Source organism: Ursus arctos, unplaced genomic scaffold, assembly GCF_023065955.2.
Source record: "Ursus arctos isolate Adak ecotype North America unplaced genomic scaffold, UrsArc2.0 scaffold_21, whole genome shotgun sequence".
Taxonomy (NCBI): domain Eukaryota; kingdom Metazoa; phylum Chordata; class Mammalia; order Carnivora; family Ursidae; genus Ursus; species Ursus arctos.
The window spans coordinates 42,366,542-42,583,136 of record NW_026622886.1 but is presented as its reverse complement, the minus strand read 5'-3'; the positions used below and the strand labels follow the sequence as shown (position 1 = coordinate 42,583,136).

Here is a 216,595-nt window from a genome sequence, read left to right as displayed (position 1 = left end):
ATTTTTAAACATTAAGTAGGTATTTGAAATACAGTCTGGAAGAAATAATGCATTGCTTAGTGCCTTGTTACTATACAATAACATCGTGTTCAAGAAAGTCTTCAGATACTAATGTCCATGGTTCCCATTGCTACTAAAGTCTCCTTTCTTCCTCTTAAATCTTTCAATCTGTCCCAACTCCAGGGCTCTAAAGGTACCACTTAGACCACTGAATGTTAGCAATCCTGAACTTCGCTTACCAGGATCATGAAGTTAACTTCTTTAATAGTTTTGATTAATGTAACTCAAATTTCTAATTCTGGTGGCTGTCTCCTCTGAAATATTTCAAATTCTCATACTGTTCTTTAAAACATGGAGGCAAATTCGACTTTTGGTCTAATGGTAACAACCTCATGCCACAGTATCTTCAAGGCTATTAATACTACAGGTGCTAAGCCATCCTCTTCGAAACAACACTGTTTCAGTGATCTCTCTGAATGTTCTTACTTCTCTTACTAGGAAACATATTTTTAATTAAATTAGTGCCCAGAACAAGAATGTAAGACGGTGTACATGGTGTTGCTTGAACATTTCCTCTGGTTGCAGGAAATTTTAACAAGTTTTACTACTGTACTACATTCGTTATAAGAAAAATAAGTCTACACTTTATCATATTTCTGTTGTTCTTCATGAACTAAAATTTCTTTAGTTCGTTCCTTCCTCTTTCCAATTTTTCACACACCCCCACCAAGTCCAGCTCACCATACAGGTAAGATTCCAGTTTCAGAGAGAAAGTGCTAATGCCAGCTAAATTTAAAATTTGACTTTTCACCTACTTTTGTGATATGTAACACCCCACTTAAGTTATTAAAGACTTTCATTTTTAAGCAGTTTCCTTGTCAATGAAGTTTTACTTGAAATGTAAAGGATTGAGTTGCTGTGTTTCTTTTTTATCAGCAAAATGCTTATTAATCATTTTGATCTTAGATGCACATGGCTCTATTAAAACTGGAAATCATTACATACAATATTGAATAAACTGCACAGAGCATTCGTTGATAAAATGAAAAATAAATTACAATTTCCTTTTCTTTGTTAGGTGAAACCTATTTTTCTAAGTTTTGACTTATAAGATTATATCCCTTGTTGTTTTTTGGTTACATCATTAATAGGTGAAATTGCTCATAATAGATGGGACACATGCAGTTTAAATTCTCTGAGGATCTAAGGATACAACAACCCTTAACAAATCTTGAAACATCAAAAAGTGTGCTTCGAGTTCACTTTAAGTTAGCATATTTTTCTCTGTGGGTAACATTTGCTACTGAAAAAATCTTGACCGTGTATATAACCAGTAGAATTATCAATAATCGCGTTAATAATGTTAATGAAACTGTACAGTTAAATGACGGAGACAATTAGTTCACACCATTTTGGTTTATTTATTTAGCAGGGAGCATTGTTTAACACGTCAGTCCCGAGAAACAGAAACAGCCATGAAGAGGCTTAACGTTACTAATAAAACAATCAGTATCAAAATATTTTATGGAACAATTTGTCTGTGTTCATATAATAATCTGTCAACTCTATGATTTGCTTATTATGTGAATTAACTCCGTAATCGCTCTGAGCTTGGATTCAGTGACACCGTTTAACTGCTCCCGAGTCGGGGGCTTTTACTCGGCATTTTTAGGAAAGGAGCTGTCAGGCTAATCTGAGGACATTTGAGGAAAGCCAATAAACTGTCACAAACTCGTAGCAAGTTGGATTGCTCGTGGTTTGGTTTGGGAGAGATTTTAACACTTCTTCTCTCCTGCTCTCCACTTCCACTCCGGCCCCTCCCTCTTCAAAACTTTCTTTCTTTTCTTTTCTTCTTCTTTTTTTTTTTTTTAAACAATATTCATTTTAAATGCTAATGTCAGCTCCCAACTTGCCTCTAATTGGTGAAGTCGAATCGCCGGGCGCTGAGTCGGGGCAGAGCGGCACCCCTGCCCGCAGGGAGAGGGCACGTCCGCCGGGAGGGAGAAATTTAAAAACCCTTCGCTCCGCCCCCGGAGGGAGCCCGGGCGCGCCGCAGAGGCGGGAGCCGACGCCATCTGGGGGACACCCTTCGTGGGCTCCCGGCAGGCGCCTTCGGGGAGCAGCCACCCCTGTCCTGGGCACCACGGAGAAGTCCGCACGCTCCCTGCGCTGCCCTCGGGATGCAAACGTTTGCTCCTCCCGGGAGCAATTTTCGCGCCCCCGCCGGCGGGGGTCCCGGGCGGTGGCCCCGGCCCTGGCAGCCGGAGGCCGGCGGTGGGCGAGCCGCGGGGCGGGGACGGGGGAAGGGGGACAAGGCCGTTCCGGCGGCGCGTCCCGATTCTCGGCAGCGGCGAGTACAAGGGACCCGTCCGCGCGGCGGGGCCAGTCCCGGGGACAGCGTGCGGGGCTCTCCCGGAGCCCCGGGCTGGGTGGGTGGAGTGGGGAGGGGGCAGCGGCAGACTGCTAACTGCGACTCTGCAGGAGGGGGAAAAAGAAACACAAAAGCCATTTTAAGCACAGGAGCAGAGCAGTGGGTCATTCGGGACACCTAAGGAATAGCAATGAACTGCAGCCTACACCCACCCACAAACAACATTATGTGCTTGCAGGTTAGCTTGTCAGACTTTCCTTTATAAATTCTGTCTCCCCCACTTCCACGCCCTCCTTCTTTCCCTCCCACCCGCATCCCCAATGGCAAGCATTCAGCCAGTAGATTTAAACCAACCAACCAAACAAACAAAAACAAAAGAACAAAAAACTTTATAGCAGATTTCTATTTCGTTTTTTTTTAATTATGCCTGGTAGGAAAATCACAAATGGCACACTCATAGGAATTGGTGTTTAAACCGAATCTTCTAGGAATGTGTTCCAAAACCTGTCAATTCCCATCATTCCAGACAAATAAGCCTAACAATTTTGGAAAGTGAACTTAACGATGGAGATAATTTTGGAAAGGAACAGAAAGACCTACTGAGACACATCCATTTACTTATCAGAAACTTTATGGCTGATCATAATTGGAGAACAAAGCAATGCGAGGAATGTCACATGCTCCTTAGATCTTGGTATCCTGTCTGGGCAAATATCCAGAGTTTGACACTACAGAGAAAGGGACAGCAGATTCCCAAGAGTAAATAACACATGCAAAGGAACCTTTGAAAGAACATCATTCAGTTAGTGAGTAAGTGAATGAGTGAGGTATTTTTCATTCAGTGAATACTTGAACAAACTTCTGGTAGGAAGAGCAGGAAAGAATTGGAAAAGGAGTAGAATAGGAATAAATTCAGGGGTCCCACCCTCCCAGATCAACCAGTCTAGTGATAGGAGACAGGAAGAAAGTTTAAACAATGCAAGAGGTAGAAAGTGTAAATGCCTCAAGATAGGACCTAAATAAAGTCCTGGGAATTTGGTGGAGGTGGGATCCCTCCCAGCTGAAGCCTTGCCCTTTATTAAGCTGACTCTAGCCAAATTTCAGCTCTGTCTTGGGCTCCACTTAAAGTGAAAGAATTCACTAGAGGTCCTTTCCCCGTAAGAGGGTCCTTGATATGGATTTAGCATACTGCCTCTTCTTGAACCTTCAGTATGTTTCCTTCCATGAGCTTTAAATCATTACTCTCTTCCTTTTTAAGTTTCTTAAGCACTCATTTTTGGGGTCAATTCCTATAAATTGAGGCTGAGCTGAGGTGACACAATCAAAGGGAGTTAAAAGTTATGAGCTAAGTTTGTTTTACTTATTACTTCTTTCCAAAAAGGATGTGGGTGGTCCATGACTAAAAACACCCCATTTCAAATAAATTGGTAAAATCAAAATAGAAAACCAGAAAAAAAAAAAAAAGCGGAAACTTGAATTAAGGCAACCCTAAGAGTTAACATGATTAGTGAGATCAAGCTTCACATTTGGCTCTGAGTTTCTTAGCAGCCAACGTAAAGACAGAAAAACCCTAACTGACATCAATCTTGCTGTTGAAAAATGCAAAGAATGCCTGTTTTCTTTTTTTAAAAAAATGTTTAAAGATTTTATGTATTTATTCATGAGAGACAGAGGCAGAGGAAAAAACAGGTTCCCCGCGGAGCAGGGGGCTGGAGGTGGGACTGGATCCCAGGACCCTAGGATCAGGACCTGAGCCCAGGGCAAACGCTTAACCCACTGAGCCACCCAGGTGTCCCAAGAATGCCCAGTTTCAAATGAAACTAAATTATAAAAGAAATTTGCTATGTGGACTATCCAGAAGGGCAGAGAGGGATGTAACAGGCAGTATCCCGAGAGAACTTTTATACAAGAAAAAAAGGGGGAAATCACAGCCCTGTTTTCTGTAATAACCTCTCATAAAAATGAAGACTTGAGTAAAGATGAGTCTTTGTAGACTGAGCTAATATAATTCAGTGTTTGGGGGTTCACCTTGAACACTAAGTAACATATCCACTAGGACGTCTTCTCTATATAACACTTCTCTCAATTGGAGCCAAATAATTTAAAATTAAGATTATTCCCTTTGGCAGGAGCCCAGAGTGTTGGTATTCCTTTGGACCCTAGAGCACAGATTTACGGGGTCTGGATAACAACTGCGCAAATGCTAAGTTTGTCATCCTTCTACTAAAGAGGCAGAAGCAAATCAGTGTATTCACACCAATGAAGACCACCCGAGTTTTCCTCAGAGTAGGCTGCGGGGCATCTCGAGGGTGAGCCAAAATTTTCCTTAGGAAGTTGCTTTGAATGTGCTCCAGCACTTGAACAAATGTTTAATTGAGTCCCTAGAGCTCCACACTGTTTTGGCATGGAAAATATTTCAAAGCTGGTGTTTCCTAATCACCCACAGTGGCTGGAGGAAAACATCAGTGGGACTGCCCCCAACAGCTCTGACCAAGGGACGACGCTTTCTGAGGAAACTCCAGGATGTGTTCCTTGCAAAATGAAACTGAATGAATTGAGACTAGCTCCTGAGCACAACGGCTTTAATTTTATTAAAGGAAAGCCATTATGTTTGACAGTTGTTAGATACTGCAACTAGTTGTGGGTTTTTTTTTGTTTTTTGTTTGTTTGTTTGTTTGTTTGTTTGTTTTGAGGCTACTTTGGGTTCGCAATAATAAAACAATATCATCAAACCAGAGGAAGATATCTATCTTTCTATTTACTATGGCGGGGGGGTTGTAAACAAGAAGGGAGCTCATCCTGTTTTATACCCCTCAAAGGATTGTTATCTGGTCTGTTAAGAGACTGTTTCTGCTTGTCTTGATTCTTATAGGGGCTGTTGGAATGGAGAATTTTTTTTTATTGTGGTAAAATACACTGAACGTCAAATTTACCATTTAACCATGTTTAAATGTATAACTCAGTGGCATTAAGTACTTTCACATTGCTGTACCACCATCTCCAACCATTTCCAGAAATTTTTCATCTTCCTCAATGGAAAGTCTGTTTTATTAAACATTAACTTCCCATTCTTTCTCCCCCAGCCTCTGGCGACCACCATTGTACTTTCTCTATGAATCTGACTATTCGCGGTAGCTCATAGAAGTGGAATCATTCAGTATTTTTCCTGTCGTGACTGACTTTTTTCACTTAGCATCCTGCCTTCAAGGAGAATATTTTTAAAGGGAACAAACTTAACTAGCAATCTATGTTGAAATCATGCATTGATGCATAACCAGTTCCTCTCCACATAATGAAGAGTTGGTGAAACCTACAAACCATCTTAATTGTTCTAGGCGGGTTTCTCCCCAGAGAGGTAGGCAATGTGTCACTGAACATTAAGAGACAGCAGCTATGTCTGTAACCTACTTGCTCCTTAGGTAAAATGTCAGGCTGAGAGCCTCAGAGTTACAAAAAACTGGAAAAACTTTCAGAGAAATTATGCAAAAATATTGTTGGGTTTACGATTAGTGAGATTTAGAGATTCGGCGATAGATCAGTATGATTGTAAACACACAGGATCCTACCAGAGGTGATGTTTGAAAGAAATAATTTGGTAAAGACTGGCACGCCTCAATCTGGACAGACCATTAGTCACTTCCGATAGCGTTTCAGTGATCTATTGTTGTGAGCAAATATCTCCCAAGCCCAACAGTCTAAAACAAACATTTTAGTCTGCTCACAATTTTGTGGGTCAGGACTTTGGGGATGGGTCAGCTGGCCGTGCTCTCATGTGGTTGCACTGAGATGTCAGGTGCGACATGCAACACGAAGGGGTAGATGATACTGGCTTTTGGTTGGGAGCTCAACAAGGGCTGTCAACAGAGTGACTGCAGTTGGCCCCTCTAGCGTCGCAGTTCAGGGTACTCAGGTCTTCTTGCATAGCAACTGGCTTAACCTAGAGCACACATTCTGGGAAAGCCAGGGAGAAGCTTCATGATTTTTTTACGGTTTAGCTTTGGAAGTAATAGAGTATCACTTCTGCCATACTCTATTGGTCAGAATAAAGTTGTCCAGATTTGCACGGGGCAGATAAACTCTACCTCTCAATGGGAAGAGTAGCAAAGGATTTGTGGCAATTTTTAAAATAACTACTACATGTGGCAAAATACTTTAACATGATTATAATCAGCATTAATCTGTTGTGCTGTGGCAGGAGGCTTTTATAGGACCAAACCCAAGAGGCATCAAGAATCTACAAAATTTTATATAGCTCCTCTGTGACTTTAATGAACCTTTCTCCTTCTGTCTTTAAAAAAGAAAAAAAAGATGTGATGACTGCAGCTCCAGCATCCATCATGGACCATGAGGCAATTGTGGGAATGGAAGCCACCTAATATGAATGGTGGACAAAAAGGTAAAATGAGTCACTGATGGCTGTGGAGCTACCATACCTGAACTGGACTGCCTTTGCAAGAGAAAAAAAAAAAAAAGTTTTGTCTTGTGTTAGCCAGTTATTCCTGGTCTCTGCTAGCTGAAAGCAATTCCTAAATGCTACACCTTCCAAATGCTCTAACTAGCCAATTAACTTAGGAGTCTCGAGAGACTTGGGAGAAGCTAAGCTGAAGATTAGGACGGTAAACCAATGGTCATTCGCAGTGTGAAATGTATCCACTTCAAGCAGCAAAATGGACTCTCAAGTATCTAAACTATCACCCAATAGTTATTCATTGATTACTCACTGTGGATGAAAGACAAGTAAATAAATAATTACAACACAGCAATAATGCAAAAATAGAAATATGTGTAAATTACTGTGGTTGAACAGCTGAGGGAGCGATTCATTCAGGCTAATGGAATAGTGAGGTTTCAAGACGGAGTGACATTTGGGTTGGGTCTTGAAAGATGAGTAGGAGTTTACAAGGTGAGTAAGAAAGAGTGGAAGAACATTCCTGGCGGATGAAATAGCATATGCGAAAGCACAGAGGTGTGAAATAGGCCAGTGTGTTGTAAGCCTGAATAGTCTGGTGTTTCTGGAAAATATAGTTTTGAAGAGTTTGGATCCTTGAAGGCAGTCTAAGCCAGATTTGAATCCCAGCTCTCGTACTTGGTAGCTGGGTGGCCTTGGGCAATTGCTATTCAACATGAGATTGGACCTCATGATAGAGATTGAGGGTACCCCTGAAAGGAGAAGAGCAGATGTGGGTTTTTGAAAATCACTGTGATGGCAGCTCAGAGGTTGGATGAAGGAGGGTACCGGTAAGGTCAGAGAGACAAGTTAGGACACAAGAAACATTTACTGAGTGCCTATTATGTCCACACACTGAGACACTGAGGATTCAGCAATGAGCAAAATCTCTGCCTTCATAGAGTGTATTTTACTGGGAAAGCAGACAATAAACAAAAGTACATAAATCTGTAATGTAAGTGCTGGAAAAATGGAGTAGAAAGTGAAGGGTTTTTTTTTAATGCTATTTTATGTAGGCTGATTAAGAAGGGCATCTGTGAAAAGAGACGTTGGAGCGGAGAACTGAAAGCGTAAGGACAAATACATCATCCTAAGGGAGGGGCATGCTTCGCACATTTGAGGAGCACCGAGATCGATTCCCCCAGAATAGAGTTGTAGGGATCTAGTGTGGTAAAGCTGATGGGAAACCGGGAGTCCTGACCAACTGGAGGGAAAGTAGGAAGGAGAGGAAGAGATGGCGCCTGCCATTTTTACAGGGCTTTGTGACCAGTTGGGTATGGGCCATGAGGAGAGGGAAGGAATCTCGTGGATTGCCAGATTTCTGGATTGGGCAAACGCGTCAGTGTCAGTGATGGAAAGAGGGAATACAGGAAGGGCACCACACAATGAAGTTGGTTTGGGACCTTTTGAGTCTGTGTGCTGGTGGAAATCCCAGTAGAGATGCCTTCTAGATCTTTGTGTGTGTGCGTGCGTGTGTGTGCGTGTGTATACAGTATGTATATTACAGGAGGGAGATGTGGCCCAGAGACATTAACACTTTACTGAGATGTTCATCTTCAGAGTTGAGTCACTCCTTCCTTCCTTCCTTCCTTCCTTCCTTCCTTCCTTCCTTCCTTCCTTCCTTCAACTAATATTTTTTGAGAGCCATATCCTATGCTAGACCTTGGGCATATAAAACAGACAGAATCCCTGCCCACATGAAGCCTACAGGTGGGCAGACAAAAAGCACATAAACAACAAAATAACATATAATTACAACCTGACACATGATCCAAAGGAAGCAAACAGCATGTGGAGAGAGTACAGAGTGTCTCGGGAGAAGGGCTCCCCGAGGTGACATTCAAACAGAAACCTAAAGGCTAAGACGAAGCCAACCCTGCAGAGTGTGAGGAAGAGACTGTGTGAAGACTTGGCGGAAAAGCCACAGAAGGTAAAGGGGAAGGAGGTGCCCACATGGATTTTGGAAAAGTAAGCAGAGGCCAGGTCATACAAGTCTGGTAGGTCATGACACAAGAGTCTGAACACTTGTAAGAATAGCAGTGACAGGAGACAATGCATGGTTTTTTAAAATAAATCATCTTGTGTATTTCCAGGCACAGGAGAGAGATTGGGGGAGGCAGGGAAGGAGACATGGCAAGGAAGTAAGGGCAAGGAGAAGCCAGTACACAAGGCTATTGGAGCAATCCTGGGGAAAAATACGGCTTGGGTATTTTTGGGTAGGATACAGAAGAGAAAATTGGGATCTGGGGATATAGTTTGGAGGTAGAATGATTAGGATTTGGTAATGGATTAGGTATGGGGAGCAAAGAAGGCAGAATTTTTTAAATAACTGATAGGTTTCTGCCTTATCAGTTAGGTGCTTAGCAGAATTAATTATTTTGATGAGAACACTGGTTGTATTTAACTAAACAATCTTAGTTGTGTTTAACTAACAATATGAATCTGAGACAGCTAGTTAAGGTAAAGAATACGGGCAAAGACTTTATTTCAAGTCACATGCCCCATACAAGGTATAGGGGTATTTGTTATTAATCCAATTGTCTATTGAATAAAAGAAGGTAACAGCTTTCCCCTCCCCCAAGTGATCTGTTCCTAAATTTGCCAAATGATATAACAGCATCTTAAAAAAAAAAAAAAAAAGTGGAAGGCATCCGACCAACTAAAGAAATGAGTATGAAGTTTAATTTCAAGTATTCAAGAATTATCATTTCATAAACACTGTTAACATGTTTCCTTTTTAATTTTAATGCCCATTGCTATAGTACAATGAATTTGACAACTTTGTTAAGGTATGCTTACTGGTGCAAATCAATCATTTTTTGTTAAATAAAGATGTTCTGAAACAAACACCAAGAGGATTGACTGCCTTCAGCAGCAGAGAAAGGAAATCAGCTTTAAGTTCCCTGTAAAATAAAAGAGTGACAATACAAGCAGCTCCCAGCCAAAAGGAACAGAGCCATTTTTGTTGTGTAATCAGTATCTTCAAATTTAGAGGTAGATGGATGAGAGGGAAGAGGGAATTTAGTTCGGATTTGGAGTTTGAACATTCTTTAGTTCAAATTTGAAAATTTAAAGAAGCCGTAAAAGGAGGCACCTCTCCACTACAAGCCTTGTAGCCAAGAGCACCTTATTGGGCTGTAATACACTGTAATACAAAAAGCAAACACCTTTACATGCAGATTTGAGCTCTGACTCCGCAAGAGAGACCAGAGTTCTCTAGAAACACCTATTTTTTAAAAAAAGATTTTATTCATTTATTTGAGAGAGAGAAAGCATGAAGGGGGCAGAGGAAGAGGCAGAAGCAAACTCCCCACTGAGCTGGGAGCTCCACGAAGGGCTCCATCCCCGGACCCTGAGATCATGATCTGAGCAGAGGGCAGATGCTTAACTGATTGAGCCACTGAGGCGCCCTAGAAATGCCTACTGAGTTTAAAGAACACTGAAGATAATTTCTAAGTGTCTTCTATTATCTATTTTGTTATTTTTTCTCCTTTCAATGCGTCCATCTTTTTGTTTTTGCTGCTCAAAATTTTCTGTGCAGTGTTTCCTTTATTTCAACACTGTTCTTAGCCACTAAATCTTAGGAATGCCAAACTACCTTGCAGCCCAAGGTTCTACCTCAAACAAAGAGAACGTTCAAACATAACATTGAACCGGCTGTCGGTTAAGACCCTTTCACATCCTCTCATTGTGTGTATTTTGCTGGTTGGGATGGGGTGCCCTCTCCAACATTGCAAACACAGACACACACACACACACACCCTCTCAGATGTAACTCCCACTCCTAGGTCAACAAATGTTTTAATAAGTCCCTTTGAACAGACGTGACCTGTAGATTTACGCGATGACCCTATCAGAAATAATTTGGAGTTTGGTCAAGAAGACTGCCTTCCTCTCCAGGAGAGCCTTTATTGTCAACTCTGGTTAATGAGCCTCTCTCTGAGCCTCAAACCGAGAGCGTTATTATCCGTGTCTGCAGGGCTGGAGCAAGAGAGGTAAGAAGCAAAGCTCCTGGGCCCCTGGAGCCATCAGGACTAAGCTTTCTCCCCGCCCGCCGGCAGAGCCAGAAGCCGGCCGGGTTTCTCTCTGGTTCCCCAGCTGGGTTACGGCGGGAGAAAGGTAATCGATTCTGTCTGGGGTTGTGGCGCGCCTAACACTTCCTGCGGTGATTTGCAGTCCCGGCTGGAGGTTGCGAGCTTCCCATTGGCTCGGGGGCCGACGCCGCGCAGTCTGAGGGGGCGGGGCCGGGCGCAGGGGTGGGGCGAGGAGGGGCTGGCCCGGGCGCGGGCCCAGGCTTCGGAAACTCCAGCCCGCAGAGCAGAGTGGCCACCGCAGCTCGCCCGGCTTTCCCTGCCTGTGGGTCCCCTCGGCTCGCGGAGTTTTTTTTTAAGAAGGGGCGGATCCCAGTGACAAGTTAATAGCTCTCGCTGCCCTCCTAGGTTCAACGGAACCTCATTCCTACCCCGGGTCCCCTTACAGGGTAGAGAAGGCGCCGGCCAAGATGCCTAGTGCCCGAGTGCTCGCTGCTCTCCTCCTGCCCGCCAGGGTCGGCCCCGCCCACACTCGTGGTTACAGACCCGCGCACCCCAAGCTGGTGTCCACAGTCCCCGACCTCTCCACACCCGGGGCGCGGCGTCTTGAGTGCCTCTCCGCGGGTCGGCGGACACAGCCGGTTCTCCAGTCCACCCACAGCCGGCGACCACTTACCCACGCACCTAGCTGGAGCCCTACCACTCTCCAGCCCGTCCTGCCAATTCACCCGGTCTCCTCCTTCACACACTCACCCGGCCCCTTCCTCACACGCTCACTCCGGGCCCCCTCCCTCCCACACTCACCCCTGCCCCCTCACTCACACTCAGCTGTCTCCTCCCTCACACTCATCCCTGCCTCCTCCTCCCGCAAGCACTCGTCCCCGCCCCCTCCCTCTCATCCTCACCCCTGCCACCTCCCTCACACACTCCACCCAGCCACCTCCGCACACACATGCACTCGCACTACCTGCTCTGTCACACAGGCACTCCAGTTCCGCCTCACCCCCTCACGCCAGCCCGGCTCCCTCGCACCGCATCCCTCCCTAACGCACGTGCACACTCATTCCGCATTCTGCACTAGGCACCAGCCCGCGCCCTGCACTGGCCCCTCGCGCCGGCGATCGTGGGAACCGGGGGCGCACCTCGGTCCCTGTCCCCCACGGTCATCCATCTCCCTCCCGGGCGGCCCGCCCGGACTTCAAAGGCGGCCTGGCCGCTGGAGGTCAGTCTCAGGCCCCGCCCGGCCGCGACGCAGAGGAGGAGGCGGGGGCGGCGCGCGGGCTCCGGGCCCCCAGTCCCGGCTGCAGGCTGCGGGGCGGACCGCGGGCCCAGCCAGGCGCGAGCCCCGGACGCCCGGGGCCCCAGCAGCGCGGCGAGCGCAGGACTGCGGAGGCGCCTTGCTTCATCCCCGCCTGCGAAACCTTTCCGATGAACGCGTGTTCCTGATGCCTGACCCTCTCTGCTAAAGCAAATGAGTCTCCCCTGGAGCTTAAGCCATATTTCCTTCCTTCTTTCCTTCCTCCAGGTCGGACACCCCTCATTGACAGGCTCTAATCCTCGGATCGGAACTACTTCTGCCTGGAAGATTTGGCCGGCTTTTCCTTTTCTCTCAGCGTTCCTGAAAAGCCAATTCGTTCTGAGCCGCATTGATGGCGGGGGCTGGGGGAGGAGGGCTACTTCCAACTTCTGGCACCCCCTGGGTGGTCGCCTGCCGTGATTCCTTTACCGCTCTTATTCTCCCCAACTTATAAAGGCCATTTTGCATAGAATAGTTAAGGAAGCTTAAGTCGTTTATTTTGGCATTGATCTTGCAGGGATATAATGACGAGTTTATATTTATTTATGAGATTTTTGAGAGCAGGGGTGTGTTACTCAGTTCCAAGGCTCTAGATCCTAGCACAGGACCTGGCGAATAAACAGCTGTGCATTCTCAATTATGCTGCATCCAACAGAACCAGCTTTTTGCATGGAGCTTTCCAAACACTATCAGATACACTTCAAATGTTACATAAAGCTTCCCAGGAAGAAGAGGGAAAAGAAGGATGAGGAGAGGGACTCCCAGAATAATTTCAGATCCTGTGAAAGAAACGAGTTAGATTTAGATCTTCAAAGCTAAACCAGACAGACCCTGCACATCTCAGTGAGAACACAGACTCTCTAAGACCTCAGGAAGTATCGCAAGTTCATTTTGTGCCAACCCTTCCCTAGCAGGTAGCATTCTCTGACTTTGCATTGTCTTTATTACCTTTCTTTTTTTTTTTACAGTGTTTTTTTTTTATAAATGATTTTTTATTATATTGTGTTAGTCACCATACAGTACATCCCTGGTTTCTGATGTAAAGTTCGATGCTTCACTAGTGGCGTATAACACCCAGTGCACCAGGCAATACGTGCCCTCCTTACTACCCATCACCGGTCTATTATTACCTTTCTGACCCACCTTCGGACTCTCCGTTAAGTGCTGAGCTGAGAACACAACGCTAAACGAGACACGGATTGTTCTAATCTAGAAAATGGCAACTTCTTCCTCTTTTTTCTTTTCTTTTCTTTTTTTTTTTAAGTTACAGAGCTTTTATCCCACTTAAACGAAGGGCAAGGGGTAACATAACCAGATTAGCTTTTTACAAAAATTGGTGGCAGTATGGAGACAGTCTGCACAGAAGTACAGAGGAACCCTCCGCCGGGGCTTTCATGAACATAATATACCCTCATTGTTCACAAGATAGATACAACTTTTCATTCAACAAATTTCTGAGATCTAGCCATTTTGAGATATATCAATCTTTATTTTAACTGCTGTATAGCATTCCACTAAATGGATAGTTCAGAACTTATTTATTCATCTTCCCATATGGACATTTAGAGGATTTTTTTTCCATTAAAAAATAATGCTGTAGAGATGTCCCTTGTACTCATGGTCTCCTTGTTGGCCCATGAGAATGTTTCTCTTACTTTTGTCCCTAGAAGCTAAATTGCTAGGGTCACATATTCATCTTTACTAGATATTATTGCTTTTCAAAGTGGTTGGAACGGTCCGCTCTCTTATTAGTGTATCAGACACCTACTTTTCGCACACCTGCAACAAGACTTGGTATTATCAACTTTTCCATTTCCCCCAGTCTCACGGGTATGACAGGGAATGTCTTTTAATTTACATTTCCCTTGGTACTCATTCAAGTCCTTCAAAATGTTCTAAAACAGCATTGTCCACATTGCCCAATAGAACTTTCTATAATGGTGGGAATCTTCTCCCTTTCATAGTTTTCTCTCCATTTTAGTTAGTCCTCTAAATGACATTGGTTTGCCTACAAAGGAAATATGTTCACGTCAACCCAACGACTTTAAAATACGACGACAGTTTAGATTACTTACAACTCATTGCCTGTAGGCCACACCAGATTATAAAGCTTGCCAATCAAGGGTATTACACGTAGCCCTGCTCTGGATTTCAACTCTATTTCCAGCCCCTCAGTCCTAGCAGGTCTATGCTAAACATTTCACTCATCTCTAACACACCACAGGCCAGCTCATCTCTGAGCCTTTGTCCATGTAGCTCTCTGGGATTGTTATGCCTTTTCTTCCCTCCCCACCAGTCATGCCTCTTTACTTGCATATATCTCCTACCAGACTGAGCTTCATGAGAACAAAAGAGGTTTTTTTTGTTCATTTCATTGTTGCATCTTTAGGACCTACTCTAATACAAGCCAAACAGCTAGGGGTCAATACATGTTTCTTGAATGCATGAATGAATGAATGAATGAATGAGATGTTCTGGGGAAAAAATTGACCCAAAGTAGAAAAATCTAAAATATAGGGTCATAACTTTAAAAAAATATTCTCTGCCCTAGTCCTGTGGGGATGTTATAGCAAAATACCATAGACTAGCCAGGCTTATAAACAACAAATATTTATTTCTCACAGCTCTGGGGGCTGGAAAGTCCAAGATCAAGGCACTGGAAGATTCAGGGTCTGGTGAAAGCTCACATCCTCATAGATGGTATCTATTTGCTGTGTCCTCACATGGTAGAAAGAGCAAGGGAGCTGTCTAGGGTTTTAGTTTTTTTTATAAGTTCCCTAATCTAGTTCATGAGGGATCCACCTTCATCAATTAATCACCTCCCAAAGGTCCACCTTCTAATGCCATCGCACTGGGCATTAGATCTCAACATATGAATTTTAGGAGAACACAGTCGGACTGTAGCCCCCTTCTCTCAACCATAGGCTATAGGTATTTTGAAATAGGCACTTCTTACATTGGTTTGTATTCTCTTCCACTGATCTTTTCATTTCTGTTATGGATTAGTTTTGTTCCTATTAGTATAACGAAGAAAAAATCCCCCCAAACCTATGAGTTAGGAATCACGGGTCTGCCAGAAACAAAGAAACAAAAATAGAACAAACAAAACCTAAGGACCAGTAGCTCAAACAAATATTTTTTTCCAAATTATAAGAAGCATAAGGGAGATGGGTCCTGGCACCGAGTCTATGACTTTTCCTCAGTGTCACAAAGTAGCTGCTGCTCCTGGTACATTCACATTCAAGGCAGGAAAGAAGAAGAAAGGGAAAAACGCCATCGCGACTGCCCTTTTTATAAGAAGCATAATACATTTCCCATAACATCTCACCACAGCAGACCTCCTATAATCTCCTCGGCCAGATTTGGGTAAATGACCATTCCTAACTGCAAAGGAGGTGAGGATCCCCTTCACAATTATGAGCCAGAGCCTGAGACTGGCCACACTGCCGACACTGGGCAAGTAGCATTCCATTAGCAAGGAAGAAAGAGGGGTCCTGGATACTGCACTAAGCATCTTCCATAAAACGTGATCCCGGCATTTAAACAGAAAACCAAATGTCTGGTCTAACCTCCTGTTCTAGACACTCCTATTCCACCTCCCAGAAGGCACAGAGGTCTGAAGGCTTAGAAGGCTCCAAGTTGTATAGGACTTAATGGATTTTGACCGGGGGCTCTGTTTGATCTTAATAGAAAGTAAAAATAGGAGCAGGACAGGAGAGGGGTGGGCTGAAAATGGGGATAGTGGAATAGAGAATTATAAAGTTGGACTCCATTAGGAAGCTGCCGGTAAACTAGGGTTGCTGTTTCAGATGTTCCACTCTGACCCACTGATCACAGAGCTGGAAATTCAGCATTTACTCTTGTAAATCAGACAGTCCACCCAAGTCAGGGAGGAGGACAGCAGTACTACAGGAGGGGAAAAGGAGCATGGGAATTATGCTGAAGGAGGTAACTATCAGGGTTAACCACCTAGCCATCTTTATTTCAAGTGCTGTGCCCAGATCCCTAAAAACAAAAGATCTGTGTAGAATCCTAGAGTAAAGCAATAATTGATGTCGATTTAGTGCACCAAATAAAGTGGCAAGGAACCCACGAGAGGGAATCTATGGACATATTAGACTACTGTACACTATACTGTATCTTTTCTGTAGATTGCCAACAAGATAACAGAGAGGGATGAAACAAGAACATTATTTCTTGATAGTTTCAACAAGTTATGGAACCCTTTTTGTTGCATATAGGACCCATATGCCTAGCATGAACTTCCCACCTTTCTGACCATCCAAATTCTAACCTTTCTTTAAGTCTCTCTCTCTCTCTCTCTGGAATTTACTATACAACTCGTTTGTTCATTCACCTTTTTAACAAGTAACTTGGGGAAGGTTCTATTTTTAGTAAGTTTCCAGAACCATAAGGAAACCAGGTCTTGAGAGTGATTTTAGAAAATGATAGAGGACACCGTGCTACATGAGTAATGATTTTAAAAATGGTTACATTTGCCTCATATGAACACATTGATAATTCCTTTTCCCCCTTTAGTTTCTTTTTTAAAATTTTTATTTATTTATTTAAGAGAGAAGGGTGAGAGCAAGAGTGCAAATGGGAGAGGGGCAGAGGAAGAGGCAGAGCATCTCAAGCAGACTCCCTGCTAAGCCCAATGTAGGGCTTGATCCCACGACCTCGAGATTATGACCTAAGCCAAAATCAAGAGTCAGCTGCTTAATCAACTGAGCCAGGCACGCCTCCCTTTGCTTTCAAATGTACTTTAAAATAAATATGTAGATGCCTTTTAAAGGAACACAACTTATTCTAGTCTCCCTACAACTGATCATCAAAAGTGTCCAGCTTGGGGACACCTGGGTGGCTCAGTCATTAAGTGTCTGCTTTCGGCTCAGGTCATGATCCCAGGGTCCCGGGATCGAGCCCCATATTGGGTTCCCTGCTCATCAGGAAGCCTGCTTCTCCCACTCCCCTTGCTTGCGTTTCCTCTCTTGCTGTCTGTCTGTCAAATAAATAAATAAAATCTTTTAAAAAATTGTCCAGCTTGCAATTAAAAATTACTAAGTACTCAAAGTATGTAAAGAAGTAGGAAAATGTGACTCACAATCAAAAAAAAAAGCAGTCAGTAGAAATAGATAGTGAGATTACTCAGAAGATGGAATTAGGTGGCAAGGACTTTAAAGCACCATTGAAAATGCGTTCAAGGACTTAGGAAATGACAGACGAGTGAATTGATGGGAATTATCAGCCGAGAACAAGAAACAAAAAATGGAAATTCTAGAACTGAAAACTATAATACTGGTAATGAAAAATTCATTAAAGGGGCTTAACAGCACATTGGCATCTGGAGAACAAAGGACCAGTGAATCTGAATACAGATTAGTGGAAATTATTTAAATTCACAGACCAAAAAGAAAAAACAAATTTTTAAAAATGTAAAAATTTGTTAACTTATTATTTTAAATTGAATTATAGTTGACATATAGGAGAAAAAACCATTTAAAAAAAATGAACAGAGCTTCAATGCATGGTAGCAAAATATCAAACAGCCCAATATATGCGTTAGAGTCTCAGAAGGAAAGGAGAGAAAGAATGGGGCAGAGAAAGTATTTCAAGAGATAACAGCCCCAAATTTTCCAAATTTGGCTTTAAAAAGCCATAAAAACAACCAAAAAATCGACCAACAAATCCAGGAAGCTCTGCAAATGCTCAATGAGATAAATACATGGAAAACCACATTTCAACGCATCGTCGTCCCACTGCTGAGAATCAAAGACCAAGAAAAATCTTAAAAGCAGCCAGAGGAAGAAAAAAAATCGAATTATTATACAGGGAATGATTATACAAATGATGGCTTATCTCTCATCAGAAACAACAGAGACATAAATGAGTATATTTAGCTTTTATAATATTGGGGGGGGGAACAAATAGGGAAGAGGGAGAAAGGAAGAATGGTGTGGCAGCCAAACAGAAAGCAAACTTCTGGATGCACTCAGCGGATTCGAGAGTACTCTGTAGAAGCTTCTTGGTTGCTCTACCTAATCTAGAGAATATAAAGGAAGTAACAGGAATGAAGCCCTCCCCAAGGGAGCTAATAATGTGACTGTATTCGCTGTAAAAACAAACAAAAAAGTCTAAGAAAGAAGAGATGGAGGGAGGTGAGCTAGAGTGGCTGAGGAAAGCTAGGAGAAGCAGGCTGGGGAGAGGGTAAAGGATGCTTGGAGAACACAGTCAGATGGGGAGAGAAAGGCGCTCAGCACAGGGAAGAGCCCCAACAAAGGTGGAACAGTGAGCGTGGTACCCTCGGGAATCTGACGCGGATGGAAGTGGGTAGTGAGAAGGAGTGCAAAGGCCAGGGATCATCAAGCCTTCTTTGCCTCCACACCTTAACTGATGACCTGTATGGGCCTGCAGGTAGCATGGGGTAGGGATTACATGTTGAGGCTCTGAAGTCAGACTGCCTGGATTCAAATCCTTTCTTCAACACTTATTAGCCAGTGGCCAAGACAAGTTACTTCACCTTTGGGGGTTTTCTCCTTCTTCACTTGTTAATGGACAGTAAAACTGTTATCACAGGGATGTAATGAGGACTGAATGCAAAAATATGTGTAGTGCCCTTAGAACAGTGCCTGGAATACAGTAAATGTTCAGTCATGTTTGCTATGATTCTGAAATCAAGTCCTCAATAAATATTTGTTGACTTACCATTAGAGGGATTGGCGGTATTTGCGGAAGCAAAAGTAGTTGTCCCAAACAAGGGCTAAAATGCATGTAAGGCAGCTGGGATATAAGCTATAAACAATCAACCCACAAAAGCAGAAGCCACGTATGAAGTGATCTTGTCACCTGGAAGTCACCAGTTACATTCAGATGGTATGAAGGAGACGTGCAAGGTAACAACATTTCATTGGAAGAAAGGTTGAAGACATTGATCTCAAGACAGAAAATCTTTAAATATGAGAGACCTTAAATCTGACTCAAGTCATGTAATTTTTAAACATCACTTGAAAAACAACCATATAAACCTAGATTTATTGCTTGCAGAGTCACCTCTGCGCAAGAAAATAAACTCTTTTTCCTTCGCAAATGAAGACTTTAAAATGAAAATTGGCCAATTACTATAATTGGATCCACCAATTACTCTGAAAAGTTCCTTTATTTCCTAAAGCCATGACCAATATAGACAGAGAAAATTGGCCATTTGTTACTTCATACCCTTTTGTGGGAGACAACAAGTATCCCCCTTGAAAGCATACTCTCTAAGCTGAGGCTGCATGAGAGAACTCAAAGGCCTTTATTTACCCCCCACAATGGCAGCATCTACTCACATTCAAGTTCTACGTTGCTGGTAGTTGTCAATCCTGCTGTCTCCAAAGCAAGTGTCCTTAAGGTTATTAGTGAGTGTTTTTAGCGAAGAGCTCTAGCTCATGACATCCGCCATCCAAATGTGAATTTAAACCAGGGTAGAGGACTTACTCCTGAGGTTACCAAAGGATTAGCTTGTACTTTTGAGCTCTCATATGTCCAGCCAACTGATATCCAACTAGCTATGAGATTTTAACCTACTTTTCAAATATAGGTCATTCGACATAGGGATTCCCAATTGGGAGATACCAGAATTTGTGGTACTTTCTGGAAATACCACAACTGACTTAAGATGAGAAGCAAATTAAAAAGTGAGGTTCTGGGGGGGCGCCTGGGTGGCACAACGGTTAAGCATCTGCCTTTGGCTCAGGGTGTGATCCCGGCGTTATGGGATCAAGCCCCACATCAGGCTCTTCCGCTATGAGCCTGCTTCTTCCTCTCCCACTCCCCATGCTTGTGTTCCCTCTCTCGCTGGCTGTCTCTATCTCAGTCAGGTTAATAAATAAAATCTTAAAAAAAAAAAAAGTGAGGTTCTGGGACTTCATAGAGTCTGGAGTGAATATAAAATTGGGGTCTAAAGGTTTAACTTACTTCCCTCTCATCTTATGAATGGGCATTTAAGTCATTCCAAGGTTTTGAGAACTGATCCTATTTCTAAACCCTAGGTAAGTGAGTGATAAGTTTTATACTGAATCATAATTTCAACTTATTTGTGGAAATGTTTGGAGGCAAAAAGAATAAATGATCAAAACCAAAATCAAATCGCCAATGTCCACAAGACTTTGAAGATAGACAAGGTACACTGTACAAATAAATATACCTCACTCCTTGCAGTCCAGTCTAGGGGCCATCTGTTAGCAAGGTCTCTCAAGCTTCTTCCACCAGAACCTAGTGAGCTATGTGAAATTTTTATCAGGTAAGGAGAAAGAAAGTGAATGACGAGCAGACTCTTGGGATAGTCACAATGACCTTGGTAGGGGCTACTGCTTGTTAGCCCTCAAGCTACAGTGTTTGAACAATTTTGACCCAAAAGTATCCACACGAGCTAGAAAAAAATTATAAAAGCTATCCAACAAGATTCAGGTGAAGCACACTAGCAGAAAAAAATCCAAATTATCCAGAATGGAATATACTTTCCTCTCGGGTTGTAGACTGAAACTTTCTGAAGTGTGGACAGAGCTTAGGTCTGTTGATGCCTTGGCAAACGTGAGTTCTCCTCTATTACTAAGGCATTGTCTGGGATTAGTTGGTACCAAAAGCCTCAATGATGCCACCGAGACCTCCTCCTATGGAGAACACCCCCGAGATGAGCCTGGCTGGTCTCGGCACCATACCTATTTCCCACTTCCTTTCTTCCATCTTCTTTCTCCAACCACTTAGGACACCTGGCCATCAGACACTTGCTATAGTGTTCCCACAGGAGCCTTTCTCTGCAGCGTTGTCCCAGGAATTCTGTCACCACTCTTCCAGGAATCAGGGCAGTAGAACCCAACATGAATGAGAAGGGTGTAGAGTGGCATAGTCACCAGCAACACAACAGCTTTCTGCACTCAACCTAACATCTGAGATGTCAATAGCAGGCTCACTGGTGAAAGCTGGTAGGCATGGAACTTTCATTTTGCCGCAAAACTTGATGCCCTCTTGACATCTTGACTGCCTATCTTTGGGAGCGGAGTCACAGCCCTGAGAGTTAGACAAGGAAAGTCTCATTTATTTCTAAACTCTTCGTGATTTTTCATAATTGCTTCGCAGCCAGATTCGCAGAGAAAAACTATAGCAAGGTCCCCTCTTCTCCTCTCATGCGTGTGCAGTTTTTTCTGTATTAAAGAGTCTAATCTCTCCCTTCTCACACAGGCCAGCTTCTCACTTTCAGCGCTCGTGCAAAACACAGGCTGTTTGTCTTGATGTAAAATGACGTCAGGCATCTGAGCCTTTAATGGATTTTGAGACTCCACAATCCTTGGGCTGTGGGGGTGGGGGGAGAGGGGGGAGTTGTGTGCTGTGAAATCATGTTTTGAATCCTTAAGGTAAGAATTTTAATGAGAAACAACTGTCAAAGGAGCTCATTTTCTGAATTCGTACCACAATTTTATTTTGAAAAATGAGTTTTTGCTAAAACCGGCCAGTGTTGACCAGAGTGGGGGAAAGAGGGGCTGTTTTGAGTATCTGAGCAGAACTGAAAAATAAGGGAACACTCTTAAAGAGAAAGGACATGCTCTCTCTGGTGAAGAAACAGGAGAACTTCCAGCCATCCCGCTAGGCCAGTGTTTTCCCGGCTCTGCAGCACTCTTGTAAATGTGTAAATTTACCACAGCTCACTTGTAAATTTGCCAGGGTGGCGGGGACACATGACTCTTGGCTGGGAGGCCTGCCAGCTATCAGAAGCCCCCAATTCTCAGGAGGGAGAAGGGGGCGGGTGCCCAGAGACCACCCTGGGTTATATTTATTTGGGGGATACTTGCTGGTACTGATAGCAAGTCCTGCTAGACAGATACAGCCCACGGTGGAATGTCTTGTTGAGAATTCCATCAGCTCCCCAGCATCAGACCTAGCACCTTATAAAACAAATCCTTACATTATAACAAAGGTAAGTGCAGCCTTCCCTATTTGGCCCTATACGTCACCTGATCTTTCAGGTTCTTCCATGCCTGAATCCATCTCGCCAGAAACCCCTTGTTTATTCTCAGTAGGCAGAAACCCATAATTCTTACTCATTTTATCGATTTTCCCTCTGTTCACAAATCCCCCTTCATTCCTCCTTGTTCCTGGTTACCTCATTGTCCCTTGGCCTCCAAAGAATCATCTCACGCCCGCAAGCCAGACAGATTAATGTCCCTATTTCCCAAGATGTGTGTTTGGTCTGACTCCAGCTGACCACTGGGATTTTGAGCCATGACCCCATCCTGAGGGAAACTCCCTCTCTTTTTATCCTAAATTTATGCATATTTCTGATCCTCAGTCTGAGCCTGAAAAAAAGTCTATCTAGCTTCCCAAACATTTCTAAGCGGAAACTTAACACCCTCTTATCATCCCCAAACCTCCCTTGAACCTTTGAACCCTGAAAGGGAGTACAGGCCCTCTTAGAAATTTGGAATGATTTCCATTGCATTATTAGGGAATTTTAAGGCAGTATTTCTTGACCTGGGTGATTCATGCAGTGGGTTGACCGAACTCAGGTAGAGATGGGATGAACCGGCCTCCTCTCCCTCATTGTCACACCCACTGACCTCACCACCGAGGATCTGCCATGACAGACGTTCAGCGGTGTGGCTGCAAGATAGGCTTAGGGGTACAGAGGCATCAAGAAGTATTTCATCCTCTTGATGAAAGGAGGAGAAAAAGAGAAACCGTTCTAGAATACCCTACCGCCTAACTTCTATTTTAGAGATGCTCTTCTCGCTCTCATGGTTTTATTGGGCTTATTTCTCTAGCTTTTGAAGAAGCAGTCTGAGTTACATGTTTCTTGCTTATAAAAAAAAGTTTCCGTTGACTACTGTAGTGTTAGAGATTTCAAGATAGTTTTCAGAGAAAAGTTATATGAATATATTATGTGTTAGTTTTACTGACATTTATGATGCCGCAGAATCATATTCATGTTATGACGTTCATCACACTCATGACCTTTATTCAGAGAAACACCAAAATTGAACAGGTAGAATATGTCCACATAAGGAGGATTCAAAGTCAAAATACCTAGGACACCCTCCCATTTCCCCTTGCTCTCCCTCCCCTCCTGTTTTCCCTCCTTACAGTCACTGCAACCAACCCAGTCATTGTTCATTATAGGATTCAACACAATATTTAGATGTTGTAAATTGATAGTGAGTTCTTGGTTTGGTTTGATTTTCTCATTCTGTTGGCTGGGTAGCTTAGGACACAGCAGTGAAAGCAATGCAATGACTAGAAATGCTGGTCCCGATGGTAGAAGGCTAAGAAAGGGTCTTTAGGGAACAAGAAGAGGTGGGAACAAACTAGTCAGAATCTTCCTTTCTGGAGTCCCCTGTGCTGATCGACGTGAGAGATTGTGGCACCTCTCTTCTACTGAGGATGAGCATAAAGCATCAGCATATGGCCAACTATCTCCACACGTGGGAAAGAAGAGGTATTTTACAAGACTAGTAGTGACAGCAATGTCATCATTTAATGTAGTCACGGTGAACTGTCCATCAAATTTACGTCTGCACATACCTTTACTTTAAATTCAGGTATCTATTTTGTCTTCCTTACCTCTATTTAATAAAGTAGCCTTGTCATCTCAAAAAAAATAGCATTTTGAAACCATACATTCAAGGGTAATGTATGTAGGAGGGAAGAGATGAAGCATACGAAATTTTTTCTAATACACTAGGTGATGGGGAAAATCGAACTGAGAGGTTTTGAGTCTTCCTGTTTTTTTGGTTTTTTTTTTTAAATGTTTTTTTATTATATTATGTTAGTCACCATAGAGTGCATCCCTGGTTTCTGATGTAAAGTTCGATGATTCATTAGTTGCATATAACACCCAGCGCACCATGCAATACGTGCCCTCCTTACTACCCATCACCAGTCTATCCCATTCCCCCACCCCCCTCCCCTCTGAAGCCCACAGTTTGTTTTTCAGGGTCCATAGTCTCTCATGCTTCATTCCCCCTTCTGATTACCCCCCTTTCTTTATCCCTTTCTTCCCCTACCGATCTTGCTAGTTCTTATGTTCCATAGATAAGAGAAATCATATGATAATTGTCTTTCTCTGCTTGACTTATTTCACTTAGCATTATCTCCTCCAGTGCCGTCCATGTTGCAGCAAATGTTGAGAACTCTTTCTTTCTGATAGCTGAGTAATATTCCATTGTATATATGGACCACAACTTCTTAATCCAGTCATCTGTTGCAGGGCATCTCGGTTCCTTCCATGATTTGGCTATTGTGGACAATGCTGCTATAAACATTGGGGTGCATATGGCCCTTCTCTTCACTACGTCTTCTTGTTTTTAAATGAATCAAACACTTCACAGCAGGCTGTACTTTCCAAGATGGCTGCAGTGAGACCATCCATCACACATCCACGTCTTACCTCCTGAGGTTGACACTCCTCAGACAGAGAGATACAGTTTGTGTCCACTCCTTTCAAATATGAAGGGGCTTGTGATGATGACAGAAGTGACACTATGTGACTTCTAAGACTAGGCCATAAAAGGAGATCCAGTTTCTCCCTGGTTCTTTTGAGACACTGCTCTTGGAACCTGCTGCTGGGCTTTGAGGAAGCCAAGCAGCCAGAGAGAGCCCCAGGAAGGTGTTGTAGCTGACAACCCAGCTGCGGGCCCACCTGTCAGACGACACCATTCACCAGTCGTGTACATGAGTGAGCCTTCAGATGATTCCAGCTCACGGGAGTCATCCCCAGCATTCGAGCTATCCCAGCTTATGCTTTGTGTCGCAGTCAGTCCTTGCTGAACCCCACCCAAATTGCAGGTTTGTGAGCAAATAAAAAAGATGACTGTTGTTTGAAGCCACTAAGTTTGGGGTGTTTTCTTATGTACCAATAGATAACTCCAACCCTGAACTTTCCCCTCCCACTGGGAGTTTGCTGTTGGTCCTATAAATATCACACGTATAAGCGTCCACTTACAATGAAACCATCTAAGCCAGGATCTTGAGTCCCTAAGATTTAGCCTCAGGAAATAGTGGAAGTTCCATGTAAAAGGAGTACCATGGACTAGGAAAAAGAAGTGTGAGAACAAATGCAGCTAGCATTAATACTACAGTAATGGTTGCCATTCCCGAGTCACCATCTGCTGTCCCAGAGCCGAGATGAATTGGGAGATGCTTCTTGACAGAGATTGTTGGTTTCAAAAAAAAAATCAAAAAGGAATTTCAAGAAAGAAGGATGGACAGGCTAGTAGAAGGTGACGTGAGTTAAATCATGGACTTGGAATGAATCTGGTCTTTGTGTCACAGAATTCCAGAATCTCGAGATTATATGAGGCCGATTAGACTTGGTCTAACTCATCACTCTTGTTGAATCCCTGAGTCCCGTGTGCAAGGTACTTGAACACTTATTGTCTAGTTTCTGTTTAAACATCTTTGATGCCAAAGGAAGCCCCCTTAACTTCCAAAATAAGTGGCTACGAGAGACTTCTTCCTTAGCTTAGGCTAAAAGCATCTCACTACAAATTTTATTTTTTGATTTTATTGTCAAGTTGCATCTTTTGCAGGAGTTTTGGTTCTAAAGTCAACACGAGGCAACAACTGCATATGGGCCAAACTCAGTCTTGCAAGTTCCTCTGGAAAGCACCCCAAAAATCATTTGCCTATGATCTCTCAGCCAGTATTCCCTCCAGTATCGGAATTGATCACTGTTTCTTTGGTTGAGAACCAAAGAACGTAGTTGGCTTGCATATAAGAGATACGTGCATTTTAAACATGCATATGTTTTTCAAGGCTAGGGTCACCCGTCAGACGGGGGAGAGGGTTATGCTCCGAGACGCAAAATGGTTCTAAGATGCGAGAGTCATACTCTCTGTCTCCTGCACATTGGGGGCCACACGTACATTCATTAAGTAGAATAGTTGCAGGAGCCAGCACACTAGATTGTATTATTTCCTTTCAAAATGTGATTATTTTTACAGAGCTCGTGTAATTGAACTTGTGTCCATTAAACACATATATGGCTTGATATCTCTGTTGAATTATAACCACCAAAATCTTAAGTCTCTTTTATAATTATGAAATGTTTAAACATTTAGAAAATAAAAGGCAGATACCCACAAACTCATGACCCATCAACAAATGTTAGCTTGCCTTCTTTACCTCTTCTTCATATATGCTTTTATTTGCCTAGGTCTAATATAGTATAGGGGAGTGGAGTGGAGCGGAGTGGCATGGCGTGGAGCGGAGTATAGTATAGTATAGTATAGTATAGTATAGTATAGTATAGCGGAGTATACTATAGTGGAGTGGAGTATAGTATAGTACAGTATAGTGGAGTGGAGGATAGTGGAGTATAGTATAGTGGAGTATAGTATAGTATAGTATAGTATAGTATAGTATAGTATAGTGGAGTATAGTGGAGTGGAGGATAGTGGAGTATAGTATAGTGGAGTATAGTATAGTATAGTATAGTATAGTATAGTATAGTATAGTGGAGTATAGTATAGTATAATGGAGTGGAGGATAGTGTAGTATAGTATAGTGGAGTATAGTATAGCATAGTGGAGTGGAGGATAGTGTAGTATAGTATAGTGGAGTATAGTATAGTATAGTGGGGTATAGTATAGTACAGTGGATAGTATAGTATAGTATAGTATTTGTGCACCCATATAACCACACTGTCAAATTACTGATTCAACAGTTTTTTATTGAGTCCTACTGCATCCTTTTTGGGGGTCTTAGTTTTGCTACTCAAATGTGTTATGTACCAGCTCAGCCTCACATTATTCACAACTATGCTTAGAGGGCCTTCATACACAGCATTTAGTACAACAATGAATGGAATAGGGCTGATGACTGAGCAGTGCGACTCACCACTAATGATAACAATTAACCCTTCGAATCTCAGTGTCACCTGCTCCAGGAGGACTTTGCTCATCATTACTTGCAAGGATAGGTGCCCCACCTTTGTCCATTTCTCTGTTGCAGCACTTATATTCTTGTAATCATTGATTACTTGTCTGTCTTCCCCTCTCTAAGTCCTTTAAAGGCAAAGTGTCCTCATATTTATCTTTATATTCTTAACCTTTATCAAAGTCCTAGAACTTAAAAAGTGCCAGTTCATATTAGATGCTCTAAAATGCTTGTTAAGTAAACATGCAAGATTAAAACAATTGAGTCAAATCTTCCTTTCTTTCCTTAGAGATATGCTGCCCACAATACCACTAATAGATCATCACTTCTAACCACGGAGATTTGCTATCCCTCCGGACAACCCATTCCTTGTTGAACGGTTCTAGATTTTGAAATTCTTTTGTCATATTAAGCCCCAAGGCAGTTTCCTGTACCAACACGATAAGTTCTTGTTATAAATAAATTCTTTTTTTTCTAAATGTCAAGGAGTCTTTTATGGTGCTCACTTGGGTAGCTAAACAGTTGTGAATAAATATGTCTTACATATAGTTAGCCAGCAGAACTGAAGAAATAATTTCAGTGCTCGGAATTGACGCACTTTCTGAGGCATCCCATTAAGGATTTCTACCCCGAATTCTTTCCAGAAGCTAATTGGGGCTGTGAAGACCACGGAGCACAGGTGTTCCATGTTTCATACAGCTCACGTTCCTATATAAACATGCCGCTGCTTTCTTGAGCGTCTCAGGCTCTTGGGTGGTCTTAGGGCTGTGTTAAAAGGGAAACAAGTTGGACTTTTCTCTCCTTGCTAATCATTTGAGGACCTGGTTAGCGTACAACTGCACCGTATTCTGGAATCTCTATTTCTTGAGTCCCTGAGTTCATACTTGAGGAGAAACCTAAGTGACAAAACCTGGCCCCAAACTTGATGGAATAACCAAAAACCTTTCGGGAAAATAAAACTGGGAGAAACAGGTAACTTCCCTCCTAAGTTTGATGCCTTCCTATAAATTCTTGATCGTACTGTTATTTAGTAAGGTGCAAGCCATTGACACTTTCCCCTGGAAATATGGAAGCAAAACACTTTCTGAATATTTGGGCTTTTGTCCCAGAGGTTGCAGATTTTTCTGAATGCTGGTCAGTTGGTAAAATTTTATAATAGAGCATTCATTACTGCCTTGGTATAGAATGTCAGTGCTTCTTGTATGCCAGACACTGTGCTAGAAACCTCACAGATCAGATGCCCGGGTGGCTCAGTCGATTAAGCGTCTGCCTTGGGCTCAGGTCATGATCCTAGCGCGCTCTGATCAAGCCCCGCATCAGGCTCCTTTCTTGGCAGGGAGCCTGTTTCTCCCTCCTCTGTTCCCCCTGCTTGTGCTCTCTCTTTCTCTCTGGCAAATAAATAAAATCTTAAGAAAAAGAAGAAAGAAAGAAATTTCACAGACCTTACCTAATGTAACCCTTATAACTATCCTGAAAATATAAGTATTATTTATCCCCTTTTTATAGATGAGGCAATGGAGCCTCAAGCAAATTAAGAAATATACCCAATGTATCAGAATTACTAAGCTGCAGAAACCATTCCAATCCGTATGGTTCTGAGTCCAAAGCCCATGTGTGTTATACCAGGCCATGCCGCCCCTCTTTCTCAAAATCAGCTTCACTCCATGATCTTCCATTTGGAGTTGAGCTCTGTCTTTACTTCTTCATCCTGGGTTCCTACGTCACCCCTTTTATCTGCCTGTGGTTGGGTAACATCCTCTTAGGATAAGGTTATAACATCTTTTGTCACCCTTAAGAATAGCTGGGATATAGAAAGGTGATTGCAATGGATGTCTGCTAGCTTCTCTTTTTTTACCTCCACTTTGGGTTGGCAAGAAGGGAGGGATGGGAGGAGGTGACCTTTACTTAATAGTGCCCAACAGAAGTGTTTAGTAAGAAGACCAATTTATTTTAAAAATTTTGAGTCATCTGGACTGAAAAGTCAGGGATAGATTTTGTTACTATTATGAGTGTTTTATTCATATTATTTTGACTTTTTTTTTCATTCATCTCCATACCCCAGAGCAAATTATTTAGCCCAGGGCTCAACCAAATCTGACCCACTGCCTCTTTTTGTAAATAGTTTTTTTTTTTTTAAGATTTTATTTATTTATTCGATAGAGATAGAGACAGCCAGCGAGAGAGGGAACACAAGCAGGGGGAGTGGGAGAGGAAGAAGCAGGCTCCCAGCAGAGGAGCCTGATGTGGGGCTCGATCCCACAACGCCGGGATCATGCCCTGAGCCGAAGGCAGACGCTTAACCGCTGTGCCACCCAGGCGCCCCTCTTTTTGTAAATAGTTTTAACGGCACACAACCACGCCTGCTCCTTTATATATCATCTGCGGCTGTTTTCGCACTATAAAGGCATAGTGAAATACTTGTAACAGAGCCTGTATGGCCCAGAAAACCTAAAAATATTTACTTTCTGACCCTTTACAGAAACAGTTTGCTGACCCCTGCTTTAGGCAGAATAAAACAAAACAAAACAAAACAAAACAAAACAAAACAAAACAAAACGTATGGATGTTTCAGTCCAGCAATCAATCTCTGTGTCTAGACTAGAATGTGGAGGAATTTGGACTTGGATGGTTGGACTAGAATGTCTTTAACGATGCTTGCGACCCTGCACTTCAAGGATTTAAACATTCAGCTTTAGATAGAGAGATAGGACCAAGATAGCAGATGTGGGCTCGGAATACAATGAATATGTTAAAAACAGGCATTTCTGTTTTGTTAATTCTCACTAATGCTGACGCTCAAATATAGCAAACTGTGTATCCAGCATGTTAGTTAAATCTTGAAGAGTCTCTAAAGACAGGTAAGGCTGAATATGTGGAAGTGAGACATATCTGATTATATTGACATCGACAAGTATTTGAGAGAAGTGTATCTACATAATTGTACCATTTTGCTTGTCGGGGTTTATAAAATATTATTCATATCTTCAATGAAAACTTCCTCCAGTCATGGAAGCTTGTAATTATGTGAACGTTTTACTACTATATTTATTTATTATTATTATTTAAGATTTTATTTATTTATTTGACAGAGAGAGAGACAGCCAGTGAGAGAGGGAACACAAGTAGGGGGAGTGAGAGAGGAAGAGGCAGGGTCCCAGCAGAGGAGCCTGATGTGGGGCTCGATTCCAGAACACCGGGATCACGCCCTGAGCCGAAGGCAGAGGCTTAACGACTGAGCCACCCAGGCGCCCCTATTACTGTATTTATTGACCGTCAACCGTATGCAAACAATAGAGGAAATGTGATCTGTGTCTTGGAAGATGGCGCCCCTTAGTTCTTGGATGCTCTTCCCCTGCCTCAGGATCTGTTATCATGTTTTGGTTATTTTTAAAACTATTTCTAAGTAATTAAGATGCACGTCTACAAAATTATGTATAATGTCAGGGTCCCAAATCCTTGGGATCTAATACCAGCTAGACTCCTTTTCACATCTGTGGGAACTTTGGTTGCATTTTAATTAGAAAACCCACCCTACAAAATTAGAGTATTTTTAAAGTTTTCCTTTTAATTCCAGTTAGTTAACTGAAATTACAGTATTTTTAAGCCTCCTATATTCCCTGTAGATCTTCATTTGGCTCACTGGTTAGTCATCTGGTCTTTTAACTTGGGCCAAACTTTCTCTGAATACAAGAAGGATGTCAAAAGTCAATGTTTACAGGCATCTGATCCCTGTATTGCTTAAAGTCATCATGTACAAATATTTTAAAACGATTATTTTGGTATATTTTCAAACATCTATACTAGGAAATATAAAGACTGAGTTCGATTTTTTTCTGATTGAATTTAAAATCAAAATGTACCTGCATGAATATGACAATAGAAAGTGTAAAAAACACCTGTAGAGTTGAGAATGATTTGCATGGGGAGATAAATATCTTATGACTTGAAAATTGGAAAGAGGTCTTCCCTTGCAAGGAAAAAAGACATGCTGCCAGAGGAGAAAATAGTTGGTTTCATGTGCAGACACTGGAGATGGATTGTGGGCACAACCCATCCGCGCTGTCTACACATTACACTCTCACAGTGCCATTGTGAACTCGCTGATAGAAGGTTTTTCTAATTGTTCTCAAGTCAGCCAATATATGACTATTCTATCTTCTGAGTCAGTAAAGAGCAGAATTTTCATCACCTATTTCTTTAGTATTTCCTTTCTTTTCTTCACCTACCCGTGTCTAATAAAATATTTTTTGTTAGGTACTTAAAAAGTATTTATTGATGAACAACTTTACTGTTTTAATGAGCTCGTTGGTATATCTACTGAGAATAAAAAATAATTGCATGAACTTAGATTTATAGGCAAGAAAATTCTGGGGAGAAAATTTACAAGTTCTAGAATTGTTTAAAAGAGTACTTATGTAATGGTTCTCGATGAATCCATTAAAGTTTATTTCACATAATAATTTGTCAATAAATCAATTGGTCCAATGACCACTTTACTCACTTAATGATCCATATTTTTTTTTCACAAGTAATAAAGTAGCGGGACTTTGTGCTTCAGTCAATCTGCTCAATACAGCTTACTTTGGGGAGAGATCATTTCTTGGGCTCTTAAACATTCTGGTATTAGGCATGTCACCAATCTCTATGAGTTTTATAAGTGGTATGGTTTTTATCTTCCAATATATTTTCAACCCAGCCTACCGCTTTTCTTACTTCTCATAATTTACAGATTTTCTTTTGTGATGGGGAGAGGAAGGGCTTGGATTATAAGCAATTCACGGGGAATGTTTTTTCACCCAGATGGTGGGAAGACTTTGTGTGCATGTGATATAATGAAAGCATGAAGATGCAAGTGTGATGATGTCCAATAGTATCAGGTTTGGAATTTTTTCAAGCAATTTTATTAATAACTACAAAGCAACAAGTTTTTGGTGAAACAATAATATCGAAAAATGGTCTTTTGGCAAATTGGGTTCTTTAACGAACTGGTAGTCAATGACTTACTATTTGGCTGATTTTCCACACTGGTGTACTTCTTATAAAATTATCTTCTTTTTCCCAAGAGAGACCCACTTGTGTTCATTGCCAAAAACAGTCTCATCTCCAAGCAGGTGGATGAAGCTTCTGCCACATTGTCCAACCCTATAGTTTTAGAATAATAAATTGTTGCACTCTGTATATAAAGGGGAAAATCTCTTAACGTGTCTTTTTAGAGAATGCGGGATCTTTTTAGTTATTAAACATTTCAATGTGATAGCATTAAAAATAAGGCTTCATTTTGTTTTTTATTTTTTTAAAGATTTATTTATTTACTTGAGATAGAGCGAGCGCGAGCATGAGTGGGGGGAGGGGCAGAAGGAGAGGGGGAAGCAGATTCCTTGCTGAGTGCAGAGCCCGGACATGGGGTTCCATCCCAGGACTCTGAGACCATTTGTGGGGTTCGATCCCAGGACCCTGAGATCACGACCTGGGCCAAAATTAAGGGTTGGCCTATTATGCAACTGAGCCACCCAGGAGCCCCAAGGCTTCATTTGAGTCACTAAAGCGGCTCATAACTCCTAGTAGGAGGTAAAAAGAGAACTTGGCTGTGTAGAACCAGAAGGGAGAGAGAAGAAGCGCATATGCAGGGAAATGAGTACAAATGCTTAAGGCCACAAGGGATAAAGGAAATATGCCTGAGGTTGTAAAATGGCACATGGCTGATGGTGCTGTTGTACCTGGCGTATATCCTGGTATGAGACAAAGAAGGTTATGTGTGTTAAAGATAGAAGGTCCACCCTCCCCAAAGAGTCAACCATCCTACAAGATTCAGCAGCAAATAGCTGGTAATAGATATAAGCAATTTCCAGGCTTGCTCTGTTGCCCTCACCCTGCCCGTAAACCTTAGCACTTGAAATGGGGCCCCAAAGACTGTAAGGCAGAGTGTACGTTCTGACATTCTAATGACTGGGCCAACTCTCCTTTAGCGTTCTAGCGGTGACAGCCAGAGGATGACAGCAACAGGGCACAATGGAAGGTACTAGATGTCACTGCCAAAATATTGATCTACGTTCTTTTCTGTTAACAGGACACTGGCATCTATGAAGAAAAGTCCGCAGAAAAAGCTTAAATATTGCTCTGCCAAGTTTCCCTGTGCGTCTTGTACAAGTGTCCAGGGTTTTAAGTAGAGATTTCCATTCTTCAAATATTTAAGTGTTAGTTTTCGTATTTCAGGTATCTGTGCAGAGCCTAGATTCCTCACCAATCTGCCTTCCCAACCCAATGCAACTAACTTGAAATTCCTGGAAATTCTTCTTGGTATGAGTCTTTGTCTTTCCATTTCTTTTTTCTCTTGCCTCCTCTTGTTTTCAGTGGGTTGAATTCATTCCTTTTTTTCACTGAAAAAGGAGCTGCATCAGGCATAGAGGGTCAGGTTTTTTCACCTCCACGATTTAGGTAGCAATCTGGACATCTGGCAGCAAGGAGTTATAGAAAACTGCATTCGTTTCTTCCCCCTTTTTAAAGGGGGGCATTACTTCAAGTAGAGGATATCAGCTAGCACATTTCTGCAGGCACTGGGCTCTTTCAAGAACGCCGTTGGTGATCAAACCAAATATTTAAAAGGACATTCCCATAAACAAAAGCGTGGTCTGCATTCACAAACCATTTTCAATAAGATCTCTTTCTAGCCAAGATTCTGACCATCTGCTTGCCATCTTATATTTCTTAATATTATTCTGTCAAATATATGCTCTGTCAATGCAGGTAAAGGAATACTTGAAAAATCTGAACATACACAAATCAGTGGATCCAGATGACTCGAATCTTGAAGTCTGGAGGGAATTAGCTAATGCAGCTTTGCAAATAAGTACCCTAACAGAGCAGCTTCACAATAATATTTTATCAAACCACCCTCCTTCCCGGAAGTGCACAGGTAGTAAAATATATACAATCAACATTCTCTTAGACTCTCCTGGAATAAATGGTTACCTTGGACAAGTTACCATTTCTGAGGCCATACATATGAGCTTGCTCTCTGATGCACACACACACAAGTCAGCCTATCAACAAGAAAGAGCAAAACACAAGCAAAGAAGTCTTACAGGATGGTGTTTTTCTAAAGACTATAGAGGAAATCTGGAATTTATTATTCACTAAAGGCAGTTTTTCAAGATCTAGGGAAGGGTAAACCATCTATGAGATGAAGCTGAGAAGTTCAAGGAGACATCTCAGGAGTGTAAGCCACAATGATCCCAAGTTGGGCCTAATTTTTCATGTGGCTGTGAGATCGCAGCCATGGATCTCACATGGGCAAAGGCTAAGGAATCTGGCTATTTCTTCTTGGGTATTATGGTAAATTAAAAATGGCTTCAAATTCTTTGACACCCCTTCCATTGAGAGTGGGGTCTATTTCCCTTCCTGATGGATCTGGGCTGGCCTCTAACTGTGCTACTGGCAGCGTGTGGTAGAAGTAATGCTCTGCAAGTTCCAGACCCAGCCTGGAAAAGGACTCCCACCCTGGCCTTTCAAAGTGAGCCACCACGTAACAACTATGCAAAGACTGCCATGTTGTGTGGAGGCCCAAGCTCCTGACCCACAGGAGACTTCACTCTTTTTCCTTTCTATGTTTCTCTACTTCCTTCTTGCTAGTTCCCCTTTAGTCCCTCTATTCCTTGCTATTCCCCCATATCCACCTCACTAAGATACTTAAGCACATTTTTATGTTTTGTTTTGTTTGTAAATGAAGTAGTATTTTCATATTATTTTCCTCCCTTGTTCATTATTTTAGAAAAGGTGAGCTGTGCTTAAGATTTTGTCTCAAAAAAGAAAACTAGTCAACTATTATTTTAATGTAGGTATTATTGAATTTTGGTCAGGACCTGTAAAAACATAAATATGAAAAATTGGAAAAAAACTTGAGTGCCTAACAAAGTGATTTAATACTGTGCGACTAATAAAAATACACTCTCCTGACTATATCGGAACTTCTAGTACTATCTCTGCCTCATCTCTGAATACGTTCACCTTGCTAACCCTGGTCCAGTTACAAAGGTCCTGGTAGTGTTCCTCAAATGTACCACACATCTCTCATGTCAGGACCTTTGCATGTGCTGTTCTCTCTGCCTGGAAATTTTCCCAAACTCCCCGTGACTTGCTCTCTTTCTTATCTCAGGTCTCTGCTTAACAGTGTAACCTTCCCTGACCATTATGTGTATAATATAGGACTTCTCTCCTTCCTGACACTTCCTAACTCATTCACCCTGCTTTATTTTTCTCCCGCATGCTTATCACCATATGATATAACGGGTACTTACTCATGCATTTGGTCACCGTCTTCCCCTACCAGATTATCGGCTCTACTAATGCCGAGACTTTGTGTGTTTTGTTCACTTCTGTCCCCAGCATCTTCAATACTGCTTGGCATATATTTATAGAATGAATCAAGGAAGCATGCTGTGCAGCTGAGATGCAATTAATTGCATCTGCTGCCAAGCTACTGAAGATAAATGTATCGTTAAGAGAAAGGAACATGTTATGAAATGATATGGAACATTTTTATTCATGCTTTGAAAAGGTGTAATCGTCTCAGCGGGATCTGTAACTAGAAAAGATGGAGATTCTCATTTGGTCAGCCAGATGTAAAATTGGAGGAAGACTTGGTGCGCCAACCTGGGTGACTAAGAGGATGCCCTGGGCTACAGATGCCATGAGATGTAGGAAAGGAAATCGAGGCAGGACGTGGGCTGAGCCAGGACTGGAAGAACCACCAACCTTCCTATCCAGTGGTTATTTCTTCCTCTGCCTTACCAACAAAATCCTGATTTCATTTAGGGGAGTCATGGGTCCAGCCAAAAATACTCACTTTTTTGAATTTCCTTGCAGTTAGGCGTCCATGTGAAAAGTGTTGGCCAGTGAAATCTAAAGCGAGGGTTTCTAAACAAAACAAAATAAAACAAAAAACCTTTTACTTTTCTGATATAGGTACTACCCTGCCTTAGAAGGATATGAGGCCTGGTGCTACAGCAGCCATCTTGCAGCCATGAGGCACCGAATATGAGGCCAAGGCTTTCATGGTTAATATGATAAGAGGGAAAGATAGAAAAGAGTCTGATTCCTGAAGGGATCATATAGCTGCTGTACTATCTTCATACTGCTGCATCTGGATTTCTCGTTATTGCTGCCAATAAATACTTTGGGAGTTTAAAATATTTTTATTTTCTTCATTCAACTTACCACTTTTCTATAATGAGTGTTTGCAGTTTATATAATTTGAAAAAGTAATATGTGTATGTATACGTGTATATATATATATACTGGAAGGTGGTTGTGAGAAAAACATTTATTCTAAACCTGAGGAAGGGATTCTTTTTTCTTCCCTGGTCCATGGACCCAAAGAAGAGAGAACAAGATCCTGAATTCCTGGGCCAGCCACACTCCTTTATGTCACCTCATTTTATACACAGAGACAGTGCCAAATATTTGGTCAGTAGCTGGTGTTGTGATTTCAAATCCCCTTGTAATGGCCTGCTTTGGAGAACTGGCCCTTGTGTGATCCAGAGAGATTCTGCATTCTCTAGCTAAAAACCTAGGATAAAAACACACAGAATTTTCTTTTCCTTGGTCTTCAGGGAGCAGAATAAAATGAATTTAAAAAGAAAAGTTACTCCTTGAGATTGGAGCAAAACTGGGCTAATCCAAAACTCCCTGGCTTCCTTTTTGCTTAGGCTGAGCCCGATTACTACTTGGCTGAAGTTGGGGTGGTCCTTTGTGCAGAATCCATCTCTCCAAAAGAGAAGTTTCAGATGATACAGACTGTATACCTCTCTGCTCCTCCTAGTGAAATATCTCTTGCCAGCATCACTGCTCAGTTGTGTAGGTCCAAATTCTTCCTGCCTATGATACCTATTATATCCCCTGGGCCCTGCTTCCTCCTTCTATTTACCTAGTTGAAATTTGAGGGGGTCCAATTAATAATATACCTGCTTTCTCTTATGTAATTATGGACCAAAAGGTAAGGCAGATAGGAATACGAAATATATTCTTACCGATGAAGCAGATAATGGTGAATGTTTTCTCTATCAGCAATTTGGCTCCCAGAATGAGACAGATTTGCCAACCTAGTCACAGTTGGCATTTGGCAACCATAACTCCTCCCCCCAAAGGGGACCAGCTCCTGTAGAATTTGTAATGTCAAGAAGCAATATGCTGTCTTCTCACAGATCCATAGGACCTAAAAATAAAAGGAAGAGGGAGGGCTGGTCAACGTATGCTCAGCTTCTCCTTCCCAACTCATCAGTCAGACTGAGGTACTCTACTTCCTATCCACACCCCCACCTAGGCCAAGCTCGGTCTCCCCGGCTTACCCTGCTGCATCGCCAGACAACGTCTCCCACATGCCCAGCTCCTGCTGTGCAGTGAGTGGCATTCTCTTAGGGTGGCAGGTGCTCCAACTCTCTTTCCCACTCTTCCCTGGACAAAAGTTTAATCTCTTCCAGCTGTACCCATTCATCTATACACCTATGCATCAGTTGGGTCTCAGTCTGAAGATCTCACGCTAGAGAAATACTCCTTGGATTAGGAACATATGAAAAGACATATGGTGTCCCTCCAGCCAGCTCCAACTTCCAGAATTATGGAGGAGAAAGCAGTCTTTTTCTATAGCTTTGGAAATAGAAAGTTTATTTTCAGTTTCAGGGAAATGCAGAGCTCCTAATCTGGTTCTGCCATTTTCTTACTCTGAGACTTTGACATGTGGTTGAATCTAAGATTTGTTTTCTTTATCTGTAAGAATGTGGTGTTATTCATACCATGGCTACCTTGCAGAACATTTTTTGTAAGTTTTCCCAGTACGATGCCCAACGCATAGGAGGTAATCAAGGAATATTGGTCTCCAGTTGCTATCTCTAATCCTCTATAAGGAAAGTAAGGAATGCGTCTCTCAGAGAAACCATATAATGGTAGCCATTTTCTGCCTTTAGGTCCCTCCAACTTTTGGATAAGATCCTCCTCTTCTGTCTGTGGAGATCATGCATCCTAAGAAAAAACCCAAAACAAAGCAAAACAAAACAAAACGAACAAACACACAAAAAAGCAAGCTGCTCCTTCTTACTCTTTTCCAGATCCTCTACTGAAGCCGAGCTTAATCCAGAGGCAAAACTCTCCCAAAGTCAACGGTCAACATGGCAGCTGTGGAATACAGTGACAACCCTGAGGGACTGTGATTGTTCTTCCGAGCCCTGTCTGTCCACTCTGACGTAACCTGGTAGGAAGTAATGCAGAGGACCATGCATCAATTCCCTCTGCTCTCAAGGCACAAGAGGTGGCCTAAGCTACAGCTCCTCTTTGGGAAGCTTCTTTTCAGATTGGCAATAGTTTTTTACACTCACCATAAACTATTATGATTCCTTGCCTGTGAGTGAACCACTCCTCCGTTACTTATTCTTTGGATGCTCAGCAGCTGTCCGGGGGGGGGGGGGGGTTGGGGGCAGAGGGCTTTAAGTGACGTTTACTAAGTGAATGAATGAATAAGAGATCTAGTACCAAATATCTGATTCAAAGGGCTCTTTTACAAAAAGCATCATGGAAAACACTGTGTTGTTAATGTGATTATTTTCTGTAAGTACATTTTATTTAAAATAATAATTTCCCTCCAATATAAAGAAGGGAGAACTCTGTACAATAGTTCTATCTAGGGCACCTGGGTGGCTTGGTTGGTTAAGCATCTGCCTTCGGCTCAGGTCATGACCCTGGGGTCCTGGGATGGAGCCTCACATTGGATTCTTTGCTCAGCGGGGAGCCTGCTTCTCCCTCTGCAGCTCCCCTTGCTTGTGCTCCCTCTCTCTCTCTCTCTCTCTGTCAAATAAATAAATAAATAAATAAATAAATAAATAAAATCTTAAAAAAAAAAAACACCCAATAGTTCTGTCATAGATTTTTGCTGATTGCCACACTCCAGAGTTATCTAATCACTTTTATTCTCAGTGAATGCCCTAATCACAAGATGTCTCAAGTGATTTTGTGTCCTTAAAATAGTATTTTCTTATTGGGTTGCCTTGTAATTTCAGAGATATTTTGATTTTATTCTAATGAAGTGACTTTAGTTTCAATGTTTAGATTCATTTAGAATCTCCTTGCAATGAATTCTCACCCTCTAATTTATATGTTGCAAGTTCGGGTTCTAGTATACTATATTTGACTTTTTAAGGCAGGGCACACCTGAATTAGTTTTGGGGATAAAAAGAATACAAAGAAAATTGTGAACAAAACATCTGATATAGTTTTACTTGCAAAGTTCAAATTTTCTGAATGGGATCAAGATGGCATGGCTTGAAATGTGGCTGAAGGGAATAAGAGAAATATGGTAAATGTCTACATATCTGAAAGTAGTAGTGAGGAAGGCCCGATACCATATTTCCTGGTGTATTCGCCCTTAAATATTTCCACACATGTAGACACACATTGGAGAAAGCAAATGGAGAATTTCCCTGTCTCTTCCCTAGAATCATTACTGTCCCATACATTCTTCTGTTATGTGATAATGGTCACTTTTGCCAGCATTCACTGTTGAAAGCAGTTTGCTTTGACTTCCAAACAAGAAAAGGGACTGAGTTTAAAAAGCACTGAAATTCTGCTTGCTACTGGGGACAGGACTGTCCTCAAAGCTCACTCCTCTGGCCCTGCAAAGACTGCTCACTCCTCATTCCAGCTCTGCTTTGCCCTTTTACCCACATACCAAACTTGTATCCAGTACCTGCTAGAGGACAGCACTGTGATAAGTCGGGGGGGGGGGGGGGGGGAGGGCGCCCTCACTGAGCTTCTAGTCCAAGAAATGGTTTGATTAAATTATTAAGTCACATCAGATCACAGAGCCAGTGACAAGGTCCGGGTGGGACACTAACTTCAATTCGAAGTGATACTCATAATTTGCCCTATATTTTATCCATATTTGTCTTTCTAGAATTTCTTCCTTAGGGCCACATGGGCTAAGGCTTCTCTCTCTCCTGCAATACATTTCAGGTTTTTAAAACAGCCACCTTGTTCCTCTGCATGACGTCTCTTCCAGGCTCAGTAGACCCAGCCCCTTCAACACTCTGACGTGATGGTGATTTCCCAAGCCTCTGTGATAGCTAGGTTTTGCTACAAAGTCACTGAAAACCTGACCAGTGATGGTTTAAACAAGGCGTGAGTATAGGTCCCTGTCTAAAGCTTCGGGTGAGGGATCGAGCACGGCCTTCCACGATACCACAGAGGCAGGCCCCTCTAGCTGGCGGTTCTTCCGCACCCAGTTTCCTTTTCAGGATCTGAGCGGCAGCACCAAGTGCTAGGGAGCCGGGGGCAGGAGGACCTCTGCGCGCATGCGCACTAGCCCTTAGGCAGGGTGCCCGGAAACTGCCGCTTCTACTTCTACCTCCTTGACCCAAATCTATTTACATGCCTGCGCCCGTAAGGAAGAGAGATTGGGAGATGCGAGGATTCTAGGGAGCCGTATGCCCCGCTAAAACGTGGAGGTACCGTGGCTTTAGAAGAAGGGGTAATGAATACTGGAGACAGCTGTATTTGGTACCTCGTCCCATCACTCTCTTCGGTCACTCATCAAACGCTGTGGCCAAAGCGGAGCAGAACTCTCACTGCCCTTTTGTTTTTGTTTTTTTTTTTAACACACTGTAAAAATATGGATTTTATTTCATCACACACAGATGTAAGAATGTACTTTTGCTGTTCTAAATCAAATTGGAGGCTTCCTTCACCATACCGATGAAAAAGTCACTACTCACTGTCACTCTTTCTTCTTTACTGCCTCTGTAGGGTCACGTGAGGGGAAGGTTGCAGTGGAGAAGGTGTTCTGTGGGTCCTAGAGATGGCAGAATCTGTCTTTTACCTTCAGGGCATCACGGGTCCCCAGGAGAGTTTCATGATCCGAGTTTGTTGCGGTCCATGTAAAGACAGGAGGCTCTCTTCCTTTCACACCAGTCGTGGGCATTGGAGTCTTTGCCAAAACTAGAACAAAAGCTTTGCTGCCTGGTGTCCAGCGTTCCTCGGTGCACTGTGCAGACATTTGCTTATAGGACTGCTAACTCCCCAGGGTGCCGCGAGGTCCTCTCCACTCTCTTCCCGGCTGGCGTGACCTACTCACCCCAGGGCCCCCCATTTACCCTCCTGCCTTTACCCTCCAAGCAGATCTTTTGCTTTTCTGAATTCTGCATCTGTCCAGCATCGTACTCCTGCAGGACCCTTGAGGAAATTACCTTTAGCCTCTCTTTTGGAGCTCGCGGTAGAAGGAAATCCTGGCATCAGTTTTCACTGCTGTTGTTCTGTTTGTATTGTTTTGTGTACTCTTACCCAGGTACAAAATATTTATGAATGCTGTCTCGGACCCTTTGGACCAATTTCATGATCACATGGTATTGCTGACCCAGTATAAGGAATTGAGTTCTGCTTGAACAGATACCTGACTAGAGGGACAGCTAGTTAAGAGTTTACTCTCTCACATAAAGGAAGTCCTGAAGTAGTACAGTTCAGGGATGGTATAGAGGCTCCATGATGTCATCAGGGATGCAGTGTTCCCTTAATTTTCTTCTTTGCTACCCTTCCTCCCGTCCATCATCAGTGACACAGTGTGGTGGCTGAAGCGCCAGCCATTACATCTATATTCCAAGCAGGAGACAGGGAAGGGCAAGATGCAAAAGAGTTACCCCTCCTACATGAATCAATACCCTCTAAATAGATATCATAAAACTATTTGCAAAGGATTCCATTTATATCCCAATGGCCAAGCCTTTCTTCACAAGAGGCTAAAAAATAGAGTCGTAACTAGGCACATTGCAGTTCCAAACAAAATCCAGATTTTATTATTAAGGAAGAAGGGAAGTGAAACTCATAATATTGGGTGTCCACTATACTTCGAGAAGATTTTTTTTAATTAAACAAAGAAAGAAGGGAAAATGGAAATGGGTAGGCAATACTATCTCTGCCTGCAGCATATTATTATGTGCATGACCTCTGTCTCGTACCTACAGAGTTAGATATTTGTACCCAAGCGAAGGACTATAACCTTCATCTTATTAGAAAGTGCTCATTTCAGCCTATGCAAATCTTTTTATTTTTTTTGAAAAAATTTTTGGATCCAACATATTCCTTATTCTTCAGAGCTAAATCCTCTGTTAATAAAATTTAAGGGAGCCAGCTGCTGAAAAGCTCTTTCTGACTTTATACCAGTTGGTGAAATGAAGAAGAAATGGTAATAATCTATCTCCAAATAGTTTTCTCTGATGCCTTCAGCTTCAAAGATTTCCATCTCTTTTTCCGTACTTTGACATCTTTTTGAAACACTTCACTTTTTCTTTTTACAGAGACCTCATTCCTAGAAAGATGCAGCTTTTATTTCAAAGAAAACATTTCTAGTTCATGTTCCCCTTCTTTCATTTTCTTAAGTGTGAATGGCCATGCCATCAGTGTTACCTGCTTCCCTTTTACTGCTGCTGTGTTCATAGTCCCCCTTTCCAGAAAATCTTTAAGATTTTATTTATTTATTTGACAGAGAGAGACAGCCAGCGAGAGAGGGAACACAAGCAGGGGGAGTGGGAGAGGAAGAAGCAGGCTCCCAGCGGAGGAGCCTGATGTGGGGCTCGATCCCAGAACGCCGGGATCACACCCTGAGCCGAAGGCAGACGCTTAACGACTACGCCACCCGGACGCCCCTCAGAAAATCTTTAAACTAAAGTAAGAATTATTTTTCCAGCATAAAGTCCACTTTGTCAATTATTAAGTCTCCTCTCCTTTTTGAGGGCTTTGGAGTAATCTTTCTAAATGAGCAGATCTTCTTTTCAATTAGAAATAATCATCCTCTGGGTAGGCACATGTGTTCGGCAAGGTTTGGTTTGGTTTGGTTTTCATTTACTTGTGTTCCTTTAGCTGAGAGTTAAAGAATTGTGTCACTGATCTTGTTCCATATTTGAAGGTTTTAAAAGATATGGAAATAATAACATTACATCAATGACAGCAAAAGGATTATTTTGAACCTTAAAAATAGCACTAAAGAGTGGCAGAGACAGACCATGATTGGTAATTCCAGTCCTTAATTCCAGTCTCTGGAGTCCTTATTCACAAAATATTCTTTCAGCTCCTCTTCTCTCACAATAGGAATTGATGGCCCTTTGCAACATTTTAAAATCTGTGCACTCTCTGTTGAGGGTAAAGGGGCCCAGCCTTCTCCCCGAGGGGAGGGGAAATCCTTTGCATTCCTTCCTGATGAATCAGACACACACACACACACACACACACACACACACACACACACTCATGTCTTGGTTTCTTAGTGCCTCTTTCGTGAGATGCCCTGTACAGGCTGAGATCCCCAGTCACGAACTCTGTCTCTTACTTACGGTGTGCTTTGGGCCTCAGTTTCCTAGCCTGTTAAATGGGGATAGTGATACCTACTGCACAGTGTTTTTAGGGTTAATGAGATAATATGAGAAGCATCTAACAGACGAGATCCTCATTAGGATGGGGTAAGGAAGATGAGCTAGTCATCTTTTTCGACTTTCTGTGTTCCATTGTCCGTGCACAAAGTCAAATGTCATAGTTTGCAACATGCTGCTTTGTAGCTATTATAACGTAAGAAATACTGAGCTAACCTGGCATTCCTGCATGCCATAGTACGTGCATTGGCACGCAGTGGCAAGAGCAGAAGAAAGTATTCAGTGAATGAGATTCGTATGTCAAACACTGTCCAGATGCTGGCCCTTCTTTCTCTCACAGTGATTCTCTGAGCAGGATTGCGCTAATTTTGAGGAACACGAGGCTCAAAGTAGGTTAGTCATTAAGTCAGCAAGTGCAGAGTTAAAAGTTGATGTTCTCTTCGTGCGTCAGAGATTCCTGCCTGGTGGTTGGCAGAATTCCAAGATGGCCCCCGAGATTCCCACTCCTCTGATGTTCCACATTCTGTATAATCCCCTCCACAAGGGTGGATGGAACATGCGACTGGGATGGTGCAGTCATGCCAATGATCACATTCTGGTGTTGGAGACTCTTGGCAGAAGTCAGGGAGACTTACCTGCTGACTTTGAACAAGAAGCTACCATGTTGTGAGTGGGCCGCCTAGTGAAGCCCTGAGGCCAATCTCTAGTTGCTTGAGAGTGATCCGTGGGCAACATCTGGGAAGAAACAGAGACCTGAGTCTTACAACCTCAGGTGACTGAATTCTGTCAACCATCTGAATGAGCTCAGAAGAGGATCTTGAGCTCCAGAAAAGAACCACAGCATGGCCCATATCTTGACCTCAGCCTGCGACAGGAAACAGAGAATCCAGATTTGTCATGTCAGGAATTCCGACCTATAGAAACTCTGAGACAACAAATGAGTGTTGGTTTAAGCTGAAGTTTGTGGGAATTTGTTACACAGCATAGAAAACTAATACATCCTCTTTCTATTAGACTTTGCTGGACCCAGCGTCAGGAGATAGGAGCCTCAGATTCTATGTGCTGTTCTATCAGCTATTAGCCCAGAGAGCTGGGTCAATTCATTTTTAAAGAGGAGCCAATAAAAAGAGATTCAAAGAGATACATCTACCCCTACGTGTATTGCAGCTTTATTTACAATAGCCAAACTATGGAAGCAGCCCAAGTGTCCATCTATGGACGAATAGAAAAGATGTGGTCTACACACACACACACACACACACACACACACACACACATACTTCATATATACACATATATATGAAATATTATTCCACCACACAAAAATAAAATCTTGCCATTTGCAGCAACATGGGTAGAGCTAGAGATTATAATGTTAAGCGAAATAAGTCAGCCAGAGAAAGACAAACACCATATGATCCCACTCATATGTGGAATTTAAGAAACAAAACAAGCCAGCAAAAGAAAAAAAGAGACAGAGAGAAAACAAAAAACAAACTCTTAACTGTAGAGAACAAACTGAGGGTTACCAGAAGGGAGGGGGGGGGATGGAGGAAATAAGGGATGGAGATGAAAGAAAAAGTAAAATAAAGTAAAGAAGAGCCAGTAATACTTGTCTTTCCCACTTGACAGAGTGGCTGTGAAGCTTATCTGAAATGGCGGACCTGAATGTCCTTTGTTGGATATAAAGTGCTATCCACAGGTGATTTTTGAAAGGTGGTATTCAAAGGTGATATTTAACACCCAGTCCCTTGAAGGGGACAACCAATCTGAAGGGAGGGTGGCCATAAGCAATATGGTCACATGGGTACATGCCGGGAAATAGTCCTCATAGGGCAGGTGGAAGAGGTATTTCTAGCTTTGGATATCAACGTGTGGGAGCTCAGAGCAGTGTCAGGCAGCAAGAGGTCAGGTTCATAAAGGAGGTCCTTCCATTCAGCAACAATCCTGTTCTGTAGGTCTCATAATTTTGCTTTCACATTATTTTCTTTAAAGTCAACAACTCTCATGTCAACAAGTTCCTTCTAAAATTTATGAAAAAGATTCCGCTTTTGGAGAATGAGCATTCCCCACCCTCTCCCGCCTTCTGAGAAACAGTGGTGCGCTTAGCCCTTCCCTGAGTCTGCTGGAGCAAAACGAAATGAAGAGAGTATTTAAAGCTCAAAAGTATACTACTGAATGAGAAATGAGAGGTTGTTTCTTTTATGGTGTCGTTCACATTTATTCAATTTGACTATGTAGATGCAAATTTTGACCTCCAAGTTCTATCTTTTTCCTGTAGATATTTTGCTTTTGTCCCTGCAGGCATTTTTGTCTTATTTCCTAAGTTCAAGCTTCTCAAAGTGTCTCAGTTGCTTTAGTGGCCTAATTGTGCAGTGGCATATTTAAAAGTCATTATTTTCATCATCTATTAAATGTAGCCCAGAACAGCTTAAAAAATTGGGTGAGGCATTTTTGCAAAAGCATTTATGGTGTGGGCTGCCAAGGAATGTGCAGCTGCAGGAGCTTCTTTGTCTAATCTCAGACTTTTACTTGAAAATGTATTAAGGGTGGATACCTGTGAAGAGGAACCAATTTGGTCTCCAAAGAACTGCAAGCATTGGTTAGAGAGATGCACGCTTGGTTTGAACATGCCGAATCTATTGATACACTTACAAAGTAGCCCTTTTATATTGAAATGAGCAACCTTAGCTTGGACTGCACCTGCTGTCTTGCTAGTTTTTAACATCTTTGCAGAGTGTATCCTAAGCGGTGGTGTATTGATAAATGTTTAAGGACAAGATGGGGGAGAAGGGAGGCACCTGATGGGTTACATTTGCCAATTTCCTTGGTGTAAATACTCCCGCCATAGCCGATTTCTCACATCACCAAATGCAGAGTTGGGAAGAAATGTGCAGTGTCACGCTATCCTGTGTTATTTTTACCATACGGAAACAATAAGCAAATAATCTCAAAAGCAGAGATAACAAGATGAACTGAAATAATTAGAAAATGAAGATCTTTGAATCTTTGTTACCTTTTAAAAAATATCTAATTTATTTAATGGTAGTTTTATATCATTTAAATTTTAATTATGGCCATGGTTCACAACCAACTCTGGCATACCACTGAGACTAAGCCAAGAGGTTCAACTATGTAACTAGATGATAAAATTGGGGCCATTCTGTTTCAGTTCTGTTGGAAGTACCAAAGTCCAAGAATAAGGCGAGTCGTTCTAAGTACCCTGTATTAAAATATGAGTTACTAGGCCACCCATGTGGGAGACAACCCAAGTTGGATTGTCCCTCAATGGGGAGAACCCAAGTTGGCCAGCACCACCTCCTTCTAGTTGGGCTGGAAGAGGTGGGGAGAGAATTTCTTTGAAAAAAAGATTGTTGGATTGTACTCCAACACACACAACAGGGACTTCAAGGGGATGTCCCAGGGGACTTATAGGCACTCCCCTGGAGTCTGGAAACATAAGGACTGGGATCTGACACCCACAAAGAACAGGAAGCCTAAAGGCTATGGCTGTGGCCGCACTACTGTGTCTGATCACTGAGTAAGGAGGACGGTAATAGAACAAACTTCACTTCCAGTGATGGTAGGGAAAGGTGAGTGTTTCTGGAGCTCAGATGTGGACCATGTAAAACGGAGCCAGCCTGGGGTTGCCTTAGAGGGGATCTTACTCAATAAGCAAGTGATGATCTGGAGGGATGATGTGACCCTAACAGAGGAGTAGGTGCCCAGAAGCCCTCCAAGGGGGCAGCGTTAATCAGACAACTGGCGATGTCAAGGTGGTGGCTGTCAGATGTCGCTGGTGAAGGATAACTGAGGAGCCAGCCATAGCCTTGACCGAGAGAAAGAATCAGCTTGGAGCATCTGCCTTCCTAGACCACCAATGTCTTGTCGAAGCTCTTCCTCTCATCTTCGCTATCCCTTGAGCCAACCTTACAAGGGTCAGAAACAGCAGCCAGAGGGAAGAAGGTAAGTGAGGAAAAGGAGGTAAAAACAGCAGTGCCCACGCCCAACTAAAGTCTACATAGAAAGCTTCAAATTGGATTAAAATGATTTTTACAGTGCACTGGACTAGTAGTCATAGGATTAGAGACTGAGTCATTTTAAATGCCAAAATGTAGGACTATTCATTTATTATCCAAGAGCAGTGGAAAAGCTAGACAGTATTTCATCTTGGGGAGGGATGAGGAGGGAAGGGTTCCAGAAATCAAATTCGAAGAGCAGTGGAAGAACAAACCTAGAAGTTTGGTTTCTCTTTATAACTCATTGATGTGCAATCAGTCACTCAAGTAATTACAGACATATTTTTGGAATATTTTCTGAATACATTCAGATCTCCAATATTCCTACCAATTGCTACTTAGAAGAATGAAGTCACATTTGTTAGTATGGAGCCTTTCTGAGGACAAACAACAATTGAAAAAAAAAACCCAAAAAACTTAGAGTAACTTTGGGAATTAAATTAAATTGAAGTACTTCACAAAGTGTTGAGGGCCAAGCTTGTCATTCTCAATTCTAATTGGGAAATCTTAGTCCCCAAAAAAGAATAGGAAAAGGTAAGCTGATTTATAAACGTTAGAGTGGATGTAATTTACCATAGTCTCTCTAAGCGCTAACCCAGTAAGGAGTTAAAAAGGAAACATTAACATACCTAATTATTTTCAGTTACAGAACACTAGACAACCGATTCCTTCTGCATTGCCTAAGTCATTTTTTGTTTGTTTGTTTGGAACTGTACAGAATACGCAGCCATAGAATTCTTGCTAAAAGGAATTTTAACTTTTACTTACTCAATTTCATGAACGTAAATGTAATTATAAAGTGGAGGGGTTATTTCGGGGATTGGGCTGGGAACAAGTGTGAAAGCTCCCAGGTTCTATGAAACAGCCTCATGTCTGTTCCACTCACTAGTAGAAATTATATTTGCAACAATGACTAAGCCCAGAAAATTCTGTCAGTTTACTGGACACAGAGGCCACACACTCTCTTCCCAGGAGGGATGTGTTACCAAGGTAAAGCCTTCAGTCAGACCGTGTTGTCTAAAGAAGGACACGGGTTGGTAGTAACAATCATCTGGTGACAGAAGCAAGAGGGGAAAGGCGAAAAAGTGAAAAACAACACTGTGAGGTCTCTCTCAATTTGCAAATATTGCACTCTTTGATAGATATTCCAACTGAAATGCCCCCAGGGACTAGAAACATTGAGGAAGAAAAAGAAGAAGAAGAAAAGCAGCCAGTTATGAAAACAGACTACAGCACAAATGTTACCTACATAGCTACTGACGGCCTGCTTCTGTGTGAGGGACAATAGGGCACGGGGAGGAGTGTGGTGAAGGGGAGACTAGCCCGCGACGGTGCCTGATGACTGTGCCACATGAAAAAGTGGATCCAGCAGCCAAAACATCCAAGCTTTGTAATGCCCTGATTTTTTAAATGTTACCGACTTATTTTATTTTATTTAATTTTATTTTATTTTATTTTATTTTATTTTTTTAAAGGGGGAAAGAAAGAGAAGAGGGGGGAGAGAGAGAAACTTAAGCAGGCTCCATGCCCAGTGCAAAGCCCGATCACAGGGCTCGATCTCGATCTCACAACCCTGAGATCATGACCTGGGCGGAAATCAAGAGTCAGACACTTAACTGACTGAGCCACCCAGGTGTCCCACTACCACCTAATTTTAAAAGTGGAAAACACTGGAAAAAAACGTCGAAAACACTGTGTTCACCAACGACAACATGGGTGCTCTATGATCTGTAGTATGATCAAAGTATCTTTAGATAATAGTAATAATTCAGTCTTGTTCAGATTCTTTTAGAGGTCTTCACTATGGCCTGGAGCGAAGTGATTCACCCACATTAACCGTTTTAATTCAAACGTACGTGTAGCACCAGGTTAACAACAAAAAGCATCGAACGTAAATTTCGTGGCATTCTGTTTTTGTGTTTTAAGAGCAAAAATTGTTGACATGTAAATAATTCTAAATAACTGTTCTCTGTTCCTATTACATCTTTAACCGTTTAAGAAGGCACCCGGAATGGAGACTAGGTCACATAGGGCAGGGCCTTGTCTACCCTGATAAGGTGAATATGGAGAACTCATGAACATTTATGGAAAGACTTTGGAAATCAGAACTATTTATTAGCTGCCAGAGCCCTGTGCTTTCCATCACCTCCTGCCAAACAATGCATTAGTTGTGGGAAGTATGCAGGGATATGAGAAAGATACAATCTGTAGTTTCTGAGAATCCTTGCAATGCACTGTTGCCATCTTGTCGTCTGAAGCAAAAACTCTAAGGAATCCAGTTCACCCTTTTAGAAAAGACCTATGAAGGCTACTCCACCGAAAGAGCAAAAAATCTTCCTCCAGTGGCAAGCGAAATGTCCCATTCTGTCATGTTCTCTCTAAATTTTACCCATTTACAACTCTCTTTTCAAACAACAACAAAAAGTAATGTCTCTCTGAAAAGGATAACGTATCAATTGCTGAGCACTATAATCTGGTTTCATCTTTCTGGATTTTCTGCCGTAGTCCTTAAAACATTCACATGAAGTTACTGGAGGCAAGTTCAGTTAAGAAAAGAAAAGGTTGAAGAGATGAGGAAGAGAAAGACAAGGACAAAGGGCTAATGTATACATTTTATTATTTTCTGTAAGGTCAACCTTAGATTTCCTATTTTAGGAACTGAAGTCATTATGGGTCAAGAAATTAACAGAGCTATTATAACATCGAAACACACGTACACATCCGTATACACGTACACACACTTCAGGAAAATTGTGTTTTGTTTTGCTTTGTTTTTCAGTGTGGACAGGTTTACTCTGGGAGTGGCACCCCATTTCCAGCCGTACCAACAACAGGGAAACATAGGGGCCTCTGGAATGTATGATAGTAGAAAGATCAGTCCTGGGAGCATGAGGACAAATCATTCCTCTTCATCATCCTCAGCCATGCCCAGGGACCATGTGCCTGGGGCGCGAGCAGGGTTATCCCCTGGAGAGAGACAAGGCTACCGAGCCAGGCTAGCCCACCATGGCTGTCAGTGCCACCAGCATGGGTAGGATCTGGTTTCTGCGCTGGTATGGTTCCCCCTCAGTCTCTGGGCCCACTGGTGTCTGGCGTGGAGATGGCACTTCAGCCCCGTCTCGGGGGAAGCAGAGGCTGAGGACGTGTGTGCAGTAGGCACAGAGGTTGTGCGACCCTCGGAGGTGCACCTGCAGCTTCCCATTGGGCAGCAGGGCCAAGTAGCCAAAGACAAAGGTGTCCAGGGAGGCTGGGGCATCTCCAAAAAAGAATTTCTGAGAGCCTAGCTGCTGAGACAGGGGGTCCGGCATTCCTGAACCTCTTGGTACAGCTCCTTCTCCAGTTCTTCCTTGTTCTCAGGCCTGTGCTCCCGACACAGCAGCGGAATCCGGCCAGAAGGGAGAAGATGAGGGGAGACGGCAGAGCCGCTGCATACTACTTCCGGGTCACGTCCACCTAGTTCTTGGTGTCTACCCAAAAGTGTGTATCAGCACCCAGAGCAGCTTCTCCTCCAGCAGAGATGTGAAGGCCAAGGTGTCTGCCCCTTCTGCCCATTGTCAGGCTGACAGATCATAATCGGCGTTGTACTTCTCTTTTAGAAGGTGGGTGATGGTCTTGTGTGGTACCGAGATGATCTCTACAGGACTGGGCCAAAGGACAGGCAGAGTTGCTGAAGGGTTCTGCCAGGGGTTGGTGATCTTGTGCATCTTGAGTGGGCCACCAGTAAATCTGACATAGGTCAGCACCGCCAGGCTGTCCAGGTCCACTGAAGGTAGCCCCGCCCCCAACCAGGAGAACAGCTCCATGGGCGCCGCCATCTTGCTTGCCCTCTGTCCCAGACGAAAATAGTTTTGTTTTGTTTTGTTTTTTAATGAAAAGCCCCTTTTTTCCCCTTCGCAAACAGTATAAGCAGTCTTTAGTTGAATGTGTTTTTAAGAGTACCGGAGATAACATATATAGACAAAATCCCGTCTTAAAATTGTTTGTGGGTTTTTCAAATAGTTTCATCATAACAGAATTGGATTATAACGGCTATAATGAAATCACCACTAGAAATTGTTTTTTCAGTTTGGAGGCCTTGAAGGTGAAATAAACTTCCTAAAGAGAAGCATAGTGATCTCAATAGGAAATAGAGAGTCCAAACATTCTTTCCCTCCCTAACTTCTGTCATTTCTCTGGGATGCAATATTGTTTTTGACTTACTATATTGGCTGGGGGGGGGGCAGTTTCAGAGATTTCTAGTTGGCTATTCCTGGCCTCTTGGATAACTCTGACCTCTTTAGGCTCAGAGACCAATGGAGGGGTCAGCCAGCTACAAAGTATATCTATTTCAGTTACACATTTGGGAACCAGGGAAATGACCACAGGGTTTGTCCAGGGTCCCAGTGGACACACTGGGAGCCAGACACAGACCAGAATTCATTTATTATTTAGCTCCCATGTGATCACAGGAGTATAGGGAGCCCAGGCAATGCTTTGAGTCTCTGGGTGGCATTGTCCCTTTTCTCTAGTAAATGGCCACACGTTTCTTTACGGATGGACAGAGAAATCATGACTGTGTTCACTTGCGTGAAATTATAGGATCCTTCTTCCTGGAGACCTAGCCTCTTCTTTAGCCACTAGGTTACAGGTCCAAAACTTGGTTCAGGTTCAGAAACATTTTACTGAGATGAGTGGCTTTAGCCTTCTGGTTATCCATCCTTAATCGCTTTGATTTAATGGGTTAAGTAATACTTCCCCCCCCCCCGGTTGCCCGTCTATTTTGCTCTTCGGGATGCTAATAACAATGTCCATATTGCTCTGAGCATAGACCCCCTCTGTCTGCCTTTATGACTTTGCCTCTCATTACCATAATTATGTCTCCCTTGAGCAGGGGGTCCTATCACTGCTACCAGGGATGGCCTCTCCTACCGGGAGCCATGGCTTACAGAGGACAGTTACCACTGAACGTAAAGGTGCCGCTCTCACCAGCATATCCCTGTTGCTTGGCAAGTGATGCTCCTCCCTTGTTTCAGCAGAAGGACCTCTGGTGGTTTTCTGGCCTTATGTAACACGTCCGCTGCCACATGCCCATTTCTCTCAGCTTGAAAACCTCTCACTGCCTGTCATAGCAACTCTGGCAGGATTACCTCACTGAGTGTGCTCAATTCTTTTTCTAGGAGGCATCTTAGTAGTGTGTTTGTGCTATCTCCCAGGGTCCTTTCCCCGGGGTACTTAAATCCTATATCTGGATAGAACAACTAACCGTTGTCCCCCGCCTTGCATTCCACGACATTTCATGAAGCATTCACCTAATCCAGACCAGTGTACCTTCATCCGCTCCTGCCCATTCATCAGCTCTTCAGGGTGCAGACCCCTCCTCTTATCAGGCCCAGTATGTCCTTGGCTGGGTTATACCGTGACTGAATCTGAGCTGTTGACCTCATAGCAAGCAAGGGAAAATGCTAGCCCTTAACAGGAAGAGTGGGCCCCTGGAGCAGGCTCAGTGGGTTCAGGGGAATCTGGGAATTCATGACTCTCATACACATCAATCCAGATGTCCTGTCCATGTGCCAGGGTCGGTCTCCCCCCCAACCCAGGGCCCTGAAATTGGCATAACAGACCTGCCTCGTTCGGGAGCTTAACCTTTTGAGCTCTGCTACTGTTATGATTAACTCCTGGTCTGTCCTTCAGCTTTCTCTGCCCTCCCTCTAGGAGGTGAGAGGCTCTTTATACTACCAAGGGGGCTGTCTCTGGCTTTCACTCTTAGGTTTTAAATGGCAGTCTCTCTTAGTTCTTTGTCATAACTGTTTTTATCCCAGAGTGTCAGTCGAGTGTGGGTATAGCCAACCAATCCCACCATCCTCATACTTACTGTTTCCCACACATTTCTTAAACTCCTACTACACTGCACTAGTCAGTGATTTCCATTCCACTGGTCACTGTGATACCATCCCAGTTCACCACTGGCAAAGGTGGTGAACACAATTGCACTACGACCTTGTACCAGAGGTTACCTGGGCACCGCCTACCCCAGCGATGGAATTCAAATTGCCAGCCAAGAACTCCAAAACCCATCCCAGCATCTGCTTTCTCAAGCATTCCTGGTACTGATTGGCACTGGTTGGCTTCCCCAGAAGGCAGACTCTGAGATGGGGTTAAAGTTCAAGAGTTTTATTATGGAGTCTCTTGGGATCACTTCCTGCGGAAGAAGAGAGATGATGGCAGGATTGGGCCGAGGGAGAAGTCAAGCTGTGACTCAGCCTTACCCGGGCCTGCCACGGGCTGTGCAGGGACCTCCAAAGCCGGGGTGGCCCTTTGTGCTGTCCTGAGTTGGGCTGAGAGACAGGCCTTTATATCCCAACACTGCCCAGTCACTGGATACCGGCGTCCCAGGAAAGGGTCAGGGCCTTCAGTAAGCCAGCTCTCTTCAGCGGATGCAATCCCCACAGGGGGCTGACCGCTGAGGGCTTTCTGCTGGCAGCACTCCCGGCAGCTGGGAGAGGAAGTCTTTCATCCCTGGAAGGGGTTCTGGGTGGTGCATCGCAGTGTCTACCACACCCCATATTCCAGGCTATCTTAGACAGATATTCTTGGCTCTGTGAATCACTCTTTGCAAAGGTGAATATTAATATTAAACATTTTCAGATGTGAGCTAGATAGCACTGTAGTTCTGAATTTTACTTCCCAGGTAATTGCCATTAGCTCTTCGGCTTCATCTCCCAGATCCCTGTACCATGCATGGTGTTGTCAGCTCATGCTGGCGTTCTCCAAACCCATAATTCGGGAACAGGACAGTGTCTCTGGGGACCCTGGGTCCCGAGGCCATGATTTCCTTTCTCCCTTTTCCATCCAGTTGACCCTTTGAGGCCTATCTCTGGTGTCACTTCTGCTGTGATGTTTTCCTCTAGTCCCCTAGTTCAGGGCTGTCTGCAGTCTTCTTTCCTATAAGTCTCTGGAAGCATAACACTTAGCAAAGCATATTCATAGTGCTAAGAGCTAAACTTGGGAACCAGACTCCCCTTGATTTAAGTCCTAGCTCTCATGTTTTGTAGCTGTATAACCTTGAATACGTGATGCAGCCTCACCCTGCCTCAGTTTTCTCATCTGTAAAAGAGGGATCCACCTCACCGGGTTATTGTGGAGACGAAATGAGTTAATGTGTACAAAGCACTTAGAATTGTGCAAGCATAATATATGCTCTATGTCTTTGCTCTTATTTCACTGTAATTATTCTATATTGTCTCTCATTTATTGGCTCCGCAGGGACAAGGACCATTTCTTATCTGCCCTTAAATAGCCAACTGTTGGTTAGCACAGTGTCTGGCACAGAAGATAGAGATAAACATTCATTGACTAAAGTTGACTATCTAAGGCCTAGAAATCTGTTACCTAGCGCAAGGATAATAATAAATTGCCATCACTAAAAGCTAACAATACTATGTATCTCTTATAGAAGTATTTTTGTGTGTATGATGGCAGCGTTAAACCTCCAGTGTATCCTGAAGTGTCTCCAGTGGAACACCAGTTCTGCAAAATAATCCACATAAATGAGTTCAGTGGTCAACTAAGCTGGAGAAATGGTACCTACACTATTGGATTCACTTTAGGGTATTAAAAGCTCGGAGAAGTTCTACAGCGATATGTGGCAGTTTTAATATAGTCACAAACCCTTTGATACTTCTCCCTTCAAGTATTGGGGTTTATTCCCCCTCCCTTTACATACAGGCTTAACTTAGTGACTGGATTCTAATGGATAGATTAAGGCAGGCATACCAGTGTGTGCCTTCCTACTCTGAAGACTGGGTCATAAAAGGACATGCAGCCTCCTCCTCACTCTCTCTCTTGGATCACTCGCTCTGGGAAAAGCCAGTTGCTATGTGTCAAAGAAGCCCAAGTAGCAAAGAACTAAGGCCTCCCTCCAACAGCCTTCTTGGAAGTGGATCCTCCAGCCCCTGTCAAGCCTTCAGATGACTGCAACCCTACATGGCATCTTGACTGCAGCCTATTAGAGAACCACTCAGCGAAGCTGCTGACTTTCGGAAAAATTTATTATGTAGCAATAGATAACTAATGCAGAATAAAACATGTTTAACTTTATGTAATCCAATGTCTGACCCAGGACAGTCATCCACATAATACTCGTTAACACGGCAGCCCACACTCTTGTTAAAATGTTAAAAAATACCTGTACAATTACACATTATCAAGTTTCTCTAAAGCTCTGTTTTAAATCTTTTAGGAACTTTTTTTCTTTTTAAATTGTTCTACAATTGATTCCTTTTTTTAATTAAATTTTTCATTTTAGTTCCAGTATCATTAACATACAGTGTCATATCAGCCTTAGGTGCACAAGACAGTGATTTAACACTTGCATACGTGTTTCGGTGCTCATCACAAGCGCACTCCTTAATCCCCACCACCTATTTCACCCATCCCCCATCCACCTCCCCTCTGGTAACCATCAGTTTGTTCTCTGTGGTTAGTTATGAGTTTGTTGGTTTACCTCTCTCTCTTTTTTTCCTCTTTGCTTGTTTGTTTTGTTTCTTGAATTACACATATGATCTACCATAAATTCTTAGAAACAAATAAACCAACCCACTGTCATACTATTATCTCTGGATTTTCTGAAGACCAGATTTAACATCCTTGCTGTGCTAAATGCCGCCTTCTCTTCATCGATAAGAATAGCTTACTTCACTTTCATTAGCTATAGAGTCATGTGTGGTTTTAAAAATACTTTGCAGTTGTATGATTGGAGTGCATTTTAATGGGCCTTATTTATTTTCTATCCGATTCAAATCATGTGTTAAAAGTTTTATCTAAAATAAGATAATTCGAGAAAATCCTAGAAGTGATTTTTTTTCTCAAAAAAAAATTCCAGTTTACTATTATTACTCTATCAGTTTTTTAGATGCCCGCTTAATAAATTAATACCTCTAGGGGCGCCTGGGTGGCACAGCGGTTAAGCGTCTGCCTTCGGCTCAGGGCATGATCCCGGCGATCTGGGATCGAGCCCCGCATCAGGCTCCTCTGCTGGGAGCCTGCTTCTTCCTCTCCCACTCCCCCTGCTTGTGTTCCCTCTCTCGCTGGCTGTCTCTATCTCTGTCGAATAAATAAATAAAATCTTTTTAAAAAATTAATTAATTAATTAATACCTCTAAATAAATGATAAATCACTGATGCAGGTTTTGTTTTAAAGGCATATTCAGATCTATGCCTCATAATATTCAAAGCACACTGAGGTTAATTAGTATCGTCCTTGGGTGGTTTATCAGAATTTGAGTTATCCATAATAAACTTGCTTTCAAGTTCAATGCCGTTAGTATGGAATCTGCTTAATTATAGCTTTTTAGACATTTCAATTTCCTCTACTTAGTTTGCATGAAGACAAGCCCTTTGAAGATCAAATACTTAGCCACCTCCCTACTTTAAGGAGGTTTTGAGAGAGCAAAGATTTTTTTGTCAGTTAAGAGAAAACAGACATTTTCTCTCATTGTGTTAAGAGAAGAGCTGGCTGGAGAAACTGGATGGGGAGGCCGGGCATCTTTCTCTCCACCCGAACCACGTCTTCTCGGGATGTCTTCATCATTTTCTCTGAAGTGAATATCTAGACCACAGACACACCGATTTTCAAATGTAAGAACCAAACACGTTCGAAAGCCAATTGTAAAGAATTTTTAGTTTCATGGCTGTTTTACATTAACCTAATCTCTGATCTTCCCAAATACTTTGAATAATTGAGAAGACCTGACAAAGAGTACAATTTCTTCATAGTTGGTTAACTTTCTTGAGTTACTTTTCTTCAGTTTCACAGTGAAAATCAGTATAAAATAATACATATTTCTATCATTTGTGGCTTTGGGCTTTAGAATTGCACAGATTCTAAGATAATCCTAAGAATAGACAGCAACGAGTCCGTGTTAGACCCTTTCCACATATCATCCGACTTTATCCCCAAAACAGTCCCGTGAAATGAGAGTATTTCTAGCTCTGCTGCACAGAAAGGAGACTAAGGCTCAGAGAAGTCACTTGTATCAGAGCTTATAGTTGAAAATAGATTTGTCTTGGCATCAAAATCACAAATAACTATAGGAACCATTGTAACCTTGTTACGATCATTGTTGGCCCTTTAAATTAAAATAATCTGTTTATACGATGTCCTTTAATTGACAGAATTGTTATATATGACATTAATATGAAGACAGAAAGTGCAGTTTGCATAAAAGATTGTATCTACTTTCCCGATATACCTTTACACACATCAGGGATATCAGTTCCACAATCAACTATGATAATTAGAGAAACAACAAATGCCCCAGAGGGAGCATTTTCTAGTGATTATATCATAGATACATAATAATATCTTTATAAGCTAAGCAGGAAAACATTCTCAGAAGCATATTGTTCAGGTCAGTGATTTTACATGAATTCCATAGGATGAATAGCCCCTCTGTCAGAATAAAAGTTGTGGAGCAAATTCCATTATAATTCTCTTTTCTCAGTCACTTGGAACTTTCTCAAAAAGTCTCTTTCCAAGTGAAACTGTCCCTGGTGGCTGCCTCCCAAATGTGATTTTTTTTTTTTTAAGTTAAAGGAAAATTTGTTTCTCCATCCAAGAAGGAAATAGTTATTCAACCACTTTTTTCAAAGGCTTTTAAGTATAAATGCCTCAAAACTCAAACTTTTAAGTACTTAAAATTTTATGTAAAATTGGGTAGCACTCAATTATTCCTTTTTGCTCTATCATATGAGAAATTAGATACAAAATTCATCTGGAATTTTACAAAGTTCAATAAATTGTTTACTATAGTCAGATCTGGACTAAAAACAGGACTGGTTTTATAAAGCTACAGTTGGATTGAACTTGACTAAACATTTGAGTAGAGTCTGACTCGCAGTGGTTTATCTATACCCATGGTCACGGCCTCAAGATAAAGCATCACAGGCTCCCCTGTTCGAATGCCATTAAAGGCTGTGGCAAAGCTGGCCAAACTTTTCCTTTAGTATTTGTCTCTGTGCCCTTAGTGACTTGCCTCTACTGAGAGAGGTTTTCCTTGAGGTAAGCTGAGCAGCTGCTTAGAACCTCAGATGCCAAGATCTCCTGGCGGCTTTAAGATTGACCAAGTAAACATCTCCACCCCACCTACCTCACCGGAGAACGCAGAACGCTTGACTTTTGCAGACGAATGAATTCCCAGTTGTTCACACAAGTGTCATTTCAGAAAACATTGAAAGGTGAGCATACACAGGTACTTCACTATTTCAAAGAGCCTTTCACCCACAAAATCTGTGGAACTGGACCTTGTCAGATATTAGTCAGAACAAAGAAAAATCACTTTGTACCATGTACAAAAGAAAGGTAAGTCAGCCAGCAAATTCATAGGCAATCGAAACTTCGCCGTGTTCTGATCACCCAAGCTGTTTGTTTATGCCTGCCGCCAGAACTCTAAAACTAACCTGTGCTACTCTTTGTTGTGGCATTTTATAAGCAAAAAAGATCAAATGTGATGGTAAATTATATGTTGTTTAAGATAAATTGGTTGGCTGCAAATTATTTTTAAAAACATGAATTAGCAAGCTGGAAATATTTCTCTTATGTTCAAAAGTCTGAAGGCAATTGATCTTGGTTGGAATAGCATTCCCCAGTGTCAGGGACCACCTCCTTTCATGTGATTGCCTTGTTGTGAAGCCTCTGGTCTAAGATCACTTCATGTTCAAAGATGGCTGCCAAAGCTTCTGACGTTATAAGAAAACACAAAGAAGGCGTATGCGTGGACTGCTTACTTCCATTTACATTCCGTGGGCTAGAACTCACAAGGTCTTACCGGGCTGCTAGGGAGGCGGAGAAATGTAAGAAATTCCTTTATTCTGGAAAGTCATGCATCCAGCTACAACTCAGGACTTCTCTTTTTGACAAAGAAGGGGAAAATGGATATTTTAGGTAAAGCTAACCCTTTAAGCCATACGTGTGATTGATGAATAAAATAAAATAGTAAACTTATAGCAATTGCAAAAAAAGAAAATGAGTAGGAGAGACTTGGCAGAGACTGAGATATTTGAATTGGATGAAGGAAGAACATAAAAATTGATGATTGTGGACTATTTCCTTTTATGCATTACTTTCACAGGGTCTTCTTGGGGTCTTGGAGGTTAAATATCTTGAAAGTTAAGATCTATCTTAAAGATTTGCACATTCCAAAACAAAGTGGATATTTGGCAATTAATGAGTAAATTCAGATTGTGCAGAGAACATTCCACATTGAATCAAGAATTATCCTGGTTGCCACTCTATGGTATGTTTATGCTTAAACATTTATGATCTTCCAGAAAGCTCTTATTCCTATGAAAATATGTATAATGTCATCCTTGCTATTTAGAACTTGGCTTTACTGTACATTGCTCAAATGTTTTAACAACCTAAAATTCCCATTTTTTCACTACATTTTTCTATTTAAACAAGAGAGAAAATTATTTTTGCTTAATTTAACATAGAAAATAGAGTATATCATACGCAAGTGATTTCCTTAGGAAATACACAATGAGTAATTTGAATTATCTTTAAAAGGCTGTGGTTAAGAGTGCAGATTCTATCATTTACTCAAGATGTGATGTTGGGAAACCTAACTTCTCTTGAGTTTCAGAGTGCTTGGTTGAAATCTGCAAGATACCAATTTCTAAAGATTTTCACAAGGATTCATAAGCTTTTATGTGTATACTTGGCATACACCAAGAAGTCAATGACATTTAAGAACATAGTACAGATCAATGTTGTCTATTTCAATTCAACTACTCATAATTTGATGCTTATACTCAGCTTTTTCTACCAAAAGTTTCAAAGCAGTGGATTGATTGAAAGTTTTCAAACTGAGCTTACCTTTTTAAAAATTTCTAATATTTATGAAACATTATATGGATAATTACATATAAAAACATGTATTAATATGCTTTAGCGACAAAGTAAACAGGTGGAGGTTAGAGATATGTGATTTTGCTGAGTGAGGTCTATCATTCACTGAACCACTAAATTCTAAAGAGTCAGCTTTTCTTTCTCTTGTAAACTTCGTTTCATTTTTTTTTTTTTTTTTTTTTTTAGAATTGCATGCTTGTAACTTTCTCTTGGCTGCCAGGGATGTTCCCTTCAAAATATTGTAAGTCAGAGAATTGAAATATATCTGCGTCTATATCTTTATCTGCATCTATGTATTTTTTTTTAAGATTTTATTTATTTATTCGACAGAGAGAGAGACAGCCAGCGAGAGAGGGAACACAAGCAGGGGGAGTGGGAGAGGAAGAAGCAGGCTCATAGAGGAAGAGCCTGACGTGGGCCTCGATCCCAGAACTCCGGGATCACGCCCTGAGCCGAAGGCAGACGCTTAACCGCTGTGCCACCCAGGTGCCCCTGCATCTATGTATTTGACAAGTTTTGTCACTCACATAGAAGTTGTGTCTTTTAATAACTTATCAGTGGTCTAAGACCTACGAAAAGAGCCTTGTTCAAGATATAATGGACACATGTACCAAGACTGCTTTAGCTTCCAGTTCTGAAGCCCAAGTCGCACTGCGTTTGCTATTATGGGGCAATATATTATCTTGAAATGAACTGTGGAAGCACTTTGTTTTTGGTTGTGCTAACATGAAATTTCAGAGAATGAATATATCACAGTGAAAAACTGGAAAATGTGAAACATTGCATCATTTGTTTGCATTTCATATAAACATCAATATTGCTACTTCCAAAGAAAATATGGAAGAATATTAATTCTGATTAAAAAAATAAGTATTGTTAATGAGCCAAGCACATGAGATATTTGTCTTACAGTTTCATTAAATAAAAAACCCCACCAATAGAAGAATATTGTGTTACCTTTGGGCTCTATTCTGCCATTTTTTGCATAGGCAAAACCTCCTTTGCTTTCCTGGGAGCATGTTTCAATTAAGCATGGTGAACATATTTCAATTAAGGTTTATATTTCATATGTATTTTTACAGGTGTTAGTGGCTTGATCCACAAATATACTCAAGAGTCGCACGGCTGTATAGAGGGTCCCGTTCTGTGTTTCGGAGAGTGCATATATGTAACTCCAAATGTCTACATAGCTGGGAGTTATAGTTGACAAGTTTTTCTTGTTGAAGTCATGTCAACATGATGCCAAACTACTATACGTTCTTGTCAAATTGCTGCCAGTTTTTCCGGTTCAAAATCTGAGCCCTGCCTCATCTTAAAAGCCACCTTTTCATGGGAATTCACATGAGAGCATAAATTTTAACCATTTTCTGGCTCACGGTTGCAGGTGGAGCTGTTTCTGGAGATAAATGAAGACGTAAAGTCAACTGTCGTTAACGTGCACTGTTGGATGGACTCAGAGACAGGCGTCATCCCAAATGGCAAACGGCGTGAAAGCCACTTCAATGGCATGCACTGTTGCAGTCCCGTTTGAATGTATATTCTAAGAATTTTATTTCGAGGTAAAGGCCTTTCAGTACTATTTGCCCCAGGGTGTTGCGATAGTTACCCACTGTCTCCATGTTTCAGACTGAGGACAAGATGTGCTCACAGAGCCATCTTCCAGGCATATCTGCTTTTCAAAGGACTTCTGTACATACAGAGTCAATACTTGAGATATCAAAAAATATATCGGGAAGTAGATGTGGGTTTTCACTTGAAAGTATCAAATGCATTCTCTTGAGCGGGTGTGCAGAAGTGTTAACACAACAGAGGCGTCCCCAAAGACAGAGTTGTCAGCAATCATCAAAGTGTGCCGGCCGGTCTGCTTACGGAAAAGCCTAAGCTACTAATCGAGCCACGGGCTCAGACTTTTCCCCACTCTGAGGCAGAGATATAACATGATCATGATATTAGAAGCCAGAGAAATGTATGGTCTATTGAAGGCTTTCTGATGATTAAATGAAAGCTATCGTTTGATTTTCGTTTAAGATCAAGAGAAGTTGACAGATTTCTTTTTTTCAAACTGACCACTTGACTTTTATGTATTAAAACTGCTAAATTGATTTAATCAATACGACTTTTGACTTTTCTCTGAATTGTGTCTCCTGAGAGATCGAGCCTGAGCTAATAGAGCATTGTACTTAACCCCAAGGTGATCTTTAGGGAAGCCGTCCACATGGTTTTTCTCCTTGCAGTCATTTTTAATTTTTTAAGTAAAACATTTGGAAGCAACTCAGCAGCACTGTTTTCCTCTATTGGGTTTCTGAAATGATTACAAACAAGACCTCAGTGTTTAAGCAGAGCATCCTTTACAAAACTCAACAGAAACCATTCTCGGCAAAAAGTTTGTGGATAAAAGGGGTATGTTTTTTCTTTGGTTTAATGACAAGTCTCCGATTAATCCTGGAGCTCAAAGCTCCATTCCCACTGGCTTAATGTTGATTTGGTTTGTAGTGGCCTTACACATTTTAATCTTTGATATTGTTTGTTTGTTTGTTTCACTGGGTTGAACTATGTCCCCTAAAACGATTTCTCCACGTCTTAACTGCTGGCACCTCTAAATGTGACTTGACCTGGAAATTGGGTCACTGTAGATATAATTTCACTTAATTTAGCCCGATCTTATTTTACGATCGTCCTGGATTCATGAGGGGGTGCTAAATACAATGACTATTGTCTTTATAAGAGAAAGGAGGAGAGACTGAGACACAGAAGAGAAAGCCATGTGAAGACAGGGGCAAAGCTTCGAGTGATGAGTCTACAGGCCGAGGGTTGCCAAGGATTGCAGCAGTCACCAGAAGCTAGGAGACATAGAAGAGCTTCTCTTTAAGAGCTTCTGGAAGAAACCAACTCTGCTGACATCTTGATTTCAGCCTTCCGGCCTCCAGAAATGTGAGGTAAAACATTTTTGTTGTGTTAAGCCACCAAGTGTATGGTAATTTGTTACAGCGGCCCGAAGACACTAACACACAGTGTGAGTCTCCTGTGTGGCTCTTGGTGTAGTTCTTTCGTCCTAGAGGCTGTGAGAATATGTTACAATCACAGCACAGAAGACAACGTAGCTGATGCTTCACCACCAGCTGCTTTAGTCACAGAAATGGGTACCCACGCGACCATTTGTTGGCATCAATGGCGGGAACACCATACCAGGACAAAAGCCTGAGGTTTGTTGACACACATTAGTGTGACAGAAAAAGACCATGATTACTCCTATGCTTTCGAAGTACAGATTTCCTTGATCAGGGATGCCAACACCAGCCACCTACAGCTACACACAGGACTTAAGAGGAACCCATGTGTCCTGTGACCACGTAAGTCAGAGCAGTGAGAGCAGTGCATTGTTTCCTGATCATTATATGATTCCTCTTTTCATTTCTCTTAACATGCATAATAGAAAATGACTTATTGCCCCTTGAAAAGAAGAAGGAAGAAAGGAAAGAAGGAAGGGAGGAAGGGAGGAAGAGAAGTAGGGAGGAAAGAGATGGAGGGAGGGAGGAAAAAGAAGGAAAACTGAGACAAAGGGAAGAAAGGAGAAAGGAAGAGCTCTGTTGATGGGTGGAACGTGGAACATGGTACATTAAGTATTAAAATCCGATTGCTTTGAATCTATGGTTAAACGAGACCTTGTCTATCTTCTTAGTTGACTACAGGATGCGTGGGCGCAGTTGCCAAATGCAAAAGAGAGGAGCCCCAGGGACAACACTGGGGAGGGAGGCCAGCCGCAAGACATCACACACTTTAACTCAGACCCAGCCTGGGTAACAAGGCAGGTGGGCCCCTTCCATCAGCACAGTAGGCTGAGATTCAGGGCCGTTAGGCAGCGCCTGAGTGTGCTGGTGACATTCATGCAGTCTCCACTTCTCATTGCGGAGAGTAAGGAAGTGGACCAGCGCCAGCTGCAACACTGAAAGCTTCTGGCTAATCAGAGATTTTCTTTGTAGTGGTATTTACACTAACATTTTCCTTTTATTTTTGGATGAGGTCTAGTAAAACAGAGGAACTTCCTCTGCCTTTTTCTTCTTCTCCCTCCACACAGCCCTCCCCGCCTCTTAATTTCGTAAGTGGGGGAGGGGAACAACAGGACAGGATATCTGGCTTTATGCCCGATGTCCTGCAATTGAACAGTCAGCAGATGAGTAGAACGATGGTATTTAAGAACAAACTAAAGGAAAACATAAATCCTTGAGGCAGCAGATATGTGTAATTTACTCTAGTTTTCTGTTTCAACTTTTGAAAGAATGCAAGATCTTAGACAATAGTGAGTCAGAAATAGGCCAGTGACAGCACTAAATCTCCCTCAATTAGGCTCACAACAAAAACACTATTTACAAACATATGGTGCAGCATGGTGGGATTAAGAGAATGGTGGGTCTAACTGGCCCTCTCCATCCACAGTGAAGGTCCCAGGAGTGGCGGAAGCCCTACTCCTCACAGAGCAATCACAAGCGTTCTCGGCGAACGTTTCAGAATCCTTGGTTTCGACACAGCAACTAGATCTTCAGCAATTGACTTGGGCTTCAGGCTTCATCTCTTCATTCTCTGTCAACCCCCATATTCATGTCAGTGAAAACGTCATTTTGTGACCCAAATGTTGGTGAAACTGTGTATATCTAAGGAAAATTAAATACTGGGCACAGTATCATCCGTTACATTGCCTCCAGTCTATAACCGTTTGCATCCCATTCTGTATAATTCTGACAGATTAAAACCCCTAAAACCCAGATTTGATCTTTGGAGTCCCTACAAATAACTTGCAGCTGTTGTCAACCATGAAGTGTCTAGACTGGCCTTCAAGACCCTCCATGGTCCAGCCCATCCTACTTCTCTGCCCTTATTTCTTACTGCTCCCTTTCGATACACCCTTCTAAATGGGACAATTTAAGTCCCACGTATGCCCCATGCTTTTCCACTTCTCTCTTGGATTATCCGTTTCTTGGTTGACCTGTACTTCTCACTCACTGCTCCATATTTATAGAGTTATTTGTGTGTTGGTTCTTGCTCCTAATCAGCTGGAGGCTTCTTAGGGAAAGGACCTTAATTCACTTTTCTTTCCTTCTCTCCCCCTTATCAAATTTAAGATGTGCCTCCTCTTCAACTCCGAAATGTTACTTTTAGAAACTGTCCTGCAGATATACTCACATACATGCTTAAAGATGTGTCTATCAAGAATTCCTTTGACATTGTTTTGTCATAGTGGTAAATGGAAGACAATTTAATATTCTTCCATAAAGGTATAAAAATCAAGCTATGATATGACCATACTATAAAAATACCATACAGTTGATAAAAATGCATGGAAAGACCTTCAGGGCATGTTAAGTTTTTTAAAAGCAAGGTTCAGTACTTGGTTTAATTTCTGTAAAACAAAGCTGTACGTTTGCCTATGTATTTATGCAAATGATTCAAATAAAGGACTAAAAGGCTATGCATCGGCTGTTTCTAGCGTTCACCTCTGGGAGAGGGTATGTGGTGTTGGTAGGCTGGTAAAGAAGGACTTGCATACGTTCATGGTTTACTCCAAGTGTTTCTGAATTGTCTGAATATTCTATAATTAGATTTTATTCAAGTATAGCTTGTGTACATTATTAAAGGAAAGATTTTTTACAGAGTTTGACAACCACGGGGTCTAGCTCATGGTGTTAATGAAGCCATGCATATCTGTCTGTCCTGCATAGGCAAGTTAGTGCCGCATACAGAAAATCTCTGTGTGTCTGACAAAGACTGCACCCACTGACACCAGCCAGCTTTCACAACCACATATACCATTTGTCACAGTCAGATCGGGTAAGAGAGGGGGATGGGTTTGTTTTCCCCAGCTCACACCATATGTCTTATTTGCAGTTCTGAGGTCTTGTCCTCTGTTCATTGTTTGAAACCATACCATACAATTCATTCATTTACAATCGCACAATCCACTCGTTTTTAGTACATTCACAAAGTTGTGAAACCATCGCCACAATCAAGTTTTAGGACGTTTTCATCTCCTCCAAAAGGAATCTCTTATGCCTCAGTGATCATTCGTCTCTCTCCCCATCTTCCACAAACCACAAATCTATTTTTTGTTTTTATGGATTTACCTATTCTGGACATTGCATTTCAACAGAGTCATATAATCTTTGGTCTGGCTTCTTTCAGTTACCATGTTGTTTTCAGGGGTCATCCAATTTGTAGCATGTGTCAGCATATCATTTCTTTTTATTGCTGAGTAATATTCCACATTTTGTTTATCCACTGATCAGCCAATGGGCATTGATGCCGCTCTCATTCTGGCTATCTTGAATAATGCTGCTATCCACATTCATGTATACGCTTTGGTGTGGCCTATGTTTTCATTTCTCTCGGTAAGACATCTAGGAGTAGAATTGTTGGGTCATACAGTTATTCTACCTTTAATATGTTGAGGAACTGCCAGACTATTTTCCAAGGAGGCTGTTTCACGTTACATGCCCACCAGCCATATATAAGTATCCCGATTTCTCCATATCCTTGCCCAAACTGGTTTTATCTGTCTTTTTGATCACAGTCATCCTAATGCGGGTGAAGTCTTTTCCATCTGTTCTTGTGTCTTCGAGAAGGTCCACTTGTGTTAGGCTTCTGCTACAACAGCATTGCGTAATAAAAGCAATCTCACACTTCCGTGATGACTTCAGTCACAAGCATCTATTTCTCCCTTACGGGTTTGTATGTTGACTGTGGCTCTGCTGGGCTTGACTGGGCATTCGTTCTCATATACTTCATGAATCTTTATCCTATGAGCGCTCTTCTCATACAGGAGCTTAGAATCTTAAGCAGTGAGCAGAAATATTCCATGGCCCAAAAATGATGCTTCACTTTCTCTCTCAAATCATTGTTCAAAAAATTCATGCTGCCAAACCCAACTTCAGTGGAGCTGGCAAGCAAACTTGGCTTGCAGTGGCAAAGGGCATGGATGTATAATTTTATTAAGTATGGAAGGAAAGAGTTGGGAACAATAATCCAATCTACTTTACCGTTCAATTCCTATCTCCAGTACTACCCCTTTTCCTGACTTCTAACATGGCTTACTCATTATGGGTTACATGTTGCTGTCACTCAGAATTCAGTATGTCTTAAATCTCAGACACCCTCTGCATTACCAAACAACTTCTCCCAACTTCTGCATCTGGGCAACAACACTCAAATTCAGAATTACTAGATGATCAAATAATTAAGAATTAGAGAGCCCGTCTCCCATCAAGATTTCTTTTCTTTTACATAAAACGCTTCTAGCCTCTACCCAGTATTTGTTTTCCTCTTATTTCTTAAAAAACAAAACCAAAAAACAACTGACTTTTTTCAGAGTAGCCACATGCCTTTTCCCAGCTTCCCTCATTTGTAGCTGAGGTTAAACCTGTGATGAAAATCTGCTTCTGGAAAAGTTTGATTCATTTGTCATTTTCTTCTCTTTGTTGTCTAGGATGTGGATGTGAGACTAGAGGTAGAGGTGACCATACAGATGAAAGCTATGTGCTAAGAGTTGGGGTGCAGAATGGAGGAAGGAACATGGGACACTGGTAACTTTGTCAAGTTCTGCTGACCTGACCTGCCCAGTTCTGGGATTTTTGTTATATTGCTGTCTTGGTGATAAGGTATTGGTGTCTCTACATTAACTACCAAATAATTTAGAAACTTTTTAAAGTGGTAATTAAGATGTTCCAGAATCTTCTCCAAACTTCTAATCTTCCATTTCATGATTATTCTTTATTCCTTCAACCAACTACCCACCCTAGATCTAGTCTTTGTCTGTCTCTACCATGTTCTGTGCCCTAGCTGGAGGTGATACTGGTGGCCTAGTCACCCAGGATAACTTGCTTGTTGACTTCTTGTTGAGTTTGGCATAAAGAAGCAGAGCAGGAGAAGAAAGAGGTCAGAGCATTTCTTCCAACCTACTCCGTGCTCTTCATTGGCAGTAGTAACATGCCTTCTTGACCTCAACTCCTAGCAGATAGCCGCCCCCCCCAAGGCTCCAACTCTCACTAGGGTCTTTAATACTACTTCCTTTGCTTACCCCTTTAGCCCTAGGGTGGTAAAGGTTCCCCAGTATTGCTAATGTCTGGGTGCCTCAACATTCCTTGTTTGTACTTATAACTCTGCCCAGTCTCTACGTGGTCCTACGGTTAAAGTGTCTTCACAAAACCATCTGCAGTGCATTGTTTCCAGCTGGCATTTAACTAATGCAGTAAAACCACTCTTAGTATATGCATTTCAGGTTTGCATTTCAGCAACTTTTTCATAATCCTCCCTTTGCTTGAAATTCCTTTCCTCTCATCTCTGGGTCTAGCTGTCCTTCAAGGCCCTCTCGAGCACCAGTGCTCCCAAGTAGCCCCCCTTCATCCCCACACCATGGAAATCTCCTCTTTCCTTGAACTCACTCAGCACACACTTGAGAGTGATTATCTTTTTCTGCTTTAAATTATAGTGACTTATGTACATGTAACTCAGGCCATTTTTTTAGATTCTTAGAAGTCTGAACCCACACCTAGGTCTGATTTGTTTTTGTTTTTCTCTCTTTCCTTTATGTTTCTCCCTGAACTTTGTCTCCTTCCCCAAAAGTACCTGAAACAAGACTTGGTACCAAGTGGGTGCTTTATCATTCATTCTTATTATGGTTTGTTACTGCTTCTTATTACTATTATAACAGGTACGAATTACTAATTTATTACAATGTATACTTTACAAAATTTATGAAAATTAAGGCATAGACTAACATTTCCCTTTGGTGATAATGTAGTTGTTACGTTTAAAATATGCAATAATGGTGTACCTATGATACATATATGATAGGGGACTTTATTTTTATTTAGAAGTTTACAGGCGATAAACTGGGTCTTTTTCCAATACTTTTCTTGGGTATTAAAGAAAAAAAAATCATTATGGGCAAATATTGATCTGTAACTGAGGCTATCTAACATTATGAGTTGGAGTCAGAATTCTCAACTTATCTTATAATCCAGTCTTTTAAAGCTCTATTCTGGGAAGTTCTAGGGAGGCTTTCTGGGATTGGAGATAGATTGAGACACCTTCAGTATGGCTTTCACTTGAAGAAAGGGTTCTGGCCTAATTTGTCCTTCTGCTCCAGACTTTTCCCACAGTGTCCCTCTTTTTGGTCACTAAGTCTCTGCCTAAACATTTCTTTTTTTTTTTTTTTTTTTAAGATTTTATTTATTTATTTGACACAGAGAGAGACAGCCAGCGAGAGAGGGAACACAAGCAGGGGGAGTGGGAGAGGAAGAAGCAGGCTCATAGCAGAGGAGCCTGATGTGGGGCTCGATCCCATAACGCCGGGATCACACCCTGAGCCGAAGGCAGATGCTTAACGACTGTGCCACCCAGGCGCCCCTGCCTAAACATTTCTAACTGGGAATTCACTTACAATGCAATAAGATTAAATAGTTTTATTTAATGACCCTAAGTTTCAAATGACCCTAAGTTTAGAAAGTTTTATCTTATATCTGGCTGAAATATGACTACCCATCATTCTTCTGTTTGAAGCAATAAAGGATATGTCTGAATTTACTTCATCAAAATAGTATTTCTTTAAGATGATGATCATACTGTCACAAGTCTCTCTTTGGGCTAAAAACCATTTCCTTCAAATTATCTTCATATGACATATTTTGGAAAACCCACTTGGATCACATGGGTTGTTTTGTTTTGTTTTTTGTCAAAATCCCTCTTAAAACATGATACCTAGAACTGAAAATAATTTTCCCGATGTACATTGACAAGGGCAAAGTACAGTGATATTATTACCTTCTTTATTCTGGGTATTTAAGAACCAGCTGTGGGGACTTTTGGCTTCCAGTCTAGCATGTAAGGAGTTTATAAATTACCACTCTGTTCTACCAAGTAAAAAGCTGAACAAACTGAAAAAACAGTTCTTAGATGCATAGGGGAAGTGGGATTACAGGGTAAGTCACCACCTCAAAATTGAAGAGACAGATGAATACAGAGAATCACAACTCCCAGAGCAGAAACTACTGCAGACCCAGTACCGGGGTAGGGAAACCTGACCTGTAATTGATGACTTGCTAGTGCAATAAGACAAGAAAAGGAGATAAAAAGTATGCAGGTTGGGAAGGAAATAATAAAACTATTTTTGTTCACAAAGAAATTTGCAAACATTTAACCAAAAAATTCCTATAAGTAATAAGTGATTACAACAAGGTGGTAGATACAAAGTTAATATATAGAAGTCAATAGTTTTCTTATGTACTAGTAATGAACAAATGGAATTTGAAATTAAGCCCACTTTAGCGTTCACATCAGCACCCCCCAAAATGAAATTCTTAGGTATAAATCTAATAAAATGTGTACAAGTTCTACATAAGAAAAACTACAAAACTCTGATGGAAGGTATCAAAGAAGAACTAAGTAAATGGAGAGATAGTCCATGTGCATGAATAAGACTCAATATAGTCGAGATGTCAGTTCTTCCTACTTTAACCTGCAGATTCAGCATAATCCCTATCAAAATCCCAGCAAATACCTGTGGATATCAATAAGCTGATTTTCAAGTTTATATGGATAGGCAAAAGAACCAGAATGGCCAACTCAATTTTGAAGAAGTACAACTGACACTACTCAACTTCAAGCTTTGCATTATGCTACAGTCATCAAGACAGTGTGTTAGTCACAAAAGGATAGACAAATAGATTAGTGGAACTGCGTAGAGGACTCAGAAATAGACCCAAACAAATATAGTCAATGACCTTTGCCAAAGGAGAAAGGAAATACAATGGAGCAGAAACAGTCTTTTCAATAAATGGTCCTGGAACAGTTGGAGAGCCACATGCAAATGGAGGGGCCTCTCAGTTGAGTCAGTCCCATTTAAAGGGTTTTTCCAGAAGTTCATCCCAAGGATTTGTGTTTGTATTTCATTGACCACTCTAATCTAGAGGGGAGATGGTGAAATGCAGTTTTACAGTTGGGTGTATTGCTTAGAGCTTGTTGAGATCTTTTTGAATCTTAATGTGGGCATCAATAGTTAGCTCTCCTTTCTACCTTTAGGATTTCTGAACATTTGAAAATTTTGCCAGGATGCTGATAAAGAGACTATCTTTGAAGTTGACATCAGCACAAAAGGATGCATAATATCCAATCCATATTTCTTCATTTTTTTCACAAAGATGTCATAAAAATTTTTATCAAATGCTTACTTAATTCCAGGTGTTCTATTTTATTCATATACATATATATATATATATACAAGAACATTCATCGACATAAAATATTCATGATATATTATTTGCATAAAAATAGGCTATGGAACAAAATATGCAGCGTGAACCTATGTTAGTTCATTTAAAATCTAGAAAGGGGTGTCTGGGTGGCTCAGTTGGTTAAACATTCATCCAACTCTTGGTTTTGGGTCTGGTCATGATCTCATGGGTCCTGTGATTCTAGCCCCATGTCGGGGGGGGGGGGGTCCATGCTCATTGGGGAGTCTGCTTGAAGATTCTCTCCTTCTGCCACTCCACCCCCTCTAAAATAAAATCAATCAATCAATCATTCTTTAAAAATTTAAGTCTAGAAGGACTGTTGCATTTGTGATAAGAAAAGAGGATACCTGATTAAAAAAAAGTAGATTCTTCTAGAAGAATTGTAGAGATTTTTTTTTTTTTCAATGTAAGACCGAAGGCTAAGAGACCAGAGAGAAAGACATTGGAGTTATCCAAATGAAAACTGGAGAGAGCTCTAACTAAGGTAGTGATGCTGGCGGTCGAGAGTTGATAGATTCAAGAAATATTTAGAAGGCAGAACTGGAGGGACTTGGTGATCACTGAAGTGGAAAGAGAAAGAGGAGTTAGAGTGATTCCCCGGTAAGAGTGATTTCCAGCTAAGCAAATCACTTGTTTAAGATGATTAATTGGGATGAGGTAAATAAAAAGATACTAGTTTTAGGGAAAAAAAGATGGGCCAGTTTCTATTGTTATGTAACAAACCACCCAAAAATTATGGCTTAAGAACAAAAACAATATTTATTTTATTCATAAATCAGCAATTGGGGCAGGATTCAGCAGGGATCTCTCCTCTCTGATCTCTTTTACCTCAGTCTGAGGTGGTTTCAAGGCAGGGGTTGGGGGGACCTGGAAGTATCTAAATATGTAACTTCTCCCCATGTCCCTCTGGTATGATGGCTTTAGGAATCCTAAGGTACTGAGACAGAGAAAGAGGAGAATGAGAAAAAAGAGGAAGGGAGGAAGACGGAGAGAAAGAGAGGGAGAAGAAGGAGAGAGAGAGAGAGGGAGAACGATGGAAAGCAATGCAAGATGATGTGTTTCCATGCTGGCCATTGCTTCACTGTAAGCCCAAAGAGACACAGCAGGGGTCTTGGTAGGTGTGGTACAACCACTCGGGACATTTCCAGACAAGCTATATGAGTAATTGTGTTTTGGAAGTGTCCGTGGGATTAGAAAAAGGAGGGGAAGTTTATCTGAACAGATCCCTCTTATATCAAGTTCTCTATTGTTGCGCAGACTGAAAATGACTTTAAATACCATCAAACTACCCATTTATGAGGTTACAGTTTTGTGGGCAGACGTCAGGTCTGCCTATGACTATGTTCTCTGCGGAGGGCATCACAAGGCTGAAATCAAGGTGTTGGCCTAGCTGAGTTCTCATCAGGAGGCTGTTCGGAAGATCCGACTCCCAAGCTCATTGTCTGTGGCAGAATTCAGTTCCTCGTGGTGCTACTACAGAGGTTCCTGTTTCCTTGCTGGCTGGTCGCCTGGGGCTGCCCTCAGCTCCTAGAGGCTGCCCACATTCCTTGCCATATGCCGTCTCCCTGTTCGAACCAACAGTGGAGAGTCAAATCCTTCTTGAGCCCCAAATCTCAAACTTCCTCTCCTAAAATCAGCTTGAGATAACGCTGTGCTTCAAAAGCACCCATATGATTAGGTCAGGCTCACCTGGATAATTTCTTTATCTTAAGGTAAACTGTACCATGGAACATCACCTTATCATAGAAGTAAAATCCATCACAGATTATGACAGCGTGCACACCAGGGGCGAAGGAAGTCTTAGGGGTCAATTTTAACATTCTGCAGGCCACACCTTCTATGCCTAAATCTGATTTAAAAGGCCATATTCTTCCTGCTATCCAAAGTTACTTGATAATATATTTAGACCAAGATTGTTTGGAATGATAGTATAATGTCGATAGAGGAGAGATGGAAATAAACTATTCCACTTCGGTTCTGCTTCCATAACTTTTGTCAAAAAGACTGTTCTGTGAATCCTAGCACATATTAGGTACTTAATAAATATTTGTTGAATGAACGATGGATTGGATAAAGGAGAATAAATATTTGTAAGGATAAGTGACAGGCTTAACATAATAGGTAAAGACTTTTTAAAGGAACACCCAGCTGTTTCAAAAGACATTTTTTTCAGTTCCACGTGGATGACCTTCCTGAGTCCTGAGAGAACAATGGGTGAAATTAGTGCAAAACCAACTCAATATATGTTTGTTGAATGACTGACTGAATGAGTAGATGTTCATTTTGTTTGGTGATCCTCCGTCTTTGGGACTAGAAAGCCTGTCCACCTCCCTACCTCCCACCCCACCAACAAAGTGTTAACTTGGCAGCATGTGTTCTTTCTTGGTGATAATGTAGGGAAAGTCTTAGAGATTATTTTTGCTACATTTCATGAAACACTAAGCATACTTTAAAAGACACAATCTCTAAATTGTGAGTTTAAACAGTACAAATGAGTCCATACCAAAACAGCCGAAGTATTTTTTAGAAATACGTGTTTACGTCGCACTACACTGAACTTCTATATGCTATACGTACATATGTATATATGTGTGTATACTCTGCATTCTGTTCACTAAATATTAGTTACATTGTTTTCTATGACCCCCAAATAGATTGACTTTCAAAATGTCTGGTTATAATAAGTCTGTTTAATTACACATAGAATACATCTATGATTAATTCAATCTGTTCTAATCTGAGAACACCCTTAAATTATTCCTTAATTTATGGCTATATTAAAGTATAAATATAATGTGATACAGTGCAGTGTGAGAACCTCAATCTCTTCATCACAGATGAATCTTCTTTTCATCAGAAGGATTAATAAGATATTTTAATACATGTAACGCTTGTCTCATCCTGTGATACATTTATAAAATAGTAACTTATTCAGAGTAACTTTGTCATAGCAATAAATTAGAAAGTACCAGAAGTCTATTATGAACTGAACGCTACCTACACATGACTGGTGCTAAAAAGAAGTGTTAGAAATACTACTTGTCTCCATAGAATCTACATATCATTTACATATAAACAAAACACAATTAGAGAACAAGCTATCATACATGTTTTAAAATCTGTTAAAACTGGAAGAACCCTCAGAGATTATATTGACCTTTCATTTTAGAAATGAGGACACTGAGCTACAGAGAGGCGAAATGATTTACTAAAGACCGCAGAGCTGGTTTAGTGGAGTTCTAAAGGAATCCAGCTCTCCTAAGTGTCTACGTCAGTGACATTTAAACCCGTAACACTGCAACCCTCAGTAAGAAAGAGACTTTGCTACATACCCTTCACTGATCTATGGTGCCATCGGTATTACACGTATCACTAAAATAGAAAAGATACGGGCTAAGATGTGATTAGACAGTGCCAAGAGACCCTGAACTCTGAGATAAATACCAATTTCTGAAATATTAAAGAGGTCGGGAGAAAAGCTTCTGTATACAACTTTTACCTGCAGGTACTGTATAACTAAAACAGAACTTTTACCTGTGATATTATCAATTGTATTCTTTTTTTAAAATGATGTGGTGGGTCCACTGAATTGATTTTACTACCCACTAATGAGCTGACCTGATCCAAACTCTAAATCATGTATCATAGATAATTAGAAACCTTGTTAACATATACAACCAAGGTGCTAATTGTTCAGTTTGATAGTAGGTGCAAAAGAAAAGAAATAGTTTCATGGGGACAGAAACCACCTGGAAGGTTTCAAATTAGAAATACGAGTTTAACCTTGAACAGATGGGTAAAATATGGTGAAATAAAGAAGGGGATGTAAACAATTGAACAACTTAAACTGGGGGGGGGGGGGAATCTTCAAATGTGGATGTAAAAAAAAATCCATTCTTTAAAATAAAACCATTTAACTTAATAAACAGAATATGACACCATTTTTTAAAGTCTCAAGTACTTTCAAAGTTTGAAAACAGATTTTAATGTCTCTCCTAACAGAAAATAAAAACCTGAAAAAATTAAATATATAAAACTGATTTAGATAAAATTTGATGCAATATTTGTTTTATATCCTTGCTATAAATTCCAAAGGGGTCAAATAATCTGACAGCAAAGTCACGGTGGGCTGACTACGAGTGGCCAGACATTCTCCCACCCCCAATTTTTTTGTGCTTTTCTTAGAGTCAAGGATTAATGCAAAAATCAAATTTTGGAATCCCCTTCTTGCCAGCCTCTGTGCCTATGAAAGAAATATCCGACGATACAATGTACCCAGTATAAAACTGGCGGGCTGAAATCCTCGATCACTTCTCCTACATTCATCCTCAGAATTTTATCTCTAGTCCTTGCAAAAGCAAGCAAACAAATCTAGAAGCCCATTTTGTATGTGTAAGTAAAATGTGCACACCACAGTGCGAATGTGATCACATTAAAAAATGTGCAAACTTGGCAGTTAGGAAATGTCACTGCAATCGTTAGTACATGAAATTTCAATCCCTTTGATGAAGATACCATCTTTCAGCCAAGTCCCGGCAGAAAACCTTTGGTTCCTGTTAGACCCCTCCCTCCCCAGTCAACTGCTGGGCTCCATCCGGAGGGAAGGAGGCTCTCCCTCTCCATCACAGCTAAGCGTTCCCAGACCCAGGAGAAACCCCGGGTTTCTGCAGGGCACTCAACGTGCAGCTAAGTGTCCCAGCTCTGCAAAGGGCAGCTGGAAATGGATTTAAAATGGCAACGCGGACCAATCAGCGCCGCCGCGCCGAAGCAGACATTTACACGCGCCTCCTCCACAGGCACGGCGGAACCTGGCTGTGCCTAACTCCCTGCTTAGGGCTGTAAAGTAGGCGTTTTTATTCCACGGTGGTCTGTATTTTGGGGAAGAAATTTTTTTTTTCCTCGGGTGAAAGTTTTTATTTTGGAATTGGTCCAAAATAATTTTGGGCGTGATGTGTGAAAATCTGAACCTAATTTTTTCGGAGTTTTTTGTTATTCAAGGATGAAAAGAGGTACATTTTTAAACGTACTCCACCTTTTTAAAACGGACTGTGGTCATTACAGTTTTCACATAACTCAGAAACAGCCCAAGCAATAAAATTAGGACTTGGCAGAAAGGGAGTTCCTAGGGAAAAGGTTAAACCAGGGTAAATTACAGAGAGAGTTGGACAGTTGGCGCAATTTTGTGTTAAGGAAGCTGTGGGGTTTCCCCAGGGGGGCAGCCCTTCTGCCCTGCGTTGGAACACGGGTGCGTAGCGCCAGCTCCGAGGTGGGGGAGACTTTGCTTCGCCTCTAGTCTTTCCCAGAGAAAAAAAGCTCAAAGAAGAGGCTGGCGCGCTCCGTGTGCATGTGTGCACATTGTTTGCACGTGTGCGTGTGTCCGCGAATGTGCATGCATGTGTGTGTGTTTACGTGTGTGCTTATGTATGTATGTGCCTGTGTGGATCTGAGTGCATGTGTGTGTGCGCGCGCGCTTCGGCTCGTGCAAGCTGTGATGAGGGTATTCCCAGGCAAAGCAAGGCTGCCGGGGGCCAGTTCCTACTCCTACTCAGTTCCTTCCCACTCACAAGGAACTAGAACTCTGCCGCGCGAGCAGCTAGACGCTTCCTGCAGAGTGCTGGCTCCGCGTCGAGGAGGTGCAGGTAAAGGCCAAGCCCCTAAACGCGGCTCTGGGGCGGTCACATTCCCGTGCCTTACTAGGACAACCGCCCAGGGGCGACCTCGGGCGGCAGGCGGGACGAGGCCGGCGGCGAGCCGTCCCGGGATCCCCGGCCTGTCCCTTTAACCCCGCCGCCGGGCGGGAGCACGTGAGCGGGGCTTCGGGTGGCACCCGGGCGCCGCCGCCGCCGAGGCAGTTGTATTTCGAACGCTGCCTCTGGCCCGCGGCCAGGCGCCTTGGCTCGGCGGTCCGCCTGGCCTCCCTCCTCCTCATACTTTTCCTCCTGCGCAGCCCCCTCCCCTTTATCCGCCCACGATTAGAGGTGGGCACTCCCCCCCCCCACCCCGCCGCCCCCTCCCCAAGCACACACACACTCTTCCCACTTGAATCCTGGGGCAGGAACTCAGAAAACTTCCAGCCCGGGCAGCGCGCGCTTGGTGCAGGACGCAGGAGCGAGCAGCCCGTCCCCCTCCGACTCTCCGGTGCCGCTGCCGCCTGCTCCCGCCACCCGAGGAGGCGCGGTGCCACCCACTGCTCCGTCCTTTGCCTGCGCTCAGTGCCCGACTCGATCCCGGCAGAATCTCCCCATCCTCCTTTTGCTTTCCGACTGCCCAAGGCGCTATTTGTTTTCTCTCTCTCTTTCTCTTTCTTGCTCTGCGAGCGCGGAGCGGGGGGGAAGAGGAGGAGGAATTCTTTCCCCGCCTAACATTTCAAGGGACACAATCCACTCCAAGTCTCTTCCATTTCCAAGCCGCTTCCGAAGTGCTACCGGTGACCGCAACTCCTGATCCCAAACCGAGAGGGGAGCCTCCCAACTTCAAACCCTCTTTTCGCTTTCCTTCGCTTTTCTCCTCCTCTCGCTACCTCCACCTCCACCGCCACCTCCACCTCCGGCACCCACCCACCGCTGCCGCCGCCACCAGCAGCGCCTCCTTCTCCTCCTCCTCCTCCCCTCTTCTCTCTTTTTGGCAGCCGCTGGACGTCCGGTGTTGATGGTGGCAGCGGCGGCAGCCTGAGCAGCAGCAGCCCTCGCAGCACGCCAGCTCTCGCCCACCCTGCCTCATTCCCCAGCCCTATCGCCCGATCTCCCGAAAGGTGCTGGGCACATTTGGGGCGGCGGAGGCGAAGCGGCTGCGGCGGCGGTAGCAGCGGCGGCGGCAGCGGTAGCGGCGACGGCGGCGGCGGGAGGCAGGATGAGCGCACGCGGTGAAGGCGCCGGGCAGCCGTCCACTTCAGCCCAGGGACAACCTGCCGCCCCGGCGCCTCAGAAGAGAGGACGCGGCCGACCCAGGAAGCAGCAGCAAGTCAGTACGCGGGCGGGGTGGGGGCGCCAGCCCACCTCCGCTCCCTCCGCGAGGGGCCCGCGACGCGCGGCGACCCGAGCGCGGGAGTCCAGTGGCGGCGGCCGCGGCGCGCTGCCGGCCGGCCGTGGGGGCGGGCTGCGGAGTCCTCGGCGCGAGTGCGCGGCTAAGCCCCGGGGCGCCCGCGCTCCTCGGGGCGGGGAGATGAGGCACGGCGGCAGGCGGCGGGAGGTGGGGTCGGGCGAAGCGCGTCCTCGGACTTTCGCTATTGTGCACGGCCCCGAGTGGCGCGATGTCTCCTCGCGACGAAGCGGCCGGGGTCCGACAACCCAGGGCTCGCCCGGCACTTTCCGGGCAGCTTTACAATTGCCGGGGGGCGGGGGGGGGGGAAGGAGGTGCGGGGGGGGGAGGTGCAGGGGCGCAGGGGTGCTCCGGCGGGTCGGGGTTGGAGGGGCAGAAGTCCTGGGGGCCGGAGGCTGTTTCTCCCGCCAACCGGGGCTGCTCGCGGGCCGGGACTGGCGCGCCGCAGCCGCCCCCTTGGCGCCCTCCCCAAGTTCTCGGTGGCCCGAGACTCGCTCCCTCCCGACAAAGAACTCGTGGGCCCGCCCGGTCCTCTTAGAGCTCTTTAAATGCGGCGCGGCGGCCGCTCTGCCTGCCGCCGCCGCAGAGGTGTCCCAGGAAAGGGGCTACAGGGAAGCCTGGGTCCTCACGGGACGGGATTAACTCGTTTGGCCAAGGGCGCGGTGGAAAGTGGTGTCCGAGCGTGTGCACGGTAGCTAGGTCACTTCCTCGCCAGGCGCCCGGTGCCCCTTTCGCCCCTGGATCCCGCATCTCCGAGCTGTAGACATTGAAAGCACTTCTCCAGGGCGAGTGGCTGGGGATTGGGAGGGGACGATCGAGGGGCGCCCGGGACCCCGCGGAGTGGAGGGTTTTGTCTGCGGATGCAACCAATTAAGCGTGCAGCAGGCGCTTGCGGAGCTGCGCGCAGCGCCCAGGGCGGGGGGTTTTGTTCGCTGCAATTTCCAAGCCTCGGCGGGCAGGGCTGGAGCGGGACATGTCTATTGAGAACATTTAAACTCCGCTTCCGCGGGCTTTAAAACTTCTCCTGCTTTCCTTAGCCTTAAAGCGCTTCCTCCACGGCAAATAGGCCGATTAGAAAACAATCCTGGAGTCCCAAAGCTGCCCGAGAGCAAGGTGGGGGAAAATCGAACAATGTTTGCTTGCCAGAGCGTTGTAGAAAAGCTGAAAGGGTTGTACCTTTTTGAAATCATCAAAGGAAACAAGCCAATCTAGAGGCCCCCGAGTTTTCCCGCTCTGCCCAAGCGACACTTTAAACCGCGTTCGGATCCTGTTTTACACCTCCCAGGAAGTCTCTGCCCTTCCCCCCCGCTCTGGTTTCCCACCCGCCACCCAACTCTCTCTAACTCGAATTGCCCCCCACCTCCAAAAATGAATCCAAAAGAAATTGCAATGGGATCTGGAGGTGATTGGAGGTTTTACCTTGGAGTTAAGGCAGAGTTCACAAAGAAAGAAAACCGTGTCTCCGGTGTGTTTGCTTCGGATGTGCCCACTGGCGCTAGTGGTCCTGCAGAAGCTTTCAGGGAACCTTCCCCAGGTTCTCTAAAGAGGATGCGAATTTTCATTGAAGACTTCCATGCGTTTTAAGCTAATTAGTCTCATTTAATCACCGAATCTGAATGAAATGTAAATTGATGATTCACTGGATAAATATTTAGGATCTGGAATATTAATCATCGCATTCTCTTAACCACTTGAGTATTTACTACTTGGCATAGGAAGCATTTAAAGTTTTGCTAAACCTATTGATAGTTTCAATTTCTCCTTCCCAGACACTTCCGTTCTCCCTCATTTTTTCCCCTCTTTCAGTTTTCTGCAGTCTCCCCCCTGCTTTTGAGAAAAAAAGTTTTCTCAAAAGCAAGTTTTGGAGAAAATGTTGATTTTTATCAAAAGACATTAAAATTTAGGCTAGAGACCCTGCCTCCAACTCCAAAAGGAAGTGGAGAACTGAAGCAATTATCTAGATAATTCAAGCAAAACCTCCCACAACAGATTTACCATAATTATTTGGAAATTTTAGGGGGAATGGAGTTATTTTGAGTTGAAGATCTTGGATAATTGCTCCAATACTTCACTCAATGTGTTGACTGAGTCATAATTGACCTACAATGCAGATATACAGAGATGATTAAAAACCGTCTTTTTAACAGAGAAGATTGTTGAAATATTTATGATGTTAGCTTCATATTTCTGTTGTTTGAAATGCTAGTACAGTGGGTAGTAGCATTCCTGTAAAGTATTTATAAGTTGCCAAATGCATAACCATTCAAATTTTACACCTTAAAACTGTGTAACTTTCTTTCTAGAACATACAACCTTGTCAGCCTTTGTTACCTTTTTAGAGTTGAACCAGAATCTACTTTTCATATGCAAAATAGAATTTCCTTTTTGAACCCTTGGATTAAAAGTATAGTTATTTCCTCTTCTTGTAAACTCAGTATCATCATCATTGCATTTATGCTCCTACTGAATGTGTTCCAACAGTTCTTTTGAGCAGCACATGCAGAAACTATAACTATAGAGTCAGGGTCAATTTCTTTCAGACATTCTTCCACAACAGCATTTTTTCCCCCCCACACTTAGGAGCCAACCGGTGAGCCCTCTCCTAAGAGACCCAGGGGAAGACCCAAAGGCAGCAAAAACAAGAGTCCCTCCAAAGCAGCTCAAAAGGTGAGATTTCTGAAGTTAAGTCCCCCCAACTTTCTCCATGACCACAGGAACTTCCCTGTAATTTTCCCGTTCTAGCTCCAAACCTAAGGATTTGTCCCAACTGGGTAACCCAAGACGCATTTCCTACCTTTACTATTTCTAAGCAAAGTAAGATTTCTAAGCATAATTGCTTAGCGTAGAAAGTTTATGAAGATGCTTCCAGTACTGTTCTTAAATAAACAATCACCGAATAATATGAAACTCAAAACCCGGGCTGGGAGGGTGAGGAGGGGGAGTGGAGAAAGACACGATTAAGATCTGCACCAGTTGTGAAAGAGTTAAAAATAAATCAAAACTCTAGGATTTGCTTGATGGCGATGTTTGCAATTTCCTTCAAAAAATAATAAAGACTGATTTACTTTGTGTTTATTTACATGATTATTGCAAAACCAAATCGTTCTATAAGTTTAAGTACTTTGCCAAATGATAATTAGAAGTAAATCCAATTATGGGATACTGGAAAAGAAGTTTCATGAATTTTACAGATTTTAACGTGATGATAAAGTATGCTGTTTGTGTACAATAAACCTGCAATACAATATATCATAATCTCTCAAAATGCCTTCCCATCAGGTGATACAGCAGTGTTCTAAATGGGACAATGAGAAGTTTTTTAAACATGGATTTGATTCATTTATTGTATATTTTGGGGCAGGGTAGAACCCATTCAAGTATTAGTTCCAGTGTTTTTATTTATAAATTTTAAATTGTGGTTTAAAGTAACTTCATGTTGGTTGTATTTGAGCTAGCAAAGAGGAAATATCTCAGGGTCAATGCATGTACAGAGAAGTGAAGGTGAATATAAAACTCACTTTTTAAAAAAGCTTTATAAAGCAAAAAAAAAAAAAAAGTTCCTGCATTTGATTTGTAGGGTTGTATATGAGTTGAAAACGAAGGCTCAAAATTCAGAAGTAAGTTTTGGTGTACCTTTTAGTAGCTTTGAGCACATCACGTACAGTATTTGTTAAAAAGGACTCTAAGATCATCTTTGGGGACTGATGTTTTGTGTGGCTTTCTCTGTGACTGTGGGCACTAACCATGTTAGATGTGATAATGTTCAGTGTTGTAAACTTCCATAGCAACCAGTGATACATATAAAGTTGTTTAGGGAGTAACTATGAGTTCTTGTCTGTTTTATTTTAATCATGTTGAACAGAGCTGAAGTGAAGGAGCAGATTTCTAATGCATTTACATATCACTGCTTCACAGAGTGCAGAATCAACCGGGACCCACATTTAATCAATGATCTTTGAAGCAGGCTCTAAATTACCTGATCATTTAGAACTGACAGTCTATAATCTGATATATCTAATATGAATATTCCCGATTTGTTACATTTTTACCTGGCTTATGAAATAAGCTGAAAGGGGCTAATTTAACAAAGGCGTCTTTAAATTTCCATAAGTGTGGGATGTACCTAACTTAATTCTACTCTAATGAAATGGCAAAGGAATATCTTGGTAGGTAGCTAACAAACATTGAAACTCTGATGTAATTGCTCTGAAAAAATGCATCATTACAACATCTCCCAGGAAGAAATCCGTATATCTCATCATAAATAATTGATTTAAAATTTAAGGCAAAAAAAGGAAAATGAATCTTATCTTTCACATTTCACTGGATTACATTTTTTCGAATGAGTAAGGAGTTACTTCCATCACCTTCTCCTCATTTTGAAAAGTTTACCACTGACTAACAAAATCTTTATTGACACAAGGAAAGCTGAGACTTGTGTCTAATTTACTACCTAAAGCAAAATAACAAAAAAGCTGGTCTCCTCCCAAGTAAGGTTTGGTTTACTTCTAGCTGTTTTAGTAATAGGCATTTACAAATGATCCTACTAGGCTACTCATCCTTCTGATAATTCTTCATGTATATGTATACATTATTACAGCTTCTAAAACAGAAGTAGATTTTCTTCTTCCCCACAGAAATCTTCCCCTGAAATCTTCCATTCATCCAGGCAACATTATTTCACACAATTCTGGTATAAAAGTCCCTTCTTATAAAAATGAGTAAATATATTTGCCCGTAACACGACTGTTACATTTCTTCAGTTTTATAAATTACGCTTCATTTGGAGAAGATAATACTTTGCAAAATAATGAATGACATTGATGAATTGTTCATGGCGTGTGTAAACTGAAGGTATTCTCACTTTCAAATCAGTATTTGTTGAGTTTGCTACTACCCTATGTAAACATGATTATCAAACATAAATTTGTTTATCAAACATATATTGTGCTCTGACAAAACATGTTCATTAGGATTTTGAGAAGCAATCTTTTTTAGAAAAAGTTATATTGTTCATAACATGTAAGATAAACATACCCTGCTAGACTGACCAGAGTAGATATGAGAAGTCTCCTATGATTAATAAATTGGGTATTCTTGTGCAAACTGAGATTCACCAAGGAAAAATATAAAACAAAACTGGTAAGTATATAGGAGAACAGATCTCTCAAATTAGAAGAGATGCAACGTACACTGGGATCCTGATGATGTTGTGTGTTTAAAATTTCTTGCTGCTTGGAGTTTCTTTACTTACAAAGTTTGTGTTTGGACTCAGTAACTGGCCTTGGGGCATTTGAAAACAAAACTGCTTGTTGGAAAATTAGCAATGTGAAACTTGACAATGCACACTGAATGTTGCAGGACCGAGTGGACAACTACTAAATTAGCAATCACTTTAATTTCAGGCCATATTCAATATAAAATTGATTTGTGTAATATATAAAACAAACATTTATAAAAACACAATTTGTTCTTCTTGGAACTTTTGGAAGAGAAGGTAATGATTCTTCAAACTGCTTCTGTTCCATTATGACAGATTCCCATGGATGACCATTATGTAGCAATTCTAGTCATTCCTGAGAAGTCCAATCTGAGTGCTCAAAATTTGTCCCTGAATCAGCTTCATATTGCCATCTTAATAAAAGAAATCAGAATTTAATGTTTTCCTGAATAAATAATTTATTGGGGTGTGTGTGTGTGTGTGTGTGTCTTGACCTTGTAATTTATGACCTTGTAAGATATACCTGTGACCAGTTGTCTCTCAATTTCCTTTTTGTTTTGTTTTGTTTCCCTCTCGTGTTTGTGTTGGATGGAAATAATTTGTATTTTTGCGTTTTGCCTGTTTAGAGAAGAGAAAGATATTATCTCCTGGGTGTTTAGGGTTTTTGCTGTGGCTTTGTAATCATGAGAGAATACTGGAGGGGCTCTCAACCATTCCCCAGTGTTTAAGGTCACAAGTCAAGTTCATCTGTAAGCCTCAAGCCAATTCTCATTCAGATACTTTCAGGACAAAAACTTTTTTCTGAGATCGAATTAAATTTTAATAGAAGGAAAATGCATATAAAAAGATCTCAGGTGTGAGACAGCCCTACTTCAAAGGGTCATAGGTTTGCTTGAACTGCCTTTTGACTTTAGGTGGACTGATCAGAGCTAGAAAGCAAGGTGCAGAATGAAAATATCCTCTAGGTAAAGTATGTACACTTCAAGTAATGTGTTCGAGTAAACATTTGATCTGTATCTTCCATTTGCTTGTACAAAAAAAGTCTAGTATTGATTGGACCCTATAAAGGCAGATTTGTGCTTTTTCTGATTGCGTTCTTAGCAATGTCGTTGATTTTTCATTAATGATTAGCAACACCAAGCACAGGTATTTTACGATGAGAGAACATAGGTTTTAGTCATCATTTCAGAGAAATGTTAGAGCGTAGATGCTGAGTGAAGACAAGATTTTTTTCAGAATATAATAGGCCCCACTGAAGAAAGTAACCAAAGGCATCATTATTAGGTAAGTCACGGAAGAATGGGCTTTGGACGGTGTCATGCAGTTCCAGCCTGTGGTTTCTGTGACTACTATGATTTTGTTCGATTCCTGTGTGTTTGAATGGGCAGGTAATTTCCACTGGGCTTCAGGGCCCTATCTGAGTATTCACATGTATCCAGACCAGTGGAATTAAGTAAAAACCCAGGGGTTGTCTCCATTTTCTTGGTATTTTATGCTGATTTACCTAAGCAGTTGATCTTTTTCTTTTCCTTTTTTTTCCCCACTTCACTTTGCCAGGGAGGACCAAGCCTTAATGCATCAGTAAACTCTAGCTGGTAATGCCTTTGACTCATCACAGATTATGATCCCAATAGGGACAATTCAAACACGTTTGGATTCTTTCACGAAGTCACTTTACTTCAAGGGACCCAGAGTCCTAATTTTCTGGAAGCTGTCATTCTTCTGAATTTATCATCCAGAGCTCCTCATTGCTTTGACTGACCCACAAGCCTGGCTCATTTTTACCTCAAAGTCCAACTAATCATTCTGCTAAGGAGATAGAACATACCAGACTGGTAGTCAATTGTTTTTCAGTTTTTTCTTGAGAATAGATGCAGGCTGAAGAGCATTTCATGTCCGTTAAGCCATTCCAACCTATCTTGTCTTGTCAGCTCACCCTCTGTGGTTTTCAGAGCTCACCTTGGAACCACTTAGCTTGGCACAAGGGTAGAACAATGAATTTCATATCCTAGATTCTAAAACTTCCAGTTATGAATTTTTGTTCTACTCAGGAGAAAAACGTTAAAAAGTGATTCTATTTTAGGCTATTGCTTTGTTCCCTGTTGCTTTAAGGCACTGGACTGTTTTGAATGGCATCTTCTGATTGATTCAGAGAAGAATGGTACAATTGCTGTCTTTTCCGCAGGGTGATGTAGGGGGCAGTTTGCTCAGAAGTTAACCCCTGCGAACTCTTGTATCATAGCTATTGATTCTTCTGATCACAAAAAAGGTAGAGTGATGGTTTAAAGGAGGAGAATCGTAAACTTTGTAAATAGCTCTTCCTGCCATTTTGGCCTTGGCTTTAAGTTAGTGTTTGTATAGGTGAAGACAGGCAGGTGTAAATAATGACATGAGAGTGGACAATAAGGGCTTCCTCGGGTAAAACGAGCATGAACTACAATGGCTGATGGAATTCACTTGTATTTCCTATTGTAAAATATGGAGTGATGGCAAATTTGCAACATCTTTTGAAGACTAAAAATGGTTGCACTTAAAATCTGGAACCCGACAGAGCTGGATTATCAAAAAAGCAAAATGAGAAACACTCAGTGCTTCTCCTGATCGATGAGACTAGTTGGTTTCGATGCCGGTGCACACTGATTTGCACTGTTCATATATTTAAAAGAACAACTGAAAGAAATAAAATGTAACTTTCTAGGCGTTGGATAGTTCATTCCATACGCTCTTCAATCTGCAGGTCTTAGTCTTAAAAACATGTCTGTAAAGATACATGAAAACAAAACAAGGTACTACGCCCACATATTTTTCTAGCTTTTTCTTTTTGGGGGGTCTGTGTGCAGAGGCACTGATTGATTTGGGGTGAGGGAATTCGGGCTTTCATGCATTATCACAGTACATATAAAATGTGATGAGAGCACTTAAAGAACAAAAATTAATAGCCATCTAAATTTGACCGAGAAGTCAGAAGTGGATAATTCTCTTGGTTTCCAATCTGAGCAATTGTCCGTGTCTTTATAGGAAACTCAGAAACATTTTACTTTTAATGAGTCATTTGATTTTCACCCTAGAAGTTTTTCTTTCCTTCCTTTCTTTCTTTCTTTCTTTCTTTCTTTCTTTCTTTCTTTCTTTCTTTCTTTCTTTCTTTCTTTCTTTCCTCTCACTCTCTCTCTTTCTTTCTTTCTTTCTTTCTTTCTTTCTTTCTTTCTTTTCTTCCAAATCTGCCCATGGCTCTTTAATTTTGTATGAAATATCTCCCAGAAGAACAGACCCTTCATTGCCTTGAAATCACATTGGGTCTCAGTTTCACTACTTATGAACGTGGGCAATTGGCTTAATCTCACCTTCGGTGAAACTGAGCAAGTAATAGCCGTCCTATTTAAGTAAGAAAATGCTCAGAAAAATCACTCAGAATTGGGAGTATTCTTCTTAACGGTAACATTTTAAGATATGGAGGGAGAGAACAAATTACATTTGAGTACCTACCACTTGCTGGAGCTTTTTCAGGCACTTTACATAGGTATTAGCTCCTTAATCCTCTGATGTAGATATTATGGTCTTCATTTCACAAATGAGAAAACTGATTGCAAGGTGTGAACTGTGACATGTCTAATGTTCAACTCTAGAACATGGTGGCACCTGGGCCTGAATTCAAATCTCACTCTAAAGCTTATGACCTTCCCACTACTGTGTGCTGTAAAATATTTGCTACACTGCAGGTTGTTATCTCCAGTAACCTGAAAGACAGGGTAGAAGGTAGGTTTCAAGAAACCCTTTGGAGAGAAGTTCTCTACAAACTTATAAAGGGATTGGAAATGGGTGCCTACTGCAGCCGATACCCCCAGACTTCTGGCCCCCCAAACCCACAGGGCTATGTCTTTGGAGATCAGAACACATCCAGTTTTCTTATTTGTTCAATGAAGGGGCTAGACAAAATGCTGTCTCAAGTTCCTGCCAACCTGGAGAATTCTGATGGCAAGAGGGAAATAAGACACACGTGATATAAACACCAGTGTTTCTCTCTTTGCTTCCTTCTTCGTTCAATAAGTGTGTGGCACGTCTTAGGCACCAGCCACTAATGTAAGCACTGTTCCCAAGCTTAAGAGTTACATTTGTTAGATGAATTTCCTTTTTCAATTATTATTATTATTATTATTATTTTTAGTGTGGAGTACATGTAAGAGCCTGGAGTACCAGACTTCTTAGAAAGGAAAAATTACATTTTCCACTTAACATTCTTCCCGACCCTCATGAACTTGCTTCTAAGCATATTATACAATTAAACATACAGTTCTGAATCTAAACCTTTTTTTTAAAAAAAAAGGCAAAATATGAAAAGCAAGGAATAAATAACACTTTTAACAAGATATGATGTGGTGGCTTCAAATATTCCTATAATCGTGTGGCCATAGTTTGAAATTTCAGTTTTTACAAATGCAGAATTCCCAGCCTCTTTCTGCACCCCCCACCCCTCCACCCCCATAAGCTGTAAATACTTAGAACAAGTTACTATCTCAATTATACGTGGGTTTGTAGGAGAGTCCCAAATTCCACTCTGGTGAAGGGAAACCAAATATATACTCCCACAGCATTGTATATGTTGATGTATTAAAAACAAAACAAACCCCTGAAATGATTTGTTTGTCTTCTATTGAAAAAATAATATTCTGAAGAGCGTTAAACACAGGAAAAAAGTTAAAGCCAGTATTTTCCTCCATGTCAAAACCCTGGGTCTCTGCTGGTTTACAAACTAAAATCCTAACTTGTTTTGTAGCCTTTGTGAAGTTTGATCAGAATGATTAAATAATGTGGGTTTTAAAGAACAATGAAAGCCTCCCGGATGGACGCCACACAGCACAGCTAATGTGCTTCTAGATGTAGACTCCAGTGAGGGTTTCAGTTTACATGGAACACTGGCCTGAAGACCAAGGAGCGAGTTTGCTTTTAACAAGTCCAAGTGATAATTGTGATAGTTTGCCCTTTAGCTAATGGTGCGAATTTTATTTTTGAATAGGCTTTTTGTCAATGAGATGCTCATTTTAAAGTCTTCTTATTTGCAGGGTTTTCTCTCTGTTGGAGAGATTTGCTTTCTCTGACTTTGAAACGCAGTGAAACCCTTTTAGAACACAACCTTCTCTTTAGCAGATTTTAGATACGCCCGGATCCCATCGTGGCCCCTGAAACGTAGCAACCACCCCGAGAAAGCCTGGTGTGGCACTGTTCCTTTTGAAGGTCAATAGACCCCTCCTTTTAACGCCACCTACCATCCCTGTGCCCATTAGAAAGGATTTCTGTCTTCCATGTTTGTGTAATTTACCACTGGGTAAACTGCAATCTCCCAGTTGATCCCAAAGATTGAATCAGACACCTCTTCTGTATTAGGCAATTTTGTTCTCCTCTAACTCACTCACTGTGTACTAGCCAAAGGGTTTCTTAAAAGCTTCATTCTAAAGGCGACAGAAGAGTGTAATGGAATATTTGCATTGACTGAACCTTCTTTGAGATTGGACTAACTTGAAGGAAAACTTTCCCTTGAAGAGTTCCATCTTGTTAGGAGTGAAAGAGCATTGACTGAGCACCTCATTTATGGTGGGCACTTTGCTCCTCCCAGGAGGCATTATCTCCATTTCGCACACGAAACCGAATTAAGGTTTTCAAGGACCTGCCCAAAGTCCTAAAGCTAAAATGGCAGAGCAGGGTTTTGAATCCAAGCTTTCCAAAGTAGAGTCTGTGTTCCTCTTAAGACAACTCCCTCTCCCCAAGACAACACTCAGAAAGAGGGTGTGATTCACTGGTGTCCTCGCTTTCATTTAACTTAATTCATGCCCTTGTGACTAAAGGTGAGACAGTGTCTGTAACCCCTGACAATAAATGAGTCCTTTGTGGAGTCCATTCACAAGCAGTAAGTGATTCACGGTGCCCAAACCTGACAGTTAGACCCAGCTCCAAAAGGCTCCCAGGTTTCCTTCTGTTCAGGGAAATTAGCTGAGTCAGCGACAATTTTAGTTGACTAAAATATCTCCGTATGGTAGCGAATGCACATATGCTAAGGGGAGGGGGGTAGTAGTGTTAGGAGGGGAGGAAGCCAGTCTTTAGAGGCCAACGGAACTGGGCTCAAACCTCAGCTCCCAGGGTGCCATGTAACGCCTTTGTGCGTGACCTTCTTCAACTATCTAAGACTTAGTTGTTCATCTGCAGAATAAGGAACTTGTAATACCTACCTGATTAGGCCATTGTAAAGACGAAAGATGAAAATAACACATGTGCTCAATAAATATGAACTCACAGTATTATAATCATACAGAATTTGGGTTGATTCCTAGGACCTGATGGATAGTAATGCCAGTCAGGGAGATATTATTTGTGAGGAATCCTGTGGCTTATTTTGTGTCTGTCTATCTATCTTTTATCTATCCCCATCTATCTTTATAAGGCGATCTGAAGGGAGAAAGAGGTGAGTCTCATTTGGTAGTGTAGACCGTTGTAACAGGTAATCTTAGTATTACTGTTCCAAGTACCCACTGACTGCTAAATTAGGTAACGGGCACAATGCAAAACAAGTTGTGCTGGCTCAGTTCCCTGTATTACTGAGTTTATATGGCCTTGGGGTGATTCTCGCATATAGAAGAGTGTGTACTAACTTTTCTCTATTCTGAAAAATATAAACATGTTTTTATAGAAGATGTATGTCGTGTGTGTGTGTGTGCGTGTGTATGTGTGTTTTGGTGTATTTGGGGATTGAGTAGGAGTCATAAACAGAGGGAAATTACCTTATAGATTACGTTAACATTTGATTCAAAAGGCAAAACAACAGTGATACCAGAAAAATCTTGTATGAAGCAATAAAACAAACTCTCAAGGGGGTTAGAAATATATTCCTGTCAGGTCTGTGTTGAGTGAGGACTTATTGATAATAATACACATTTTTATTAATTACTATTTTTGGCACCCCTGTTTTCCATCACAGGGACAGACATAGATGATTTCTGTGAACTTTTTTTTTCTCTCTCTCTCTTTCTCTCTGCTTTAAATGAATTGATTGACACGTGATTGATTTTGGCAAGGAATAGGAAATTAACTATGTAGATGTGTGAAAATGTTTGGTTTTTTTGAATTAGAAAGCCTATGTATTCTTACTTTAGACTAACTTTTGATTAGCAGTGTACGTAGAAGTGCTTTGTAAGTTGTAAAGCAATATATCAATATTAATTTTTGTAACTTTAGTTGTGACATGGAAAGAAAATCATTTAAGAGACATGACTTTTCTTAAAATACTACTTTATATAATTACGGATATGTGAGAGTATGTTTTTTTATTACGGATAGAAATAAAGCAAAATGCCTTATTAAAAGCATTTTCATGCATTTCAGAGGAGATCATTCCAGGGGAGTATTTGAGGGTGAGAGATGCATAGATATCTCTGTCCATCATGGAATGAAACACCCGGAAAAGAGGATCTACTCCAACATGGAGAAGAAGATAAGCCTTCATGCGGAAGGGGATTGTTAAAGCAATCTCCATACCTCATCGCAAACCAGAACATTCTAACTTGGAATGTGTCCCTCGGTGCAGCACTTATAAATAATGTCAGGTAGGAAACCATATGACTTCCTTTTTCATTTTTCAGAAAGCAGAAGCCACTGGAGAAAAACGGCCAAGAGGCAGACCTAGGAAATGGGTGAGTAATCAGATATAATTTCTGGGCTCTCTCTCTCTCTCTCTCTTTTTTTTTTTTTTTTTGGTAACGAAAATTTTCTGGTTTTCGTTTTTTAGGTGAAAATTGCTTTTATTTTCTCAATTACATGTATTTCTGACTTCTGGTTCTCTGAGTCTTTGAAAGGGTTAAGGCAAGCGCCGAATTATCACCGCCCTTTACCATTAGGCTCCACGAGTTTACTCACAATGCTTTTCTTTCCTGGGAGTGACTCCTCTTTCTATCTCTTATCAACATGAAAAGAGTCTCCACTCTTCCTTCCAGCCGGGGTAACAATGAGATGACTTGTTCGGTGGGTTGAGTAACTAAGGTTAAAGGGTATTATGAAACCTTGGAAGTTGATTACAAATGGTGATAAAATTCAGATGAAATGTGCATTAGATAACTTTGTAACGTTTTCTTTCTTTCTTTCTTTTTTTTTGTTTCCTTCATGGCTTTGCTTTGGACACATCTCATTTTCGAGGTGGCTTGTGTTTTTCCTTTTTTTACATTGGCTTTTTTAGGAAACCAGGTCTTTAGTCCCCAGATCTCTTTGCTTCCCTCAGTGGGTATTCCTGCGTACTGACATTAGCGACCGTGGCTTCTAGGCAGGTGCTCTTGATCCCACAAGCACCCAGATCCTGTAGCTCTTTCAGGCCAGAAATCCAGTGATCACTGAAGAGCTTCCCTAATTTTACCCCTTCAACATTGTTCCCTTCTCTGCTACACTGCCCATGTTCTTTTGGTCTGTCTTTCCCACAGACAGAGGAGGAAACTCTTAAAAATGAATAAAGCCATTTCCCGAGAAAGATAAAGGCATCAGAGTCTATACGAGCTATCCTCTGCCCTGGGAGGCTTTCCTTTTCTCTTTTCCCTGATTTATTCTTATGCTTCATCCTTTTTAAGTGTCTTTGCAGCTATGCTGGATTATATTTTCCTGTTGGTATGCCATTCCTTTCTCCTCTAGAGCTCTACATCACTTTCTATTTATACTGTGGTATTGCCTTTCATTTAATGTATTCATCTTGTATTTTTTTTTCCTCTGCTCAACATGTGTTGGGATTAGATTTCTTAGCACAAGGAAATGGGGATGATCTTTAGATTAAAAACATCTCAGCGTTGCAATGTAACCTTAAAGTAAGAGCATTTCATTCAACCTCTGGTCGATACATGAGTTCTCTCCAAAAGTACCCACCAGGTGGTAATCATCTGGACTGCTTGAGATCCTTAGTGTTAAGGAGCTCACTACCTCTTAAGGCTGGCTCTTCCTTCTTGGAAAGCTCTGAACATTAGAAAATTCTTCTATCTGCCACCCCGCATCTTCCGCTCACCGTCCCTACGCCTTCTTCCTGGGAATATACAGAGTAATTGTTCTCACTTTTACTCATGATACTCCTTCAAATATTTGAAGACAATTAACACATACCCTTTGTTGTCTTTTCTAGTCTGAATACCTTCAATCCTTTCATTTTTTTCTGCCCCTAAAGGAACATTCTTGTTATTCTCTCCTGAGTATGTTTGTTTTTTAATCGTTTGAAATATGTCACCCAGACTAAAGTATCATGTTCCAAGTGTGGGCTCCACAACCCGTGGGTTTATCACCTTTCTTGTTGTACATATGGTTCCAGTTATCTATTAGTGATTAATCAACCACCCCAAAACTTAATGTTTAAAAAAAAAGCCATTTTATTATGCTCCTGGATTCTTGGGGTCAGGAATATGGACAGGGCACCGCAGAAAGGCTCGTCTCTGCTTCCAGATGTCTGGGGCCTCAGCGAGAGGACGCAAGCAGCTGGGGGGCACTCTGGTACTAGGAGTCTACCGTCTGGAGGTTTCTTCACTCACGGGACTGGAGCTTTTGCAAGATGGGCTTGAAGGCTCGGTGTATGTGGGAGTGTCCACGGGAGCACCCAGACACATGGCGTTTCCAGCTTGGTGGTCTCAGGGTAGATGGTCAGCCTTCTGACGTATACTCAAGGCTCCCAGAGTGTTCTGGCAAATTGAGGATAAATCTGCTTAGTCTCAGAAGTCAAAAAGTGCTGTTTCCATCATACACTAGTGAGCTAGTGTTGACTAAGTTGGTATTGGCCTACATGTAAATACAGGTCTGCCAGTTCCTAAGCATGAGAACTTTGAGAGCACAGACCTGTACAAACTTTCTAAAATGAACATAATAGAAAATGGTGAGTTCTTTGAAGTCTTGAGATTAATGTTGCTAAAATGAAATAAATCGTAAGCAAAGACAATGAACGTTAACGGGCACAATAGCTTCCATCAAGTGTGGCCCCTCTTGTGTCCCCCAGCTTCATGGAGAGAAAATTGACATACACCATTGTGGAGACCGAAGGAATACAAAGCGCGGATTTGATACTTACGTATTGCAAAATGATTACTGCAGTAACATTTGTTAAGGCCTCTGTCACCTCACATAATTACCATTTCTTTTTTTGTGGTGAGACCATTGAAGATCTACTCTCTAAACAACGTTCAAGCATATAGTACAGTGTTGTTACCTAAAATCAGCATGCTAGATCTCTAGACTTTATAACTGAAAGTTTGTATCCTTTGACCAACATTTCCTCACTTCTCCCACCCTCCACTCCGGGCCACCACCATTCCACTCTCTGTTTCTGTAAGTCTAGGTTTTTTAGATTCCACCTACAAGTGAGATCATACAGTATTTGTCTTCCTCTGTCTGACTTATTTCACTAAGCATAATGCCCTCAGGTCCCATCCATGCCAATGGCCAAATTTCCTGCTTTCTCATGGTTGAACAATATTCCATCCTATATATATATTGTGCGTGTGTGACACACACACACACACACACACACACACACCCCACATCTCCTTAAACATTCATCTGTACATGGACACTTAGATTCTTTCCATAGCTTGCCTCTTAGCTGGTCTTTCTACCTCGTATTGTTCTACCGTTGGGATATCCTATAATGTTCACCAGTAATATCTGTAGATTATAGTCACGTCATTGCTCTGAAACTTGCTAAGGTGGCACAGCTAGCCACTGAATTAATTACAAGCTGCTCTAGCACTTTCAAGGTCCCACAGTTCACACCCACCTATCTTTACGGCTTTATTTCCCACCACTCATCTTTACATAGACAATGTTTCAGCCAAGGACCTATGTGCCTTCTTTTCTTTCTTGATGGAGTCTTACTCATTGGAGGGAGATATGGATTCCAGGCATCTGATCTTTATGCTGGAGAAGAAGCCCACGAGAAGCAACCACCATGGAAGCCCTTGCTTTCTGGGAGTCACAGGGTCGTCCTCATTGACTGGGGTGATGTCTAATTTTTACTGGCTGTGAGAATGGAAAATATTGTGTAGTGAACTGTTACAGCTCCCTCACTTGGTCCCCAAAGAAGAGCTGTTCTACTTAGAAGAGGAAATAAAAGGAAATTGTGTATTTTTTCTAGACAGTGTGTTTCCTCTTTGCTTGTATATATTCTGTTGGGTAGAGTCCGCAACCAGTCACGGCCAGGCGTTCGGTTCAGTGGCATTCTTTTCTGGAAAGCTTGAACTAAAGAAATAAATTATTGCATTTTCCATAGGAAATGGGCTTGTGCTTCATAGTAAGTTCAGTTCTTTCCAACAGTGTCGTTCACTGATTTCCTTGTATTAGAAATGTATTTTTGAACTGACTTGATTTACTAGGTACATGGCCTAAAAGCCAGATTGCTACCCTTTATTCTTCTGCGCTGTTTTGTTTTGTTTTAAAGTTCCTTCACTTTTAAAAAGATGTCCTATAAATCTTACAATGTCATGTAACAGGCCTGGAAAAAAATATCTGCAGTGTGACCCTCTCATCCGATGTGATTGGAATCGGCAGTTGGTAGGATACTCAGGAGTTGACTAACCAAAAGTACGTGTGTAGACGTAGAGGAGAAACTTGCATTAGTCTTGCTTCAGCAAGGGACGGACCATTGGCTAATCCAGTGAGTATATTGGCTGGATTTTGATTAAGCGCACTTTTATTCTTTCCTTTACTCTGCTTGTGCCCCCTCCAAACCCCCTGAGTTTGAATTAGATTTTGGATCTATTACTTTAATGAGCTAGTCTGGACTTCTACTTTAAAAATTTTTTTTTGGTGTGGAGGAGATGAGGGGTGTAAAGGAAGGAGAGAGAAGTGGGACCTAGATTTTCCTCCTGGTCTTATAGTTGGGAGCTCAGGATCTGGATTCAGACGGCTTGGGTTCAAATTCTGGCCCATCACTTGACTAATTATGGAATCTGGAGCAGATCTGGTTTCCTTATCTCTAAAAAGGTGGAAAGAGCAACACATTTTTCATAGTTGTTAGGTAGATACCTTTTTCATACATAGAATTGTTGTGGGGATTAAATAAGATCAAGCGTGCAAAGGGCTTAATAAAAGGCATAGCACATTCGAGCACTCAAATAACGTTAGATAATACGATTAATACCACATTTAATTCTTCATTTTCATGTAGTTACCACCGACAGCCTAAGCCCTACTTACTCACAGCTACCAGTAGTCACACGCACGGAGGGAGGTGACCGTCAGGCATCACACCAGCCAAGCACCCTTGGTGGTATCATTATGTCTTTAATGTATCTAGGCTTAGTATCATCAAACTTAAGAACTGCTTATAAATAATCCTAAAGTACATTTTGAATCTATTTTCAGTTAAGGGGAAAATTGTGCATAGCAGTTTCTAAGCCTCTCTTCTAATTGTAGAGTTTTGGTGTCATGCGTTGTTCATCAGTCTGAAAAGTGTGCTTCCTCCTGTGTGTCTCAATATGCACGTCCAGAGACGTGCTGGTTTCTTGGAACCTCCGTAGAATTCCATTAGTCCTTCTGCCAGTTGAGACGAGGCATTTAATATTTGCCTTTCTCAGTTTTTGCCTGGGAAGCGAGCTCATCACAGAACAGATTTTGTGATGGAAACTATTTGGAAGAAGTTTTAGAGAATGGAGCGAAGTCTCAAGAAGATGTGAACCTGGAAGATGAAACGCTCCATCCAGATGTTGCTTAGGGAAGCGACTAGTGCTTCTGGAGGGGGAAAGAAAAAAAAAGCAAGGACAGAATAATAAAGAGTAAAGCAGTGGGAACAAAGATGTTTGTAGGTGTTTTGTTTTCAGAATACCTTTATGAGAAAGGAAACAGGACACAAGGGAAGTATACCCCCAATATGAATTCATGGTTTGTAAAGAGAAAACACCAACCAACTAATCAACCAGCCAACACTCTGGAGATACTGAGATTGACCTAGAAATTGAACCAAGGACGAGTTGCTAAAGCTGGACTTTGAAAAGGTCACTAAGGAAGCCCAGCTGTTTTGGGGGAGGGGTTGTTCATTCTCTTTATTTGGGAATGGGGTGTGTGCAGTGCACTGATTTAAAAATATGCATTTCCATTGCATCTCTTTTGAGGAGGCAGTTGTCTTTTCAGAGCTTGTGATGCACAGGAAAGTGATGTGATTTCAGCTGTTAGTCAGACATGTGAGGATTCTAGAGAGGCCACAAAGGCTTTTTGTTTTTTCAAGTTTGAAGACATCTAGAAACTTCAGCGATGATGTGAAGATCAAGTACAGGAAATTAAATCAGCCTAAAACCTATTACAAACTAGATTGATTAAAACTCTTCGGATTTCTTCTAAAGATCCCAAGCATTAGTGTATTGAGGAACCTGGGAATCTGATGTGGAAGCTCAAACATTAGGTTTTCATTTCCATGACTTTTCCCCTCCAGATGTTTGTTCCCCCCCCTTTTTTTTAACTTTCAGCCATTTGTAATTTAACACTTGCTTTTTTAAACTGAAGTATAACTTTGATGTTTAGAAAGAAATATCCAATAATGCATATTGCAGATAATTGTAACTTTTTATGGGAGTCGGAGGGGAGGAAGTGACTTTGATATAACATCAAGAGCTGCTAATGGAGTGTGCGGAGGGAAAACCATTTTCCCTTAGAAATTTGTAGTAATAACATGCGTTAAAAAGTGGAGATATTCCCCCAAAAGCACATGGTTCTTTGCTATATGTTCAGTAACTTACATAGGAGTCTTCTGATGCATATAATGTGTTGAAAATTGGTAAGCTGTGTTTTCTGAAACCATCTCCTTTGCCGTATTTTCTGATAAAAATGGAGTGCTTTGTAAACTCTAATAGAACTCTGTGGGGAAAAAAGTGATTTCACTTTATTTTCTCTTTGAATAGCTTACTACAAAATTTACTAAAATAACTCTTTAAAAGTGCAAGATTAAATATGAAAGTACTAAGAAATAAATCATACTCTGAAGGCAAGAATTAGATTTGATCATTCATATTTTGATTCAAGATTAATCTCCTTTTTTATTTGTTTAAATATTGAAATGCTATTCTTAATTATTCTGTTAAACGAAGTCTTTAAAAAAGAGGTCGATAACCTGCCCTATTTTGCCGTCCGGCTCAGTTTGGCATGGCCAGCTTTACCAAATCCTGTCTGTTCATGACCGTATAGCCGTTGACCCCCGGGTCTGCCACTCAGGTGACGTTGTCACAGTTCCGCAAACACCATGGGGTCTATAATCAAAGAAGAACATATTTTTGTCCCACTGGATTGAGTGACAAATTATAGATAAGAGGTAGTTCTGATAAATGTCCTATTTCTCCACACAAAATAATCAGCTCAATAAAATCTTGTCTAAGACAGTTACCTCCATTCACTCTAATTAAATGTCAGGTGTTATGGAATTCAAAGAATATGAAATTATACGACGGGAAAGGTACTTAAGACTTTATCCATACCACCAGACGCATATTTACATATGCTTACCCACAACTGAGTATTTATGGATGGCAGTATGTATTTCTAAAATATTGGAAATTCTCACGATGTATATAAATACAATTAACATGCTCTCTCTCTATGTATGTGTGTGTATGTATATAGTTTTTACTAGGCAACATAGGTCAAACTGTTCCATATTTCAAGAAAACATTTGTGTTCTGTTTTTAAAGGTGGTATCTGCATTTATTTTAAGTTTTTTTTTTTTAAGTCCAGGAATTCCTTATTCTAAACTCTTCAATATTTGACACAAATATTTAACCGTTTTTGGCCAAAGTTCAATTTAATGGCGTTTCATCGAGCCTACTGTCTCTACTATGGACTGAAATCAGGACTTCTGTGTGTTGATCAGCGGGAGATGATAGGCAGGTTGCTCAGTTTACCCATGCTTTTTCTCCTGGTGAAGTACCTGACAGGAACATTCTGTCTGTAGCTAATGGCTCTCAAGCACCGAGGGCTGGAAAACACAAGAAACTCCATTGCTGCAGCCGGCTCTGTTAGCCGGGACTGATTACTGAGCTTGTAGGTGACCCAGCCTCCTGTCTCCTTCTTTGCTTTGTTTTCCCAGCTCCCCCTGCTGCCTGCCCTTTGGCCATTTCACTACTCATTAGCACCTCCACCAGATGGGGGGCAGGGCCAGAAACAGGGGGTCAACTCTGGTAAAAGACTTGGTGGGGAAAGAGGCGGGGAGTAATGACAGACATAAGGTTTTCAGATTGTCTGTCGATTTGATAGACCCAGGCTACACAGACTCTATCCTCAGGGGTAATCTAATGTAGCCACGACCCCAAAATTAGTTTTTCACTCATTCTTTATTCATTCTTATAATAAATGTGATTTTAGAAGTATGGTGTCTTTTTTAGGATGCTATGGGAAGCAGAGGCCTCTTTTTTCATATTTCCTCAGCATTGACGAGTGGCTGCAAATCAGACTTGGTTTAACAGGCTTTTGCACCCTGTTCACATTCAGAAGAATGGCATTAAATCTACTCTTACATGAGACTCAGGTTGTGGAATGATAGTTGTTTAAATTCAGGTGGGGGGAGATTGCCTTATGATGCTCAAAGAGTCCTGTTTGAGTGTGAAAAGCTCATAGAGCTAATCCCGGCTGTAGGACCAAGGGAGGCCTTGTCATTACTTTGTGCTGTGGTTTCAACGCACTCACCCAGGAAATGCACTTTGAGCGTCTCTTTGAACGAAATATCCTGCAGAAGGCTAAGCATGTAAGACGGACAGCACAGACTTGCAAAAAAAAAATGCTTGGACACCTGTTTCTGTTTTTGTTCTTAGAGGGGGTGGGGGAGAAGGGAGAGGGAGAGAGAGAAAACCTTAAGCGGGCTCCATACAGCACCGAGCCCAGCGCAGGGCTCAATCTCATGACCCTGAGATCATGACCTGAGCCCAAATCAAGAGTCGGACGCTTAACCTGACTGTTTTGGACACTGTTTTAGTTCACTTACTTGTTTGTTTACTTCTGTCTTGTTTGGCTGGACCACGTAAACCCTAAGGCTACAATGGCGAGACCATTTGATTTTGCACTTATCCATTTATCTGAACATTTTACTAAAGTCTTCTGACGTACTATGGTTAGGGACTATGGATCAAGCCCTGTGCTAGGTCCTGGGGTTATGGAGGCCAACAGTATAGATGGGGGTTGCTTTGGGGGCACTTACAGTCTGGGGAACCAAAAGGAAAACCTTTTGACAGCCCCGTCGATTATCCCTCCGTGCTTTGGAGCCCGTGAAGCTAAATTAAATTCCGGTTTTCAAGTATTTTGAGCTCCCGGAATTTAACAGTCCTTCCATAGAAATGATTGTGTTGCTTTCCAAATCCTAAGGACACTCAGTGTCATTATTTGAATATAGCTATACATATAATCTAGGAATTAATTGTACAAGTGGGCCTGAGTTTACATTCTCTCGTTATCACCACAGTGAACATCCAGGCTAATAGCAAATGTAAACATATTTGATCTATCAAAATAGTGAGTCAAATTTTATCTGGTTAGTATAGGTTTAAACAGATAGGTATTAAATTGCCAGATACTGGCTCCAAGAAGGAGGGTTTGAAAGGGAATTAGAAAGATCAGGATAATTCTGTCGGGCCACTGCCTCAACATACGTTGCTCTAATTTTTTTCTCCTTGTTCGTGCTGATAATTTGTTTATCAGATGACTTTAAGCGATTAATTGTATACCTTAATATTTCTGAGTAGTGCTACCCTTTGTATTTAAAAATGAGCTCTTGAAAGTGCAAAGCCTATCATATTTATCCTTTTATCCTTAGCACCTAGGACCTAGGTGGATATTCAGCCAATTTTTAGGAGCTCAGACTGCCTGCGTTCAGTTAACAGCTTAGCAAGGCAAGTTGCTTGTTGTCACCAGCTCTGATCTTCTTGTGTGTAAAACAAGAAGTTTTAGTGTTCATTTCATAGGATTATTTTGTATGAATTCAATGAGAAGCCACCAAAAATCTTTATTCACTGTGTGGCATGCAGTCAGCAGATCACGGTTGTTGATGTTAGCACAGTGTCGGGCCCCTAGCAGGACTTAATAAATGTTGGCTGAATAGAATAACAGTATTTCTTTACTGTGTATAAAGCAGGGTCTTTGAAGGTTTGTTTTCCAGTATGAATGTGCATTTGAATCGCATGCTTTGTCTTTTTTTTTTTTTTTAAAGATTTAATTTATTTATTTGACAGAGATAGAGACAGCCAGTGAGAGAGGGAACACAAGCAGGGGGAGTGGGAGAGGAAGAAGCAGGCTCATAGCGGAGGAGCCTGATGTGGGGCTCGATCCCAGAACGCCGGGATCACGCCCTGAGCCGAAGGCAGACGCTCAACCGCTGTGCCACCCAGGCGCCCCTGTCTTTTTTTTTTTTTTTTAATCTGAAGATTTGTATTTTCAAAGAGGCTCCAAAGGGGTTAAAAGTACACACCATAGGCATCAAGGCAGTGTTTGTAATAATTTCAAATTCCAGCTTGTGCCTTTCCACTGAAGAAGTAAGCTGGGAACCACTATCACCCAGGCCCGATACAGACTTTGAATGCCTTGCCCTATATTCATCTTTCCATTCCCTCACTCCTGGAAATAGCGTTCTGCTTTCCAAAATAGACTCTAGCGCTGTACCTTCAAAGAATTTTTGTCACAACTTTGGATCATCAGAAAAACAGAAGAAAGCTTTGTTGGCAGAAGCTCACAGAATACTTTTCTCAGGTAGTTTCTCATTTATTTTCCCTACAAAAACTTATTTTAGTTGCCTGTTTCCCATGTCCTTTGCTCCTAATTTTTAGTGTTCACATGAAAATAAACAAAAAAGGAAAATCAGTTAATAACTCTTTGTTTCTTTGACTTCTTTCAGGGGCATTTTGAAGCACTTCTTTCAGGGGACTTTGAAGGGGCATTTTGAAACTCCCCACATAAAGCTGGGGGGCTTACAACTAAGGATTCATTGGTGGGGGAGGGAGCTAATACCCTAGGTTTCATACCACCAAAGGGGTAGGGAGTCCACAGTCAGAATAACAAAGGTAGCAATGTCTTAACTCATAACTTAGAAGTTTAAGCATTAACATTACCAATAAAGGAAGTGCAGGCCTGCCAAGTTTCCAGACAACCCAAATATTTTCAGTCTTGAGGGAGCACCCTATTACGGGAACCACCAAAGCCCAGGGAGGTGAGGGAATTACCCTGTGTTTAAGAACAGAGAATCATAAGATGATAGCTGATAGTGTCCTATAAAGTAGAATTTGTTTTGCAGTCTTTTATCATTCACTGTTCCAAATGATTCTGAGGTCGAAGACGACTTCAGTGCGTGTCCGAAGCTGATCGTAGAGGGTCATTTCCCTGTCACAGGATCTCCGTCTCTACATTTTCTTTCCTGCCCTTATTCTCTCAGATGGCCCAACTTTAATATTCTCTACATTCCCTAATGGAAATGGATGAAGTTGGAGGTGGACGGATGCACATGGCCATCTCTGTGCTCCCTCCACCCCCCAGCCTGTTCTCCTGAGGCCCACAGTCCCTGAGTAGCACCGAGGCGGGGTGCACACCTTATGAGTTTATCGGAAAGAACGGGAAGGCGATGTGTGCTGATACCGTCCATCCTATAACATTTCGTTCTCCTGTGCTCTTAGTAAATTTTAAATTTCTTGTTTAAGAGTAAGCAAAGTTTGATTTTACATTCTTTGTTTCCCTTCCTTGTCTTTGGACTCTATAATTCCTGTATGGGTTGGGTGAAGGTGAACTCATTCCCACCCCTATTTCACCCCCTTTGAATTCCTCGAATAGCAATGGGGTAGAGTTTAATGACGTTCTGTTCAGGTTTGCGGTGTACAGCATGCCGTTTCCAGGCTATCAAACCAAGGGACTGGTAGATCTTGCGGGTTTTTGTTTTTGTTTTTGTTTTTGTTTTTTTTACTAGGAATGCTCTTCTTCCAAGGGTAGCCTACTTTTTTGTGGACACTAAAGTTTATCCATGAATCAGTCGGGCTTAGGATTTTGTGTGTCTGCTTTACATCCTGTTCAGGCAATTGATAAGCTACACAAAAACCATTGAAAGTCTGTAATTTTCTAAACAATAGAACGGTGACTTAGTCTAATACATAGTCTTAATCTGCTTCGCTGTTAAATCACTGATCTCAGTGGATATCAACTGGGACTCTTTTCAGTTGTTAACACCTATGGGAACAAAACTGCTCTATTATCTAACTTGCATTGTTGGAACCTCTTAAGGGTTCGTAAGTATTCACAGAAAACTAATTCATGCCCTACAGTAAGTAAGTACCACGTGTTTCCTGCTATGATGCAGTGAGTGAGCTTTTATGTTCGTTATGTACATTATGGGATTAATAGGAGGTCCAGTGTACCTAGCTTGTATAGTTTGAGAGGGTTTGGCCATACATGGTCACAGCATGAAGAATTCCCTTGCAACTGAATTTTTTTTTCTAAAAAAAGCATTTTCTGCCCAGGATTGTTATAATGTGGTATGTATTCATCATTGCTATTTCCTATTTTTTTAAGTAATTATGTTCCAATAAAAATTTAGTGCTCCCCATTTGAGAAGCTGACATCTTATATGCTTAAGGCAAGCACAGCTTTTAAAATTTGCCTGAAAATGTAGATGTCTCATTTTGAGGTTTTATCTTCCTATAAAATTTGTGAGCCTGAGAAAATGTTTCTATTGATTTACTTTCAATCTCAAAACTATCTTCGGTAGAAAATCTTTACATGTGAGGAAAAGCTGTCCAGAAAGATGTCATGAGTACCCTTGGTCATGGTGTGCAAATTTAAATACCCAGCCTGTCACGGAAGGGTCTTATACTCAACCTCAATTTCTCCTTGTACGATTTTCAGTCCATTTCCTCTTGTGTTGTTCTTCGTGGTGACAGAGAACATCTGGTGTGTTCTTCTTCAAAATAATTCGTCTTACTTGGGGCAGTGTAGAGTGTCCACACAGATCTGGGTTTGAGTCCGGGCCTTAGCCCTTACCAGCCTTAAGCCATCGCTGCCCTTCTGAGCCTCAGTGCCTTCTTTTGTAAAACACAGCTCCTACTCCCTCCCTTGCAGTCTTAGCTAAAGTGGCCAGCTCCTAGTAAATGCTCAGAATATAGTACCTTGCATCATTAGTGTTAAAACCTGTGAGAATTTATGAAGTCAGCTTTTTCTTTTCCACGGTAACATTCCCAGATATTTCTGACTTTGTCCTGTTTTTCTAACCTGTGAATCTTGGTCCTAAATGAGACTTCAGATGGTATCCTAGGTGGAATGCTAGGTTTGCAATGGAAGGTCTTTCTGGCTTGCTTTCTGAGTTAATGAATTTGTAACTATATGTGCTTGGAAAAGTCACTTAACAGCCTTGAGCCTGTTTGCTCATATGTAAGATGGGGATGACAGGTATCGTATTTCTCGAGGCTTCCTTTCTGGGTTGCAGTTAGGATAACATAAGGAGGTAATTTATGAGTCACGAAGCACCATGGTCATAAGGTGATAGCGGTACATATAATCAGCAATTAAAGTTTAATATTTTATAATAGGGTGAATGAAATTGCCTGTTGTTTATATAACTTTTAAAACTTAGGTCATCGTCTTCAGCCTCACCCTTGTCCTACTTAGCAATTAGGAGGCATTTGCGCTTTTTCTATTTCCATTTTCATCTGCTCTTTTGGTTCGAAGGCTAAAATGGATAACTTTCGGATGTACAATGACATATATTAAAACAGTTCCAACAGTATACGATTATACTTGTGTGCAGAGAGAGTCAGTGTGCACTGTTGGGTGAGGTTAAGAGGGGGCCAGATGATCAAAGTGTGAATAAAGGGATGAAGTGGCCCAGGAGAAGTGGATAAGCAGGAAAGTTGTCTCAAGTGATGGATATTAAAGGAGAGGAGTATAGATCCGTGTCTCCTAAGATAGTCAGTGCCAAGTTCCAAACAGAAAAATGGCATGCTCAAAACATATCTGAATGAGAAGGGAACTTTGGGACACGGGGGATCGCTTACAGTGGAAGTGACTTTGGAGGTCGCAGTGATCCCAGGCAGTAGAGGACAATCCATTTCTGCAGAAATACAATCGAAGGGGGGAGGTCGGTCTGGTAGACTGACTCGTGCGGAGCTGAGGGTGTGGTGTTGGAGGAAACCAGTAGGAAGGCTAAGCGCTTCAGCTCTGAGAGCCCGAGCCCTGAGGACCATCTAAGAGTGTTCAAATTGGGGGAAAAGAAAGTAGAGTGGACGTAGTCATATTTAAATGAATATTTACACGTGTTGTCTTCTTAAAAAAAATCTCTCGAATATACAGTTACCATTTATAGGAGCAGCTTTCCCCCATATTTGTACCATATTAATTTGTTGTTGTGTTGCTTCAATTCAGCTTGGATTTATGTTTAATTACGGGGCTGAACGAACTCAAGTTTGGGTAGCAGAGAGTGGATTTTGGTGAAACGTCCCTATTGATGTTGTTACATGTTTCTGTATTCCAGTAAAACTAGCCACAATGATCCAGCTGTCCATTTGGGATTTGGAGATGCTGCTTTCCTGGGGCCCTTTCCTCCATGGCTGTCTGTGACCTTAGCCACTGAATCATGTAATCGTTTTTGGCCTCCTAAGTCAGTGATTCTGAGTGGGCAGAGTGGTAGTGTGATGTCATGTCTGGGGCATGAGCCTGTACCCTCACCACACACGGGTCCCACCCTTCCTGGTCTAGGCAGCTCAATACACAGTGCTTGGCATATAGTGAGTGCTCAATAAATTTAGTTGCTTTTCCTGTCTCTCTCTGGACCTCAAATAGGAATATCCAAATTTGAGAACACCACCATAGCATTAGTTCCCCAATTAAAATCCATAGGGAAAGCTGAGGCAGATGTGAGGGAATGCAGTTCCAGACTCCAGTTCATCTACAAAAGATGATCTTACTGGTTTACAGCGACGCTTCCCATGCCCATGAATCATAATAAAATCTCTTACGGGATTAATGACTTTTAACTTCATGCAAAATTGGTAAACTATGTGTAATATTGTGACATTTGAAAGTATTCAGTATGAAAAATAGCTGATGGGAGTACGTATTTAGAGATACTTTGTGTTTTCCCAACGTTGTTTGGATTTTATTGACCTCTCTTCTTCTCCCCTAAAAAAAGATCAGAAGGAAGGCCCTCCACATTGTTTCCAAATTCCTAGATAGGAAAAACATCAAACTGGAACGGAACCTTTTGATAACCTTACACATTTGTATTTTTTTAAATAAAAAAGTTTCTTTCTTGCCCTCTTCCTGGTAGAGAGAAAAATTAGACTCCCTTACTTTCTCCCTTTCTCCTCTACTCCAAATTCCAGCAAATATAACCTTATCTTTCTTTTTAATTCTTATAACTGTAAATTCCTTTGCAGTAGTAAGAAATTATATGGAACAATCCCTTGTACACTTTGCCCAATTTCCCTTCAGTCGTGGTATTTTGTACAGAATCTCAACTAGGATATTGCATGAACACAATCCGCCCATCATATTCTCATATGCCTATGTTTATGGTACTCGTGTGTGTGTGTGTGTGTGTGTGTGTGTGTGTGGTTCTATACAGTTTTACCACCTGTGTAAATTCACGTATGACCTCCAGAGGTATTCTCTTCTAAGACTGTAGGTTGCTTGAGAGTTTTCGACACATCCTGTGATGACAGACATTAAGTGTCTTCTCTTCTAAGCATGCAAAAACTTTCTGTGGCTGTAGGAAGGTGGAGAGTGGAAATCTGGCCCCTGGTTCCTGTCTGTGGCTGTGTAGTTACTCTTTCACATTCCCTCATTAGAAAGGGCTGGCTGACCCAGCCAAAATCATAGGTGGGCTTGGCACACAGCTAGCTATTTGCCTGGAGTAACTTATGCTTTTGTACTATGTTAAGAGTTCTGCCAATTTCAGAGGCCAGGAAGCAAAGAGTTGGCCTCGTAGGGTAACACACCTGCTTTTCCTGAGGCCACATACAACAACAGGCTGATTTGAGTACCTGTTTGCCCTCTTGGGATATATTGAAACATGTCTCCAGAGTCCTGAAGTTGTGGATAAATACTTTGCTCCCTCTAGAAATCCATCTCACACAGATTTTGAATGTCCATGAGAACAGATACTCTTTGGGGAAATGTCCTGTTAATTGCACTTTGGCTATCTGGCCCAGTCTCTAGAATGAACTGCAGTAGAATCCTGTTATCTCGAGACCTGTAGGAATATCCCCATTTGAGAATGCTGCAATACCATTAGGTTAAATTAATTTAATTTAATTTAATTGAAATTTTTAATTAAAAAATTAAAATAAAAAAATTTAAAAAAATTAAATTAAAAAATTTTTTAAAAATTGCAACTGTCATACACACACATGCAAACACACACACACACACACACAGAGCAAAATTGTGCTGAGGTGTAAACACTGGCACGTAGCCAAGCTGCCTCACCAGCTAAGTATCTGAGTCTTGTACTCCAGTTTGAGAAACACTGGATTTACAAGTAGTTCCAACTGTGAATATTAACATTTGATAATGACAAAAGCCTGTCGCATTCTACTAGTCACTCCTGGAATCGGAGTGTTTGATGAGATGACCACATTTATGATGATGATGGTGAGGATGATGATGTTTGGACGTAATAACCAGTGAGCAACAAGCTGTAAATCTGATCACTATGGATCCTTCTGGAGAGCAAGTTTAGCACATTTGTTACCACCGTTCTTTCGAATCCTAAATCCCAACTATGCTGTGGCATATAAAGCACTTCTTTTCCTCTTTGGACTCAGACTTTTCCTACTGGCCCTTTACAACTTCATGATTTACAAGTAACACTCTTTATTTTTGGTGGTAACAATTATTTAAACCAAAGCTTACTTATAAGTCAGCTGGAGACATTTTGAGAATCTTGAAAGTTCAGAAAAAAATCCTAAAAGAATGTCAGGACAGGCTGCTCTGACTTCCATAGCAAACACCCTTGGGTCTTACTTGATCCAAGTAACTGTGGTCAGACTTCTAGAAAAGGTGTGGCCATGGACGTGGCAAAGGAAAGCCTACATTTCTGCTTCCTGTGTCCTGGTGTCTGTCACTGAGGCCTCGTCCAAACTCTGCCAAAATTGTGATTTTTTTTTGTAGGTATGAAAACGTTGGTCTATTTGGTACTTGACGTACCCCGCAGTCACCCTAGACTTGGTGGAGAGATTCTGCAGTTGAATTCTCTCCTATTTTGCAGGTGACAAAATGCAAGTTGAGAACAATTAAGTGTCCAGTTCGAGGTCACACCACCTCATCAGCTAGGACAAGAACCAGGTTTCCTGACTTCTCGTCCACTGCTTTTCCACTACAGGGAGCAACTTCCTGTCACCCTACCAGTCTTTCTTGATTTTCCATTTGTAATGTTGACAGTTCTTCTGATGAACCTCTTCCTTCAGAGCCTGTCATGGCTTCCTGGGGCTGCTGTCACAAAGCGCCACGAACTCGGGTGCCTTAGCATGACAGAAATTTATTCTCTAACAGTTCTGGGAACCAAAAGTCTGAAATCAAGGTGTTGGCAGGGACGTGCTCTCTCCGAAGGCTCGAGGAGAATCTGTTCCATGCCTTTTCCTTGGCTCCTGGGGTCACTGGTAGCTCTGGATGGTCCTTAGCCTGCATCATTCCAATCTCTCCCTCTGTCGTCACATGACATTCTTCCTGCCGTGTGTCTATACGTCTCCTCTTCTCTAGTCGTACTGGATGAGGGCCTACCCAAAGACCTCCCCTTCACCCAATTACGTCTGCAAAGACCCTGTCTCCAAATAACGTCACGTTCAGAGAGGCACAGGGGTGAGGACTTCAACACTTTTGGGTGGGGGCACAAGTTACCCCGTAGAGGGTCTCTTTAGCTCCCAAATCATTTTTAGAACCAGGTATTTGTAGCACACAGTGAGAACCTGCAGTGAATTTCGTTACATGGAAAGCATCGTAGCCAACGTTTGTAGTTCGTTATAATAACACATTGTAAAGATTTATAGACTGTTGTGGGTGTGATTTTTGGATTAATTCCCTACTTTGAAACCGTTTGTTGGGCCCTGTTTATTTAAAGGAGGGAATGAATAGACCTAAAAACACCTAATTTTCGTCTTAGCCTGGAAGCCAGTAAATCTGTGGGGGGTTTCTTTTTTGTTTGTTTTGTTTTGTTTTTGAGAATTGAAGACTATACCACAGGACGCCAGCACTGTATTTATCATTTTATCCTCAGTTATTTGATGGTTGTTGGCATGTGCTAAGCCTCGAGCCAAGATAAAGAAAAACAAAAACAAAACCCTGAACTTAAAAAAAAAGCTGCCGGGGTAATAGAGTCTAAAACAAATGTTTACTATATGATATTTAATGGTATGTACATAATTTTTAAGTAAAACTTAAAAAGAAAGAAATCCTATTCTCAATTGTATGCATTTCCCTAAACTTCACTAGTCAAATACAATAATTTGTGTTCATAAATAGGCTTCCTGACCTCATTCTCTTTGATCAGCTCGGGAGGAAATAAAGGTCCATATAACCTTAATTTGTAACTTTTCTAAAAAATATTTTTTAACCAAGTAACTGGGATGGATGCTCTGTCTTTTATTAACTTTTATGTACGTGATTCCAAATATCTCTTTAAATTAATGTCTTCTAGCTTCAAATATACTTCTTCCCATAAGGCTAGTCCCCATTTCCTATAATCTTACAGACCTAGGAGAACAATATTTTCCCTTCTGTCATTTTGGTAATTATGTCCGCTGTGCTCAGTGGTGGCCTATTAGCTAACAGGAATACTGTGGGCTTGCAAAATAGCCTCAAATTTCCATATATTAGAACTGTGAGAATTTTCTGTAATGGTGCTTTAGCAATAATGATGGAGGTGCAGGCATTTCCTGAGGATTAATGACCAGCTGGGAGGAACCAGTGGCCCTTGGCTCTGCCTCCCAGCCAGCCATTAATTCCAAGGAAATGTCTTTTGCTAAGGTCGTTATTGCTATTACAAGCTTAAAATGGAAAAACATAATAGGCATATGAGTTATTTTTATAGGTTGATGCAGTTTCCAATGGTATGTACTAATTCAAAAAAATGACTGTGTATACATACAATAGCAAGTCAGATTGTTTGAATCGTCCCTCAGTATTCCATATGTTTTATGACCGATTTTACAGTTCTCCACCTTTACCACTTAAAAAAAAAAATCTGATTCAGTAATTCCTACATTGGCTCAAGGCTTAAAAGTGTTGGATTCAATGACATATTTAGAAACACCAGTTTCTGTTATCTACTTCAAATAATATTCAGGTTTCATGTGTGTTATGAAGTGAAAAAAAGTTTATTTTCCAGTTTCTGTTAGAATAAAATGCTGCAAGAATATTTTTTTTTTAAAGATTGTATTTATTTATTCGACAGAGATAGAGACAGCCAGCGAGAGAGGGAACACAAGCAGGGGCAGTGGGAGAGGAAGAAGCAGGCTCCTAGCGGAGGAGCCTGATGCGGGGCTCGATCCCAGAACGCCGGGATCACGCCCTGAGCCGAAGGCAGACGCTTAACCGCTGTGCCACCCAGGCGCCCCTGCAAGAATATTTTTTTTGACCCTGTAATAATTTGGCTGTGCCACTCTGATTTTTCTCTATCACTTACAAAACAGGCAGCCTTACATTACACCTTTACACACTGAATCCATAAAAGAGCAGTACACATGTTGTTAGTCAACATTTCAGGGGCTTCATGTATATTAAATATTGCGATAATGGGGAACCCTTCGACACAAAACGCAAATGCACATAAACTCCCAGACACGAAGCCAAAGTGTCAAAATGTCGCCCCTCACGCTCCTTTCTGATTGTTTTAAAAAGATAGCCCTTTTGCATTTCCGCTTCCGATCTTCATCAGCTGGCCTGTTCCATTGTTTTGATCTAAATTATTAACCAAGCTAACCTAGAAACAGTCTTTAAAGTCATAAAGGGAAATCTTGACAATCCTAGAGTATTGCCGTCTTTGACCTTGTGGAAAAATGCGGACTGTATCAGCCAGGCCGGATGCCTGTGGACACTTTTTATCCGTAATACCAGTTAGTGACTCCACTTTTATCAAGGTTCAGATATAGGCCATGGTTGGTGGAGGGTTTGAAAAATTATAGGACACAGATCTGTACTTAAAGAAATAGGAATCAATCTAAGAAGTCTTATCCTTGTTGGCCCCCAAGTTCTTGTCCCATTTCTCTCCTTCTTCATCAAATTCACTTAACAGCCTGAAGGAGGTGTTCACATTGGTGAACTCATTTGCAATCAGACTCTCTCGAGCCTGCTTCGTCTGAGGTCTTCAAGTGTCCCCAGCCTCCTTCTCCTTTCCCTCTCCTTAGCTTTTGACATCCATGAAAAGCTTAGATGTTGCTTTGCCTCTTAGACCTACCCCTCTGATTTCTTTCCCTGTTGTTGAAGGTGCTAGGATTCTCCTGGTTCGGGATTAGCTGTCCAATAGAACTTTCTGTGATGATGGAGATGTTCTGCATTTGTGCCGTCCAGTATGGTAACCACTAGCCACATGGAGCTACTTGAATACTTGAAGTATGGCTAGTGCATTTGAGGAACTGCATATTTGGCTTTATTTCACCTTAACGAATTTGAATTTATATAGCAAAATGTGGGTAAGGCTGCTGTGTTGGATAACACAATAGCCCTTGGATCCATCATGTCTTGCCCTCCCTCCATATCTGTCCTTTTTACCTTCATAGTACCTTGTATCGACTCCATTCTAATTGCCACTGGACCCTGGAGGAGACCTGAATGCCCTTCAATTCAAATTTTGCCATATTCTGCCTTTGGTCTCTTGCTTAATACGATATGACAAAAATCGAATAACTTTTATATGTAAGCCGCTGTGCTTGGACCTGGAGGAAGTTCAGACATAAAGAAAACATATTCCTCGTCCTCAAAATGCTTACAGAATAGAAAGAACCTGGGTTTTCTGTGTGACAGTGAGCAGACAATTCATGGTTCAGCTATAGCCCTGCCTAAGTCCTTGGTGGATTTTTTCCGAGTTTATGGCTTTGAGATGGGAGGTGTTACCAAAAAAAATCTGATTTTATTTCTAAAGAGGTTCACTTTCAAACCATTTTTAAATAAAGTGCTTTATCTAGTATAAAGCTATTGCCTCTTAACATGCTATACTAGGGCCCCATAATTAAGATGATCGTATGTCATGTTTTTTTCAAGACAGTCCCAGTGTGTGCCTGTGTTCCAATATGACTACCAATCACAGCCTCCTGCACCTCCCAGAGTGCCGTATTTGGGGAGGGCAAGCTCTATGATTACCCTGCCTACTTTCGCCTTACGTGCTCACACACACCTCGTACTTCCCCCAATCTTGTTACATTTGTGTTCCTTGGCCACTTTCAGATTATTCTCTCAGGTCATTTCTCTATCAGGTCATTCCTCTGTTTATAAACTGCCAGGGGCTCCTCATTAGTGACTGAATAAATTATAAATTTCCAGGTCACACAGATAGGACTGTTGAGCTGTCTGTGTGCCATTTTCCTCATATACGTGTCGCCAAGGAGGTGAACTTCCTATTCCACCAACAGGACATTTTCTCACCTTTGCTTTTCCCTAGAATTTCTTTCTCCCACTTTCAACTGCATAAAATCTTCTTTAACCTTCAAAGTCTGGTTTTGACACCAGCTCTTTTCATGAAGTAACCCCTGCCTCCCTCAGTCAGATGCAGGCTGACTCATTCCTGGAACGTGAACACGTGTCATTAATGCCTTGCTTATGGCATTATCCATTTTCTCTTGTCCTGATAATTTTTGAACATTTTTTATCTTTGTTTACCAGTTTTGTAAGCTCCATGAGATGAGATACCTACATGCTTTGCGTTTTCTTCAAAATTGAGGACAATGGTATACAGTAGTTGCTTAATATCCATTTGTTGGATGAAGAAAAAAGTATATGGTTAGGCTACTTAGGTCATTCCCACAAGATGATTTCTTAAAACTGTGTAATTGCAAGCTTTAAAAAGAAAAGAAGAAGCATTTGCACAGTATTATGCCATTAATTACTGTGCCCTGAAGAGTTATGCGGCTGCTAATCTCTTGGATCCAATACTTAGAGACGTAAATATAAGTGACATTAGCGCTGCTACTGCGTTCAATGAGATTACAAAACAGAAAGAGATGTTGGAAAAATACCTTCCAAAGATAGCAAATGTAGAAAGTCTTGCTAGGATTACTTCAGGAGAGGGGCGCCTCGCTGGCTCAGTTGGTAGAGCGTGCAACTCCTGATCTCAGGGTTCTAAGTTCGAGCCCTACTTGGGTGTGGAGATTACTTTAAAAAAATTTTTTTTTAAATCTTAAAAAAAAAAAAAAAGGATTACTTCAGGGATACGGTCTAAGATGAAGCTGCCAAGCTGGTATTGACAACATGGTGGCATGTTCTTTCCACAAGTGGAAAGAGTTATGTCTATTTTGGGGCATTTTCTTCTAAATAAACAACCAAAAAACAATGTGTCTGTAATTGATTTTTTTTTTTAAAGATCATTTAGAGACACAACACTTGCTGATTGGAATGGATAAAACAGAGTTCCTTGTGGCAAAACTTATACGTGAATATATTTTTTATTTTTTAATTATTTAAGATATGTGGGTCACTGTGGAAGACTGAGTTCAGAAACTAAATGAGTTTTCTTTTTCTGAATATTGCATTGGTGGTTTCATCTCTTGTCAGGTTATGTCAGTTTATCTTAAATTGGTAAAAACCTGCACACTTTTTATGTTTAATTTACATACCACGTATGTCTGTGGTAAACACAATGATAAACTCTTAACAGAAATTCAGTAAAGGAATATTGCAACTCTTTTCTGAAGAGACTATACTTTAAAATTTAATATAGCCACATGCATTTTTGCAAAAATCGATTAATGCATGAACATGTGGCTAACTCCACAGTGTGACGTGAGCATTTAAAGGCTAAAAACAAAAGAATAAGCATTGGGTATGTTTACTTTTTCTCCGAATCTTGCAACACACAAAGCACACACACACACACACACACACACACACACACACACACACCCCCACAACCTCGAACAACAGGAAATGGCTCTTTCTCTGCCTGCTTCTCTCCCTGCATCCCACTGCGACTACCAACAGGCTTAAATATTTTAAGTACTTTCACTTTTTTATATGACACAGGAATTGAGGAAAAACTCAATATCTCTGAAAGTATGTTTAAAATACTGCTTTAGAACAATTAATCCTCTTGGTGGTACCACATGGAGGCCAGCTGTTAGAAGCCTCTTGTACTCCAAGCATTGAAAAGGTGGGAAGTGTCAAGGATTACACCTAAGAGAAAAACCCAGGAAGGAGGAGAATGGGTTTAGAGTTCCAAGTGGATGGAGCCTTCTCATTCTTCCTTGTGTACGGGGGACGCGTGGGAGAGGGAGCTGAGCTGCCGAGACAGCTACGGGGCCACTGGTGGCCGTAATTGAAGCCATGGCTGTGGATAATGATCTCCAGAGACTGTGGAAAAAGAAAAGCGATGCAGAAAGTGGAGAAGGAAGGGAATCTGGGGGCCGCTGCGCACAAAGGAGATAAAATAGGTTGTCAGCTAACGGTGGCATGTGGACCCGTGCTCCTCCCTGGATGCTTCCCCGGGTGTCCCGCTAGACACAGCACCTGTGTGGGGTTCCCGGGCCCCTCTTCACCCACGCTCAGCTCGTGATAATTGGCGTGCTTGTTGCTCCCCTGTTAGCTCGTTGGGCCGAGCTCGCCGTGGAGGCACACCGTGGACAGCAGTGAACCCTAAATCCTGGCGATGCTTTCGGCAGCTCAGAGAAAGCAAGGGAATGAAACCAAGAAGAATCGTTTGGGGGCCAGATCATGAACTCATGTCTATGACCTCTCCTTTTCGATCTGGAAAGTTAAGGTTTTGTCGTGCAGTTAGCTTTTCAGAACGAAGCATTTCTGTGGATTTCCTGAAACTGTTTAGCCAGATCAGGCACAAGGGCAAGTTCCGGTCCCAGCAATCGACTGCATCTTCCTTTCTGAGGTGTGAAGGGCACATCTGTGAACAAGAGTGAAATGACCCCGGTGTGTTTTAACAGACAGCCTTGCCTTCAAAGATTATTTGATTTCAAAGCCAAAAAAAAAAAAAAAAAAAAAAAGCAAGATGATACCCTTTGCATGGATCAGATGAGGAGACATTGAGTTGTAATTTGGGACTCATTCACAAGAAAAGGTCTGGAAGGTTTTCACATGAATAGGACGGTAAGAGTCAGGAACAGCCAGGCTCTGTGCCCAGCTCCGTCTCTCTGACCTGCTGGAGAACTCCGTTTTCAGGCTCCGGTAATTGCAGCCTCCACCTCCAGCAAAGCGAGGTTTTCAAACCTTTTCAAGGGTGCTGTGTTCCTGGGTAAGCCAGTGACCCTGCACAGGACCTGTGCTTCGATCCGCTTTTGGCCGAGCGGTGTTAGTTATCCAATAACAAAAAACAAAAACAAAACAAAAACCGCTCTATTCTGTAAAGCTAATTGCAAAACAAAACTTTAACTTCCCCAGATGGAAAGCGGGATACGCACGGACACTGAGGGAAAGAAACGTATTGTTTCCTGTGTGGTGGCTCTGCTACCTTAGCAGTTCTATGAATATCATGTATGTGCAGTAAACATTTATGACCACAGTCAGGTCCAAGCGGCATGTGGGATTTTGTGTTAGTAGTTGCTGATGAGTACCACAAGTAGGAATCCTTTATATCTGCGGTATCCATAGTAACTAAGTAGGGCCCGTTTCCATCGTGCTTATTAGCTTCCAACCTGCTGGCCGTGCTTCCACTCTGCGGGCTCCAGGAAGCCTGATTCATATAACACCCCGGAGAGGTGGGTAAGTGCTTTTCAGAAAAGCAAACCCAAGCAAGGGATTTTAAGAGATTTGAAGAATGCCACACAGCTGCCAAGATGATAATTTTTGACTCACCTGTGAATTTAACTGCACAGTGTTGTAAAGACAAAATTACACATTCAGAAACAGAATTATGACTATTAGGCAAATAATAGCATTTTCTTGCACCTCTTTGAAATCTTGTATTATGTCACTGGCTCCGTGGTTGGCTGTTTTATAGGTAGCACACATTTACCTTGCCTTTGGCAGAGATTGCTAGATTTGCTATTAATGGTCATGTGTTGTTGTTGTTGTTTTTTTTTTAATACCGGGAAATATTTAGCATACTAGAAAAATGGTCTAAATTAATGAGAGTAACATGAATATTGTAATATTAATATATCCTCTTTCTTCCTAGAACACACTACAAATGATTCTATAGTGTTTATGTTAAACAAACGTAGCAGATTTTCCTTGAGTGTGTACCTGCGGTGGTCACCTGAACACCAGCATAAAATCGTCAGTGGCCTGTATTCTGTGGTTTATTTAATGGCGACTAGAAACATCGTGATCCATTTTTATTCACATCTGCTCTTTTGCACATTAGTGTATTTTTGTTTGATTTCACAAGGGCGAACGTTTTATATTACACGTTTGCAGGTAGATTTGAGAGCATTCTATAATATTTAAATCTCTATGCCCTGAAAATATTACAGCTATTGTTTTAAAATAATTATTATATTAAATTTAAACCTAAGTTAGTCTTCAGACTTCCTAGAGTTTTCAAATTTGAATGGAATCGAATATGGCATGCACTAGAGGGGCGTTTTGCCATTTCTCTGTTGCCAAGAGGGGAAGACATTTGTTCTAAGCCTCTGCGCCCTCATCTGTTTGTCACTAATACTGAAGGTTTGGTTACTGGCGAAAATGATGGAGAACCAAAACTTGTGAACTGTAGGGATCCCACCAAATATGTAATTCCTCCATGTCCAAGGAGGATAGACCTCTATATTGGAGAGGAAAACACTTTACGAATGTAGGAGAAAGAATTGAAACTTAAGACTTGCCTGTAAGGAGGGCTATATCTTCACGCACTCACTGATGTTTCTTGTGTCTGTACTAATGCTGGGTAGGCACTGTGCTAGATACTGAGATACACTGGTGAGCAGTTCAAAACCTCGGCTCTGGGGCGCCTGGGTGGCACAGCGGTTAAGCGTCTGCCTTCGGCTCAGGGCGTGATCCCAGCGTTGTGGGATCGAGCCCCACATCAGGCTCTTCCGCTATGAGCCTGCTTCTTCCTCTCCCACTCCCCCTGCTTGTGTTCCCTCTCTCACTGGCTGTCTCTATCTCTGTCAAATAAATAAATAAAATCTTTAAAAAAAAAAAAAAAGAAGTACATAATAGGTGTTCAGGAAATTCATTGTAATTACCAGACTAAGGCATAGACTGCCATCTAATTTAAAAAAAAAAAAAAACCTCGGCTCTTACGGATCTTACATTCTAGAGAGGTATTATGAACAACCGTCTAGTTACTCAAAAATAAAGATGATAATTTCCAACAGTGATAAGAGTTATGAATAAAAGCGAACCAAGTTAACGTAATGAAGACTATTGGAACAGGGGAGGCTACGTTAGATTGGACCGTCTGGGTAGGTATCATGGAGGAGTTGCTGTGTGAATTTCAAGTCCAAATGACAAGAAGGAACCAGCCTTGCAGCTGGTAGATCTGTTGGCCAGCGTTAATAGCAAATGGGAGGAGGGAGTTAGGAGAGGTTAAGGGAGCATTCAACTTTATTTTTATCCCCTGGGTTATGAAAAACCTGACAAGGCAGAACACCCAAGGATGTGTTGCAATCAGAAGAGGCAAGTAAAAAGCGAGAGGATTCATTATGTCTATTCTGGTGATACCTGTGTGACTATGTGTAAGCATCAAGGTGAAATGAATATTACCTCTCCTACCTTAGCCCCCCTTTTATTCTTTAGCACAGATTTAAGAAAGCAATCGAAGCAGTCATTAATGAAAATAGTCATTCTTCTTTTTAGCAGTGCTAACTCAGGAAAAAAAATCACTTAGCTGAGATGTAGCCAACGTGTATCAACACTGCTTGGCATTGTGCCCTCCTTACCCATCTGAGTCAAATTGTTCTTTCTGTTGCTGCTTTCTCTGTAGAAATGGGGGAGTGTAGGAATGGAGGAGGAGGAGAAATCAGCTCTGGTTTTCTGGTTTCTAAACACTACAGAAGAAGGTAGTAGAGGAGAAAGCAGAGAGTTTCTGAGCAAAGAGGTAGAAGTAGATACACGAGACTCCTTAGCGGGGGGTTAAATTACTGTCGCATGTCATAACTGAAAATGTTGACGCTTTGAGTTGAGGACCTGCCATGGTTAGCTGGCACTCCTGAACCTAGTTAGTGCCCCAGACTGTGAAAGCAGCCCCTTGTCCTGTGTCTATGATGAGCAGAGGTCTAGCTCACTGAGGCACTGAATTCTTTTCTAACTTTTGGTCTGTTGAGAGCATCTTTGCTTTTGGACACAAAGGCAGTATGAGAATCTGGAGACCTCTCAAGAAGGGGAACCTCCAGGAACTTAATGTGTGATGGGGAGAGCCAGGAACCCGCACATTTGGAATGGTATCTGAGCAGCAGGCGTCGGAATTGGCTGATCGGTCCTCCCTCAGTGAGTGTTTATTATGTTTAAGCTACAGAACTAATTACTGTGAAAGGACACAAAGGAAAGAGAAAACCAAAACCCTCTCCTCACGATCCTGACAAATCGGTTGGACTGAGCACACAGGAATCAACGCAAGAGCACTTCTGCCAAGTTCCAATTGTGTAAACGTGGAGGATAGGAGTCTGGTGGGGCACACAGCCTTGACGCGGGAGCCATTAGTCAGTGCTGTAAGGCTGCCTACGGGAGAAGAGTTTTGGGTGGAGCCCTGAAGGAAGTGAATTAATATACATAAAGCTTGTGTCTGAACAAGACTGAAGGCAGCTGGAGGGCCGGGATGTAGTGTCTCTTTCTGACGTATTCCCTGAAGCCCCTGTTATCCCGCAGCAGTATTTACCAAGAGCCTGAACTATGGGCCTTGGGCGCCATGTTGCTAAACCGATGAAAGGTAGGCCTTCCATTCTGCCACCAGCCAAAGAGCAGAATGGACACAGATGTCACAGGCACCTGCTGACCTGTCCCTTTGTCTTCTGATGTCCTCTTCCTTTGGAGCTCCTTCTCCCTCCAGCATTGCTCACAAAACAATCTCAGCGTCTGAGAAGGAACAAATATCCAGTAAGCTGCAGCTGGCCTCAGTGAAAGGGGAGAATCTGTTCATTGCCACTGGAAATGTAAGGATCTCTTGTGACAGTGAAGTCTCAGGAGAAAACTGGTAGTTAAATCGCTAAGTTCTTTGCATCTGAAGCTTTTTTCACGTAGAGTGCGGATAAGTGCCTGATCTTGCAGATCGTGTTTCTGACGTCTTTGTTCTGGCTTCTTCTTCTTTTTTTTTTCCTTCAAAGTGCCATTTTCATTTGCTCTTAGCGTTCTGAACATGTCAAAGAGCTTCTCTGAGCAGTAGGTGGTTTTACAGAGCACATGGAGAATGAAAAGTAAATGTCGTCCTGGAAGCAGTCCACTATGATCAGGGAGGGGTCGGATTACTTTCCAGTCTTGGCTGCATTTGAACATGAAACAGGAAAGAGAGAACTGAGGCAATGAGTCACCTCATTTGGGCCCAAGGCACCATTTACCTTGAATATGGAGAAAAATTGAAGCAAGAGTTTCTTTGTTATTTTCTCTCATGGTTCTTGTCCACTTCAGTACATCTTAAGTGATGGTTTGTGCAATGGTGATGTGACAGAAAAACCCAGCTAGTCTCAGTCTTGCTTGTTCTCCCCTAACTCTTTTATCTAAATCCTCCCTAGAACCTGTGGAGATGCTAGCACCAATTTTAATAAGTTATCAACGAGGTGATTAGTGGTTTTTATTGGTTACTCTTGATAGACTAATGGAATCCTGGCATTTTGAAATTGAAAAGTAAATTAAGAGTTTGTGCCAAAACCCCAATTATAGACACTGTCCTATGGAAAGTACTGGTGCTGTCCCAAACCACCAACACACCGTGTGCAAGTGAGTCTGATAGATTATCACTGATCTCCTGTATCATATAGTTTCAGAGATTGCCATCACTAAGTTGCTACACTTCTTGGTCAAAGATGCACAAACCTTCACAAAACATTCAATTGATGGGATGGTTAGCTAGAGTGAGTCAAAGAACTGTTTTCTAAGGATGCTACTCACTCAATTCAATACCAGATAGACTGATTCATTCTTGTTCAGGGTTCCCTAGGCCAATTTAGTTTGGATACGCACCATTTGAAACAGGCTTCCATCACTGCCATCATCACGTACGTACATAAATCAAAGCAATAACCCAGAAGGGATATATATGGTGGACCAAGAGCGACTCAGAAAGATGGCAGCAATGACTAGGAAATGAAACACAGTATTTCAGGGACCCTCTCCAGTAGATGGTAAAACGATCATGGCTCCTAAGCTCTACCTGATAGGTTGATGGATCCTCATGTCCGATCTGACATCATGGTCCACGCTGCCCTCTTGTTATCTGCCTTGGTCATCCAGGAGAAGTCAAAGAGGGTGCTATCAATAGGGTAACTCATCAGGGATCATAGTAAACTGCTAGTAAACTACATTCCATTGCACCTGCTCTTCCACACAAAAAGGGCTAGAAATTGCTGTTCTGTTTACGTATTAGGAAAGAATGGTCAAGAAATACAATTCACATTTTGTTCTGGTACATGCTAATTTTGAGCATTTTTTCACAAAGTAGGTAATATAAATGAGGCATCTAAACGCAACCCTGCTTAATATCCATAATCAATGCTTATTAAACACCTACCAAATACCAAGCATTGTTCTAGAGACCTCAAAATAAACCTTCAGAGCGCATTTGACCGACATAATTTTATATATGAAGAGACCAAGTCTAAGAAAATGTAGGTAACTTGCACAGATACACAGTAATAAAACTGAGCCTGGAACCTACTCCAAAAACCATGATTTTTCTGCACCATATAGTCAACCCAATTAGAAACATTATGGAAACCATAGTTTTTCAGTCCTTCTCACACTTAGCTTTAGGATTAAAAGCATTGGTTATGCTTTGTAAAAGTGTCGTGCCCCATATTCCAATTATATTTAAGAAATATTGAACACTGGGGCGCCTGGGTGGCACAGTGGTTAAGCGTCTGCCTTCGGCTCAGGGCGTGATTCCGGTGTTATGGGATCGAGCCCCACATCAGGCTCTTCCACTCTGAGCCTGCTTCTTCCTCTCCCACTGCCCCTGCTTGTGTTCCCTCTCTCGCTGGCTGTCTCTATCTCTGTCAAATAAATAAATAAAATTTAAAAAAAAAAAAAGAAATATTGAACACTTAGCATAATAGGTTTGTGTGTAAGTAAATAAAATATGGTTAAACTTTAAGAACTTATCATCTAAGGGTAGATATGCATACATGTGAAACTTCTATTTATTTTGAACTCCAATTATGTGTCAGGAGTTATGCTAGGTGCGTTATAAACTTTATCTTCCTTATTTTTTAATCTTTAAAAGATCCTTATGAGGTAGGTATTTTATAAATATTTTTGCCAAAATGTAAATCATAAAGAAAGATCTATGAGGTCTTCGTTCTGATGAGGTAAAGGAAGGAAGGCTTTATGAAAAAGGTGAATGGAACTTCAGCAGAGCCCTAGAGACTGAATAGGATTTTAATAGAACAGCTGGAAGAAAAGTTCCTGGAGAGACCCTTCCAGCTGTGTGAAAAGTACAAACAAATTAATGGAGGCAGGAAGGTAGAGGGTGCGTTCAAATGAGAGCAACTAGTTTGGGTTGGAGAGTGCAAATTAAGGCCATGGCATGGGTCAGGGATAGCTATAGACAGTGAGTCTAAATAGTTAGTGATAACAGGTCATGTGGGCCATGCCTGGCATGCCTGAGATTGGGCATCCTGGGAAATGAGAAGCTACTAAAGGTGTCTGAGTAAGAGAATGACTGATCAGATGTGATTTGGTTTCAAAAAAAATGTAGGCTTAGTCAGAAGCATCTGTCTGTCATGACCAATGAATTAGAATCATTTGTTACAATAATTTGACAAAATATCAGTTTTAAAATAGGTATTTATAATACAGGTGATTAGCATTTTATGAGATGATTTTTATACTTTCCTAATGCCAGCAGCTGGTAATTAACACATGCTTTGATTAACTTGAAAGTGAAAAGATTCACCTCCTTCTAGCAATCTGGTCTAAATATTAGCAGCCTGAGAACTTGCCCTTTAATTTGATGAACTTGCATTGAGATTGTGTGTACTGTTATTCCAATGTGTGAGTCTATTGTCTCAAATAGATGTAGACTTCTGGAAGATATGGCCCCCATTTTTGCTTTCTTTAATATCCCCCATAGTACTGGAAAAGCCATTGTCACTCAGTGAATGCTTGTTGAATGAATGAAGAATGGGATGGATAGCCCCTAGGTCAACTGTAACTTCCTCTCTCAGCATCAGGGTGAGTGACTAGCTCAGGGTCACAGCGAGAAGGGCTGTGACACTTCCAAAGAACCAGTTGTCTCTAACTTGCCAAATATATCAATTCCATGGTCTCTCCAGGTGAGTGCATTCCACACCCAGAAATTCTAAGTCACTAAATCTGGGCTCACGGAGGAGGTTGAACTAACTAGATGGGGTTCTTCTAGCGTAGGAGTCAGCAAACTGGACCACAGGCCAAATCCAGCCCCCACCTGCTTTTGTATGATCCTCCAATCTAAGAATGGCTTACACATTAGTAAATGTTTGGAAAAAAGATGAAAAAGAATAGTAATATTTTGTGACATGTGAAAGTTATGTGAGATGTAGATTTCAGCATCCAGAAATATAATTTTTTTCTGGGACACAGCCACACTTACTGGTCCACGTGTTGTTTGTGGCTACTTCCACACTGCAGTGGCCGAGATGAGTAGCTGCCACAGAGACCTCCTGGCCCGCAAAGCCTAAAATATTTACTACCTGGCTCTTTACACAAAACGTTTGCTGACCACCGCTTGAGTGTGTCTTTCTGGCCCTCAATTCATTTATAGGAAGGAGTTTCTTCCTTTAGTGTGCAAATGGAAAATGAATTTAAGTTCTAGAAAGCTTTAGCTTTGCCTCCAGATGTTATTTTTTTCCTTCTCTTGAGAATCTTGTATATTCTCTATCTAAATCCTAAAAGCTAAAGACTAGTGAGGTAGAGTCTGTTTTCTCCAGGACCATATCCCAAAAGTATGGTTTTCCCTTTAGGTTAGAGAGCTGCATTTCTTTTCTGGGCACACTCCCTTTTTAAAAAGTTCACACACAGGCTGTCAGTTCCATGGAACGATGCCAAATGAGTGTCTTAGGATCTCTTAAAATTTTCATCCAGTTTGGTTTCTGTTTCCAGGTAGTTTTCCTGAGAAAGGCTCAGGGATAGTGGAATAACCTTGACTGTGAACAATATATTCTGCTTCCCTATTTGATGTGTTAACATCACCCTCACCTACGATCGCCTTTTGTGCCTGCGGCTTTGTTCGTGCTTTGCAGCATTAGATAGCCTTCTTGGCTTTCAAGGTCTTTGGGCGTATCAAGAGGACCTGTCTTTTGTAGACTGAAGCCATTCTGAAATGGCGGGGAGGCAACAGGATGCGAAGTGACAAGGACTCATCTCGTCACGTCTTTCGTTCTCGCCCGGGCGGAATGGGATCTGGCTTCCACCCCCTTCATCCCATGGACCGTATTCTCAGTAAGGTCTCCGATAACCTCCTAACTGCTAGATCCAAGGGACACTTCTCAGTCTTCAGCCCCCTGCCTGTTCTGAACTTTGGACACATTGGTCATGCTTCTCAATTTCATACTCTCCTTCTTGGATTCCCAGAATGAAACTTTGTCCTCATGTTGCTCCTCTCTGAAAGGTCCTCGTATCTGGTAGGCTCTTCTCTTTTCTACTTGCCCTTCACTTGCGGCTCATTTCCAGGGGTGGAACTGAGGCCCTCTTTATTTTTCATGCCACGTGTCCGTTCCGAGCATGCTCAGTGACGTCTGTTTCAGTTGTGATAGTCAGTGACTCCCTTTCACTGACTCTTCTCGAAGCATACTTGAGAGTCCTCTCGTTCACCCGGTCATCCTGAACGCCCTTCTTTCTCCATTTTCAACACTCACCAAGTCCTGTCATTTACTGCTCCATATGTTTTGAGTTTTCTTTTCCTGCATTCCCACTGCTGTTTTCTCTGAACGGGCCCTCATCCTCCCTCACTTGAACTCTCTGCGCTAGTCTCCTGCTAGTTTCCCTGCGGTCTCTCGTCTCCTCCACCTCCAGCCCACCCCCTACATTACTGCGAGTGCTATCTTCAAGACAGAAAGCTCATCACTCTCCTGCCAAAAGTCTGCAGTGGCTACCATTCACTCTAGGGACAGAGTCCAAATCGCTTACGGTGATTATAGCATGAGCTCTAGTTTCTCATTTTGCCTTCTTCTGTCTGCTGGTTGTAGTTCGCACTTCATTAGTACAAAAGACCGTTTCTTCTGAAACCTACACTGGTTATTTCCCACCTCTGCTCTGATTGTCCTATTCTTTTTTTTTTTAAGATTTTATTGATTGATTGATTGATTGATTTAGAGAGCATGAGCAGGGGGAGGGGCAGAGGGAGAGGGGGAGAGGGCATCTCAGGCAGACTCCACGCCTAGCACGGAGCCCAACGTGAGGACTGATCTCATGACCCTGAGATCGTGACCTGAGCTGAAATCAAGAGTCAGTCACTTAACTGACTGAGCCACCCTGGCACCCCTCTGATTGTCCTATTCTTTATCTCTATCTCCATCTGGACAAATCTCAGCACATCTCCCCAGCCCCAGTTCAAATACAGTATTCCCCTCCCGAAATTAATTACTCTCTCCTCTTCGCCATCGTGGGAGTCCGCAAGCACCTTGAACAGAGCACATTCACAGTGCACTGTGCTTGTTTGCTTGCGTGTCCTGCGCACACCAGACTGCGTCTCCTTCCTATTTGTATTTTCAGTGCACAGCACAGGGTCGATCTTATAAAACGTAGGCAGGGAGTGAACGTGTTCAAGCTGTGTGTCTACCTACATCATGATCCCTCTAGATTCTGTTACCAGGCATGTTAGAAGTGAATGGTGCTGTGGAAATCCAATAGGGCAACCACCAGCAGAAGAAGTTATTTCCTTCTCTCACTATTTCATTTAAATTGAATCAAGGCAAAGTATGTGTGGCTATATATGGTCAATCACAAAGTGCGGAATAGTATTTATTTCAATAGAACAGAATGGAAGAGGAGAGTTCCGATGTCACTATTAGTGAGTCACCTTTTTGAGAAATTAAGTTTAATTTCCCATAATACTAAGACAGCTTGGTAGAGAGTTAGTGTCTTACTAGTCATATAAAGAATATATATGTGTAATATGAAGCATATACGTATATAACCATTATCACATTAGTCTGAGTTATATTTTATTATATTTATCCTCAAAAAATTATTATAAGTCCAATAATAAAGACAGAGGACTGAAGAGTACACCATGGGGTTTAACGTATATGTCCTGCCTTCTGGAATTCAAAATCACACACATATAAAGAAGGCAATGTATGTAACAAGACAGGGCAATGTGAGATAGGTCAGTTAATGGCAATGGCAATGAGATTCCATTTTGTATCTCTCTGTACCCTACTATAGCTCCCTGCACACACATAAGTATTTGCTATATGAATGAAGTGACAATAGGACAGAACCCGATTTGTAGGATTTTTAAATTTTCTTCCTTCCCGCATTAAACTGACGTTGGGTCTTGGCTGTGTTTATTGACACAAACTAGTGAATAAAAGTAAGACTTTTTCCTTGATACTCTTGTGTGTGTGTGTGTGGAGGGCAGCAAAGCAAGGTTTATTGAGCGAGAATAAAGTGATAATACAAAGCTCCGGAAGAGGGAGGGGACCCGAGAGGGTTACCCTCCTTGATACTTTCATAGATCTCCTTTATTACCTATGAAGAAAAGCTTATTTTTATTTTGGAAACTTAAAATCAAAATTAATAAATAGGTAATTTAAATAATAAATGCACATAAAATATGCATAGAATATGTACAAATGAACACAATTTAAAGCTATGTGAAGTCTGCTACTTATTTGAAAGCTTTGTCAGTTTTGCTGAGATACAGCGGGTAAAAAGGTAGATAAAAGTCTTCAATGACATGGGCAAATCCTCAGGGAATTTTTTAAAGGAGATTTTATTTATTAATTTGAGAATGGGAGTGAGCAAGAGAGAGAGCGTGAGCAGGAGCAGGAACAGGGGCAGGAGCTGGAGCAGGGGCAGAGGGAGAGGGGCAGAGGGAGAAGCAGACTGCCCGCTGAGCAGGGAGCCTGACGCGGGGCTCGGTCCCAAGACCCTGAGATCATGACCTGAGCCAAAGGCAGCCACTTAACCTACTGAGCCACCCAGGCAACTCTCAGAGAACTTTAAACATTGTCTTTTCAGTGGGGACAAATTGCTCTCATACAACAAAGCCTATGTTTCCAATAGGAAGGAAATGATCTAAGATGCGTTCCCTCCAGCAGCTGTTTTAGAATTTTTTCCAGAAGGAGACATTGGGAGATTCCAGGTTTTGTTGGAGTGGAGTACAGGTGAGCTGTGTACCCTTGTTCTTTGGGACAAATCATAACTTGCAGCAGGCTGCCCAGATTTACCCATGGAAATTCCTAAAGGTTCAGCAAGCTATTTTTCTTTTTAACAAAAGAATAGATATTCATGGTTCTAATTCACCTGATTCTCTGTCTATACATGAAGGTTAATATTTTCACAAGCATGCTTTAAAATATTATAAGATTTTAAGTGGTCATCCCCAGTGTCCTCTTCTTTGTCTTTTTCAATTCGGAGTTCCATCTCAGGAAAATCGCATTTTGAAGCAAGTATAGTGCTTTCTACAAGTTATTCCAATGCAAGAAAATTGGAATCTCACAGATCTGCATTCGCTCATTCTATCATTTCTTCCTTCTTTATTGACCAGAAAGTTTGTATTCCCCTAGTAACACTATTATAGACTTACTACATAGCTGAATACTGTGGCCATAGCGGGTTTTTTTCTGTTGTTTTTCAAAATCACACATGCGTAAAAATAAAAAGAAATGTTTATGTTTAAAAAGAGTTAATGGAACAGGTAATTCTTCCAAAGTAGCGCCAAATTGAACTTCCGTTCGTCCATTCTCATCTTAGAAGATACACTGACAATGGGTCAGTACATACTTTCTTTGGTTGTCTTTTTGGCAGGAATTCCGGATGCACTTCATTTAATTGAATAGCTGTGCTCTTGAGTGAGTAAATGATATCATTCAAAGTTGACCTTTTTACATGCCCTAGAAGAACTTGTCATTTATAATAAGCTTAGCATATTATTTCAAAGATCACACTGTACTGCAAAAAATCCCTTATTCAGATTTTCATATGTTTAGTTGTTCTTTAGGACCAAGGCTTACCTCCATTGTAAGTCACCTTCCTATGAGTTGAACTACCAGTTTGGTGGATGGTACTTTCTTTTTTTTTTTTTTTTTTTTAATATTTTATTTATTTATTTGACAGAGAAAGACAGCCAGTGAGAGAGGGAACACAAGCAGGGAGAGTGGGAGAGGAAGAAGCAGGCTCCTAGCAGAGGAGCCTGACGTGGGGCTCGATCCCAGAACGCCGGGATCACGCCCTGAGCCGAAGGCAGACGCTTAACCGCTGTGCCACCCAGGCGCCCCTGGTACTTTCTTTTTCATAATCTGCTCTTTCTTTGAATTAAAATTACTACCATTAGAGAGCAAGATTAGTCGGTAGAGAATAAATTCGTCTCTGCTGCTCCAGCTATTTTTAGAATCTTTGATTTAAAAAAAAAAAGTGTTTGGAGGGAAGAAATGAGCTTACATTCAACTATGCTGACCCTGGTCTCCATTAGCATGGGCACTGGTGAGGTTATTCTCTTTTGTTGTTGCTTCTAGCTTTCAACAAAAGCATTTCTTTGCAAGTCCTTTTTCTCTTCAACTTGGTATATAAGACTAGCTGCTCTGATCAGTCTGTCCTATGAATACCTGTTTACAAGCGATTTGCTTAGCTGTTCTGGTCTGTCCGTTAAATATGTATTTAAGACACTTTTTCCAAGAAAGTAGTTCTGTATTATGTTTTTCACAGGGTGGATCCTAAGTTTCTGCAAAATTAGTCAGTCATCTGTATTGAAATGTTTTTAGGAGCTTACACTGAATACTCGCTCTCAAATCATGGTGTAAAGTATAAATCAGATGCATTAAAACACTGACAGAGAATATCTTATTTGGTAATCCTGTACTCATCCGTAAATTACTTTGCCTATGGCAATGTTGAATACCCCCAGTCGCTTCCTAACTTTAGTACATACGTGACTATACATCCAATGTTTCTTTGAAGAAAGCCACATACTAGGAGCCCAGAAAGGAATTCTAGCTTGGTGGTTCTGTTTCTCTTCCGTATCATGTATGAAACTGGCAAAGCAATTTCTGGCATCTGATTTTTGAAAACCATTACATCATTTCACCACTGAAGCGTAAACCTTCTAGATCAAATTTTGATCAAAGAATGAATACTTTTGCCATTTATAAACCTTTGAAATTAGGGTTTTACGTAGATGTTTCCAGCCTTCGACAAAGCCATGTCAACACCGTTCCCTAAAGCACATTAAATGTTATAGTGATTCACCACCTATAAGCAGTATTTGCCACAGAAAGAAAAGAACTTAACACTGGGGCAGGTGGGCTGGCAAGGGTGCCGGAGGAGGGTGGCCAGAGTGGGGGAGGGGCGTACACACTTGAGGGTGCAAGGAGCTGGCACTCTGGGCTCTAGGTTGCAGGGCTCATTCTTTACGACTCTGGTTTGTGGAGTGATTTATGGGAGCTGCAGCCTATGGGCCATACATCACCTTCCTGGTTGGCTTTGTTGACACCTTGTCACATTCTTGTGGGCTTGAGGAATTCATTGTTCTTGTTTGAACTGATAAGAACAAAAAAAAAAAAAAAAAGAAAGAAAGAAAGTGGGGGGGGGAGGTTTTCTCACTGAGACCTTGGGAAAGGCCGAGGGGGTGGAATGTTGACGTGGACCAGCGGGGCTCCACTTTCCCAAGCAACGGCATTCTTGTGGGGCCGGGAAGCCTCGCAGTGAGGTGTGCGGGGCGGGCAGCTTTGTTTGCCCCTTGGAAGTCGTTTTCTGCTTGCGAGGTGTTCCTTTTTGCTGAGACCGGACTGGGAAGAACAGCTTTGGGAGGAGTAAAGAAGGAAAGAGTTTTCCTTCGAGAAGTGGGAGATAGAGTGGCTGCAAGGAGTTTCCAGGGGAAGGTAAAATGAGCCTGGTCACTGGGGAGTGTAAAGCACGCGGTGGCTTTTGATGTGAGCCGGTCTCTTCCAAGTCCGTCCTTTGTACAGCGCGCTTCTCGGGCACGGTGCCACGCTGCCCTCTCCCCTTTGATGTGTAGTGCCCCCTGCCTCGCTTAGCATTTTGGCAGCCTGCACAGAGAGCCTGGCATCCCAGCCCCGCACTTGAAGACGGGAAAAAAAAAGAGTTTCCGAATGGGAGCTCATGGAGCCTCTAGTAAGAAGTTTGTGTGAGGGCTACAGAGGGCGTTACCTCCCGCTTCCACGAGGCAGGTGAACGCTCTGCTTGTCTTTGTTGGGTTCGGTTTAGAGCTCTTCAGAATAATCTCTCTGATATCTTTGCTTAAAAAAAAATAATGAATTAAACTCCCTTTCATGCAAGAAAAGTAGCAGATCAGATCATACCTATCATGTCATGGGATTGTAAATGCCCGTACTTCCTTTGTGAAAATATGTGCTCTGTTTGAGAGCAGCTTAGGGCAAACATGCGCCCTTCCCTAGTATTCTGTGTCATCAGCTTTGGTGGACCAGGAGGAGGAGAACCCATTCATACCCCAGCCAAGGGCTGGGTGTCAGGGGAGCGTTTGCATTTTTGTGTCATATTGTTAACAAGGTCCCGTGTCCTGTCAGTACATCACTTTACCTGGAAGTGCCATTCACACATCCCCACTATGAACCTCCTCTTGCCCTGGAGCCATTGAGAGCTGTTTGCAAGTTGCTCAGAATGGCTCGGGGCAACCACGGTTCCCATAGAATGCGTATGCATAGACTGCTTCTTGCACCTGACCTACCAACCAGTTCCTCTGCTGCCAGCAAGGGAGGCTCGCAGGACTGCCAAGGTAGGTGGCCTGAGATTGGGAATCGGGAGTTGACATTGTGATAACACTGAATGCAGGTGAAGGTGGCCTCATGCGTGGATGCGAATACAATAACAGTGTGGTCAAAACGAGAAGCTAGTGTTGGAAAGCATATGCTTTTTCTTTGGTGTCGTCTGTCTTGCTCCACAGTGCTGTCGTGACTTACAGTTAAATGTCTAAAAATAGACGCAGTACCGTCCATCTCGACATCAAGCTTCCAGCACATAGCCAGCTTGTCAAATCTCCAAGCCCAGTTTCCCCAGTTTGTTTGCAACTCTGATGAGTCTGCCAGGTCTGCCTTGGCCATTCTCGTAGCTTGGAAGCTACTCTGGTTTCCAGAATTAAGTTTATTGACAGTGTTTCACTGCTCTCTGCTGGAGAAGCCCAAAGCTAAGCCAGGCTTTCTGGGCTCCAGCCAGTTGCAAGGAATGCAGGTGGCTCAGCGGATCGACTCCCGGCCTTGGAACTTAAACTCTGTGTTGGCAGGACGCACTCATGCTTGCTGCAGACCGCAGGTGAAGAGCCACGTTGCGCACTCTAGAGACGGGCTTCTCAGAGAGGAGGATGGTTGGGATGAAAATGGAGCACTGGCCAAACTCCAATTTCTTACTTCAAATGTTGTCCTCTAGAAAGTTAACCGTGGGGGCGCAGAGCCTGTACTGTTCCCCCGAGTCAACTTCTGTCCTCCCACGCTTGACACATAGAGAGAGACTGTATCCTGTTACATACATCTGAGACCATGAGCCCCACCCCCAAGAGGGAGGAAAACAAAGCTCTTTCGACCAACTTTTATATATCTTTTCTAAATTACTCCTTTAGTAGGTGCATGACTGGAAAAAAGGGCTCAAGAAAGAGTATTTTAACTAAGTTAGCCAAGAGTGTAGTAGGACCTGTTTCCTAAAATTTTCTAGGCAGGAATAAATATTGATTTACACCATCTTTTGCCTGAGCACTAAACCGTATCTTAATTTAGATACTATACATCTCCAGTATAAAACAGAAATACAAGCACAAAAGCAGCAAACACCTTAGGTGAGTATTGTGTTTAATATACACTTAGAGTATGCGTGCACACACGTGGGTACACACGCACAAGTGTGTACATATGTTTACCTGTTTGAAGGGATAGGAAAAGATCTGAGCATAATGCATCTTTCCAAAGCGTGTTAGGTTCTTTTCAGCCTGGCATCTTCTAGCTTAAAAGCAACTCAACGAGTAGAAATGATAGAAAGCTAGCCTTACAGCAGCATTAAAGTGCTACTCTATTCTGCAGCATTCCAAGTGAATTATTGCTATGCTGTCAAAGAAAACAAAAACATTTGGGAAGGGCTGTTTATTTTACAGTGGTTGACCAAAAGTATGCAAGTGGTTAGAAAAAAATGTAGACAGCTAGTGATGGGAGGGGCCCCTGGCACATTCTGAAATCCATTCACAAACCTTTGACACTAACTCCCGATCACTGGAGATAATGTTAGCGGCAGAAGCATTTTCCATGAGGAAAAGCCTAACACTTTCAAAACATTTCAGTTCAAAGTGAATAAATAAACCCTCATCCCCCGTCTTGTCTCACTGTCATCTCCTCCCTCATAGAGCCTGATGACGTGGTATTTTTTCCAAGAAGAGCAAGAAAAACTTCCTAAAAATATTTCTTTCCGAGTTTGCGGCAATGAGATATTTTTGTGCTATACGGCATGTGTTGCCCTTTGTGTTTAAGGATTAAACTAAAAAACTGTCATTGACAATGTTAATGGATAATATTTTACTTTACAACTGGATGGGAAATTAGAAATCCTTAACACAGTCCTTTCATATTAAGATAATAAAATACAGGCGTGCCTGGGTGGCTCAGTCGGTTAAGTGTCTGACTCTTGATTTCAGCTCAGGTCATGATCTCAGGGTCCTGAGATCAAGCCCTGGATTGGGCTCCGCGCTCAGGACAGAGTCTGCTTGTCTCCCCCCAACCCAGTGCCCCCCGCTTGCGCGTGTTCTCTCTCTCTCTCTCTCTCTCTCTCTCAAATAAATAAATAAAATCTAAAAAAAGATAATAAAATACATACTCAGAGATAGTGACTTGCTTACACTTGATAGCTAGGCAGCGTGGCGGGGGTAAGACTTAGAACTAGGTCACTGTGTTACAGTATGTTTTGCCTGAGAATCTGACTATATATAGTCAGAACCTCATTGCTATCTCCTGGCAAATATTTATTTTAATGTTTAAGGCTTTCTTATTGGTGAAGAGATCCTTATTCCAGGGGTCTAGGTCTCTCGGGCTGTAGGTTCCTTTTACTTTTGAAAAAAATTACCTGATAAGTCAAAATCCATTTAACCTTCTGGTGGCTCTTCAGAGATAGTTTTAAGAAAGGAGAATCATCGTGACCAGCTCCAAGGTGAAAGATGCAAAGAGCTCCTTGATAGGTCTAGCATTAGTCTATCCCATAAAACCACTCAGTAACTATTGATGGAAAGGGTGCCTTTCGGGACGTGTAGCCGCTTTCCCTCCTGGGGATGCCAGCAAGCCTTGCTTTCTGGATGGCGTCTAAGTTGTAGGATGGCAGCACATTTTAAGTGGATTGTCGTGGTACAGAGAAGGGACAGACGTCTGCCACCATTCACGTGTATAGAAGCCCCGGGCATCTGGCTCTCCCAAAGCGGTGCCCCCGGAGCAGATAGAGTGAAAGAGAGACAGAGAAGCAGGGTTCCCTGCTCTGGTGTCCCTACCTCGGCCGCTCCTTCTTCTTGTCTGGGAGGGTGTCCAGAGGCTGAGAGTGTTGTGTGGTGTTGGCCTCAGAGACAGTTGTCCTTGTGACAGCTCAGCTGTTGGTGTGTCCTCAGTGAAACAGCATCAGATTTTTTTTTTTCAGATATAGCATCTGCCTTCCCTCCGTGACATCCTTGGGCAAATCACGTGTTTGCTGGCCCGGATATGTAAATAAAAGTTGGCTAAAAAACACTTAAAGGATTATGAAGCAATCTGGCTTAATAGTAGCAAAACAAAACAAAACAGAAAACCACTCCAACAAATCCTCCTGTGTGCTACTAAGTAGTGGAAAGATCCAGTTATGACTGGAACTGGCCTGGCCTGAGGATTGTCCTAGACCCAGGGAGAGCGAGAGAAGCACGGGGAGAGGAGGAGGACTAGGCTGAAGGACACAGCTCCCTGGCTCGGGGGCTCCCTGCAGACAGCGCCGCACACATTCCCTCCCCCCGCGGCTAATGAGAGCAGCATGCTGGGGAAGGAAGCCTGCCTGGTGCTGGGGCGGGGGTGGGGGTGCCTTCCACGCCTGTGTCGGGATGGCCGGCCCACGGCTGCTTACACATCCTTGACCCGCACACCTTCTTTCCTGTGCTCAGAGGCGGCCGGAGCCCTCGGTAGGTCCTGGAGGAGGTTGCGTGCTGCCGAATGCGGTGAGAGAATCCGAGTGTGGGTTCCCCTGTGGCTTTTGCAGTTGAATGTCTCCATCTCCTGTCCCTGGACGGTCAGTTGCTGGCATGGGACTGCGGAGCATTACCTCCAAAGCTGTCGGCTCCGACTGGAGGGAAATGAGCACGGAAACCCCTGGTGCCTGTACGTGCCAAAAGCAACCTTAGTCAATGAAAGAGCTCGGCAGACGGCGGGGTCCTGCGTGCCGACCTTTCTGCTGCTCGTAGGAGAATCATGCGCTGCTATTTCTGTGACTTCTGCCAGTTGGCCCCTGCCCACCTTTTCTGTTCATACTGACGCGGCCAGGAGCTGAGCGAAAGAGGAAGCTTCGGCTGTGCTCCGGGGCTGCGCTGCCAGGAGCGCGTCTGTAGTAGGTCCAGCAGCAAAAACACAGCAGGGCAGAGCCCGGGGAAGCCCGGCCAGAGCAGCTGAGCGTGGAAACAAAGAAGCCTGCCCGCAGCAGCGGCCGGCCGTGCAATGTCAGGCAGGGAGGGAACTTCAAGAGTGGCTGCATCCCCTCAAAGACGGGAAACTGAGGCCCGGAGGGGATGTGACCTATCTGGGCAGTGGCCAAGCCGGGTCTCCTGAGGGCCCGTCCACGCTGCTGGTTGATTTTTAGCAGCTCTAATGCTAGTGATGTAAGCCTGGACAAGGTACTTGACTCTCCTTAGCCTCAGCTAGCTCATCTGTAAAATGGGGATGGGAGGAATACCTCTCTCCATCTAAAGGTGGCTGTGAGAAGTCAATGAGGACATGTAAGCAAAGCCTTTGGCACAAGCCACTTAGGAAGCCCTGGGTACCTGTCAGCTCGTCTTATTTGAAGGAGGACTCGAGGAGCAAAGGGGAGCAGGAAAGATTGGGAGTTGTTCGTAAGCCCCTGATGTGCTGTCCAAGTGTTTTTAAAAACAGGGCTGCTTTCCGCAAGAAGGGGGGGGCACACTTGAGCTCGGATTAGGTTGATGATGTGATTTTGTTCAGTGCTGATGTTACTGCAATGTTTAATCAATGGCAGACTCTCCTCCCCCTTCCAGGAAGAGCGGGACTTGAATAATGAGGAAGCCGGTAATGTGAGCCGTGGAATCTTTGCTGTTCAGACTTCCTGAATCTATGTTTATCCCCTTTGTGAAAGCGCATTTTGAGCCTTCCTGACTGAGAGTTTAAAATGGTCAACTTCGAGGTTCTGTTCTGATGGAAAACCCAGGCGAAAAGGCTGAGGGATTATTCTAGGGTAAAAGAAGAGGAGAGGTGGTGAGGTGGTGGATACTACTGTGTTTGGGGAAAAGTCCAATGATACGGGATCCTCCCTCGATAGGCCCAGGTTCTATGCAAGGGATAAGGAAGCCGCTTATAATAACGCTTGTTCCAAAGGTGCGTGACATCCAGTTCTGACACTAACTGGTCATGAATGACCGAGTCAAGAGAATGCTACAGCAGCAATGACCATTTATGGAGCCTTTACTGGGTGTCAGCGATTGTGCCAAGTGCTCTATATTTGTTATCTCGCTTACTTTCCACAACAACCCCATGTCACGTTTCCCCTTTTGTGATGAGCACAGTGAGTCTTACAAAGGTAAAACACCTCACCACCCCTGCAGCTTGTCAGTGCTCCTATGCTCTTAGTCACTGTGCTATGCCCTGCTACCCTCTTAAGGGTAATACTGCCTTTCATCTCCTTGGCTTGGAGCTTGCTCCCCTGGAAATTACAGGCTGGACCACATTATTACCGAGGCGACTTCTTTGAAAATTCTAAACGTTTCCAGAAAGAGGCACAGTTTACGATAAGCAGTCTTGCTTTCCCGATAAATTCTGCTCTGTGACAATCAAGTCACCAGTTGGTTTTCTCGTATGCATGTATCATTTAAACTGGAGAAGTCAGGAAGGGGTTAAAAACTGGGCAAAATAATTTTGTGTGATGTTTCCATATGTATGCATGGCCAGTGGCCCTTGGGAAAGATTAACGTGTTTACCAAATTATGGCTGCTCAGCTGATAAGGGCTGATCAATATCAGTGCGTGTGTATATCTTCCTTTTGCTGTCAAGGACGAAATTTGCACTTGATTTTTCGTTGGCCTTTATTTCTAGGGAACGTTGTGCATTTGTGCATGTGGTTTGTATCCTCGAAGTAAGAGACGTGACTTAAGTGAAGCATTATTACTTCACTAACTGAAATTTCTCTTTCAAAAATTTTCATGTTCTCATGGAGTTATGCTTCCAATTCTCCATATTTATTCGTATCTTTCCATTTTTGTTAGTCTCATCTAAATTAATATGTACTAATAATGAATACCTGCATGATTTTGGACAAGGTCTTCATCTCTCGGGGCCTTGGCTGCCTCAGCTGCAGAATGAGACTGGGAAGGGGGTCACTGTATTAATATACCAGGTTGTTGAGAGCATTAAATGAGTTCATGATATAAAAGGCTGTGCCTGGCACATAGTAAGTGCTTTGTAAGTGTTAACTCCTGTTATTCATCACTGATGATTTCCAAACTGGAATGGTCTTACCATAGTGTCCAGTAAGATTTAAATGACAATAAACCTTCCAACTGATTCTACTTTTAACTGGTAATCAGGAATACGCAGTTTGCTTTTTTCATTTCTCTCTGGTATCTATAAATTACATTTGCATGGGAAGTCTTCCCTTTTTTTTAAAGAGATTTTTAAATTCTCTTACTTCATCCTGTCTTAGGCACTATAATCAGTGGTGACTTGCTGTTTATTTTTTCTTTAGAATTTTGTCTAGAGAAACTTTTGATTTTAAGCTGTGACATATAATGGATCAAATTACCCTCCCCGAATTGATTTACTCTGAACTACAGAGTATTTTAGGTAGAATTTGTCCTCGCCTTTATTCTTGGTGTCCAAGTTTCAGAGAAACATGTTTCCAGCCCTAGTTATGATAAATAGTGGGTTTTTAAATGACATCACGAGATACATATTTCTAGATACAAAAGTTTGTTGTTATGTTCTTTTGGCCAGAAGAGACTCTTCTTCCTGGGAAATGTAGCCACAGAATGCTGGATTTGAGTTTTATTAATATCCTTGTAGATTGAAAACAAAATGTTTTCCCTCCCCGTTTTTGTTCTTTTCCACTTGGCAACCCCAGTGATTTGCCACATGAGCCAATGTGTGTCTCATTTGCTTATTTTCTCGTGCACTAGCAGCCCCGGTGATGTCATTTGGAATGTGTGCAATCCCTGGGAATAAATAACATGCTGGAAAAGAGTTTGCTTGGAGGCCGCAGGATCATTCATGCACCTTACAGCACACTCTAGGTATCTCAAACCTAAATTCCTTTTTAGAAATAATTTCAACGCAGGACACCTCGCCGGTATTTCTTGGTTCAAATGATAATAATCACTACAACGATATGAAAAAATTTTTATAATTTGAGAGACACAGTTTCAAAATCATTTATTTTATTTTATTTTATTTTTAAAAGATTTTATTTATTTATTTGACACAGAGAGAGACAGCCAGTGAGAGAGGGACCACAAGCAGGGGGAGTGGGAGAGGAAGAAGCAGGCTCCCAGCGGAGCAGAGAGCCCGATGCGGGGCTCGATCCCAGGACCCTGGGATCAGGCCCTGGGCCGAAGGCAGATGCTTAACAACTGAGCCACCCAGGCACCCCTCAAAATCATTTTAAAAATTTGATTTGAGGGGTTCCTGGGTGGCTCGGTCGGCTGAGTGTCCAACCTCTGGTTTCCGTTCAGGTCATGATCTCAGGGTCTCGAGAGGGAGTCCCGCGTGGGGCTCTGCTCTCAGCGTGGAGTCCTCTTGTCCCTCGCGGTCCCCCTCTGCCCCTCCCCCGCAGGCACGCATTCACGCTCTCTCAAGTAAATAAACAAATAAAATCTTTAAAAACAATAGAAATAAATGAAAATAAAGTTTGATTTGATAATATCAAATACCTATGCCATGGAAATGTCCCCTTTGGAAAAAAAAAGTGCATTACTACGTAGAAAGATCAGTCTTCTGACACTTGGCTTACGTATCTATCTTTCTTCCTCTATTGTCACCATGCTTTAAAGACGTTCATTGACTAAGTCAAGAGTGCACAGTTTCGAGAGGTTAGGCTGCTGAGTGGAATGTAAACTGGACCGTTCTCGAACTGCTTGCAAGCTGAGAGTTCACTGAGGTTAAAGATTCTCCAGCACCCACAGTCTTGTTTCCTTCTCCTGGTGAGGAGCTTCTTTTGATCCATCATTCCCGCAGGGGATTCCTGAGAGGGACCTCAATGAAAAGACAACACAGTGGTGTTTGGGGGAGGGAGGCAAAAATCCAGCCCGGGCGAACCGCTGAATTCAAGAGAAATTTCCAGACAGAGCTTCTCAGTTTCCCAGCCAAGAGCCTGCTGGCAGTGGTCACTCTTGCTGTCTGCCTTATCATGAACACACTCTTGCTATTTGAAGGCAGTCTATTGAATGTCTCGTTTCCTGTTTTATTCATTACCTTCCTCCAGCTCCCTTTAATAAGTAAGCAAGACTCTCTTGAACTCTAGGTTGGATTATGAAATTCTTGGGATTTTTAATGACTTTGAGCTCATTTAGAAAGTAATGTGGGTTCCTCGTGGCCCAGAACTGTAGAAGGCCAATTACCTCACTCTGTTTATTTGGCAATTTAAGTGATGCCTTTTCTATAAAGAGCTCATTACACAACCGGCCCCTGTACAGTGCATGTTATTTTAGTGGGGAATTTCAAAGACAGAAGTTTCCTGACTCGCTCTGAGGCCCATTCGATGAAAGCAATGAAAATCGTATCTTGGCTATTCTTTTTCAAGTTGGCATTCCAGTGAATCGTCATAGGGAAGACTATAACGAAAAATATTTTATACCTAGAGTCTGTGAAATTCTAAAAATCTTAGAGAACCGTAGTCACATCATAACTTCTATAATTAAAATAATTAAACAGTAAAGGTTCTTTGGATTTTGATCACGAGGTCCTTGACAGTAAGACCTACGGTCAACATAGCCTGTTACAGATAAGCTTAAAAAAATAACAAAACAACTTTTGGGTTTATTATTCCAATCATGCCTTCCTTGCCTTTGATCCCAAGGCATCATGTGCGTTTTATTTTATTTATTTATTTATTTTTAAGATTTTATTTATTTATTCGACAGAGATAGAGACAGCCAGCGAGAGAGGAACACAAGCAGGGGGAGTGGGAGAGGAAGAAGCAGGCTCATAGCGGAGGAGCCTGATGTGGGGCTCGATCCCATAACGCCGGGATCACGCCCTGAGCCGAAGGCAGACGCCTAACCGCTGTGCCACCCAGGCGCCCCATCATGTGCGCTTTAGATCACCCATTAGGTTGTAGAGTTTCCCCTTCGTCTGTCTCACTTACAAAGAGGCACACACACATCTTCACAAAGACTATGAGAAACAGCAGTTGGATTCTAGGTTATCAATGCCCTTTTCCACCGTGGAGTAGGGGCATAGTTTGTAGTTTGCCAGTTAGGGAGGCCCAGATATTTTCTTAAAGAGAAAGCTTTGAATAGAACTTTGTTTACACCGCTGACTCACTCATTCATTCACCAGTACGTACAGCGGGTCTCGGTGTGCTAGGCGGTTTGATCAGATGATCTCGTGTAACTCTTATAACACAGATGACTCAGGAGCCCCGGGACCAGCGTCCCTTTTTAGAGATGTGCTCCTATTCAGCTCCTTTGGCCTCCGACCCTGTGCTGTTTCCACCAGCAGTGAGCTGCCCGCTCTGTGTGTACTAGTGAGAAGGACTACAGGCTTGATAGCTTGTCTTGTTATACTTCTGATTTTATCTTCACCCTACTCCACTCTATTCCCAAATATCCAAACTATTAAACATCCTTTAAAAGAAATATTAATTGTGCCCATTTTAATCTCCTAGGCTCTTTCTTTACTACTTTGTCACATAAACTCTAGTATCCAGCTACACATTGAAGACTTCTTTCATTTGGATTTGATAAGACTGATTGTTGTAAGTAACACAGTAACACCCCCAATTTTTTTCTCATGTCCCAGGCAAGAAAAAAGGCTTTTTTTCTATAATTCCAACAATATCCTCAGTGCACCGAGAGTTTCCATTGTTATCTGGTATTTGTTCCTTCTCTTTCCCAATAGAATGATCTTAACACTGGATCAAGGGTGTTCAGAGCTGCACTGTAGATGTCCATTTGACCTGTTATAGAAAATACGTAATAAATACATATATAGTAAATAATTCTACATACACATAGATAAAAACAGGTGAATACTGTAGAGAGTTTCCGTTCCAGGAATGCTGACTGAACACCCAGTACATGAGGCCAACAAGGTATAGGACAGAATATTCTCGTTTTGTAGAATGGTGAATGAATCCAGCGTGACTTTAAAGCGGTACGTAGTAATTGTTGACAAATCTTAGTTTTGAAGTGGTTTAAGTCATAGGAAAGTACACATACCAGGTTGGTTGCAAGGATTATCTCATTTCTTTCTTACAGTACTCAATGCAGTAGTACTAGTATCACCCCTGTTTTACTGGTGAAGAAACCAAGGCACAGATGGGCGAGGGGATTTACTAGAGAATTCAGCAGCTAAGGAGTAAATGATAGAGCCAGGCAGGGTAGGTTGGCTTCAGAGCGGGTTGGCTTCACATTTGACTCCCTATTTCTTTCTACACCCTAACCCCACGTATATGGTGGATCATTCTGAAAAATTCTTCTGTCTTCTGCACGAATGACTATCCAGGCTGTCTTCCCACTAATTCTTACCCACTTTATTTATTTCCATAATTGCCACAAATATGGATCTGTACAACATCACCAACTCACAGAGTCTTTCATTTGCGAAGAATCTGATAAATTCCTCTGGGCTAATTTTACCAGCAAAAACACTAAGCAAGGTGAGAGTGGCCCAAATCTCAAAAATTGTTACACCACAAAGTTAGTGGTTACTAAGTACAGGCCACTATTAAAGTATAGCTCTTAGAACACTGTATTATCTCACCGTATTCAACTCCAGTAGGACAGAGACCATGTTTTATGTATCTTTGTATATGTCTAGCCATTAGCACAGTGTCTGAGGTGTAATAGCTGCACAAGGTATAATTGTTAAATGAATGATGGACTGAATATAGTACTAGTCCTTTCAAAAGCCTACTTAGTCTTCCATTAATAGATTCTTAGGATTTGATCAATACAAGGAAAAGTGAGATCAGCACCTAGTATTATTCTCAAACATTTCTAGAATACTGCCTAAAATGTACATCATTTTTCTTTCTTTCTTTCTTTTATTTTTTATTGATTTATTTTTTTTGCAGCCATATTATACTACTGACTCAGTCAGGTACATGTACCATGAAAACCAACATCCCCCACTCCCTTTCAGGTAGACCAGAACTCCATGAAGGGCAAACTCTTTCCTAGGTTAGGCTGAGATTAAGAGGACCGCTTTACTGTTTCTTCTGTACACTCTCGCATGTGACCTGACCCTTCCACTCCTTCTTTCACCTCCCTTTCTATATCTTGCCAGCCATTGGAACAAGCTGTCTTTTCAACGTGAAACACAGAAACTTAACCCATCCAATACTGCTTTTGATTCTAAACCTTAGAAGACTGGGATAAACAAGCATCGTAACTCCAGGCAGCTTCCTGGTTTCGTGATCCATTTCTGCCTCACAGGGGCCAGACAATGCTAGGCTTACAGGAGACTCAGCCAGAAAACTGGCAAGTCGATTAATCTGTAGTTAACCACAGCAATAAATGAACACAAAGGAAATGCAGATGTAAGTAGGGGATAAACTTTGAGTGGTTCCATCAGCAGTGATTCATGGAGTTGAACTACAATAATATTTCCCACCATACACCCTCCCAGCTCCCTTTATGACCCTGGAGCAGCATTTGGGGATATCCGTTAGGTCTGGGGTGGGTTCTGTGGTCATGGCTGTGGAAGATGGGTCCGTGGATGTTAATCTGGCTGACAAGTATTTTAATAAACATGTATTGTTGACAGTGGCATTATGTGCACTTAGGAGACAGTGGTAGTTAAGAGAGTGGCTTACATATTAAAAAGATCAAGATGGCAGAAGAGCAGTTTGTGGCTTTTCCGAGGCTGAGCTTCAGAATCAGAGGAGGCAGGATAGAAAGAAGAAAGCAGGACAGGAGCTCAGGTTCCAGCCCCAGCTCGGCTGCCCTTTGCTGAGTAACACAGCAAGCCACTTCTCCAATACCTGTGGGTCTCCATTCCCTCATCCACGGTATCCGTGGTCGTTTCTCAGAAGTATTACGTGAGAGCATACAGTTAAAGACCCTAGTCCCCTGAAGCACTGACTTCTACTCCAGAAACCCATATTGCACTGTATGTTCACTAACTAAAGTTGAAATACATTTAAGCCAAAGGAAAAAAAAAAGAAAGAAAAAGAAATAAAGAACCTAATCCCGTGCCGGCCACAGAGACGACACTCTTGACGGTGTCAGTCCCTCTTTTGCATCCTGGTCCTTTCTTTCCAGCTTCTGTGCTTCAGCTCTCAGCTGACGTTTGCCCCTCCTGCCCACTCAGTCAATTCAGCGATCACGGTTTTTACGATAATGTGCCTCCTCGGCTCCTCGTTGGTGAACGCGGGGCGGAGTGCTTGCCTCTCGCCGGTGTGCGCACTGATGGTCTTGGCCGGGGGACAGAGGCTGCTGGCAGAAGCCGGAGAGGGAATGCACCGTGGTAGCAGCGTGAAAGAATTTGGCAAGGAGGTGCTCGCCACATGATCGTGATTCATACTGTACTCTCGAAATGTGGCAGGAGGGCTAGGAAAGGCTTTTAATGCCAGCACACAGAGAGCAGAGACACTCATTTTCAAACATCACATTCTTTTTATAGTACAGGCATGCCTCATAGGGAAAATATTGAACTTGGCCTGCCAGCCCCACAAGACTCGTCCCAACTGTGATTTTATTGCTTGAGTCACTCCCTGAATCAGATACGGGCTGCGTGGAGGAAGTCTTCTATTAAGGATGCTTTGAAATTGTGTTTTTAATTAATTAACACCAACTCTGGGCTGGTTTTTAATTTACTCCTAGCTGACTCCTTTTTTTTCTTCTCTTGTCTGAAACTTTTTTTGTAGACATTTCCTCAAGGTCTCAGTTGAATCATTTTTAAGGATCTTGGTGAAAGAGTCATCTGTGTTGGGTGAACAATGCAAGGGAACTCTTCAAAGCAGAGTTCATCATCTCTGAATGAATCTGATACATGGAAACAGTGTAGCCGGGGAAAGGGTCTCCAACGGTCTGGCATAATGCTTTTTGATCCCTTCAGCAGTCCTCAATCCATTCATCCTGTTGTTAAAACTTAAACTAGAGCTGGCCAGCTGTTGGGAAAAGTCCTCAGTTTTATTTCAACCAAATGGTGTTGCCTCCTGGGGCTGGAAGGGGGCTGACTTCAAGCACAATTATAAATGGGTAGCTCTTTCGAGCGGCGGAAACCTACAAAATGGCCTTGATTCACAGGGCCCCTTTGGCTCAAAGGCGCTCTGCTTCCCGCGTGCCATAAATCTGTATCTGCATCAAAAAGTGTAAAGGGGGCAGTGTATGGAAGTCCCTCTTCCTCTGCGAGTGTGTCTATGACAGATTTATACTGATGGCTACACTGCTCCACAGTCACAGATTCCTATTATAGTCATGCCCCACTAACTCAGCCCCCATTTCCTGTAGAAGGGGAGACAAGGTCCTGCATGAAGGAGGGGTGGAATTACAGCTCGGCTCTCTAATTGCTGTTAGTACAGGAGGACCTTCAAGGGCCGCACGAAGAACCTATTTTGTTCATAGCAGCATCTCCTGTCTCTTCACAGTCGGTGTGGTTACAGCTGAGCTGCGAGGCCCTTGGCCTCACAGCAAGATGGGCTGTGACGGACACTCCAGAATCCAGCGTTGTATGCGTGCAGACCAAACAGATACGTTTGAAAAGAACAAATAACCTCTTTTGTTATGGCTTTTATATTTTGAACAGGAAGGTCTTTTTCTTCCAGAGAGCTCCAGTTTAAAATGCTAAAAAATGGGGGGGGGGGGGGGTGGCAGGGGATAGCGTTCAGTCCACCCAGAGGTTTTACTAGTGTTTGTAAAGGGAGACAGAAAAGAGCCTGTTTTGCAAACCACCTCCTTGTACGAGATGTTCCTCTGTAGTGTACATCGTAGGGTTCCAGAGCGATGGCTGATCCGAACCTTCTTTTGTCTGACCTTCACTTTCATGGTTTCTACCTGGCTTTAAAGTCCCTGGTGACGAAGAGCTAAATCTGAGCTGTGGTTTCAAGAGTTAAGCAACTAACTGGCAAAAAGTTTAATTGGTCTAGTTTTGGAGCATGGAAATTAAAAGAGGATGATGTTAGCGCGGTTTGAGTCTTCTAAGAGGGGAAAAGCAAGACTTAGGTCTGACTCTGTTTGGAGTCCAGCCTGTACAAGAGAGCTGCTGCTTATCATTGGGTTTGTTTTTGCTCTGAGCACCCCGAAATGTTGCTAGCTGCATTAGAATGCTTGTATGGCATTTTTTAATTCAAGCTCTTTTTAAGATTATAGTACTATAAAGAAGTGAGAGAGAGGAGTAAAAACTTATATTCTTAACAATTAGTGTTATGTTTTTGAATTCACAATTCTTATTAATCTTTTTTCCCTTCCATGGCCAACTTGACTTGAGCATGGTTATGTGACCCTGGTGATTGTATCATATCCACTGTCTATCTATATTTTTTTACCATGCTGAGGATTCTGGTTTAGATAGAAAATCAGATTGCAGTTTAAAAACTTTTACCATCTGCTAGATTAGTGAAAGAGGATCTGGTGAATGAAAATTGTGTGCGTGGGGGGGGGTATTTTATAGGCACCGCATATTTCTTTGATGATCTATTTTCCAAGCTCATTCTTATCTTTTAGGAGATATTTCCAAGATTTATGCATTTGGCTAGACTTCAGAGAACTCTATGGTGGTAGAGAGGTACACTCCATTTATAGGGAATCCTGCATCAGGGTCATTGAGAGCATTTATTTTGCTCTGTGTTTAAATTTATTTCTGCTCTGGACATTTCTTTCAAACGGATCTTTTTTTACATTGTCAAATCTAAGCCCTTTATTCATAAGAACTCTCATAATAAAGCTTTTTCAGTCCAGACATAGGAGGAAATTTGCAAAATGCATCAGGAAAGTATGCCAATTGTTTTTCAAGCCATCGGGTATGTTGAGAAAGTATTGTATTCATTAGTGCTTGCAAAACTGTATATTTAATGATGCAAAAGTAAAATTGACCTCTCCCTTTTGGTGCACAGATGTATAAACTTTATGGGAGTACACCCTTAGGTAGAGACTTATTGGAGTAACTCTTAGAAAGGGCAGGGTTGGTCATAAACAGTGATGCAATAACCCCACAATTATGTATGCTCAATTATTTGGAAGGGAAGTCTGGGAGACTTACATGGTTTTATATGATTACATGGGCAAACAGAAGCGAGTACGGAGAAGCACAAACCAAAGGCCTTGCATTTGTTGTGTAGAGAACCCAAATAGCATCCTAAGACAGCCTTATAAAGTAAATCCACTGATACCAGTAAAATGGCATTTAAAACAAATAATAAAATGAACAGCATTTGCAAAGCTTAGACACCACCTTTGCAACCACTTTACTACAGTTTTGAAAATGTTAGTGACTAGCTGTCCAAAGATGCAAATAAATAATATTTTATTAGATTTCAGCCCAGGAGAAAGGGGAGGAAAACCTTCAAGTAGAATTACATGATTATTACTTTGCTCCTCCCTCAACCCAGCAAACATTAAAATGGAACATAAAATAAGTCTATAACAAGATTTACGAGAAAAGGTATTACACTTAGGGCACATTGTGCAGAAAAGTCATTAAAATTGTTTGGGCCTTAGGAAGGGGGGGTACCTTTTTAGAAAAATGAGAAATTCAAATGTCCCAAATGTCTTCCTGACGACTACCTAAGGTTTAAGGTTTAAAACACCAGTGTACCTCAAAGTGCTGATTCATTTTTCGAGTGTGTCAGCTGCTTCTCACCAAACATACCTGAAAGATTCTGTTTTCCCCAGGACAACTGCACTAAAAGAAGGATCGTGGGCCTAGCATTCCTTTGGCGTGCTCTGGTAGAGGAGGCTGTTGAATGATCAAAACATCAGATGTGTTCTTCTTGCCATACTTTACTCAGGGGCTTTTAGTAAATAGATAACTGCGTTTTTATACAGAACAAATGAGAGCCAAACGTACGGTTGCCTAGGGTGCTTATGCCTTAACTTCCCTTCTTTTTCCGATGGAGTCTGCCCCGCAGATTTTCTTTCTGGTTGGCTGTCTGCATGTTTTGATAACGGGGATAACTCAGCATATTCTTTATGCTTTGTTCTGGCCTGAGTTTGGTTAATACCCTCAATTCAGTCCTAGATGCTATCCCCTTTCCTTGCCCGATGCCTTTGTGTCATGCTAAGTCTTAGTTCGCTCTGTCAGTGAATTCCAGGGGAGTGAGTGAGTGAACGTGCGTGTGTATGTGTGTATTTTCTTATCTGTAAGGTTTTAACTTTGGCTTACTGTTTAACCAGGAAACTCAGCAGGACAAAGGAGAGCTAACTGAAACTATATTCCTGTTGAGAATCTCCAGGGTGGTGCAGGACTATAAAATGGTGGTTTGGGTCCAAATTCTGTAGCTCATCTTTATTGGAGTAATCGGGGTGGGTTTTTTTTTTTTTTTTTTTTTTGGTTTTTTTTTGGGGGGGTGGTTTCAAAAGAAATGTTTCAAGGAAGTCTTTGAAAAACATTTTCTTCAAATGTTCATTGCATCTAAGATCCCATTTTTGTCCCTTTATTTGCTCCAAAATACCGCCAGACTGCCAACAAAGGAGGGCCTGTGCTCCCAGGAATTTTCTGCATTCCTCTCTGGAGCAGGCATTTTTCTCAGCTACAAAGGCCCTTTGGCGAATTCCCTCTAATCATTGGATTTACCCTGGGCTCTGATAGGTGCCATTCATGGACTTGGTCTGCTGTTTGATGGGGCTGAGGCATTAAGGGGATCTTTTCATGATAAACAAAACTGGGTAACATTACCGGGGGGTCACAAAGCTGCCGTTGTCAGAGGTGTGGTGCTTTATCTCTTTCTCTCGCTTCTTCTGGGTTTTTTTTTTTTTTTTTTCCTTCTTCCTCTTGGTCTTTTCCTCCCCTTTCTTTTTGTGAATGTACATTTCTGTGTGTGTGCACAGCGTGGCCATTTCTCGGAGCAGATCTTCTGACCTTTGCTGCTGCTCATAAGTCAGTGGCCAATTGCAGGCCTTTGTTGGACCCAAGATGATTCTGTAAACGGATCTACAGTAGTTCCACAGCCTGTGGGGAGGTCTGTGTTTTTCTAATCGATTAAACATTGGAGGAAGACTGCATGAAGAATCTGATTTAGAGATCTTTCTTGCACGCTGGCGTTTAATTACTGAAAGTATCTGGTGGCTGTGATGAATGAATGTGTGGGAACAAACACGTAATGTTAAGAATCGGACTCCGTGGGACGGCCCTGCCCAGAACATCTGAGCGATGTTGTCAGTGTCAGACCTCACAGGGTGGCTTCAGTCCTCGTGGGTATTGTCTCCATAGCATTGATCAGGCAAAACCTGATCCCTGCAATAGCAAAGAAGTAAAAAGTCGGGCTCAGAGTTCTCTTCAATGATAGAACACGGGTTTTTGAGGAAGAGACACGGACGTGGTGAACTAGAAAACGTTCGGTTGTGTTGTCTCCCTGATTTTATGGGCCCGAGAAGACTCAGGAAAACATTCTTATCTTCAATGGAAATCTTCCTTGGGAACAAGTAGACTTCTAAGCATGCTAATAGAGACATGTTACTTATTTTCAATGCACATTCTTATGCTCCATCTTTGGGGGGGGTTGCAGGAGAAAGGACAAAAAGGGATTGGTCGGGGAGCACCCAACAGAAGGAAAAATGCAGATCAGTGCTTTTAAATTCAAAAGGGATGTTAGGGAGAGCAACGGGCGGGTGAGGAGGGATGTTAACCATCTCTCCTAGAGAAATAAGAAAGATAAATGATTCGTCCATAGGAAAGGGTAACACAGTGGCTTTGTTTCCACAAGCCACTGATGTTAATTCTTCATTTTAATTCTGGTGTGACCTGGTTCCGTGGGGGAGCTTCAGTCCCTTTGGGTAACAAATGTGATACCAGGCTGTTTTCCAGCTAAGATGTGCATGATAGCCCCCAAAGATCCCTATGTCAGTACATTTTTTTTTAAAGATTTTATTTATTCATTCGATAGAGATAGAGACAGCCAGTGAGAGAGGGAACACAAGCAGGGGGAGTGGGAGAGGAAGAAGCAGGCTCCCAGCGGAGGAGCCTGATGTGGGGCTCGATCCCAGAACGCCGGGATCACGCCCTGAGCTGAAGGCAGACGCTTAACCACTGTGCCACCCAGGCGCCCCATCAGCACATTTTTAAATACACAGGCACTGTAGGTCAGGCGGGGGGAAAGTTTGACAGCTAGCACAGCTAGGGTGGAAAATCATTCTCTTCGGTACAACAGTGTTTTATTCATTTTTTTTAGGTTTCAGGGTTTTTTTCTTTTTCTTTTTCTTTTTTTGATTAACGCTATGTGTTATAATCAGTTCAGTATACTCCGTTGTCAGTCATGAACCCGTGTTCAGATCTTTTCAATGACTTTTGCAACTCTTGCAAAGTGGAGCGTCCCCGGTCCCTGCGGAAACCTGCTGCGGCTGGTGTTTCCTGCAGAGCCTTGTTCCATCAGTCCCGAAAACCTGCTAAGTGGGCGTCATTTTTTTTTTCCATTAAGAAAGCTTCATGAGTTTTTAAATATCTATGTTATTTAATATTCTGATGTTTCATACATAGTTATTGAATATATTTGGCGTCCTTTCAGGGCTTCGATTTCCTTTATACCGCCTATGATCCCAACGATAGCCATGTACGTTGAGCACCAGCACCAGCGAGCACTTGATTCCCATTAACCTTAATCCTCTTGGCAACCCAGGGAGAGTCATGCTATGATTATTCCCATTTTACAGGTGAGGAAACTGGGGCCGAGAGAGGTAATGGAGCCAGAGTCCAACCACATCTGGCAAGCTGCAATGGCTGTGTCCTTCCTATGCTGCCCCTTGTCCAATTGTAACTAATGCTTCCAGACGAATGAAAACGTAAAGGTTTAGTCAAATATTCAAATGTTTCCAAATATCCTTATATTTCATAGCTTGTCGTTTATGACATGTTTGGGAGCAAGTCCTTTTCAGTGATGATTTATTCTCTGTAATACCTACATGTAACTCTCCCCACACCCCAATAGTGGCTTCACATCCCACATTCTCCTGCTTCAGAACTCATTCCACTACTTCACTGGCTTTCTTCCTCATCATCACAGGACATGTACACTTTCAAATCTGCCTTGGGATAATCACAAGATATCTTCTGAATTGCAGAAGGTTTGAGTAGAGAAAGATGAGGGCTTGAGTCAAGTTTATCTTTGGGTGAGAAGAATTCTGTCCTAGGGAATTTAATGGAAATGTTCTGACCAAGTTTCTGAAAGCTTATTGGAGAAAAGCCTACTACCCTAGAATATTCTCTACATTCTAAACATTTTACCATGGTCTGTCTGTACCCTTTTATTTTTATATGCTAAGGAAGAAAGTGATTATTTTCCAGATTGCATTATTTTTATGCTGAGATTTGGAGACCTTTGATCTTTGGACAGTTTTCATTTTAATTTACGAATATCCCGCTACACCTTAGGAACATGGGTATTTCTAGTTCCATCATGAACTGCACCATCACATTTTCTCTGTCAATACCTTTGCCACCTACGTAACCAATTTCTCAAAACAAGGGTTCTTCTACTTCTCATAAAGTCAGACATTGAGGCAACTGTGTGGGGGGGGACTGTAAGAAAATAATAAATAAATAATAAAACCCAACAAGGGGGGAAACCTTTTGTCTGAGTCACCTGCATATTTTGTTTTCTGAAACCCTGACTTATAGGATACTTACGTCATTATTTAAGACTATTTAGTATATGCAGTTGAGATTATTTTGCTAATTATTAGTAGCAAATATGGTCATGCTTACTGTGTTGACAGTGAAAACGATTTGTTTGAATCGAGATCCCGCCCCTTGGAGTATTTCAGTCTTTGCTCTCTCGGAGAAAAAAGACGGTAATGATCAGTTTCTACATTCTCTGGTAGAGGCTTACTACACTTTAAATTCCTGTATGGTGAGACTTTGTTACGAAAGTACTAGATCTTATGTTACTAAATATCTTAACATTTCCCACACTACTATTCCGAGAACTCATTTTGTTCTCACTCCCCAGGGTATGGTCAGGCTCTTCTCCCCAGGATTCCTTTCCAGGGTGTTATCAAGCTACATAGAATCTATTCCTAGTTAGGGGCACATCTGAGTGCCAGAGATCAGAGCTTATCAGCCTGAAATCTTGTGCACGATTCAGGTAGGAATCAGACAAATAGCCTTAACTTTTCCTCTTAGTACCCACAGCAGGCTCACATTAGCCGCTGGTCAAGGACCAACTGTGTCAAAGGAAACTGACCAACTCTATGAACTGTAATAAATGTGCAGAGCAGGGTACTCAGAGACCACAGGAACAATTTTATAGTTTCCTGTTCTCGAAAAGGCAACTAAACAAAATTAGCCCAATTTGTGCAATAGAAACTCTAGCCGTTTCTAAAGACTCACTAAATTCACCTATTTATAGATAAAGCTAGATAGACCCAAACTAGCTAGAGGTATTAAGGGAGATTTGGGGGTGTGCAGGAGCCAACTTGGAGCAGATTATAAAATTTTCAGGAATTTCGTGAGCTGGTTGTTAAATGCAGCAATTATTAAAAATTGAAGTATATAAACTTAAATGAATTATGCTAAAAACAAAGGTAATACACAAAGCTCATAATTTCCAAATTATTTTACCAAATTTTACTATTATTGATGCTCTTGAGGTTATTTATGCTTATCGAATCTGTATGGAGAAAATAGTCCATAACGTGCACCACTGTCCATCTCTTTCCACCTCTGTGTTCAATGATGACACATGGGTAGCCTGAAATCGACCATGGTGGGAGCATTTATGTCACAAAACTTGGAAAATGCTACAAATAAGGCTTGACATATCTTTTTGATGATTGTCCAGACTTAAAAAAGTTACTGAGAACATTTTAATACTGCAGGTTAAACTTAAGAGTGTCGTATCATAGCCGGCACACAAAAAAATTTGAGGAAATATCCCTTGAGTATTCAAAAACTATCATCCAATTCAGCAAAGAAGTCAATCACATTATTGATGAATGTGCGAAGTTCTGACTTGCTTCCCTTTGGTTTTACTTATTAATGTAAACAAAAATATCAACCTGTGTTTATGTTGGCATTGCACTGATTTGTTAATTACGTGGACATTTCTTTGCTGAATGGAAAAGTAATCAAACATTGATTTATAGTCTGATTTTATGACACTATATTTGATGATAGAATTATAAAAACTGATGGTGAATTTTGCAAGAAATAGCATTTCAAACCGAAGTTACAGGTGTTTGGAATGCACAAATAGAGTAGTGTACATTTTATTATTATTTGAGATTGTTCGATATACATTCTTTAAGTCACAAAATTTATAATAAACTTATGTAAGTGTATACATGCACACTTTTTTTTTTTCCTCCTGGAGAGCCAGGTGTTAATCATTTACCAGATAACAGAGACAATGGAAGCTTTATGACCGAATTCATAAATTCTCCACCAATTCCTGTTGAGTCCTATTTTTAGGTCCTTGTTATTCCAAGGACACCAGCAGAACTTTTCAGAGTGAAAAGTCACACACACACACACACACACACACACACACACACGCCTAAGAAAGAAAAGCCACCACTACTAACCTACTTTGTCTTTGAAAATCTAATCAAAGTACTTATATCTGAAATACACAGAAGTAAATCAGAAAACTAAGGCTTTTATGTTAGGAGCACAGAATTGTGCTTCGGGTATAATAAAAATTGATGGCATTGATTAACTTCTTTTTTCATCTTCATTTATCTTTTGAGAACCAGCCATGTGCCCGTGTTTGTCCGTGGCTCCACACAGAGATCAGATTTGGTTCCTGTTCTTCAAGTTCAAATGTTTGTTCACAATACGGATGATCATCCCACTTTAAAGATGTTTTTTCCATTCCAAATAAATAGTAAAACTAAAGGGCCAATCTCAGCTTCTTAAGGAGAATTGGTATTCATTTGCTAAGGCCGATGATAGCCTGTTTACCATGGGATGGAAACCAACAATATTGAACATCTGTTATGTGCTACGTTCTGTATTGGGCACATTCCTCAAAACTGATCTCTTAAAGACCCTTGTGTGCTAGGTTCTAGCATCTCCATTTTACACAAAAATGAGACATTTTACATAACATTAAAGATGATACTGGTAATAAATGATGGAGAGAAGATTTGAGTTCACCTCTTTCTGATTCAAAAATTCTGTCTTTCCTAAAAGGATTTTTCACCCCAAGAGCCCCTAAAAAACCTCCCACATTATATTCTTTTGTATGTCATGACTGATCACACACTGAGACTGGGGAAATGCTTTTCAGCAAGCGCGAGAACAAAACTCAGGGACTTCTGGATGCCCAGATCTGTTTTCAGTAGTACGTAGCACAATATGAGAAAACAGCCTCCCAGAAATGAGGGAACAGGATGGAGGACTGGGTATTCTAGTATGTTTTGCATTCAAAGGAAAGTTAAAGAACCATAATCTGATCTTGTTGGTCATCTCGCGTACAACCAGATTTTTGACCTGCTTAAGCCACAGGATTTTTTTAAAAAAGATTTTATTTATTTATTTGAGAGAGAGAGAGTGCAGAGCAAGAGAGAGAGAGAGATGGAGAGAGCACAAGTAGGGGGAAGGCAGAGGAAGAAGCAGGTTCCCCATTGAGCAAGAAGCCTGATGTGGGGCTTGATCCCAGGTCCCCGGGATCATGAGCTGGGCCAAAGGCAGACGCTTCACCGACTGAGCCACCCAGGCACCCCGAGCCACAGGATTTAATTATTAAATTCACAGCGTGGCCCTAATGGAATTCTGACTTCCTCACTCTTGTCCCCCGGAAAACGGCAATGTGCTTCTAACCAGTATTAATCCAAAATTTTGTATCGCAATCGTGTAGAGTGCGATGGTCATATAAACCTGGTAGTATATGATTAGAGAGAAAAATACAGCAAGCCGAAGTGTGTTATACCAGAAAGAGAGTACATTGTTCATGAATAAAAATACTAGCCCAAGAATATATGTATATTTAAAAGAATAACGACAAGTGCCAGGACCTGCGGTATCACGGGAAATACCACCTCCCTTTATTTATATGTTGTTGTATATGGATTTAGGACTTATTTATTTATATGTTTTCCATAAAACACACAATTTCGTGGCTTTGCTGGTGAAAAAGCCTGGGACACTTCACTAAAGTAGTGCTCAAAAAACCTGTAAAGTTAAATATATCCAGGGTCAACTTACACTGGGAATGAAGAGAAGGGTAGGTTTTTCTTTTCTTTCTTTCTTTTTTTTTTTATTAATTGCTTTATTTTAAGTCAACAGTTTGAAGCAATATAAATTGCAATTTATTAAGGAAATTTTGGAGAAATGCCGAAGCACACAGTAAAATGATCTGAGGAGAGAAAAATACCTTCTGGGGAAAGCTGGAAAGACCGCAGTCACAAGAGCAGGCCAAGCTGACTGAGACATTGTCTGGTGGAGGCAGAGCAAAGGTCCCTGGCTAAAGGGAGCCCCTGTAAAAAGGATCGAATGTAAAAGGTTCGAGGTGTCACAGTGAATATTTATTTAGGTCAAATGTTAGCAAAATGTTTCTGACAGCCCTGTCAAACACTGCATCAGTGGGCCTAGAGAGGCTGTTTGCGTTCCAAGGGCAGTGTTCCTTCATCTTGAAAATGAATATGGATTAACTCACGGAATATCTGCACCCTTCCCTCCGTCATGTCTTCTGGCCTCTTGGTAGGTGAGATCCGGGCTTCTGTGGATAATTAGCAGATAACAGATAACGTTCCTTTTTGTTGCTGAAATGAAACAAGGCTCAACACTGACAAATTTACAGTCGTGATAACTGCCTCGAGCCGCTTGATTTCCTGGTGGAAACAAAAAGGAAACGTTTCATTTGGGGGAGGTGGAGCTATATTTGCCAGTCATAGTAAATAACAAAACCAAACGCATCCCCAAGTGATTGTCATGAATGGTAATTATAATTCATCTGATTTGTAGAGTAATTGGCAAAGCACCACTTCATGTGACAGATAAATCATGAGCTTTGTCTTCCAGAGGACCCCAAGCTAGGAAGGTTTGGGAGATTTTTCCAAGGTCATCGAACTCACGGGCTGAGAGGCTGGACCTAGAGTCTGGATTTACGACTTCCGCCCAATGCTGTCTTTTGGCTCAAGCAGTCTGCTGAGTGATCAAAGCATTGCAGCCACTATATCTGCTTCTAGATTATAAACTCCTGTAACAACTGCAAGTTGCACAGCAGTTCATTTTAAATTACTTCTAATATCAAGCATTGTACAATTATCAGTTAATCTCTTTCAACATATGATTGTGGCATATCCTGTTTTTCTACAGTGGAAAGCCTCCAGAATCAAGATAACAGTACAGGCCACCCCTGTCCTCCTATCCCTTAGTGATTGTTTTTGCACCCATTCTTTGTTGCCAATTTTACCAGGTAAAATACTGCTCTTTTCCAGGTAGAGAGAGCAGGGCGCACACAGAATGGTTCTGATACGCCCAATCGGTCGGTCTGATGATTCCGAATGATGCCACTGATTGATCCAAACACTTATTTTGATATTTTGGGGATTAAATTGCCTGCTAATTTGAAGCTATCTTTTAAGCTTCTTGTGCGTGTATAACTTGATAGCCAAATTATTGCTCTTATTTAGGTGAATCGTGGAGTGAAACAGCAATTTAAAAAATCAAAAACTTTGCAGATACATAAAAAATCATTTATATCAGACTTTGCAAAGCATGTCTTAATGCCTTTCTCTAATAGGTTTGGCTTTCTGAGTTTAGGGGATGTAGGTCATAGTAAATTGACTTTACACTTAAATACATATGTACATATATGATTGGGTAATAAGGATCAATACTAAAATGGATATTTATTGCTTATAATTAATGATATTGATATATGCCATTAAACCCACGAACTTGATGTTTCTGTGAGACAAAATGATTGAACGTTGCTTATTTCTTAGGCTTCAACCTACCTGATTTTGTTTAAATCTTTATTAAGCTTCTTCAGTGACGTACTACTGTAGTTTAATACTGGCTGCTCTTCCAGGGGGGGAAAAAAAAACAAGAAAAGAAAAAGAAAAATCTTACCACTCTTCTATCACTTTGTTCATTATAAAAGTTTTCTAGGTTAAGGAATAGAAAGAAGAGTAAACAAAAATAAAATAAATGCTTCATGTCAAAACCTGTTCTGTGTGTGGACGCTTGCCTCTATCACACAGGCATATAAGCACTTGACGACTCTGGCTCGGAAACTAACCACACGAGGCCCAGAAAGCGCACGGGAATGCGCGTCTCTGTTTTGCGTACTCTTTGTTGAAATACGTTTCTTCTTACGTGAGGCGTATTTGTCTTTAAAAACATGTTTTCTTTAAAAACATATATTCTTTTTTCTGGTTATTAAAGTAATATGCTCTTCTTTAAAAATTTTGAATAATTCACAAAAGTACAAGGAATAAAATAAAATTGTTCCCTTAAATCCTACCATCCAGAGGAAGTCTGCGTTAGTATTTTGGTATAATTCTTTCTCATATAAAGTAAAGAATTTTTTTTTAAACTAAGCATAATATAGAGCCTATCTTATTTAGAAAATCTGGATGATACTTTACATATAATTTGTATTTGGCTTTTTACACTTTACAGTATATTGTGAGCATTTCCCACAGCATTAAATATTCGCCAAAGTAACCAGAATACATCAGCAGTAGCTCACTTAAAACAGTGAACAGGCTGCATTAAAAACCAGCCAGAGCCTTACCAAAGAGCTGATGCTATGAATACCGATCATAGCTTAGTTGCTGTTCCATATGTTAATTTAATTTGACAGAGTAAGAGTCTTTGAAGTCCTAATTCTCTTTTGCATCCAATAAACCAGTTTTTATAGTGCCTGAACTTTTAGACATCAGCCTGCAGCTAAACTCATGTCGGGAAGTTGCCATGAGGTCACATGGAACAATGGCCAGAGGGGAGTTCCTCTGGAAGTCTTGTCAGAGAGGTGAGCGGGACTGTGAGGGGTCACTGGGGGGGGGGGGGGGGGGCGTCAGTGCCTCTGGGGATCGCGTCTCCCAGGCCTGCGGATTTGTTGCCATTTCACATGAGCCCCCGAAGGTTGATTCCGACAGAGTGGGCCTGCAGTAGCCCAGCAACGTTCACGAAAAAGAGTTTGTGTACATCTTCGTGTTTATTAGTGGGCTCTGTGGCTTTAGAAGGGAAAAGCTAAGCCGAAGTCTCAGTGGCCTGTGGTTTGTGCACCCAGACTTGAACAGCAAGGCGACTCTATCGTCTTGCCCACCACCAACACTTAGAATTCAGATTGTGAGTCGGTTCAGCTCACAGAATGCTTTTCAGCAACATCGTGTAGCGGGGTGGAAAGAGAAAAGGACGTTGGAGAAGATCAGGATGGAAGAGGTTAAAAATAATAGAGCCTGATGAACATGAAGTTCCCTTAGAGTAAGAATGTTGAGTTTTCTTCTCTTATTCTTTGTTTAGAGTGTAAGTTCTTTGAGGGCAGAAAACCATGCTTGTAAGTTACTACCAGTTTAAACGCTGACGGGTAGAGTCGTAGGAATCGTTGCAGCGGCTCCGCGTCAAGGGAGGGTCATAATTGCTACAAACATTAAAAATCCATGCCCTGTTAAGTGGGTTTCGTTCACAATTACTGATCATCTGCCGTGTGCCGGGACCAGGGTAAGGTTAGCACCTTGTTCCAAAGGGGAACGGGGCGGACCCTGCAGCGGAGGACAAGTGGAAACCAAACATGTGAACTATTAGCGTCAATAAAAAGGGGCAAGGACTCTGGTGGAGTCCCGTGCCGAGAGGCTCAGGCCTCACCGCATTTGTCTGAAGTGAGGATCATTCACAATTAAAATGAGCGTGAGGAGGGAAATGATGGGGAAATTTCAAAAGGAGTCCGTGCCCCTCTTTGGAAGCATCTGGAAGGTCTGTTCTTGGGAGAAGTGCTTCGTTAATGACAGTGATTTGGGGATACGGAGCAGAAAGATGGAGTGGCCACTTAGGAGGCATACAAGCCAACATTTAGGGAAATTGGTCATTAATGGGAAATTATTGGACCAGTGCTTAATTTTTCCAGTAAGGATGTTTCTAGGTAACAATCCTGTTGTGGCTGAGTGGTTCTGGGATGTGGTAGACATGGGATTAAGCAGCTGCACTGGATACTAATGATGTAATTGGGTTTCCAGCATAATTTCCAGTCCTTCTCCTGCTCCTGGGTGGTATCAACTACTCCTCTGACCTAAGTTCCATGTTACCAGCCCAAGTCAGCTTCTGCTGCCGCTTCCCAGTCTGTACAAACGGAGCTTGACTGCCTCTTTCCACTAAATTACTCAGTGTTTACTCTTTTAAATAAAATTAATACCATACCTGTCATCATCACTTTGTGCAGCTGTAAGACAATATTACAGACTGGGAAGCTTCTAGACAACAGAAACTTGTTTCTCACAATTTTGGAGGCCAGGAGGTCCCAGATCAGGGAGCTGGCCCAGTCTGGTGAGGTCCCTTTTCCAGGCTGCAGCCTTCTTCTTGTGTTTTTGCATGGTGGAAGGGGAAAGCCAGCTCCCTGGAGCCTCTTGTAGAAAGGGACCAATCCCATTCATGACCCAGCCGACCCCAGAGGCCCTGTCTCCTCATAGCATCACTCTGGGGGCTGTAATTTCACCTATGACTTTGGGGGGGGGGGGACACAATGAGACCCAAACAGTATCTACAAAGTTTGCCAATTAAGCAGTAAAGAAAACTAAATTCCCTCCTCGTGGAGAAAAAAAAAAGCCAAATGAGACAATCAAGGACACCAAGAATTTGCCCAAGACTCAGGATTACCCATGGGATTAGCCATGTCTGACCGAAGCATCTGTTGCATGCAAGTGGTGGCCTGTCTATGGCCTGGGCTTCCTCTTCGCCCTCAGGGAGCTGCTGGCACGAGCCATGAGCTGTGCCCCTCAACTTGGGGTATCTCACACGCGCATTGCAGGTCTTTTCTTTAGTCTTTCTCCTATTCTGTGCAATTCCCTACTCACCCGCTCCAACGTCTTCTCTGTACTCTGCCCCGTCTCAGTAACCTTGTTCACCTGGCTCCTCCAAAGCTTCCCTTCTCCATGTCGTTTCTTCTTTTCTTTCCTTTGTCTTTCTCCGGTGGTGTTGGGGACACAGAGTCATATGCTCTCTCGGCTCCTGCACAGCATCTGTCTTCTGACCCAGGAGCACTTATAGTTATTTGACCTTGCGTCTGTCCCTGCCTTGAAGGGGCCTTCATCTTTAGCGACCTACCTGGCATCTTATGGGGATTTCGTAAGTGCCCCTGTTTCCGACCGCCATAATTCCAATAAGAAAGTTCATTCTGCTTTTCAAATAGTCCATTTACAAACAGACTTTTGGAACGCAACAACAGGGTAGGTGGAGGACTTCCTGAAAACTGTTCAAAACACAGCAAAAGGCTTTTTGTTGCAGAACTGTAATCTTGATGTACTTTGGCCCCACCTGAATTCCACTGTAATTGCCTTTACAATATATATCCTGCCATCATCTGAGAAAGGTTTCGTTCTGAACACATCCGCTGGTGGGGGATATGTTTTGCTTTCTTTTCTAGGAAACTGTAGCTTAGCAAACTATTAGACTCTCTGACTTTAATTTTTCTGACTTTTAAGCTGTTGATGAATTTTTTTAAAAAAACCAAGTAAATAGATTAGCTCTGTTTGTGCATCTTACTCAATGATTGTAGGTTAGCAATTTAATAATTCTAATAGCAGATAGGACATCTAAATCTTCTACCATTTGTCTGCATGTAGCCCCTGTACCTGGGAGCCGCAGTCCTTTCAAAAGAGCACATCAAAGTAATTGTTTTGCCTGGCGCCAGTACAAATTTCTGCTGGGACCTGTCCCATTTAATATAAATTATATTACCTGTGGAATTTAAGAGAATGTAAGGTGTACCGTGCCCTGCAGGCAGGAAATTTAAACTATGGATTGCCTTTTTTTTTTTTTTCTTTTAACTCTGGTTTGTTCCTGTAACATGGGATATTTAGCATCCCTAATTTCTGTTTAATCTTTTCACAGGCATACTTTGAATTTTGCATTCCTATGGAAGACAAGTTCAAAAGTCCTGTTAGTCTCTTAGGCTAACTTGACAATGAAAATTATTTAAAGCTAGTGGTATTAAAGCTGTACCTTGCTATGGGAAGAGGGGAAAGAGGTGCTATTTGAAGAAGTCTATTTAGAAACAGACCAAAAAACAAACAGAATGATGGAGAAAATAGGGGCCTTTAACCTAATTTAACCAAGACGTTATGCTTCAAGCCTGACGTCATGCCTCTGTTCGGTCTATATAGACATGAACGCAGAAGTCGAGCATCCATGGGCAGGACCATGGAGACATAAACCGCATGGTCGTAAATCCATTGAACACAATTTTATACCCTGCTTAAAAGAGGAAGATATTAGACTTTCAACATGAAGGAGAAACCCACGTCCACCCAGCTATGTAGATGGAGAGCCCCCCTTCGGCACGCAGGCACACCCTCCGTGACCCGGGTCACTGATGGGCTGATGCCCTGTGGACAGCCCTGGTGGCCCAGGTGGTGCTCAGACATGAGAAGCCTGCCTGTGCGTCATCTTGGGTGTCAAATGTGTAGAAGAAACACTTGCACTAGGACCAAAAAAAAAAGGTAGACAAAAGTTAATAGTACAAAGGCAGATACATTGAAAAAAGCTAGATTGGAAGGAAGGAGAGACAGACACAAACAGAGGGAGGAAAAGACGGAAGGGGACTAAAGAACTAAGACCAAAGCAGTCTAAGTCCGTTTCTCTCCAGCTCCCTTCTTCATGCTCCAGATGATTCTTACATCCAGTCCTTCCCAGGCCACAGCCTGGCCTTGTACACTACCCCGTGGGACGCCACAGCTGAGAAAAGCCTCCTTTCCTGTTCCCAGCCGGAAAAAGGGGCCTCCACTCGATCTTTTAATTCGGTCATTGTCTTACCATTCTCATAATACAGGTCCTCGTCACAGGAATGAATACTTTCTCCAAGTCTTTTTATTTTTTCGTCCAATAATCTGAATAGTCTCTGGAAGACAGATATTCCGGCCACGAGCAGTAGCGACCACTTACCGAAGCACTGTCTTAAATCTTTGCTCTCTTGCTTAAAATTCTTGACATCTTGCTCAATCCTCGCTTCTGTAAAAGTGATATTATCGTTTCAATTTTAGAGATCATTGAGTAAGATGTCATATAGCTTTAGCCACAAGTATCAACGAGTACCAACACATATCGTTGGTGACACTGTGGAAGACCTTGCTGCTTTCCCTTTGCTCCTGTGTGTGTTTCTGTCTGCCCCCTCACCCCCCTTCTGTGGTCTCTGATTTATCATGGATATCTTCAGATAGAAACTTTGGATACGGGATCCTGGCCACTTTTCCTAGTTTCCTCCAATATTTTTTTTTCCTTTTTTAAAATAGCTCCTTATTAGTTCTTGGAGCACTGTCCAACTTAAACTGAAATGCACACCTTCACGGTTTTCTTTTGGTTTCTTATGTGCTTCCTTTTTCTTACAAAAGCCTAAGTACCTTTTGTCCGAGGGTGGACTCGATTCAGAGACCCAAATTCAACTCTTAAGTTTCGGAACTGTATAGACGAAGTCAGAGCAATTAGAAGTCACCGAATGTCAGGAAAGAGACCTGGCTATTAACCTTCGCCGTATGCCATCACCGTGAAGTTTGCTCCTTTCAGCCGTGGGGCCCTCACGGTGATCAAGACCCTTGTGAATAACAGCAGTAAGTGATGAGGCTTGAGAAGAAGGATGGACATGTTCTAATCCTAAAAATGATGTGGGTCTAGTAGAAACCCATCTCTTTATTTCAGAACAAGACTTTATATATCCAGGTTATTTGGAATACTTTGATAACCTCACATTCACAAGCTTAAGGCACAAGCAAGTTCAGAAAGATGCCACTGTCTTGAGTGCTAGGTCTGCGAAAGAAGTGCGTTTTTTGTTAGAAAAACAAATATTCAACGATTGGCATAGCAGACACCCTATCTCTAGCACTTGACTTTAAAGTTAGTTTTAGGGCACCTGGGTGGCTCATTCAGTTAAGCATCCAACTCTTGATTTCAGCTCAGGTCATGATCTCAGGGTTGTGAGATCGAGCCCCGAGTTAGGCTCCATGTTGGTGTGGAGTCTGCTTAAGATTCTCTCTCCCTCTCCCTCTGTGCTCTACACCCCCACTCTCTCTCCCTCTCTAAAATAATAATAATAATAAAGATTAGTTATAGATAAAAGGATAGCTGGGCTTAATAATGGAGCTGAGCCAGTTGATGGGACGATGAGCCTTCTGAAAACCCTAGTTTGCCTTCAGCCTTCCCCGGAAGCAGGTGACAAGGTAGTTAGGGTCCACATCCTCTGCTCAACAGAGCAGCTTCTCTGCTGGCACATTGCTTGGCAGAGCTCCAAGGGAAGCTGTGTGATGACAGAGAGATTAGGAGGCAGGCAACAGGGCTGGGTCACGTGCTCTAAGTCGTCTATTTCTCTTTTTGCCTTAGCATGGTCGATTCCACTAACACGGCTTGTCCCTAAGCCAGGCCTCCTACTGAGCACTTGGGCATTTGAATTTCCATCATATCAAACAATTTCAATTCCATTTTCTTGTCAAACTTGTCATGATGGGTTACCGCATACTGTAGCTCTCCCCCAGCCCCTAGAGATCAGGGAGTCTGTGTGGAAATAATACCTGGTGAAGGTTCGGTGTTGTTGAATATCCAAGACTTGGGGTTCACCACATTCCGTTATATGTTTAGCAGCAATTCCTGAGACACCGTATATATTCCTTAAAATATTATCTGTAACTATACTTTCTTCCCATTGCTTTTTCTGCTTGTGTTCTCCGTACGAGCCCCAAACACTCAATAGTTGCAATCCTTACCACATTTCCCAGAATGATTCCTTAAGGCAAACGATAAATGTTTTAAAATTTCTTTAAACTCCTGTATATTATTTCAGTAAGCAAAGCAATTAAAATCTCTTAAAATGGTAAAGTGAGCTTGATGTGTTCTGTACATCTTGTCATTTATTTCTCCATAGGATACAGTACTTTAACATTTTTCAGTACTGTAAACATAGATGAAAAATTGTGACCTTATCTGTTTCAAATTTGAAAAAAAAAAGGAAGAATAAACAAATGAAGGAAAGCATGTTTTTGGGGGTGCAGTCTTCATAGTGGGCTTCAGCCACATAAAGACCAAAAGCTTTTAGACATTGCTTCCCACATCTAGAGCCATTGTGAAACTCATCCCATCAATATGTCTGCAGCAGGCCATGGGTGTCCACGTCGGTCCTTTTTATTGTTCTGTCACTCTGAGTGTCACTTTTCTTTTGCACTTCTTCTGCCCTTTTAAGCAGTCTCTAGAGTTTACAAATGAAGTGAAGGGAACAACGCAAAGTGGTATGGTTGACAGGTAGTCAACCCTCTGTATGTGGTTGGAAATGCAGGTTAAGTTTCTGGAAAGAATCCTGGATTTGGGATCCATTCAAGGACTTAATGTCAAGTCTTAGCTCTGTCAGTTTTTAAGTAGGGAAGTCCTTTACCCTCTCTGGGCCACAGTTGTTTTTAACTCTGAAATGTAAATCGTCACAGGATGATAATGCTAATATATAGGGGAATATGAGAATGAAATGAAGCATAACATTTTTAAAAATGAGAGCACTCTAAAATTTATAGAAATATAAAGTTAAAGAATAAGCTGCTTTGAGGATTGCAAAGCCCCTAAAGTTGTCATTTAGTACTTACGTATTCGTGCTCTGGGCCAGGCCCACACTTAAATTCTTCCTTTCAGATTAAAACCTATATTGCTTAAAAAATACGTTCAGAGAAAGCAGTGCTGTAGGACTTTACTCCACTAAGGGAGTCACATTAGACCTTATGAAAACAAAAATGTCTTCATTATTTATAATCATGATTCTCTTGTTTTCTATTTATTTCCCCATGCAACTTTTCTTTTATTTTTTCCATTCCTTCTGCCATTTTGTGCTGTTCTGTGCCATGCCATTCTGGGGCAGTTTTCCATCTCTTCTTTCTCTCTAGTGAACTCCTTCAACGGTTTCCTCCATTTGAAACAAATTCCACCCTTCATCTCCTCCCCGGGGTTCGTTGTCTTGACTTCTGCACAGGAAGAAGATTCCACAGTGTTGCTTAGCCTCAACTCCACTCCACACAGCCCTTCTGGTAAGGAAGCTTTCCTTCATGTTGCACTTGAAGCCCATTTCCTATTCTTATTTCTTTAGAATGAGTTTGAAAACAGCTGGTTACCATCCTTTAGGCCTGTCCTTTCTAGACGTTACTTCAAAAACATTATATCACTTTTCAGTCTTTTTTGTCAAGCATGAGTTATAGAACTTCCTTTAACTTTTACTCCTCAGGCGTACTGTTCAGCTTTTTAATAAGCTGCATGGTGTAATTGAAAGAATATGGGCTTTGTAGTCAGACCTGGGTTGACATCTGGGCCATGTGACTCACTGGCTGTTTGACCCCAGCCACAGCACCTAACTTCTGTGAACTACAGTTTCCTCATCTGTCAGGTGGGGTTAATGGGACCCATCTCACAGGGTCCTTGCCAGAACTGATGATGCATGTAACATTCCTGGTGTATAATCAGTGCTCTGATAAATGTTAGCTCCCTCCCCCTCTCCCTCTCTTGGTGCTTCTCTTCTACATCAGGTCATTTCCTTCTAGTTATGGAGCGTGCGATTGAACGGTGTTAAGAATTGGAAATAATTCTGCTTACCCATTCCTCAAGAATATGCTTTCCCGCTCCCCCCATTACACTGTTCCCTCACTAGATCCCTTCCGAGGCATTCGTGCCATGGCCATGGGCTACTTCCAAGAACCAGCTCTAAGAAGAGAACATCCCGGGGAAACAATATCTAAAGGAGTCACTTAATGGACATTGGAGGAGTCCAGGATAGCTGTTGACCTCATTTTCACCTTGAGGACTTTCTCAGGTTACTTCTGTGCGGCTTGCCCGTGGCTCTCTCCAATAAGGAGACGTGTCGGATGTCCTTCAGATCACTTCAACCCAGAGTCGTGGGTTTCCACTCGGGTCTAGATGAACCCCAGGATGCACTTTCACTGCGGCTGCATGTGGCACCTTGTGGAAATTAGAAAAGGTCACCTGCTCTCAGCAGGCACAACGCCATGCCTGGCATGGCACCCTTGCGTGGGATTAACCTTTTTGTAGAAACCACAGTGTTGGCTCTGGTGCGGTTTAATTTCATAAAACAGGTGCTCAGGAGTACTTCACCGCCATTGTCTCTTCGGTGTCATCTGATAGGAACCCTCCCTTATTCCACTGGCCTTCCCCCTTGCCTCTATCTGTTACCCCTCTACAGTTTGTAAATGTCGTTTTATTCCCCGCCTCACATTTATTCTCGTTACTTCTGCTGGTTCTCGCAGTTTCCTTACATGCACTTTGGAATATCTGCCTCGACTTCCATTTTCTTTGTGGAGTGACTCTTTATGTTTAAACTCTGTGCAATTTGGGATTAAGCCCAACAGAGTTTCCTGAAAACTCCAACATTCTATTAACAGATTCTTATTAGAAATGAATTGGCAAAATCCATATAGCTGATTTATTTCAGTGTCGCTTTCCCTCTTCTCTACTCTTCCTCCGGAGACGACTTTAGAGACGAGTTCTGTGAGCATCTAAATGGCCTACACGGAGGTAACGGGGAGAAGGGGAGAGGGGCTGCCGAGGGACTTAGATAAGCCGCCCACTGAGAACTTTCCCAGGAAGTGAGAGTCCCGCGGTTCTAAGAGGGGTATGATGCTCTCTTCCTTAACAGGAAAGAAGAGCCTTTTATGCTAAGCTCACAACTGAGGACAAGTCCCACATAGAAAAATAAGGGAATGCAGTGAACAATTAAGTTTTCCAAAGTCAGCCAAGTGAGTGCTGGAGACGGGGGAGTGGCGAGCCTCAGTCAGCTTGTTCTTCTATCCAGTAACCGATACTTATTCTTAAATTCATCTCAAGGGGGTAGAAGAATAATGTAATGCAGGGGCGCCTGGGTGGCACAGCGGTTAAGCGTCTGCCTTTGGCTCAGGGCGTGATCCCGGCGTTACGGGATCGAGCCCCACATCAGGCTCCTCCACTGGGAGCCTGCTTCTTCCTCTCCCACTCCCCCTGCTTGTGTTCCCTCTTTCGCTGGCTGTCTCTATCTCTGTCGAAGAAATAAATAAAATCTTAAAAAAAAAAAAAAAAGAATAATGTAATGCAAAAAAAAAAAAGGTAACAAGGGATAGAAATGAAGAAATAAGAAACTTGAAGATAAATGAGAGGCAGAATTCCCTGACAGCATGATATACTGACTTCGGGTAAGTTCTCTGACGTAGATGCGTGGAATGCCATTATTAAATCTGCCGGGTCTCCATTTTGTTCCATCCATTTCTAATGTGCCTGTTAGGCCATTGCCTCCCTGGGAGCATAACAATTAAACAACTATTGAGTTAAGTAAATAGAAAAACCTAATAAATATTCATATAACTCCAGCTTGAAGCATTTCTTTTATGCTCTATAAATCACTAGAAAACATGTGACAGGAACCGTTCCTGATCTGTTTGAGCATGTGCAGGATGCCCCGAGAAAGCTTTCCTGTTTATCACTTCTTTGAGTGTATTAATGTGGATGTATATTTTTACTTTGAGATAGTTAATATCTGGAATAGCTCTTGGGCTGGGGAAATAGTGGCGAAAGTTTGGGTCTGAGGAAATCGTACAGCAAAAGCATGAGTAGGACTTACAGAAGACTGAGGGGAGGGTACAGGGCCAAGGGGACAGTGGGTGGGAAAAGGAGGCTGCTGGAAGATGGACCTGGGAACTGGGGACACTGGTGTCTCTGCTGCTTATGGGGAGGCAGCCAGCATAGGCAACTTTGGGACGAGAGATAATAAAATTTGGTTTTGACATGTTTGATTCAGATGACAGTGAAATATCTACTTGATGTATTTTGTAGACATTGAGAAACACGGGACTGAAGAGAGAGTATAAATGTCCGACTGGAGATGGGGATCTGGGGCTCTCCCGAATGTAGGTGCTAATTGAATCCAAGTTGGGTGCACCAAGGGAGTGAGTAGAGAAGGGAAAGAAGAGCAAGGGGCCCCAAGCTGAGGCCAGGGGACACTAAGTGAGAACACACCAAGGGAAGAGGGAGAAGGCAAAGAAAAAGCAAGCAGAGATATTTGAGAAGCCCCATAGCCTAAGACACATGCCCTTGACGCCATGATGTCGGGAATCCCGTCACAGTGTGAATGGTGGCTGGATCTCTGGAACTGGGGAGCTGCTGAGAAGTTCAGCTCTTGCCTGGTATTTGATGGCTCTCAGAGAAGTGACAAACACGAACTAGGACTGCAGAGAGACGGGCAAAACCCAAACCGAATCTTGCTAGGTCCATGTTGTCTAACACAGAGCTTCGTAAGATAGCATTTGTTTAATGAATGAATGCGTGTGTGAATGAGTGAATGGATCAGTCAAATAAACAGTTCTGGGTAATCATGGTTTTTTGCCATAAATGAAAGGATAATAGTATTGTAGATAACTAGTAAATATAACTTAGTAATAGTACTAAGCAGTGTCTATAAATGTCGCTTCATGCCTAACACATAGAACAGGCGGAAGGGAGTGAAGGAAAGAAGTCACAGACAGGATGGAGGGGAGAAACAGGAGTAGTGAGTGAAGAAGGCCAGGGGTTTCCTGGAGTGTGAAGTCAGAGAGGTAAACAACTTCAATTTGTGGGTTTGGACTTTAATTTGTGTATCTCTACCTGTTTTTCAAATTTGTATCTCTTCTCTCTGATAGAAACTTTAAGCTTCTTGGCAAAGACAAGGACTACTTTTGTGTATCTCTTTTTTTTTTTTTTTAAGATTTTATTTATTTATTTGAAGAGAGAGAGAGAGACAGCCAGTGAGAGAGGGAACACAAGCAGGGAGAGTGCGAGAGGAAGAAACAGGCTTCCCAGTGGAGCAGGGAGCCCGATGCGGGGCTCGATCCCAGGACCCTGGGATCACGCCCCGGGCCGAAGGCAGACGCTTAAGGGCTGAGCCACCCAAGCGCCCCTTGTGTATCTCTCTAGTACCTAATGCAAGCGTTTACTCTACACTTACTGGCCGGTTGAACGAAAGAAAGGCAAGTTTTCAGTGCTTTCTAAAAATATGTAATTATCTAGAAATTTAGTCACAGAAAACATCTAGTTCTGATAAGTCAAAGTAAAATAACCCCTTTTCCACTCAGAGGAGGCTTTTATCTTTGATTATCTCAATAATTTACCCAAAGCCCTACCTGTAAAGAGGGTCTAGATACATTGACTGTGAAACGTCCTTTAGAAGCAGCTATACAAACGTCCTTCCTAATTTTAGCAACGTGAAACATGTGCCTAGAAGATTTGAAATATGCTTCTTTCTCTTCCCTGACTCCATTTTTGTTCCATTTTCATTAGAATATTTGTAAGTCTTTGCAGATGAATTAAAGGCAGTGCCGATCTAGAGGGAAATCAGACGTGTGTGTAAGTTTGTGGTAGGAGGACTTATAAAGAAAGGTCAAACTCGCGTAGTGACGTGGAATGTACCCGTGGGAAAGCTAAGCAGGGCTGGTGAGAAAATTGGGTGGAGGCAGTTAATTAACTTTGAACCTGGGAAATGCTTCAACGCTTAGTCTGTGAGATCTCCCTCCAAGAATGCGGGACACCTGGAAAACTTCAACTGTTTTATTTCCAACCATTTGTATGCAGTAATGATCTGAATAAGAAAAATGACGTTGAAAGCATCAAACGTGTCATTTTCACCTTCTTCTAATTTAAAAACACCGGAGCACGTTTTTCCCAAGCTTTAAAGAAAAGAAATAAAATACACCTTTGGGGAAAAATCAAGATGGTCGTGCTGATGAGTATCAGGAGGCTGGAGATTGAAAACAGTCAGTGACAAGTGTATATAACTTTATAATATTCTACCACAAACACTCCAAGAAGGGCAAGGAAGAGACTGTTGAAGAGGCAACAATGTTATTTATTTATTTTTTTTTAATTTTTTTTTGTAAAGATTTTATTTATTTATTCGACAGAGATAGAGACAGCCAGCGAGAGAGGGAACACAAGCAGGGGGAGTGGGAGAGGAAGAAGCAGGCTCCTAGCGGAGGAGCCTGATGTGGGGCTCGATCCCATAACGCTGGGATCACGCCCTGAGCCGAAGGCAGACGCCCAACCGCTGTGCCACCCAGGCGCCCCAATGTTATTTATTTTTATTAAACATAGAAGAGTTGTTGCATCCACTTCCCGGCGCGATCCCTGTTTTTAGGAGTGATATCAGTGATGCTGTGAAGCAAGACATACCACTGGGTTGACCATGACTTTCAAAGCGCTTCTAGATGTGAAAACATGTTTCTGCAGGAGGGAAGGGGGACCATTCTGATAAAGCAGCGGGATGAAAAAGAGAAGGGAGGTCTAGACAGTCTTGTTTCATCTGATAGAACTTTCCCACAGAAAATGGACGAATATCAGATAAGAACATTTTATCAGACCTCACAGACGTCACAGACACATCTCTTTGGGAGCATTATGCAGCGTAGACTTGCTAAATTCCAAACGTTTAAGAGGGAATGCACTCGAAAAATATAGACTGGCGCCCTGAGAGGGACAATAGCAAGCCTGCATTGTTCACACTGACGGATACATTTGGCATTTGGGCGTGCTTGTTAAATGATACATAACACAGTCTCCCTGAAGAAAACACAGCAGTCGCCCATGAGCTCCTGGCTCAAAAGAAAGCTAAAGTGAATTACACAAGATACCTCATAAAAAGATGGTAGTGGTACTAATAAAAAAAAAAAAATGTGCTTTTCTCCTTCCACTTTTGTCTGACTTTCATAAGAGTGGGTGACAGCAGAGGAGCCTTAACCATGATTGCAGAAGGCAGATATCCATCATCTGTTAATTCCAGGCATTAGGAGCAAGAGTAAGTTAGCAGCCTAGGTGAAGCTTTATTTAGTTCGCAAGGGTAGGTGTTTCCGGCGCAGATCTTTGCAGATGAAATCGAATCTACGAAACAGAAACTAAACATTATTTCAAAGGCTAACGCAACAAATCTCTAAGGTTTATGAAAATCTTCTATTTTCCCATTTCAGGAACGATAGAGAACAATGTGGAAAAGTGTGACATGTTCTCTTACTTGCCCTGAGAATTAAAATGTCAGAGAACCCATCATCACTGAAAGACACGTCATGGAAATAGGTGGTAGAATATGTATGCAAGTGACAAAATGGAATAAAAAATGTCACCAAGTAGTGTTCAGACCTGTTCTCTGTTTATTTGTGGCCTTATTGAATATTTACCTCAATCCATAGAGGATTCAAGGCTGCTTAAAAGGAACACAATGGACCTCAGGCAATCTGAGGCTTCAGGGACCAAAGATGGACTCTGAGGTTCATGGCATTGAGAGGTTTGCCACTTTTCTCAGGGACGAGGTTGAATTCTCGCTCCTAGAAGCTGAAGTTAGGGAGAAAATCATTCAATTCTTGGATGAAGTGAGCCAACACATAGCCAATAGTCACATCCTGATGAGACCTGTTTTTTTTCTAATTTGAGTTGACATGGTAACTTCCTTTAAGAGACTGAACAATTGGGGGGTTTTGTGTGTGTGTGTGTGTGTGTGTGTGTGTGTGTGTGTGTGTGTGTGAGAACAGCCAAGTGAGAGATGAATCCTTGGTAAAAGTTGGAGAGGGAGCTAACCTTTGGTTTGAGGATGTGCACAGGAAACTCTTGCCTCTAGATAGTAATACAGTTTCAAGAGAAATCTCCAAACCTGAGCAAAATATTTCCTGGATTCCCAAATTTGGAGACTGTGACTTTGGGGGATTTGCCAATTCCTGAAAAACAGCAAGAGTCTACTAAAATGTAATGGGAAATTATGGAGAAAGGGAAAAGGGCAAGGAAAATGTAAAGATTTGTTTAAAATGTGTATTTTAGATCCAGTTCTCCTACCACTAACCACTTGGCCTTGGGAAAGATCTGATGACTTCTTTAGTGCGACAAAATTGGAAACGAGGTGAAACTGCTCGTCCCCGCTAATTGCTGTGCCCCATGGAAGGTTAGCTTCTCCTCTGTCTGATTTAATTGGTGACTATGGTAAATCAGCCAAGTTAAAGAGAAGCAAAAAATCCCTGTGGCTGTACTTATAAGAAGGCTCCTAATGGACCAGGAGTTCTGGGTCCTTTCCCACTCCCAAAGCAGAGCAGTTCTTTTTTTATTATTTATATCAGCTGATGTTCTGAAGACTGTATGTGGGGGAGGAAGGGGAAGAAGGAGGATTCTTAGATGAAGGAACACTCATCACCTGCTATGGGCTTACCTGTATTACGCACAAGTCACTGTCAGTTCTCAGGCTTTTAAGGATTCAGCAGGTGCAGTAGGGGGCTCCCCTTGCCTCCCCACTGGACCAGTCAAACAGAATGTATTAGTGCTGCTGAGAATCGAACTACTTCCGGTACCCGGTGAGAACCCGGGGTGGTGCGTTCAATACAAGTGCCATTTTGTGGCTTCAAATGGGAGCTCTAGAGTTTGTCTGATGAGAGATGCCAACGTTTCATAGCCCCAAGAAAGCTTTCCCCAACTCCTACCCCAGCCTGCCTTGGAAAGGATACTACTTAATGTTAACTGAACTAGCTCCTGTTATCATGGAGGTCTGTTTTGTCTTGGTTGACTCTGGGCGGTGGAAGCTTACCCTCCTTCTTAAGCTCCTTCATGTTATTAAAGCTTCTTTTTAAATGAACCCACTTCAAATTAAAGTATAAAATTATTTGAATATAGCTTCATCTGACTTGCGTCTAATCCCATTCTTCGTTTTGCTGGGTCTGTGGATAATCTCCAACTACTCCAAAATGTTAATTTCTGGGCTATAAATTAGACAGGACAGACACTCAAAGTTTGTAAATGCCTTGGGGTTACAAGTCCCACTTGTCCTCTATCCTGCCTCAGCCTCCCCCACAACCCCTGACACACATGCGTCGGAAGTCTCTTGAGATAGTAGTAACTGTGCTGTGGACTCGGTGGGGTGCTGGATGGCTCAGAGTTTCTTCCCACCTTTATATCTTCTCAAGATAGTGGTCTCACACTTATTTTCGTACAAATATCCAATTTACTTTCCCTTTCCTTCACTCTTTCAACTCTTTCCAGCTCTTTAGAACATGTCTTTCCATTTTCTCCCATGCCTCTTCCACCATTTTGTCATATTGCTTGAGTGGCCCTGGCAAGACACGTATCAGAGAAGAGAGAAACCATATGTTTTGAGGTAAAATTTAATAGAATAAAGAAAGAATGCCATTAATCTCCAGCCCTTGAAAATGCCCAGAAGCTCCCATTCAGACCCTTCTTAAGAGTTTCCATTCACTGTCTTTTATTAAACCCTGGTATTCTTCAAACGTCAAATTCCAACATGAATTTTAAAGATACTTCTTACAAACTTTTGTGTAACTCTTTTAATTATTTTTTCCCTTAAATTTCTATTACGAATGTGCTAAGTTTTAGGTAGGCTTTTGTCCCCTCTGCCTGAGAATCTAACCACCATTTTTTACCTTTGATCACTCAAGGGACAACATCTTCTGAATTTGAAAAAAAATGACACCCAACTCGACTTTTGGACTGCTTCTCTTCTAGTAAGGATTTGGTCGGCCTTGAGCAGGAGGAAGCGTTCTAGCTTATGAAATACAGCTTAGGAAAACACCACAGGTGGGCAAGGAAATCTCCTTTCGGAGTGCTTGGGAGGGAATCCGACGTACAGTTCAGGTGTGTGCTTAAGACGGAGGGTAACCAGCCATCCGGAGGAGCCACCCTCTGATTCTGCTCCTGAGGCCATCTCTGCCTTCAGGAAAGAGTTCTGCTCGCTGCTCCTAGTATTTTGTGAGCCCTTGCCCTGTTCGTCCCTGTGTCCGATACAGGGCTTCATGGTGGGGCACTTAGTAACTGCTCCCTGAATGGAGTTTAACCCAAGGCTAATTAACAGGTCTTCACCGTCAGATTGGGAGTAAAAAATGACCTCAGGGGCGCCTGGGTGGCACAGCGGTTAAGCGTCTGCCTTCAGCTCAGGGCGTGATCTCAGCGTTATGGGATCGAGCCCCACATCAGGCTCTTCCGCTAGGAGCCTGCTTCTTCCTCTCCCACTCCCCCTGCTTGTGTTCCCTCTCTCGCTGGCTGTCTCTATCTCTGTCAAATAAATAAATAAAATCTTAAAAAAAAAAAATGACCTCAGATGAGAAGCATTATGAACTACGCAGGTTGAATGGCATCAAGTAATGCCTGGAGCTCCAGTGAAGGGAAAGCGTGCAGATCTTAGGGGCATTTTCAGTTGCGTGCACGGAGATGTGAACGCGCATGTGTGTCCCCACACACATTCTTCCCCAGTGGAAGGAAGGAAGTGGAAAGGGGAGAAAATAGAGCTGTTGACTACGGAGCCATAAAGCTGTTTTCAGAATGACTGCTTCTGTTGTATTGGGGCATGCTTCCTTTGAGGAGGGGTATATCACGCATCCTCTTTCCGTTAAGTCTATTTTGGGAGGAAATTACAGAGGATAATATGCTAGCAACTCCCAGGGACCTCTCATCAACACAGCCGCTGTTCTCATTACACACCTGCTTAGAGCAAAAGAAATCAAACCCCTGTTCTCAGGGACACCAACCCAAGATGACCAAAACCTCCACTAAATCATTGTGTTTATGAGGGAGGCTGCTGATTTTTGAAAAGTGTTAACTTTGCCCTTAAAAGCAGTAAGTGCTGGTGAGAACAGTGGGGCCTCTGCGCATTCAATCCATTTCAACAGTGGCAAAGCCTAGGAATTGTTTTCAAAACAGTGTGGGGCTTCCTACTCGGGGTGAAGATTTATCTGCTTTTGGCAACTACCGGGGTTACTATGGAACAAGAAGTTTACTTCTCAATAGTTTTACAAATTACGTGTTTAACTTTGTCTCCATAGAATTAATTCCTGGGAGGCGAGAGGAGGGGTGGAGCCCAGGCTTTCCAGGCTGGTTTACAAATTTGAGTTTTTAAAGTAATCGCTGCAATTTCCCCCCAAAGCGCCGCAGTGCGGTGAGGCTCTGTTGCAGCCTGAAGGCGGTTTGCATCCTGCATGTACACTGATTTACACATTAAAATAAAACAACTTCAGTGTTTAGCAATAAAAAAAAAAAAAGCTGTTTAATCATTAAACAACCACCGTTTTTTCTTTTGCCCTTTAAACCTGCATTCAATCAGCTTGGATGCTGGTTTACAGTCTCGTTAACTGCTGAGATCACAAAGGAAGGGGTTAGCAGGATCAACACCAGCCAGCAGGAAGCCCTGAAACGCCCCCATTGTCACAAGAAACATTTAGCAAGAAGCTCCTTCAGCTGTCTTGCAACACACACTCGGCTCTGAGGGAGGTATGTGGTGAGAAAAATGCAACTTTTAATTCCAGAAGCAGCCCTGTGTTCGTTCAAGGAAAGGAGGGGGGAAAAGTGTTCTTGCATTTCTTCTCCTGCGTGGCCATGTTGGTCACTGTGATCTGTGAAGGAAGCAGGGGTCCTCCCGCTGCTCAGGCGTCACGTCCTTGGGAGGATATGTCATAGCAGACCATCCTGGCCTTTTTTGTAAAGGGAGGAGGAGCTGCAGTGTTTTTATGGCCTTCTTTCAACACATGGGAGTTTTATCACTCATCTTAAAAGTACAACTTAGCGCCATTTTCAAACCAGCCTGAGTTCGAGCCCTGGATTGTTTTCACAAAATGGCCCCTTTCTTCCTCAGAGCAGGATGGCCACAGGTGCCTATTAATTGCTCTGCTGGTAGGAACTGAATTTATTCCCTTCATGGTAGGGAAACCAAGAGTGTTTTCTGAAATTTAATTCTGGGAGCTACAATCCGTTACGCCAGGCTCTAGGAAAGGATCACAACTTTCTGGAGATGAATTGCTACTTTACCACAGACTGTTTGCCTTTTGATTTCTTATTTTACCTCTTTTGGGTGTTCATTTGTGCTGCCAAATGTTTAAACCACACTGGAAAAGACAGTCCCTCCCTTTTAAGTGGCCAGGTTCTAGGCAAAATTGGTAATTGTTTCAATTTTGAAGAACGCGGGGACACAAGCAGTTCTTTATGTGGTGTGGAATTGCAAAATTTGACAGTGATCCCCCTTTGAGATGGAGATATGGAATCCTAGAGAGGTCAGGAGACTTGCCAAAGACCTCATAGCTCATTTGGTTCATTGTGCTTTTTCCGCCATCCACACCCCTTCACTAAGATATTACGAATGCTTCCTGAAGTGCCCTCACAGAAGATAAAGTCTTGTTATGTGTCTCTGTTTTATATATTTATCCTCAAGACAGCTCTGAAGTCACCGGCATTCTCACCTTCTTCAAACAATCCCATTCCTTTCATTTATTTAGAGATCCCCGTTTTCTAATTTTCCCACCATTTTGACGTGGTCTGTGCACACTAGACTTTTAGAATCTGAACCAAATCATACAGGGAATTGGCCAAGTTTTTGTATAGGTATTTGGATACTGTGTAGACAAGTCCTACATTTCTCTGCTCTCACAACTGCTGCCCAGAGAAAGACTGGGTGTTCTTCGGCCAGTCTGTTGAACCATTTCTCTCAAGAGCAAAACTTCCTCATGTTTTCCATGCTTGGATTTCAGGGTCATATCTTGAACACGTGATTTTTTTTAAGCAGGATTTTGTTTTGATAGCTATTGCGCATCATGACCACAAAATTAAAATAATTTTCATCTCCGAAGACCTATTTTAACTCACCCTTGTTATTAAAATTAAAAAAAACAAAACAAAAAACTCATCAACTTGATCTTTCCTGAAGACAAGCATAGTGAAGCAGCCGGTTCACATGGTAGATAACAGAATAAGCCTTATATCAGTTCTTCAAGTATCTTATGTTAAGTCCTTCAATGAATACCCATTTCCACTGCATTTTAAACTAAATCCAACTGAAAATAGCTGTAATTGAAAGAGGATTGTCGGTCAACTCGCTAGGAAAAAACAGTTGATCAAACTAGTTGCTTGCCCTTACCCAGATAAAATCGCTGATTGATTATTGAACAAGTTTTTCTAATGTGCCAAGATATAAGTTGCTCTAATTATCTTACACATCAAATGTGGGGTATGGCAGGGAACAACAGGCTGTTCTTACATGGTGATAAGAACTGTGGAGAGAAGGAAACCCGTGAAAGTTGGAAATGGATGAGAGGGAAAAAGAAGGAGGTGATACACTCAAGAAAAGCTGAATGAACAGGGACTATTTTCAGAGTAAAATCTATTGTAAACCCCGATATAGTTGAATGCTTATGAGAGATGCTTTCAGCAGCTCCTCTGTTTCCTGACGTCTATCCTGTACCTGAAGAAAACGCTTCTTTCCTGTGAGCTGGACAGTAGGAAGTAATCTATCTTCAACCTTGTTTGGTTTGTAAATAACACTGTAGAAAAAGGCTTTGAGCTTTGGAAAGCCGGTCTCCATGTGTTCTCTCTCACTCTTGGAGGTGGGTTAAAGGGCATGGCCATGACCATCACCTCATTCCTTTAGTCTTTCACCGGTTGTTTACAAAAGGTTGAAAAATGTGCCCAGGGCCCATGCCTGCCCCTCCGTGGACCTAGCCCCACTTACGCGGGCTGGCAGGCAAGCCCAGCTTTAAGGGAAATGGAAGAGAGAGTTTGGGTGAGCTTGGCATCTTTCAACATGTGCTTTCCGCTTGCTCCTACTGAATTTTTAATTTCCATGAAATGTCAGTGGGCAAGCAGACACTGGCCTTCTTTCTTTTTGTCTGCTGCTTTGCAGCTATTGGGATACTGTGCTTTGGATAATGAAATAGGTTGTCATTTCCTCCCCCAAATAATACAGTACAAAGTGGAAAGGCTAATTTCCTGTGGAACCTCTAGCAGGTGGTATTTCCTTAATATATTGTTTTTAACCTTTAGGAAAATTGGTATTATGAGTTGATAATTTGGAAAATTAAAATAGCATCAACGTTCCTACATTTTCAATAAAACAATCAAAATCGTAGTGAATTTGAAAAAAATCAAACTGGAGTACTGTACCAGGAAAAAGCATAATGTATTTTGTTTTTAACGTGTTATTATTAAAGTTTATTTTAAAGTTATGTTGAAGTTTAAATTCACGGAGGACAAGAAAAGGGATATGGCACAGCTGAATTTCCCAATTCATTAGGAGATTTCTTTTAAAGAAGGGAAAATATGTATTTTTAAGTTTTACTCTAAACCTTTGGGGCTAACTAATGTGTTGGAACATGTAGTCAGTCGCACAAAGAGTTAAGCATGGGACTGTTCACATGGCAAATCTGAGTTGAGCTGGAGGTAAAAACATCTGTATTTTTCATTCATTTGCTCAGCAGCACTAAATTTCAAGCTTGTTTTTTGTTCAGCATCAAAGAAAAAGTTGTTTTATGGTTATTGGATTTTTTAAACTCGCATATTTCATGAAAGGGACTCAAGTCACTGGATCTTTATATTCTTTTTAGTTACTTTACGGCCCAACAGCCCTTCTGTGCGCCATCTTGTTGAATAAGGAAAACATAATTTTATTCTTTTTCTCTTCCTTTGAAGAAAAAATTTAAGAGGTTTAAATACCATTCACATTTTGGAATTTCCTTCTTTCCTTCTCCCAAAACCATCATCTCACAACCACGTAAAGCGATCCAATGTTGAAAGACTTAAGAGATTCTCACAACTATAAATATCCCTTATATGACTATAACTCCTCTGTTGATCGAGGGCAATAAGAATGGAGCCCAGGAGCTGACAAAGTTTATGGCTACGTGCGCGCGTGTGTGTGTGCGTGTGCTCGCGTGCGTGTGTATTGATACATATCCAAAGTTTTATGTGTCCAATTATACACAGTAATTTTAGCATACAAATTGCTGATTAGGCATCTATTCTTTTTTCTCTAAATATTCTGAGTGCGTGGACCTATTAGTTGCCAGGGACCAAATTGCCACAACCAATGGCAGACTAAAATGTTTACCAAATCCAAGAAACTAGTCAAGTTTAAACTAGTGGCTCATTTAAATAGTCATCTTCATTCTTGAATTGTTTTGTGGCACAGTTTGGCTTCAAGATCCAGATTTTCAAGTGCAAGAAATCAATATTTTCATCCTGAGACGTACAAAGCAAGATACTTAGCTTCCTTGTCATTGCCCCCCTCCTCCCCAAAAGGAAGGGAAAGTTAAGAGTTGGGGTCAAAACTAGAAACTGTAAAATTTCAGCTAATCTTGGACTTTCCGAACATATTAATTTTCCAGATAATTGAATGTTAACATCTTCAATTTTTAACTTTAAATTCTGATAATGTTGTTGTATATGACAATCTGGCTAATGTATACGGTGCATGTCTCTGACCACATTTGTCAATGCACTGAATATAATTTTATGTGTTTCTTGATGACGTTTGGTCATTAGCATAAGCATCACTAGACTTGTCAAGTGGCAAAGATCATATTCTTTCATCCTTTCTCCCTTTCTCATTTCTTGAATGCTCACTATATGAGAGGAACTACGATGGCCCCCGCCCCATCCTTGGCACCTAGGAGGTACTCAATGAGCGTATGTTGAAGAAATGAAGAAATGAGGGAATAAATAAGTTCGATGGATAGTTATGAGGGTAGATTGAGTCCAACAACTGAGTTGTTTTGGGTGTAGTACCAGGCACAATGGTAGCTGAGACTATAGATGGAGCAATAGGGTCACAAATTATGTGGACTACAGGAACGAATGTGTTCATCCCCAGGCCAGCGGTACCCTGTCCCTCCTTGAAAAGTACTTAGAACATGAGAGTAGCTTTCTAATCATTGACCACTTGCTCATGAAATTGGAAGAAACCTACGAGCTGCTGGACTCTGGGCATCGCAACAAGGCTACTGTCTGCCCAACGTGTGTTCAGGTCAAAAACTAAAGCAACTACCTCTTCAAAGGGTTTCCTCACTTCCCAAAAAACAAGTATCCCAGGGGTGGCACAGTCGGTTAAGCATCTGACTCCTGGTTTCAGCTCAGTTTGTGATCCCAGGATCCTGAGATTGGGCCCCACGTGGGGCTCCATGCTCAGGGTGGAGTCTGCTTGGGACTGTCTCTCCCACTCCCTCTCTCTCTCAAATAAATAAATAAATCTTAAAAAAAATGCAAATATCCTAACAACATCAGCCAATGGACTTTTCCTTGCTGCTGCCATTTTGGCATTCTGGGCACATATCACAGACACCAACTTGCCAGTTTTGTTCACCACACCTCTGTTCCACACACACTAAGTTTGTTCTTGGGGTGTGACAGAGTAGCATGGCTCCCACTTGGAGAATTAGGGCCAGGATACTTTGGGGGATGGATTGCATTCATACCAATACTTTATCTTCATTACACCCCTACTCAACATCATGTGGAGGGCAAGTGTGGTCTTTGGAGACAGACAAGGTAGGTTCGAACGTCTGCTTCATCCATCATTAGCTGCTTATCAGCTGCGTGGGTAGCCTTGGGGAGCTTCCGTCCACTCCTCTGTCTTCATAAACATGAAGATATATAGAGGAGACCTTTGCAAGAGCTCCATAAAAGCTTGTTACTTGTATTACTGCTACCTTTATCAGAAGATAGGGGCGCCTGGGTGGCATGGGGCGCCTGGGTGGCACAGTGGTTAAGCATCTGCCTTCGGCTCAGGGCGTGATCCTGGCGTTATGGGATCGAGCCCCACATCAGGCTCTTCCACTATGAGCCTGCTTCTTCCTCTCCCACTCCCCCTGCTTGTGTTCCCTCTCTCGCTGGCTGTCTCTATCTCTGTCGAATAAATAAATAAAATCTTTAAAAAAAAAAGAAAAGAAGAAGAAGAAGATTGCATACACCTGACCAGACACAGCACCCAGCTAGAAGTGTTTTTTCAGCTTTCCTTAATATGTGTCCTCCGTGCAGAAGCAATGCTGCAAGTTCCCCTTTCACTTATCCCATCTAAACAATCTCTACAGAGTCTGGAAAATAGATTGAATTTCTCATGAAAGCCAGTTTGTATTAACATTTCATATAGAGGTGCCTGGGTGGCTCAGTCATTAAGCACCTGCCTTCAGCTGAGGTCATAATCCCAGGAGGTAGACTGCTTCTCCCTCTCCCACTCCCCCTGACTGTGTTTCCTCTCTCGCTGTCTCTCTCTGTCAAATAAATAAATAAAATCTTTTTAAAAATTTCATATATTGAAGAATCTGCACAGTGAATCAAAGGTAATTAATGCTAAGGGATAAAAAGATTACCAAAAATAGGCACAAAATTACACCCTGATTCCTCAAGTGGCCTTCCCTAGGTAAGTCTACTGTTCTAAGACTGAAAGAATAAATATAAAAGATGGTGGGAACTATCCACCAAACATACCTTTAAACTTTTTTTTTAAAGATTTTATTTGTTTATTTCAGAGAGAGAGCACAAGCAGAGGAAACAGCAGGCAGGGGAGAGGGAGAAGCAGACTCCCCACTGAGCAGGGAGCTCGATGTGGGGCTCGATCCCAGGACCCTGGGATCATGACCTGAGCCTAAGGCAGATGCTTAACTGACTGAGCCACCCAGGTGTCCCCATCTTCATCTTTTTTACCATTAGCTTGCTCTCTGTAAGCAATAAGCAAAAGTGAAGATATTTTCTAATCGCTAAATTTTTACTCACCATCTCTAAGGAGAATCAGCCTGTCCTTAATTTGCTTAAACCCAGGGAGACACCAATCACTAACATCAGCGTAGAGCGTGGAAAGCAGCGCCAGCGTGGACCCACTTTATCAGCAGCCTAAAACTGTTCTGGGACTAGAGCCTGTGCAGAAAGGAGCTCTCAGAAGCAGCCGCAGAAATCTTTTGTAAACAACCGTATCAACCATACCTTATTTCCTTTTTTGCCTCACTTTGCTGTAGCATTGTCTCTCTTTTGGAAGTTATGTAAGTGTCTGTCAGCTGTCTGAATGCCTGAGAAAATGTTTATATTTGTTTGTGTGGTTGCATGACGGTAGCCCTCACACATAAGGGAATTCTTACATCTGCTTAAAAAAAAAGCTACCTTGGGGCGCCTGGGTGGCTCAGTCGGTTGAGCATCTGACTCTTGGTTTTGGCTCGGGTCATGATCTCAGGGTCCTGGGATCGAGTCCCCGCACTGGGCTCCCTGCTCAGTGGGGGGCCTGCTTCTTGCTCTGCCTGCTGCTCCCCCTACTTGTGCTCTTTCTCTCCCTGTCTGACAAAAAAAAAAAAACAAAAAAACTTTAAAACAAAAGAGCCATCTAAAGAAAATACGGTGTCAAGGGTCTAAGTCACATTTAAAGGGCACACTATGAGATATTATGCAACACAGTGTGAGTAATTGAAAATTTACGCAGATTTTCAACAGTGGTACTTTGTAATGTTGGTAAAATATAGGTAGATAAATCAGTATTGCGTGGATCCAGTGGTATTTTCCTGTGCTCACTTTTTCCAGTTGTAAGCAACGGCCATATTCTTGAATAATATTAGCATCTTTTTATGCTTCAGTCTTTTTGCTTTTCATGAAACGAATACTGGGATTCCTGATATGGACCGGTTCCAAGTAAACCCTAGGCCCCTTGCTCCTCTACGCACCTGTGATTTTACTACCTAATGTGTCGAGGCTATAGCTGAAGGATGCAGAGTTTGCCTTCGTGAGAGACTCAGCCCCTATGCCAAGTCAGGCTCCTCGTGCCTCTGTTTCCTCTCTAAGAACCCCAAGTTTTGGAGCACCCCTACACGCCATCTCTTAGTGATGAGTGAAACGGAGGAAATTCTGTTCTGACGCTTACCTTTGTTAATATGAATGAAGGCTCACAAGTTGATCGTGGTCTGCAAGTAGGCTGAGGAACTGGGAAGGTAAGCACTCAACTCAGAGGCCAGCGTTCTTCAAACTATTATCCCTCGGTGTCCTCGTCTTCTCCCTGAAGACCTTGAGTGAGCGGTAGCGTCCGTAAAGGTATTAGGAGATGCTGACTTAGCCACTGTTTTGGCAGCCAAGCACGTGTCACCCCGCAGAACCTGGCGGGATCTTGAGAGCAAGAGAAGGAAGGAGTGGATTTTCATGCCAGGGGTCAGAACAGAGAAAGCAGAAGAGCCAGTTACAGGTTCCAGCAGTGACAGCAAGATGGCTTCTGAACTGAGTGGTAGCCAGACTCTCTCTTCTTTCCTTGGTCCTTCTCCCCCTGTCGCCACAGCCAGGAGTACTGGCTCTAATGCCTCTCGGTAGAAGGGAACTTACAGAGTGTGCATGGCTTAGCATCCTGACGATACTGTATTTGTTGAGTCTTTGGGGGTAAACATCGGGAAAATTCGATTGTTGGCATATTCAAGCTCTTTCCCATTAGCTCTGAATTCTCTTGGATATCAAACTATAGGTTGGAAATTAAGCTTAATTTTAAGGTTATGTTTATACAGGGAGCATTATCAATTATTAGAAACATTAGAAGTGTTGCTAAGTAAGTAAACTGAAAGTGAAATGTCATCTCTTAGAGGCTGCTTAACAGTCATTGGAGAGTAGTCTGTTAGTCATTGGAGCACAAAGTAGCTACTCGAAAATTTGTTGAATACATGAAATGTTTTTGACAGAAATATCTGCATAATTGCAGTGTGTTACACATGCTCGTTATAGCCTGGAGGCATCTGTTTGAATTGGGGCTTTTTTTTTTCCTGTCTGTGTAACACACTTGCAGACACGATGTGAATATTTACTGCTGTTACCCTTTTAAAAAGTATATCTCTTGACTCTTTGAACAGCCTAAGCATTCTAGAGCTAGTTTGCAAGCAACCCATAACTTGGAAGAAGGAGAATTAAGTTTGCTTTCATTGACATTCTAATTTTGTAACTTGCTGGAAATTCGTTTTGGAGAGAGGTACTTTTGGAAGAAAATATTAAGAGTTTCGTTTTTGTTTTGTTTTTTACTCTTGCGATCTAATTGGCAATCATTAATTATATTTAATAAAATACAGGCTCCTTTCAAAAGAAATCCCTGACAATAGTACATTTTAAAGCCAGGCTCTCTTTCCCAGCAGCCCAGGGTGTTTTGAAGATAGGAGAACAAGGGACGCACTTCAAGTCTGAAGTCTTGCGGGGTTGCAGTTAGCGCTTTGGGCGCTGCATTCTTGATGCAGCGTCATATTACAGTAATATTATGAAAAAAGCTACAGGGAGTTCTCAAACATGCCTAACACATAGAGAGCTTTAATGTTCACATGGCTGGATCTATTCAACAAATGGGATCTGTGGGTCAGATGCAGTTTGCAAGCCACCATTATTAAGTTGTTTTACTTTTACCATTAAGTAATGGTTCCTTGTTAATATTATGAATGCGTGTGTTCTTTGCTCTCTCTGTAAATCTTTTGTTCCATTCTCTCTGTCTCTCGCTCTTTTTTTTTTTTTTTTTTCCTTTTTGGCCTTACAAGAATGTGGGGGAGGACATCCCTATCCACAAATCAAGGGCTTTAAATAGCCAGGCTAGAGCTGAGTGAAGGAAATCAGGCTAGATAACATCTTTGTAAAATGTATGCCTATGAACTCTGCATCACACAATACAAAGGAAATTGCCATTGTCCTGTGCAAGTTAGGTGAACAAAGCACATAAAAAATCCTGTTCTGGTTGCCATGCATATTCCTGTGCAACCAAAACCGGAATCTCGAAGGCCACAGAAATGGCATGGCTTACGGGACACGTGGGCAAATGAGAATATGGATTTGAAATTTATGATGCAGAGCGTCCGGTAATCATTCACCAGAGGGATACCTAATTCTTTGATACCGAACAATGGAAATGAGAAACAAAGAAGAATGTTGCTGCTGTTGCTATTACTCCTAGGATGACTACTGCTGTGACGGTCACTACCACTACTGTTATGACTCTGTCACCACCGCCACCTTCCCTAGTGCGATTGCACAATGTTTATTAAGTTCTTACAGCCAGCAGCTGTGCTCTTAATGTATTTAAGAGACATTAATCATTTTTAATCAGCCCAACACACTAATGAGCTACCCACATTATACAAATCAGTAAATTGAGGTTTACGTCGTTACCAAGTCACATAGCCTGTGCCTAGTTGATCCCAGACCTGATTTCAGTGGCCTTTCTGGCTCCAGAGCTGTGTTCTTTACCACCGTCTTAAACTTCCTTTCCCCATGTGTGAAGGGAATAGATCTCTGCAGGTACCAAGATGTCACCTCCAAACCCTTCCAAAGGAAACTGAGTTCCTTGAGGGAGAATTTCCCAAGGCCAAAAGCTGCTTCTGGAGTAAATGGAAAGCAGCTTCCATATCCTGGAAACAGCAACTAAAATCAAAGATAGTACCCCATAAATGCCTTCCTTTATAAAAAAGAAAAGAAGAGAAAGAAAGAAAGAAAGAAAGAAAGAAAGAAAGAAAGAAAGAAAGAAAGAAAAGATGGGCAAAACAAAACAAAACCTACCACCACCACAGTCCCCCGTAAGATCAGAGATACCTACCCATATCTGGCAGTAAGCCCAGACATACCAAAACATGTATTATCTAGAGACGGGACTTGAAGCCCATGGCATCTACAGAGAGACAAGCATCTCTTTTCAATAGACAACTCATTCACAGAGTAAGGACACTCCCGGGAAGTGACAAGGAGTCGGAAGAGCAAGATAAAACAAAGAGAGTAGTTATTACCAGCCAGCCAACGGCCCCCCGCACACCCACAGTTTCTGCCCTTCTTCATTTTATCCAAGCACAACTCCAATCGACTCCCGCTGAAAGTCAGTAGACATTGAGTCGACATCCAGAACGTGGGCAGGAGCCCACGTTAGTTATTTACTGCCCGTCTCTGGCATTCCTTTTGGACATGACCAGTGAGTTACACCTGGTTTTTAGGCAGCGGGGCGCACTCATTGACTAGCTGTCAGGAACAGCTACACCCTTCGGTCCACAGCAAAATGAACGCAAATCCGGATTTTCCAGGGGAAAATTCCAAACAGACCAGGAAAGCAAAAATCACAGACACCATCTCCATAATAACTGCAAAACTGAAATGTGTGCGTTCTACAAGGAAACACTTGACAAAGACCGAAGTTGTATGCCCTAACACGGGACGAACACTGCGAAGAAAACCCTCGTGCAGCTGGGTTCAGAGTCGAGAGAACACCTCTTACCACAGCCCTCAGAGACGGGGAATTAGTAAAATGCTCAAAGCCCAGTCAGTTGGTATGCCGTAGCCATTCCCCATCTTCCTGTGTTCACAGAGAGTGACCCTTTTTCCTAGCCGAAAGGTCAGTCTGGTTGGTCAGAGCCCATCATGTGGCCCCATTCCCCTTGCAGGGCAGTCTGCTCAGGAGTGGGAAGAGACTGGCTCTCCCACTGGACGTGGACATTCCTAGAAGCGCCACCAGGAACAGCCATGCCCATTTTAGGACTCTTTAGGAGGGAGGTAGGACTCTTTAGGACTCTTTAGGAGGGAGGCAGACCGAGAATAAATCTAAGATGGCAGAGCAGAAGGATAGAAAGAATCTGAAGAGATTTAACCAACTGAATTTAAGCTGCTGAATTAACCAATGCTGGAGGTGCATTTTTGTCCAAGCTTTTTGTCACATTAGGTAAATAATGTCCTTATCAGGTCCATTTGCATTTGGGTTCCCTGTTGTACCCAAAAGCGTAGAAGAGGAAATTTCTTTGGCGGGATACTTGAGAGATGCATCAGAATTTATTATCAACAGTTTTATAAATTAGTTTAATATCCATTACTCTTCCCCACATACACTGATCTACAAGAAATATAGGGAGATAAAGCCGTATTTAATATGTCTTCTCATGTCTTAAAAATATACCCATTTTCCTGCCCCACTTTTGGATCTGCACAGAGGTAGCTCGCTCTCGCGCATCAGTGACAGCCTTTCTGGAAGGAAGAATTGCTGTTCCCACGGCGGTGTTTCTCAGAGCACCACCCAGAGGACCGGCTGCTTATTTTCAAAGCAGGTTCCTGAGTTCCTCCTGAATCTAGGCGTGTAGTCAGGAATCATCCTTTCTAACCAGCACCTTTTATGAGATCAATGAAAGGTTTCACTACCACTTCAGGAAGAGGACTTCCCCCAGGCAATTTAGGGTTTAGAACTCAGTCAAAAACCTTTTTGGAATATTTACTTCATGCAGAAGACAGGAAGTGTGTTAGCGGCTGAGCCAGGTGGGTGGGCAATTTCCCTGTTTGTGAAGAATCTCTGGGAATTTTCCATTGTTGGTGTGGTCTGCACAGCTTTTCTGAAGTTGGAGCATGAAGTGGTCAGCGTCCATATCTCAGACTAGTAATTGTGCCTTAATGTAAATATATATAAATATTATACACATATATGCTGGCTTTAAATGGAGTGTTTTAAATGACTCCCTCTGTATGGCAATGTGTATTTATATATATCATGGGTAAAAAATAAGTGTCATGGGTGGTCACATTCCAAAGAAATGAACACATGCACAAAAGCACCAGCCAGCGAATGGAGAGACGATACAGAACAAAGAATTAAAGGCAGGAGACGTACAGATTTCTTGAGGAGAAAGCCATAGGGAAAGAAGAGGGGAAATGTCTGGTGATGTAGATGAGGGGCCTGTGTGGGAAGGACCTATATGGCATCTGAGTGGGAAGCAGGCATCTTTATTCTTCCTCACATGTTGGTCACAGACAATAATACGTAATACGTAAGATTATAAACACCACAGACACAGGAACTCTGACCAAGTGTAGCCTGTGTCGTAGGCACCATGGAATTTATAGCTGATATTTTAAACAGGACCACCTATTAGAACAGGTGATAAACAAGAGGGAAAGAAAGCAACCAAAAAATTCATTAGCAGTTATCTCAGAAATTTTAGGCTTCATCGTCTTGACTGAATTTTTTTTTCCCCACAGACTTTTTGAAGGGAATAAAAGAAAAGGATGAAGGAAACTATACATGTAAAGATAAGAATAGCAGGATGGGATCCCTACTTTTTAGGAATCTAGTGAGAAACAAGATACTATTTATATTTGAGACATCTTGAACTTTTTGGTGAGAAAACTCTTTCCGGAGCAAAACTGTTATTATGAAAACAGTCTTCTAATACTGATGTGTCCTTTAAATATACTAGAAACATTCTTTTGAATGAAGATCTTTAAAATTATTTCATCAAAATGCAGTTTTTCTTATTAGTTGGTAGTTTTTTTTTTCTTAGCTTGGTTTTTTTTTTTAATTTTTAAAAAAGTGCTATTTTTGTGGATGAGAGAAGATGGTTGCATATAGCACGTGTGGTGTTTTTCATAAGAAAACAAGCACGGAATAAGCTTAACTGCGGGAGCAGTGTGGCATGGTGGGAAGAACAAAAGATGTGGAACTCTACATTGTGGGGTGAAGTGGTAGCTTCTTTATATACTGGCCTTGTCTTTTGTGAGTCATTCTCTGTTTTAGGGTCCCGCTTTTTTACGCCAGTACCATACTATATGAACAGAGGTACTTGTTTCCGGTGGCCATTGTGAGGTCACCTCGACAGTACACACTAAATCACTTTATATATTGCTGCATTATCCTATGACTGATACAAAATGAAGTCCTATGATCTAATCCTGAATTGTAATTTAAGAATGTTTGGGGGTGCCTGGGTGGCTCTGGCGGTTTAAGAGTCCAACTCTTAATTTCGGCTCAGGTCATGATCTCAGGGTCATGAGATGGAGCCCCACGTCAGCTCTGCGCTCGGCACGGAGTCTGCTTGTCCCTCTCCCTCTGCCCCTTCCCCTCCACACTCTCTCTCTGTCTCTCTCAAATAAATCAAAATCTTCAAAAAATTTAAAATGTTTACTTCAATGAATGTGATCGGGAAGTGCAGTTCAGAGAGACATTTCTGGAATAGTATGAACAAAGATACGTCGCTTTTAAACTGGCAGTATATTGATCCCAGAATTACCCATTTTAGAAGAGTTGACCTGAGTTGGGTGGTTCAGGGCTTGCTTGAAGCCCCACTTGAGTTTGAAACAGAGAATTTGGAGACAAGCTGAATGAAACATTTGGTTTTCTGAAGAAGGAATGAGATATTTTAATTTACGGATTCTAAAGAAAAGGACGTTGATCCAGAGAAAACCTTGAGGGTGGGTCCAGGAAGAAGGTATTTTCTGGAAAGACCAGGGCGCCGCGTGCACTCTGGAAGTGTGAGAGTGTGAAAGAAAGAGAACTCCCTTCTACAACTGTTTAAAAAATTAAAGGGTATAAGCTAATGTTCGGGAATAGTTAACATTTCTCGGATTGAATATTAAACTTCCTCCAAGCAAAACAAGTCGACTGCTAAAGTCAGCCTTAAGCTGGTGCCAAGAAAATACTGCTAAATTAGGGTTCTAGGAGAGATATGACTCAGTGAAGTATCATAGGGCTCACAACCCATAAACTATCCCTTTGTAGTCCTTGAGAACCTAAGAGATTACAAATAAATTTACTGACTCTTTCCTTAAGGAAAGGAAATGCCTAAAATCATGATTCAGCTTTTTAAATTCAATTTCCATGTGTAACTATTATAGCTGCTGGGAAATACTCAATACTCAAATCATTTCGTAAAACTATTTTTAAATGTTTTAGTCTAAGAACCAAATGTTCTTAGAATCAAAGAAATTTTTTTTCGAAGTGAATCAATTCCAGTGCAGTATTGTGTAAGTTTAAGGTATACGGTGTGTTACTTTGATACATTTATATATTGTAAGGTGATGGCTGATAGAGCAACATTTATCACATTATATACTTCTTACATACACAGAAGTGTAGTACAGTATTAGTATCTCTTTTCATTTATACTGTACAGTGATCTCGATGGCTTATTTTCTACTCATTACAAGTTTGTACCCTTAAGCACCATTTCATCCCTCTACCACACCATCTCCTGGTAGCCACCATTTCACTCTGTGTTTTTTTTTTTTAAGGTTTCACTTTTCTAGATTGATATATAAGTGACGATACAGTACTTATTTTTCTCTGTCTGACTTATCTCACTTAACGTGATGTGCTCAGGTGCCATCCATGTTGTCGGAAATGGAAGGAGAGCTTTCTTTCTCACGGCTGAATATGCTCCATTGTGTTTACGTACCACATATTTTTATCCGTTCATTTGTTGATGGGCATTCGGATTGTCTCCATATTTTGACTACTGTGAATACCGCTGTAATAAACACAGGAGTGCGTATGTCTTATCAAAATCCTGTTTTTATTTCCTTTGAGTATATACCCAGAAGTGTCCTTGCTGGATCATATGGTAGATCTCTTTTTAATTTTTTGAGAGACCTTCGTATTGTCTTCCATAATGATTGGACCAATTTACATTCCCACCAACCGTGTATAAGGGTTGCCTTTTCACCACATCCTTGCCTCCACCACTTGTCTCTTGTCTGCCTGATGACAGCCTTTAACAGGTGTGAGGTGGTATCTTAACTGTGGTTTAAATTTGCATTGCCTTGATGGTTACTGATGGTGAGCATCTTTTCATGTGTCTGTTGGCCATGTTGATGTCCTTTTTGAAGAAATGTGTTTAGTTCTTCTGCCCATTTTTAAATCAGATTGTTTGTTGTTATTTTTGAGTTGGCTGGGTTCTTTATATATTTTAGATATTAACCCCTTACCTAATCTGTGGTTTGCAAAAGAATTTCTCCCGTTCTGTAGGTTGTCTTTTTCACTTTGTTGTTTCTTTTGCTGTGCAGAAGCTTTTGGGTCTGATGTAGTCCCACTTATTGATTCGCTTCTTTTATTGTTTGTGCTTTGGCATCATACCCCCCAAATTATTGCCAAGGCCAATATTGGTGAGCTTCTTCCCTGTATTTTCTTCCAGGAGTTTTATGGCATCAGGTCTTATGTTTAAGTCTGTGATCCATTTGAGTTCATTTTTGTGAGTGGTGTGAGATAGGGATTGAATTTCATTGTTCTCCCTGTTTCTCCTGTTTTCCCAGCACTACTTGTTGAAGAGACTGTCTTTTCCCCATTGGGTATTTTTGAATATTAATTGACCCTATATAATGGGGTTTAATCATGGACTCTCTATTCTGTTCTATTGGTTGGTGGGTCTATTTTTTTTACGCCAGTACCATACTATATTTATTACTATGGCTTTGTAGTGTTGTTCAAAATTCAGAAGCATGATACCTCTAGGTTTGTTCTTTTTCTCTGGATTACTCTGGCTATTGGGATTCTTTTGTGGTTCCACAGAAATTTTAGGATTGTTTCTTGTTTTTATGAAGAATGCCTTTGGTATTTTGATGGGGATTGAATCTATGGTGTGGCCATTTTGATGATGGGATGAGTTTCCATTCGTTTGTCTTTTTCAATCTCTTTCAGCAAAGTTTCCGTAGTTTTCATTAGACAGAACTTTCATTTCCTTGGTTAAATTTATTTCTAAGTATTTTATGGTTTTTTTAAATTCTTTTGTGAACGGGATGGTTTTCTTTATTCTCTTTATTTCCTTTTCAGATGCTTCATCATTAATGTATAGAAATACAACTGATTTCTGTATGGTGATTTTCTGTCCTGCCACGTTACAGAAATTGTTGACTAATTCTAACAGGTTTTCGACTGATTCTTTGGGATCTCCTATATATAGGATCCTATTATCAGCAAATAACAAGTTTTACCTCTTCCTTTCTAGAAATGTATCCATTTCTTCTAGGTTATGTCATTTGTTGCCACATAATTGTTCATAGTGGTCTCATGTATATCTGTAGTATATCAGTTGTAATGTCTCCTGTTTCATTTCTAATTTTATTTATTTGAGTTTTTTCTCTTTTGCTCTTAGTCTAGCTAAAAGTTGGTCCATTTTGTTTATTTTTTCAAAGAACCAGCTCTTAGTTTTATTTATTTTTTTTCTATTTTGTTTTTATTTCTATTTCATTCTTTCCCCACTCTGATCCTTATTATTTCCTTCCTTTGCTAACTCTGTGCTTAATTTGTTCTTTAAGGTGTAAAGTAGGTTGTTCATTTAAGAGCCTTCTAGTTAATATATGCATTTATTGCTATAAACTTTCCTCTGAAAACCACTTCTGTTGCATCCTATAATATTCAATATGTTGTGTTTTCATTTTTGTTTCAAAATAACTTTTAATTCCTCTTTGAGTTCTTTTCTGACCCAAAGTTTGTTCAGAAGTTTGTTGTTTAGATTCCACATATTTGTAGATCATGTCACTTTCCTCTTGTTGATTTCTAGTATACTATTGTTGTCAGAGAATATAGTTGGTATGATTTCAGTCTTCTTAAATTTGCTAAGATTTGTTTTGTGGCCTATCACATGGTCTATCCTGGAGAGTGTTCCATGTGCATTTGAGAAGAATGTGTATTTTGCTGCTGTTAGGTAATATGTTCTATGTCTATTATGTTCATTCATCTGTTATGTCCTATGTCTATTAAGTTCATTCATTCTAAAGTGTGGTCGAATTCCAGCATCTCCTTGTTGACTTTCTGTCTGGACAATCTATCCATTGCTGATAATGGGGTACTGAAGTCCCCTACAATTATTGTAGTGAATTGTCTATTTCTCCCTTAAGACCTGTTACTAACTGCTTAATGTATTTCGGTGCTCATGTGTTGGGAGCATATATACTTAGATTGCTATATCTTCTTGACATTGACCCCTTTATCATTATATATTGACCTTCTTCGTCTCTTGTTACCCTTCTTGGCTTGAAGTCTATTTTGCCAGATATAACTATGGCTATGCTCACCTTTTTTAAATTTCCGTTTGCTTGGAATATCATCCTCCAACCTTTCATTTCGAGCCTGTGTGTTTCTTTAGAGCTAAAATGAATCTCCTGTAGGCAGCATATAGTTGGGTGTTGGTTTTTTACCCATCCAGCCACTCCGTGCCTTTTTATTGTTGAGTTCAATCCACTTACACTTATTGATATGTAAGGATTTACTACTGCCATTTTATTTTTTGCCTTCTGGTTATTTCGTCTCTCCATCGTTTCTTTTTTCCTTCTGTTTCTGTCTACCTTTGTAAGTCTGTGGCTTTCCTTGTTGATTTGCTCAGTCCCCCCATTTTTTATGTTTCATGTCGCAACTCTAGATTTTTACTTTTTGATTACCAAGAGGTTTGCATAAAACATCTCATAGATAAAATAGTCCATTTTCTGCTAAGAGGGATAGGCTGGTGATGAGTAATAAGGAGGGCACGTATTGCATGGTGCACTGGGTGTTATACGCAACTAATGAATCATCGAACTGTACATCAAAAAACCAGGGATGTACTGTATGTTGACTAACATAATATAATAAAAAAAATATTATTACTGGCAAAAAAAAGAGTAATTTATCTTCTTTTGCCTATAAAGTTTCCATCCTTTTACTCTTCCCCTTTCATATTTTTGATGTCACAAATTGTCTCTTTTTATGCTGTGATTTTGTTACAAGTTGTAGTAGTCAGGTTTTTTTTAGTCCTCTTTTCCTTTAACCTTCATACTATAGTTAAGAGTTTAACATACCATTCTAAAAAAGAGTTACAATTCTAATTCTGACTATTGATCACTGTATCAGTTTTGTATTCCTTTGCCTTTTCAGCTTGAACAGCTCCTTTCAACATTACTTATAAGGCAGGTCTAGTAGTGGTGAACTCCTTCAGCTTTCGTCTGTCTGGGAAAGCCTTTATTTCTCCTTCATATCTGGCAGATAACTTTACCACATAGAGTATTCTTGGCTGGCAGTTTTTATCTTTTAATATTTTGAATAAGTCCTCCCACACTCTTCTGGCCCAAAAAGTTTCTGCTGAGAAATCTGCAGTAGCCTAATCGGAGTACCTTTGTAAGTTACTATCTTTTTTTCTCCTGGTTGCCTTTAAAACTATTTATTTATTGTTGACTTTTGACACTTTTAATATAATGTGTCTTGGAGATGGGTTTTTGTTCTGTTTTGTTCTGTTTTGCATTGAGATAGCAAGGCGTTTTATTAATTTCATGGACTTGTATGTACAGTTCCTTCCCCAGGTTTGGAAACTTCTCAGTTATTATTCTTTAACATGCTCTCTGCTTCCTTCCTCTTTTCTCCTTCTGGAATACCCATTATTCTTATGTTGGCTCTTCCAGTGGACTCAGACAGTTCTCACAGGGTTTCTTTACTTTTTAAAATGTGGTTCTCTCTCCTCTTCCACTTGAATAATTTCTGTATTTCCATCCTCGAGCTTCCTAATTCTCTCTTTCATATCATCTGCTTTATGTCCAATGCATTCTTTCATATCATCTGCATTTATTGGGGTCTTCAACTCTAGAATTTATTTTTGGTACTCTTTTAGGATCTGAATCTTTTCAGCGAAGTACTCCTTCTCTTTATTTATGAGATCATTGTGTTAACTTTCTTAATTTCCTTATAGTTTGTTGGATTTCTTTATAACAGCTCTTTTAAATTCTTTATCAGTTAGCAATATTCCATGTCTTTGGGCTCAGTTGCTGGAAAATTGTCGTTCTTTTGTGATACTGTATTACCATGGTTTTCCATGGTGTTTGATGAGAAGTGTCTCTGCCTCTGTATATGAAATAGGGAACACCTATCTTATTTAGGCATAGTTTTGTTTACTTTGATTCTTAACAGTTCAAGGGGCTGGTAGTCTAGAGCCTTCCTTTTGTCTTCCAGAAGGTGGCATGATAGCACATGTTTTTGGTTTCTTTTACCCAGAGCTGACTCCCCACTGAGGGTTGGCAGCAAACACTTAAAAGGGGAAAGAAAAAAAAAAAGCAAAGGGTGGCAGCAGAGGAAGAGACATGTGGTGTACTTAGCACTTGGGCTCTGGATATGCCTACTGCCTGGTAGGGGGATTCTCAAGTGGGAAGGGTCCCAATGGTCCATGAGCAGTCTTCTTGATCCTGGGGCAGACAGCAAGAGAGCTTTCCTTCTTTGTCTGCCTACTTCCCTTTCTTTTCCTTCCCCCCACCCAGCCCTAGTCATTGCCATCTCTTCTTAGAGCTAGGGTTCCCTCCAGCTGCAGGGCATGACCAGGCAGACCCTCACTCACTTCCTTCACCCTTCACCTCCTTTGTCAAAAAGGTTGTGCGGGCTCACTGCTGGCCAGCTGCCACCCTCTCTCTGCCACCACTGTCTCTCTGCCTGTGGGCTCCACTGCCATTTCCCTGACTCTGCCACCTCCTCTGCGGTCCAGTGGATCTCTGTGTCCTGATGGGGCACCTTTTTCTTTTTTTTTCCTGTTATGGTTGTCTGAGTAGTTGTAAATCAGAGAGAAGAGAATAAAGGAATGGCTCATGCCACCATGATGTTGATGTCCCCCCCCAAATTTTCTAAGTACTGATTCTAAATCTCTTCCATCAAAATAAAAGTAATTAGAACCAGTTTAAAAGCACATTATGTCTGGGGCGCCTGGGTGGCTCAGTCGGTTAAGTGTCTGGCTTTGGCTCATGTCATGATCCCAGGGTCCTGGGATCAAGCCCCACCTTGAGGGGCTGGGGGTCTCTGCTCAGTGAGGAGCCTGCTTCTCCCTCTCTTTCTGCCCCTCCCCCTGCACACAAGAAAAGATATAAATGTTATATGAAAAATTGGGTATAATTGGTTCAAGTCCGAACCCAGTTTCATATAACGACTACCTGAAGAATCAGTCAAATGTTAAGAAGACATTATGTCCATTAATTGGACTTTCAGGTAGGTCACCAACAAACTTGGAGTATTAATTATTGCTCATTTTCAGTAATATATAATTTAATTTCCATGATCACATAGCTGCCTATCTTCATCTACTATTGAACATTAATTAGTCTTTCTATCTGGCTAAAGCTGACATTAGCTAAAGTATGAACTTAGCCCGCAGCATTTATGCATATGTGTTTGATTTGCTGAAACCCAGCAGCATGGTGTTTCAAACATTTATTCATTTTACTTTGGTGCCGTTAACCATGTGTGTGTATGCAGAGTGAACCAGCTATGTGAATGGTTATATGCAGAGAAAAAGAAATCTGTAAAGCGAATAAATAAGTAATTTGAGCCTTTAAAAAATACATAGTGTTTCTGTTTAAAAACTTCTAGAATACGGAAATAGGACTGCAACGGATTAATTCTTTTTCCATGAAGGAACATTAATTTCATCATTTTTACTCAAGTGAAATGTTTGCCTACAGGTGAATTTTGCCCCTACATCTTGGAGAATCACAAAAATTGAGATGAAAAGTCCATTCATGAGACCATGTCTTCCTTTGTCCCACTTGTGTGTGAATGTTCACTTCAGAATGCCTCATATCGCCAAGCATGGCTGTCTTCTAGAAAATAAAAATGCCTCTTAAATGCTCTAACTCAGGAGCACAATAAGTATCATTTTAAAACTAACCCTAGTTTTGGCAACATTATCCCACACTGCATCTTGTTTTGTTCTGTTTGTTTTTTAAGCTTAATTATAGTCTTTAAGCGAAAACAAAGAAATTTCTTTCCTATCTGTATTTTTGTGTGCGTGCGATAGGAAAGAAGTGATACTTTTCCTCTACAACAAGTCTTCAAATTTCTTCTTACATCTTTTTTTCTTCTACCCCTACTTTCTCCTTTTCCCTATTAGGGGGGAGAAATCATGTTGTCTTTCCCTATTAGAGGGAAGATAATCATGGCCGTGCCTCTCTACACTTGAAATTACATTGAACATAAGGGATTACATTGCACTTAGAAAAAAATAACCTAAAATTGCACATCGTATTCTAATATCTATTTCCTTGTTCACTCCCCTCCCCCCGCCATTAAACTCTAGGCTTCTTAAGGCCAGGAAATATTTCTTATTTATTTTGTACACCCAGTCCCCCTCTGATTTATAGTTTATCAAATGTCAATTAGAATGATGAGCCAATGAATAACTTAATCAGATTATAGAAGGTTGGCTTTCGAAAATAACTTAATCAGATTATAGAAGGTTGGCTTTCGAAAGTAATCAGGACACTGAAATTTTTAAAGGGTCCCCTGTTGATCTTTGCCCTCCATGCTGAAGGTGTCTGAGAGGCACCAGAGGGAAGGCTGAGACTCCAAAGGATTGACCCCCAAATCTGTTTTCATGAGAACTGCTGTGGCATCTTGCCATACACACACAGGCTGATGTTAATAAACCCTAACTAGAGCAGATTGTGACTATTCTCATCCTTGAACAGATGAAATGAGCCCAGCCACAGTGAGGACACTTTGCTATAATAATCTAATAAATACTTTTGAAATGATGCTTACTTTTTTCTTTTGCATTAAAGTCTAAGAGTAAAGCCAAGTAGAGTAAGAAATAAAGAACACCTTCCCTTCCCCCCAAAACCAAGCAGACATTCCAGAGATTTTGCCAGAACTCCCCATAGATTTATCACTTCTTAGGAGACTTTGTACAGAGAACTACAAAATCTCCTTTGCACTATAAGAGCCAGATGTTACTGTCAAATTGTAACCATCCGGGGCTACATGTGTACACACATTGCACAGTCATCTCTAACTGCACACAGGAGGCACAAGAAATAGAAGTTATGACCTAACTGAAGCTTTTTCGAAGCTGGAGGAAGATTGCCACCGGCTAGTTACTGTAGATGGTTTCTCTTTACCAAGACCTCCCACCACTAGGGGGCAGGATCATTCGCAACTGCAGAAGCCATGACAACAAGACTTCCAGCCCAAGAAAAGTGGTATACGTGTGCGGCAGAGATGGGATTTGTATAGCTATAGCTGAGTCTACTCCTCACACTGCTGCACCAACATTTGATCTGAAATAAACTCTTCAAACTTTAAACACACCGTATTCCTAATTACCAAAAAAAAAAAAAACTTAGGTAAATAAAATAATTTTGGATCACTTGGCATTACAGAGTCCCTGAACTCCACTCCCCTACTCAGTGTCAGTAACTGAGAGTTGACCATTTTAAATTAAATAGAAGTTACATTTTTCCTTTTCGAGCGCTCCTGGCTAGCCACCAAGAATTGTTACATACAAATTATTCCAGCCATTCCGTTTCAATGAAGAGGTAGAATTCGGAAGGGCTTGGGGCTCCTGGGTGGCACAGCGGTTAAGCACCTGCCTTCGGCTCAGGGCGTGATCCCGGCGTTATGGGATCGAGCCCCACATCAGGCTCCTCCGCTATGGGCCTGCTTCTTCCTCTCCTACTCCCCCTGCTTGTGTTCCCTCTCTCGCTGGCTGTCTCTCTCTCTGTCAAATAAATAAATAAAATAAGAAAGAAAAAAAAAAGAATTCAGAAGGGCTTGTGTGGGTATGAGAAGAAGTTAGCTTTGATCACAAAGCCGGCCATGGTGTACTGGAAGAAAAGCTGAAGAATAAACGAGAAAACTGGTACATCACACCTGGTATAAGCAAATCCCTTCTTTGGGGACAGAGTCACAGAGGACTCTGTGTCTGGAGGACTTTGGCACAAAGTCCACAGAGTCTGGAGGACTTTGGCAAAATAAGTGTCAGCGTTAGGAGCCAGGGCGGAGTGGCATGGGAAATGGAGTGCAGGGTCTAAGTACACAGAAGGTATAAAAATCTGTAGGATGTGTGGGCTACCAAAGCCTAATGACAAATCACGAAAATGATAAGCAGAATGGTCACCTTACCCTGGTTCTATCAGGCTAACGTCTATGAAATTATTGCTGTCCTACTCGGTTTGACAAACACATGTGCAAGTTCCTATGGTTCAACCTAACCGTGTAATCCCTCTGAGTGAAAGGGAATCCTCTGCCTCCACCCATCCTGGTGTGATAGGTCTGATGGAGGATTTGCATCTAAAGATCAGAGACCTTTACACGACCCTCCCTGGAGCGCCAGCGTTCCTCTGAGGGGCCCCTGGGGCATCCTTGGAGGTCCGCGAATGGGTTGGAGTGGAAGTCAGGTGAATGAGGCGCCGGCATTCCTGTCAGAAGTATCATTTTATTTTGTCTGCTTTCTGCTGTGGGATTCCACGGAAGATCTGGTTTGTAAAAGGAGAGGGAAAGGTCCTTACACTTTTTAAAAAATGGTTCAAAACCTATAAAGCATGTTCGTTTTGTTAAAGGAACCCCAACATAAATCTTGACTTCAGGAATATTGAAGTTTTGGGGTTTTTTTTGAGAAATACTGTTTTATTTTTTTTAATGTTTTTTTATTATGTTATGTTAGTCACCATACAGTACATCCCCGGTTTCCAATGTAAGGCTCGATGATTCATTAGTTGCGTATAACACCCAGTGCACCATGCAATACGTGCCCTCCTTACTACCCATCACCGGCCTATCCCATTCCCCCACCCCCTCCCCTCTGAAGCCCTCAGTTTGTTTCCCAGAGTCCATATTGAAGTTTTAGAATGGTAAACCCAGAGCGTCATGAACAAGTGTGTTGATTACATCATTTCGTGAAAGGCAGGAAAGAATTTTCGTTCTTGATGATGGTAATCTCCCTCCAGTTCGGTTCACGTCATAGTCAAAGAAAATACATTCAAAATAGCACTGTGAAATTTCGAAGGGTGAAAGGCGTATTTCTCAGCACTGAATCTTGGCGAATGGTTATATACAGAAAGAAAGGGTTTTTTTTGTTTGGTTTGGTTTTTTGCCTTTAAACTATTTGTGAAAGGGTAGAAAGAGGTATTCAAAACACAAGTCAAAAAACACTCCCATAAATATGTACGCCACATGACACGAAGGGGCTGTGGGCCTTCGTGGTTCATGGCCATGCTTGAAGTGTTTATGTAGAAACTGGACGATTACTTGTGTAGAATCTGGACTGTGTCTACTTATTGAATTTGGGTGATACTTTTTATCACAAATAACCAATTAATTTAGTCCAGAAAGCAGTGGAGGTAATTGAGCAATCGGTCGATTTATTTAATGAAATTTTCTCCAAGTGGTGGGGATACATTCTTTAGTCAGTCAGTTCAGGCAAAATATGAAGGTGATTGCACTCCTGTGGTTACAATTGCAATCGAAAGACCCACTTTTTCAACAAGCTGACTTAGGCATAAAGGACTCTGAAAGTCTAAAAACAAATCTGTTTAGCAAATGTTTTTAATATGATCCCATATTTAATTTAAAATTTTATTTTTTTATTATTATTTTTTTTAATTTAAAATTTTAAATAGCTGAGCTTATTTTGGGAGATGTTAAAGTCCCCTTCAATGTAACTCTCATTTCAAGAGTTACACTGAACGGGGCTTTCATGTCTTACAGAAGAAATGAGGGTTTTAAAATTCTTTTTTTAGTAAATAGCTAGAGGAATCTGTCTCCCACTATACTGCTGTGAGAATGAAAAACAATCTATGTGAAGAAAGGATTGTGCTGAGACAGAAGTACCTCTTGATTGAACAACCGTCTTATGATTTTAAAGCAAAGTGAACAAAAGCGCCTCCCAGTGGCTGGCAAAAACAAAAGCTATAATTAGATTAAAAATCTGCTGCTTGCGTGAAACCAAAAGACCCATCTGTGCAGAGATCCGAATGAAGGGCTATTTTCTTTCAAAGGTCAACTTAAGACTCTTCACATAATGATCTTTCTTACTTTCCTGCACATTGTACCTCATTTTTTTCCAAATGAAGTTGGTAAGCCCAATTCCAGCCTCATTTCATTTACCGTTTAGATTAGTACTAAAAATGAGCTATGAATGTCTAGGCCCTTTGTTATGAAGGATTTTCTTTCAATGCCTATCAGAAGGGTGGCTTAGCTGTCTAAGTATCAGCTTTAAATACCTAGACTCTGTGGAACCATAGGTTGGATTCTCAGGAGGGCTGGGGAACCCCTTAATTATTCGGAACTGGATGGTGCAGCAGGCCATTTCCTACACAAGTGCCGTTCTACAAAACCTTAACAACCAAAATACTCTGCGGACATTAAAAATTCAATAACTATTTTCCTTTCGTTTGGAGAAATACCGGTTTGCTGTATGATCTCAGAAATCTAAACTCATGTGCTTTTCTTTTTTGTATCCCTTGCACTTTCTTAGCACGCTGTATCCTACGCTCTGTACGAACTTTAACAATATTTATTTACATCAAGATTGTACTTCGAATTTGGCTGAGCTAGTCCAGTATAAAGATGAGCCGGCAGAGAACCACACTTCGAAGTCCAAGTGGTTAGAAAGGGCTTTTCTGAATCTTCCCGTGATAATGTTCTAGTGATGGGGTCTTTTTAGTTCTCATGGTCTTTTTTTAGCGTTGTATTAACCCAAAGCACGTGATCTTTAGAGTCCTTTGTTGATGATGATGTTATTTCATTCTGGCTGGGAAGCTCTCTTTTACCTACTGTGTTTGAGATGTTTAAATTCAACAACTGAGTGGAGATTTGCATGACAAGCTTTTTAAAAGGTTAACTCTGCCTTAACCCAAGCAACTTAAAATTTCAGTGCACTTAGAGTTTGCATACCAAGTCCACAAGGTGCCTAAAGTGTATGAACTCAACATGTGTGCAGAGTTATTAGAAACGGAATCATCGGGGCGCCTGGGTGGCTCAGTCGTTAAGCGTCTGCCTTCGGCTCAGGGCTGATCCCAAGGTCCTGAAATTGAGCCCTACATTGGGCTCCCCGCTCCGCTGGGAGCCTGCTTCTTCCTCTCCCACTCCCCTGCTTGTGTTCCCTCTCTCACTGGCTGTCTCTCTGTCAAATAAATAAATAAAATCTTAAAAAAAAAGAAAAAAGAAAAGAAATGGAATCATCAGAATCATCTAAATAAGCAAGTTAGAGGACTTTGCTACTTGTTCAATAGAATAGTCATCGTGAAATCCATGCCTTTAAAAGGGACTTCTTCAGACCCTCCACAGCTGGTAACGAAGGAAGAGTCTCCAAGTGGGAGAGGGGATCAGCTGGACCTGTGGGGCCTGACTCGTGTCCTCTGGCATTCACCTGTCACCAGAAGCCTTGTAAACCAGAGCTGGGCCCTGCTCAGGAAGCCAGGGGCTTCCTCTGGCCGTGGGGGCAGTGGGGAATCCTCAGATCCCAGAGAAGAAGGTGCAGCTAGAGGTGGAAATCAAGGCCACTCTCCACCTGCATTGGATCTGGATTTGAATTTGACTTTTTTGTGCGGAGGAGTGGTGAAGGAAGAAAATGGGTTTCCTCAGAGTATTATACAGGGGATTAAAAGAAATAGAAGACTCAAGTTGTGTTAGCTTTAGAAAATGATCTTAGGGGAAGTTATTTTTGATTCCCTATGCCTTAGTTTCCCAGTAAAAAAAATAAAAAGAAAGGAAATAATAAGGCCTGGGCCCTCCTGGTCACGAAGGGGCAGGAGATGCTAAAATAAAAAGGCTTTTAGCTTCTGTGTGGGAAATGCATGTGTAAAATATGACTCATGCATTAAGGTGCAGGGAGGTACACTGCCACCCACACTAATGATTCGCATGCATAGTTGATAGTATTCAGTCCTTCTAGAGATACAGTGGCCAACCATGTTTTTGATGACGAGAATCCTAAGAGGCAACTGGTTTCTAGGTACCCACACTCAGTGGGTAGGACATACCCCAAGGAAGATAAGAAACTTGCGGTTTGTTTGGTGTCCCAGAAGATTTCCAGACTAGAGTTTGTTTCCTTTCCCTTTTTATGAATGGCTGTAGTATTATGCTTCCGTCTGCATTTTCTACCAAAGCCATTCATAAAAATAAAAACAAAACAAAATAACAACAACAAAAAACTTTCTCGGCACAGTCTGGAGCCATTGGGTGCCAGAGGCTGGGAAAACATCCTGGCAGCCATCACCCCAACCAGCATTGAGAGCATTCAAGGGTCTGTTTGTTTGGTGGTCTGAGAAGTATGAAGTGCTGTGTGGAAGGGCAGCTGGTAGGAGTTCTGTGACACGGACTAGGCCGGGAGCCAGGGCTGGCTGAGGTTCAGACATTGTCTTTCCCCTCATTGAAGTGTCAGGACCTAATTCATGGAAAATCGGGTGAGCTGGCAGCCCTTTCAGAAGATTTCATTGAGCCCCGCAGTGTGCAGGAGTCCCATGAATGCGGGATCCTCAGCCAAAAGAGGAGGGGAACTTCTGGGCAGTAGAAACCAGTCAGCCTGCAAGAATGTGTGGGGATTTGAAACGGTTTGGGAGTAAACATGTGTACAGGTGTCACCGGCAGGAAGAAAGAGAAGGAAGAAAGTGGTCTGTCCTTACAAATGACTCTTATGAAATGAATACTCTCTCAGCACACACTTTTGAATCCTAAGAGGCAAGAAGTCCTCATCATCCTGGGTTCAGTACCACCTGGAGAAAATATCATCTCGCAATCTGGGCTTTTATGATGTCATCTCCCCTGTGATTGAAAGTCAAAGGGAAGAGCTTTTTCTTTTCAGCGAACAAAAGTGTTTTGTCATTTTAAAAAGTTTTTATCTTGTTCATCTCAAAGCAAAAAAGCTCTGATGATTTTTATCTAACATGTTTAGTACATCAGCCGTAGGACCATCACACCGTCAGAGAAATTCCGAGATGAAAGAAAACGAATAGGAGCTCTTCGCCCCGCGATAGGGTGAATTTGCCCCAACTTCTGTTATTTGAGAGAACTGTAGCGATTTTATTTTTTTCATTTGTGCCACAAAAACATGTCACGATCCACATCAGAGTAGCTCAGTTATGTTGGCAAATCCTGGTGACGTATAGACAGAAGTAAGCCTTCTATTTAGACTTGCGAGTGAGCGCTGGAAGTAATCCATCAAAAATCTTGGGCTTCAGATCCTACTCTTACATAAACCAAGAATAATTTAAATATCTTCCAAATATTTTAATTATTGGAAAACTAATTAGGCTGGGTAGAAAAAAACTTCCCTCAGATGTCTCACTCAAAAAAGAGAATTCTGTACTACATACATAATTTAAGAGCTACAGATGTAAATATAACAAAATAGTCTGCAAGTGAAACTATCAAGAAAGTGAACAAACCCACAGAATGAGAGAAGATATTTGCAAATCATATTCCGATAAAGAGTTCTGCTAAAGAACTCTCACGACGCAATAAGAAAAGACAAACTTTAACATGGGCAAGAGATTTGAATAGACATTTCTCTAAAGAAGATATATAAACTGCCAATAAACACATGAAAAGATGTTCGACATCATTTGTCATTAGGGAACATCAAGTCAAAACCACGGTGGCATTGAACCCAGTAGATGTTTATAATAAAAAGACAGGCAGTAACAAGTGTTGACAAGTATATGGAGAAATTGGGACCCTCATTCATTGCTGGGGGAAATGTAAAATGGTGCAGCTGCTTTGAAAAACTGTCTGGCGACTCCTTAAAAAGTGTAACATTGAGTTACCTCCATGACCCAGAAATTCCACTCCAAGCTCTCTGTACCCAAGTGAAATGAAAACATGTCTCCATTAAAACATATATATGAATATTCATGACATTGTTCATGATAGTCAAATGGTGGGAACAACTCAAATGTCATCATCTGACGGGTGGATAAACAAAATGTGGTATATCCATATAGGGGAATGTTATTCAGTCGTAAAGAGGAATGAAGTACTGATGGGTGCTGCAACACGGATGACCCCGGAAAACATGGTGCTAAATAAAAGAAGCCAGACACAAAAGACCATATATTGTATGATTCCGTTTACATGAAATGTCCAGAATAGGCAAATTTATAGAGATAGAAAGCTGAGTGGTTGTTTAGGGATGGGGGGGTGACTAGGAAGGCAGGAGGAAGTGGGGAGCAGGCGATAATGGGTATGGGGTTTCCTTGAGAGGAGGTGAAAATGTTCTAAAACTAGATCATGATGGTGATTGTAGAACTCTCTGAATATACTAAAAAAACCATGGAATTATACACTTTATGGGTGAATTTTATGGTGTGGAAATTGTATCTCAAGAACGCTGAGTGTTTTTGAACAAACTATTAACAAATTAGCCCCTTTCCCTCCTCAAGTGAATCTAATTTTAGAACCAATTTTTTGTCTTAAGTTTGCAGGCAAGTATCTATATTTAAAATGTGTATACTTAATTATTTTCATTATGTATGTTTCCCTTTAAAATATAACAATTTTTTTGTTTGTTTCTTCTTTAGCCACAACAAGTCGTTCAGAAGAAGCCTGCTCAGGTAAGAGATGGTCATTATAATTTTTTTCCTCCCCATTAATATAAAAAGTAGAATGAAAAAGATATGACCCCAAATTAAATCTTTGATTAGAATTTTTCTAGTTTTGATTATGTCAGCATCACAGTATTCTTGCAAATTTGTTTTGTCCTCCAGACAAAGCCAGGAATACATAGTCTGAGACTGTGTCATTAAAAACCCTAGGGAGCACCTGGCCAGTGCAGTCCCTAGTGCAGAAGACTTTTGATCTCCAGGTTTTAAGTTTGAGCCTCATGTTGGGCGTAGAGATTACTTAAAAATAAAATCTTTAAAAAAACAAACAAAAAACCTACACAATCAAGGCCTGAAGTGTGCAAAGCAAATGCAAATACTTTAAAAAATAAAATCTTTATTTCCATGCCTCATATAAAACACATATTTAATAATCTTATCATGTGTTTTGCCAACTCTTAAACATCAGATTTTGTCCTTTCCTTCGATCTATTCATATTCCATTGACTTGATACAGGATTTATTAGCTGAAAAATATATTGTGATTTATGACAGGAATGTAATCTGTTTATTACATTATTCCATAACCTTTGATAATCCCAAAAACCCTCAAAGAAAGTGGGGGAACTGGGAAATTAAGTTATCCCAATTTTGCAGATTGATGAACCCTCAGGTCCTGCCTCATTGGCTGAATCACATTTTCTGAAGTCTTGGCAACATCAAAATTAGGAGCCAATTATACTTCTCTTATTCTTTATGCCTGGTGTTCCTTGTCCTAAATATAATCTATACATAGAACCATAAGAATCATATTTATTGAGGAAGTACATCTTGAAGGGGAAAAAAAAACTGAAGAATAAATTAACCATGATCACCAAGTAGTGAGCTGTTATTAACATTTAAAAATGTCCCACTATGCTCCCCTTCTGGGTTTTAAAGAGATGCCCAGGAGAGGGCACCTGGGTGGTGCTGTCAGTTGAGCCTCTGACTCTTGGTTTCCACTTGGGTCATGATCTCAGGATCATGGTCTCAGGGTCATGGTCTGGGGGTCATGGGCTCGAGCCCCGTGTTGGGCTCTGCACTCAGCATAGAGTCTGCTTGAGATTCTCTCTTCCTCTCCCTCTGCCCCTCCTCTGCTAAAATAAATAAATAAATCTTTTTTAAAAAGATGCCCAGGAGATCTGAATACACCATACAGAACCTGCTGAAATAAGTTGTTACCCAGGGTCATGGGTTACCAAGTTCTGTTCTTTGTAGAGCTCTTTTATATATTTTACAATATGCATGGGATCTTTTCCCTAGTGGTCTCTGAAAATGTACTTCACACCCTGTGCTCTTGGGACAGTGGTGCCTTGCCTGGGAAAGACCATCCAATCAATCTTGTGTGTCTCCTATTCTCTACAAATGCTGGTTGAAAGAAAATTGAAACTTCTAAACACATGTAAGCATATAGGGAAAATGTGTCAATAATTACATGTGTGTTTTAAGTCGAATAAAAGCGGAGTTCAACTGAAAAAAAACAAAATTCTCATGGCTGCCCCCACAAAAGCCAAGAGTGGTAGGGAATACTAAAAATAAATACCCAGTGTTTGAGTGTTTGTAAACAATATTTAAACCAAACAAAATATAAACAAAAACATTTTAAATAGGAGATTCCAAAGATATTTAGCCTCTCATTTTTCATCAATAAGAACTTCAAGAGAAAGTAAATTTAAAAGTCAGTGCATTTGGGTCAGAGGTTACTGCAGTGTTCACTGTTGCATCACTGGCTGTGAACACTAGATTAATAACCTTATGTGGTCCGTTAATGACATTGACTCAGTCTCTATTCTTGGTGTTGTAGGGGAGATGAGGCCAAGAAAAACAGTCATTGCATCTGAGAAATGTGTAGTCTAGTTAAGAGGTTCTTAACGTTGGCTGCATATTAGAATAACCTAGAGATTGTATATACGGATATTGTATATATCTATCACCGTGTGTGTGTGTGTCTCTGTGTGTATATGTATGTATGTATATGTGTGTGTGTGTGTATATATATTATATGTATATTTGTGTGTGTGTGTGTGTGTGTGTGTGTGTATATCTCACATGTGTATATATGCCTGGACCCTGCCCAGCAGTGTGTGGAGCCAGCGCTTGTGAGGCAGTTGTAAGCATCTCTTTCAAATCGTATGTTTGGTGATGTCAGGTTGATAGCTTAAAAGCCACTACAGTGTGAGTATTTACCCCACGGAAACTGACTGCTACAAATCAGGACCTTTTTTTTCCCGGATAGCAAGTTTACCTGCATACCACTGACCCCACCCTTCAGTGATTCTGATTATCTGGTCTGAAGACCCAAGCATCATTCTTTCTATGAACTCCCCACATGATTCTAATGTGTAGCCAGCCAGGGGTGAAGAAGATACTGGGTGAACACACATGAGAAGACGTTTGAACATTTGTTGAACAAATGACTGCAGAATGCCAGCGTATGTGAGGCACATAGGAGATGCAGATGGACGAGAGGAATGCCATGTGTTACTTAAGGGGATAGTTCTTGGAAGACTTTTTAAGATTTATTTATTTATTTGAGGGAGAAAGAGAGAGAGTGTGCGGGAGTAAGCAGGGGGAGGGGCAGAAGGAGAGGGAGAGATAATCCCAAGCAGACTCCCCGCTGAGCAGGGAGCCCAACACAGGGCTCGATCCCAGGACCCTGAGATCATGACCTGAGCTGACATCAAGAGTGGGTCACTTAACTGAGGAGCCATCCAGGCACCCCTGGAAGCCTTCTGATTTTGTTTGTGTTGTTTAATTGCAGAGGGGAAAATGGAGATGTAAGTTAGGGAAAGAAAGAAAGATGTTATCAATGAAATGAGTGGCATATTCAAAAGTAGAGAGGCAGAAACAAATAAATGGTAGGTGGAGATTGTCGATGTGGCCGAAACTGATGGCAAATTGGTCAGTGATATGCCAAGAAATCATAAATACTTTCCCAAGAGAATCAGGAATATCAAAGAAAGCACAGATGAACTGGGTTGGTCTTCACTGATCCATCTGGCTGTTTTACAGACCTTTCTCCAGATTTGCCCTCCAGAGGAAGAGTTCAGAGTTTAAAAAAAAAAAAAAAAAAGTGAGCTCATTGGGCTTCCTAATCTATATTGTCTAAGGATACAGTGATGAATTATATAAACATGGGGGCTACGTGGAAGTTCATGGAGGATAATGTAAATTTAACACTACATTCAAAAGGATCTCTTCCTTTTCCATCTGTTTATTTCAAAATACCCTCCCAGATGGCTTTTCCATGTGGCAGTCTGGATTAACTCAGGCTCGTATCCTCTCTTCATCAACAGTACTTCAAGGGGCTCCATTCAGATCCTGTTTTGAGGTGGTGAAAATTTTAATACAATTAAATATTTTAGGTCTAAAGAAAAGGGCTCAGCGCTGTGTAAAGAGACCTAGATTTTGCTTTTTGGCCCCATCACTGGATGAATTAATCTCTCTGTTCCCTACTTACCCATCTATGCACCGGGATAAGAACATACCCCCTTGCTCCCAAGAAAATTTGGAGAGATTCGAAATTATATAAATTCCAGGGTGTATTGCTACGTTCTGACTTATTTTTGGATGCTGGGTTTTTTTCATTTCCAGAGATTTATACTCTCCAAAATCCTAGAATTCGCATTAGTTCAAAACTACTATCTTTTTGACCTCTGGTGTTTTCACTGCACTTTTTAAAAATGAAGCTTGTTTTAACTAAGGGGGAAATGTTACAGTAATTGCTACATCCTCTCATTAGGACTAAAGCAGTCAGAATCACTGTTCTCGTATGTATGTCACATTTATATGGAATTACAAAGACTCCATTGTAAACCACTCTAATACTATCAAATTCTGAAAGCTCCCCATAGCTTCAAGAACGCCACTTCTTAAAACTGGAATACAAAGCAGCAAAATCCATTCTGAGGAGACAAGTCTAGAATTACGATAAGTTTCAAAATCTCGATCTACGTTTATGTATATAAATACATGTGTCCAGAGAAGAATAAAAATTTAAGGGAAGCCCTACTGCAGGGATTTGTGTTCATAAAAGCCCAGCAGGTGCCGTCAGCGAGAGACCTCGGGTGTGTCCCACATCCTCACAGGAACCTTAATGGGCTCTCAACAATCTAAAGAGAAAAATCCGCAATAGTCACATTAATTTTTTAAATTACAGAGACAGTGAAAACACAGCTTACTGGGAGAATTCTGCCATATTTTTATTTAAAATGACAAATTAAGCCACACATAGAAATTAGCTACTATGTTCGTTTTTTAGCGATTTGAAACAGTTGACTTCTCCACCACATGGATCATGTCCTTAACTTTAGTAGGAAATAGTGGTAGGATTTGTTGTCGTCGTTGTTATATACGAGAACACCGTAAGAGTATGAGGTTATTCTTATGGGTAGAGGGAGCCTTGTTTCTCAAGTTTGTATTTCGGTAAGAATAAATCTCCCGCCATCTCCGACTTCTAAAAAGATTTTGCTGGTTGGTTGGATATCTTACTGTTTCTTGATTTCCTTCTTTTAAGGCTTTAAGCGGAGATCAGAAATGACTCCTGCTCTTTAATTCAGACCTTTTTTCCTCACCTGCGTCCTACCCAAAGGGAAAACAGGTTTTAAAAAATCCTAACGGGGTCCTTAACTTTCACCCCAATTTCCTCATTGTTGTACTATCTTGGCCAGCTCCGCCTCTAGCAATTAAGACAGGTACAAACCCACCCCTTTGCAGTTTCCCAAGGAGAGGTTTGGAAAGTTCTCTCTTTCTAAAAGAGTAGAAACAAAGCTTTCTGTTTCAAAGTAGAGTTTTTACCTGCAAGTAACATCTCCTGTGGGTGTGTGTACCGGGGCAAAGAACTCTCAGTAAGCCTGGTTATCATGGGATTTTTTCCCCTCTTAAAAAAAAAAAGGTTGAATGTTTTTACAGGGACTTCAAGGGCTGTTTTAAGGATGTTTATATTTCAGACAACCTAGACATTGTTTGGAGCAAAATGAGAGATTTCATTTTGGGACAAGCAAGTTGATGAATTGCAGTCAGCCTCTTGTCCTTGAAGAAGGCATTTTTACTAGGAGCTCTTGGTCTAGACATACAAAGGAGAGAGGAGGAGGGAGACAGAGGGGAGAGCATTCTCAATCTAACACTTGTCTTTTAAATGGTACGTTGGCCAATGCAGTAAATAGTTCCTAATAAATCAGACTTGCAAATAGTCACTCTTCTACTCACTCAGGGAACGCAGTGATTTATGCTGCCTAAGCCATAAAGAGTACTGATTTATTTATTTTCCTACGTATGCTCTTTCAAGCTGGTAAAACATTTTGTGAGCCAGTAAATGTTTGGTACCAACTGGCAAAACATGAAGAATTCTATCAAAGCCCAGCCTGAGTGGCACTGTTTTGTTGTATAGGACATACTTTTTGATTTAACCTCTGACCTCTGACATGCAGAGGTCAAGGGAAAAGGAGAGAGCACAGTAGAAACCAATGTTTAACCCTTACAGTAAAGTCGCTCAAGGATATAATCGCACAGAGGTGGGGCAAGGAAACATATCAATATGATTATTTTTTTTTAAAGATTTTATTTATTCATCCGACAGAGATAGAGACAGCCAGCGAGAGAGGGAACACAGCAGGGGGAGTGGGAGAGGAAGAAGCAGGCTCATAGCGGAAGAGCCCGATGTGGGGCTCGATCCCGTAACGCCCTGAGCCGAAGGCAGACGCTCAACCGCTGTGCCACCCAGGCGCCCCTATCAATATGATTATTAACCATAAGCATACGAAGTACTTAGCTTGGCTAACCCTTGTAATAAAGGAATGTGGGCAAGGTGAGCTCAGCTGTGTCTTGTCAGGGACTGTCTCCGAGAGATGACATAAACTTGTAACAGAAGTGAAAGAACCTCACTCAATTTCAGGCCATAGAAAAACCTCCACAGGGCAAAATTAAGTGTTTCTGGGCTTGCCAGATTTCCCATAGGACTTTTTTTTTTTTTTTAAGTATGACTGTTTTTAACCATGTGGTGAAGTCCATAGATGAGGTTAAAAAGGAAAATGGCAATGTCTGCCTGCTTTTCCTCTGCATTTTGAAGTAAGTTGAATAAAAACCAATTGTTGATCCAATATTCAGACTTTCTTCTCATTATCCAAACATGCTGACCCAAATTAATATGAATAAATAGTAACTGGTTTTAAAACCTGGTCTTTCTAAAAAAAAAAAAAAAAAAAAAAAAAACACCTTAATGTTTGAATAGCAATATGTTGCTTGGTTCAAAGACACTTATTTTACATTCAGGAAGTGGTTGCTGGACACTCGAATGTATGTTGAGAAATTGTTTGTTGACATTACTATTACTGATATTTCCTAATTTTAACCAATGGTCCTAACTCAGGACAATGAAAAATGTTTGGTGAAAAAAGTTTGATTAAAATCCGGAAATGTTTTTTTCCCTGGCAGTAAACACAATAGATATGCAAAAACTGGGGCGCCTGGGTGGCGCAGCGGTTAAGCGTCTGCCTTCAGCTCAGGGCGTGATCCCGGCGTTATGGGATCGAGCCCTACATCAGGCTCCTCCACTATGAGCCTGCTTCTTCCTCTCCCACTCCCCCTGCTTGTGTTCCCTCTCTCGCTGGCTGTCTCTATCTCTGTCAAATAAATAAATAAAATCTTAAAAAAAAAATAGATATGCAAAATCTTACACACCTAGAAAAGTAAGAGAAAAGTTTTCTCCTGGTCTCTGCCACCAATAAACACGTCTGGAATATAACCACTAAATACCCTTTGACGTAATCGTTTTTAAAAACTTTGCTGAGGCGCCTGGGTGGCGCAGTTGGTTAAGCGCCCAACTCTTGGTTTTGGCTCAGGTCATGATCTCAGGGTCATGAGATCAAGCCCTGTGTCAGGCTCCGCCATAAGCATGGAGCCTGCTTAAGGTTCTTTCTCTCCCTCTTCCTCTGCCCCCCTCTCTCCCTCACTAAAATTATAATAATAATAATAATAATTAATAAATAAAAATAAAAGCTATTTTGCGTAAAAACAAGAACATTCCTCAACAGTTTTGGAGATGTTGAAATAAATTTCCTTCTTCTGAATGCTTCTTCCTTCATGCAAAAATCCTTTTGCTACATCTTAAGCTATTTTTCAAATATGAGGCTCCTTCGGTAAGCAGAACTGGCACGGAAAATTGGTAGAGCTCGCGGCCCTCGGAAATGGTGACTTACAGAATCCTGAAACTTGAAGTGAGTTCACACGTGAAATGATTTCCCTGTCTGCAAAGTGTGACTCCCTTCTCAAGATAGTGGTTAAATATTCCTTCACCCCAGGAAAGAAATCTGTAGTATCCTGGGGATGAACGTTACCTCTGTTTACGATAATTTCAGTGACAGAACGCTGATCAAGGGTGCAGATGAGACAAACAGGAGTGCATTTTAGAAATCGAAGACGTCTTGTTCTGTTTTCTTTTGGAGGCGTTATTTAAAATTTTCTTTCTCAGCAGTCTCTCATTGAATCACAGGTAAAGAAATAAAGATAGAATGAGTAACTGTAATTAACAATAATTATTCCACACTAGATCTTACAGGGTTTTATACTGGCTTTTTGTTTGTTTGTTTGTTTGTTTTCTTCAAAATTTCCCCATTCGGTTGTCACTTTTTTTTTTCTTACCCTGCTGGGCGGTTAGATGGCTATTGTCATTACTGGTCTGACGCAGTGAGAATATGACATGAGTTACACAAGTCATTAATGTCAGGGTGATGTTGGTGGGCAGAGACCTCCAGGATCAACCTTCTTTCCTTAAACACCCCTCAATAAAAACCTTAACACTGACTTTATTAAGTTGATGGCAACGCGTGCAAGGTAGTCCTGACGCTTGTGTATTTCTAGACACATAAAGCTAAAATAAAGAAAGGATGGGGTACAAATGCCTTAAATATCCTAACTTCTTCAGTCTCCTTTAAAAAATATATTTCCCCCCTAGCATTTCCACTAGAATGCCTTCCACTTGGCAGGATATCTGGTTTATATATGTTCCATGTAACGTATTTTTAAAAAATCTGATGTAAAGTTTTCCTAGTTGGAGGAAATAATCACTTTCCATTAAGTTAAACAGCCTCAATCCATTTTAAATGAAAATATCTGACAGAGAAATAGAAAAACTCAGCTCTGTGGTCTTGCGGGGTCACTTAGCTGCAGATGGAACTGGAGAAATCGGTTTCTGGTCCTTGCTGCTGAGAAAGAGAGTCCACTCTTTCTGTTCTGACGGGACTGGTGGAGATATTCAGGAGCGTGAAAAACTCTGAAATGGGTCATTCTGAGTCCTTAAGGATTTGAACATATTAAGATGACAAAAAGAATTTGTCATGAAACGCTAATGACTCTTCCTAGACAACCAGGTATTTGTAGGCTTATTGGCAAGATAGCTGAAATTTCAGATGTATTTTTAGCCTGCAGCATTTCACAATAAAAGAGTTGCAGAATTCTTTGCCATCAAGGAGGAAAAAATAAGGATTTATTAAAGCCGACACGGACTGCTGTGATTTTGCTCTCCTTAACTACACGCAAAGAAGGGGATCACGAGGACCCGACTCCTAAAATGTGCAAGGAGAGTATTTCCGTTTCCTGGTTCCATTTAGAATTCACTGGCCTCCCTTCCACTGCCGACCTGCTGTTTAGTCTGCATCTGAAAATTAAACCCAGAGCTTCGGCTCTCACATTAAGTTCTAAATTTTCCTCCAGCACACACCCTCGCTTGTGTCTGTGTGCTAATAAGATGGACGATTGGACTCTTAAGACGTTTTAAAATTCCATCAAGCATTCGAAGATAAGGTTGGATATGGGGCTGTCTTCTTCCTCCTTTTGAGTCCATGAGCGGAAGTACGCCCAAAGGTAAATGCCACATGCTGGAAGTGCAAACTATATTTCTAGGTTTTAGTGGGGTGTTTTTTCAAGCTTCACCAAAGCAATGAAAGAGTTACGTTTATTAAATTCCTTTTTTTTTTTTTCACGAACGAAAGAAAAACTAAGGCAAAATGAGTGCGATTTTCCAGGAGTCATAATAAAAATATAGCTTTCCAGCTCTGCCCACTTTCCTTTCCTTCTCATCGGTTTTCTGCCCAAAACACTCCCATGTTTCTCCCCAATGTGGTGCAAGCCTCCGTTGTCTTTGTAAAGTAGCCGCGTGATTAGCTGGGAGCTGTTCAGTATTTTAGAGGTCTTGGTGGCTGGTGCTCATAAAAATGTCACTGTGCACTTGCACTTGGAAAAGTCTTTTTATCCTGCATTCCTGAAGCCCCATTCCAACAGTTAGCCTCCTTGACCAGACTGCTGCTGTTTGCCTTCCCACCTTGCGGACCAGCCTCTAATGAGATGTGGGTCACTCTTGGCTATCGAGTCTCCACCTCCTTATTGCCTCAGAGCTGCTCTCGGGGGGGCTACTCAAAGCTCAGAGGTCCCTTGGCCATATGTTGCAAATTAAATAGATATCTCAAGGTGCAAGCTGTGGTCTAGAAGGAGTGGCAGTGTCTTCTAAGTCACTGAAGAGGATTGAATCTCAGGGGTCCCAACCAACTACTCTACTATGGAAATAAGATTCCTTGGGGACGCCAGAGCCAGCTGCCTATTCCGTTACATCACTGGTTTCCATCCACACTTTGCACCACACAAGGGCCCTGTGTGAGGTCTGGTCAGCTGTGACACGTAGGGCAGCCGAGGGTGGGTTTTCCAAGTTCAATCTTTTTTCCTGACAGGGAAGATTTTTCTTCTCTTAATTATATCCATACTTTTGTCACAGCAACCACACATGTAGCAAAAGTTAAGTCACTGAAAAGGTGAGAACAGAGGTTTGCAGAGGTGAGAAGTGCCACACGCCCCACCGTCATCCGCTTGGCAGCCATGCTGTCCCTTGGAGGGTGGCCAGTCGGGGCCATGCCAAGACGAGGGAATGCTCCACTAACTAGACATTTGAGAAAACCATCATTCGGAGCATGTGAGAGCCACATTACTTCCCAAAGTTAACAGAGTGCGGCTCCCACCCTCTGACATCCTACTTACATACCCAGGACTAACTGACAGCTACTAGTAGAAGAATTTCAAGGTCAGCGGAAAGATTCATTAGTCAAACAACTATCCATGCTGTTAAGTAAAGGAAACAATATGAGGGACCATCATTTTCAGCTGAGCTGTGTCTAAGGGATTTAAATAAACCACTTACATATCGGGAGCTTCAAGAGCTCAAATCAAGCAAAGTTTCTGGGAATGTTTTGAAAAGCCGATCGCATTCCATCTACTGCAAGGTCTTTGTAAGTTCATGGCCTGAAAGTTCTATTTCCTTCCGGATTTGGAAGTACTTTGGTTTCCAGATAGTATAGAAAAATCGGGCACTTGGAAATTGGAATAATTACAGCTAAATCCGGAAAGTTTTCCAGCTTGACCAAGTTCTATTAATTTGTGAACCATAAGAAGGAGGAGTAAAAGATACCTGCCAGCGTTTATGCTGTGGTCTGTTTCAGAGCAGTACCCTGAGTTCACACCTTGGGTCATAATGAGAAGTGAGTCACTGGGGGAAGGATGAAGAGCGGATCTGCCGAACAGCTTAGTGACTTTCTGGAATTTAAATATTAAGTGAAAAGACAAGGTCATAGGGCAGCCGAACATTGGCTTGTCTCTCTTTCGTCCGTATGGCTTTGATCATGCTACATCCTCCTTTGTGGCCGGGACTCCACAGAGAATCTCAGGGTCATGGCCTGTTGCCTATCAAGAGGTATAAACCTGCTGCTTAAATATGTGGAGCCCTCAGTTTGGGGGTTGGGCACGGAGGGGAGGTAGCCTCATACGTTCCACATTTCCCACATAACCCGAAGCAGACTAAACAAAACCGGTGTGAAATCTCATGACTTGATGCTGCTGTGGTTTTATTTTTTAAGCTGTAATCCATTCATTTGTATGTGTGTTTATTCCCAGGATTTACAGCTTTCTCCGTCTTTGGGGGAAGAGAATGTTTGAAACCTTTTGCAAGGGGTTTGCAGTAAGCAGTGGTCTGTGATTAAAGCCCCGGGTAGAGAGAGAGTGTGTGTGAGTGTGTGTGTGTGTGTGAGTGTGTGTGTGTGTGTGCGCACACATTCATGTGAGTGTGTGAGTGCCGGTTCGTGTGGGTTTTTTCCCTCCCGTTCGCTGCTCTTACGCAAAAGCGTCACACATGGTAGCATTTAGGAGCTCCTTCACAGCTGAAGTGTTTCAAACACTAATGAATGGAAGTTTGGTCATATGATGCAGACAAGCTTTAAGCACGCTTTGCTGAATGGTGTACTGTAGTGACCTGGGAAAGGAAGAGAGGTATAAATTGTGTCAGTTAGCCACCCAGACAAAATGAAGCCATGTGGAAAATCAAATCTATTAAAGTATGAAGACTGTTATAAGCTGTTTTAAGCTGGCCATTCTTAAAGGGGCTCAGTTTGCTGCAGGAGTAAATGTTTACCTCTTCTCCCAGATCTTTTTCACATGCCGTCTTATGAGACAGTGTGCAGCATTTGATAAAAATCATCCTCTCACTAACGACACTTTTATCAGAAATGTTTATTGTCTCCGCTTTACCACCCATGTCCTGAAAGGTACTGCACATTTGTTAAATAAGCAAAGGGAAAGAGAACCGTGCAGCTCAAGCCAGCTTGCAGAAACTCCAACAAATTCCAGAGCCATAAGGGATCGGGGAGGAAAAAAAAAAAAGAAAAGAAAAAGAGAAGGAAGAATTAGATTTATATGAAGAGGAGGCCCTGCAAAAACATATATATTAGATTTTCTCTGCTTGGCCAGCCCACCATTAAATGTTTGGTCAATGTGGATTTAGTATTGACGTCCAGCCGGTATGCCAAACTTTGCTCATTGTCTTAAAATGTGCTTTAATAAATACAAGGATGAGGAACTCGATTTAGAAAGGAAGTGAGTAGTCAGCTCTCGCCACCCTCTCCCAGGCGCGCCCAATTCCTGGCCCTACTCTGTCTGTAACTTTGGGTTCATTCCTTGCCATGTCTTGACTTTCTTGTCTATCAAATGGGAACAATAACAAAGCATGCCTAAAAGCATCTAGCAAAGGGACGCCTGGGTGGCTCAGTCGTTAGGCGTCTGCCTTCGGCTCAGGGCGTGATCCTGGTGTTATGGGATCGAACCCCACATCAGGCTCCTCCGCTATGAGCCTGCTTCTTCCTCTCCCACTCCTCCTGCTTGTGTTCCCTCTCTCTCTCTGGCTCTCTGTCAAATAAATAAATAAATAAATAATCTTTAATAAAAAAATTTTTTAAAAAAGCATCTAGCAAGCATCATAAAAGTATCTGCTATGACTATGCCAATATCAGCAGGACGGGTTCATTTGTGTCTTAAGAAAGGATTTCCCTTTATTTTTTGCTTACTTGTGCACTGGTTTTTAAAACTGATGGCCGGCATGCTGTCGGGAAAAAATCTATCCATTTCTTTTTTACTCTAATTGGTGAGTAAGCTTACATTGGCCTGACATTCTCTGAACTGCAAACAATTGAATTTGCTGACCAGCCGCCATGATGTCAAGCCTTAAGTCAACAGCGGCTAATGACTGCTCTGGGAAAAAACAACACCTTGATTCCTCAATTACGGTTTAAGAAGGCCTGGGAATGAGGCCTTGCCAATCCTCCACGTCCTCTTTTGAAGCCAGCATAATGGGCTGTGGAAACAGGTCATCTCCGAACCACCGGTAAGAACGGCCCACACGGTGTAATGGTTGTGTCTCTGTGTGTTCCAGGAGGAGACTGAAGAGACATCCTCACAAGAGTCCGCGGAAGAGGATTAGGGGGCGCCGACATGCAATTTCTACCTCAGCAGCAGTTGGATCTTTTGAAGGGAGAAGACACTGCAGTGACCACTTACTCTCTATTGCCATGGTCTTTCCACTTTCATCTGGGGTGGGGAAGGGAGGGGCGGGGGGCGGGGCGGGGGGTGGGGGGGGAGAAATCACATAACCTTAAAAAGGACTATATTAATCACCTTCTTTGTAATCCCTTCACAGTCCCAGGTTTAGTGAAAAACTGCTGTAAACACAGGGGACACAGTTTAACAATGCAACTTTTAATTACTGTTTTCTTTTTTCTTAACCTACTAATAGTTTGTTGAACTGATAAGCAAGAGCGGGTGGGTGAGGAAAAACTCTGAGTCGGGTTTAGTCAATCACTGCACTGCACACAGACGAGAAAGTGTCACGCTGGTGACGTCGGGCATTCCCGTAGGAAGGGCGCGGTGTTCGACACTGTGTACACGTCACCCACCGCCCAACCCGCTCGCCATAGCGAAGCTTCTGTTAGAACACCAAAGATAGGACTAGATACTACTTCTCTCTTTTTCATATAATCTCGTAGACACTTACTTGATGATTTTTTAACTTTTATTTCTAAGTAAGACGAAATGCTGATGTACCCTTTCGTTCAGCTAACAAACCAGAAAAGGTTATGTTCATTTTTCAAAAAGGGAAGGAAGCAAGCAAATATTGCCAACTCCTCTGTTGATGGATATCACACGTATCAGCAGGAGTAAGAACTTGACTCATGGCACTCGTTTTCAGGAAAACACTCATCCGGGTAAAACCTACTTCCTACAGAGCCAAACGCCATTTAGCAATAAATCACACTTGTTACCTTCAAAGCATGTAAGGAACCTCGACAAGCAAAATTATCCTTTTGGTCATTTAATGAGAAGGTACAACAGAATAATGCATGATGAACTCACCTGAATGACGAGGTGGGAGGAGCGAAATCTAAATTTCTTTTGCTGTAGTTATACTCCAATTGAAAAAAACAAAAAAAAAGCAGGCTCTCTCTCTCTCTCTCTCTCTTCCCCTCTC

General features: G+C 41.8%; 2 protein-coding genes and 1 pseudogene across 2 annotated transcripts; 2 read left to right on the top strand and 1 right to left on the bottom strand.

Moving 5' to 3' along the window:
- The first annotated feature begins 1,894 nt into the window (after positions 1 to 1,894).
- LOC113256217 (mucin-19-like) lies at positions 1,895 to 12,315 on the top strand. The gene is made up of 3 exons (XM_026499954.2): positions 1,895 to 2,429; positions 10,995 to 11,174; positions 11,258 to 12,315. Exons 1-3 carry the CDS (start codon positions 1,895 to 1,897, stop codon positions 12,313 to 12,315), a joined length of 1,773 nt encoding a protein of 590 aa, XP_026355739.2.
- Positions 12,316 to 50,368: 38,053 nt separating this feature from the next.
- LOC113255919 (metaxin-1-like) lies at positions 50,369 to 51,296 on the bottom strand (annotated as a pseudogene).
- A 26,396-nt stretch (positions 51,297 to 77,692) lies between these two features.
- On the top strand, positions 77,693 to 215,647 carry HMGA2 (high mobility group AT-hook 2). The gene is made up of 5 exons (XM_057316429.1): positions 77,693 to 78,594; positions 81,253 to 81,339; positions 91,519 to 91,569; positions 202,705 to 202,737; positions 215,504 to 215,647. The coding sequence occupies exons 1-5, from the start codon at positions 78,484 to 78,486 to the stop codon at positions 215,549 to 215,551; spliced, it is 330 nt and encodes a 109-aa protein (XP_057172412.1). The 5' UTR covers positions 77,693 to 78,483; the 3' UTR covers positions 215,552 to 215,647.
- Positions 215,648 to 216,595: the final 948 nt, after the last annotated feature.

Excerpts from the sequence above, each read along its gene's own strand:
- LOC113256217 (XM_026499954.2), top strand. The coding sequence starts at position 1,895 with ATGTCAGCTCCCAACTTGCCTCTAATTGGTGAAGTCGAATCGCCGGGC. Across the intron at positions 2,430-10,994 it reads CTCCCGGAGCCCCGGGCTGG|TCCCGGCTGGAGGTTGCGAG; the intron begins GTGGGTGGAGTG and ends GGTGATTTGCAG. Across the intron at positions 11,175-11,257 it reads TCGCCCGGCTTTCCCTGCCT|GTTCAACGGAACCTCATTCC; the intron begins GTGGGTCCCCTC and ends CTGCCCTCCTAG.
- HMGA2 (XM_057316429.1), top strand. The coding sequence starts at position 78,484 with ATGAGCGCACGCGGTGAAGGCGCCGGGCAGCCGTCCACTTCAGCCCAG. Across the intron at positions 91,570-202,704 it reads GAGGCAGACCTAGGAAATGG|CCACAACAAGTCGTTCAGAA; the intron begins GTGAGTAATCAG and ends TTTCTTCTTTAG. Across the intron at positions 202,738-215,503 it reads TTCAGAAGAAGCCTGCTCAG|GAGGAGACTGAAGAGACATC; the intron begins GTAAGAGATGGT and ends TGTGTGTTCCAG.